Here is a 261,635-nt window from a genome sequence, read left to right as displayed (position 1 = left end):
GAGCAAGTTAATTTTGATCCTGATAATCCAAGGACAAAGGTCTGGAAGGAAAACTTTCTTTGGGTAAGACGGTAGTTGTGGGCGTTGTTTTTCTTTAGGGGACGTTAGCACTGTCCACGTCTCTGTACCCACCCCCTTCTGCCAGGCTCCTGTGGAGAGGGACCAACTCTCTCCCTTCTGAGGATTCCCATTTCACATATGTTTGTGAACCAACACACAAATGCCAGATTTGGCTGGTAAAGCCAAAGTAAATGAACATCAGCCTCCTTCATAGAAAGATGAAGAGGGGCTAATGGTGAAAATGGACGGAAACTCAGCCAACAGAACCAGAGAAGTTCTCAAACGGCAGCATGCCATCTCTTCTCTGCAGTTTAAGTGAGGCTGGCCAAATAAGATTTCAGGTCGTGTGTGTCTGTGTGTGTAAAATCCTAACTCTCCAGGCGCTGCTTGTGACTGGAAATCCCAGCACCCATGTAACTGTTCAGCACTCCTCACTCCTCACGTCAAGTGCCAGTCCAGGTCCTCCCCAGTGAACAGCTATCGTTTGCTCTGTGCCTGAGCCGGGACTCGAACCCAGAGCTTCCTGACTTTCCCCAACTCTTTCCTGCAGCACATGAGTTCTGCATTAGGCCTTAAAAACCCGAAGTTCAAAACAAACAAGACAAAACAAACCTCTGGTGGATGTAGTGGCACACCTTTGTAATCTGAGCCCTTGAAAGGAGGGTTATACACACAGTTTGGGGACACCTGGGCTACTTGAGACTTTGTCTCAAATAAAATAAAAGGAAAAAAAATTGAAGGGGTGGTTGGTGTTTGTTATCTGGAAACAGTCAATAAAAATATTAAGGATTTAGAGTGTAGTGTTGATGTGAGGGAAAGTCCACTGTGAGGTAGAGAGGAAATGCAAAGGAGATGCCCATGCAGGGTGGAAGGCTGCTGCAGAGGCTTAGCGGAGGCCCTGCAAGGGCAGGATTATATCAAAGAGGATGTGCAGAGCTTTTATCTAGACTGGCAGCTAACAGCCAGCTGGTGTTTCCTGCTTCTCTCTTGACAGAGCGACACTGTGTTTTCATCCTTGCAGGTAAGAGTCTGCAGTCCTGCATTTCCGGAAGGCACCTGTAGCAGCTTTGCAGATAATCTTGGGTAGTTGGTTTCTAAGAGGTTGACTGTCCTACTGTACCATCTCCTAAGTGTGGAGAGTGGGTCGTCATGGAGTCCAAGTGAAACTGAGCGTCCCCGTCTTCTCTGAGGGCCTTTGATGCTGAGGAAGCCAGCAGGCCTTTTCTCATGGTTGCACATTGGCTTTTTCAGGGTTTCCATATTGAAAAACATTTTAGGAAACAAGCCTAGTGGATAGCAATTGTTTTAAAGCAGAAGGAAATACTTAAATCATTTTAATTTCAATGTCTAATTACAATATAATTTGTGTATGCATGAGTTTGAGAAAGCCCTAGTCCCACAGAGTGCTCATGGAAATCAGTTCCCTCCTACCATGTGGGTTCTAACTCATGAGACTTGGCAGCAAATGCATTTTCCTGCTGAGCCACCACAAAGACCCAAAGCTTTAAATTTTAAAATTAATTAACTAATGCAGACATTCCAGGTATTCATCCTTGCTTTATAACACAGCTTGTAATTGCTTTTTTTATATCCCCTGCCTCTTTACCCTAGAAATTACCTGTCTAGAATCCTTCACTCTGGGCCAATTCAAACCAGACACTTAAACACATAAGGTTATTTTTTTAAATCCTGCTGGTAATAGGAAGGGTGAGGCAAGGAAAGATACGGGGCTGAGTATGCAGCTTATCTGGTAGAATGCTTGTCTGGTGTGTGTGAAGTCTGGGCTTCAGTCCCCAGCACCACATGAGCCACATGTGGTCACATTTGCCTATAATCCCAGCACTTGGGAGGTGGAGGCCGGAGGATGAGAACCTCTGGTTATCTTTGACTACACAGCCTGGACTACATGGGACTGGCTGTCTACAAACAAACTACAGAAAAACCACAAAAAAAACCAAGTGAATGTGGAATAGCACCGTAACATACCTTTGACCCTACACAAAACCCTGAAGGGATTTGTAACTTTGAGTGCAGTGTAAATAGAATTCAGGAGTGGTTTCCTCAGTCACAGGCAGGGTTAGTGCTGATAAAATGATTTTCTGTTTGGTAGGCTACTCGGGAAGTTTTAGTGTGCAGTGAGTTAAATTAATTCTTCAGTTATGGTGGTAGCATTTCTTCAAATTCATCAGTTTCAAGCAAAATCACAAACTATTTTGTGTTTGTTTAAAAAAAAAGGTTTTGGGTTTTTTTTTTTTTGTTTTGTTTTTTAAGACAGGGTTTCTCTGTGTAGCCCCAGCTGTTCTGGAACTTAATCTGTAGACCAGTCTGGTCTTTTTTTTTTTTTTTTTTTTAATTCTTTTCACTTTAAGATGTATTTATTTAATTATTATATATAAGTACAGTGTAGCTATCTTCAGACACACCAGAAGAGGGCATCAGATCTCATTACAGATGGTTGTGAGCCACCATGTGGTTGCTGGGAATTGAACTCAGGACCTCTGGTAGAGCAGCTATTGATTGCTCTTAACCACTGAGCCATCTCTCCAGCCATAGTCTGGTCTTTAAACTCACAAAGAACCACCTTCCCCTGCTTCCTGAGTGCTGGAATTGAAGGCCACCACGGCTTGAAAAGTTAGTTCTACATACAGATCATTCTGGGGTTGATTTGTGTTTGTTTCTCCAGTGATGTGAAATTCCAGTTAGGCATTCGCACGTTCTTCGGGGACAGTGATTGTTTATCATGTAGAACAAGTTGTAAGACTTTGCTGAGACTCCTACCTTCCCTTTGCCCTTGCTTTCTTCACCCTGTTCTCATCCTGCTGGCTGAGGTATAAACTTGACAGCTGGAACTGCACCATCTTGGAGCAGACAGACAAATGCTATGTGCACCCCAGGGGTGCGGTAGGATGTTGGTGGACCCTACACTTGAGGCTGACCCAGTGGATTGTCCCTGCCCCAACGCTGTCACACATGCCATACAGAGACTTCTATCCCACCGGGCCACTCTTAGTTTGGATTTCATTTTGTGAGAGTAAGTGAATCTAGAGTAGCATTTTTGGTTTTTTGTTTTACATTAAGTAGTTCTAATTGTTGAGATGACTATTGAAATTGATAGGCTAAGATACAATGAGCCACCACGTGTTCTAATCTATGCAAAATATACGAGGGGCTGCCATCTCAAATTTAGGTTGTAGGGTGGACCAGGAAGTCTGTATGGAAAAAAAAAAAAAAAAAGCCAGATCCTTGTTACATTGTCTCCAGGTTAGAAGATTATGCCAGGACAGTAACATGTCACAGAGTTCATCCAGGACAGTAACCTGTGTCACCGAGTTCCAACCAGTCCTCTAACAGGAACTGTGTAACTGATCAGCAAGCTCCAAGAAGAACCACAAATGTAGCATCAGTGTGGGTTCAGGACAGGGAGGCCCTCAGCACTCAGCAGTGACCTGTCGGATGGGCTGCTGAGATGGCTTGGTGTGAAGGCGCTTGGCCTCAAGGCTGACAACCCGAGACGGGTCCCCATGACCCACATGGTGGAGGAAGAGAACTGATTCTCGCAACCTTGAAGTGAATCACTGACGAGCGTGAGTGTATGTGTATATAAGTGTGTGTGTGTGTGAATGTGTGTGAGTGTATGTAAACATAATTTAAAAGAATAGATTTCAGAAAAAAAGGTGGAGTAGGGTAGTGTTTTTTTGTTTCTGTTTTTGTTTTTTTTGTTGTTTTTTTTGGAATAAAAAAACGGCAGCTGATTTGGAGGGGAAATATCACAGGAAAAGTTGTTTTGCCTGATGCATGTATATCCCAGTGTGTGTCCTAGAGCTAGGCTTGCAGAATAGTTGTTGAACACTGTGGCTGGTGCCATTTGTCTATCTCCATTTTCTTCCTGACTTCCCTTTCCAAGCTCCAGCAGGGAGGATGAGACAGTCTGATGGAGGAGCGGAGTTGACCGACGAGGGGGCTCTTTCCACAGCACCCAGTCCTGACAATGGTATGTGTCTCCAGAGTCCCTTTTCTAGACCAGAAGAGACTATCAAATGTCTGAATACATGATCAAGTACACAGGGTGACTTGCTGCGATCCTTACAGAAGGGCTTATTCTGCGCCTTTGTCCACTACACTAGTGTTGGTAGTTCTGAAAGCAACTGTCAGTGGAAGGAAGGCATTGCCGTGGAAGAGTCAGAGCCCCACCGGGCCACACCGGTTCCTATAAAACTCAGAACCGCACAACTCGTTCACATCCACAGTAACACTGAAGAGAGATTTTATTAATAATGAAAGAAGTCGGGCTGGAGAGATGGCTCAGAGGTTAAGAGCAGTGGCTGCTCTTTTAAAGGTCCCGAGTTCAATTCCCAGCAACCACATGGCGGCTCACAACCATCTGTAATAGGATCTAATGCCCTCTTCTTGTGTGCAAGAGTACATGCAGGCAGAACTCTATACACAATAAAGAAATAAATAAATCTTTTAAAAAAAGGGAAATCAAGGATTTACTGTATATGTAGTTCCTTTACTTGGGAGAATATTGATATTTATATCAGGAAATTTAATGAGGAATGGCAAGAATATTTAGTGAGTGAGGATGCTCGTCATTAGAGCTGTACTCCCACAAATTGTCCTCTGATCTTCACACACTAGGTAAATAAATAAATAAGTAAGTAAATGAATAAATAAATAATCTAATGGGAGGGCCAGCCATATGGCTCACTGGGCAAAGACATTTGCTGCCAAGACTTACCACATGAGCTCTCTCTCCCTGGGATCCGCATGGCCAAAGGTGAGATCTAACGCCTACAAGTTGTCCTCTGACCTTCACTCAAACACTGTGGCACGCACACCTCTTGCCCCACACAATTAAATAATGCAACGTAACTTTACAATGCTAAAGTCTAAAGAGTGAGGCTTTCAGTAACACTTTCAATAAATGATTTTAAAAAAGGGTGAACAAAACCAGCTGTGTTTGAGCTGGAGAAGGAAGGTCCTGAAAACAGCTAGATGGTTTGGGGTTAAGTTCCCGTCTGGTAAGGAGGAAGAGGGGAACCACTGGGTTACTCTCACTGTGTCCCATGTCACTCACAGCCCCATGAGAATGCTAGCTCATTTGCAGTTTCCCAAGAAAAACTTTTTTTTCACAGAGTCACATAGTCTCTTGAAATAAATAAGTGATGTGTGAAGCTAACCTCACGCCTTAAATCCCATACTGTCCCCTCCTACAAGTGCCTGGCAACCTCAGCAGTCCCAGAAGCCCCATTCACAGCATCTCCCTTGCTTCCCTTACCTGACAACTGGGCCTATGACCTTTTCTAGGTCTCTCTGGGATCCTGAGGCTCCTACTGCAGGAACTGAGTCTTTTCTACAGCCGGGATGTGAGTGGTCTGTGTCTCTTATACGACCTCCTCCACTCCCCGTGGCTGCAGGCTCTGCTGAAGGTGAGTGCTTAAAGCCTTTCCTTGCTCTGTAGCAAGAGCATGCCAAAAGGTGTTGGTTTGTTTATTTGCTTTTTAAAATAAAACTACATCTTCTTTATTTTGTATACTTTTGATGTGAGGTAGGAGAAAAAAAAAACTTTTATAAAACCCCAGTTCAACAAGCACATCAGACCTTACTGTCAGGGTGCAGAGGATTTCCTGTCTTACTCTGAAAGATCAGGAAAGAGGAAAACAGCAGCAGAGAGCCAGATGGATCAAGGCCAATCATGGCTGCTTGAGGAGCCATAGGAAAACCTGTGCACAGATCACAGCGTTTCCAGGGGAAACTTTAAACTGTGTACACATGAGATGCGTTTTCAGCATCATCGGGAACAGGAGTGCTGGCCTCTTCCACTGTCGCCCATCTTTGTCGGTGCTCAGGCCCACCATGACCACAGATGGATCTCAGGATGCTCAAGTGAGAAGCCGGGAAGGAGGAGTGCAGCTTTTAACAGCATCGCCACCAGCTCTCTGACCATCTTGCTTTTGCCAGGCCCGGTCATTTGCTGCAGGCTCTACACAACTGGGTGGTCAGGGTTGACTCCCAAGTGCTGTCTGACCCATGATATAAAGCCCCCAGTAGAGTTGTCTCATAGTGCCTGGGCCTTTGTGAACTGCTCCAACTTTGCTGTCTAGCTACTGTGCTCACCACAATGCAGCAGGGCGAGGTCACATGCCTATTGGAGAATGTCACCTTCTCCACCTTCTTCTCCGAGATCTCCTTCATGATCTTACACAGATTCTCGAAACTTGATTTACTGCCCTTCATTTGTTTTTCTGGTAGCTCCAGAACATCTTTGTCAAGAGTCCAGGCTCTTCCCATCAACAACTTGAGCTGCCAAACTTGTCAAGAGGCTCAAAGACCTCTTCCCCACCTTCCCAATGGAGACGGAGTTGGCCTCTCATCCTTTGCTCTCAGCAGTGACGTAGTAGACAGACTGCTGTGCCTTCTCATGTCAAACATACACTCTGTCATGGAAGCCATCTCTTCTCCAGGCTGAGATGATATGGCAGTAGCTCAGAGAAGCGTTGCCGGTGGGTGGAGCTTTCATGGACTCCAAACTTCAGGTTCTTAGAGAATACCCATAAAACTTCATGTAGTTTTCTTCCAGCTTCAAGAACTGGGTGACTGAAGATTTTGCTCTCCTGAAGCAGTTTTTGTAGATGTTAAAGGACAGGTCTTCGGAACCATACCACAGATGAAGCTGAGATACTTTGTTTATTACCTCATCATGGTCAAAGGGAGTGGCTAGCCAATGGATAAAGAGCAATGTCCCGGATCCCAACTAGCCTTCTACAGAGAAGCGCTTGGCTGCTAAGTGTCTTCCCAGTCATTGTTGAGGCTCTTACAGAATTCCTCATATTCCTCCTGAGTGGCATCATCACTGTTTCTGGTCTAAACAGGCTTGACCTTGTTCAGTTCCTCTGATCAATGTATTTGTCCTTAGTCTTTTTAATCTTTGCCCGTGACACCTCGTTGGTCCCACATCTTCAAGCTTAGGTCCTTTTTCATCATTCTTATCTTTCTCTCCTTTCTCTTTCTCGGTCTCATCATCACGGATCTCCTTCTCCAGAGAGTAGAGGGGTGGCCCAATACTGCAAATGCTTCTTCACCCACACTCGACTCTTCTCTGTTCTGGGATCACTTTTGGTGGTACAGCGAGCTCTGTAAAGTGCCTGCCTGGTGTACACAAAGCTCTGGGGTAGACCCCGTCACTGTAAAGCAGGTGTGCTAGTCATTGTTCCGTTGCTGTGAACAGACACCACGACAAAGGCAACTCTTACAAAGCGGCAAACTAGGTGCTTACTTACGGTTCTAGAGGGTTAGTCCAGGGTCTTCATGATAGGAGATGACAGGTATGTCACTGGAGCAGGAGCTGGGAGTTTTATATCCTGATCCAAAGGCAGCTGGCAGAGAGGGAGACACTGGCATTTTGAAACTTTAAAGCCCACCTAGTAACACATCTCCTCCAACAAGGTCACACTTACTGCAACAAAGTTACACCTTCTAATCCTTCCCAAACAATGCCACTCCCTAGTGACTAAATTTCCAACATAAGAACCTATGAGAGCCATTCTCATTCAAACCACTCACAGAGGTGAGATGGTGCATATCTACAATCTCAGCACTTAGGAGATAGAGGCGGGATAATCAGAAGTTCAAGGTAATTTATGGCTACAAGGTCAATTTGAAGAGAGCCTAGAATCAATGAGGCCCTGTCTCCAAAAAAGGGATGAGGGTGTGCATGCACACACACACACCCACACACATGTGTGCATACACAAGAGGGGGAACAGACAAACAGACAAGCATACACACAGAAAGACAGACAGACAGATACACATATATCCAGAGTGTCAGAGACAGATATACATGGACATACCCCTGTTCACTTTGGAAACATTTAGGAATGAAAGACTCTGCTCCTTTCTTTATTGCCTCCAACTTTTCTGGAGGCTCCTATGATCACAAATTAGCTACCACAATGGCTACCATATTCACAATGGCCCCACAATCCTTTGTCCTTAAGGCCAACAACCCTGGACAAATAATGCTTTTAGAAAAAGGCACTCCTGGCTGGGTATGGTGTATGTGCCTTTAATCCTAGCACTTGGGAGGCAGAGGCAGGTGTGTCTCTGTAAGTCAGCCTTGTCTGCATAGAGAGTGTCGGGCAAGTCAGGGATAGAGAGTGAAATTCTGTCTCAAAAAAACAAGACAAAATATTATAACCAAACATTCCTCTTTGTTAAAATCAAGAGGTAAAACATCTACAGTTTTGGTTGGAACCCATAACATCTCCTTATCCCAATAGAATCTTTTTAATTTGATTAAAATTCTGTTCACCATATAAAGTAGGATTTCTCCAACAAGCGTTCTTAAGAAAAACCCATTTGGAGTTGTTTGGGGACTGTGAGTGTTTCTTCTAAGTGAGCATGAAATATGGTCAGCCTTATGATATATGCTAAGATTGCATTCTATAGAACTGAAGTGGCAACATCTGCGTGACCAGGAACACGGCACTTGTTTATAGCTCTCAACCCAGAGTCTCATGTTTAGCCCTGGCTGGCCTGGAACTCGGGATGCACTATGCCTCGCTAGCCCTTGACTCCTATACCTCACCCCCTTCCAACACCTCCCAGGACAGGGGAGCTTTACTCTCATTATAAAGGTTCAACAGGTTCTTTTGCTTAGTGCTTCTGACAATCATCACAGCATACATCACTTCCGCATACTTGAGTACCAGCCCTACAGTTCAGCAGGAAGCTCGCCCAGCACAGAGATAGATGGGAAAGGCTAAACTGCCTTTTGGACCACCTTTCTCCATCTGTAAGAGAAATCTGATTCCCCAAATAAGATGAGGGGCAGCACTGTGAAGCCAAGCAAAGCAAGCGTTGCTTACTTAGCCTGAATTCGTCTTGTACAGAAAAGGTCCCCAGGGACCGGGAGGGATGAAGCTGGAATTTGCACAAGTGAATTTGCTCTGGAGAATCGCCTGAGGAGGGAAAACTGAACAACTTCAAAGACCAGAGCAGAGTGTGGATGAGCATGATTTAAACATCTGGCTTCTTCAGGACCCTTGGTGGGTTGTGAGCCACACAACTCATGTCTTGCACAGTTGCTTGGCGCAGAGATCCTAAGGGGTCTCTACTCCATAAACTCTCCCTTGGGAAGCCCCCATGAACACTGTGTATAGATCCCTGCTGGAGTCAGTCCCAGAAATCTTTGCTTTATTTCCCTCACTTTAAAAAAAGAGGACAATTTGTATACTTTTCGTTAATGACATTGCTCTAGGACTGTCCTGGTAGCAGCCAGAAGTGATACTTCTGAAGTCCTAGGCCCTCCAGCGGGGAGGACATGTCACTCAGCCTAGAGTCACACGATGTCACTTGTTCGGTTGTCAGCGTGGCTGCCTTAAGCTGTATCTTCCTTTGAGCGCTTTTACTTGAAAGTGTTACTGGCAGAAGTGATGTAAAGGTTGCATCATTCACCCTTTTTACCCTTCAGGTCTATGACTGCCTGCAGAAATTTAAAGAGAAGAAGCTGGTTCCTGCTACGACTCATGCACAGATCTTATCCTGTGAGGTGAGGTAGTTCTATCTAAAACAGTCACAGTTCCCCACCCCCATGACCTCTGACCTGTGCAGTTTGTTTAAATGAATAGATGTTTCTGATGTGAAAACTTGGTCAGTTTAATAAGAGTTATCTTTCTCTTTTAAAAAGAATTCATTCATTATTTTATGTATGTGAGTACACTATTGCTATCCTCAGACACACCAGAAGAGGGCATCAGATCCCATTACAGATGGTTGTGAACCACCCTGTGGTTGCTGGGAATTGAACTCAGGACCTCTGGAAGAGCAGTCAGTGCTCTTAACCACTGAGCCATCTCCCCAGCCCTTAATAAGAGTTCTTAATTGAACTTAATATAAAGACGCTTGTCTTCAAAAATTAACACATCCATACACACACACACACACACACACACACACACACACACACACACACACACATACACACTTGCCCCTTTGCATTTAGCTGACCTTAGGTCAACACGGTGACTCTGCAGTGATGATTCTCCAGTTCCTAACATGGATCCTGTTTGAATTCCAGTCTCTGCTATTCAACTTCTTCCTCTTCCTCATCTTATTCAATTTTTGACGGGCATCTGAACATAGCATGTCCTAAGCATGTCCCCTTAACTCACTCCTAGCCTTTCCTCTCTCCACTAATGACAGGTCTGGGCCCTTGTTACAAAGACTGTTAGGAGTTTTCATTTACCTTGAGCCCTGGCTCTACCTGCTGTGGTAAAGTTTAGTACCTGTGTCTGGAGACAGGAAAAGAAACCACATCTCTTAGTCAACATCTCATTAGAACATCTACTTTTCAATCAGTGTGATGCTGACTACGGGATAAAGATTAGGTGTGTGTTACATGTGTAGTTCCCTCCCGCGGCCAGCTGGACTTACACAGCAGGCTGCTGTGATCCACCTAAGTGGGTGCTAGGAACCGGATGTGGACCCTCTAAAAGAGTAGCAAGTTCTCATAACCCTGAACTGTCTCTCTGGTCTCAAGCATTGAAGATTTGGTGTTTGGAAACAGGGTCTCTCCTGCAGGCCGGGTGGTCTGTAACTCATCTGTAGCCAGGCTAGTCTCAAACTTGGTAATCTCCACCTCTCAAGGGCTAGAATTACATGGCTTGAAACTATTTTATGCTGTATATTTTTCCATCATATGTCAGGTCTTGGAACTGTTACCCAAAGCCTCCAGTTCCCCTGAGATCCAAGAGCTGAGAGAAGTCCTCCAGGCTCCACACTGCAAGGTAAGCACTTGCTAAAGTGGATAAAAGTTTTATCAGAGACAGAATTAGGAAGAATAAATAAAAGTTATAGAAAATATTAAAAAGGGACAGTTACTTATCCCTATCTCATAAAGTGGCTGTGCCTGAATTTGCTTAGAGCCGTAGGTGCTTGTGGTTACGTGTCTTCTACAGCATCAAGTCACTGTCTTTGAGACGCATGGGTGCTGTGTGCGGCAGTTGCTCACCTTCCCTCTTCTGTCCCTAGGCTTTGCTGAGTGCACATGACACAGTGGCTCAGAAAGACTTTGAACCCCTTCTTCCCCCGCTGCCAGATGATATTCCTGACAGCGAAGAAGCAATAAGGATTGTCTGTCTGGTGAAAAACCAACAACCCCTGGTGAGGAGATCATTTCATCTTTTGTTTATGGTTACACCAGGGTTCGCTGTGATGTAAGTTATAGATAATCGGTACTCGAATGGCAATTTTGTCTCAGTCACACAGAGCGTGGGACGGAGGCATGACAGCCAGTATCACTTTGCCTGCGGTTCAAACTTACTCAGCTCATAACGTTGTCACGATGCAAAGTCTTCTATAGAGTGTCTTCCTTTTATGAGAGGATAAGAGATAAACTCTTTTGGTGAAAATGAGACATCTGTATTATACATTTTATTGGCCTTTGTGTATTTTACTCAATTCTAATACACTGGCCTACATTCTTCTCTTCTCCTGATAGAAGGCAAGTAAGAATCAACTGGTGCTCTATTGTGTTCTCTCTCCAGGGAGCAACCATCAAGCGTCACGAGATAACAGGGGATATCCTGGTGGCCAGAGTCATCCACGGTGGGCTGGTGGAGAGGAGCGGTAAGCTGCGGTAGCAAGGTGTAAGCGAGACACCGGAAACATGGCGTCTACAGCTTCCCTTCCAGGAGCAGAGACGTTACTTTCTCCATTTAGGTCAGGGCCTTGAGATGCTCCTGCCTGGAAGAAGCAGGTGTTTCCAGGGATGCCCTACATGCTAGGCTCCACAGGGATGCCTTCTTGTTAGCATCCTTAAGGCTACCGTGACATTTTATAGATGGAAGAGCCCAGCCTCTTTTCCTCCCAAAATGGTGGGGCTCTTGCTCATCATGAGCAGCTTCTCTGTGCTCTCTACCTCTCTGTGCATGTCCCCCTTTGCCTCATGCCCCTGCCTCATGCCCCTGCCTCATGTCCCTGCTCCACACAGCCTATTGGTACCTGCTTGTGGCACCCTGACACCCACTGAAAATCCTGTGGAGTCCCTCACTGCAAGCCCTCTTTCCTCTTTTTGTCTTTGGCTCTTCCCTGATGGGTCCTTCTCCTCCTTGATTTTTTTTTCTCTAGATGTTCATCCTGCTGTGGTCTCAGCTCTCCAAAACCTTCCATCTTGGCTATGTTTCTCAAGGCTTTTTAAAAGCATCAGGCACACAGTAATCATACATTCCAACAAGCTTCAGTGTGAGAACACAATGCATATATATGACGTGTAAAAATACATCAAGATATTTGCTTTCCTTTTTTAAGTTAAAAATATTTTTCCCATACAGTGTATTCTGATCACAGTCTTCCCACCCCATCTCCTCCCACATCTCCCCACCTCTGCACCTGTCCAACTCCAGGGCTTTTAAAAATCTTTTACTTTAGAAAAAAAACAGGCAAATAAAGAAAATAAACTGGAATAATTACTTTTAAAAGGATAAGCATAAGAAACATACATAAACAAAATCCATAAAACATAGGATTGGCATGTAGCCATGAGCTTGGCTCCTGCTCTATGCTCCTGGTGGGTCGTTCCTCCAGCCACCCTCCCAGGGAATCTTTGGATCCTCAAATGAAACACACACACACACACACACACACACACACAGAGAGAGAGAGAGAGAGAGAGAGAGAGACAGAGAGAGAGAGACAGAGAGAGACACAGAGAGAGAAAGACACACACACAGACACACACACACACAGAGAGAGAGAGAGAGAGAGAGAGAGAGAGAGAGAGAGAGAGAGACAGAGAGAGAGAGACAGAGAGAGAGAGACAGAGAGAGACACAGAGAGAGACACACACAGAGACACATACACACAGAGAGAGACAGAGAGAGAGACACACAGAGAGAGACACAGACACATAGACACAGACACACACACACACACAGAGACACAGAGAGAGACACACACACAGAGACACACACATAGACACATACACAGAGAGAGAGAGAGACACACACACAGACACATACACACAGAGAGAGACAGAGAGAGACACACACGCAGACACACAGAGAGAGAGAGACACACACACAGACACAGACACACACCGACACACACACACATACACACACACACACACACACACTAGCTTATTTTTTAAATGCTTTGGATACCTCAAAGGCTGGGCACTTCTAAACTTTCCCCTACTTTTCCCAAGCCCAATCAGGGAAGTAGCCAGTGGTCATTTGCCTGAATTCTCCCATGGCTCACTGATGCTCTCTCCTGCAGCTCTCTTCAGTCTCCTACTGCATCATGGCAATCCTCTGTCTCCTCCCCCCTGTGTCCCGGCCTGTGTAACCTGGGATCCCACCCTGCCTCTCTTTGCCCACCCACTGGCCGCTGGCATCTTTAACGATCAATCAAATACCAGTTGGGGACAAGGACCTTCAGAGTACTAGAACCAGTCTCCAACATCTCACCATTTTTGTCTAAATTAAAAAAAAAAAAATTCTCTCTCTCAGACATAAATTTAGTGCAACCACAACAATTATGTAAATCACAGAATATAACATACAGTTAACATCTAGTCCATAATATTTGTCAATTAGATAAAATACTCTACAATCATTCCTAACTTAAAGAGTTTATGATTCCATACCTGACTTACGTTTTGATTTTAGCCTGTAACACCTTCTGAAAACCACGCTCTCAACTCTATACCATATCTTTCAATGCTAAACAACTTAAGTTTGCTTATGAGACTATAATTAGTCTTCAACCCCATCAGAAATCCAAAAATGAATTAAATATATATTGAGTGTATAGAGAGTGCCTAGCTTCTGAACTTAAACAGTGGTAGAGACAGCTGACATCCTGGACAGCCTCTAGTCCTCATAACACTGAAGCATGTCTTCAGCCTTCTGGCTCAGACATCTTTAGAGTTCTTCTGGCCAGTAATTTGGTTCCATTCTACAACATCAGAGTAGCAAAACAAACAAACAAATCATTGCTAGTGTTAACAAAGAGGTAGAAAGAACAGTACTCACAAATAGTTATGGTGGTGTACGTTGGGGTAAGCAGGTTGTTTCAAAGATGCTTGGGCTCATGAACAAGTAGTCATTGGAATAGTGGCCCTCTGTTTTCTTTCTTTGGACCCTTCTTCTGCTTGTATCCTTGGTACGTAGGGTTGCTGTATGCTGGGGACAAACTGCTGGAAGTTAATGGAGTTTCAGTAGTGGGCCTGGACCCGGAGCAAGTGATCCACATCCTGGTAACTGTTTTACTTCTGCTTTTGGTTAGTGATTTAGTGACATGCCGTGCCCCGAGGTGTGCATGCTATCGTGGATGGTGTATGGGGTGCCTGTGGCATGTGTGCCTTTGTGGATGGTGTTTAAGACCCTTCTATCAGCTTCCCATCTTCAGCCTACCATATAACCTGTCAAACTTCCTGACTAACCTCCAGAAGTTCTGGCCCAGGCTGGGAAACATCTCTTCCCAAGCATCTCCTTTAGGATGAGCAGTACACACACACACACACACACACACACACACACACACACACACACACACACGTCCTTCATCACCTGTGCTCAGTGGAAAACTGAGTCTGGGCAGAATGTTACTCTATCTCCTGCCTGTTGGAGTTTAGGGCTGGACACACTGAGATGTCTCCTTGTCTAATGTACCACGTTGTCCACACTTCTCCACTCTCCCTCTTTGCCGTTCTCCAGGCTATGTCTTGTGGTACGATCATGTTCAAGGTGATTCCGGTCTCTGCCCCGCCCGTGAGCAGCCAGAAGACGGTAAGAGAGTCAACAGCAGCATGATGTAGAACGATCCTAGCCACTATTCTGTGTTGGACAAGGATTCAGTAGTCAGTGATCTGAAATGGGGAGTGGGTAAAGGAACACAACAAAGGTTTGTGGGCCACCATGAAATTAAGAAGCTTCACCCAGAAGGGTGAACATCTAGACAAAAGTATGTCTAAGTTCAGTGATTCTGCTCTACAACACATTTGAAAATGCTGTGACCATTAGTTTCATTGTGACATTTTCAAGCATACATGTGTCTAATGTACTTTGACCATATTCAGTCCATCTCATTACCCTCTCATGATCTACTCCCTTTAATCTTTATCTTTCCAACTAGCACCATTTCTGCTTTCCTATGTGTATCTATGCATGCACACATTTGTACAAGTGTGTGTGTATGTGTGTGTGAATGGGATTCATCAGTGTTATTAATAAGAACACCGAAGCAAACATCTCAATCTTTCCATCAACCACTGACTGTTTTTAAATCCTGAGCGGGGAGGGATGGGACCCCCATGAGCCGTCTGACCTGCCCAGTCATGTAGGTAATTATAGTGGCTGTGAGCTCAAGTGTAACAGCTATATTATGCCTGTAAGTCAGTGTGCGCACCATCCGTCCTACTTCTACTAGCGCCTACATTACCCCTTTCTCTTTCTCTACAGTGTTCTCAGCTTTGGAGAGGATAGTCCAGGTGTCCCATTTATGGCTATTTATTCAATAATCATCTGTCTCAGTACTTTGACTACACAAGAGTCTTCAGTCACTGCTGGCCAATGCAAAAAGAAACTCCTATGGCCAGAGCTGACAGCATCACTAGTCTGTGGGTACTGGGAAAGCGATTTGACGGGCACATTATACCCATTTAGCAAAACATCATCAGTAGCTTCCCACGAGGGTCCATGACCTCCTCAGCCATGGGTCTTTCAATACTTCACCGTACTTACAGTGCTGAATGTGAATGCTCTTTAAGGAGTGAGCATCATTTCCAACCGGAAAGTTCTGGCCATAGCAGACTTACCACTGCAAAGCTGTCGACAGTTCTTACTCCGAAGCCTTCTGAGCACCTTCTAGTGCCAGCCAGCAGGGGAGAAGTCCAGCCTGATTTCTCTATGCCCTGTGACTGAGATGCCAACAGCAACCCTCCCCCTCCAACATTTAGTTTAGAAGAACAAGTCTCTTTTATGCTAAGGGTAAAAGGAGCAACAGGCGGAGGAGCAAGGGCAATGGTTTTAAGCTGTGATGGTTCTGGACAAGCGTTCTTCTGATAGTACCATTGTGCACTGCTGCCAGGTTTATGTTCGTGCCATGATCGATTACTGGCCCCAAGAGGATCCTGACATCCCCTGTATGGATGCTGGGTTGCCTTTCCTGAAAGGGGACATTCTACAGATTGTGGACCAGAATGATGCCCTCTGGTGGCAGGCCCGGAAAATCTCAGACCTTGCTATCTGCGCTGGGCTAATCCCTTCTAACCACCTTCTGAAGAGGTAAGGGGGGCCACTTTTGGCATCAGGGTGATAATTAGGCAACACTTGGGGACATCAAGTTTCTGAGTGTGTGATAAAGACACAAGCAGATGGAAGAACTAAACACCCCGGTTTATAAACCAGCGTATCAACTTACTGATAGATACTTAGCTTCTCAAACACTAAGGGAACCAGACGAGTTATATCGGCTAGGTAGAAAAGTGCTTGTGAGACTAAATTAAAATTTCTATGGCCTGAATATGTTGACCCCCCAGTGAAATGTAACCTCCAGAGCAATAGTATTAAAAGACAAACCTTTAGGAGTTGATGAAGTCATGAAGATCCATGGATTACAGTGTCAACAGATTATTGGCATTATAAAGAGGGAGGTATTGGCAGGAAACAGAGAAGTGAGAAGTTAAAATCCCAGAGAGATTGCAGCAGTTGGCAGTGCGTGGCTCTGGGACGTGGCAGTGGGACGGGGTGGCAGAGGAGGGATGGATCAAAGTCTGTTGGATAAGAGTTAGAGACGTTAGAAGGAACGTTTGCCTGCTTAATAAAACCATCCAGGATTACAGCCAGCGTCGAAACCATGGCAACCGCCAGGAGTGGGGATTGGCATCCCAAGTGGGGGACTCTTGAAGGGAAGGAAGGGGGTCCTGGAAGTACTGGGGGGACCCAGGACAGTCACTGCTTCAAGCTCAGTGGAATAGAGCCACCTGTGGTGGGCTGGAGCCAGATGATAAAGTCCCATCTTTGTGTCTCTTCTGAAGACCTGTGTGCCACAGCCCCTAGAGACCCCTCGCTATAGTCAGTCAGTCTTTGCTTTCTTTCTGCCCAGGAAGCAGCGGGAATTCTGGTGGTCTCAGCCATACCAGCCTCACACCTACCTCAAATCCACCCGGCGTGAATGTGAGTATGTGAGTGTGTGCTGAGACCTTGAACTCAGCACGCACAGTCAAGACGTTGCTTCCATCTCAGGCTAGCATCCTGCCCCAGAGAGGGGCTTAAAGATTCTAACTGTCCCACAATACTGTCCTCCACAACCAGCCATCAGAAATCCTTCTGTAGGCGTTCGTTTCCTTTTCCGTTAGCATTTCTACTGCTGTGACAAACACCACGACAAGGTAAGGGAAAGGCTGAGTTTGTGTATACTTCCACAGCAGGGTCCGTCATGGAGGGAAGTCAGACAGGAGCCTGGGGCAGGTGCTAAGGCAGAGAAATGCTGTGTGCTGATTGGCTCCTTGTGGCTTGTTCGGTGTGCTTTCTTATACACCTCAGGAGCACCAGCCTAGGGATGGTACTACCCACAGCAAGCTGGGCCCTCCTACATCGATTCTCAATCTTGACAGTACCCCAACACTTGCATTTCTCAATTAGACATTCCCCTTTTTAGATATGTTTAGGTTTTTGTCAAGTTGACAGAAGTTAAACACATTCTTGGGTTAAAGACTGCTGAAGTCATTTCCCCCCAAAGTCAAGTCCTCAAAGACACGCACGCCCCCCACGCAGCTTCTATGTGCCACATCTGGACAGATGCCTGTGGATTTACAGTTGTGTAATCTTTATTTGTGTTCTTTTTAATGTTAAGGTTTGATTCTTTTTGTTATTTTGTGTGTGTGTATGTGTGTGTGTGTGTATGAGTATGTGTTTGGGGGGGTGTTGGGGGGAGATTTTGCCTGCATGAATGTCTGTGCACTACATGCATGCAGTACCCCAGGAGGCCAGAAGAGGGCGAAAGAACCACTTGATACTTGTCACGCATAATGCTGTGGCTGTGGTTATTTTGTTTCTTTTCGCTGTTGAAATCTTATCATGTAGAAAGATAAGATGGGACATGGACAGGCTACCAGTGAAAAGGAATAGTCCATTTAATCAATCACTAATTTTTGAAAATCCCAGTGCTGAATTAGATTTCACATGATTAGTAAAGGGTTGTTTCCTGTAATGAATTTATTGTCACCCCTGTTTCATCCCCTCCTCCCCCTCACCTCTCCTACTCCCCCCCTTCCCCTCCTAGATCTGAGTTCCTAAGACTTGCTGCCCTAACTCAGACTTGAGAAGAACACGACTCCCACAGAGCGTGTTGAGAAGGCAGGTGGTGCATTTGCCAGAAGCGAGTAGTCCCCACATACATTTCGAAGGATGGTCACTAGATGTCCCCATGAATTCCCCGAACAGTAATTGCAATAGGGGTGCTTTGCTCTTCTGAAAGACACAGAATGTGAACTAGTGTTTCTTTCTCTCCCTGTTGCCAGCATTGTTGATGGAAGAAGGTAAGGAAGGCGCCCCATTCTCTAAATACTCCTAGGAATTTCCTCGAATCCTCAAAATTAACTTTTGCTCCACTCAGCTATGCAAAGCTATTCCTATGTATCTGTAGTGTGTAACACAAGAAGAGTGTTTATTCTGACCTAAGGGATCAAGGAGGGGGCACTGGCTGGTTTTGTGTCAACTTGACACAGCTGGAGCAATCACAGAGAAAGGAGCCTCAATTGAGGAAATGCCTCCATGAGATCCAGCTGTAAGGCATTTTCTCAACTATTGATCAGGGAGGGAGGGCCCAGCCCATTGTGGGTGGTGCCATCCCTGATCTGGTAGACCTGGGTTCTATAAGAAAGCAGGCTGAGCAAGCCAGGGGGAGCAAGCCAGTTAGTAACATCCCTCCATGGCCTCTGCATCAGCTCCTGCTTCCTGACCTGCTTGAATCTGGGCTTCCTTTGGTGATGAACAGCATGTGGAAGTGTTTATTCATTTCTAGAGTCTGACGGCACACAGGCTAAGACCTCAGTGGAGTTAAGTTCAGCAGGGCTTTGTGCCGAGTGTTTATAGAACTTTCACGACATTGTAAGAAATTATATTCTCATCTTGTGTATGAAAATATTGAGGTTCTAGAAAAAGAAATGGTTGCCAGAGATTGAAAACAGGCGGTCTAGAGACTCAGGATTCCTTCTGGAGGGCCCGTGTTGGTGGTTAAATGGGACCTTCAGGGGTTGACTTTCTATTTGTTTCTGTTCAGCCATGTGCATGTTAATGTTATGTATCTGTCTGCCGCCTGTCTGTCTCCATCTCCTGTCTCTGTCTTTCTGTCCTGCCTCACTCTCTCTCCTCAGCTGCAGTGAGGGACATAGATTTTGCCTGTAGAAGTTAGTGTGGCCATATATCAATAGTAAATTATGCCCTAGGACCTCCAAGCCATCGGTTTTGGTCCAGGTGGCCGATATCAGTTTTGCATTTCTTTCCACGGATCAGGCTTCAAATTTAATCAAAAAGCAATCGGTTAACCCCCCAAACAACTGGGCTTCTGTTGCGCTGGTGGGGCTTCCTGTCGGACAGTGGTATTCAGGCTCCGTGCTGGGCACCGCTGCATGTGCTCCCCAGCACGCAGCCCAGCGCCGCTTAAGCAGTAGCACGCTATGATTGACAGGTCCACGCGGGCATTTCCCTCTGATACAGTAGAGACTCATCTGTCCAAGTGAGCGGTCGTTTTAGGAGTGATACTGGTACCATCTGAGTTTTGTCAGCAGGGTGTCCCGTGTACTGTGGGCATGTTTTTAGAACCCCTCCCCCGTCTGTGTTCTCTCGTAGAAGAAAGCATGAAGATTGACGAGAAGTGCGTGGAAGCAGGTAACCGTTCTTCCCGACTGAGTCACCACCAGACGAAGCGCCTCAGCCCTAGATGACCAGAAGCAGAGGTGTCACTGGGTCACTAGCCCTTCCTCTGGAGGGCCTGTAAAACGAGTCCAGACCAGGTGTCTTTATTGGGACTCCACGCCTGGAAGGAGAAGCCAAGCTGGGGCTGTCTCCAGGGCTCCATCTCAGGAATGATCTCAGGACAGAGGAAGTAGCTTCTCAGGCGGTGGAACAGATGAGAAGAATGTGAAGCCAAATACTTAAGATGCAAAATATACTTTTGCTATTACATGTAATGATTCTAGTGTAGGCAGATAGTAATGGGTTCCAAACCTTGGAGAAATAAATAGGGTATTTTGTATTTCTATACTTAATGTTTTATGTGAGTTCTGAAAAGATTTTTCTCAGTGATAGTAGGCCTAGTTCATGAACCAGTAGGTTTTATGAGGAAGCTATTTGCAGAGGCATTGGTCTGAGGGGCGGATTGGTTTTTCTTTTGAGACAAGTTCTTCCTCTGTATCCCAGGCTGGCCTGGCACCCACTACATATTCTATGCTGGCTTCTAACGCTCAGCAATCGCCATGACTCAGCCTCCTGAGCGCAGGGTTCTAAGAAGGAGCGGCCATGCCCAGCTCTGCCGGGTAAAGCGGTCATGACAGTATGAGCTAGTGCAGTGTTTCGATGTGAAAGATTCATCTACGTGTTTCTCAGGCCAGTTACAGAATAATGAAGACACTTAAGAAAAGAACATGTTCCACAATCTGTTTTTTTTTTTAAATTAGTACTATTCATTTCCTTTCTACAATTTAAATTAAATTCCAATAGTGCATACGTGGACATCGTTCAAACCCACAAAAGTATATTCAGATAGAAGTTCCTCTTCCCGTTTTCCTCTCCAATTTTCCTTTGTAAAATTGATTATGATGATATAGTTTGTGTTTGTATGAGTGTGCATGTGTGCATGTGCACAGGCGCATGTGTGCTTACATGCATGCACACACATTGTGTATAGGAGTCACACATGCCATGGTGGATGTATGGAGTCAGAGGACAATTCTGAGTTAGTTTTCTCCTCCCACCATTAGCTGGGTTCCAGGGCAAGCAAATTCTTCCATCTGCTGAGGCATCTCATGGCCTCAGGTACCAGTTTCTGCAGCATCCCTGCAACATATTCCTTGAAGATGAAAACAATGGCACGCATTTTTCTCACTACCCCACCCCTGGCCTTTGTGACACAAATGTCCATCCTTTGACAGGGTGCTGGGTACAGTTGTTCCATATGTGGCCTCCTGCCTCTGTGTCTCTTGAAGATGATTCTGTCCTATGTGGTTTTTTGGCTTTTTGTTTATTTTTTAACAGCTTACCAGGTTTTCATAACAAGCAGTCACAGTGACTAGCTTCATAAATATGTATTCCAGTTCTGTGAGTGCCTTTAGTGGGGGCTCTACCTGATATCAGGATGCCTGATGGGTCACTGTGTGCTATGGCCTTTCTTCCACACAAACGAGTTTCTTCCTCTTTAATTCCATTTCAGCAGATAACAAGGGGGGCAGACAAGGTGGCTCCACCAGTAAAATTGCTTGCCGCAAGTCCCCTGACCTCCACATATATTATGCGCATGCCTACATATCCTCCCTCTCCCTCTCACAGACAGTACTAAACAAATGCTCTAAGTTTATCGGAAAAACAAAAAGTGCTTTAACTACTGAGCAGGTTGACTTATCTCAGTCACTTGAACAAGCCAGCCATTCATGAATCTGCCCTCCTTGGCTCTGGCTGGGAGACCCTGACCATTGTCACACTGGTGACCTTTGGGGCAGTCCTCTGTGCCACACCCAGTGGTCTGGAAGAGTTTCTTGTGATGTTCCACTTTAAAAAAAAAAAAAGATTTACACATGAGAACACTGCAGCTGTCCTCAGACACACCAGAAGAGGGCATCAGATCCCATCACAGATGGTTGTGAGCCACCGTGTGGGTGCTGGGAATTGAACTCAGGACCTCTGGAAGAACAGTCAGTGCTCTTAACCGATGAGCCATCTCTCCAGCCCATGTTCCACTTTTTAATTTATTCTCTTCTCTCCCATTATCTATTTATTTAATACCCTGCTTCACCCCCTTTTGGTAATCACAGCCCACCTATCAAATCTCTTAAACACCACAGAGCCAATGCTGACTTGGTCTTGCTCTAATGTAAACATTTTAAAGGCAGCGTATGGGCATGGACTGGGCTTGTAGTGCTAGAACGCAGAGTTGGTGTAGACAGTCATGTAATGATAACTTTGCTTTTCACCCCCCACCGGAAACCACAGATGAAGAAACTTTTGAATCTGGTAAGTTAAAAAACAACAACGCATATTTGGTACCAACTTTTAAATGTATTTTCCATGTTTTGGTATAATTTAAACATAGTTGAAGAGATAACAAGGTGGTTCTTTGAATGAGACAGTAAAATAGTAAGTCTACGCCGTGTTGATGACAGGTTCTTCTGCTTCACCCCCTACGCATACCCCAGGCATGCTGCAGACTTCAGATACGGATCAACACTGGGCTTATTTTTGAGCTACTATAAATTTCATCTAAGCCAGTCACTTCTCTTAGGACCAGGGCTGTCCGGGGCTGGGGTGGGCGTTTGGATGAGTAGTAGCATCCTGTAACTGGTGGGCACTTGCTCAACTAAATTCATAACAGCCTTATTCATAAAGAAAAGGGATGCTGGTGTCCTGAAGACCAACAGTTTCCATTCTGTGGGTGGTGAATGTTCTGGAGGTTTCGTATCAGATGACCTGCCTATCAGATATTTCCATGATGAACCATAACAGTAGCAAATTTATGGCTATGTAGTAGCAATGAAATAACTTTATGGTTGGAGTCGCCACAACATGAAGAACTGCATTATAGAGTCTCGGCAGTAGGAAGGCTTGGAAGATGGCTCCACGGATAAAGTATGCGCCATATAAGTGTGGAGACCTAGGTTTGAATCCCTGGAGCCCATGTGGAACCAGATGTGCACAGTGGTGTGGGTCTGGAATCAGGTGCCCCTGAGCTGAGACAGGAAAATCACTGGAGGCTGCGAAACCAGCCTGACACAGTGGGAAGAGACTTTGTTTCAGCCAGGGTGGAAGGTGAGGTTGTACTCAGACGGTCACACATGGCTGCGGCACACACACACACACACACACACACACACACACACACACACACACACACACACACACACACACGGTCATTCTGCTAGAAGACACATAGAATAAAGAATGCCTTGAGCTTTCGCAGCCACATTTCCCGCACTGTGTTCTGTGTGGATAGTGAATGAGATGTAAAGTCCGGTGTCTTTGCTGAATAAGCTTTCTCCTTTCCGCTGTGTGTTACTTGTTACGACGGTGCTTCCCCGGTGTGTGTTCTTCAGAATATCACCGACTCTGATAACAGGATAGATTCCACAGTGTGTTTGGCTTGTTTCTCCATTTCCTCAGGTGGGAGTGTAGGGGTCCTGCAATACCTTCACTGCAGTGACTCCATCCTTTACACAAGCCAGTCTGGCGTCACTCAGCACTCAGGTGTTAAAATCCCCTACCCCTCTGCTCTTCTCCCCTCTGTTCTGCTGTGGGGAATAGCCACCCCTCCTCCCACTCCTTTAAAACCCGGTGCTTCATCACGTGAAGTAGAAATTAATGTCTAGCAGTTTCTTCTATCTCCTAGAAATCTCATGCCTAAGAATGTATATTTTGATATGATTACATTTGCATTTTTTCTTGTTCAGTTTTATTCCTTTACAACATTGTAAGAGGACATCATATCACACATTGAAATACATGATACATTATTTCTCCAATTAATTCATTCCCTACATATAGAGAAATGTGAGGCTGGAGAGATGGCTGAGAGGTTAAGGGCACTGGCTGTTCTTGCAGAGGACCCAGGTTCGATTCCCAGCAACCACATGATGACCCACAATTATCTGCCATTCCAGTTCCGGGGGCCTGATGTCCTCTTCTGGCTTTCTCATTGGCTTTCTCATGCGACAGGCTGTAGAAAGTTTTAATCTCAATCTGGGGTTTCTACCCTGCCTTGATCATTCAGTTTCTGGACAAAAGACATTTTTATTACTTACAATAAGCCTTAATCAGCACAAGAGCTGAGCAGATATCTATCCTCTTTGCCATTAGAGTCTACTCTCCTATCCACAGCCCCAAGTTATTACTTACTGTGTTTCTGTTCACCTTCCACTCTCTCGTGGTTCTCTGACACCCCCAAGCCCGGGAACCATAAACCCCACTTATGTCTCTTCTGCCCAGCTGTCGGCTGTCGGTATCTTTATTCGCCAATCAGAAACAACTTGGGGCAAGATACATAAGTCTACATGTGAACTCTCCTCTCTGGGGCAAGCAGGTCTTGAGGAACCAGTATTAGCAAGAGATACAAGCAGCATCAGGCCAACCCACTACAACCAGGAGTGCACATGGCACACCTGTGTTCATGCAGACAAGCGATCATATACATAAATAAGTAAATAATCTGAAAATAGAGATGCCGGGACAAGTACGCATCATTAAAAGACTGCATGGAGACAGATGGGGTCGGGAACTACTCAACTTTCTATTTACCACCTACTTCTTTCTCCGTGTGCCCATTTTCCCTGAGATGGTTGGCCCGTTTGGGAGGACTTAAGTTTCTGTACTTGGCTCAGAGCTTGAGATTGGCTTCTTTAGCATATTTAGGTCATATTTATCTTTCTTTGTTCTGCACCACTCATTTTTTTTTTCTGGACAATGCTCTGCACTCCAGAGTGATACCCGAGACCCAGAGATACTCAGTGTCCACGAAAGGAGACGTAGTGAGCGTGTGGAATGGGCACACTACAGACCGGAGCGCCGGGGTCCCAGTGTGACTGTGGACTCTGCGGCCTTTCACCTCTGACTGACAGGCTCCATAAAACTAAGATGTGCAACACCCTGCATATGTAGGGTGTTCAGAACTGTGCATACAGTAAGCACTTTACATGTGTATGGTGTTCAGAACTGTGCATACAGTAAACACCCTGCATATGTAAGGTGTTCAGAACTGTGCATACAGTAAGCACTTTACATGTGTAAGGTGTTCAGAACTGTGCATACAGTAAGCACTTTACATGTGTAAGGTGTTCAGAACTGTGCATACAGTAAGCACTTTACATATGTAAGGTGTTCAGAACTGTGCATACAGTAAGCACTTTACATATGTAAGGTGTTCAGAACTGTGCATACAATAAGCACCAAACATATGTAAGGTGTTCAGAACTGTGCATACAGTAAACACCCAACATATGTAAGGTGTTCAGAACTGTGCATACAGTAAGCACCCTGCATATGTAAGGTGTTCAGAACAGAGCTGAGCATACAGTAAGTGTTGACTGGTGGTGTGCTTATGGAGTCGTTCCCAGGGGGTGACCAGCTGCTGGCTCTCAAGACCGGCTCTACTGGAGAAAGCACGCAGCTGACCCAAAGCTCTCAAGAATGTTTCTCATTTGACTCTCCTAAGAGCTCCATTAAGAACCAGTTAGTGTCCAGCAGACGTGTTTTCTGAGTAGATAAGCCCTGGCAGTTGTTCAGGACACTTAATTCCTGTTACTTGGACCACTTAGTGAGTGGTGGTGGAGACTCCAGTTTCAGTCTCTGTCTCTGAATGAAATACAATGTGACCTTCTTGAGTTTCTCTGTGGTCAGTGATACTTGACTAGAAAAACTGTAACAACATTAGCAGAAAAACCCGGTCACTTGAATATGTCTAGATAAAAACAAGCAAAAATACCCAAACAGCCATCACCCCCTACCTAAGTCCCCCGGTCCTCACAGGACCAGCTGGAGAAGAGAGCAAGTCCGACAGCTGGAGAATGTGCCTCTTGCCGGGCGTCCTTCCCAGGGATGTGGCGGCATTGTTGTGAGAGATGAGAGAGAAGGCTCAGCTACTGTCTTCCTATATTTTCTTTCAAGTTTCAGTTTTGTGCCGATCAGTAGTGTTCATGGATGAATGAGACCTCCAGGGACAGTCTTGACACACAACTTGCAGGACAAATCACCATCCCCCAGCAGTAGAGTCAGACAAATAAGTTTTTGAGTCCCAACGGTGTGCCTTCCGTCTGCCGTGTCAAGTTACCAGCTTTGCTGAAATGGCGGCATGACTTCCCTGCCAGGCCTTTTATGCTCCTTATGTTACGTGGTTAACTTGATCTTTGTCAAGATTAACTTTTCGTGTCTCTTTCTTTACTTGACCAAATCCGCAGAGGAACTGGCCGAAGGTAAGGGCTCATTTTTATCCTCTGCGGAGTACTATGGTCAAGGCTTCTCTCTGCCACAAGGGGGCAGCATAGCTTCCTAGAAGAGATGACGTTTGAAGCCCAGAGCAGTTGTTTTCATAGAGGACATTTTAAACGAAGGCAGTCAAGTTCTATAACTATATGTTAGTGAATATTTCCCCGTGAATGTATTTACATAACATAGAAAAATGTGATTGATGACTAGAAGATGGGGTTGATGCTGGGATTCTTTTCAGATTGATTTTTATGTTTTACTTATGCGTAACATGCTTGAACGAATGCATGCCATCTATATAGTGAGCCTATATTTATATAGGCTTGCAGAGGCCAGAAGGGGTCAACAGCTCCCTTGGAGCTGGAGTTACAGGTGGTTGTGGGCCGCCAACATGGAGGCTGGAAACCAACCCCAAGTCCTCTGCAAGAGCAGCAAGCTCCCCTAATGGCTGAACCATTTCTCCAGACCCTGGCATTTTCTTTGTATTTTCAAACGTATTATTAAAGCCAGGCACTGTAACATATATAGTCAGCACTTGGGAGGTGGCGGCAGGAGATCATGAGTTCAGAGTCACCCTCAGCTACATAGCAAGTTGGATGCCAGCCTAGATTACATGAGACCATGTCATAACAGACAAAAGAACTCTTTAAAACAAGGTTAAAGAAAGTTATATATGTGAGTTAATCCTATAAACAGATGTTTGTTATTCACTATATCAGTAACCAGAATAGACCTGCTAAAATTATAAGGGATTTTATAAATATTACTGAGTTCCAAGTAGAAACATAACAGCCTGAGACAGCCCTAGAGGCGGTGAGCCCGGCATCCTCCTCCTCTTTGTCTTGGGTGTTTCTGGCCACTACAGAGCAAGTACTGATTTTTTTTTAATGGAAATACTCAATCTTATTTCAGCTTTCACTTGAAGATAGTGGTCTTGTGACCCTGTAGTAAAACTGTGACAGACATTTATAATTTTATTTATTTAGAAAATAAAAATCAAGGAAAACCTTTGACCTCATTTCATTACCTGTTTATATGAGGACATATCTTGTCAGAAGCAAGGCTCTTACAGGAGAAAAGATTTGTTTAGCTTACAGTTCTAGGCTGTAGCCCATCACTGAAGGAAAGTTAAAGCAGCTGCTCACATCCCCAGTCAGGGGCAGAGAGAAAACACATGGATATGTGTTTGCTGTGCTCAGCCGACTTTCTCCATTCTTATACAGAAATACACAAACCAAGTAGTGTGTTTCCTCACCTCAGATAATGTAATGATCATTCCCCCAGATGTGTCCATGGGCCAGATGCTCCTCCCAGATGACTAGATTGTCTCATACTGACAATGGAATCTTCCCATCACTGCATTACTGCAGGGTCCGCAAGACCACCGTCTTCAAGGGAAAGCTGAAATCAACTTGTTTCTTATTTTTATAAATCAGCTTTAAAAGGATGTGTTGAAAATGCATAATCAGTATCTTTTACTGTGACTATATTTTTAAAGACAAGTTCTCAGTATATAGTTCAAGCTGAGCACAGGATTGTGATCCTCCTGTTCTAGCTTCCTGAGTGTGGGGTTGTGGGTGTGTCCCATGTCAGCTTCTTTCTTACAACTTTAAAGGAGCCTGAAAGAGCGTTCCCTTCTCGGTCTTTCTAGACGGATCCCATGATGCAATGCTAAAGAGACTGCATAGGTGCAGAGAGGCCTAGTAGGTTGTCAAGGGTACAGTGGGCTGACCTGCTGCCTATGGAGAACATCACTTGAAACCAGAAGATGATACTGTACATCCCTGTCTTGGTCCTCACATAATCTCCCATTCTCTTTGTTCCAGCTAAAGAGGAATTTGTCGGCAACGACCAGAAGTTCTTTATTGGTAGGTGATAATTGACAAGAATTATGGGTTTGTTGCTTTTAAGTGCTATTCATACTGTCTGGGTGCCTTGCTAAAAGCTACCTTTGATGACGAATCTCTCCAACTTGTTTCTTTTTCTGGCTTTCCCTCTGTCTGATTTTCCCATCAATAATCTGACATATTGGTTACTCATTATTGTTTAATCTAACTTAACTAGGGTATCTTTTAATTATCTGGTCAAACATACATCTGCTAATTTCCTCCCCAGACCATCCTATGGCCTATCTGTCTTACTCTAAAGAGACCAATTTCAGGCTATCAAAAACCATTTTCTATGTCCAGATTCTACAATCTGTCACCCAAGGAGAGTTCTCTAAAGGAGCACACCTCCCCAATAAAATCACCCTGGAACCACCTATTCCACAAGGCAGGAGAGCAGCACAGAGCTTAGTCTAAAAGCCAGACATAGGGAGTCCAAGCAGGGCCGGGGTTTGCCTGATAGGAGTATTTGAGGACAGTAAAAGCCGGGGCTGATGAGGGAGCTGCACAGGAGACAGTGAATCCTGTAGTGTGGCACTGTATTGGAGGTGCTGCTGAGGGTCCACGGCTTCTCAATATAGACAGATACGAATATTACTGTGTCTGTGTGTTTACAGATACACACATAGTTTCTGACTGTCTTCAGAGAGGACCTGCAGATGGCTGTGGAAATAGCATTTGAGGCTGTGGCAGGAAAAGGCTTCTAAGAATTGTGCCAGCGATAATGACTACGGGGTCCTAACTTTGCTTCCATCCTATGTAATCACCTAAGCTGTGTGGCTAGTGTATCTGTCTGAAAATCGGGAGCCATAAGACTACCCGGTGTTTCCACCCTGGCCACAGAGCTTCTGCAAGAAGGCCCCCAACTGCTCTCCCTGAAGCCCGGCTTCCTCTCTCTACAGCAAACAAAGGAATCCCTCAGTGACAAGCCAGGCCACAGTCTTACTGTTCGAAGGCCTCTTCACACATCGCTCACAGCCAGCTCAGCATTGATCCCCGCCCCCACGTGATCTGGCTCTGGTTCTTTCCTCAGCACCTTCTCTCACTGCCTTCCCATTGGTTCTTTCCTCTCTCACTGCCTTCCCATTGGTTCTTTCCTCAGCACCTTTTCTCACGGCCTTCCCATTGGTTCTTTCCTCTCTCACTGCCTTCCCATTGGTTCTTTCCTCAGCACCTTTTCTCACGGCCTTCCCATTGGTTCTTTCCTCTCTCACGGCCTTCCCATTGGTTCTTTCCTCAGCACCTTTTCTCACTGCCTTCCATTGGTTCTTTCCTCTCTTACGGCCTTCCCATTGGCTCTTTCCTCAGCACCTTTTCTCACGGCCTTCCCATTGGTTCTTTCCTCTCTCACGGCCTTCCCATTGCTAGCGACCTTGCAGCTCCTCAAGCCATTCACCGCGCTGGCATTTGTTCTATTCCACGGCTACACTCAGGCGACTTCTCTCTGTCAGCTCTTCTGATCCTCCTACTGAACTGTCCGTCCCAATAAACCGCTGCCACTCTCTGACCTCTCACCCCTTCCCGAGCCTTTACCTTTATTGTTCTTCCTGGTTGTTTTGTTTTCTCCTCCGTGAACTGCACATTCCCTGAGATGACCTGGGTCATTCTATCACTGTATCCAGCATTACCCCGGTATACAGCGGATGCTAGATGCTGCTTACACATACCTTATGGGACATCACTAGCTGCTTCTTGTTTTGTCTTGTTCTTTCGAGACGAGGTCTCACTCTATGGGTGTTCTGAAACTTACTTTGTCAACCAGGCTCAAGGACATTCTCCTGCCTCTGCCTCCTGAGTGCTAGGATTAAAGTGTGTGTTCCACCATGCCCGGCTCACCATCTGCTTCTTAAGGCAGCCATCTCTCCTGCCCTGGCTTTGACATTTTGTGCATTTCCTCCCTCTTCAGCTGGTTTCCGCCGCAGCATGCGCCTCTGTCGAAGGAAGTCGCACTTCAGTCAGCTGCATGCCAGCATGCGTTGCACCTGCAGCTGCTACAGTGTGGGGGGTGCCCCTTACGAGGAGGTAGTGAGGTACCAGCGGCAGCCGGCAGACAGACACCGCCTCATAGTGCTTGTGGGTATGTCGCACTCTGCTTAGCTCTGGGAGCTATAGATGTGATGTTTTGGGTTGATGGTACCAATGAAGTGGCACTCTTTATAGACTTCTGTCTAGAAACATTTTAAAGGCCTCCTTTGCCTTCTCTGCCTCTTCTTCTCCTTTGACCTACGGTTGAACATGGTATGTGTAAGAACCTTTGGTTTGGTATGGTATGGCATGATGTGTAAGAACCTGTGTATTAACAGTCTCTAATCTGATGAGGTTATATCTGATTTATACTTTTATCTGTTTAGAATTTGGTCTAGATGCGTGCATGGTCTACCCCAGCCTTCATTTCTAGTCTATACTAAGAAAACAGCTTAGGGAAATCCCATTATAAAGAACATAAACTGTCTAAATCTTCTGGGCGTGCCTTGGTCTATAAAGGACTTGGGTGATCTGGTTTTGTGACCGAGATCTCTGCAAAGTTGGCTCCTCACAGCAGCCATAGCTTTCATCCCACCTCCAGGAAGGCCTGACAGTACTTCCTCAACCACCTGTTAGAAATGTTACAGCATCCATGGGTGACAGAGTTGCATTACGACTGAGATTTTTAAAAAAGAAGGGCAATGTCTCAGATTATCTGATGCAAGCCCAGTGAAGTCTGAGAGCATCAACAGCAGTGGAATGTTTTGGAGGTGACAGATCCTGTGATTTCACACCTATTCTGGAAATGGTGGTGTGGGTTATTTCATGAATCACTGGGAGAATGATGTGTTCTGGGTGTGTTCCAGCTCATAAGAAGGGTTTACTACAGAATTTCCCTAAAAACACATTTGTTGTCAAGTCCCTGCAGCAGGTGGCAGCAGGGATGCTTGTGGCATGGAATCCTGTGCACCCGCATCCCATTATCTCTGCTGTGACTTTCTGTCTTCAGGACCTTCTGGCGTTGGAGTCAATGAACTGAGACGACAACTCATTGGATGTAACCCCAGCTGTTTTCAAAGTGCCGTGCCACGTATGTTAATTTGTCTTTGTTGGTAGCTTAGGTTTTGGTAAAACGTCTCTGGATATGCTGGTGTCACTTTACTCTGTCACATCTTTTTCTGTAAATGTGTAAGGACCAGTCCTTAAGTAGTTTATATCTTTTCCTTTGGAAGTGGAAGGCCGTGGACAATATGTGGGAGTCAGTTCTCTCCTTCTACCATGTTGGCTTCTGAGAATCAAACCCAGGTTGTCAGACTTGGTGGCAAGCATCTATCCCCACTTAGCCATCTCTTTTCCTTTACTTAAGTCATATATATTGTAGAGGTGGTTCTGATGCTTTGATTGGGAATCTGCATGTGAATGCTGAAGGTCCTGTTCTCCAATTTGTTCTTGATCAATCAATAAAGATCCACCAGCCAATGTCTGAATGGAAGGAGCGGGACTTTCAAGTTCCCACAGGCAGGCTAAGAGAAGCAGCAGGAAGAAAGGAATTGGCCATGCTTTATTCAGAGAGAGAGAGAGTCACCAGCTATATGAGATCCCAGGTGGGGTGGCCATTGGCTGCTTCCCCAAGTAGAAGATTAGAAATGCAACTAATATAGATATAAGTTGTTGAACAAGGAAAAGGTAACCAGGCAACTTATCTAAGGGAAGATTTAGAGTGTTGAGCAAGGAGGAAAGGGAAGGGCATGCTACCCTTGTGAGGTTTAGAAGACCCCAGCTGCTGAGCCATAAGGCAGGTTAAAAATGAGCTCTCTCTTTCTCTCTCTCTCTCTCTCTCTCTCTCTCTCTCTCTCTCTCTCTCTCTCTCTGTGTGTGTGTGTGTGTGTGTGTGTTTCATCCACGGATTCAAGGGTGGTGGCTGATAGCCCAATCCACCTGGAGCTTCAAGCGGGGTAGTGAAATTACATGCTACAATATATGGCTATTCAAAATACAAAGTGTTTTTGTAATAATGGAAGAGCAGTCAGTGCTTTTAACTGTTGAGCCATCTCTTCAGCCCCATTGTTGTGTATTTCTACTAGGGTTTAATTTTCAATAAATAATTCTAAGAATCGCACAAGAACAGCTACTTTATTATAAAATAGAGGAGATCTGGCTTAAGATCCCTAATTTTGGGCAAATGGAAGGTTTATAATGATACGTAGTCTGCAGGATAAAGAAGGTTTAGCATTTATTTAGTTTCAGGCACTGAGGTCAAACTCTTTAAAAGAGGAATGTGAAAAATCTGTTAAGAACTGAGACATATCAGTGAACGAAAGGCTTGGGGAAGGAGTCTGATAGTGGTATCGATAGAGGTTTGTTTTTAACCAGAAAAAGCCGCTCTGTAGGATGGTTTCCAATGAGTGTGTGTGTTTTGAAGAAGATGGGGACATTTGGAACTATAGAACTTCCTATGTGTCTCCTGCTTACTGGGGAAGCATAAAGCTGCGGTCAGAATTATCACAGCATCTAAAGGGTAAAAGAGTCCTGGGAATGGGCAGTAGCTGGGGTTTGGAACCAGCTGCCCTTTCAGAGCTTGTCACAGTGGATGTGCTGAGAGGCTTTGCAAGGATCATACCTGAGTAGATAGCATAGGAAAAGTCAACCTGGGCTCATCATAACATCTGTCCAAGAGGAAGTTTCAGAAAAGCCACCAGAAGTGGACCATCAGCTTCATGAGGTAAGGAAGGAATTACAAAGGACTGACTTGTATAGAAACTAGGTTTGAAATGGCCAGTTGTTGGTCATATGGCAGGGTTTACAGCATAATCTAATGCATCATTTAGAGAGAAAGAGCCAGTTTAAATATCTGTCAAATCAAAGGAAGTAAATGAAGGCTGTCTTAGTCATTAGTTTATTGCTGTGAGGAGACACCATGGCCGAGGCAACTCTCAGAAAGGCAAACATTTAATTAGGGCTGGCTTACAGTTTCACAGGTTCAGTCATGGTCGGGGGAAGCAGACTTGGTGTTGGAGGAGCCAAGAATTTTACATCTTGATCTGAAGGCAGTCAAGAAGAGATTGTCTTCCACGGACAGCCAGGAGGAAGGTCTAGATCATACTAGGCAGACTTGAGCATATATATGAGACCTCAAAGACCCTCCTCCACAGTGACACACTTCCTCTAACAAGGCCACACCTTCTCCAATAAGGCCACACCTCCTAATAGTGCCATTTCCCATGGGCCAAGATGAAACACCACAGAGGCCTTGGTATCAACAAAGTCAGAATACCTTTCTGCCCTGCTTCCTCCTCTTCTACCCTCTAGCCTTAGAGAGATAAAATTTGATGGAGGAATGGTAGAAATGAAGGAAAGGGAAGATAATCATTGGAAATGTTAAATATTCATAGGCAGGGAAGTGGAAAGGTCTTGTCTCAGGGAAGGAAGAGCAAACTTGTTGCCTGTTATCCCTTCTGCTAAGTTATGCTTCTGAAGTATGGCTTACCTATATAAGAATGAACATTGATTTCAAAGAGAAAACAACGAATGATATCCTCACTTTTAGGATTCTAGTTAAGGGTCAAATGTAAACATTTAAGTGTACAGATAGCTATCATGAAAAGCAGGAGAATTTTGCTTGTATTTTTTTAAATCAACCGCTGTTTTAACAATGAACACCCTGTGTTATGGGCCAGTTCACAGAGCAGCCTGCCTTAGGAAACAACATTCCAGCAGGGGCAATGGCGGAGTCATTCCACGCACAATATGTAATTCACTACCTCTTGGGAGCCTTAAGGTTTGCCGGCTTTATTTATTTATTTATTTATTTATTTATTTATTTATTTATTTATTTATTTTGTTCCTGATAGGAAACTGCAGTAGAAACGGTATAGTCACAGAAGTCTAAGGACATGAAAAATGGTTTGAATAAAAAAAAAATGGCCCCAAGGTATATCTTCCTCCTGAGCCCCTTGGAGATTGTTCACTGAGGGCTGTTGCAAGCTCCTTACATGTAATTTTCACTGACCTATTTCATTCTTGAACTTTGTTGAGTGTCAGATTTTTTTTTTTATTAATAAGGGGAATGTGTTGTAAAAAAGAACAAGAACAAGCATGTGGGACATAGAATCAGAAAGAGCACTGTGGGAAAACTCTGATAAAGATGGTCAGAGTCCACCATTGATCAGCAATCTCTGGGCTCAGAGTGTAATGGAAGACTTCCTAATTACCGGGCTTCTCCTTCTCTGACCTTATTTAGGGGAATTCAGAACCTCCACATACACTTCTACCTGGGGAATTCCTTTTTCTGATAACTTGTTCAGTCAGCACCTGAGATTCCTGCAATGCTTTCCCACACTAATGAGGCATTTTGGTACCCTAAGCCTTCAGCCAATGACCTTTGCCCATCCTGGATGTTTCTACCCACAATCCTCCAAAACTTTTTAAGCCTCGAGTCACCAGGTAGTTATGGTGTGTGTTATTCGCTGTAAGACCTCCCACCCCTGCTCTTTCCTCTCTTCTGTCACTAGTCTCTGCTCCCTTTGTCTTCATGAACCTTATTGGCTGACAATCCACGAGGTGGAGAGAACACCAGTGTGTTATTCTTAAGTTCTAGAACCCAAACCACTGGAAGATAGTAGGTACATAGTATGTGTTCATTGTTATTGTTAATAGACAATAAGTCACTTTTAGATATTTGGGGAAAATTGTTTTTTTCATACCTGATGCCATTGAAACATAACATTGAAGAATCTAAATTAGTGGTTCTCAACCTGTGGTCACAACCCCTTTGAGGGTTGAACAACCCTTCCACAGGGCTCATCTAAGACCATCAGAAATCACAGGTATTTGCATTGTGATTCATAATGGTAGCAAAATTACAGTTATGAAGTAGCAATGAAAATAATTTTATGGTATGGAAAATAATTTTGTCACCACAAATGAGGAACTGTATTAAAGGGTTGCAGCATTAGGAAGGTTGAAACATCTGGTCACATCAAAGAATCAAGTTGAACACATTTGGCAAGTTTTCTCCTTTCTTTATCTCTAAAACCTCTCCTCTGGTATTCATGCCTTTTCCAACACTGCAGAATGCCATGGGCTTTCTCTCTCTCAATCTGAGACAATCTGCTGTTATAAAAAACAGTTCAGGAGGAAGCATTCATCTTACAACATGAGCAAATTGCTTACTCTCCAAAAGCTGCAGCTACCTATCAATAGAATAACAATACACCTGGGGAGCAGTGTGAGAGATACAACGAGATCATCAGAAGCACGTTATCCAAGCAAAAGGCATTGTTATTGCTACGAGGGGGCAAACGTGCACTTCGAGCTTTATGTGTAGCTGAACGACAGCAGGTGTTCTCCTGTCTGATAGTGTGATTCATTCTTTCCCACACTGTGAGTGATCAATAGAGGTTTGTAATTGGTGGAATGTGACATGGGGCGCTCATTATCTTACCACAGTTCAGGGTTTCTCTTGGTTCCAACGTCTTCTCTGTCTGTCTCTTTAGGTGTTCCCTTTTTTGTTTTAGTTGGAAATTTCTATCCAAGTATGTATTTGATAACAAACCAAAATAGCAGATTCTGGAAGTTTTCCTTATCTTCCTTGGTAGATACCACTCGCTCCCCAAAGAGCTATGAAATGGATGGGCGTGAATATCACTTCGTGTCAAGGGAAACATTTGAGAGCCTCATGTATGGACACAGGTAAGACTCAGAAGCCAATTCTCACTTCTGTTATTTGGCAATAGTCTGTTTATATGCATTAGCCAAAGTTCTCATCAATAAGCCCTCATTTCTGAAGAGCTCAGGAAGCAACGTGTACTGGTTTACTAGAGACAGAGTTGCAAGCTTCAGAGAATGAAGTCCTTGGTTTTCTAATTGTTTTTGCTCATTTTGCATTGTTGAGCTCTGCCTATTCCTTCCTCTCGCAGCTCACATTTGTGTCCTTCTTTGCTTTCTATTGCTATGAGAAACACCATGACCAAAAGCAGCTCGGGGAGGAAAGGGTTTATTTGGCGTACACTTCCACATCACAGGTAACCACTTAGGAAAGTCTCGACAGGAACTCAAGGCCTGAACTTGGAGGCAGAAGCCAAAGGAGAAGCCATGGAGTACGGCTGCTTACTGGTTTTCTCCTCCTGGCTTGCTCTCAGTCTGCTTTCTTACACAACCCAGGACCACCTGCTCAGAGGTGATACTGCCCACAGTGGGCTGGGTCCTCCAATATCCATCACTGACTTAGAAAACACCCTCAGACTTGCCTTAAGGTAGTCTGATGGAGGCCATCCCTCAGCTGAGAGTCCCTTGCCAGGCAACTCTAGCTTAGACAAATTGACAAAAAACTAACCAGCACAATTCATATCACTGCTGCTGCTGTTTCACTTGTGCATGTCGTTTCCTGTGTCTTGTTTGTATAGGATGCTAGAGTGTGGTGAACACAAAGGCCACCTGTATGGAACCAGTGTGAATGCTGTCCATGCAGTCCTTGATGAAGGGAGGGTCTGTGTCATGGATTTGGAGCCTCAGGTGGGTCTACAGTATCATGCTAAGTCACACATGCATGTATATCCATGTTGTGTACATACCTAAAGCTATAATTAAGACATCTTATTCAGCTATACTTTTAAGAATAAGACCACCTCTCATATCTCAGAGCCAGGCCATTCCTCCAAATGCAGATGGGTAACGTTGTGTTTTAGTTGGAAAGTTTTACCTTTTGCACTCAGAACCAGAGCTTGGATAGCCATAAAAGAAAATGTCCCCATCTTTCCTGCTTTGAATACAGCACACAGACTTGTCAAGATAACTTCTTGTGGGGGAAGATGCTGATTTATACAAAAGCTAATGCTCTATGCTGGAATTAGTACATGTTTGAACCACATGTGAGGAGAGCAGGGATGATTAATGCTATTTGTGTAGACCCAGTCTTTTGGTCCTTACCCTTTCTTTATTCACTTAGGAATGTACTTTGTATGGTAAAGAAAATTAGGGGAGAAGCAATTTGCTCTTCCCTGGGTCAGAGCTAGTGGTCAGTGAGACGGAAGAAGTGCCCGGGGTGACATGCAGAGAGGGGACAAGGGCAAAACGGACCTTTCTCGGATTTTGTTTTTGTCACATGAGGTTGTATATAGGAGTCAGTCTATGCTCAGTAAACAGCATTTCGTCATTTAAGACTTATTTCAATATATCAATAGCTACTCAAAGCTAGAAAGAGGGCCAGAATTCTAACTTAATTTTGATTCTAGAACTGTAACTATTAAAATGTCTGGATTTTACAATTGAGAACTTGAAGGCACATGAGACTATGATCACACTGACCACAGGAAGCCAGGACTTCTGTTTTTAAAGAATGTATAATGGGTATTTGAATGTGCTGTTGTTAAAGCCGGAGCACAACTTTCATGAGTCAGATCTCTTCTACAGTGGCCTGCAGGGTCAGACTGGGCTCCTCAGGCCTGCCTGGCGACCACTTCTACAGCCGAGCCATCTTCAGCTGAGCCATCTTCCTGGCCCACTTCCTGGCTTTTAATTGTGCATTTAATTTTTCTATGTAGGATATTCAGTTGGCTCGAACCCGTGAACTGAAGCCCTATGTCATATTTATTAAGCCACCTAACATGAGCTCCATGAAACAGTCTAGGAAGAACGCTAAGATTATTACTGACTACTTCGTGGACATGAAGTTCAAGGTAAATCATGTGAGAATCCGGGCGAGCTATCAGGCTAGCTGAGCTGAAGGCCTTTTCCTGTTTCCTCCTCATTTGACCCTCTTCTCAGGAAAGAAGATGGTTTTAAAAAATGAAGACTATTGTTGTTTCTACAAGAATCCTTTGAAAGTTTTAATGAGTAATGTCTTTACAATTTATCCATTTCTAGCTAGGCATTAAAGTGGTGCCTTTAATCCCGGCACTCCGTATGCATAATCAAGTAGATCTTTGAGTTCGAGGCCAGTCTGGTTTACACAGTGAGTCTCAGGACAGCCAGGGCTACACAGAGAAACTCTGACTTGAAAAACAAACTAAACCCCCAAACAAAAAACCCTAAATTTATCTTTTTTATTAGATGTCATTTATAATTATTAAAAATAAGGCTTAATAAATGCTATTTTGTTCTGAGCTTCGCAAAAGACCCATAAGCCACAATCTGCAAAGCCAAACAAATGCATAAAAGTTGTTTTTACTTAAATACCTTGTGAAATGTTGTACTGAGTATACCTCACCTGTGAAATATTTTACAAAAATGTTTATTAATAGTGATATAAGAGGAACAGTTAGGTAAACTCATCCTAAGTGAGGTTTTCCATTTATCAACAAATACATGTATTTAAATACATTAAATACACTTTAGAAATTTGAAGCTATAACACACGACTCACTAAAATGAATTTTTATATGTATGCACCCAGATAATCATCCAGACATGACAGCCCTGTGTTTGTGTTTGTGTGTGTGTGAGAGAGAGAGACAGAGACAGAGACAGACAGATAAGATGACAAGATTTACTGTCTTGGGGCCAGTGAGATGGCTCATTGGTTAAAAGTGTCTGTCACCAAGCACAATGACATTTGATCTCTAGGACTCACATAGTTGTCCTTTGTTCTTTTGTGCGCGCGCGCACACACACACACACAAACAGATGTATGCATTTTAGAAATGAACAACTATAGTAAGTATAAAGTTGAGTACAATTGACTATACTATTTATACTGCTGTGAAATAGAATTGAAAACTAAAAATAAACGAAAGCTTCACAAATCTGCAGGTTCTTTGAGCCCAGGGGCCACAGCTAGTTTCCATCCTGTTAGACCATGCCAAAGGATTTTTCTCTCTGTTTTTAATCACCACGAAACCATGGTTTTTTGGTTTGACCTTTTGACGTCTGTGGACATGACAGTCTATTTTCTGTCTTTGGGGCTTTTACATTCCTGTTCTTGTTAGGCATGATGATCACACCTGAAACCTCGGCACTGGGACGAGGCACAAGGGTCATAACAGATGTAAAGCCATCCTGATTTATACAGCAAGACTCTGCCTCAAAAATCCACAGTAAGAAAGGGGTGGGGCACAAAAAGCAGAGAGAGGATGTGTAATTGGCATAATTGTTTTTATTATTTATTACCCTCACGACTTTGCCAGTAGAACACCTGATGTCTGATTGCCTGTGCCATTCATATTTTTCAATCTCTCCTGAAGGATGAAGACCTACAAGAGATGGAGGAGTTAGCTCAGAAAATGGAGAGTCAGTTTGGCCAGTTTTTTGATCATGTGATTGTGAATGACAACTTGCAGGAGGCATGTGCCCAGCTGTTGTCTGCCATACAGAAGGCTCAGGAAGAACTGCAGTGGGTACCAGAAGCATGGGTCTCCCCTGGCACCGAGTCTTAATGAAGTCTGTTTAAACTGGAAGCTTAATAGTGTGTCCTGAAGAAAACAGCAGTATTTGACCCATTACAACTGCGACTGTGAAGCGCCGCTATAAGTCACATTATGTGATTACGTGGCACTACTCATTTGGTTCACAGGCATTTTCCCACTGTTTCCCCGTATGAGCTAATGGTAGGGATGTGAATAATGTTGTCTCTGAAATGTAAGAATTTTATAGATTTCATATGGTGTTTGTAAGATTTAGCTTTCAAAGGTCTCTTCTAAATAAATCAAGACTAGTGACAGAAGCTGTACTTGGTAAAGTATTTTGTCTCATTTCTGTCTATCTTTCAAAAGTGCCTAGTTGACCAACTAAGCTAAGAACGGGAAACACACATATCTAATTAAAGCTATGACACTGCTATTTCCAAATCAGCAAAGGACAGGGGACTAGTCCTGGAGGCTGTACATGAACTCCAAAATGAGGACGTCGGTGTAGTCTTGGTCTCCCTAGATCCGAAGCTTCCCCCACCCACGCCTGTTCATCTTTATATTCACACTTCCCTCCATTCTACCTACTTTTAACTATAACTGTTCGATCAGAGCTGATCATTCAATTTATATTCCTGGACCAACAGGGAATCTAAGAATCTGGGCCCGCCAGTGAAAGCGATCCTCCCTATTTCAGTCACAGAGATCGCTCGCCCTCCAGGTGGTAGGTACCCTGGTAGGCGGTAACCAGGCCAGAGGAGTCTCTCCAGGCTCCACAAAGCCACCTCCTCCCGCAGGTCCCACAGGCCCCGGCGTCGCGGGGACTGGCCTCGGGATCAGGCGGTTGCACGCCTAGGGAGGCCTGCGGGAAAGCATCACGAGGGACGACTCGGGACCTCCGATGGAGGAGGACCAAGCGGTGAGCGTCGAGGGGCGCATGACCCGGAGTGTGGCGATGTGGGGGTGTCCCAACCAGCAGTGACCACCGTAGAGCCGGGAATCGGGGAACAGCTGTGCCCGAGGGGTGCGGCAGGGTCAGATAGGGGCGGTACGGCTGGGCGGTTTCCCCAACAGACGATCAGTCTCATCCAACATCCCGGCGCCCGGGGCCAGCGTTGCCATGGCGACGCCTCTGGGCCGCTCTCGGCTGACCGCAAAGCCAGAAAGGAGGCCGTTTCCGGTGGGGAGTTTGAATCCGGATCTGGACACACCGTGCTCATCCCCACCCAAACCGTGATGACCTCCCGGGAAACTGTGGGTAAACCCCCACCACTCCTGGGGACGTCGACAGCCGCTGAGGTTTTCCTTTAAGCTTAGTTTGAAGGGGTCAGACCGGGTTCGGCCTCCCGCGGGAGGGGCGGGGACGCTTCGGGTCCAGGAGCCATGGAGGCGCAGCCGGATGACGCTCTGCGCCTGCGCCTGGGCGGACGGGGCGGGGCGAGCGGCCGCTGTACCCTGGGCTTTGCTGCGGTCCTTTGAGACGTGATGGGGAAGAAGCAGGTGGTTAGCGAGCCTCAGGTACTTTTGAGTTGTTGGGAATTTAGTCTCCTTCTGCCCAGCCGTTCTGCTTTTGAGGGTCTTAGAGTTGTGGTTTCGAGATGGGTGAGATGTTTCATTTTTTTGCGGGACTTTTGAAATAGCAAGAGCGCTGGGCCCCACTTTCATAGCATCTTGAGAATAGTAGTGCTTTTGTAGGAGCACAATGCTTGCTATCCCAGCTGTCTTTTTGACTGCTGGATACCATTAGGACTTCGCAGTGTCCTAATTTTGTAGCATTTTTCATGGATCTGTTTGAACGCCTACAACCATGGATTGCTCAATGGGATAAGCAAGAGTATTTAAAATTCAAACCTTTGGAACCAGTGCATGAAATAACCGATATAATAAATTGACGTTTAGGCACTGCCCTTGGTGTTCAATTCTTTTAACGATGTGTTTGTTTTATGGGTATTTTGCCTGCATCTATGTATATATTGAACCGCTTCTGTGCCTTTTGCTCCCAGAAACCAGAAGAGGCTTGTTTTCCTGGGACTTGAATTACTGAGGGCTGTGAGCTGCTCTGTGGATACTGGGAACTAAACCCTAGTTTAGTTGGTTGCATGAGCAACAACTGCTCTTAATGGCCAAGCCATCTTCAGTGAGTAGCATTCTATTTTGAAAATGTTCAGAATGCTTCTTAACTAATGCTCCGTGAATTTGCAAACACGACTTACTCAGGTTGAACAGTGTAAATTATACCAGCCCCAAATACTTTCTGTTCTAAAATGTGTTATCTATTTCTAGTGAAGGTAACTTTTAGAGAGCATGGTACTTTATGACATAAACATTAGTTGGCTTTCTATTTAATAGAACTAAATCCACATTCCTTCTCTTAGTCTGCAAGGCCTTAATTAATCGGCTCCTGCCTTTCTGTCTTTGTAACTGTGCTCTGGCCTTACTGCTCTTTTTTACCTGGAGCACCTTTCTCGAAAACCTTAACATTTGCTCCTCACTGCCTGTACACTGGCTCCTTTGCCATGAAGGCATCAGCTCAGATAACATCAGAGAGGCCTTCCCTAAGTATTACTCTTCATTCCTTGTGTATGGTTATCTATCATATGTAAACACACACATGTGCATACACACACACACACACACACACACGCATGTAAGACATGCGCATGCATACACACACATTTATATGGCACGGTCTGGTTTTATCTGTGCATGCAACATTATCTTCTAGTCTTATCCACTAATGGAAGGCCCGTAAAGGGAGGTGGCATCTGTTCAGATCCTCGTCTGAATGCTCACTATAGGCCAGACTGGTTGAAATGGAAGAAGACAAGAATTTTACATGGGGTATAGAAACGGCAGAAGAGATCTGAACCCAGTTGTCCAGTTTACGTCGCCACCTCCCAGGTTTCACTGATGAACAATCTTCAAAAGATTTGAAGATAATTGCTGGTCCATTTTATGTGTGTAACACCCGAATGGATGGTGGGCTTTTAGAGAGTAGCTTCGTGGCACTTGAGAGGACTGAGGTTAAGATTCACCCAGCTTCTATTGACGAGATTTTTGCCTCTCCCCTACCCCTGTAGCGTCCTCCGAGAGCACTTCCACCTGTGCCAAGGTAAAAACAGTTTATGGTCATTTAATTATTGAACTTTAAAAATGTAAGGGAAAAATGGAATAGTGTGGTTGAAAAACCTATAATACTTCATTAAAACAAACAAACAAAAATCTTCCTGGAGTTTTTGGAAGTCTTCCTAAGAAGTTAGAGGCAAAAGTTAAATTTGAGTCACTAGAATAATTGTTATAAGTAATAACAGGAACCCCCCAATCCGGCATGACAGAGTAATGGGTCTGCTCTGAGTGCTAGTGTCCTGCTTACCGGAATGCTCCGAGGCCCTTGTGTTTGTGGGATATCTGTCAGAGCTTAAGCCGATTACAATCAGCGACAAAGAAGAGTTCTTAATCTGTGTCATCCCTTTAATAGGCAGTGGGGGGTTGTGTATCTGCTTTCAAAATACTTGTAGCAGTGCTATTAACATACTGTGTACAAATTAAGTCAGTTCATAAACCAATAACAGTATGTGAAAGCCAGTTTTATTTTTAAGGCTGTAATAATGTAAGTCAATTCTTAGCTAGACAATAAAATAGATATCCAATTAATAGTTTCTTTTTTCTTTTCTGTTGCTCTTTCCCCTCCTTTCTTCCCCCTTCTGATTAAATTTGGTCCGGGTCACCTGAAGTGCTATTCAAGGTGAGTTAGTTTGCTCTTAGTGTAAACAGTCCTAAGTGTATTTGGTGTTCTAAAGTGTGAGCACACTGGGTCTTACATGCCTACCTGGACTGCATAGGTCTCACGATGGGGACGGTGACACACACGGTCGTCCCAGCCCTTACGGGCTGAGGGAGGAGAGCTGCTTGATCCCAGGAGTTGAAGGCCAGTAAGGGTAACAGTCAGACGTGTCTCAATAATAATGATAGTGATAATGATAATAATAACAACAACAATAATAATACTTTTCTTTGATTCATTAGGGTACTCAACTTAGAACTGAATCTAAATGTATAGTCTAAGTGCTCACTTGTTTTCACAATCTCCTGTGACTGCCATTTGAAAGTTATGTATGATATACTGTAATCGGTTGCTCTCTGCAGCCGCCTTGACTTGCTAAGAGCCCTGTAATAGTCTGTACTCTATTTCTTCTCCTTTAGTCAGGATAGACAAGGTTATACTACACCAACAACTCCAAAAGTTTTATTCACTTAATATCTTCCAAGTGTGTTGGACCAGCAGGGTGACTTAGCGGGTGGAAGTACCTCCTGCCAAGCTGGTCCTAGACCCCATAAGGCAGAAGGAAAGAATCGACTCCTGCAAGGTGTCCTCTAATATCTACATACAAGATGTGGTATGCACATTTCCATGTACGCACACACACACACACACACACATACACATGTGTTCACATGCAGCCATGTATATACATAACATAAATAAATGTTTTTTTTCTCTGGAGAAAAAGCCCAGTAGGTTAATTACAAAGTCCATGTCCCCTGGGCACCAGTCCAGAGCCTTTGTTAACCATGTGGTGAGGCTTTGGCTGCTTCTGTCTTGTGGCTCTGCCATCTTAATATGAAGCTTCTTCCCTTGACATGAGCTGGTGCACGTGTGACACATATCACTTCTCTAATCCAAGGCCTGACCGTGCTTCACCCTGCTCAGCTTCCTTTGTCTACAGGATGGTGCCCTCCGGTGCCACAGACATACACAAGCCACACCTATTCAGCCACCTGGCCACAACCAATCTAGACGGTAGTTCCTCAGTGCCAGGGACTGGAGACCGTATGGGAGCAGGTGGGCATCTCTTGAGCCAAGTTTCTAAGTGACCCGTGTGGCCGCCTGTGGGTTTGTCAGCCCCTTACCTTTCTTCCCTTCATATGTAAACACTGGTTGGCTCCAGGGAAGAGAGGGAAACGCCTTCCTTACCAGATGTTCTGTTCTAGCTGATTGTCTCCCTTTCTTGTTGTTGCTCTTTGTTTTATAGACGATATTCCACTTAGTCATCCTAAGAAAAAGAAATCCAGAAGAAAAAGCACACTAGGTAAGATGCCCGTGTTTCTTGGAGATCACAGGTTTTCCCATGACTGTAAGCATGATCAACATTACAAATTACAGAGACACAAAGTTCCAGGGGCACCAAATCACCCAGGGATCCTTGGGGGCAAGAGCACAGGTAGCCTGAGATTCACTAGCGTGTTCAGAGAATAAAGTGTGCTTGGAGCTCACAATACTGCTGGGCTCCTTCGGTCTTTGTCCCTAGATCCATAAGCGGTTTGAAGCTCTGCTTGGTTCTAGACCTTTGACTACAACAATAGATTTAGAGATCTGGGATTCTTAACTCTCCCGTTCTATGTTAGAGCAAGACCCCCGAAGGCAGGATCACACCATCTATGTCTTCAACCTTTAATAACAAGCAGGCCGTGAAGTCCCTCCGCCATCCCGGTCATCCTGGGTGGTCTCTTAAGAACTCAGACTCCACACGTCTAGAATGCATCACCTTCAATAGTCAGTTTTTTTGTCTTCTTTATTTTCCTAGTGGGCTTGAGACTTCAGAGTAACACTTAGTAGATTTCTTAACTTCACTCTTCACTTCTCTCCCAAGCCTGAAAGGTCAGTGTAGTGGTGGATGGCATTTCATTTACGTAAAGATTTCATTCCAAAGAGCGCCGCGGTTGACCATGCAATCTAGGGGGGTGTAGCAGGTAAAGTGTAGATTGTTAGCCCTGAACGAATTATACTGTTGACGCTATGGCCTCTGCTTACTCCCCTTCGAGGAGGTTTCCCTCACTTTCTGCCATCGTGAAGCATGGGAGTGTCACCTTCTCTAAGTCCCTGACAAAACAGGACAATGTCAGTCACTAATCCAGTGAATGAAAGGTAGTTTATCTTCCTTTTGTATTTCTCATTTTCCCCAGTGCTAGGATAACCCCGGCCCCCAAACACTGTGCTGATGATCTTCCGCTAACCTCCATCTTCATCCCAGAGCTGGCCTTCAGAGGAGAAGAACATCCTCCCTTTGTTTTTCAGCATATTTTTTTTTCTTTTTCAAGGAATAGCAGTGGACAAGGTAGTCAAGGGTGATTCCAGTTTCCCAAATGATGTTGGTTAAAAGGTTCCATTAGGGGAAAGGTTGAAACTCCTAATGACCGGTCACCTCCAGTTAATAATTCATGATGACTTAATCCCGGGCTAACATACATACAGTTCAATGAAAGAATGAACTGCAGAGGCTGATACGCTTCTTAGGGCAGGAGACGGCAGCGTAGTCTGTGATGTCGGTTTTGATTTCTCTGCACCTTTTTGCGTGCTCTGAATGCTCTGAAGCAGTTTCTCCTCCTCTGCATCAAACAGGTCTTCTTTTTAGCCCTCCCCTTTCCTCAGCTTGCCTGTTCCCATGTTTATTTCACTTTCACCGTAGAGTCCATGGTAAGAGGAGAGGGGTCATGAGTCAGTATACAGGTACAACCCAGAAAAGAGGGGGTGTTGATGTACAGAAAGCATTGAAGGGATGCTCGACCCATCTTTCTAACTCAGCGGTCTCTGCCCAGGTTGACATGTTTTTCTCCTGTCCTCCGGTAGCCACTGCATCTGCGGAGGGCCTTGCTGAGCCCGCTGTTAAGAGGAGGGCTGAGGGCAGTGAGCCACCTGCTGCAGAACTCAGGGAGCACCCGGAGGCTCCTGTTCAAAGGAGACAGAAGAAAAGACCAGCTCCTGGTACGTGAGGAAATGGTCAGGCTGTGACAGAGGTTGTGATTTTGAACCTTGTTCCCAGAGGTGGAGTCTTGCTTTCTTCCTTAAGATACCTTACCATTTCAAGTCTGGTGACTCGGACCCTTTTCAGGTCTCTTTGGTCATGAATATGTTGTCTATGAGAGAAGGAGAGGAGAGGAGAGGAGAGGAGAAGAGAGGAGAGAGAAAGAGAGAGAGAGAGAGAGAGAGAGAGAGAGAGAGAGAGAGAGAGAGAGAAGTAGTGTCAGATATAAACCAGAAAGCTCAGTTCTCAGTACATGCAAGAATTGGACATTTCAGATTAGTAGAAGTAGGAAATAGGGTGAATTCTGAATATCAAGGATCTAATAAGGTGACAGTCACCATTTATTGAGTATTTGTGACTCAGGCAGTTCTCTCAATGTAAACAAAAGTTTGTGTGTGTGTGTGTTGTGTGTGTGTATGTGTGTGTTTGTGTGTGTGTATGTGTGTGTGTGTGAGTGTGTCAAGTAGGCAGTGCTTGATTTGTTTTTTAAATTTAAAAATCTACAGTTGAGCTGAGTCTAGTATATAATATACCTGCGCTTACAATGCTGAGTGAGGCAGGAGGATTGCAGAGTGTAGGGCAGCACATAATGAATTCCAGGCCTGAGCGACAAAGCAAGATCTTGTCTCAGAAAAAGACCACAGTACATTCTCTAGTGAGAATGGGAAGAGAAACACAGATACAGAACCAGGAGTATAAATCACCGTGGCCTGTCCAGATTCCTAAGAATGGAAGTAACTGAATAATTAATGCAGTCAAAGGATCTTCGTTTAAAAGTAGAAGTGGGTGACCACAGAACACGGTGATCCTGGTGAAATAATGACAATTTCTCTAAATAAGCGTAACGCAAGTATCAGTTAGAAGGACTGATGAAGTGAACTAGTGTCCCGGGAAAACATCAACAGCAAAGGTTATAAAACAGTGCTCATGGAGAGGGTCTCACTCTCACAAAATAGACTATTGTCTTCCCATGGTTCCTGTTTCAAGTTACTATAAACTGGGAGACCTCAGGCAATCAACATTTATTTTTTCATGGGTCTAAAGGATAGAAGTTAAAAATCAAGGTGTTCAGGAGGCTGGACTGCTTCCAGAGGCTCTGGCGATGGCGCCTCCCTCACGCCCTGTAGCTTGTGGCAGTGTGGCCAGTCTTCAGCATCCTTGACTGTGGACGCATAATGCCAGTCTCTGCCCATCTCACCATTTTTCCTTTTGCCTGTTTTCCCAACTCTCTTTATTGAAGACAGCAGCCATTGGCTTTAGGGCTCACCCAGCATGACCTCATCTTAACTTGTTTATGTCTGCAAATGCTCCATTTACACAGAGAGTTCTGGTGGCAGGTCCTAGGGCTCCTGACCTGCATGTGTGTTTCTGGAGCATGATTCGAGCTTGGTCATAGGTTCAGTGTGTGCACAGTGAAGACAGCGGGAAATGGAGATACTGATTGTGGTTAGATTCCTCTTCTCAACAAGGAAGAACAAAATAGGATCTTTATTTTCTTCACTTAAGAACACATTAGTTTTATGGTCATTAGAAAGGGACAATGGACTGACTTTATTAACATAAAACAAAGGGGAGGAAGGAGTAAGTATGAAGTTAGCTGAGTACTGTTATCACAGACTAGCCCTTGAGAATCGGATACAGTGTTCTTGTTTTGTTTTAGCCCAGAATGACTGCTGTGTACTGTTCTGCCTGCACTATCTTTCTAGCCTAGGCTGCATCTTAGTAAAATAGTTTGAAGGGTGGAGGCCATCTTGGGGAACTAGTATTTTCAGGTGGGAAGAACAGCGAATGGTTAGGTGTCTCTGTGGACTTGTTTGAACTTAATGGCTGCACTGGGTGCAGGAGAGTGAAGGTCATGTGACTGAGATCCCGGCACTCTCAGAAAGCCTGCTTGTCTAACTGGTTTATGGCTTTGGGCAACTTGGGTGATGAACAGTTTCCTGTACTCACTCAAACTTTTACTAACCTGTGCCTTTGCACATGCGCTCTAACTGAGCAGACACCCACTTCCCTTTTGGACCCTGGAAGGTTGGGAAGTGTAAGTCTGTGTGACTGATGTTGAGTCTCTGATGGATCCCTGTAGGATCTGCATCTCCTGTGTTGTCGTAACCTGCTGCTGGAATTCGAGGCACCGTCTGGCTGCACCCGTTTCTCCTGGGCTCACGCCACTTTTCCTTTTGCTGATTTTGCTTTTGTTTTTTTGCTGTAATAAACTAACATCTGGGCGCCTGTGTGTCCTGCCAACAGGTTGCCAAACCTGGAGATTATCATTTGGTTTCGTTTGTTTGACACAGGGTCTGAGTTATTATGTAGTCCAGGCTGGTCTCAAATTTACAGAGATCTGCCTGTCTCCACTTTCCGAGCACTAGGATTAAAAACATCACCACCATACCAGCCAAGTTTCTTAGTTAAAACATTTACACGTCTATATTTTAAATATATAATTTCAAGTTTTAATGTCAACCAGTATAGAAAAAAAAATGAAGAAATCTAACCCTAGCGGGGATGTTGGCACATGCCTTTAGCAGGCAGTTTTCCGAGTTTAAGGCTAACCTGGTCTACATAGCAAATTCTGAGGCTACATAGTGAGATGCTGTCTCAAACAACGCTGCTTGCTCTTGGCAGAAAAGAATTGGTCCAACCAAAAGTCTGAAAGTTCTCTTATCTCACAAAAGGTGTGTATTGTTTTTCTTTCTACCTTGTAGTCATGTGACACATCTTATTTTCAGAGTTGGAGACTTCCTTCACCCAGAAGCCACCGAGTCCATCCTTCCTACGGAATGAAAATGGCATTGACTTGGAGCCACACGAGGAGGCAGCTATTCCCAAACCTCGAAGGAAGGCCAAGTAATAGTCTAGTCCTCTTCAGAGCTATTTCTTGGAGCCAGTACCGGTGTTTAATCCAAGTAGTAGCTCCTCACTGGGTCTCAGAACACACCGTGTCAGTATGTGTCAGGATAAACAGTATTACAGAAGTGAGCCGCTGCTCAGAGGAAAGACTGGAGCACACACACATACACACACACACACACACACACACACACACACACACACAGACACACACACACACATACACACACACACAGACACACACACACACACATACACACACACACACAGACACACACACATACATACACACACACACACACACACACACACACACACACACACACACAAGCAAAGACTAATGTATGGAACTAACCCAAGGAGTCATCTCTAAAAAATCGTAAACAAAAAGAATATTTTTGTATAAGTTGCAAAACCTGAGATAAAGAGTAATCATTAAAGATAAGCTACTGTGATCTGTTTCTTCATGTTAACCGGTTTGAAATATTATGAAACAAACCTAACCATTGTTTTTTAATATGGGGAATTAACTATATTATATAGTAATATACATTATATATTATAAATAATAACATTATTTATAATCATAAAATACAGGAGTATGCTTAAAAATATTCTGGAAGTTAAATAACATAATGTTTGTACTTAAAGATGACTACATACAATAACTGGTTACATTTAGAATCTTATAATTTGAAGTCAGGTGAAATCTAGTCCAGTCAATGTCCATTTTCCAAATGAGAAGACTGAGGCCCACAGGAATGAGCACAGTCAGTAGCAAATCTATTTGAGTGAACAGCGCATTTCTTTCACTCCAAGTTCCGGACTCTTTCCATTACATTCATGGGTAGTTTCCTATGCGGTCTTTAAAAATCCAAGAATTAATTATTGTTTCAAAGATTTTTCCCTGATTTCAGGAAAACTCAGGCAGCTGAGCCACAGTATGCTAGCGAGCTCGGGGTAGAAGATGAAGACATAGTGACAAACGAGCAGAGCATTCTGGGACATCCCTCTAGGGTCACGGCGCCCACCGGAGTTAGCCAGCCTGTCGGCAAAGTATTTGTGGAGAAAAGCCGTAAGTGACTCGTTGCTTTGGGATACAGTTGCTCTAAATATTGGTGATTACGGTTCTGATGGATGAATGAAGGAAGTAATAAAGACATACAGAGGAAAACCGGCACACTAGTCTTTATGCTATTATTTTCCCATTTTTTAAAATTTGTCTGGATTTTATTTGTCTTTAATTGAAAATATTTTTTTTCCTATACAATATATTCTGATTTCAGCTTTTCCATCCCCAACTCATCTGCCTCCTTTGAGACCAGATCTCTCACTGGGCTAGAACTCCCGAACCATGCTCACTGGCCACCATGCCTAGCAGTTTTAGGTAGGCTCTCAGGATCCAAGTCAGGTCTTTGTGTTTTTGAGGCAAGCATTTTGCTATGTGAGCCCTCCCTCCACTTCCTCTTTTGTAGAGCAATGTGACCCAGTAATTTTATTCTTCTTTCCTTTGGTCTAAAAACTTCCCTGTCTGACTAACCAGTACAGAAAGGCACAAATGCGTCTCTCCAGGAAATTTTTTGTTTGAGAAAATTAATTCTTTCATCCTTTAAAAATGTCTGAGCGATGGATTTTGGGCAGGTAATTGAGATGGAGTCTGACCTGCTTCCTGACCCATTTCTGAACTGCTACACCTAGAGAAGAAAGTAGCCACAGTGCAAACGTGCGATGCCCCAGTCCCACTCCCGAATCTCAAGAGGACTTTATGAAGTTCTCTTCCTGTCAGTACAGGTGTGCTCACACCCCACACCTTCCCTGTGAATACAGGTGCTCACACCCCATTCACACCCCACACTTTCCCTGTGAATACAGGTGCTCACACCCCATACCTTCCCTGTGAATACAGGTGCTCACACCCCATACCTTCCCTGTGAATACAGGTGCTCATACCCCACACCTTCCCTGCCAATACAGGTGCTCACACCCCACATCTTCCCTGTGAATACAGGTGCTCACACCCCATACCTTCCCTGTGAATACAGGTGCTCACACCCCATACCTTCCCTGTGAATACAGGTGCTCATACCCCACACCTTCCCTGCCAATACAGGTGCTCACACCCCACATCTTCCCTGTGAATACAGGTGTGTTCATACCCCATACCTTCCCTGTCAATACAGGTGTGCTTACACCCCACATCTTCCCTGTGAATACAGGTGTGTTCACACCCCATACCTTCCCTGTCAATACAGGTGTGCTCACACCCCACATCTTTCCTGTGAATACAGGTACTCACACTCCACATCTTCCCTGTCAATACAGGTGTGCTCACACCCCACATCTTTTCCCAAGAATTTTAAAGAATTTTTCAAATAATAGCTTGCCTTGATAGTGTAAACATTTTAAACAGTTTTTAAAAAATATTTATTTTTAAAACTTTAAAATTTTTCTTTTATGTGTATGCGTGTTTTGCCTATGTTTCGTAACGTGACTTGTACCTACAAAGGTCGGAAGAGGGCATCTGATCTTTAGAACTAGAATTACAGTGACTAGAAGCCACTATGTGGGTGCTGGGAACTGAACCCAGGTCCTCTGCCAGGACAGCGAGTGCCCTTAACCTCTCAGCCATTTCTCTAGTCCCCAACATGCTCATCTTCATATTCCTAAAGTCTTTAGATTTCATCTATGCTACACACTTTCAAATTTAATTCTGAGTTGAAAGTTTATTGTTAATTTCATTAAATATAGTTGATCTTAAAGTTGTTATTTTAGGATCAGCCTTGGGTTGAGAAGAAAGCTTATTGGCATGACATTATTAATTTTTTTAAAGATGAAGAAATTGGGGCTGAAGAGATGGTTAAGAGCATTGACTGCTCTTCCAGAGGTTCTAAGTTCAATTCCCAGCACCCACATGGTGGTTCACAACCATTTGTGATGGGATCTGATGCCCTCTTCTTTCTGAAGAAAGAGACAGTGTAGACACATACATAAAATAAATAAATCTTTTTTTTTTAAAAGAAGATGAAGAAATTAGATGTCTAAGCAGCCAAAGGTAAAAGAAAAGGCAAAAGGGTTACAGGTCAAGGGTAATTTTTTTGATTGCAAAAAGTAGCAAATTTCAACCTTAATTTTGCCCCTTTCTCCCTTCTTCCTTTCCTTCCTTCCCTCCCTCCCTCCCTCCCTCCCTCCCTCCCTCCCTCCCTTTCTTTCAGTTTTTCACACATGAGCTTATGTGTGATGTAGATGAGTGACATTCGTATGAGGTCAGGACAACTCTGTGGAGCTGGTTCCATCCTGCTGCCTCTGTGTGGGTCTGGGGCCAAGCTCAGGTCATCAGGCGTGATCTGAGGCAGCGCCTTTACCTCAGCAGCCATGCAGGCTCTCGATTGCCAGCCCTCAGTGATTGTGGTCTGTCTGCTTTGCACTCCCAGGGAGATTTCATGCGGCGGATCGTTCCGAGTTGATAAAGACCACGGAAAACATAGATGTGTCCATGGACGTGAAGCCATCTTGGACGACCCGTGATGTGGCACTTTCTGTGCACCGAGCTTTCAGGTGGCGTGTTCATTAAGCAAATGTTAATTGGACATCATCTTTTAAAACAAAAGAAAACAGTCTTGGCTGTTCCACACTTTGTACACAATTTGACAATTTAAAATGGGATGTAGATTTATTTTTGTAGACCTTCCACTTGGGCTTATCATAATATGTTAAACTTTATAATATTTGAGGAGATTTTAACAAAACCTTAGCTTTTTATTTTAGTGGTTAGTATATAATCAAACTCTTCTGTGCAGGATGATCGGCCTGTTCTCCCACGGCTTCTTGGCTGGCTGTGCTGTGTGGAATATTGTTGTGATCTATGTTCTCGCAGGAGATCAGTTGTCTAACGTCTCCAACCTCCTGCAGCAGTACAAGCCCTTGGCGTATCCCTTCCAGAGCCTTCTTTACTTGCTTTTGGTGCTAAGTACAGTTTCAGCATTTGACAGGTAAGGCTGTTATGAATGTGGGGTCTTCTAACTTTCTTTCAGGAAGAAGTAGTAAGCAATATATGTCACTATGGCTTTTCAAGGTGGAATGATCTTTTCGTGAACCAGTCTTTGGATTAGCATGGCCTTATCTTCATTTCACTGTATCTATAGAGATCTTGTTTCCAATTGGAGTCACCTCCATAGGGACTAAAGTTAGACCTTCACCATTCATTTTGGGGAACACAGGTCAACCCATTTAAAAAAATACCAGCCGGGCTGGAGAGATGGCTCAGTGGGTCTTTACCTGCCATGCCTGCTGTGCTAAGTTTGCAACCCAAGACCCACCCTGTGGAAGGAGACAACCAACTCCTCCCGCCAAGTGTGCACCATACTCAGGGTGTGTACCCCCCTGCCCGTACAAACTTAATGAAACCATCCCCCCCAAAACCTCAAACAAACCCTGCCTATTTACAGTCTGCCTCTGTTTCTGTGATAAAACACTGAGCAAAAACAGTTTTGGGAGAAATGGGTTCGTTTTATCACATATTTTATGGCCCCTCATCAGGGGAACACACAGCAAGAACTCACCAGGGCAGGAACCCGGAGTTGTGGAAGATGCTGTTTACTACTGGTTTATGGCTTGCTCAGTACACCTGCCTAGCGATGGGCCTGTCCCAGTGATGGTGTCACCAGAGTGAGCTGGGACCTCCCAGTCTTGATTTATTCCTTGGTTATTTTGTTGTTGTTTGCTTGTTTGTATGTTTTGGTTTTTGAGACAGGGTTTCTCTGGGTAGCCTTGGCTTCCAGGACTCCCTCTGTAGACCAGGCTGACCTCAAACTGACAGACCTACCTGCTACCTGGGGACTGGGGTCAAAGGTGTGCACCACCTCTGCCCTGAGCACATCAAGAAAACACCCCCATAGACTTGCCTACAGGTCAATCCTATGGAGTCATTTTCTTGGTGGAGGTTCTGTCAGCTTCCCAGATGACTCTATAGCTAGTGACCAGCTGATAAAAACTAGTCAGTACTGTAGTCTAATCATTTGACAGGAAGAGGAGGACGCTAAATGATTTTTGCCAACTAAGATTAAATCGTTTCCTTGTGGGTCTTAATACTCAACTTCATGTTAGAGTTTTCGTAGCCTTTGTAAATAAGGTAGATACTCTTTCATGTTTTCGTTTAAAAGTTAGCTAGAGACTGGTAAGGGACAGAGGGCCTGGTGGCAGTAGGCTAGAGAAAGGGACACCAGCGAGTACCCTGTGTTACGTTACAGCTGCACAGTGACAGCTTTTTTTTCTCTTGTTCTAGGACCGACTTTGCTAAAACATCAGTAGCAATCCGGAACTTTTTGGCCCTGGAGCCAACAGCTTTAGCTTCTTTTCGTGAGTATTAGTTACCTTGATAACTATGTTATAATCGAGGAGCAATTCTGTTACTTTGAATCAAGAAAAATATTATACAGAAAGTTTATGTTATTTCATCATATAAACCATTACCTATAGATCAATGGATTTGTAGTTTAAAATGTGGTAGGAGTAATTTTTGAGAACTTTTTTTTTTTGTTTCTGTTTTTGAGACAGGATCTGTTGCATAGTCCAGGCTGGCCATGAACTTTCTGTGTGGTTGAGGATAGCCTTGAACTTCTCATTGTTTGCTCTCCCGTAAGTGCTGGGACTTGCAAGCATCCACTGCTGTGCCTGGCTGACAGGTGGTTCTCATTTGAAGATCACCTAAATGACTTTCAGGAGTTGGATTTATATGTGAGGTCCTGGGTTTAATGCCCTGCACCAAAAGTAATAAGCAAAGTTAAATTTTCTGGCCTTCATTACAACTGGCGTGGCCTTTTAGTAATGAATACCATTTTATGTATATCTTGCAATCTACAATACATTTTGTTGTGGGTTGCAAGATCCTATTAAAGCTCGTTTGAGAACCTTGAACAAGTCATTTAAATTCTTGAAAGACCTAGGCTCCTTCTTGTCAGTCCTGATGATGAAACTGTTCTAGTCAATGACACTGCACTGTATCCACACCTACATAACAAAAAGCTGCCAATCGGCCTTAAAGGAATTTCTTTTGTGTAATCATCCACCAAAGTGTGGAATTTTTTGGTCTTAAACTTCGGTATAAACAGCAGTTAAATTCATGAGTAACTTCGCTTCTTCCCCCCTCAGTGTATTTTACTGCTCTGGTACTTTCTCTGAGTCAGCAAGTGACAAGTGACAGGATCTGCCTTTATGAACCTGCTGTCAATGGAAGCCTCTGGTAAGAATCCACAGCAATGTTATGTGGTTGTTATGTTAACAGCAGCAACGGGGGAAAAGGAGGGTAATGATACCTTTCCACATTTTCAGCCATGACAAGGAAAGACCTGTTCTGTTGCTTAATGGATAATGATCTTTTTCTATTTTTACTTTTGTTTTTCTTGGCATGTAGTTTCAAGTAGCCCAAACTCCTGTAGGGGAGGCTGGCTTTGAACTCCTGATCATACCACCTGTCCCTCCTAAGTGCCGTGATTACAGGCATAAGCAACTATGGATTTTTAAATGAAGATATCTTTTTAAAAATATGATGATGGATTGGAGGATTAGGCTACCACATGCAGGGAGCCTAATATCACAGGATGGTGGTGGAGAGGGTCGCTGGAACACAGCCCCAATTGCTGAGCCAGTAGTGCTAGGAAGATAGTATTGGGAGAAACAGCATTCACAGACTAGTAGCCAGCTGATGGGTTGACCAGATGGCTGAAAGTCCAGTTTCAATGAATGACAGTCTCTTTTGGGAGAATGAATAGGTGTGGGCTAAGCGAGAAAGGAGTTTGTCAGTTGAAGAATATTGCCATGGTATTGTAAGGAAAATTGTTGAACTCTAGAGGGAAACATAACTTTTGTTACCCTGCTCTGTTTAGAGCTCACATAGGCTCTGAACTCTGCAGATGTGTGCTGAGTTTCTTCTATTGTTTGTTTTAGGGAGCTCATACTTTGTCACACTTGGTCTTTCTCTAAGAGAGGACTTACTTTTTTAAAGTATATGAAATAGTTGCATTTGGACTTGGGGGCAAAAATGAAGGCATTTCTAATGAGCATTTCTCATGTCCAGGGCAGCAGAAGCCGAGGAACCAGTTCTCATGCCGTGGATCATAGTGAATCTGGTGGTGGCTCTTCTGGTTGGAGTGTCCTGGCTTTTTTTGTCTTACAGGCCAGACATGGATCTTAGTGAAGGTATTACACTAAAAAAAGATAGATGCATTGTGCAGTTTCTCTCATGATCAGTCTTGCAATAATAGTTCAATAATAAACACATTTAAAATAAACTATTAGAAGGATGAAGAAACAGAGGACTTAGAGAGTTGGAGCTTGGTAACCTTTCCTGGTGGTTCTTAGGCTTCCGGAAGGTGTGCCTTCTGGGAATGTTGAGGGTTTGCTAAAGCTCTGGTCTCATCAAGCTAGGTCTTCACAATATGTGTGTGTGTGTGTGTGTGTGTGTGTGTGTGTGTGTGTTACATACACAGTAAATAATTTAATCAAACTATATAAAATTAATCTTGACATATATACTACAAAACAGATAATTCACCTTGATAATAAATGGTCTCAGCACATTACTTGGTGACAAGGAGCCAGGGAATTTTCCTGCATCCTAACCCACTAAAAGGAAAAAAAAAATCTGAGGCTATGGAAAATTGCCACTTAATAATATTCACATCCCTATTTTATGCCTTAGATATTTTTGCTAATTTTTTACTGAACAACCTAGTCATTTAACCATTTACTGAATGTGCCCTCCCTCAAGTGTTGGGCTAAATTTGTTCGATTTACTTCATGCAACATTAAATAACAGCTATCAACTACATTTTAAGATGCAGGGTAAGAGCACTCTGCATCCAGGCCTTCTTCATCTTCTTATCTACATGAAGATGACGGAGAGATACTCGGGTATATGCCATGTCCTCTGGTATATCACAGCTGAAGAAGGTCAAAAGTAGGAAACAGAAAAATGGAGCTGATTCCACATAAGCGTAGCCTTTGCTTTGGAGACTGAAGTTTTATTAATGTGGATAGCAAAATAGAAATGCATTGCTGTGGCCAGTCAAAAGATAGGCTTTCAAGTCCACTCACATTCCTTACATCTCTGAAGCTCGTTTTGACCAGATCTTATGGCTTATATCAGAGGACTTTTATTGTTTGTATTCTGAAGGCTTAATTTTTATATATTCCTTGGCATTTTAAAAATAAATTGTATTCTATGTGAAGTAATAGTTTAGCTATGAAAATGATTGTGTTGTTGCTGGGTGACACTATTCCTGGCTGGCTTGTGCAGATTCCATCTCACCTGCAGTGTGCACAACACATAGTAAGAATTCCAGAAACCTGCTGTCTTTTAAGGATGGTGATTTAAAAGTAAAGACGAAATGAGGAGAATACCTAGTCTTGGGGGCTTGTGAAGATGAAATGGGATAGCATAGTGGCGGTGCTGTAGCAGACACTTAGTGTTGGTTCTGAATCCGTCCCCCTGCCCTGCATCTTAAATCACCTGATCACTGTAGAATTAGTCTCTTAGCTCTTTTAATGACCCTAGGTGACTTAATTTTCTTGGTAAGAGGTGTTAATGCTATTTTTATTATGCATATTTTATTTTTAAGGGGTTTATAATAAATTTAATGCTTGGACTTTCAAAATTCTGAAACGTGTTCACTTGCTACTAGCTTAGCTTTTTAGATTAAAAACTCCCTGAATAATTCATACTTGTATATGAGTACTGTGTATAAATCAGTATTTCTGCAGACTGTGAGGATCTGAAAATATTTTAAGTAGGATATGTTTATTCTCTTCTCCAGAGTTGATGTTCTTTTCTGATGTGGACGAGCACCCTGAGAAAGGATTCAAAGCATCTCCATAGCACCGGCCCTTCCTGCGGTGACCTGCCTTCCCCACCCCTGTCTTTAAGTGTATTTTTATAACATACTTCTATTTATAATTGAGCTTTTGTTACATAATGCTGAAATGCTACTGGAGATTATGAAAACTGTTTATATCTGGTATTTATACCAAACATTAACATCTTTATTATTATCACCTTAGTGATGCAGGAGATAATGAGCTAAACAAACAAACAAAAAACCCAATGTCTTTGTTTCCTGTCCTTTCAAATTTGCTAAATTCATGATTATTATCTAAAAGAGCACCAATTTAGAAAAGCCTTAACTTCAGTGTTATAAAATATACATCAAATTTAAATGTAAATTTAGAGAACAGGGAAAAAGGGAAAATGTCCTCATTTTATATTTTTGATGTCTTCTTATTGAATACTCTGCAGTATATAATTTGTGTTAACTGACGCTAGCTAGTGTTATATATCATGTAATAATTACATTGTCATTTGAATTGAAAGATGCTTTATAGCTAATAAAGTAGAAATACATCTCTTTGAAAAGGTTTATAAACTGTAGATTTTTTTTTAAATCTGCACCTGTTATTTTCCTATCTATTTACACATCAGAGTCATGTAGGGAGCTTTGGAAGAACGTGTCACAGCTCCTGGAATTTAGGACGTAGGAGGTGACAGCAGGGGAACACAAGCTCATTGCCATCTTCAGCAAGTTTGAGTCCAGCCTGAGAGACTGGAGGGCCCATTTCGGAAACCAGAAGCAGCAACCACAAACTCAGACACAGCAAAGAGAAGCTGGACCGTGAGCCAGCCCAGACTTGTGATTTTGGGCTAACCTTTGGAGAGTCTCTGCTCTGTTTACAGTTGATGGATTTCAAACCTGGAGTTTTATTCTGGAAGACAAGGGCTCTACTATTGAGCCATCTCCCTAGTCCTTCTGTTTCTCCTAGTTTGCGCTGTACCCTGGACTGACCTTAATTAAACTCCTGATCCTCCTTCCCCAGTCTTTTGAATGCTCAGATTGAGGGGCTCTTCTTGGGAGTCACGGGGACCATGAGTGGAAGGTCACCATCCTCATTCTCACACTCTCAGTCAGATATCTATAGGCTTTTGGGAAATTCCACTCTTGGGGTGGGTTCTGCATGGACAAAGGTCATCTTAACACATTTCAAATGGTTCTTCAGCTGGTGTCTATAAACCCTGACAGCTTAAGTTAGTGAGAAGACCTGCTGTAAGAGAAGGTGACTTAAAGGCTGTTGGACACATCCCTGAAATTACTGGGCCTCCCAGATTAGCACACAACCAAATGTCGACAGTTTGATAATTGAGGTTCTTGGATTGGTCTATGCCAGTACCATACAATATCCCCTACTATCTGTGAAGCCAGAGTTGCTGAGTGGGTATTCCCCTGCATTACAGCATTATGACTACATGAAATTCTGGCACTCCTGCCAGTTTTAGGCTTCCTCTGATTAGCAGTGATTCTCACGTCGGCAGCAGCTGGAAGTGTAGAAATTCATAGTCCGCTTTGCAGCAACTGCAGGGGTGGTGAGCTGAAGTCTACCATCTCTGAAATGCGTCATCAAGGAGAAATAGGGAAAGGTGCTCCCAGTGGGGGGTTGAAGTCTACCATCTCTGAAATGCGTCATCAAGGAGAAATAGGGAAAGGTGATCGCAGTGGGGGGTTGTTGGTGGCTGAGTCATGGCCCCTCTAATTCCTGAAGTCCATGAGTATACAGACTTTTCACCTCAAAAGTGGTTTTGCGGATGTGAGTAGGGATAAGAGTGTCAAAACAGGGAGAGCACCCTCCATTGTGCTGTGGCTCAGCACAGCCAGGTGACATGTTCTACAGGACTAAACCTTTTTCTAGTTAGTCGAAGAGCTGTTGGTCAGTTGTGATACTTCTGCTTATAAAGGTGGAGGGCCTTTAGTGACTCGAAAGGCTGGGAACAGACTCTTCCCCAATAGCCAGCAGAGATAGAATTTGTGAATTCTATCAAGGACAAGCAAGGAAGCGGTATTGTCCCTGTGGTCCTTTGGTTTGGGCTCAGTTATTTCTGTACCAGACTTGAAATACAGACAAGTAAGGTAGCAGCTTTGTATTAGCTAGATGTCTGGGTTTGCTCCGAACAGCATAGAGAATGCAGCCTTACACTGCAGCTGAAGAAAGCCGTGTTGACAACGTCATAACTGACATTGGGAGAACAGTCTTTGAACTCTGTCAGGCCTGAGAGTATGACTTAGATTTCACATCTCCTGTTATACCCCGGCAAGGACACAGTCCCTGAGTAGCTGATGGGTCCTACGAATCCTTCACCAGCAACACCTCAACACACAGTGCGTGTCAACCATTCTTCTGACCATGGTGATTGGGAAAGTTCACGGCCAAGGCCTCATTGGTTAACTCATGGCAGATTGCTAAGGCTGTAGATGAGGGTATCAGACCTGTCAATTTGGAATCTTTGGGGATGAAGCTTAAGTTTATGGGAGCCTGGGGAAGGGAGGATGGAGCTCTTAATCTACTTAGACCTGGGAATGGAAGGCTCTAGGAAAGGTTTGTAGGTGAAGTCAGATGTGAGCAGGGGCTTTGTAAAATGGGTCATTTCCTTGTAGAGATGGGTACCAAAAAAGCAGAAAGGTGAATGAGTTTAGCACTTAAAAAAAACTTCATCATCACCATTGTTGTCATCATCTGTGTGCAGATGATGGGGAAAGAACTCTGTGCCACAGACTAAATAAGGAAGTCAAAGGGCAACTCTGTGAAGTTGGTTCTCTCCTCATGTATATGGGTTCTGGGTATCGAACTCAGGTCACTAGGCTTGTGCAAGGTGTTTATCTGCTGAGCCAGCTCACCAGTTCAGCTCAGCATTCAGAAAAATAAAAGGTTTTGTTTTTATTGATATGAATGTGTGTCCATGCCACACATGTGGGTGCCCTGCAGGCTAGAAGTGTCAGATTCCTAGAGCTACAGTAAGTTGTAAGCTGTCCAATGTGGGTGCTGAACTCAGGTCCTCTGAAGGAGTTGTGGGTGCTCCAAACTACGTGACAGGCTCATCACTGTAGCAGGTTTGGAGATTTATAAAAACACAGTGTTGTGAGGTATCAGACTAGGTTTAATGTTAATTTTTACCTCACTGGCTTTTTCTTTGTATGCCCTCTGTCTTTTTCTCTCAAAATCTTTTGAAGGGAAGTGTATTCTAAGAATTGTGGGTATTTGTCTATGAGTGCACCGTAGCTGTCATTAAAGCAAAGAATTCCATAATATTTAAGATCCAGTTCATTCTAGAATTTTCTAGTTGTTCCTCAGATGAAATTGAGAGGCCAAATCTACCACATCTTGGGATTAGCCTCCATCTTAAAAAAAAAAAAAAAAAAAAAAGCCTGAGAACTTGACCTGCAGCAGAACCCAAGCCACACTCAGATACCAGAAAGGACCCCACGGCTGGTCCTCAGCTATGTCCTAGGAACAGTTAATCCAAGATCAGTCTGATTGTTTCAGATGTACATTCAGACCATTTGTGGTTGTATATGGTCTTGCTTCAGAGCACCCACCTGTCGGCTTATAGTCATTTTATTAGATGTTTGCCAGACTAGACACCCCTCCCTCACCCCCTCCCTTGCTCCTCTTTTCCTATAAAAACTTGTCCTGCCGAGGGTTCAAGGCTGCTCCACCTGTCCTCCTGTCCTGCTGTGTCAGGGTTGGGTTGGAGTAGAGCCCAAGCACCAGTTTGTAATAAAGAGACCCTAATGCACTTACATTGGAAATTGTTCCTTGGTGATCTTTTGGGGCACAAATACTTCCTGGCACAACAAAATCGTATCTCATTTGGATCTTATGTATTCATATTTTAAATTTAAGCTTCTTTAATATCTATTTCTTTTTCGTGTACATGTGTGGATGTGCGTAACAAGGTCAGAAGAAACTGTGGGGGTCGATTCTCTTGACACCATGTGGGTTTAGGGCGCACTCTGCCACATTCTGAACATCATGTTCTGACCGGATCTCAGACTCAGGCAGGTGAAATTCTTGTAGGGCTCGCAGGACTTGGTCTGCCCCCGATCATGTGAGCACAGAGCTCGGAGGACTCTGCAAGAAGAGCCGACAGCAGCCCTCCCAGCATTTGGATATTGAACTTGCCAGCCTCTGCCACTATGTGGAACACGTTTCTGTTCTTTTCAAATTGAGAGTCACTAATGAACTAAAATACCTGGAGATAGGAATTTGTTCACAAGACTGTATTTCTGTCCCACCCAAAGACGATTGCTAACTGCCACCGCCAATTAAGTTCAAATGAATTTTTAGACGGTAACGATGCAGAATGTGGCCCGGAAGTGCTGTGCCTTTCCTTTATACTTCATAGATTTCACTGTCAAACAAGAATGCCATTGTTTTCCAGCAGACGCCCCCAGAGACACATACACGGAGCTATACTTAACCAAGGATTTCAAGTAATGACAAACGTTTCTCTTACTGCTCAGGCTCTGGCTAGGAAATACTAAGGGTTCTGGAAAATGCACAGAGCTAACCTCAAAAGTGTCCTGCAGAGCTGGACTCTCCTAAAGGAGCCAGTAAACGGATTGCAGGAATAGGTTTTGCTTTGTTTTCTTGATTTTTCGAGAAAGGGTTTCTCTGTGTAGACCAGGCTAGCCTCAAATTCACAGAGATCTGCCTGCCTCTGCCTCCCAAGCACTGTGTTTAGAGGCATGTGCACCACCACGGCCACTTAGTGGGAATAGTTTCACAATACAAACAAAATAATCTCTCATTAATCTGTAATGCGAGGTGTACTTCATGCTGCATTAATGAACACGTAGAGAGTCAGAATGATCTGGTAAGATGTCTTGTTGGATGTGCAGCACAGTCCCACACTGATAACACACAGGAAATCAAGGCTCTTGGCATTTTATGCCATGTAGCCAGAAAGGTAAAGGCAAGGAGCAAGTTCTTGTTTCTAAAGAATTCTGTCTAGAGTGGCTACTACTGTGAGCCCAGGATGAGGGTGCGCCAGCATCTGGAGACAGCAGGTAACTGTCTGTGGGGCGGGCACGTGGGGGATGGGAGTGGAGAATCTCGGGAAGGTCTGTAGGTGAGCAACGTGTACAATGGAATTTCTAGTTCTAGATATGAACTAGATTGACTTTTGAGCAGACTCTTGCCTAAAAGAAAGACTGCATTTCAAATATCAGAACTGTGACTAAGAGCTCTGAGGTATGAAAATGTTTTTGAAATGTCTTATATTTTTAAAAGTCTAGTGTGTGATATATCCACCTTGCCTTAGAGCCACCTTTAAAATCATTTTTAATTGTTAAATGGTCAATAAAGTCCTGGACATTTCTGGGTTTGCTTTGTGTATAATGGTAAAATTGTTCTCATACAGAGAGAGCAGAAGGGGCTGATGAAGCAAGCTATAAAGCCATAAAATAATTTTTTTTTCTACATGACAGATATCCCAGAACAGGAATGGTACAGAGAAAGGGTTCTTTGTATCAAGATACATTTTTTAAAAAGTGTCATAATTCTGTGAATGTAGCATTACTACATAAAATGAATCTGGAACATATTAGAGGCTCAGGGGGTAAGATAAATATATTAAGAAGTCTCATGCTTGTGGGACAGTCAAACAAAGATGTTCAAGTAGGTTGCTGGAAACATCCATTTTGGCACACCGTGATAATGCACAGAAACTGATGCCTGATACTCCGAATCTAGAAAGATGCGGTGTGCCGAGAAGATAGCACCCGAGACTTAGGTAGCATTTTGCATCCTGGGGAGGCGGGTGCCCACCAGCGACCTCTGAAAACGGCCTGACAAGGAACCACAGCAGATGGCCCTGCTTGCAAAAGCCCCCAAACTCAGGCGACAGAAGCCTGACTCAGGCGTTCTGCACGTGGTCCAGGAAAGGCAGCGGCGCGTGCGTGCGCAACAGGCAGCGGTTAGGTCAGTGGCAGATAGGGCCCAGAAGAGAATGCAGCAATGGAGTTGCCTCCTCCGGGAAACCGGAGGGTTTCCATCAATAACCCTCAAGAGACATCTGACAGGATTCACACCACCTCAGCCGCATTTCCCGCGCAAACATCGAAGCTCTCTTCTTTCTCCTCAAAGCGCTCTGGCTCTTCCATTTACAAGCCTTCCATCATGAGCACCCGCAGCTCGGGGGGCCAGTCCCTGATGCCGAACCCCAATCTCCAGAGGAGCTCCCTCAGCCCTTCAACGTTGCTGCAGAGCAAACCATCCAACATCTCTTCAGTCCGATATGCTGATGAACAAATCAAGCCACCCGTAGACAAGGGCAAGGACAAGGACAAAGACAAGGGCAAGGGCACTGGAACTCGGCTGCTGAACGTGAGTGGCCATGGTGAAGGGTGGTCGAAGGGTGGGAGGTGCCCTGGGGACTGACAGGGTCTTGCTGGCAATCCTGAGACCTCATTGCAAAGGTGGTGACAGTGGACACCGTAGGCAGTTACTTTAACTTCCTGCAGTCTCATTTTATCAACTAGCATATGAAAGACCGGTTAAGAAGGGGATGCTAATGTAATTGCTGTTTGAACAAAGAACAGTCTCTACCTGCTCACCGCAGTCAGTAACATCGCTGAGATGTCTTTATCTGGACTATGTGCTAAACCACGGACACTTTATTTTTATCATTCGTTTATTTTGTTATGGAGGGGCCTTGGTTTGCTTTATTTTGCCTTAATACACAAGCCCTGGCTGACCTGGAACTAGCTGTGTAGTCCAGGTTGGTCTCAAACTCTTGGTAATCCCCCTGCCTCTTTATCAAGCCTTCAGTGTTTAATGGTACTGAGGGGATGGAGACGTAGATAACAAGGGAGAGCCAAATTGTAATTCCTTTTTATGTAAAGGTTATTAGAAGATTACTAGGAGAACTTACATCCTCTGTCAGCCTTACATTACTAAGAAATAGTGCAGTTAAATTATCCAAAAACAGAGGCAGTGGTGCCATGGGCCTTTACTTGGTAGGCCCACTTAGGTGAATCTGAGTTCAAGGCCAGCCTAGACTACAGAGCAAGTTTCAGGACATGCAGGGATGCACTGAGAAACTTTGTTTTAGAAAAAATTAACAATAAAAAAAAACCTCAGAAACAAATGTTACATACGAAAAACTGAGCTTCATCTCTGTAAAATTAATTACTTGGTGTCTAAGATTCTCCCAATTCCGAAAATTAGGAATGCTTTTAAAGCATTGTTATGATAAATTGAGAGCATATTAAGACACACTAAAGGACATTTCTTTTTTTTAGTAATATTAAATTTAAAAAACCACAGAGATTTGTTTGAGAGATGTGTTTTGAAATCCAGACCATGGGCTAAGTTTATTGTTCATGATCTTAAGAAATTTGGGTTTTATTTCTCAGAATAGTGACTTTTAATACTGTTTTGTACATGGTGATTCCTTTTCAATGTAAAATTTTCCTTAGCATAAAAATAACTGATCTTTAATATCCTCTCTAGGTTGGGTTTTTATTTGTTTGTTTTAGTTTTTGTTTATCTGTATCCAAACTGTGGTCTTCTGAGGTGCTTCTTAAAATGTTGACTGGGAGATGCTGGCGAGACGGCCGAGTCAGGATCCCATCAGCTCTGTGCAGAGTTCACAGCCACACCAGCTCCAGGAGATCTGGCCTCCAAGGTCACTTTCACTTTTGTGCACACCCCCCCACCACACAAATACACATACATGTCCACACACAGACACATACACACCCATGCACAAAAATAAATCTCTAAAATGTAGATTTTTTTTTGAGCCTTCACTGTAGTCTTCCTGAGTGAGAAGGGTAGAAGGAGTGTGCTCAGATTCAAATCTAGTTTAATTGTTTAACTGTCTGAGCTACTAGAGGTGAGCCTGGGAATCACTTGAGAGGAAAGAGAAGATTGGGCGGTGACTGTAGGTGGGAGGTGCGGCCAGTTGCATGCCGGTGGAAGGACCCGTAGCCTCCTGCCTTTCCACCCTCACTCCAGCACCCAAAGTAACAGCTCTGAGATTTAATTACATCTACAAACACCTAGGCCATATAGCTAGGCATGGTCTCTGGCTAGCTCAAACCTTTTTTTTTTTTAATTTGATATTCTCTGTATTTACATTTCAAATGTTATCCCCTTTCCCAGCTCATATCTTAACGATCATGTTTAATCTAGTCTATGAGCGCCACGTGGTTGGCTACCCAGTCAGTCCTCAGTTTCATGTCTCCTCTGTCTCTGGGGTAAATATCTCCATGCCTTTTTATTCCCCAAATCTTCTGTCCCTTCTGGAACTCCACCCTCCTAGTCCCTGCCTTTTGCTAATAGGCCATAAACTTTTTATTTGAAGGTGAAGCTCCCACACAGTGCACAAGAGATTCCCTGCACAGAGGGACGGGATAAACTGGTGGGGATTTAGCTTAGTGTGTTTAGTGTTATCTAACATGTCCCCTGAATTCAACCCCCAACACTTGGGAAACAGTGGCAGCCGCACTAGACTGTAACCTGAGGACCAGGAGCTGGAGGCAAAATGATCAGAAATTTAAGACCATTTTGTGAACATAGTGAGTTGTAAAAAAATGGATGAATTGAGGAAAAGCAGATGGAGGAATCAGTGACTGGAAGGCTCAAATACTTTTTAATTTAAAATTTTATTTATTATAGTGGTTATTGTGTTTTTTCCCCCTTTTGTCAACTTGACACAAACTAGGGTCGCCTGGGAAGAAGAAACCTTAGTTGAGTGAATTCTGTCTACTGGATTGGCCTGTGCCTATAGTTCTTGGTTGGTGGTTGATGTGAAAGGGCTCATCCCACTGTGGACCATGCCATTCCCAGGCTAGTGGTCTTGGGTTGTATAAGAAATCAGGTGGAGTAAGCCATGGGGAGCAAGCCAGTGAGTAGCATTCTTCCATGGTCTCTACTTCAGTTCTTGCCCTGCAACATGAAATAGATCCTTTCCTTCCCAAGTTGCCTGTGGTCCTATTGTCTTAATTTACTTTTCTATTTCTGTCTGTAGACACCATGACCAAGTCAACCTATAAAAGAAAGCATTTGATTTGGGACTCATGGTTTCAGGAGGTTAGTCCATGACCATCATGACAGGAAGCATAGCGACAGGCAGGCAGGAAAGCATGCTTCTAGAGCAGTAGCTGAGAGCTTCCATCTGATCCACAGCAGGAGGCGGGGCAGGAGAGAGAGACAGAGAGAGAGGGGAGAGAGCACACTCACCAGAAATGGTGTGGGCTTTTGAAAATCACAGTGGGCTGGACCCTTCCCCGGGTTTGTGGTCCTGAGTCCTATAAGCAAGCAGGTTGAGCAAGCCATGGGGAGAAAGTAAGAAGCACCATCCATGGCCTCTGCATCAGCTCTTGAGTTCCTGCTCTGTTTGAGTTTCTACTGTGGCTTCCTTCAGGGATGAATGGTGATGTGAAGTGTCAGCCAAATACATCGTTTCCTCCCCAACTTGTTTCTGTTCACAATGTCTTGTCACAGCAATACTAGCGCCAGCGGCTACCATGTGCAAGGCCTTGTATTAAAAAAATAATTGAAAAGAGTAGAGTATTGAATCCCAGTTGTATTGCCGTCTGCCTCTTCGGGTATGTTAGTGTTTTTATGTATTAGATGAATATAGAGTTACAGTTATCATCATCTTCTTGATGCCTTGACCCATTAATTGTTATATAATGATCTCATTTCTTTTTGTCGTGTGTAATAGGGTCTCAGTATATCATACAGACCAGCATCCTGTCTTAGCCTCCTAAGTGCTGAGATTATAGGGCCTGCAACTGTGACCGCCTTGTTTTGTTTTAATCGTCTGAGTATTCTCCATCTTTTGACCAGAGAATTAATCTACTCACAGATAGAGCAATTATATATAAGTACCTATTATTACCATCTCGTTCATCATTCTTTAGATGTTAGCTCGTCTTCCCTGTCTTCTCTTCTGATTTGACAGTTTCCTATGAGGCCAACATCTTCACTCCTTTCTCCTTCTTTTATCTTAGTTACTGTAGTTCTGGTCTTTGTGTTTCCTATAAAGCCTATTACATAAGATACCTATAGCTATTGTCTAAGTCTATAACAATTTTGATCATACACAAAAAAGCTACTTTTTTAGTCCTTCCACTCATTTTGGTTTGGTGATACTATTTCTGTATATAACTATCTTGTGTGTTAGATGTCAAGTTATCATGACAATATGTTTGATAATTTTGCCTTTTATGTCAGGTAAGTGATTTATATGCCACTGTTTCAATATTAGGATATTATGCTTGTTCTGTAATTAAGAAATTATGTAACTAGGTAGTTTTCTGGATTTTCTTGAAACTCACATATTGTTTTCTTCTGCTTGGTCAAGCCCATTGTTGACACTCTGTGTCTTAGTTAGGGTTTTATATCTGTGAAGAGCCAACATGTCGGCAACTCATAAAGAAAAGCATAACTGGGGCTGGTTTGTAGTTTCAGAGGTTCAGTCTGTTATCATCACGGCAGGAAGCGTGGCAGCAGGCAGACAGACGTGTGCTGGAGGTGTTGATCAGATCTCCAGGCAGCAAGAGACTGTGTCATAGGGGACCTCCAAACCTGCCCCCACAGTGACACACTTCCTCCAACCAGGCACACATCCTAATAGTGTCACTCTCTATGGGTCAAGCATTCAAACACGTGAGTCTATGGGGCCATCCCTGTTTAAGCAACCACACTTACTATTACATTTTTTTATTGATCTTATCAATCAGCTATAAAATGTTTAGCTGTTTTAATCTGTGTTAAACTCCAAACCTTTGTGTCTTGCTGTTCTGATTTTTGTTGAATTGTTATGTTCTTTGGTTCCCTGGACATCCTTAAAACACTTAGAACGCCCTTTACAGAAATATATAGATCTCCATTTCTTTGGAGTTGCTTATTAGGAAATTGATCTTTGGTGATGTCATGTTTCCTTGATTTGTGTGTGCTTGTTATAGACCTATGCTGATAGCTGTTCACAGACGTGTAGACTAATTTTGGTAGACTGCATTGGTATGGGTGTGGTGGCTAGGTAGGCTGTGGTGATTCTTGCATAATCTACATCCAGTTATATCAGCAGAGACCATTTATGTCTCTTGAAGGATTTTTCCAGTTCATCAGAAGTGTTTCTGTTTGGAAGAAGGCTGTGCATAGCTGTACAAGTTACCTTATGCAGCAAAATAAAGTTTGCAGGTGTGATGAAATTTAGATGCTCAAGGCGGGCAGATTATCCTGATAATAAGAGTAGTCCTAGAAACCATCACAATGTCTTCACAGGAGAGACTTAGAAAAAGATCTGGGCATGCTCAGAAGAGGAAAAGAGGGTGATTCAGCCAAGGAGGCTAAAGAGACAAGAACAGGTTTTCTCTTACAGCCTCTTGAGTGAGGATGGACCCAATAGCACAGTGTACTGATTCAGATTTATAACACATACATGGGCTATGGGACCATTATGTCTCCGGAGAGATCAGTTTAGGGAAATAATAATAGGAATAAGCGAAATAATAATAGGAATAATACAAGTGTCTAATGGGACACAATAGGGGTAATTCTACATTTCCATGATTGCACCCTTAACAGTAGAAAACACATTAGCGCCCACAGCCAGTGTTTGTAATGTATGTGTGTAGCAACTTCTACATTTAAAACCCCCAATTTTTAAAATGACAAATAGATTTGGCGGCACAGGCCTATAATTCCAGATGCTCTGGGAGCAGGGGGAGCAGGGGGAGCAGGGGGAGCAGGGGGAGCAGGGGGAGCAGGGGGAGCAGGGGGAGCAGGGGGAGCAGGCGGAGCAGGGGGAGCAGGGGGAGCAGGGGGAGCAGGGGGAGCAGGGGGAGCAGAGGGAGCTCACACACTCAAGGCCTGTCTGGCTACAGAGTCAGTTCAAGGCCTCACTGGACAAATGGGGAACCCAGGGGTCTCAAAATCAAAAAGCGAAACTCTGGCAGGGCTGGGTGACAGAGTCCTCTCCTAGTAGCTGTTAGGCTGTCGATGAAGAAAGGAGAGAATGAACAAACAAAAGAACCAAGGGAAGGAGGAGGGTTTCTGATTGATCTTAGATACAGTTTATTTATATATCTATATCTAATCATTATATTTAAAAAGCATCTTTTAAAAATCCAGTTTTTAATGTCAACTTATTTCACTTTTGAATATATGTTTATGTGTGTATGATGTATGCACATATATGTGTGCATACACATGCAGAAGCTGGAGAAGGACCTGCCCTCCCCCTTAAGAAAGCCTCTCACTGAACTTAGAGTTAGGCTGACAGCTAGCAAGGGCCAGGAATCCTTCTGTCTCTCCACCCTTCCATCTGCTTAAAAACAAAACAAAACAATTTATTATAGTTCTCCACATATGCCACCTTAGAAATTTTCCATTTATACATGGAAATAAAATTTTTATTATGTATACAATGATCTGCCTACATAATGCCTGCATGCCAGAAGAGGGCACCAGATCCCATTACAGATGGTTGTGAGCCACCATGTGGTTGCTGGGATTTGAACTCAGGACCTCTGGAAGAGCAGTCACTGCTCTAACCACAGAGCTATCTCTCCAGCTTGAACTTCTTTTTGGCCATTCCCTATCCATCTGTAAAACTAGACTAGATACTCCACTCATGCCATACTCCGGAGTTCAATGCAAGCAGGAAGCATTGCCGTGACTGCTGTCACTTAGCACTTCCTGGGGACGTCACTCTACTCCCCAGAATCAGCCATTCATGCTCACAGATGGTAAATCCTTATACTTTCTTCTGCAGCTCTAGGGCTGATCCTGGGTTTTATTTTCGTAGGGACAAAGAACCCAAGAAGGTAAAGGGCAGCCATTGCTCTGAAACCTGACAAGGAAAAATAATGCTAAAAAATACACGTGGAGTGACCAGTTCCTTATATAATGAGGACTTGGCTCATGAGATCAGTGGGTCTCTAATATGGAAGAGTTGGGCTGGACAGGTGGAGACAAAAGCTTCCCTTTGTTCCACTGCTTTGTGTAACGATGAAACTGTAGCTATTCCTATTTTTTTAAAAAAATCTGTTTTCAACACCAGCATTGACCACATGAGGGCAAGAATACTTGAATCTGGAGTCAGGCTGGTGCCAGATGTGCAGCTGTGGCACCGTATGGGTAACCACTAACTAGTTAACTTAAGGAGAATGGGCTCCATGAGGACTAGGAAGAGGTAACCGTGTGGGCTCGTGGTGCTTTCAGGAAGAGCTGAGGATTGGGAAAGAGTGGGCGAGGAGAGTCCCAGACTGGAGGATGGAGTGTAGATGGTGTGAAGGGTGACACAGGCTTCCCAGTAAGAGTGCCCCTCGGGGCTTCTCAAAGTGGGGCTGAATTCACAAGACGAAAAGGACGGTGGGATTATCGGAAATCAATCTCTTCCCAGGCTCAGCAGAAGTTCTAGGTCGTATCAGAATCTTTATGTGATGTTTTTAGAACTGTTGCCAAGATTCTGATAGGAATCGGGCAAATACTTCCTTTGCGCTGGTTTTACGGCTGTTCAAGAGAGCTGTACTCAGCTGAGGAAGGAAAAGCCAAAGGTAACAGTGTGAGGGAGACGGCACCATTGTCCAGAGAAGCCTGTGTAACCTGTTTAGAAGGTTTCTTTTCTTTCTTTCTTTTTAAAAATCATTCCATTTGTTTACATCTCATATGATACCCCACTTCCCAGTGACCCCTCCACCAGCCCCCCCACCCCATATCTGCCCTCCCTCCTACCCTTTGCCCATATGAGAGCGCCCCCTCTACTCTCCAGCCCCACTGCTCCAGCATCCCCTTATGCTGGGGGTATCAAGCCTTCCTAAGACCAAGGGCTTCCCTCCCATGGCTGTCAGGCAAGGCCATCCTCTGCTACATATGTATCTGGTGCCACCGGTCCCCCAGGTACACTCCTTGGTTGGTGGGCTAGACTCTGGGGTGAACTGGGTGGTCAGACCAGCCTGTGCTGTTCTTCTAATGGGGTTGCTATCCCCCTCTGAAGACGGTTTCTTAAAGGATCCAATTATCTTATATCTATTGATGCACACATTCAAAATTGACTTCCCGGCCAGGAGAGGGGCTCCTGCCAGTATCCGCATCATTTGGAAGACCGGGGCAGGAGCGTACCTGTGGTTTTGGCAACTGCTTAGGCTGTATACTCAACTCTACATTAGCCTACCTACAGAGCGAGACCTTAACAAAGCAGACTTCCAAAATAAAAAATTTAAACACAATCAACACGATGTTTCATTTAATGAAATGCAGGCGCCAGCACCGCCCTACAGCCCCCACGGCCACAGGAACAGGCACACGCCCTAAAAGTCCTTGTCACTCGCACGCCACTGGTCTGAGTCCTGCCAAACGAGGCGGCACTGCCTCATCCAGGGGGCAGGGCTGTCCGGCAAAGTGCACAAGCTGCTGAGACTATAAGCGGAAAGTTGATTTATGAGGTTGTCCCTGTCCTGCACAAATGAAGAGATACTTCTACCGGCGGGAATGTCCCGCCCCCCCATCCTCACCTTCAGCTGGTGCGGTCAGCGGACGTTCTGTCCCGGATATGGTTTCAGTGTGTCCGACCTTGCCCCATCACGGAGCTGGAGAGATATTAGAAGATGGCTCTGTGCGATTCCTGTGAGTCTGTGTTTGGCTATCAAGTGGCATCCACACTTGAACAGGCCAAGCATGATCAGCAAGTCGCTCGGGTGGGAAAACAGGCTGGTTCGGCGCAAGAGCTGGAGGCCGGTGAGTGGCGGTTTAAACCCATCGAGCAGCTGCTGGGCTTCCCACCCTCCTCGGGATGATGTTGCCTGCATGACCACCCTTAGGCCATAGCCAGCCGGAGAGTCACAGCTGTACCCGGAGCTGCACGTCTGAGTTCACCTCCATACTTGGTTCCTCTGTTTCTATCAACAAGCAGCAAGTGCTCGCGTGAGATGTTGCTGGGATGTGTTTCACATTCGTGTTCTTAAAAGTATTGGGAAGCAGAGGCAGAAGGCTTTCTGTGAGTTCAGGGCTAGCCTGATCTACATAGAGGTCCAGGACAGCCAGGGCAATGTAGAAAGACCCTGTCTCAAAAAAATACAAAACAAAGAGTTGGGGATCAGATGGGGACAGTCCTTTCAGAGAACCAGGAGGCTGGGATTTAGGAGACATTTATTCTCACAAACCAAGTGGACACATGTCAGAATCAGCCAGCTGAATGGAGTGTATCCTGTCATTCAGAGAGTATCTGGAAGCTTTCACCAGCCAAGGCCAAGGTCAACATCTGTCATTTTCACGGTCAGAGCCTCAAACATTTCTCTTCACACATGAGCATGATTTCAGCTCAGGATACGTGCAGATGGGAATTTTAAAGTATTCTTTCTCTCTTTGTCCTGAGGACATTTAGTGTTACAGATTGTTTTTCTCGTCTCTTTCGATGTGGCAAGTGGTTCTGCCCCCCCCATCTCTGCGCCCCCCCCAATTGCTTTTTAAATGTTGCAGAACTTGAAAATAATAAGTGACCTAAATCCTTTTAGACCCAGAAGCTCACTGGGTGTATGAAAACAATTCTGTAGCAAATAAACCCTTATGAGTTCCAAAACAAACAAACAAGCAAATAAGTGCAGAATATATCATAGTTTGACATATTTCATGATATGGTAATTGGGAGCAGTTACTTGAAACTACAGCTAAGCTGCAGATGTGGTGTGTTTGTTACAACAATAACAAAACTATTTCAGATATATTGAGTAATTAAATCAATTGTTTATTGATAACAATTATTGATTTTTTTTTATGAAAAAAAAAATGGCAGTACTGGCTTCCTGGGTCCCATGCATACCAGCTCTTTGAAATACGCAATACATTATTATGAACTTTATTCAGCATTCTGTTCAATAGATGACCGAAACCTACTCAGCCTTTCTAACTGAAACTATATGTACTTCAGCCACCATCTGTCCACCTGCCCTCCCTGCAGCCTCTACATGCTAGTCTTTACTTGCAAGTTTGCAGACTATCTAAATGAGATCATGGCGGTCTTGTCTTCCTCTGCCTATTTGGTTAGCCTAGAATACTATTCTCTAGATTAGCCCATGTTAAGCCAAGGGCAGACTCTCTCTCTCCATGCTGAAGTGTATTTCATTATGAGCATGACTGGATTTTCTCCCATCAGCCATGCAGAGACACTGAGTTCCTTCTTTCTTAGTGGCTGAGGATGGTACCGCTGTGTTCGTGAGGACAATAAGTCTTCACCATGCTGTGTACGAAAAGCCACAGCAGATTTACAGTCAGATGGGACCATGTGGTGCCTGCTCTTAGCATTTGTATTAAGGTGGTGCTGGTAATTCTAGCCACCACAATTAAACAAGAAAACAGAAATAAAAATCCAAGTATGAATGAAAGGAGTGAAATTCCCTATGCTTTACACATAAAAAAAAAACCACCTTAATTATGATAACAGAAACCTATTAGAAACAATAACATTGTAGAATATAAAAAAAAATCAATGTAGAAAAATCACTGTAATTGTTAAATGTTTTCCATGTATGACAGGGCATCACAGTCCAGGCTGGCTCTGAGCTTGCTCTGTAGCTGAGGCTAGCCTTATCCTCTTAATTTTTTTTACACTTGCCTCCCACATGCTGTAATTAAATGTGTGTGCCACCATACCAGATTTTAAGCACTTTATTAGAAAAAACCCTGCCAACTAAGAATTTATTATATATTTTAAAGACTTAACAAGTAATTCTTGAAAGATATATAATACTAAGTCGGAAAGTTAATGCTTAAAACCGTACTGATTGCAGTTCAGCAGTAGTGGGACAGAGACAGCTGTGGGATAGCCACTCTCTCCTTTATGCGGTTCTCTTAGCCTATTACCCTCTCCCCCACACTGATACATTGGCCTTTATGATACTCTTTATGTTACAGTAGTAAAATTTAAGCTAGACTTATGAGCAATTTAGTAATTTAACCTGCACAGAGTGTCTTCATAGGTATATCTTGGGAGTAGGTATGTCATTGTAACTCTATTTTTTTCTCTTTTTGCCTAAAAAAAGTTTCTTAGAGATTTTATTTTATTTTTTCTTCTTTCTTTTTCTTCTCTCTCTCTTTTATTTTACTTTTTTGAGATTTTTTTATTTTAATATCAGTTCTTTTCTTGGTGTGTTTGTCTTTGCTTTTTTCTCCGATTATGTCTTCCTTACTTCTCTTCCAGGTCAGGGAGGCCGCTCTACCCTCAGTACCGAGTCTCTGTCTCGTTTTACTCTCATCTGACTCCTGTCTCCTTCGCTGCTCTTATTAGATTCCACTGGAATTTATGCTACATGATGGTAGACCCTGCATGGCTTGGGTCCTGGAACCCTGAGAATCTGACTGGGGTAGAGAAGAAATGAAGAGCTAACAGATACACACACAGAAAAGATGGGGTCATGTGGGCTATTTATGCTGTGACAGAGCTGCACCCACTCACTACAAAGCAAGCCAGAGCCCCAGTGTGTTTGTTACATACAGCTCAGGGGACAGGTAGGAGGCCTCTGTAGGTGAGCAGTCTCCAGCTGTAACATCTAGGACAGGGAAGCTACAGTTGTTAATTTTTGCACACACTGCCCACATTCACACTCAGACATTCCTCTCAGCCTGACCCAGGCTGTAGCTTTGGTGAATTCCCATAGGTCTGAGGCACTGGTCCTTGGCATGGCCATGTCTAAGTCAGCAATACAAAGTCACTCAGGAACTCATCTGTCCTTTATTCGTCCACTCAGGGTTTCCTCAGCAGGTCAGAGCTGCGCGGCTCCTCTGACTCTTCCCTAGTCTCCGCCCCTTGCATAATTTCCCCTTGGGTGTGTGGGCAGCATTGCAGATGTACCAGTTGGGTTTGGGCACCCTGTTTTGTCCAGCTGTGAATCTCTCTAATAGTCCTTACCCATTGCAAAAAGAAACCTCTTTGATGGAGTAAGAGGTACATTTATCCGTGAGTATAAGGATAAGTACTTAGATTATAGTTAGAGATTGTATTAGTTTGGGAAAATGTTAATCGCAGGTTCTCCTTTAGTGTCTGTGACTTCTCAAGCCAAAGGTAGTTGGCCTGGTTTACAGTGCTGACTATGAGTCCCCTCCCATTAAGCTAGTCTTAGGTTCAGTTATCTGCTATTTACCTGCAAGCTAAAGGTGTCACTTTTCTTCCATTGGGGCTGTCTTGTTGGGCTATTATGGTTCACAGCTAGGGAGGAATGGGATAGCCTTTCCCCCTGGGCAGCTTGCATAGCACCTCCACATATTATGAGAGCCAGACCTCAGGGAGAAGGCTTCCAAGAGGAGGAGAATGGCCATCAATAAAAATCTCTCCCAATTCTCTTCCGATAAGTTTTAACACAGTTGATTTGCTTTTCTTACTCCAAGTCGCCTTTTGTGCATGATCAGTTGCTCCATGCTTTTGAAAATCTTGTGGCAGTGTAGTTTATAGGAATGAGCTAAGAGATGGCAGCTGAAAGGGTGACATGTGACCAGTCATTCTTAATCCCCACCCCAACACCCTTCTTTATGCATTCAGGGAACCCTCTCTTTCTCTGTCTTCTTCCCAGAGAACCATTACTCCTGTAAGGAGGCCACAGCTGGACCTGCTCCTGTCCTTCAGGGCTCTTGACTCCACCAGTACATCAGCACCCGGAGTCAGAATTTTTGCAATGTTGGACAAATCTCTTGATTTTTTTTCCTCTTCTTTTGCTTCTCTTCCTCTCTAGTTTCCACATTCGCTTATGGATTTTCTTGTTTTTATCTCTGCCCCCACAGGTCTGTACTGGAATTTTTATCTTAAGTCTCTCCTCATAGGGAATCTGGAAGTTGTGATGCGCCTCTCTAATGTGCCCTGTGTCTCATCTGTGTTTCTCCCGTTGATATCGTTATATCTGAATAGAAGTTCTGGTTCCGGTGATGGCCATACTGGTGGCAACCGGATGGAGTGATCCTGCAAGTTTCAAGACACCCTGCTCTGTGTGCGACTCGCTAACAAGCCAAGTGCCCATAGTTCATTCACACGTGTCATTTCCTTTTTCAATTTCTTTGATAATTCCATATTTAACTGTGTCTATTTTCTTTGCTCACCTACTTTTAAATGTATCGAAGGTAGAAATGAGTCTCCATGTATTGCGCCCCTTCACAGTTATAGCCACTGCCTAGAGCACCCAGTAGAAACCTGAGAAATACTAAGTTGCAGTAGTATTTTGTCCACTTATGTTCTACTCTTTCTTCTAAATTGTTAAATGTGTTTATTTCATTATAGATGCTAAGGAAAACTCTTCAAGGGTCTCAAAGTGACGAAATGGTAGAGGCAAATCAGACACAGAATTTGATACCATTTGGAGATGTGGTATGTACGAGTTAAACTTACAAAAGTCTGGACAAATTATTTCTAATGTGATATGAAACACAATTGATATTATCTGATAATTAAAGAGTATGTGAAAAAACAATCCTTTATGATAAACATGACCAAGAATTTTTTGAGTCATAAACCATTAAGTATTCACCAAAACTATAGAAAACATTCAAACTCCCAGGAATGTTTTCTATAATAAAGATTCCCAGGTATCCCACAACAATAAGGCACTGATTTGGGGTCAGCCCCACCTAAGTCTGCTGCCGTCCTGTGAACCAATATTTTTGTTGAACTTATTAAGTGATTATACTTATTTCTAGATTGGCCTGTGGTTTGAAAATTGACCCTTCATCACTCCTCCCTCCTCCACCCCTCACCAAACCTCTGAAGTAGCAGGTCTCCATGTGGCCCCTTTTCTGCACTCTTAGAAGATGCACTGCTTGGGCTGGTGAGATGATCCCATGGGTAAAGGCACTTGACCCTTCTGAGCCTGAGGACCTGTTTGAGCCCCAGGACCTGCATGATAGAAGGAAGGAACCGACTTCTGCAAGCTGTCCTCTGACCACCACATACATGCCATTATGCCCACGTACACAAGCACGGGCACGCACGCGCGCGCGTGCGCGCGCGCACACACACACACACACACACACACACACACACACACACACACACGTTTCAGTACTTACAAGTATGTAAGTACACCATGTGTGTGTATGCCTGGTGTCCATGAGGCCAGAAGAAGCCTTCAGCTCCCTGGGAACTGTCCAGCTGATGTGGGTGTTGGGAACTGAACTTGAGTTCTCTGTGGAGTAGAAAGTGCACTTAATCACTGAGCCATCTTTCCAGCCCCCAGAAATCACTCTTCCAATAAGAACAAACAACAAAGTGTTTCTAGTGGGAAAAAACCCAACACAACTGCGTTTTTAAGATTTAAATACAGTCTCCATGAGCCCCCATGGGCACAGGGATGTGAGGACGGGACTGGGGAGAGAGGAGGGAAGGGGGGGTTTTGGTCATGGAAAGTGAATGAATAAATCATGAAAAATAATTAAGCACAGTTCAGTGTAAAGTGTAAGAAAGTGAACTTTAAAGAAACGTGCTTGACTTTTGTGTTTTTGTTCTGGTTGTTGTAGGTGGGCTGTCTGGCGATTCACATAAAGAGCTGTAGACAGTTTTCCCAGAAGTGTATCCTTTTGGTTTGCAGTTGTCAGTATCACATCTTGCTGTTTTGGGTTACTCATAACTGACTTACCACTCGAAAGCATAGCAGCTTAAACACTAAGCATTTCTATCATCTCCCCCACCCCTCCCTGCCTACCTACGAGTCTCTTAGCCTTGGCTGCACTTTGGCAGTTGGAAGGGAATAGCATGTCTGGTGTTTCAGAGTGGAGCCAGCCAGGGTGGGCGGGGCTGGGGACTGGGTGACTAGAATGCTTGTTCCTGTCACATAACTGCTCATCCTGCACCCAAGTCAGTTTAAAAATATTATACACGTTAAAAAAGGTCCTGGCCACCATGGTTTTTCAGGTTCCCTTAAACTCGACACTTTGATGAAGTGTCATTTTTAGTCACATTCATTGAATTTGTGTTGAAGTGATTATAAATGCCTTGCTCAGGTTTAAGGGCATCAGAAATAAGCAGAGCCCACTTTTCGGTGTAGAAGTAAAAAAAAAAAAAAGGAAAAAAGAAAGGAAGAAAGAAGGAAGGAAGGTAGGAAGGAAGGAAGGAAGGAAGGAAGGAAGGAAGAAAGAAAGAAAGAAATTTTGGGCACCTGTGATTTACCTTGATCTCCAAGTAAATTAAAGGAAAAATATGTTTTGTCCTTAGATATAATACTGATTTTTTTATGAGCAACAAGTTTACTTCCCTTAAACATTTAAAAGAGAATTTACTTTAAATTGGTGCCTTGGTTTTTGTTTTGTTTTTTTTTTTGTTTTTTGTTTTTGTTTATTTTTGGAGACCAAGTCTTGCTATATAGCCCAGGCTGGCCTCGCAGTCCTCTTGTGCTAACCTCCCAAGTGTTGGGATTAGAGGTTTGAACTACCAGACTCCAACATTCTTATTTTTAAACCACTCTCATGATGGTCGGTTGGTCTGTTTGCCTGCCTTCCTTCATTTCCTTTCTTTCTATTTTTGTATAATGTGAGTTTTTCAAAATTTTTCAATAGAGATGTTTTAAGATACTTAAAATTTGAAACCAATTTTTAAATTCATGGAGTACTTAAAGCAACACAGTACATTGAAAATGAAGACTATGGGCTGGAGAGATGGTTCAGCGGTTAAGAGGTCCTGAGTTCAATTCCCCATAAGCACACGGTGACTCACAACCATCTGTAATGGGATCTGATGCCCTCTTCTGGTGTGTCTGAAGACAGTGACAGTGTACTTATAATAGAAATAAATAAATCTTAAAAAGAAAATGAAGAGTATAGTGAATTAGAGTAAAACACTTTGCTATAAATTCTATCCTAAGACTCAATTATTCTCAATTATATGCTTATTTAAAAACTTCTATACATAATTATATCTGGAAAATAATGTCAGCTATGTCTTATATATGCTTAGTCACCTTAAAATTAATATATAGAAAATTTACATGAAGTTATGGTGATAGTGTGAGAAGGCAGATGTGGTCGGTCTAGAGAGTAAACCTCACTGCTGACATTGTGCTGAGCAGTGAGAGGCAAAAAATATTATTTTGAGTTTTTTTCTGTTGCTAAGTTTATTCTGATATTACTTTCTCTATCTACTTGACTGATTTTTTATATCTTGGCCTGGATTGTTTAGTAGATTTTACAGTGTGTTATTTGATCAATCACAATACAACTTGTTTCCTAAATATTTTATTTTCAGTCACTGCCCAACAGTATTTTAATCTGTTCATACGTGTCTCCATAAACCACATTGTGAAATGTACAAAAGTTCGTCACTTCAAAGTTGGTGATAATCAAAGGCACCTTGTACTTAAGTTTGATGAGGTGAAGTATTTCTCTGTACAGGTAACGTGGAAATTCTCTTCTCGGCACAATGATATATGTCTTTATAGTTTCAAATATTCCAACTGCTTAGCTCTTGTGGGAAAAATGCAGACAAGAAGCAGAAGCTGAGCTTTTCCCTCTGGGCTCCCAGGGCTTTGCTGCTCTGGCAAGGCTGCGGTGGGTGTGAAGGCTGCACAGTGCCTGTCCTCAGCACACTCCTCCCTGCCATGTGGCTGCGTGAGGCTCTGATCACAGCCCTGTTCCTCCTGTCTCCCCACCTCCACCCTTGGTGTGTCCGCTCTCATTACCTCCCCTCCGTATACACTCCTCTCATACACACGCCTCTAAGTGCTTTCAACAACCCCAAATCTCTCTCTTCTTCCCTCCCCCTTTGTCCCATGAACAGACAGACAGACAGACACACTTTTAAAAAGTTATCTTTACACTGAAGAAACTGAGGTACCATGGGACTTTGTTGGGGTCAGTGCTGGGATGTGAGGGTCTACACTCTGGCTGGAAGCCATACGCCATTAAATTGTCAATCAACTGGAACTTGGCCTGCTTCAGTCTAAGGTTAAGCGTCTTACAAAGCTTCGATATATTTCAAAGCTTTCTTTAAAATAGTGACCAATGATCCAGTGGTCAAGACTATTTGCCGTCCTTGAAAACAACTTGGGTTTGGCTCCCAACACCCATGTCAGGATGCAACTCCAGTTTTAGGGGATCTGGCATCCCCCTCTGGCCTCCTTGAGTATCTGCATGCAGTGTGTAGTATATATGTACATACACACACACACACACACTCACGTGCACACACACACACTCACACTTACACATAAATGAATAATTCTTTTTAAAAATAGTAGTAGTATTCTGTTGAGTTACAAGGTTCATTAATTAGCCCAGTCATTTCTTAAAAGCTTTATTATATTGAGTTTTACTGAAATTCCAGCACATGTCATCTGTGCTCTGTATGTCTTTGTGAAGTTTATTAAGTAAGAAAGATAACGTTTAGTCCTGCATCTCAGGAAGACGGCTGAGTGAGTCAAGGAAGCCACACCAAGCCTTATGACTTGAACTTGATTTCTGGATCTCCCAGGAGAGAACTGACTCACCTGTCCTCCCCCACATCTGCACTGTGGCACACGTACTCTCCCCATAGCACACGCCTGTCCCCCGCCACATCTGCACTGTGACACACGTGCTCTCCCCATAGCACACGCCTGTCCCCCGCCACATCTGCACTGTGACACACGTGCTCTCCCCATAGCACACGCCTGTCCTCCCCCACATCTGCACTGTGACACACGTGCTCTCCCCATAGCACACGCCTGTCCTCCCCCACATCTGCACTGTGGCACACGTGCTCTCCCCATAGCACACAGATATAAATGAATGATATAAACGCAAAATAGCAACAAACAAGGCATATTTTTAAATTTTCTAATTTAGTTTATTCGAATATGTCAATCATGTAAAGCAATTGCCTTCGCTGACATTGTCATACACGTGTAGAACATGCCTTGATCATGTTAACCTCTCCTTACCCTCAGCTTCCTGTCTTGCCCATTTTCCCCTTATAAATCACTAATAGCTCTCCCCGCTTTACTTTTATAGCCCCTTTCTTTGTCCTAAACTCCAGTTATGAAAGAGCATTGGTCTTTGTAAATCTGGTTTTGCTGTGTCTAGCACAGTGGTCTCCAGTCCTCTTTTGCTTTTGTTTTGCTTTGCTTTTTGAAGTGGCTTAGTTTCATTCTTCTGTGGCTGAACAAAACTTCCCTGTGTACATCCCTGTGGATACCCGTTCAGTCCATTCCTCAGCGTCTAGGCTGTGTGCTGCAATCGGCGTGAGCAGGGAGGCTGACTCTACTGTGCGCTGACTTGAATTCCTTTTGTTGGAAGTGATGTAACTAGCAGAGGGTAGCTCTGTTTTCAGGTTCTTTTCCTAAAGTTTTTTTTTTAAAAAAAACTTTCTTTTCCAATAATTTAATTCTTTATTCTCTTTACAGCCTGATCACACCCACCCCCCTCCTCTCCTGCCGGCCCCACCCTTACACCTTCCTCCCCTCATTGCTCCTCCTCCGAGCACCCCTTAGGTACCACTCCATCAGGTCATCTGGTCCCACCAGGACAAGGCATATATATCCTCTCCCACTGAGCTCCAACCAGACAGTCCAGGTAGGGGAAGCGGATCCAATGGCAGGGAACAGAGACAGAAACAGCCCCTGTTCCACTTGTTGGGGGACCCGCATGAAGAGCAAGCTGCACCTTAGTTACAAATGTGGAGGGGCCTGGGTCTAGCACTTAGGTGCTCCCTGGTTGGTGGCCCAGGCTCTGAGAGCCCCCATAGTCCCAGGTTGGTTGACTGTAGGTTTTCTTGTGCTGTCCTTGACCCCTCTGACTTGCCCCCTTCTCTCCCCACTCTTCCACAAGAGTCCCCAAGCTCCACCTAATGTTTGGCTGTGGGTCTCTGCATCTGTGCATCTGCTGCTGGATGCATCATTAATAGCATCAAAGGTTGGCTCTCTCCCACAGGTTGGGTCTCAAGTTGGGCCAGGCATTGGCTGGCTGTTCCCTCAGTCTCTGCTCCATCTTCATCCCTTCACATCTTGTAGGCAAGACAAATTTTGGGATGAAAGTTTTGTGGGTGGAATGATGTCCCTCCTCACTGCTCTGGAAGTCATGTCTGGCTGCAGGAGGTGTCCATTTCAGTCTCCATACCCACCTCCGGTAGGAATCTAAGCTCCGGTCACCCCCATAGACTCCCATATATTCCTATGATCACACCCTCCTCCTGTATATTCCTGTGCTCACACCCTCCTCCCGTATATTCCTATGATCACACCCTCCTCCCGTATATTCCTGTGCTCACACCCTCCTCCCGTATATTCCTATGATCACACCCTCCTCCCGTATATTCCTATGCTCACACCCTCCTCTCGTATATTCCTGTGCTCACACCCTCCTCCCGTATATTCCTGTGCTTACACCCTCCTCCTGAATATTCCTGTGCTCACACCCTCCTCCCGTATATTCCTGTGCTCACACCCTCCTCCTGTATATTCCTGTGCTCACACCCTCGTGGATGCCCCCCCTGCCCCACCACTAACAGGCTGACTTCTATTGTGCTGCCCAGGTGAGGTGCAGGGCCTGCCCTCCCTGAGTGCTTCAGCTGGTGAGGCCCAGGGACAGCTCTTTTCTCATGACCCCCGGCCAGGTCTCCTGCCTGCCAAAGGTGGTGAGGGGCAAGAGGGGGGGGGGGGAGCTATCTCTCTCTTGCTCTCTCTCTCTTGTCCACACCACCACAGAGAGATGAATGCTTGGTTTCATCCTCAGGGCTGGCTAACCTGTAATTTCAACATTGTGTGGGGTCAGCTCTCCTGCTCCCGATCCCTAGCCAGCTCTCCCATGACGCCTAGGTGAGGGCTGGGGCCAGTTCTGCACAGTCCTCAGACATCGACATGTCCCCAGTGGCAGCCCAGACCGGGGACATCCACTTGGCCTTTGGTGGTGACAGACCCCCACTGCTGCAGGGCCACAGACCCAGAAACGGCCCCCCATGTCAGCACAGGCCAGGGGCCACCATGGTCCCAGATGGCATCACCAGTGACTCACTTCAGGCTGTCACCGCCGTCGAGTCTCCAGCTCTGCCTCTCTTTGTTGTGCCCCATCCTCCTGTTTCCCTCTCTTCCAGTTACTCACTGGTTCCTCTTAGTGGAGCCTGGGGTCTCTGAGTGCCCAGGGTCATCTCAGGAGAGCAGTGCCCTGCTCGTGCATGATGGCCCCAGGCAGGGGTCACCTCAGGCATGGTCTGCCCCACCTCCCAAGTGTGGAGGGCACCAGACTGGTGTTCATCTCAGGCAAGCTCCCTACCCAGGATCCAGTCTGGTGGTCATTTCAGGATCTCTTCTACCTGCCCACCCAAATGGCCTATCTTGGGCTCACCCCAGACTGGGACCTGTAGTTCCAGCAGAGTTCTAGTCGCCAGTCTGCTTTCTGTCCTGGGAACCTATTCAGGCCCGCCTGGCACCAGCCTGGTGGTCATCTCAGACTTGCTTCTTGACAGGGAGTGATGTCCACAGGTCAGAACACTGGGTGTAGACATAATCTCTCTCCTCTCTGCCGCCTACTAACACACATGTGACACAGCGGTCACATCTGCACGGTCTCTAAATAGCAGGTTTTCAGGTTCTTAAGGAACTTCCCATGGCTCGCCGTTCCCACCAGTAATGTAAAAGCCCTGCCCTGCCTTCTGTTTTCTGGATAATCCTTCTTGATTAGGGTCAGACCGAATCTATGTGGTCGTGATTTGTATTTCTCCCATGCCCGAAACAGTTTCTTCATGCACGTATTGGCTACATGTACTTACTCATTTGAAATGCATCTATTCAGCTCGTCTGACAGCTATTGATTGGGTTGTTTAGTCTTCTGAGTCCTTTATATACTCTGGATATCAATCGCCTGTTAGATGGAGAGCTGGCAAAAAGACTCTCCCCGCTTGTCCTGCAGAAGCTTTTGAATGGAATCATTTCTACTTGTTGCTGTTCCCTGAGTTGTTAGAGCTCTGTTCAAAAAGTCATTGCCCACAGATATGTCTCAGAGGGTTTTCTCTAGCCCTTTTAAAGATTCAGGTCTTACCCCGATCTCTTCCATTCAATCTCATTTGTGTTTATACAAGTAGGGATCTCGATCATTCTACATATGGGTATTGGTTTTTTTTCTCCAAGGTGTATTTTCTGTGATTGTGGAAGATCAAGCGGGTGTAGCTGTGGGGGCTTATGTCTGGCCCTGTATTGGGTTCCATCTGTCTGTGCCTGTTTCGTTCCTGTGCCGTGCTGGTTCTGTTACTATGGCTCTGTTAGGATAATTTGAAATCAAGTATTATGATACCCCCAGCACTGTACTTTCTGCTTAGGATTCATTTTGGCAAGTAGTTTCAGTAGAGTGTTAAGCGCAACTCTTTATGTAGTTAAAAAGACAATGTATGTAATAGATGATTCAAAAGATCACCATTAACATTAGACATTAGCAGGTCCTGATTCTGTTGATATTAGAGTATGTGGAGTGATAAACTTGAAAAGTCACAAAGATAACATAAAACTAATAATCAGTGGTGCCTATGATATATTATAACTTGTGAATGTAGTAATTTGAACATTATGTCTGAAGTTCAGGCTTAAGGTTTAATACTTTTTCTCATATATTTTGCTGTTGAGGTTCCCAGACGTCAAGATGATGAACGGAATTACATTTACGTGGAGCTAATGGAAGATGGAGGAGATTCAGAAAGGCCTCCTCTTCCTTTAGGCAGCGCGGAATCACATCTTTATGAAGTAATACAGGTATGCATAAAAATATCAGCTACACAGGGACCCATACCTTTAATCCCAGTACTTGGGGGTACAGACAAGACAGGGTTCAAGCTCACCCTTGGCCACATAGTGATTTCAGGGCTCCATGAGACAGCCTCAAAAAGATAAAAAAGTAAAACAGAAACAATGCTGTCTAATCGGTATTTCTCATCATGTCTCCTGATATCTGATGGGTTTATCGCATGCATAGGAAACAAGGTTTCTAAACATATGAAAAATATTAGAATTGTCAGATGGCATCAGGCCTTAAGAAAGAGAATTCTGAGTCTCCATTCGAGACCATATAATTTGCAACCATCAAGGGTAATGTGGCAGAGTCCCAGTTACTTTCTGAACAAGATTGGTATGTGGCCCCCCCGGGGAAGCCCCTTTGCTTCTGGGGTCCATTAAGAGCCACACTGCGTGGTGGTGGTGTGAACGGAAAAGAAAGCGCAGTGAAGCACTCAGCACACAGTGCCACGTTTCCTAGCCGTGAAACCTGGAGTCGGAAACATGCTCAGGGAAAAGAATCAGCCATGGACACGGGACTAGGTGAGATAACCGCGGATGGGGACCAAGGGAGGAAGGTTTCAGACCCTGTCCTGGCCCTTGCAATGTGAAAAGTCTTCCACCTCCCCAGGGGTTTGTCATGGAGATTTACATATAACCCTCAAAAGCAGAATGGAGGTTGATTTCCAGGAAGGGAATTCAACTCAGCAGAAACATTTCTGCCTCTGTGATTCATTTCTGTCATCTGCAATGGAATTTTTCTTCTACTGAACATTGATTTTAATTTACTTAAAATTATATTGTATTTTATTTTAGCTATTGAATTCGTGTATATTTTGAAATTTACTGCCTGATTTTGTATTATAACGTGCTTTAGATAAATTGCAGATATATACATGAATAATTCTACATTTAACATATTTTTTTTCTAGAAAGGCTGCTTTACTGAAATAATGCAGATAATGCGTAAAACCACTGTAAGAGCTTTAAAAACTTCCTAAGACTTATGCATGTGTGATGTTTTAACACTATATAGAACTTTACAGTTTTTATTAGCTGTCTGAATTAGGAAAAAGATGCATTTGCTCATGAGCTCTTTACTTATTTTATATAAAATTTGGCATCATTTTCCAGACTCGATTTAACTTTCTATGTTTGTTCTTTATAATAATTTTTAAATTACAACATAACATTATCCCCTCCTTCTTCGCTCCCCCTTGTTTTTTCTCAAATTCGTGGTCTCTGTTTCGTATTGTTATGTATATGCATATATACATATTTGTAACACTTTGACCTTCAGGTAGAGAGAGAATTAGAAACCACTAGATGAGACAGTGTAACATTTCTACTGCTTTCGGTGCTTTCTTCAGCCTTGCAGGAGAGATTCTGAATTCTGCATGTTGGTGCTAAAAGTTAGCAATTTGATTATTTGAGCAGTCCAAGACATTCCTGCTTTCTCCGGACAGACAGAATCAAGGGACAGAAAAGGTCCCTGAGTATGGGGCTCTCTTTCCCTTCACACGTGGTTAGCCTGGGGTTGAGACGTGAGGTCGCTTGTCTCAAAATTTGATCTGGGGTGGAGATGAAAGACAGATGAGTGAATAACTTGAAATATATGCATATATAAAACACATACTATATAATCTTACTAATGAATCTAAGTTAAAATTTTGTACATCTGACCATTAACATTGTTTGATTTTAAGGGGAGAGGCTTTTAACTTTCTGGGAACTGAACAGAATCTTCTTTTGGGGTTCTTTGTGTAAACAAAGCTTTGGTTTGTTTTTTAGTTTGTTTCTTAACTACAAGATTAATTCTGTCATTTCTCTAACAACATCATTCTGAACAAGCAATAAAATGATTTCCCCGTGTTTAGCCTATCTGCAGGGTGGAAGTGGAATTTATGTTCTCCTATGGAAACTTTGGTTTTGGATTTTCACATCAGGTTAGTTCACTTCTTTAAAAAAAATGAATTCTGTTTTAGCTCATCAATCAAATCACTTGAGCCTTTGATGTTTTTCCAGTTGGGCAACATTTGAAAGTAAAAACTTTTAGGACTGTGGGTAAAGGCTCTTTCTACTGAGCCTGATGACCTGGTTCAATTCCAGGAATCCAGAGTGCAAGGATCTTCCAAAGTAGTCTGCTGACTCTGCTTGCATGCTATCACTCATACAGCCCCTAAAAACACAAGTGTTTAAAACATGATCACTTGAGATATAAGGGTTTTTCTTCAGAAAAAAAGTATGATACTTTATCATCTCTGGCTTGTACATTTTAAATGCTAATATTTTATTTAGAATGTCTTTATTTTAAGGCTTCCTTCGTAATTGTTTCTATAAGCTTGTATTGTTGAAACAATGTCATGGTAGGCGTTTCACTGAGTGTGGGATTTTACATCTAGAGATATTTATAAAATAGAGTCATTGATCACAGACACATGCCTGTGATCTCAGCACTCAGACTGGAGAAAGAATTATTCTAGAAAAATCATACCAATGCAAACACCGTGACCAGAGCCAGGTGTGCGCGAACCTGACTCCACTCCTGCTGCTGTATAGGGGGTGACCCTCCATTTCAGGTTTTTCTTTAGTTGTCATTGGGTGAGTTTTGATTAGTAACTGAGAAGATTAATCTTACTGAATAGGTCCACTGCTATGTTAATTGAAAAATACCTATATTTACGTGTTTTTTTTTTTTTTTTTACAAAGTTTATCGTAATTGTTAATATATTCTGAAATGGAAGATTTTCACTGTTATTTCCATTTATTTATTTACTTATTTACTGTAATGCTGGGGGTGGGTGCTGACACAGAGCCTTGGGCACAGTGGGCAGATGCTCTGTACATGGCTTTTTTTTTTTTTTTATGCCCAGTACATGGCCTTTAGACATAGAGACTGTCTGCACAGCTCAGGCTAGTCCTGAGTTATCTGTGGTCCATGAATTAATTATCCATGTTCACTTCAAACTCACCATCCCCTGCCTTAGCCTAGTGAATGCTGAGGCTACTGCGCCGGTGCACTGGCATGCCTGCTCTTTTACTCTCTGTGTGTATATGTATACACGTCAGGGTGCACGTGTGTATACATTAGCACGTGTGTGGAGGCTGGGGGCCAACTTGGAGTGCTGTTCCTCAGGAAGCACTCACTTTGATTTTTGACACAGGGTTTCTCATGGGGACCAGGGGCTCACCAATTAGAATAATCCAGAGACTGTGCTGTCTCGTTCTCCCCAGCACTGGGATCACAAGCGCATGCCACCATGCCTGGCTTTTTTGTGTCGCTGCGTGGTACTGAACTTATGCTTCCGTGGGAAGCGCTTTGTTGACTGAGCTACTTCTCCAGCCCTTGTATCCCCTTCTTGTGATGAATGATGTCTTTTGAGAATTCCCACTCTCATGTAGCAGTCATAGCTTATGAGTATCAACTTTAGAGGTAGGTTTGTGTTCACATATAAGCATAATATATAAATAAGAGTAACTGATCTTAATGAGAGAGGTCACGTTCAGATTTGTAATCCCAGCACTGGGGAGGTAGAAACCAGAAGATGCCTGGTTGCTTGCTGGCCGGCCAGTATAACCTACATGATGAGCTCCAGGCCAGTGAGAAGGCTTGGGCAATGAAACCTGAGCTTGTCCTCTGGACTAGACATGCAGCACATACACATGTGAACACACATGCACACACATCTTCAGATAAATATGAGCACATTCATGTGCACATATGGTGACAGTGATAGCTTATTTGCAGATAAAACGAGGCGAGTGTTGCTTTATGTAGGTAGACCTTATTGAGTACACAGAGCAAAGGGGTTGCATGGAAAAGAACTGGCTGCCCAATAAAAGCACAATGGAACCATGAGGCTGGCGGTGATATGCCTCCTGTCACCTACTGTGATGATGTGAAAAGATCTCCATCCAAGAGCTGGAGAAGCTACACTCATGCTCCACGCCGTTCACCCACACACACCATTGTGCAACTCTGAGCGAATCACTGAGCTTCAGTGTGATCTTTAAAACACACACACTTAGTTCACAGTTTTATCAAAAGCATCTGAGGAAGTTAAAGGTAGATAGTGCCTGGCAGATACTTAGCAGCCAACAAATTAAGTTGCTGTCCTCACTCCTCTTCTTCTATTCGTCCCTTAAGGATAGGCCTTTGGGAGCGGGAGGTGTGGCGGTCTTGGTTCTATTACAGTGAATTATAATTAGCTTACATTTTTATTCAGTTTATAATTACTTACATTTTTATTCAGTTAAAACCTCTTCAGAAAGTCGTTGAACCATCTATGTTTATGAATATCCCACCTCCTCCAGAGAGAACAGACCCTGTCACGTAAGTTTCTTTACTGTTCTAAGTTCAAGTGTCATTTTAAAGGTATGGTGGAGCATTTTAGTTATCTTAAGGAACCCAGGGAACATGGCCGAGATGGGCTAGACCCTAAGATAAAGGGAGCACCGAGTTTCTTTGCTTAATTATTGAAAGAGCCAGATTTGATGGCTCATGTCTGTAACCCCAACACTTGGGAGATAGAGGCAGGAAGATGGGGAGTTGGGGGGCAATTATATGAGACCCTGTGAAAAACAAGCAAGCAAACAAAAATATGGGAGAGATAGAGTTTCCAGGTGTCACCCTGAAGAAAAGAGCTGAGGTCTAGAGAGGAGAGGGGTACCTTCTTTGTGAATGAAGAGGTGACTTGATGAGGAAATTGGCCAGCAAGATTCTTCTTCTTGAATAACAAGGGGGGGGGGTTCTAAGATCCATATGTTTAGTGTTGCCAGTTTTTGCTCTGTAGGAATCAGCATTAGCCTACCCAACACCACTCCAACTCTTACTTCCAAATTGACTGTTAAAAAAAAAAAAAAAAAAAAAAAAGCAAAACTATGTTTAAAAATGCTCTTAGTGGGGCTGGGGAGATGCTCTGCTAGTTGCATTCAGATCTCCAGCATCCACGCACAAAGCCAGTCACGGCTGCAGGTGTCTATAACCCCAGCTTTGAGGAATAGAGATAAGCAGGAATAGAGATAATAGAGTTTGCTGGCCAAGCCAGCTGAAATGGAGAACTTCAGGCTCAGGGAAAGACCCTGTTCCAAGGGACTAAGGCAGAGAGTTATAGAATAAGACACACACAGTCTTTTGATTTTCTCATGTATGTACATGGGTACAGGCACTGAACATTTGTGTATACACACCCCACACTCCACAGTTCCCAACACAAAAATATTTTAAGTCATTAACAAATGAACTGTGAATTAAAATATAACATTCCATGTTCCCTGCCACCTTGAAGCAACTGGCTCAATCGAACAGCTCAGTGGCCTTTCCCATACGTCAGTCACCCACCACCAACACCTGCAGGCTTGGCACTTGCCTCTCCGGGTGGTGCTGTGTGCTCTGAATCACCAGTATGCCTGGTGCATCTTCTCCTGAAGCCAGCATGAAGTAGTCCATGAATCAGGGTGCAGAAGTGAAACCCTGCTTCTCATCACTGCTCCTGACAGTTCATGGGCAAAACCTTCTCTCCTGTAACCTTATCTTCTGCTGGCCTCGAGTTCTTTCCAAAAATGTAAACGCTTCCACTGAGAGATTGCACTGAACTAGAGTTAAGGCTGCTGCGTAGCTCTGGCTCTGTATGACCCAAAATCAAGAGGAAAAGGAGGGAGTCACTGCACTGGTAAATAATGGATCCCAGCTGCAGAAGAAAGCATGAAGGACCATCTCACGGTGGGCAAAAGGAAGCGTGTGCCCAAAATACACGAGACTCTTTAGGGTATACTCTGTGATTTAGGGGTTTTTGAAATACAAAATTATTTGTGGGCATAGAAGAATAGCTCAGTGGTTAACAGCACTGACTGCTCTTTAAGTGGACCAGTGTTCAGTTCCCAGTGCCCACATGGTGGCTCACAACCATCTGTAACTTCAGTTCCAGACGCTCTGACATTGTCTTTTGTCTTCCATGTTTACTTCATGCACAAGGTGCACAGGCACACATGCATGCAAAAGACAAATAGAACTGAAACTTTTTATTTATTTCTTGTTTGAGTACACTGTAGCTGTCTTCAGACACACCAGAAGAGGGAATTGGATTCCATTACAGACGGTTGTGAGTCACCATTAGGTTGCTGGGAATTGAACTCAGGACCTCTGGAAGAACAGCCAGTGCCATCTCTCCAGAGAAACTTCTTTTAAAAAGTTAAAGAAAAACATTATTTGGAGTAGGAGCATACGGTGGCATCATGTGGAAGCCCAAGGACAGCTCGTGGGTACTGGTCCCGCCCTTCCTCCATTTGATGCTGGGATGAGACTTGGGTTCAGTTTTCGCAGCAAGTACCTTTACCTGCTGAGCCATCTCACTGGTCCTGAATAAAAATTTAACAGAAAAGTACGCCTTACTCTGCACAGGGCTGTTAATAGCCCGGAAAGATGGAAGTTTTATTCGCACCACCAGGTAAAGCACCAGCTACAGAGACTGCTTAGTGCAGAGGAGAGGCAGGATGGACAGAGGAGGAATAAAAGGGTATAGGCTGTGGCACAGGATGAGTTACAGAAGCAAGGGCATGCTTGTTACCAGCATTCCCTCCCAAGCTGCTTATGAATGAATGTGTTTGTACGTATCTACGCATAGATGTAAGTAGCTTTGTTTCTTCCCTGTATCCCCCTTGTCATGCATCACAAGATTAAAGTTCTGAGGTGCTGAGGAGAGAAGTGAACATCACTCAAACTTTGCTTCCTCTTCTGGCCTGTTGGCAGAGGACAGTTGTATCAGGTGGAATTGTGATCATGGGATCATCTTTGAAGGTTCGGGATTACTGAAGGGATGAATCCAGATGCTAGGTTGACAGCGAACAGATTATTGGTGATTCTATGTGTCAACTTGACGGACCACAACGTGACGAGATTTTAGTCATCAGTCAGGGAGTTTTTGATGAGATTAATATTTAAATAGGTGTTACAAATAAAGCAGACTCTAATGTGAGCAGCCTCATCTAATCCGCTGAATACAGCAAAAGACTGACCTCTCCCCAATAAGAAAATCATTCCTGTCTAAGCACCTTCAATCTGAAATACCAATTTACACCCTTGTTGTCGAGCCTGTCTGCTTTGAACAGGAATAATGCTGTTGCCTCTGTTAGACCCTTGGTAGACCTGGGCCACCAGCCAGCAGACTCACCCTGCAGACCTCAAGCTTCTGCAAGTTCATGGGGCCAATATGACAACTATTTCCGCGTATTTGCTCCCCACTGAATCTATCTCACTGGAGACCCCTGACTCATTCAGTGGGACAGATGACTACGTTAATTTGTGAAATATTTAGAATGTTTAATCATAGCTGTTGAGGTTTTTGGAATGATAGATCAGAGATGGACAGTTTCAGAGGAAAGGAAAGCGACAGAGGTGGTTGACATCTATGACCACTGGGTGACTATGTGGTGCTTCTACTTCCTATGCCGGGGACATGGGAGGAACATATTCAGGGAATGGAGAAGTCATGCATTATATTTTGGAGGTATTTTGAACTTAAGGTGTTCATTACTGGATATAGTGAAGACTGGTCAAAAAGACACTTGCTAGCTGTTAGACGTGTAAGGGATCTCTTTACGACTGGCTTTCTTGTATGTCAAGTGGATCCAATAAATCCCCCCTTTAAAATAATTATTCTTTCTTTACATACTTCCCCTGTGCCCTCCTTTCCCGAGTCCCTCATCTACTCCTCTGGTTGCCATCAAAAAAGGATTCTATGTTCTTCACCCGTGGGTTTGCTGTTAAGATGAAATAAAACAATCTACATAGACAGACATATTAACGCAGTGTGGCACAAGATTGCCCATAGAATTAGCTCTTTGAAAGAGGGACTCTGAAGTCAGATTTGGCTATAAATGGTTACAGAAAGGGCTGGGCTTAAATCCTTTTCTTCTCTTGGCTTCGGGTCGCCCCTCTTCTGTCTCTACTGCTCACAATCTTGACAGGATGAGTAACCAGGAAAGCGCTTCTGTCAGGATTCTGATTCTTCTTCCTTAGGCTGTCTCCTTGGTGGCCCACGGTGGTGGGTGTGCTGGTGTGAGAGGAAGAATGATCCAAACAACTGTTACCACACCGATTATAGGGATGTGCTTTAACATCATGTCGGCATTTAACTCTTACTACCATTTTTTCAGAAATGTTATTACTCCACAACGAATAGAATACCCAGCATTCTTATCCCCAGAATTTAATGTTAATATCGGGGTTCCTGAAACCAACCAGGCAACTGCAGTGCAACTTGAAAAGCTCCGTGAGAAGCCCCGGGAAAGGTAAAGAGCACGAATTTCATTTCTTTACATGTGGCCAATAGTGTTCCAATCCAGCTGTAGAACGTGGGCTCTCTGGTGGCCTAGGACAATGCACTGTGACACTGCCTTTGTGTTCATACTCTCAGCAAGTTGGTATTTGTTACGGCAAGAAAAGAGGTTAAGACCCATTCATAAGACAGCTACTCCCCCACCTGTCTGCTCTGTGTTCTCCTGTGCCGTCTTTCCTTCTCCTGCTTTCCCTCAGTGTGGGCATTTCCTTCTGACTTATACTCCACCTCATTGGTGCTTTCGTGTTAACATGCTGTTGAACTAATTCAAACTTGAATTTTAGTTATTTTCTTTCTTAGTGATGGAATTTCCATTTATTTGTATAGTTCCTTCTGCTCTGCAACGAACACCCAGCCGTAGCTTCTAATACCTCGATCATGCTAATCTTACTGTTAAGTGGTCCAGACCTCTGGAAAACAACATAGGCAATGGGGCTTAATCCATAGGCACTCAGTTTTCCTGATTCTGGAGGCTATGGTGTCCAGCCAGCATCATGACACCGGCTGAAGGCATTTTATGATGCACAGTTTGATATGTATTTCTTTACACCTTTTAGATCCTTAAGTCCTTTGAGAAAACTTTGTGTATTTGGTAGAGAGTACCTGACATGTGGTAGACATTCAATGAGTCTTTCATAAAGTAGACGGAATGTCAGATTAGAGGACACGTGTTTTCTGGTCATCCAGCTCATGTTGATGAACTTAGGTGGAAAAATAATATATGCACACACTCACATGGGCACAGGCACATATGCACACATCCACATGGCCACATACTCCCATGAGCACACTCATATATGTGCACACACTCACATGTGCACATACTCACATCTACATAAGTTCTCCTAAGTTATTTCAGACCATCTCATTGTACAACAGCAACAAAGTCTGAAGGAAGTGAGTTTTGAAATGCTGTTCGAAAGCAATGTTATAAAAGCAGTGAATATTTACTGCTCCTAGATTCCATGAATTACACAGACTCAGGGCTGTTGAGTCCATTGTTCTGTCCCATATTTTCAAGGGACTTGGTGGCAGCCAAGATAGTAAAGAGTTGAGCAGAGCTAAGATAGATTTGCAGTCCTGAAGAAACAAAAGGCAGGGTTCAGTGTATCCTGAGGATGATGAACTTCATAAACACGCAGACTTCCGTCTGGGTGAGCGATGAGCTGTGACAGAATAGTCTTTGAATGCCATGCCCCATCTGCTTGTTGCCTGCCACTCACTGGTCCTCATTCTGTCATCAGAAGAGCTGGCTGCCAGAGGTAAATGAATTCCAGAGAAAAATGTAAGTACAAGCCTTAAAGTAATTCTACAAAATTTTAAATACAGTGTCTTGCACCAGATAAACAGCTATATTCAAGAGGATGTAATATTAAACACACACATGTGTGTGTGCGCGCGCACACACAAACACACACACACACACACACAGAGAGAGAGAGAGACTTTCAGGAGTGCCAGCGAGGCTCTGAGTAGCAATGGTGGCTGCAGATCAGATGTTTATACTTCCTACATTCACATCTTATGCTGAAACCATCTCCCCTTACGGGTTGACGTTTGGGGGCACGGCCTCGCATTTCGTTGACTACAACTTTAGATGACTGGAAGATGGATGAGCGAACCCTTAGAGTGAAAATGTTCTGTCATACGCGTTCACCAAACTGGACACACAGCGCAAGAATTGGTTCAGTGAGTGACGATTTCTTCGGTGACACAGATACTAAGTTCTCCAAAATGGGGCACAGGATGTTTGCCTTGGCAGCTTTTTAATTTGTTGTTTTTTTGGTTAGCATTCATACTGTACTTCTGGGCATATAATATTAAAATGTTATTCAAATTCTACCATTTTGTTTTTATTTAAGTGCAGTGATTTTATAAATCTCCTTCGTGGTTGCCCAGTGTTACATTTTTTTGTATGGAGAGGGATAGATGACTGTCTCTCTCCTTCATTTATGTGGTTTTCTAGGTTTGATTTTTCCTTCAGATGCAGCACTACTAGTTGCCTATTGCTGCTGCATATTTCTGTAGGCTGACTTGTTTTTGTCTGTTGGCTGGGCTCAGGTGTGCAGTCAGGTGACAGTGGGAATGGATGAACCACAAGAAGTCTTTGCTCATCTGTCTGACACTTGGTGCTATGAGCTGGGACTGTTTTTGGTTTTAAAGGAAGTTTTAAATACTTTTCGATAAGGTTTGTTACAAAGCCCACCCATGGTTTTAGTTGCTGCTTGTATCCTGTTACTTTCTGCAGGGGTTTGAAAAGATTTTGAAATGTTGCTGCTCCGGCAGCCACTGTCACCCCCAGACTTCCCACCTTCTCAGTGAGCTTAGGCAAGCGTGGCAATCTGCCATTATAACGCATTTTATGTCAGTTAAGGAGCAAGGCTATTTTCAAAAGGGAAAAGCATCCTTTGTTGATATTATCTGTAAGTGCAATAACAAAACGTTTGGATATACAGTGCTGCACCACACGTTTTCACCCCACCCCCAATCTTGTTGTTTGCATCGCTGGGGTTTAAACACAGACTCTCAAGCATGCTAGGCAAATGCTCTACCACTGAGCTATCACCAGCCTTCTCAACTGATTATGCTTTAACCTCTAATGTAGCCATGTTTTGAAAAGGTAGAACCTTGGGGAAATTACTGGGGTAGATCAGGTTTGAGGATGAAGCCTCCAGAATGCATTGATAACCTTATAAAGGTTACAAAACAAGGAGAAGACATGGTGTCAATCCTTCCACTGTGAGGATATGAAGTGAGGGCCACCTGAAGCCAGAAAGACCCTTGTCGGAATCTGAATGGGCGTGCACCTTAGACAACGCAGCCTTGAGAACTATGCGAAACAAGTGCCTGTTGTTTAATCCACCCAGACTAACCAAAATGAGCACTTTATTATTTTATTGGTTATTTTGTTTATTTATATTTCAAATGCTATCCCCCTTCCCAGTTTCCCCTCTACAAATTCCCTATCCCCTCCCCTGTCTCTATAAGGGTGCTTCCCTACCCACTCCTGCCTCAGCACCCTAGCATTTCCTTACCCTGGGTAATCGAGCCTCCACTGGATTGAGGGGCTCTCCTCCCATTGATGGCAGATAAGGCCATCCTCTGCTACATAGCCAGCTGGAGCCATGGGTCCCCTATGTGTACTCTTTAGTTGGTGGATTAGTCCCTGGAAGTTTTGGGGGTCTGGTTGGTTGGTTGATATTGTTGTTCTTCCTATGGGGTTGCAAACCCCTTCAGCTCCTTCAGTCCTTGCCCCAACTCCTTCATTGGGGACCCCATGCTCAGTCCAATGTTTGGCTGAGAGCATCCACATCTGTATTGGTCAGGCTCTGGCAGAGCCTCTCAGGAGACAGCTATACCAAGCTCCTGTCAGCATGCACTTCTTGGCATCAGCAATAAATAGTATCTGGGTTTGGTGTCTGCAGATGGGATGGATCCTTAGGTGGGACAGTCTCTGTATGACCTTTCCTTCAGTCTCTGCTCCACTGTGGAGTACTACTCTACTATAAAAAACAATGACTTCATGAAATTCGCAGGCAGATGGATGGAACTTGAAAATATCCTGAGTGAGGTAACATAGTCACAAAAAACAAAAAAACCCGCACATGGTATGCACTCACTAATAAGTGGATGTTAGCCAAAAGAAAGCTGGGAATACCCATGATACAACTCACCAACCACATGAAACCCAAGAAGAAAGAAGACCACACCTAAGTGTGGATGCTATAGTCCTACTCAGAAGAAGGAAGAAAATAATCTCCAGGACGTAGAGTGAGAGAGGGATCTGGGAGGAAGAGAGGAGAGGAAGGGAAAGGGGAGGGCAGTTCAGATACTGAAGGAATAACATTTTAAAACACAAAGAATAATATATAATTGAATAATTTATGAAATGTATTTATAAAGCTAAAATAATGATAATAAAGTTACTACCTGATAAAAAAATAGAGGAGATACATGCTCCACATGTTCATAGCAGCCTTATTTATAATAGTCAGAAACTGGAAAGAACCCAGTCCTTCAACAGAGGAATGGATACAGAAAGTGTGGTACATTTACACAATGGAGTACTACTCAGCTATTAGAAACAATGACTTCATGAAATTCTTAGATAAATGGATGGAACTTGAAAATACCACCCTGATATAACCCAATCACAAAAGAACACACATGATATGCACTCACTGATAAGAGGATATTAGCCCAAAAGCTCAGAATACCAAGATACAATTCACAGACCATATGAAGCTCAAGAAGAAGGAAGAGCAAAGTGTGGATGCTTCAGTCCTTCTTAGAAGGGGGAACAAAAATATTCCCAGGAGGTAACATGGAGACAAAGTGTGGATCAGAGACTGAAGCAAAGGCCATCCAGAGACTGCCCACCTGAGGATCCATCCCATATACAGTCACCAAACTCAGACAATATTGCTGATGCCAAGAAGTGCTTGCTGACAGGAGCCTGATATAGCTGTCTTCTGAGAGGCTCTGCCAGAGCCTGACAAATACGGATACAAATGCTCACAGCCAACCATTGGACTGAGAACAGGGTTCCCAATGGAGAAGTTAAAGGACTGAAGGAGCTGAAAGGAAGAACAACAATACCAACCAACCAGACCCCCCAGAGCTCCCAGGGACTAAACCACCAACCAAAGAGTACACATGGAGGACTTAGGGCTCCAGCCGAATATGTAGCAGAGGATGGCATTGTCAGGCATCAATTGGAGGAGAGGCCCTTGGTCCTGTGAAGGCTTCAAGTAGGGGAGTATCAGGGCAGAGAGGCAGGAGTGGGTGGGGGAACACCCTCAAAGAAGCAGGGGAAGGGAGGATAGGATAGGGGGTTTCCGGAGGGGAAACCAGGAAAGGGGATGATAATTTGAAATGTAAATTTTTAAAAATCTAATAAAAGAAAAAAAAAAAAAAAAGGACACCAACATCACTGATGTGAGAAACACATTTGTGTGCCTTGATGAGGTGTCCCTGATCGCTTCCCATAACCACGACCCCCATTTTTGTTTCAATCCTTTATTTTAATGGGATCCTTAGCTAATACGTTGTTGGTGTATCACTTTGAAACTTTATGTAAATGGATCATAGCGTATTATTTTTCTGTGACTTTTTCCACACATTGTTCTTTCACTGGTTTTGTGTCATCTCTAGCTGATTTCTTTGTTTAGGCTGGAAAAAATGAAAAAGGAGTATAAAAGTATGAATACATGGATAGAGAAAGCTGATTATTTAAGAAACCTTATTAATCCAAAAATGGTAAAAAAAGATTCTAAGGTAATTAACAAAATTCATTCTTTTATATGTAGCATGTAATACATGTTTAGTAAAAATATGCATCGATAAATAAAAATGCTTGATCTGATCATTGTTTATTGCCATTGTATAAAATGCTATTCATACCTCATAACCTTTTCTATATTAACAATGTATCATTCCATAAGTGTTTATTCATGATTAATAAGATTCAATTAACTGGCCAATTTAAAGCCTGCATTTCAGTGGCATTGAGTCTGTTCACCAAGTTGTGTATCCATCAGCACAATCGATTTTAGAAGGTTTTCATTATTTAATCAGAGGAGGCCGGACTCCATGAGTGAGTCCTTCCTCCGTTCTCTCATGGCCCTCCAGCCGTCCCACAACCAGTCTGTGTTATTCTCTTGTATATGTTTGCCTGTCCCAGACATTTCCTAAACGTGGAGCTACATCTAAATCCACGGCCCCTTGTAGCTTACTTTTGTCTCTCTTACCACGTTTTTCTAGTTGTGGCACATAGCAGCACTCCATTTGCTTCTAGATACACGTCTGGTATGGACGCAGTACCTTTGTCTTTGTACCCATCTGCTGGCGAACACTGGGGTTATCTACACTATTGAGCTATAGTGAAGGGCAGTGCAGTGGCGTTCATGAGAAGACTTCTATTGTTCTTCCTGAGATGAGGTCTCAGTACGTAAGCTAGTCTTAAACTTGCTGACAACCTCAAAATCCTCCTGCCTCAGCCTCCCCAGTGCTGAGATTACAGATGTGGGCCAACGTGCTTGGCTTTCTTGTATACTTTTTTTGTGTGAACATATTTTTAAAAATTTTCCTGCGTGAATCCCCAGGGACAGAAGCTGTGTCACATGGTAATTCCCACTTTAAAGTTTTGAAAAATCGCCAAATTATTTGTACAAGCAAACTTGTCATTTCACATTGCAATAAGAAAGTGCGTGGTGGTTTTGAATCTTGACCTTTTGTTTTCCATATTGTGATTGCAGGTCCCAATGTTCCTGACAACCTTGAGAATTCAAAAGTGCTGACTCATTAAATTTTTGGCTTTCTTTTCTCTAATGATGGATGGTGAAAATTTTTTTCATCCATTCACTATTTGTATATCTTCTTTGGATAAATATTTATTTAAACCTTTGAACAATTTTTAAATTGTACCTTTGTCTTGTTGAACTGCAATGATTTTTAAATGTATTTTGATAGTAATACTTCATTCAAAATTCAGATATATACATTTTGATCAAGAAACCTAATATATACATTTGATAAAAAAATAAAGGATTTCTGTCTCAGATAAAACATTTACTAAGACCACAACTCTGAAATGCTAGTCATACTGTGTTGATATTTTTATATTTTGGGCAGCAGTGTACTGTTAACTATAATTATAATTATTATTATTTATTACTTAATTATTATTTATGAATATAGAGTTATTAATTAATTACTAATATAATTAATTATTATTTACTGATATAGAGTTAATATTTTAGAAGAACCTAGTTATTAGAGAGGTTGTGGATTTGTGCTCTTATTATTAATGGTACTTTATAAGAAGGTTCGATGTCATTGTACATTACAAATTTCCGTGGAGTTTTGTAAAGATAAGCATAATTTTAAAGACATAGGCCATAAAGTATTCCAGTACAAATGGGCTTCTTCCTCTCCTCACTGCTTGAAGTTATATAGCCAACTTCATGCTTTGCTCCTCCTGGCTCTCACCCCATCATTTCAGGGATGCTGGTCCTTGGCTCTCACACCATCATTTCAGGGATGCTGGTCCTTGGCTCTCACACCATCATTTCAGGGATGCTGGTCCTTGTGCTTGGGCTGCTTCTTTCTGGAGTAGCAACTCCTGTTGAAATCATGCTCCTTGGATTAATTTTCTCACCAACTCCTTCTTGCCCTCTATCAAATAAATATGAAAGCAGAAAAAAATGTTTTAGGTCTTTAAGTATTCTACCCAACATGTCTTCTTTCTTTCTTTGTGTGTCTAGGAAAGTATTGAGGTGTCTGAATCAAACACTAGCATATTAGAAGAGCTCGAAAGAACAACATATGGTAAAAATCAAGTTAATTTTCATGTTTATTATTAAGATAACTAAAGCAAGATGGTATATTATAAAAGTTACTCTAAATGAACCTCACCTTTGTCACAGATTATACACACATTTTACTATTGTACCAGTTATATTTGTATTTTGTAATAATCTCTAAGAAAAGCTTTGGCCCCTATCAAGAAGTTATCTTTTAACTTTTGAAATTGCTACTAATGTTCTGTGTGTGGGTGTTTGCTCTGTATGTATGTGTGTGTATCATGTGTGTTCCTGACACCCTCAGAGACCGTCAGAGAGCACCACCTCCTCTAGGAAGAGGGTTACAGGTGGCTGTGTGTCACCATGTGCATACCAGGACACGAATCTGATTCTCGGCAGGAGTAGGCTGTGCTCTCCATGCTGAGTCCTTGCTGAGCCATTTCTCCTACCTCACGAGGTTTAAAAAAGTTAAATTGTTCTTCGCTTCTTTAAAGGTAGAAAAATTTAAACTTAGCTGTGATATTTATAAAGATATTTTTGTTAAGCATTTGAACTATAGAACTATCGAGGTAGGTGTGTGTGTGTGTGTGTGTGTGTGTGTGTGTGTAAGAGAAAGTTAAAGACAGAACAAGACAGGCAAAAAGAGAGAAATAAAGAAATTATAGCAGGGGAAATTCGATTAGTATCTAATTTGAGAACTTGCCCTGAGTTATCAGTAAGAGATTCAATTCATGAAAAATAGTGTTCACAGTCTCCTAAACATCTCCCTTAACTTTATTCGGAAAGCAAGTTAAATGTTATATGCCACCGTACTTTAAATACATGTTTTTATATCTTTAAAGTCTCTGCGTATGTGATCAATTTTATTATTGCAAGGTTTTTGTTGTAACATAGCCGTCTTTTCATGCTATTTCTATTTCCTCTATCAGTCGCATGCGTGTGTTCATGTGTCTGTTTCCTGAACTAACTTAGCTGCATGCATGTGTGTGTGCTCATATGTCTGTCAGCCGCATGCATGCATATGTTCATGTGTCTTCTTAGTATAGTGCACTAACTTAGTATAGTGGAGCTGTTGTGTCTTCAATCTACCCTACATGAAATATACAAGCTTCTTTTTGGTGCTGTTTTAACTGCTTGGTTTCTAAAGATTAAATGCAGGCCTTTACACATGCTAGGCAAGTACTCCACCAAGGGTCTCCAGAGCCCCAAACCACGCTTTAAGAGTAACTCATCACAGACCACCCCCTCTGTTTCTGTCTCTCTCTGTTTCTCTCTCTCTCCTTCCCCCTCCTTTTATATACTATGGTTTTTGCTTCTCCAGAGGGTTTGTTTTTGTTTTTGTTTTGTGGGCCAGCTAATGACTTGATTCTTCTTCTTGGTGTTTCTTATGCCTCCAGTATTCTAGCACATACGTATGTTCTGGGCACTTTCCTACCCTTGTTTTTATAGACAAGTAAACAGAATTAAACAGAATAAATAACCATCTAATTAAAATTCACAGTTGTTAACTGATCAGAGCTAACTTAGAGCTTAGTCAGTTTGACCCTGGAGGTTAAGTATTAACTATATTGCTACATACTTCTTATGCACCACATCCGTAAAATAATCTGTTACTATTTATTTCATAGCTGACATACTACAGCTAGGAAAAATGGATTGAGGGAAGAATGTCAGCAAGATGTGGGCTCTGAGACCTTTCTGGCCCTCTACAGATACTCCAATTCTAACAGTATATCAAACAATTCTTCTTTACAAAAAAAAAAAGAAAAGAACCCAGAAACCAACTGACAGGCTCCCAAATGCTGAGTGAGCACAAAACCTGCTCTATCTTAGCTGCTAGGAATACTCTCGGAATGCGATCATAAGTTAGTATTCTGATTTTCCTGACGTCATCCTAAGATGTGGGCTTCTATCTTGCTTGTATCAGAATACCATTAAGACTTAGTATACACATTAAGAATAAAAAAACTGTACCATGCATGGCTGTGTATGCCTGTAACATAGTCACTTGAGTGGACAGGGCAAGAGGAATCAAGAGTTGGAGACCAACATTCTGATTCTTCCTGCAGACAGGCTGAGGTACTGGCTCTTGTGCCTGTCTAGGTGCCTTGGTGATCTAATACCCAGAGTCTTTGAGAACAAAGTTAGTTTGAACTTGAATGAAGGTTTTAAGAGGTGACAGAATCTCTAACCAGTAAGATTGGTGAAGGTTTACTTTAACAACAGAGAGGAATGACTGTTCTCTCTTATGTAAAATATCAACACAAAGGAACAAGGAAAAGGGGCCTTCAAGATAGGTCTCCAAGAAAGGTGCTTGCCTTTGCCTGACAACAGGAACCCAATGTCAGGGTGGCTGTGCCTGCTTCATAAAAACACTTCAAAGGAGACCGATAAGTTCATCACATGACGACAAAGGGGTCAATGCATCAGGAAGAAATAATTGTAAATATATGCAGCTAATGTTGGAGAACTTAGCAATGTGCAAAAGAGGATGAAAGGAGAAACAGGTGACAATACAAAAATAACAGGGAAATGGACTTTTTACAATGAATAGCACAGCAAGACAAAAATGGACAGAGAATTTCATAGCACTGTAAATTGACTTAGCTATAGACAAAACGGATATATGTAGAAGATTCCAGAGAACAGCGTAGACTATCTGTTCTCCTCAGGAGTTTGTAGAATATTCTTCAAAATGGATGCCACTAAGCAAGCCAACAAATTGACATTGGTTTATGTCACACCAAACACCTTTCCAATTACAATGGAATGAAGCCAGAACTGTCAGCAGAAGAAAATGAAAATTCTTAATATGTAGGAATTTAAATCTTTACACTTAACAGCCAGTAAAACACAGAGTCAATTCGAAGAAAACTTAGAAAACACCTCTAAATACATCCACTGAAGAAAAAGCGATGCCAAAAGGGAGGTTTGTAGTAAGAGGGCATTTTTTTTTTCATGGCGACAAAGGTTTCAGTAGAAAAAAAGGATCTGGGGCTCCATGACTCAGGATGCCTGATGCTCTCGTAGAATTTGGTGTCAGCTCACCACTGCCTGTAACTCCATTTGCTGGGAACTCTCGTCTGGTCTCTGTAGGCACCAGAATATGTGTGTAAACACACACACACACACACACACACACACACACACACACACACACACACACGCATAATCAAAAGTAAAGAATGTACTTTTTGAAAAGACCTAAAATTAAACAACTTAACTTCATACCATTAAGGACTAGACCAGGAGCCAACTTCAAAGTTAGAGGTAATAAAGATCATAGAATTGACAAACTGAGCTAGACTAGAAAAAAAAAAAAAGTGTGGCTGGAGAGATGGTTTAGAGGTTTAAGTGGTTTTGTTGCTCTTGTAGAAGAGCCAGGCCCAGTTCTCAGCACCCACATGGTGGCTCACAACCATTTGTAACTCCAGTTCCAAAGACATCTGGGTCCTTTCCAGCTTCTGGCTACTACAAACAAGGCTGCTGTGGACATGGTGAAGCGTGTTTCTCTGTTATATGTTGGAGCGTCTTTTGGGTATATGCCCAGGAGTGGTTTAGATGGGTCCTCAGGTAGTACTATGTCCAATTTTTTAAGGAACCGCCAGACTGATTTCCAGAGTGGTCATACCAGCTTACAATCCCACCAACAATGGAGGAGTTTCTCCACATCCTCACCAGCATCTGCTGTCACCTGAGTTTTTGATCTTAGCCATTCTGACTGGTGTGAGGTAGAATCTCAGGATTGTTTTGGTTTGAATTTCCCTGATGACTAAGGATGTTGAACATTTCCTTAGGTGCTTCTCAGCCATTCGATATTCTTCAGTTGAGAATTCTTTGTCTAGCTCTGCCCCCCATTTTTTAATAGTTATTTGATTCTCTTGGGTCTAGCTTCTGGAATTCTTTGTATATATTGGATATTAGCCTTCTATTGGATATAGGATTGGTAAAGATCTTTTACCAATCTGTTGGTTGCCGTTTTGTCTTATTGACAATGTCCTTTGCCTTACAGAAGCTTTGCAATTTTTTGAGGTCCCATTTGTCAATTCTTGATCTTAGAGCATAAGCCATTGGTGTTCTGTTTAGGAAAATTTCACCTGTGCTTACGTTTTCGAGGCTCTTCCCCACTTTCTCATCTATTAGTTTTAGTGTATCAGGTTTTATGGGGAGGTTTTGGATCCACATGGACTTGAGCTTTGTACAAGGTGATAAGAACTGATTGATTTGCATTCTTCTACATGCTGACCTCCAGTTGAAGCAGTACCATTTGTTGAAAATGCTGTCTTTTTTCCACTGGATGGTTTTGGCTTCTTTGTCAAATATCAAGTGACCACAAGTATGGGGGTTCATTTGTGGGTCTTCAATTTAATTCCATTGCTCTACCTGCCTCTCTCTGTACCAATACCATATAGTTTTTATCATGATTGCTCTGTAATACAGCTTGAAGTCGGGGATTGTGATTACCCCAGAAGTTATTTTATTGTTAAGAATAGTTTTTGCTATCCTGGGTTTTTTGTTTTTCCAAATGAAGTTGTAAATTGCTCTTTCTAACTCTATGAAGAATTGAGTTGGAATTTTGATGGAGATTGCATTGTATCTGTAGGTTTCTTTTGGCAAGACAGCCATCTTTACTACATTAATCTATGAACACGAAAGATCTTTCCATCTTCCGAGATCTTCTTCAGTTTCTTTTTTCAGAGACTTGAAATTCTTGTCATACAGATCTTTTACTTCCTTTCACTTGCTTGGTTAGAGTCACATCAAGGTATTTTACATTGTTTGTGACTACTGTGAAGGGTGTCGTTTCCCTAATTTCTTTCTCAGCTTGTTTGTCCTTTGAGTAGAGGAAGGCTACTGATTTGTTTGAGTTAATTTTATAACCAGCCACTTTGCTGAAGTTGTTTATCAAGTTTAGGCATTCCCTGGTGGAATTTTTAGGGTAACTTAAGTATACTATCATACCATCTGCAAATAGTGATATTTTGACTCCTTCCTTTCTAATTTGTATCCTTTTGACCTCTTTTTTGTTGTCTAATTTCTCTGGCTAGGACTTTGAGTATCATATTGAATAATAGATAGGGGGAGAGTCTTGGCATTGTCTAGTTCTTGATTTTAGTGGAATTGCTTCAAGTTTCTCTCCATTTAGTTTGATGTTGACTACTGGTTTGCTGTAGATTGCTTTCACTATGTTTAGGTTTGGGCTTTGAATTCTTCATCTTTCCAAGACTTTTAACATGAAAGGGTGTTGAAGTTTGTCAAGATTCAGCATCTAATGAGATGATCACATGCTTTTTGAGTTTGTTTATATAGTGAATTACATTAATGAATTTTTGTATATTGAATTATCCCTGCATCCCTGGGATGAAGCCTATTTGATCATGATGGATGATTGTTTTGATGTGTTCTTGGAATTGGTTTGCAAGAATTTTATTGAGTATTTTTGCATTGATGTTCATAAAGGAATGAAGGAGACTGGTCTGAAGTTCTCTCTTTTTTTTTTTTTTGTTGGGTCTTTGTGTGGTTTAGGTATAAGTGTAATTGTGACTTCCTAGAACGAATTGGGTAGTGTTCCTTCTGTTTCTATTTTGTGAAATAGTTTGAAGAGTATCGGTGTTAGGTTTTCTTTGAATGTCTGATAGAATTCTCACTAAACCCATCTGGTCATGGGATTTTTTTTGGGGGGGGGGCTGGGGGAGACGTTTGATGACTGCTTCTTTTTCTTTAGGAGTTATGGGTCTTTTTAGATGGTTTATCTGATTCTGATTTAACTTTGGTACCTGGTATCTGCCTAAAAAATTGTCCATTTCAAGTACATTTTTCAGTTTTGTTGAGTATAGGTTTTTGTAATAGAATCTGATAATTTTTTTGAATTTACCCTGTTTCTGTTGTTATGTCTCTCTTTTAATTTCTGATTTTGTCAATTTGGCCCCAAGAAACAAGCTGGACTATCCATTCTAATATCGAATAAAGTTGACTTTCAACCAAAAGTTAGTCTCTTCTATGCCTGTTACCTTTGGTTTGGTCTTCTCATTGTGTCCTTGATTTCCTGGATGTTTTAGGTTAGGAGCCTTTTGCATTTTGCATTTTCTTTTACTGTTGTATGATTGATTTCTATAGTATCTTCTGCTCCTGAGATTCTCTCTTCTCTCTCTTGTATTCTGTTGGTGATGCTTGCATCAATGATTCCTGATCTCTTTCCTAGGTTTTCTATCTCTAGAGTCTAGGGCTGTCTCCCTTTGTGATTTCTTTATTGTTTTCATTTCCATTTTTAGATCCTGGATGGTTTTGTCCATTTCCTCCTCCCATTTGGTGGTGTTCTTTTGTATTTCTTGAAAGGAGTAATTCATGTCCTTTCTCAAGTCCTCTACCATCATCATGAGATATGATTTCAAATCTGAATCTTGCTTTTCAGTGTGATGGGGTATTCAGGACTTGCTGTAGTGGGAGAACTGGGTTCTGATGATGCCAACTAGTCTTGGTTTCTGTTGATATTGTTCTTGTACTTACCTCTCACCATGTGGTTATCTCTAGTGCTACCTGCCCTAGCTGTCTCTGGAGCCTGTCCTTCTTTAGATCCTGAGTGTCAGAACTCCTCGGAGTCCAGGTGTCTCTGTGATCGTGTGATTCTGTCAGAGCTCCTGAGAGTCAAGCTGCCTCTGAGATACTGGATTCTCAGTGTGACCAAGCTCCTGATGTCCTTGAGTGTATCAGAGCTCCAGTGCTCCTGGGTGTGTCCAGTCTCCTGAGAGTCTAGCTTCCTCTGTGATCCTGGGCCTATTAGTACACCTGTGTTCCTATGAGCCTGTGTTCTTGGGTGTGCTAGAGCACCTGGATGACGATTTCTACATTTGCCAATCTTATTTCTACACCCCTTCTAATTTCTCATCTGCCCCCCCTTCCCATCTTCCCAGAGGCTTGTCACCATGTTTTCACTAAGGTAGTGTTTATGTTTGAATAGTTGCTTTAAGTTATCCTTTATTTGAAGGAAGAAAATTGTAATCATAGTTCATCAGTGTATGTACATGTAAGTAATGCAATGTTATTTAAATAAAACAGAGAACTCGTAATTTTTTTTTTAAAACAGATATTCATCACAAAAAATCTGAAGCTATTTCAAATGAGGTAAGAGAATTTCCTCTTTTATGTTCTCTCATGTTTTGCCTGCATGGCCCAGATGTGCATATTCATGGCTGGTTCCCACAGATGTAGAAGAAGGCATTGGATCTCTCTGGGAACTGGAGTTGTAGATGGTTGTAGGCTACCATATGGGTGCTGGGAATCAAACCTGGGTTCTCTATAAAGGCAGCCAGTGCTCTTAACTACTCTGAGCTATCTCTCCAGCCACAGGAGAATTTCTAATAGTGATTATTCTATGAAGAGATGGAAGGTAAGTAGAAGAACAGTTACAGATAAAATTAAAAAGCATTCCTAAAACATTCAGTTATTTTTGTTATGACAATATCTATACTCTTAGATAGTTTCACAACAAATGCTCTATGGAAACAGACATGAGCACAAAGCAGTAACAATTTAGTGTGTACAGCAAGGAGAAGGAGTTAACAATGTTGAGGAAGAAAAGGAGAAAATTCGTGAATTAAGATCTGAGGAGCTTATGACCTAAACATGTTTTTACTTTCACCAGCATTGCTCATCACAATGTAAACCCAACACTATACATTTAATAATAGAAATCAGTAAAAATGGAATTATCTAAATACCATTCTTCATTCTATTACGGAATAAATCCCCATGTAGATCAGTAAAAAGTAAAAGCTTTGTTTCTGATGCTACTTAATTACTTCCATACTGGCTCTGTGGCTACCAAGTGTCAGTTGAAGAACCAGTGCTGTCTTCCCCAAGTCAAAGAAATGAGCTGGAGAGGTACCAGAGACTTTGTGTAACATTGTATAACATGGAGTGCACTTAGTGTAGTAACATTGTATAACATGGAGCACACTTAGTGTAACATTGTATAGCATGGAGTGCACTCAGTGTAACATTGTATAACATGGAGTTTGACTTTGTGTAACATTGTATAACATGGAGTGTACTTAGTATAAGAAGCTAGCCTCCATCTTCCTCTGTATTATTTTACTATTGCATTTCCTTTACTTTATGATGTAATTGTAAAGCTTCCCTTGTGTCATTCCCTTGGTGACATCAGCCCCCAGATTTCCTTAACATGGCACCAGTTAATGCAGTCCAGACACGTGCAGGCAATTGCTTCATAAACAAGCGCTTTATCACATTTCAGAGAATGGTCTATGCTCAGGCCAAGTGTCAGATTTCTCAGTGTCTTCTTGGGGATGTAATAATGACTTATAAATATCAACTGCAAAATGTAGAGGACAGAGAGAATTGATGGACTGATGTTAAAAACTCACTAGTGAATAATGATTAATTGATTAATTACATTTATCCTGTTGCTCTCTCTCTCTCTCTCTCTCTCTCTCTCTCTCTCTCTCTCTTTTTTTTCCTTTAAGGAAGGCCGGGTCATACCAGTTTTAAAGCTGTTGGACCAAAATCATTCAGAGTCGTTTTTATCTAAAACTAGTGAGTTCCCACTACCGGAAGAAGTTCTGCTGCCCCCCATTCATTCCCTGCAGATCATAGAAGAGGAAAAAAGGCCTCACTTACAAAAGCCCGAACCTGAGGGCAGGCCACATGAAGAGAAGAAAAGTATAGCTTTTTCATCGGATGAAGAACTAATGCCCAAACATCCAAGCATTTTAAAAATAAACTCATCTATCCAAGAGGTAAAGTTGAGACATTTACCCATAAATCCTGAGAGAATAAGGCGGAGGAATTTAGGTTTCTCTCCAACAGAATGAGGTATCAACCGAAAGAAAGAGGGCTAGCTTGGGCCCCTGAGAGTTGAAGTGAAAAGGTGGCTTTCAAAGGGAAGATCGAACAGAAGCTCAACTAAATGAGTCTTCCCCACAGCAAAGCTTCAGACAGGAAAACCCAGAATAATTATTTTTAAAATCTACTAAATACCAATAAATTAAAAGTTATTCAAATGCCTCTAAGTAGAAACGTGTCTAAATATATTAAGTGTTCTTACTCTGTGTGTATTGATCAATTAAGGGGGAAATCCTTTGAAAACAAAGCAAACTGCCAATAGTACAAATTAATTCCCTGCATTAGTGTGGGATTCTGCTAAAAATGTACTAACAATGACAAGTATAAATTCAAAAGACTTGTAAAGCCTGAGAAATTATTTTAGTAGAATTTTTAAAAGTTGTTGTCTTACAAACCATAGTACATATGTCCCCTTGTTTCAGACTTCCAGTGTAAATGTAAGGTACACTAGGAAAGCCTTTTTCAGCATCCTACTTCCTTTACTGCAGCCATTTGGTCCCCTTTCCCTACCTGGACTGCCCGGTTGGGCTTCAGTGAGAGAGGATGTGCCTAGACTTGCTGGGACTAAGATGCCCCAGGGTAGTTGGTACCAGAGGAGGGTGGGCTCCCCTTCTCTGAGGAGAAGGGGTGGGAGAAGTATGGAATGGGATTTGTAAGGGTGGGACTGGGAGGAGAGAAGGAGGGGAGCAGTAATCTGGATGTAAAATAAATTTTTAAAATTAAGAAAACAACAACAAAATAGAGGCAGCTGGAAGGAGTTAGAGATCTCAGCAAGGCTCTCTCCCCGAGTACTGACTTTTGACATTCGAGTATTTAGCTCCGTCTCCTCATCCTTTTATGGATTCAAAACCATAGCTAAATTCCCTTTGAAATTTCAAAAGGCATAATTATATTAAATAACTGTAGCTGGAACATATTCTTTTTTTAAAAAGATTATATATATGATTGCACTGTCGCTGACTTCAGACACACCAGAAGAGGGCATCCCGATCCCATTACAGATGGTTGTGAGCCACCATGCGGTTGCTGGGAATTGAACTCAGGACCTCTGGAAGAACAGTCAGTGCTCTTAACATCTGAGCCATCTCTCCAGCCCTGGAAACTTATTCTCAATCAATCAATGGCTTAAAGCAATATAATCTGAATAATGCTATTTACTTGCTGTAAAAGAGTAATACATGCTCATTAAAAAGTTTGGAAAATGCAAAACATAAAAGACAAACTGAACTAAGCAATGATGGCAGACACCTTTAGTCTCAGCACTTGGGATGTAGAGGCAGGCTGATCTCTGTGAGTTCAAGGCCAGCTTGGTCTTGTAGAGTGAGTTTCAGGACAGCCAGCGGTTTACAGAGGAACCCTGTCTTAAAAAAACAAACAAAACGAAAACCAACCAAACGAAAGACAAGCCAAATACAAGTAGTTATAATTCCCTTACTGCTCTAACAATTTCAGTTCTCCCAGTCTTTGTATGCATATATATTCCTTATTTTTCATATTTGAATCAAATTCATCTTGTATTTGAATTAGTTCTTTGAAATGTTTATATAATGGATTTTGATCATGTTTACCCCTCCCCCAGTTTCTCCCATATCTACACCCTTTCCCCACTCACCCAGTGCTGTGTACTCTTTTATTTTGTTAAATCCATCAAGCACAGCTTGCACTGCTACTGTACTCTTCAATGTGAGGGTTCCCGCTGGAACATGGTCAGCTTACGAGGGGCTTAAAGAAGACAGACTCTTCTCTCAGCAGCTATCAGTGTCCAGTTGCTCCTTAGCTAGGGTAGGGCTTCATAAGATGCCCTAATCTGTCTTCTAGGATGGGATCGTGGTCTGATTTGAACTGGCATAAGTCTTTTGTATGATGTCATAACCTCTTGTGAGTTCCTATGTGCTGAGAGGCAAACCTACTCCACCTTGGGACCGGCCTCCATTTTAAAAGAAAAGGAGCCTGAGAACTTGACCTGCAGCTGAACCCAAGCTGCACCCAAGTTCCAGGAAGGACCCCGTGGCTTGTCTCTGGCCTATACCCCACAGTTAATCTCTAGCAACAGCCAATCAGGATTAGTCTGATAGATGCAGATGTACTTTCAGACCATTCGTGATCGTGGTTTTGTTTCCGAGCACCCACCTGCCGGCTTACAATAGTCATTCAGTTAGATGCTTGCTAGGCTGGAAACCTCTCGGTCACTTGCCATTTCCTATAAACCCTTGTCCCACTTGGAGCTCCACCCCACCCGTCCTGCCGCTTGAATAAAAGACCCTGGTGGGTTGCTTCAGAATCGGCTTGTTGGCAGTCTTTGGGGGTTCACGATCTTGAACAGGCACCAACGTGCAACTTCTCTGTGTGTCCTAAAGCATGACAAGTCACTCCAAACACCGGCAGCTGAAAACCACCCTTGCCTCTTCTCTCAGTGTTCAGTGGAGCTGATTGTGCTTTAGTTGGACAGTTCTGCTTCCTAAGATCTTGTACGTCGTACGGACTTAAAATCATTTAGACACTTGACTGAGCTGAAGCTCATGGCGGCTCATTCCGTGACTGGACGTCATGGGACATGCTCGGACTGTGTAGTCCGCAGCTTTGATAGTAGTCTCTCGCGCTCTGCCATTCTCCCCTTACTTGCTCTGCGCTTCTGCGCCTCCTTCTGTAATGCCAGGCAGTGTCTGTGCCTCACACTCTCCATGTAAACTTCCAACGTGGCAACCCAAGCATTCTCAACACAAAAGCAGGAGCCATAGGAGTTTATAAGACTTAGGCGTAAACTTCGTCTAGATTCACATCCACTGCATCCCAGACCGATTGGACCTTGGGAAGCATCATCACTGGGGACCATGTTAGAACGTAAGTTACCAGAGATTAACTTCCCAGTAATGAGCATCCCCTTTACATGTCAAACATTCCCCCCCTTCCTTCCCAGATCCTCAGTCCCACATCGTTACTCTTAAGAGTCTCAGGCTTGAAAGAGAGGATTCTAATATGTAAACCTTCAGTATGGCTGTTCCCAGTTATCTGTCCACCACACATGGTAGGGAACCAGGAGCAGAATCTGTATGTTCTGAAAGCTGGGAGACCCTCAGCGTCTCAAAAGTATAGTGAAAAGTGATGTACAGACTGGCCAACTGATTAATATCTCTCACATGTGTCATGGTGCCCTTGAATGAATGCTTTTTATTTATAAGAAATGACTTTTTATATAGTTCAGTGTCTTTTATGGAGGAAGTTGTGAATTTAAGTTGCTCTACTCACTTTCAACTATTTCAGTGTGAGATACTATAATTCATTTAAAGTGTGGGTTTCTTGTGTATCAAATTATTTTTAATAGCCAACCATCACACCTCCATATGTTTTAAGACAGGCCTGCATTTCCTTGGACTTAGCCTTTAGTTGTTGTGGCAAAACAGCCTGAAGTGTTGGGGAGTTTGTCTGGCAGTCAGAGCCTAAGTTGGATTCTTCAAATAATGTCTCTTAGGCATCCAATGACATTTGTTTGTTTTTTAAACACTAACCCTGGTTATCTTGGCCTTGAAATAAGATTTGACTAGCACTGTGCTAGGTTTGCTTTCTGCCATGAGACCGTGTCTTCGAGACTCACTGACTAGAAATATATGTGGAACTGTTTTATTTTCCAATGCCAGCCAATTGTGGTTCAGGGTTGTTTTCTGTGGATGTTGCTTCAAGAAACGACAGTCCCTCTTCTAGCTCATTTTATGTACTTTCAGCATGAAACGTGGAATTCTTAGCCAGATTCTCCAGTCCTGCCTGCCACATGACAAAGGCTACCAGACTTTGTCACCATAATAACGTTTAGTTTCCAATTAAAATCACCTTCATGTCTTTCCTGTATCCATTTTCTTGGGGGTCTTCTAATTGTTGCTATTATTCTTACTAATATGTAGCTCCCAAACAAACCCCACATTTCACAAGTTTGTTTTATTAGCAGTTTATCTCTTGGTACCCATTTCTAAATAGTTACATAGCAACTATCCCAAAACTTAATGTATGGAAACATTTTTACTCTCAAGACTCGTTTCACAGTCTGTACTTCTCTGAGGAGTTTCTGTTTCATTTAATATCAACTGAGGAAATGCTATCCTGGAGTTGGTCATCCAACATGGTCCTTCACTTGTTGGTGCCTTTTGGAAATGGCTGAGGAGTGTTCCTGGAATGGCTGAGCCCTGAACTCTCTGCCCTCTCCACAAGTTTATTCATAATAGGAAAGGAAACACTTCTGTTAGAAGCTTAGAGTCTTTATTAGAGGTAGCATCTAGTATGTAAATATTAATCATTTTCTCATATGAGTATGTCACACGTGCGTATCCAGCCAACTGAACATTAAAACTGTTTTACAAAGTGTGCCTTATGACATGCTTATTTCCCCTAAAGAAGTGCATATAACAATATTTTTATAGTTCAATATTTTGAGTGTTAAAAGTACACAGCAAGATATACATAAGTTATATACAAACACCATCCTATTCTGCGTAGGGAACTTGGCTATTTGAGGGTTCTAGTATCCCATGAGGGTCTTGGAACCAATCTCCTATAGATACTAAGGGATTATTTGATTTTAAGTATGCTGTAGTAAATTGACTAGTGGTCTCTAAAGATAACTAGTCCTGATCTCTGGGTCCTGTAAATGGTAATCTTATAAGGCTTTGCAGATGTGATTAAGGATGCTAAGGTGGGAAATGATGGTGGGCTACCAAGGTGGGCCTAAATGCCATCATAATATCCTTGAAGAGAGAGTCAGATGGGAACTGGCACCCAAAGAGCCGGTGATGTGAAGACGAAGCAGTGGGATTTGGAGACATCCTGTATCAAGTCAAGGAACACCCGTCTCACCAGAAGCTGCTTGGTGCAAGAACAGTCTCCCCGAATTGCCGGCATCCATCTTCCTCAGCTTCCAGAGGAAGCGTGGCCCTCCTTATCTTGATTGCAACCTCGTCAAACTGATTTTGCACTTCCGACCTTCAGAAGTGCGAGGAAATAAATTGCATGGTTTCAAGTCATCAAATATGTGGCAATTTGTTATAGCAAGCACACAATGCGAGTGCAGTGTGTGTTCGTCTCGTTTTTCATTGCTGTGGCAAAGTACCTGAAAAACCAAAAGAGAAAATATGTACTTGGCTTATAGCCCTGGAGGCTCAGCGTTGCCTGATGCTTTAGGTCTGAGTCTCCTGTCATTTATGAGACTGCTTACCTCCTGGAAGCCAGGAAGGTGAGTTCAGAGATGAGATCCACCCTTGAAAAGCATGCTCCAGCAACTGTCTTTCATCAGCCCCCATTTCCCTCGGTTTCCATCACCTCAAAGTACTCCATTCAGCTAGGAATGAATTCACGGATCGGTTCACATTGTAGATCAGAGTTTTCATGACAGCACCTCTCAGTGACTGGAGCTAAAGACTGACCATGCCGTGAGCATACAAGCATTTTGGGAAACACTTCCTGTCCAACATTAACAGTGCTAAAGAAAACCATTGTCTAGCAATATGTACTAGTATTAAATTTTCTTCTCCTCTCTTTGTTTTCTTCTTATACATAGAGCTGTTAGTCTGTCTGTTGTCCTTGGTTTTAGTATGACTGTGCTCAGAGACCACATCTTGGCTGTGTGGAAGGTTACAACAGCAGTGGGCCTACTGGGTAGCAATTTCCTTCGGCGCTAACAGTTTTTTAAAAATATACTTGATGACCCCACAGATGTTGGAATTTACTGAACTTGGAGATTAGTCTATGCAGATAATTCACCAGGATAAATGCTAGTGCAGTTTTGGTATTGATGAAGTCTAAATTTATACATATCTATGATTTTGTCTTTTAAGCTTCACCATGGTGAAGCTAACAGGGAAGAAACACTTGAGCGTCCATCCAGGAGTCTTCTAGACATTGCCGCTTGAAGTTTCTGTAAGCTAGAAAATTCTGCTGTTTACTGGTTGTGTCTTGTCTTATTTTTTGGAAAAAATTTTCCTTTAAAATTTTCTTATTTTTTGAGATTATAATGGCATAATTTCCCCTTTCTCTGTGTACATTGCCCCCTTCTTCCTCTCTTTAAAATTCCTGGCCTACTTTTCATTAATTGCTGTTATATACATATATGTTATATGCATATGTATATATCTGTATAACCTCAGTCAGTACGGTGTCACTCGGATTTGTGTTTTCAGGGTTGACCATTTGGTACTGAACAACTAACCGGTGTGCTCTTCCCTGGGCATGGCTGCTTTTCCACTCAACATTCCTTTGTCACCTGCGGTAGAAAAACCAGGTCCTCTTCCCACTTACGAACTTGAAGTACTGCAGTTTTTCTTTGGGTCTGGCTGGTTGGAATGCGATGCCCTGTGCCGCCTTGGGACTTCACTGAATGTCTTTCTCTAGCACTTTCATGAAGTTTCTCTGCAGTCGTCATGGGGAGAGTATCTCAGATTCGGGTTTTGTGCCTGTGAAATTTTTTATTATTACCTGTGTGCTTCAACACTAGTCAACTGAAAGCTTCAGCGAACCTGAGATGCCATTTCTTTTATTATTATTATCATTATTATCATTATTATTGTGCAGTATGTATGGACAAGTTCCAGAGGAATCAAGAAGAGGAGAGTTGCGCCCACTCTATGTGGTGGCTAGGAATGAAACTCGTGTCCTCTCTAAGAACAAATTCATCCTTCAAGTCCTAATTTTCAAGAGAATCATACCAAAAGCTCTGTTCTCTGTGCTCATGTAACATATAATAATCAGACAGTAGCAACTAGTACTGTATGTAGAAATCTTCATGAAAAAGAATCATGACTTCCACTGAGCCCTCTGTAGGCTGATTACCTTATAAAAAAACCTCAGTGGTTACAGAGAAGTAGAAATCACAGGTCCAGCTAACTACAATTTTTTTTTTTTTTTTTTTTTTTTTTTTTTTTTTTTTTTTGGCAAACTCTATATCCCTTAACAACCATTTGTCCTTCCCACATCTCTGTCTGACTAATGTCCTTGTGACTAACACGTAAAGGGTCTTGTTAACAGACCTAAGCTACCACCAACCACCATACTAATTATGTTACCAGAATCTGAGGCCTACAGACATGACTTCATCACTTTGACTCACTGTTCCTATCGATGCTTCTATCAAAGCACTGAAAGTGACTCAGTCCCTGACTTTGTACATTCAGTTACTATGAAGAGTTCATCAGGCTGTGACGGGGGAGAAGCATGGGATGAGTTGTAGCCTGATTCCCACAAGGTCATTCATTATTGAATACAGGGTAAACTATCTCTTTTTATTCCTGTTCTCTATTCATTTAATGCCAGAAACATTTTTCAAATATGATTACATTTCTTAAATTGTGTTTTATGTACAGTGCCTGATGCAATCAAATGCAGCTGACCTTCACATTTAGGGAAGAAGTGTGAGCCTAATTTTTGGTTGGGATTTTGTTGTTGTTTTTAATCTAATAATATGGCTTTCTCACAATGTTTTTGTTTGTTTATGTATGTGAGTACCCTGTTGCTGTCTTCAGACACACCAGAAGAGGGCATTGGATCCCATTACAGATGGTTGTGAGCCACCATGTGGTTGCTGAGACTTGAACTCAGGACCTCTGAAGAGCAGTCAGTGCTTCTAACTGCTGAGCCATCTCTCCAGCCTCCCCTCAAAATGTTTTTAAAGAATAGTTTTGCTGGATACTTAGTGTTTGGCTGACTGTTTCTGGAGCTGTTTTTACTCCTTTGCCCTCTGACTGCCTCTGTTGTAGTGAGAGGTCAGTGTTAAGCTTATTTCATTCCTCATATGTTAAATGGTTTTTCTCTCAAAAATTCTCTCCTCCTTTCTGTCTTTTGATAGTTTTCCAGCCTTATTAAGGTTTGGGTGACAAAAATGTTTACATGATTATAGCATATAAGGTTTTCGTATATTTATATTAATTAAACTAAGCTAATTAACATGTATACCATTACTTTACATATAGTTTTTATCATATACTTATAGTATATAACAATGTTATAAAACACATATAGAAAATAAAAAGGTTACTATGTAAAGCATTTAACATACAAATATATAATTACCTTTTTTGTAGTAAGAGTAGCTAAAATCTACTCAACATGGATCTCATATATAGTATTACTTTATTTTTAAAGGAATCTGGGTTTTTTCTGTTTAACTTTATGTATATAAATGTTCTCTCTCTCTCCTCTCTCTCTGTGTGTATGTATGTGTGTGTGTGTTTCATACCTGGTGCCTGATGAAGTCAGAAGAGGGTGTTAGATTCCCTAGAACAGGGATTAGGACAGTTGTGAGCCATCTTGTGGATTCTGGGTGTTTTGAATCTGCTTGGCCCATAGGAAGTGGTTTTGTTAGATGTGGCCTCATTTGAGGAAGTGTGTTTTTGTAGGCTTTGGAGGTCTCCTCCTATGTTCAGAAAGAGCTACCCATAGTGAAGAAAGCTTCCTCCTAGTTGCCTGAGAATTCCAGTCTCCTCTGGCTACCTTTGAATCCAAAAACAGAACTCTTAGCTCCTTCTCCAGCACTATGTCTGCCTTCATGCTGCCATGCTTACTGCTATGAAGATAGTCTACTAAACCTCTGAGACTGTAAGCAAGCTCCAGTTAAATGTCCTTTATAAAAGTTGCCTTGGTCATGGTGTCTCTTCACAGCAACAGAAACCCGAACTAAGACAGAAGTTGGTACCAGGGACCAATCTTGCTGTGATAGGCCTGACGATGCTTTTGTTTGAAGGAATGTGGATTTGGGGACTTTGGATTTGGAAAGCCATGGGATGCTTTAAGTGGAACTTAATGAGCCATCCTAGTAGAAATATGGAAGACACTGGTGCTTTATGAACTCTGGAGATTGTTCTTATGATGTTTTGATGAAGAATGTTGCTTTTTGTCATTGTCCAAAGAGTTTGCCTGAGCTAAGGTAAAGAGATTTATATTAACAAAGGAAGTCTTGAAGACTTTGTCTTCTGGTTTATTTTCATGAAGAGCGATTTGATCAAGCACAGCAAGCTTAGAAAGGAAGAAATACAAAATGTATGGTTCCAAAAATAAAGGTGCACCAGGAAGTGGAATGAAGCTAAATCCTATTTTCAAGGATATTAAAGGGAATTAAGGGAGTGGTGACCTCAGGGTAATATCCCACCCAGCTAAATTTAAGCATTTGCAGTTGTATGAGGGAGAGTTACATCATCTTAGGCATTATTATGAACCAGTTATTGTTTTCATTTGGACATAAGAATATACGATTATGAGTCATATTAACAAGATTGTGATGGCTATTCTCAGTTTTCAGCTTGGCACATGCCTTTAATCCCAGGAGACAGAAGCAAGCAGATCTCTTGAGTTCAAGGTCAATCTACCAAGCAAGTTCCAGGACAGCCAAGCTTAGGCAGTGAAGGAGTTGGAAAACAGAAAGCTGGTGCTAATGTAATAGAACAAGAGGCCAAGTTCCAGCTCCAGAAAGCAGCAGAACTCAGCAGCTTAAAGCATGTACCTCTGGCTTAGAGTCAAAAATAGAAGGGACTACTGTGACAATTGATGCTGGTTAGATGGAGCTAAGAAATTAAGAAGAGACCAGCATCACTGAGGTGAAATCTTCTGGGATGTGTTTTCTGAGAACATAAAGAATTTGTGTTCCAGAGATAGCCAAGATTGTACCTTGTGCTGCAGCTGAACTTGGTAATGTGTAAGAATCACCCAGGTGGTACTGGTTTTGAAGGCGTGAAGGGGTCACGGAGAGCAGCTGAGGCTTGGCACTGTGAGAGGCCAGCGAAGGTCACTGGTGAAGGTGTAGCTTCATTTGTAATTCCTGGCCCAGGCATGAAGGTCTCATGCAAAGAAGTTGAGGCTTGACACCGTGAAGGGGGCCTATGAGAGGCTTTTGGTGAAGCCTAGTTGCAGTGAAAGACTCTCAGCAAATTGGAGATGCCAGTACCATGGGATGATCACCACAACAGTCCAGCACTGGAGTGGAGTCAGCCAGATCCTAGAGTGCTACAGCTGGAGAAATAACCCAACCCCTTTGGAGGAGCCCAAAAGATCATGTGTGGATCCCAGACATTGCAACAAGAAGCTGCAAAGTTGAAGTTGCTTTGGATACACCAAAATGTCAGAGCCATGGGGCACCTGCAGATGAAAGCTGCTACAAAATAGTGCAACAAACCCAAGAGAATGAAGTTTGTTGCTGCTGAATGCCAGATCTGCCAACAACTATAAAAAAAGAGTTGGAGATCTGAAGAATGCTTTGAAGCAGGACATGGAGATAAAGAATTTGGAGTTTGACCAGCTAGTTTCAGGTCTTAATTTGGTCCAGTATTTTCTCGCTAAAACATTTTGGAATGGTAATGTAAATCCTGTGCCATGATATGTTGGAAATATGTTATCTGTGCTTTGATTTTTATAGGAGATTACAGTTAAGAAATCTCATGAATCTCAGAAGAGACTTTGGACTTTAAACATTGGTAAGACTATAATAGATTATGGGGATTTTTGAAGTTGGACTAAATGTATTTTGCATTATGCTATAGTTAGGCATGACACCCCCCCCCCACTCATGTATTTGAAAAAGCCTATGGGGACCAGGGAGTGGAATGTGGGAGTAGTGCCGCTAGGAGGTGTGTCCTTGTTGGAGGAAGTGTGTCACTCTGGGTGTGGGCTTTGAAGGTCTGTGCTCAGGAGTATACCCCCCTTCTTTGCTCAGGAGGCGCTACATGGTCTAACTCACTGAGACATCTCTCTGGCCCCTCTGTATAATTTCATTATTATTTACCTCACATGTTGCACTTTAGATTTCTACTATTTAGATTTCTACTACATCTTTATATCTATTACCTTGAATACTCTTCCTGTAGCTGTATGTCCATTCCCATAACCAGTTTTGTTCTCTATAGCTGTATGTTAGAATTTTTACTTTTTAGATTCCATGTCAAGTGAGATTATATACCTTTCTTTGTGTCTGGAATAAGCACATTTAAAACAATTTATTTTGGGCAACTTTGTGTTGTGGCAAATGGGAAAAAAAATCTCATTCTTTTCACAGGCATGGAGAGAAAGAGAAAAAAGAAGTTGTTTATTTGAAACTATTTTCTAGGCAAAATATGCCATACTTGACTATCCAAAACTTTATGAAAGGTTACATATTTGTTGCAACATAATCACTCTTTAAATTTATGTGCATATGTACTCGTGCACATGTGTGTGTATGATCATGTACATAAGCTTACACATGCTTGTGCATACATGTGTGGAAGTCAAATGATAGCCTCAGATGTCACTCAGGAGCATTATCTCCCTCCTTTGAGATAAAGCTTCTCGTTGTCCTAGAACTCGACAAGTAGGCTAGGCTGGCTGGGAAGCTGGCACAAAGGATCTGTGCGTTGCTGCCTCCCCAGCAGCGCTGGGATTACAAGTGCCCACCACTGTGCCCGGAATTTCTATTGGGATTTGAGGATTGAATTGAGATTCTCGTGCTTGTGAGGCAAGCACTTTACTACTGAGCTGTCATCCAGTGCCACAAAGAACTCTTCAGTCTTCTCTATGGGCACTTTCCCCACCATGCCTGGGTGCATTGATGTCGGTAATCATGGGTGGGGGGAGTTCTTGAGTCTCTCTATATGATAAAGTCCTAAGAGGACATAATATATTATTTCCATTTTGCCATTCTTATGAGTCTTTTAAAAATAAAAATAAATACATAACATCCAAGTTTCCTTTATCTCCAGTGTCTGATTTCATTTACCATTCTTGACTCACTGGCAAATAGTATTGTGAATTTAGTGAGGTTTCCCTATTATGGAAACCTGTGAGTAGTGACAAATACTCTGGCCAGCCAATTAAGAAGTCTTGAAGAAAAGAAATATTAGAAAACGAAAGTAGAGCCATACAGATGGGGCACAGGGGAATGGACACAAAGTCTGAAGGTAATGCCCATTTAGCAACTGTCTACCATGGGAGAGCTATTGAATAGCCAGCTACACAGAAGACAGCAGGCTAATGGCACCTACCTTCTGTCGTCAGATACTGCAAGAACGGCACCACAGATGATGAAACAGCAAGTGAGGCTACAACAGAGATTTGCCAGTGCTCAGCAGCCCCAGTTCTTACTTGCCAATGTTGATTTAGCAGTTAATTCTGTCTAATGTCTGATCTGCCAGCAAAAATGAGCAATGCTGAACCTCTCAAGACAATGCTGTCTCTTGAAGGATATAGCTGCTCACCTGACATGGGTTGATCATTTGAGAACTTTTTCCCCCTTGAAAGTATTGATAATTTATTTTAACACATGCAAGTAATATTTTTTAAGAATGGATTTTCCTTTAGTTCCTATTGGACTCATCAATGTTGATATTGCTTGTAGGGTGTGGTCCAGTTTCTCATGATATAACATTTAATCAGACCCAATTGATGGTGAAGAAGGCACCACGTCTATAATCTCAGCACTCGAGAGGCTGAAGCAGGAAGATAAGAAGTTCTAGGTCATAAAGATGACCTTGAGCTATAAAAGACCTTATCTTCAAAAGACAGTGAGGGCTGGAGAGATAGCTCATCCGTTAATAACACTGACTGCTGAGTTCAATTCCCAGGAACCACATGGTGGCTCACAACCATCTGTAATGGGATCAGATGCCCTCTTCTGGTGTGTCTGAAGACGTCTGCAGTGTACTCACATACATAAAATAAATAAATCTTTTAAAAAAACATAGTGAGTGATAAGTTGTGAAATGACCTGTCCACACTGTACAGCAGCAATTCCTAGACTATTCCTTGCCAGGTATACTGTTCTTTATATACATGAGTGATTCCCATCAGCAGAATACATGAGTCTACAAAAGAAAACAAAAGCGACCACTTGGAATCATTCCCAGTGGTTCACATGGTAGGTCTGTTGTAGAATTAGGAAACAGAAATAAGAAATCTGGTTGTGTTTGTCCCATCCAATATTTGGGACATACTTTTAATGTACTGTTTATCTGAAAGTCAATTTAATTGATCTTCTTGGGTTCCATCTGGCAACCTATCATCTGGATCATTTTTATTATCCCAGGACTCTAAACTCTATAGTTTTGAAGTTCTTAGTCCCCCAAATGAAGGATGCTCTCATCAGGAGATATCTGTTAAACTAACTATAAGTTATGGCCACTGCTTAGGCAATTCTATTACGACAAAATACGCGCAGGCATGGGAAACAGAGGCCATCTTGGATGTCAGCACGATGGAACAGTGTTCTGGGCAGGTGATCACAGAGGGAACATGAGACATAGAGAAAACAGACTTTGATGCCCAGGGATCCATGCTCAATTTTTATGACAGACCAGCTACTTACCTTGTCCCAGAAGGAGTTAGGCGTGAGATGAAGCTTAGCGGAATTAGAGCAGCTAGCAAAGGTCAATGTTGCCTCTTTGACTTGAATGCAGCTGCACTTGTGAGAGCTTCAGTTACTCCGCTGATGGTCTAGATTTCACCTGGGAAGAGAGAGCCATTGGAATCCTGGAGGATCTGTTTTCAGAACACACACAGGAAATGGATTTTCAAAGCACAAGTGATAGACTTTTGTGGGTGTCTACCCTCAGGAACGCAAGAGTTCACCCCAGTCTGCAGGCATGCTTCTAGAAGAAAGCCTCTGTCCTTCAGTCCTCTTTGGGAATTCTTTCAACAAGAGAAAACAGCTTTATCCATGCATGTGTTCATCCCCCAAGGCCCCGAAAATTACCAATCTGTGTTGTTTCTAAGGACCAATCTTTCCTGAATATTAAATATAAACAAAGCTATATGAATATATGACATTTCGTTTCTGCCTTTTACTTTGCATTTTTATATGCGGATGATTCTTAGTCTAGGTTCTGTGTATGAGAGAAAACATGTGATATGTGTCTCAGTCTGTCTTACTGGATCCAGCAGAAACAATTTCCAGTTCCTATTACTTCCCTTCGAATGCCATGGGTTCATTTTAGCTTGCGAATGGATAGGGTTCCACTGTGCATATGTGCTACACTTGATGTCATAATGATGGGCATCTTGGCTGGTCCCGTTTCCTGACTACTGTAACAGGACAGCTGCAATGGTTGTGCACAGGTATGCAGGCTTTTATGGTATGCTGATAGAGTCCTGAGGCGAGAACACCCAAGAGGTAATGCTTGGTGTTACCCTTATTCCACATCCTTGCCAACATGAGCAGTCATTTGTTTTATTGATCTTTCTTGGCCAAACTGACTGCCGTAAGATAAATCAAAGTGGCTTTGATTTGCATTTTCCTGATGGTTAAGGATATGGAACAATTCTTGAAATATTACTTATATTTGTGTTTCATCTTTTGAGAACCCATGTTTCATTGTGTTGATTTCTTGATGTCCAGGGCTTGTAAAAAAAAAATTCTTGGTGCATTTTAGATATCATCCTTCTATCAGACGTGTAATTGTTAAAGATTCTTTCCAGTCCAGTAGCCCACTTTGCCCGAATGGTTCTCTTTTCCACAGGGAAGCATTTCTGTTCCAGTACGTCCTACTTCATGCTCTTTGTGTCTGTTCTGCAAGTGTCCTGTTCCAGAACATTTCCTGTTCCAGTGAGTTCAAAACCACTCCCCACTTAAAAAAAAAATCAGATTTAGCTTTTCTGGCCTTATGCTGAGCTCTGAGCCATTTAGAGTTGAATTTTTCTCACAGGATGACAAGTATGGATCTATTTATATTTTTCTACATGTGGGCATCCAGTATGACCAGCACCAGTTGATGCTGTTTTCTTTCCAGTGTGTATTTCTAGCTTCTTTATCAATGATCAGATGTCCTTGGAGATTTGGACTTAGGTCTGGGAATTCAATCCAATTCCATTCATCAATGGAATTGTTTTTATGCCAATACCATGCTGTATATGAGTTGTTAACATGAGATCTCACCAACTTTTTAGGTAGGCACTTAGTGCTGTGAATGTGTCTCCTAGAACAATGTGTCCATAGCTTTGGTGCATTCTGTTCTCATTTTCATTCAGTTCTAAAACATTTTCAATTTCCCTAACTTCTGTCTTACCCCATCTTCATTCAGTCCTGAGTTGTTCGGTTTTCATAAATGTATAAAGTTGCTTTTGTTGATATCTGACTTTAATGTATGGTGGGTGCAACGTGTTCTCTCAGTGTCCTTGTGTCTGTGGAGGCTTGCTCTGTGTCCAAACATAGGGTCACTTTTGAAGGGAGTTCCATGAGCTGCTGAGAAGGTAGGTCCATTTGATTTGTGATATTATTTAAGTCCAGCATTTCTGTTTCGTTTTTGTCTGGATGTCCTGCAGGAGTATCCACTATCATTGTCTGAAGGTCAATATGTGATTTTAGATGTAGTAATGTTTCTTTTATAAACACAGATGCTCTTGTGTTTGGTGCATGAATTTTTAGATGTGCAATATCTTCTTGGTGAATTTTTCCCTTGATGAAAATGTAGTGCCCATTCATACCCCTTTTGATAGTTTTGATTTGAAGTCTATTTTTTTTCAGACTTTAAAGTGGCTACACCTGCTTGCTTCTTTGGTCCAATTGCTTGGAATAAATTCTTCCATCCTTTTGCTCAGAGGTGATAGCGATCCTTAATGTTAACATGTGGCTCTTGGCTATAGCAGAACGATGGATCCTGTTTTTTAATCTAACCTGTTAGTCTGTGTCTTTTTATTAGGGAATTGAGACCATTAATGTTAAGAGTTATCAATGAATCATTTATATTGGTTCCTGTTATTTTGTTATTGTGGTATGGATTTCCCCTCTCTCCTGATTTGATAGCATGAAAGTATTTATTCTTGTGTTTTCATGGGTGTGGCTAGACCTCTGCAGATTGAAGGTTTCCTTCCAGTGCCTTTGAGGAGCTGGATTTAAAGATACTGATTAAACTGTTTTGTCGTGGTTGTTTTTCTTTTTTTCCATCTATTGTGATCGTTTTGGTGAGATGGAGTCTGAGCTGCCATCTGTGATCTCTTAGAGTTTATAGAACATATCCATAAACCCTTTTGGCTTTTAGAGTCTCCACTGACAAGTCAAGTGCTAGTCTAGTAGCTCTGCCTTTAAATGTTACTTGGTCTTTTTCCTTTGCAGTTTTCAATATTCTTTCTTTGTTCGGTGCACTCAGTGTTTATTATATGTCATGAAGAGCTTCCTTTCTGGTCCAGTCTATTTACAGGCTACATGCTTCCTGTACTTTGATAAGCACTTCCTCCTTTAGGTTAGGAAATTTTTCTTCTGGTCTTGTTGAAAATATTTTCAGTGCCTTTGACCTTTATTCTTATTATTCATAAATTTGGTCTTTTCATAGTCTCCCACATTTCCTAGGTGTTTTATGCATGTATTTTTGTTTTGTTTTTAAATTTTCTTTGACTAAGGTATCCACCTTGTCTTCACTGCCTGAGGCTCTCTCTTCATGTCTGTACAGCTGGTGAGAGTTACCACTAAGGTTATATTTGACTTCCCCACCTTTTCATCCAGTTTGTATCCCAGTTTGGGTTTTAGTGATTCTGTTTCTGTTTTCATTTCTGGAACGCTTCATCATTCCATTGCACTTTTTGTGTTTTCACAGACTTCATCAGGGGATTTATTCATATACTTTAAAAGTCCTTGAACGTATTCCTAATAGTTATCTTAAAGTCTGTGACTTGTGCATCAACAATATTGTGCTTCTCAGGGTCTACTATAGTGAGGTTGCTGGGTTTTGGTAAAGGCGTTTTGTCTTGCCTGATAATGGTTGTACTTCTGTGCTGGTATCTAGGCATCTGGGATTGGGATCTTTGTGATTCTGGATTTTTTATAATATCTGATCTTGCCTTTGTTGGATGTTCCATTCTTTGGTTTATGTTGCCCTCTCTAGACTTTAGGGAAGTGTAGAGGATATAGGTTGCCTGGTGGGGAGTGCTTCTGTGGGTCAGTGGTGACAGGGAAGAGTAAAGCTGGCTAGAGGAAAGGGCTGAGGGAGGCTGAGGGGAAGATTTAAGGGGCTCTTGTTCATAAATAGAGGTAGGAGCCACAGGAAGTTGGAGGCGTGGTGGGACCCTTCGAGTAAGTTGTAGTAAGGCAAACAGTGATCTGGAGAGAGAGCGATGAGAGGGCTAGGGGACCCTGGGTCTGAAACAAGAGTTGGAGTCGTCAGTGAATGAAGCTGAGGTAGGAGGGAGGGCACATGTAAACAGGTTTAACTGGGCTCAGAGTAAAAATGGAGGACAGAAATGGAGGACCCAGGGGATCAAGGTAGCAGAGTGGGAAGACAAGCCCTTTGAAAGTGTTCTGCTGCAGGGCGGGGGATGGGACACGGGCATTACACTGGAGGACAGGAGGAGAACCCCTTCTACTACCTGGTTCCTAATCTGTGTCGTTACTGCTGAGGTGTGTTCCTTGGAAACAGCAGATAGTTGAATCCAACTATTTTTTTGTTTTTTAACCACAGTCAGAGACTTTATTGGTGACTTCAAGTTGTTTACATTTACGGTCATCATTGAAAAGTGTTTCCTAATGTCTGTCATTTTGTTGTTGGTTGTTTAGTCTCACCTTGTTTCAGTTACTTGTTCTTTGTTTTCTCCCCGATGTCCAAGGTCACCATGTTGGACATGGCTCCTCCCTAGCTCTACTTTCTTCCATTTCTCTGATGAGTTTGTTCTCTCTGTGCTATTCTTCTTTCCCCTGTATGCAGGGCTCCTTTAAATATCTTCTGCAGGGTCACCTTCGAGGTCAGGTCCTGCCTTTGTGCTTGTCTTGAAATGTGCATAACTTCCCCATGGTTTGAAGATTAGCTTTGCTAGCTCTAGTGCTCCAGGTCCGCAGGTGAGTTCCAGCTCTTAGGGTTGCTGATGTGACATGACACTGCTGTCACAGCACTGGTGACCGCAGGACTGAAAATGGCAAACTACTACAGATGGCTCTGTCAGGTTCAAAATTATTCACAGTAAGTGTGGAACCATTAAATGAGATGAAAGAAGGAGATGGGGTAGGAGAGGAAAAAGAGAAGGAAGATGAAAGGGGAAAGATCGGGAAGAATAACATGGAGGGGACAGCAAAGGCCTCAACGTGTTAAAAAGAAAAATGTTTCTCCAATAAATTTGAAAACTATAAGACAGGATAATATCAGGTGTTAAAGAATCAGTAAGATAACATGAAAAACAAATGTAGAGTGAGGGAGAAGATACTAGGCAAGAAAAAAAACTAAAAAAAAAAAAACTGCAAGTAAAATACTGCTAAAAATGAAGTAAGAGGGTTAATATCTCAAATGTAAATACAGAATATCTAATTTTTAAAAATGAAGTAAAAGAAGAAAAGAGAGGGTTCAAAAAGTCAGAAGGGCCAAGAAAGGCGGTGCAACCTTTAATGCTAGCATCTGGCGAAAAGGCAGACAGATCTCTCCTGAGTTCTGACTCAGGACAGCCTGGGCTACATAGTGACAACCAAGCCAGCCAAATCTATACAATTAGACAGGTTTCAAAATCACAAACAAATGACAAGAAAAGGTCAAAGAAAAAAGGGATGTGTTATTTGAATAGTTTTCTGTGTTCTCAAAACCTGGAGATTGCCAATTATACACATGCCGGTGGGCTGGGTCTCAGCTGAACTTCTGGACTCTGGTCATGTCTTTTCTATAGTTGATGCTATCGTTGAATACGTACAGGACAAGTACCTGATGTTCACCAGAACTGTCTTCACTTTGATAGATTTCCTTTGTGTACCAGGGGCCTCTTCTCACACATTTAGCTTTGCTGGCTGTGGGCTAGGCAGGCTCTCTGATCCTCCCAAGACTCCCCAGATAATAGTTGCTGGCATGACTAATGTTTTAAGCGGCAAGTGTCTCCTCCCAAGCACACCATGAATAAGGGGAGTGACTACAGCAAGGTGATTAGGAAAAACAGAGGCTGTCTCCTTATGTTCAAGTCTCTAAGTATCAATAACCATGCCTTACGGTGCAGCTGTGGGTATCAAGGACATGCTGGAACTTCAGATCTTGGGCTCTTCAGCAGTGACAAACAGGTAAGTTGTTCAAAGCTATTCCACCACCTGTCTTGGGTTCCAAGCTGTCAAAACCAGGGGTGTCCTCATCCTTGGGTGATAGATAATGCTTCATCTGTTTAAGTCTCCTTTGAAGTGATTGGTCATTTTGAAAAAATTTATTCTTTTTAAAAAAATTCTTTGTTCAGCATTTCAACATCTGTCATGGTCGCAGCTACTGGCATATTATGTGCTTTCTTTCTGTGTGTTTTCCTACACTGCAATTTGTACATCTGCTGCAATGGATGTCTGTCTGTTTCCCCCTATGCTTTTGCTGTTGCTCTGTGTTATATCTTCTTAGTGTGGTCTTCAGATGGACTGGTACTTCCTGTCCCATGTAGAAGAGAAAAATCAGTCAGTACTAGGGAAAACAGTGGGCTTCGGTAAAAAAGCAACTGGATACTCACACCCTCCCAATGGTGTGCTGGGTAATCACACCCTCCCAGAGGTGTGCATGTGGATGAATGCTAATAGGATAAACCAGGACTCTAAAGACTGTTAAAGTTGACGTTTTTTTTATAACTAAGAAATAAAAAGAGAATGACGTGCAGGAGAGATGCCTCAGGAGGTAAGAATACTTGATGCCCTTCTAGAAGACCCAGGTTTAATTCCCAGCCCTACACTAGCTCAGAACCTTTTGGAACTCAAAGTTCCAGGGAATCTAATGCCTTCTTCTGGCCTCTGTGGGAAATGCCTGAACGCAGTGCACATGTAGGCAAAACATACATACACTTTAAAATGTTTGTTTTCTTTTTTTAATTTTAAAGGGAATGAGGTGGGGTAAAAGGCAAAGCCAAGTGTGAATGAGTGGAAAAGCCTATGCAATGAAGGCATAAGAAGTGTCGAGAGAGAACTCAGTGAACTAGGAAAATAAGACTAGAATAGCATAATCCTGGTGAATATTTCCTTTCTGAGAAGACTAAAGGGTCTCTAGCCACCAGGTATTACTGGGAAGGCGGCAGTGTCTCTGCTGTGCTTTCTGGCTCTTTTTAGACTTCTGGGCATATTCAGAAAAGTTTCTCTAAACCGAATGTCTACTAAGTTCAAAACCTGGGCTTCCACAGAGGTGGTTTTTATTTTTTCTTGTAGGTTATATTTTGCATTGTTTTGTAATTTATTTTTTATCTATTTACTCATTTTTTTTTGAGTGGGCCATATTTCATACATAGTTTGTAACTTTTTGTTAAAAATTGGATCATTTAAAGATAATATGTTAACTGTAGGAACAAATTCTCCTTCTTCAAGGGTTGCTGTTGTTGACTACTGAAGGATATGTTTATTAACTCACTGAAGTAATTTTGCAAAGACTGTTCCTATTTTGAGTTAGTTTTGTAGTCAAGAAGTTCTGAAATACCAAACTTGTCTTTAAAAAACACTTCCTCCCTGTCTAAGCAATTCTTTATTTACTGTAAGTTTTGGGTGATATTCTAGAACTTTAAAATAGTTGCTATATCAGAGTTTGACTGTTTCATTTTAATGAAGGGATTAATTTTTTAAGAATCTGATATACCTTTTATTTTCTATTTAGTTTGTCTCTATTTATTCTTTGAATTCGTATTTTTTGTTTCCTGAGGCTTGGAAAAATAAAATTAAGTACTAATAAATGTAATATTTATTTTCTTTTAATGCTAGGCATTTGCTTCTTAGCAGCCTGTTTACACAATGTTTCAGCCCCGCATGTATATTACAACTCCTAGTTGCACTGTTTAAATTATGTCAATATCATATAAAACCAAATGCTAACAATTTCATTTTTATCACCAATAATGCTGCTTTTAAAATTATATTAATATTTAATTGTTTTTCTATCCACATTCTCTGTTCATTTTTATTTTAGAATAAGCGTAAAATGGAAAAATCTCCACATTTTTCAGGTAAGCTATTATTTATAAATTAATATAGTCTTCAAATATTGGGCCATTAAAGTTTGGAACACTATCTCTCACAAAATAATGATTGACATAATTTCCTTCAAGATATAAATTGTACTACTTTCTCCTTATAATAAAAAAAAGTCTCCCAGTAACAGTAGGAGAACAAAATATGAATGAGTTTAAAAGTGGGAGTCTCAAGATGGTTTTCATTCAACATATATTCTAATGTAACTAGGAAATAACTTATTACATTTGTCTGTTTCCAAAGTGTATGTCTACTGGATAGATCTTCCCATGAACACATTTTCTTACTCTGAAAAGATTCTTTTCTCAGTGGTATCAAAATAACAATATTTAACAAATAATCCAGTAAGATAAATAATGTCACGTTGAAGGAAACAGGAAATTCCCAATGAATCAAGGTAGCTAACACATGTTCCTGGCATCTTCTAACAACCTGGGCAGTCAGAGTTGTACAGTGACTACATATTCCTTCAGAAGAGCAAACAGTAACTAATCAAAATGAAGATAAAGCAACAATATAACTGTCGTGTTTGCTACAGGCAGAAGATGAAAAAGTAATTGTATTTCTTTATACATTTGTAGGCTGCAAAGAATAGCCTTTCAAGGGCTTATGGAGAACAGAATCAAATCAAAAATGTGATTAACAAATTGTCGAAGTTAGGGTTTCTATTGCTGTGCTGACACCCCATGAACCATAGGAAACATGGGAAGGATTAATTCATGTTACAGTTTGTACCTCACCATCCCAGGAAGTCAGGGCAGGAACCGGAGCAGATGCCGGAGGAGGGCTGGCAGCTGGGATGCTCCAAGTGGCTTGCTCACTCTGTACCTAGGACCACCAGCCCAATTACAGTACAATTAAAGTGCTGTTAATTCTAGAAAACAACTGAAAAATCATTCAGAATTAATAAGACATCTTATTCTAGAAGCAGGTGACTTGTTTCACAAGCTTATAGCTGAAAGGAAATCTGCCACAGAATAAATTACATCTTAAGTCTCACCCAAGTCTGATTTAGACAATACCTTGGACTTTAGATTTTTGGGTTGCTGGCCAAAGGAAGTTAAGACTTTAGGGCCAATGGATAGAATAAATATATTCACAGGAAGCATGTGTTGGAAACATTGTTAACAAGACAGACATGCTGGGAGATGGGTCCCAGCGAGAGGGGATTCTGTCATGAGAAAAGGGTGAGTGACTTAATGCTGTCACTCCTGGAGTGTGTTGTTCAGGACGTTGGCCCCCTTTGCCTCTCTCCATATCCACCTTGCCCTGAAGAGACTTCACCAGGCCCTGGCCCTTCCATCTTGGATCTCAGCTTCTAAAACTAAGAAATGCATTTCTGTTTCCTGTAACTTTCCAGCCTGGGGTATTCTGTTCTAGTGGCACAGAGCTGAGGGATACGGCAAACCCTCTATGTCGGACTCTCCTAACCATAGAAGAACTTTTGAGGTAAACCGGAGAAAGCAAACCTCACATTCTATTATTTTCAACTGTGTTAGAACAGGAAGTCATTCTTTTGTATACAGTGAGGTTATAAACGAGCTTCTACCTCAGCTTTGCCACTGTGCCTGTGATCCTAATTGATCATTTTGTAAGGTCTTCAAATTCCCATGTATCTGGGGAGCAAGCCCAGGGCTAATCCAGTACTCAATCACTGAGCGACATTCTCATCCCTCTAATTCTCCCATTTTTAAAATGAACCAGTGGGATAGAGGTGGAGACATAAGCCTGTAATCATAGTTTGGTGGCAAAATTAAGAGAAGTATGAGTCCAAGCTTAGCTAGACAGTGAGTTTCAGGCTAGCCAGTGAGATTCTGCCTCAGACAATCAAAGCACGGAGCTGTGTGCTACAACCACTGTTCTGTGAACACCGCACACACCTGTCTTACCCGATAAACCCCGGGAAGCTAACACTTCCGTGTTACAGGTTAGGTCACTGAGGCTAGGGATGTGACCAGTTGGTAGAAGGCTTGCTGCGCATGCAGGAAACCCTGAGTTCAGGCGTCTGCACAGCATAAAACAGGTGTGCTGGCACGCACTCATACTCAGCACAGGTGAGGCCGAGATCGCGGGTTCAAGGACAGCTTTGCTATAGTGCAAGTTCAAGGCCTACCTGGGCTACATGAAAACTCATCTCCAAACAACAGCAATACCCCGCTTAAGTAGGATTTCTAATTTATGTACTAATAGTGGTTTTAATAGCTGGGTGTGAAGCAGGAAGATCAGTTTCAGACCATCATCAGCTATGAAACCAACTGGAGGCCAGCCTTGGCCTACTTAAGAGTTTGTCTCAAAAATTTTTTTAAATAAAAAAAAAAAGTGGCTATCCCAGGCATAATGGTTTACACAGCTTTACTCCCAGTAGTCAAGAGGCAGAGGGATGAAGATCTCTTTAATTTCCAGGCCACTCCGGTCTACATAGTGAGTTCCGAGCCAGCATGGTCAACACAGCAAGTTCCAGGACAGCCAAGGCCCCATAAATAGAAAACCCTGTCTCAAAAACAACCAAAAAAGTGGTTTTGCTATAGCTTGCCTTATATTTCAATTTTTGTGCATACTATTCTTCTATAATTAGTAGAGTAAATTATATACAAATATACATGGCATATTTACATTACATAAAATATAGTGTATTAAAGAGTTCATTTAGTAAAGTTCACAGGGAAGCCCTGTCGATTTCCTTCCATTACTACCACCAGCAGGTAAATTAGAAGCATGGAGCTAGCCCAGTTTCTTTCTTTCTTTTCTTTTCTTTTTTTTTTTTTTTTTTTTTTTTTTTTTTTTTTTTTTGAGACGGTCTTTCAACATAGCCCTGGCTATCCTGGTACTCAGTATGTAGACAAGCCGACCTTGAACGCACTAAGTTCTACCTTCCTCTGCCTCTTGAGTGCTGGGATTAAAGGCATGCTCCACTATGCCAGGCTAGTCCAGTTACAGCTGAGCACCTTTCACTGGGTCCTTCTGAGTCCTGGTATTGGTGCACGAACCGTCGGGCAGCAGAGTAATTCACTGAAATTCAAGCTCATTGTACTCCCACAGTTTTCTATGCTTCTGCAGAAGATGATTCTCTAGCATCACACACTGAATTATTAAGAAAATATTACCAATCATGATAAGTACCTAGAATACACATTATCTGCCTAGAATCGGGTATGGATTACGAAATAACAATGGAGAATGACCCAAGTGTCTGTCAGAGACAGGGACCCAGCTCCAAAGGTATGTGAAAACCTACCTCCCAAGCAAGCCATGGAGCACAGCCTTGAGTCACACAGCCAGTACGTAGCAGCCCCTTCCCAACAGAAGGTAGGCCCATAACGATGACATTCTCAATTAAGTTTTAATTAATATTTTCGAGCTGCCATCAGGAGCCAGAGTCAAAAGTGGAAACACTTAACATAAGCATCTGCTATAACCTACTATAATCTTTTGTGTACATGGGATGGATGTACAGATCACGGTGGTGACAGAAACTCCTGTTTCCACACACATTCCAACAGCAGCAGTGAAGATGCCAGAGGTAACCGGTGGAGACCCAAGGGTCTGGACGTGTCCGGGGATCAGGTGAAGAGGGCACTAGTGAGGCACAGCCATTACTTTCATGCTTCTTAAGCCATCAGGCACAGTGCCAGATGCTTTAGACATTACATCACAAAACCCTCCTCCAGACAAGGTCTTAACCACCTGCTATGTCAGGAAAGCAAGGCCAGAGGGGAAAGCACACTCACCCAACTGAACGGTCAGCTGGACAAACTTGTGGAGGCCAAGGCCTGTACTTTCAGCCACTCCTGGCCAGGGGATGTATTTATAAAGCCAACCTCTCTTCTCCAATGTTACAAGTGCCAAGCACTTCATATGACTTTTTTGTTTCACTCTTTTTCAGATGTGTTGGCAATACCTGACAGACCCTTAGAAGAAGTAAACACAAATAAGAAAGGGCGGCCTGTAAGTAGACAGATAGATCCATTCTTAACCGTTGTCGTTTCTGTTATTTAGTCATTATCTATTGCCATTCCACAATATGCGTGCACGCATTTGTTGCCAATTTTAGCGTTACATTTATAATTTCATAGAGCAATATAAATGCCTCACTAACTTTAGCAAGCCCTACAGTTCAATTCATTGTTATTTTTATAAGTAAGCCACATAGCTTGGAAAACAAAGACTAGGAAGCACAGGTACAGGTCAATTTCTTGTGATATGAACATCATTTTAAAAGGCCATTTTCAGAGCTTGAGAACCGGCTTAGCAGTTAAGAACATTGCCTGCTCTCGCAGGGGATCAGAGTTAGGTTCCCACATGGTGCTTACTGTCTCTGTAACTCCAGTTCCAGGGGATTTGACAACATCTGATCTCTCTGAACACAAGGTAGGAATGTGGGACATATGCATACATGTAGGCATAAATAAAATACATCTAAAACATTTTTAAAAGGCAATTTTCTATAATAGTACCTTTTGTCCTCCTGAATGATTGTCATCTTCAACGTCTTACTGCCTCTGGCTACTAACCGAGGCCTGATCCTGGAAACATATGGCCTTCACACAATCTTATCTAGACCAGAATGTTTTCAGCCTCTGAGACTCACTTCTGAATGAGACCCACTCTCTCTTGTTCTGCCTGAACTCTGCCTTGCTGGTCAACTCAGCTGTTCTGGCTCAAACTCCTCTTCAAGTTGAGTAATTCGATCTAGCTTCTCTTTCAGATTCTGAATTTTTGCTCTGCTCGGCCTAACTCTGACAGTCCGTTCTAATCTCTGGATCCTCATTCTGTCTTCTCTTCACCTGTGTCTGCCTTGTTCTCCCTCTGCAACCTGTCTCTGTACAACTGTCCTGGTAAAACATCCCCCTGCCTCTGCTGCTCTCTTAAGTAGCTTCCCTTCTCTCTTCTCATGAGAGTTGGGAATATCTTATTTTATCAGATCTTTCTGATTTGTCTCTTTGCCACTCAATTAGCCATCACTTTCAAACATGGCTGCTTCCTTCTACAAACTAACCTTACCTTCATTGTTTGGGATTAAAGGTGTGTACTAAGGGTTGAGCCATACCAAACTAGAAACATTTTTTTAAAGTAAATAACACAGTCTTGGAGTTCGCTGTGTGATCAAATACCCTGCATTAATTTTCTTATCCTAATTACCCATTTACAGTTAACGTTCACTAATTGGATTTCTGTTGGTTATACACATGTCAAGCTGACAGCAACAAGTGATTCAGAAATAGAACAGGAATTGTGTGGCTTGAAATAAAGATTAAGTAAGAAAAAACCATCTAGATGAAAGGCAATGAGAAAGAAACTTTTTGTCTACCTCAGATTTTACATTCAGACGGGGAGAACCATACTCACAGGGGAATGCACCCAAGCCCTAAGCCCTCAGGAGACATTAATACTTTTTCCTATAGGATTTAATGACTAATAATGAATCCAAGGCACAGGCATTTCTCACCAATTCCCTTTCATAGAGAGTAGGTTGGATGTGAGAATTTGTTGGATCCCTTGCAACAGAATGTGGCAATCACTGTAAAATCTGCAGTCCTCAGTTCTCCAGGGCATTACTGACTCTAATATTCAGACCATTTGTTCCGATAAGCCATTAATGTCCAGGGAATTTTTAATGTTTTGGTGTTCATATCTACATACCAACTCATGCATCTAAAATAACACAAAAATTGCACCTGACTCTATAATCTGCGTGGAAGGGCGTGGTTTCTATATGGCACCATGTTGTTCCAGGAGCCTAGGATTCCAATTCGAAGACATGGATTCAGGCAGCAGCCTTCTCACTATTAGCTGTGATTGAGTTGATACAGTTCATAAAGCACATATGGGAATACCCACTGTGTAGCTGGCCCCAGAAATGAGATTATATTATAATGAGATTATACTAAGCTGTTAATGAGCTATTTTATTTTAATGATCACAAAGGAGGAATGTTTTTAGTTGCAGGTGAGGACACTGAAGCTGACTTTAGACAAACTGCACAGGGAGATTGGGATTTGGTCCTAGAGTGTATGTGGTTAACCACCACCTGCCTGCCCACCTTGAGAAGTTACAGATTCAGTTAATGATGGATGTACATTCTGGAGAATGTGATTCTATTGTTAAAAAGAACCACAGAGTATAATTATAAAAACTATGGCATCATTAGGATATGCAGTCTTGAGATGACTACCATGTATGTGGTTAGTTACTGACCAAAAAGGCATGTTTAATAACTGTAGAAGTCAATGTCATAGCACAGAATGAACACAGACCCCTTCCTCAACCACAATAAAGTAGACTGGCTGGATAGTCTTATGGGTGTTAAAGAAACGTGTGTCAACAGATTATAGAAATGAACTCATTCAGAGTGATGAACAGGGCAAAAGGCTTTCCAGAAATGTCAACCCCCCAGCCATTCTATAAAACTCTGAACAAAATTGTAATAAAAGGAAACCTTCTACAAAAGCTCGCACACTATATTATGCCAAATGGTGAAAGACCATTTACGCTCAAAGATCAGAAACAAGGACACAAACGTCACACAGAATGGAGAGGAGTAGACAACTGAAAAGACAACTTTTCAGATGACACAGTCTATAGAGTTTTTTTTTTTTTCAGTTGTGAAGAAAATCAGCAGTATTTCTATATGTTAGCAACAAACATCCTGAGAAACAGTAATGTGACAACAGTATAAAATAGTTATAAATGTAACAAAACATGTTCAAAATATAGTAAAAATGACTAGTGACAGTGAAGGACACCAAACACCTAAATAAACCAAGCCCACTGGCCTCCTGGCTGAAAATGTCAACAGTCAAGTTGTCAGCTCTCCCCAAGCCACTCCAAAGAGTTCATGTAGATTCTGTCTAAACTGTAAATTTGTAAAGAAAACATCACTCCAAAAATATACGTATGTAGAAAGACACAGACCCCAGAAGATTTTTAAATAAAAGTTACAAGAAATGACGTAGGAGTAACTACTTTGAATAGAGAATTGAGAGAGTGTGATTTTGGAGGAGCAACAGGCACATTGAGCAGCGGGAGGTATATAATAAACATACGACTGGGGCTGGAGAGATGCTGTAGAGGTTAAGAGCACTGGCTGATCTTACAGAGGTCCTGGGTTCAATTCCCAGCACCCACAGAGTTGTCTACTCCAGAAGAAGTTATCAGATGCCTCCTTCTGATCTCTGTAAGCACTAATCATACACACGGGGCACATAAAAACCCGAGAGCAAACTCTCAAAAAGCAATATATATATATATATATATATATATATATATATATATATATATATATATATGTTTAGAAAAAGACATGCCAACAACAGTCCCACAGGCACATTTAGTCTAGTGACAATACCTTCCCAACAACTGTGTTTGTTGCAACTGGGTACTCACAGCAGAAATTAAAACGAATCACAGACAAGTCGCATCTAAAATTTAAAACACAATGAAATCATTCCTAAAACAGGTTGATAGTTTCTTTGAAGTCTTTGGTACCTGTCGTAGAGAAATTAAGTTTTATATATTATGAAGAAGAGCCTGGAAAGCCTTGTTCTTGACAGCCTTATTTATCACTGGAAGTTGGGAACAAAGATGTCACCAATCCATAAACAAATCATAGGACAGTAGTCAGGAAAAGGGACAGATTGTTGACACAATAAGGTAACCTTTTTGATTTTTTTTTGAGAATTATGCTAAGAAAAATAGACTACTACCAAACATCATAAAGTCTATAATTCCATTTTTATAACATTCTTCAGTCTTTGTTACAGAAAAGAAAACTTACCTTCAATGTCTTTCTTAAGGATGATAATTACACACACACACACACACACACACACACACACACACACACAACTAAAATAAACCAAGAGGAATGCAAATGATGGCTTGATGTACGCACTTGCTCATGGTGCCCATGGCAAAGGCCACACTGCAGGGTTAGAAGCCTGAAAGAATCTATCACCAGGGCAACAGATGTATAAATTGAAGACATTTCAGAGTTCTAGAACAAATTCCTAAACAGCTAACCTTCATAAGCAAGTTACAAAATCCTCAGAATTCTATGGGAAAATAAGCTTTGGAATAACTTGAAGTTGAAAAAGGAGTTTTTAATGAACCAAGGTGGACGGTGTGTTAAAGAAATGTTGTATTTTGAGACCAACGCCTGGAGTACAAATCTGAAGTGGGAAGGACTGACCGAACCCCTTTCCACGCCCAGCTCACCCAGGTGGCCACTTTTCAATAACACCTTCATGGTTTTTGAGCGCTTCATAAATTAAAACGTTGACAATACGGCTCAACTAGCTTCCATTTAAACACTGGCATTACTGGTCCTAAAGCCTTCTCCAATAGTCAGGATGCACGAAAGGTTGGTAGGAATGGGGGTTTAAGTTTGCTCAAGAGAGAGAGTATTTGGTAATGACAAGAGAAACTGGTTCGGTGTAGTGTAGGTTAGTATGGTATAAACAAAGCCACCTTAGAATAAAGAATACTCATTAGCGTATATTAAGTATGCACAGAGGTGGGTTTCACTCTATTCCTATTTACATCTGTAAGGTGCTCTGACCATCCCCACTCTGTCACCCTGTGTCCTCCTCCGCCTGACCCCTTTCTCTGCCCCACTAGCCCCCCTTCTGCGTTCCTGTCTGCCGAGAGAGTTTTTGGTGGCCCAGGAATTTCACTGCAGTTCTTGACGGAACCAGTGAGAGGCTATCACAGGAGTGTAGGCACCTTACCAGTCACTATACTGTTGAAGAAAATGCCTCATTCCCAGAGACAATTAACTGCCTGCCTCCTCTGGAGTGGAGCCTCCTAGGCGTCTCCTTGTCTCCATAACAGACATTGATCGGTCCAATATTTTTTTTAAGTAAGAGAGTTTTATATTCAGCATCTTCAAAATGAAGACATAGTGTATTTTACTTTCAAAGCAAAGGCATATTTAGGCATATGTTTCCATCCACAGTCTTATACTGTCAGTGACTCCTGCTGATTGTGTAATGCTCATATAATGCACATAAAGTGATATGAGGGGCTAGAATAAACAAGCATCACATGCAGTATTTCAGTATGAAAAGAAGAACTCTGCAATTTTAAAAGTGAAGTTCCAGGAGCTTCTTATCTCTGAATATCCACACACACTCAAAAACAAGTAACAACAACAAAGCAGGCAGAAAGTCACCGAGAAAATTATGGTCACGTGTCATTCTTATTAACCCTTCGGCTTTTCATCTTCGAGCTTAACCGTTCTTTAAATGCCGTAGGCTTACGTTTTGATCACAAATGCCATCTAAGTACGAGCAGATATGCACACATCTCCTCCTCCTCATCCCCCCTTCTAAGTAGAAAGAGTTGCTAATGTCTCTCCATGGCTTGCAGAGCCACGGTTGTCCCCTGTAGCCTTAAACAGATTGTAACTTGATCTTCTGAAACCTCTCTCAGTCCACAGAGCTAAGGAAAACTTGGGAAAGGCGTCCTACTGACCCTGTCTGCAGTCTCCGAAAGGTAAGGACCGTGACAGGCTGGACTGTGAGTGGGAAGGCTGTGGGGAACTGCAGGTACAAGTCTTATCAATAGGACAACAGGTCCATGGCCCCCGTCCTTCTCTTGCCGTATTATGTCTCCCGCTAAGGTACTACTAGAGATGGAAGCCCAGTGATCCTCTTTTCTCCATGGGGAAACAATTCTCTTCGGAAACTAAAACCACTCCATTAACTGTGGACCTCAGTTTTATAGCTGGTGAACTCCTCCTGATATATCATTTACATTTAAGAATCTTGAAACCCTCTGATAGCTTGAAAGATACAACTGCCCGTGGTACCCATGGCAAAGGCCACACTGCAGTCATTGACAGGTTGTCAGGGACAAGGTTCTCTTACGGAGTCCTCCATCTTAGCTCTAGCCAGGGATGTCAATAGGTTGCATGTTGTGCAGGTTTTGTGCAACTAACCACCAGGAGCTTGGCAGAAATACCTAGGCTCAGATCCACAGTCCTCTGTTTTCATGGTCATAAAAGTTTGATTAACTGATGCTGTAAGCCATCACCTGTTTAAAGAAACTTCAACAGACTTGAAACATTTTAGGCATTTGTTGGATGGTAAGCACCCTTTTATCCCCTGCACGAGCACAGAGCACAAGGTAAGAGGTAGGAACAGTGTATCAGAGAATGTGAGAATAGTTAATGCCAGGCTAACATTTAAACCAGGTACAAGTCTTATCAATAGGACAACAGCTCCATGGCCCCCGTGTAACATGCTCACATAGTCAGCTACCCATCAGCATCCTCCCCATTTTAGTTTTTCTTCATTTGGTGACTAACCATAACATTCCACCAATGCTTACATTTCATTTTTGGTTATTAATGAGAGTGACCAGTTTTCACATGTTTGCTGTCCATTAAAGGCTTGGCTCCCAACCAAAAAAAAAAAAAGAATGTCTAAAAGCCTTCTCCTTTCATACCAGTAGTTAGCGGTAGTTGTTTTCCTACCCAGTGAAGAAAGAATGCCTTTGCATGAGAGCCAGCATGGAGACATGGAGGCATGACTGAACTTTAGAACATTTCTCATTTCTAATGAAGTATATCGTTTGAAAGCCAGCACCATAAAATTCACTGATGTCTTCAAAGCCAAATGTGCCTATTGCATGATCAACTTGCTCACTGCTTAAGTGATGTCCCACTGTTAGGACTTAGGAGAGTGTGCCTTGTTTACAGTAGCTGCTTAAAGCTTGGGGAAAAATTAAGCTAGTGAATGACAAAATAGTAGGTTCATAACAATTCAGTAAGAACGACTCGGAGGGAGCCAGAGAAACGGCTCGGTGGGTCAGACCACTTGTGCCATTGTGAGCACCAGTCTAACCTATTTAACAAGTCAGGCACTCTGTAAACAATCACCACCCCAGCTCGAGTTAGCACACACATTTTCACAACAGTTAAAGGCAAACTGCCTTAGCGCTAAGTGAAAGGTGCAGGCCGAATGACCGGAAAAGAAAACAGTATCTGAGTGCCTTTGCTGTCTGAGAAAACTCACCACAACCACACAAACACTCTCGGATTGAAAGAACAAAGGCTGAGGTGAAAAGTGATTCTCCAAATGGGAGCAGCTACAGCATACGGACTAAACTTAAGCCACGTGAAGAAGGTCACTAGAAATGTGACAATCTCGAAAGCAAACTAAGTATGAGACAGAATTGTTATTTAACTTTAAACAGCTTTTATACCTTTAGGGACTACTGAGGGTAAAATGATCTTGGAAAACACTTTTGTGTCCACGTTGTCTGAAACTAAAACTTCCTCTTTTACAAGGTGGCCTTTGAACAAAGAGAGTACACCATACCAGTTTGCAAAGTAGAAACTACAGAGTCCAAACCCAGGCATCAGGTGAGTCCCGTACCAAAGTTACAATCAACTACTGGGTTTCTATGTGTGTGTGTGTGTGTGTGTGTGTGTGTGTGTGTGTGTGAATGAGTGTGTGTGTGAGTGTATGTGAGTGTGTGTGTGTGAGTGTGTATGAGTGTGTATGTGAGTGTGTATGTGAGTGTGTGAGTGTGTGTGAGTGTGTATGAGTGTGTGTGAGTGTGTGTGAGTGAGTGTGAGTGAGTGTGTGTGAGTGTGTGTGAGTGTGTGTATGAGTTGTGTGAGTGTGTGTGTGTGACTGTGTGTGTGACTGTGTGTGTGTAAGTACATGTGTGAGTGTGTGTGAGTGTGTGTGTGTGTCTACATGTCAACAACGAACGCCTCCGCTCAGTCTTTAATATGTCACAGCAGAATCCCACTTCTTGAGTATACAGTTTTATGACTCAGATATGGTTAAGGAAATAATTTACAAATTTTTGGCTTACAGTGAAATGTCAGTACAATAGCCACACTAAACTAAGACTTATGTATTCAATCACTAAAGCAATCTTTAAAGTGAATTGTGTCTATGTTGCAGTAAATTTTAAAAATTGATTGCTCGTTTCATCGGCCCTCCCCCCCCTCGGTCTCACTCCGCCAATGCTGCTTTGGTGTGGAGGCGAACGCAAGGACTTTGTCACTAGGTCCACACAGGCCTTTCCACACGGTTCCCGTCCCAGGTGGTTCACTCCACCCACCCTGCTGCTTCTGTCCTGGGTGGATACCACCACCCGGCATGTTTATTTCTACTACTGCCCAGCACAAACATTATTCCAAAGCCCAGTTCGTTTTCACTGTAGGTTTGTATATTAGGTTCTCAACCCACAAACTCTCTACATGATAAGATTACATACAACGGACAAAGATACAAGCTGCCCTTTTATACGAGCTAAAAAGACCTATTGAATCCCTTAAAAATATTCTTATCTACTTATCTCCAATTAAGGCCACCTGGATCTAGGTCTGCTTTCTCCAGCTCCATCTTGCTTCTCCTGGAATCTCCTCCTCTTCCTTTTCCCCACCTATGTCTCCACGTCTCCACTGTCCAATCATGTATCACCTTAACGTCAACCCACATGTCTATATTTTAAAAAATATTTAGTTTAATTTTTATTTATATGTGGTTGCCTGCAGAGGGCAGAAGAGGGCTTAGATCAACCCAGGTACGTGTGTGTGTGTGTGTGTGTGTGTGTGTGTGTGTGTGTGTGTGTGTATACATATATACATATATATGGCATAAATTTCCAAGACCAGAATTAGAAATATCTGGCTACCTTTAAATATAGTTATTTCTAAGCTCATTTGACCTAATAAATTTTAATGCAAAAATAAAATCTTGGAATGTGTGTTTCTAAAAAATAAAAACAAACAAGCAAAACCCCCAGGAGATTCTTAGTATTTCACCTGAGTATCTATTATCATTTGAAAAGTAATCATAATAAATTATAACCATTAACCTGCAATTTGAAGTGAGCTGAAATATTAGGCTGATTATTTCAGATTTTGCATTTTTTCCAATTTGACAATGTAGAAGTTGCACAAAGATACGAAACAAGCAAGAGGCATCAAGAACGAGATTTTAGAAGATGCAGCCTTTAACAGCAGAGCTATCACTGCCGCTCAGTGGTGGAAAGTCCTTGCTCTTCTCCCAGAGGACCCAAGTTTGGTTCTGGGTGCCCACGTCTACTGCTTCCCAACTACCTGGGTTGATCTAAGCCCTCTCTGCCCTCTGCAGGCCACCACACACAAATAAAAAAATAAAACTAAATATTTTTTTTAAAACATGGACATAATTTACTTTAAAGACTGCTTCAGTGATTGAATACATAGGTCTCAGTTTAGTATGGCTATTGTACTGACATTTCACTGTAAGCCAAAAATTTGTAAATTATTCTCTTAACCATATCTGAGTCATAAAACTGTACACTCAAGAAGTGGGATTCTGCTGTGACATATTAAAGACTGAGCAGACGCCTTTGTTGTTGATACTTAGACTTGAAGGCAGATGATTCATGTCCCTAAGATGACCATTTACTACTCACATGCATTTGTTTAAAAAATGCTGAAATTACGACTAAATGGTAAATGAGACCTTGGTATTTACCACTCTGTGTGTGCGCAGACACAACTAAGTTTAGCCATTCAAGAAAAAAAGTACCTCTAAGTAGCTTTTAAGTACTTAAAGGTGTCACTGTAGACAGGGTGACTCAGGTAACAGGATCACTGGAACCTGGACATTCCAAGCCTGCCTGGGTGACATTCTGTAGATAAATGAATAAGCAAAAGAGAAGTAATGGCTGAGCAATGGCAGAACCTCACCAGAAAAACCCCAAGTAAAAAAGCATAAACACACACACACACACACACACACACACACAAAACCATAGATATAAATAGTGTTAGAATTAAGAATTTAAACTCGTTTTTATTCAAACTTCAAGTATTTTAAAATAAAGTCGTTCCCCCCCCCCCCCTTTATACACAGGGTGAAAGGGTGAATCAATTGACAACTTCCTCTATGAAAACTGACTGGAAAAGTCACCATAATTTTAAATAAATGCTAAGGAATTTCTTTTTTTATATTGCAGTTTCAGAAACTCAGCAAGAGTGGTCTTGATCCTTTTCTAAGAAACTTAAACAGCAAAATGTCATTCAGAAAGAAGAAAGACCAGGATGACGGATACAAATACCCAAGCATGCTAAGTACAGAGACTTTAGAGCACGAAGACCAAGATCCTCCTTACCCAAAACTTCTAGGATCTGCAGGATCTGATCCACCAAGGACTGAAAATCCTAGTCCCTTTACAGTCCAGATGGAAAACAAGAAGAACGGCTTGCCTCCTGACCCTATGGTTTCAGACAGGAAGAGTAAGCTGTCACTTGATAGTACTTTCAGCTCAGAAAACAATTCACATGCAAAGAGTATCTTTGAAAGTGATAATCCCGTTATCAGCCTAACAAAGCTTTCAGATTCTGATAATAAACTGTTAACTGATTCTAGTTTTAATACAGCAAAGCCTTCAAATAGAAGGCTGTCCAGGGACTCAAGTTTCAATAAAACAAAGCCTTCAGATACTAAGTTATGCAGTGACGGTAGTTCCAATACAACAAAGCTTTCAGATAGGAGGCTGTCTAGTGACTCTAGTTCCGGTACAACAAAGCCTTCAGATACTAAACTGTTTAGTGATCCTAGTAACAGTAAATTGTCCCGAGATCCTAGTAGCAATGGAACAGAGCTTTCAGGCTCTAATAGATTGTCCCATAATCCTAGTATCAATGGAAATAAATCTTCATATACTTCAGATCCTAATAAGTTATCTCGTGATCCAAGCATCATTTCAGCAAAGTCTTCAGATCCTAATAAGTTATCTCGTGATCCAAGCATCATTTCAGCAAAATCTTCAGATCCTAATAAGTTATCTCGTGATCCAAGCATCATTTCAGCAAAGTCTTCAGATCCTAATAAGTTATCTCGTGATCCAAGCATCATTTCAGCAAAGTCTTCAGATCCTAATAAGTTATCTCGTGATCCAAGCATCATTTCAGCAAAGTCTTCAGATCCTAATAAGTTATCTCATGATCCAAGCATCATTTCAGCAAAGTCTTCAGATCCTAATAAGTTATCTCATGATCCAAGCATCATTTCAGCAAAGTCTTCAGATCCTAATAAGTTATCTCGTGATCCAAGCATCATTTCAGCAAAGTCTTCAGATTCTAATAAGTTATTCAATGATATTAGCAACATTTCAACAAGGGCTTCAGATCCTAGTAAATTATCCAGTGATCCAAGCATCATTTTATTGAGCTCTTCAGATCCTAATAAGTTATCTCATGATCCAAGCATCATTTCAGCAAAGTCTTCAGATCCTAATAAGTTATCTCGTGATCCAAGCATCATTTCAGCAAAGTCTTCAGATCCTAATAAGTTATCTCGTGATCCAAGCATCATTTCAGCAAAGTCTTCAGATTCTAATAAGTTATTCAATGATATTAGCAACATTTCAACAAGGGCTTCAGATCCTAGTAAATTATCCAGTGATCCAAGCATCATTTTATTGAGCTCTTCAGATCCTAATAAGTTATCTCATGATCCAAGCATCATTTCAGCAAAGTCTTCAGATCCTAATAAGTTATCTCATGATCCAAGCATCATTTCAGCAAAGTCTTCAGATCCTAATAAGTTATCTTGTGATACTAGCATCATTTCAGCAAAGTCTTCAGATCCTAACAAGTTATCTTGTGATACTATTTCAGCAAAGTCTTCAGATCCTAATAAGTTATCTTGTGATCCAAGCATCATTTCAGCAAAGTCTTCAGATCCTAATAAGTTATCCCATGATCCTAGTACCAATTCAACAAGGCTTTCAGATCCTAGTAAGTTGAGCCGTGATCCAAGCATCATTTCAACACAGTCTGCAGATCCTAACAAGTTATCTCAGGATCCCAGTATCATTTCAACAAGGTCTTTAGATAGTAACAGCAGATTGCCAAGTGGTCATTCTGCTGTCAATTCAGATGCTACAACCAACACAGCCAAACCTCCAGATAATAAGAATATGCTGGATCCTGATACCTCTACAGTAGAGCCTTCAGATCTACAGAGTAAGTTAGAAAAGTGGCTCCCAAATGTATCTTCATCAAATGTCCAAGGAGCATCATCGGTGACTGAAAATGCAAACATAAATCACCCCTCAAGCTCAATCAATTTTACCTCTGATATTGAGATTTTAAAACAATCAATAGTTCTCAAATCAATTTTAAGTAAAAATTTGCAAGACCTTTCAGACGAGTTATTTTCTAAACCAGAAGTCTACACAAATGATGAAGGCTGTTCTCCATCTCCAGATGTGCACACCACGTCATCTGACAGAAACAGCTGGCTTTCGTCCAAAGACCTGCTGCATTCTCCGGCTCTTTTAAGTCCCGTAGCTAAAAAGAGTCCTCAAGATTTACTTCCAGAAGGTGAACGAGGAAAATCTTTGGATATAGAAGATTATGTCTCCGAAAAACTCTTAGAGGCTGCTGAAAGAAATTTCCCAACGAAAAGAAAGAGTAGTTTCAAGAGAAAACATTTAGTAAGTGAAGACTCTGGCTCCGAGCATGTTTTAAATGGCAGAGTATATGAGTACGTCATCAAGCAAATATTCACGGCACCCATGTTCTCCCAACTGGGGATAGGAACAAGGACCTCAAGCGAGGCCCAGACGGACTCACAGGAGCAGTTGCTGACCCCTTGGGAGAGTGTCACTTCTCAGGTTCGCAACTATGAAGAAAAAGGCAGTGACGCTCATTTGTCACACTCCAAATCTGCCATAAGCCAAATAATACAGTCCTTTCCTGTAAACACTCTTTTAGACTCTGGGATCATCAAAGTTATAGAATTAGATAAAGAACGCCAGAACTCTTTGTTAGACTCACAGACAACCTCTTCCACAGAGCAGTATTCTGATAGCAAAAGTCAAATAAAACTTCTTTCAAGGCAGAATACATCTAATATCAACTTCCTGAACTCTTCCGTGAGTGGGGCTGAATACACAGAAGACTGCCAAAGTATATCCACACAAGAGTCAAAATACCCAACACCAGATGGAAAGTCAGACTCATCAACTGAACACCAGAGTCTTGATACAGAGGAGATGGAGCTAAGTTCCAATTTGGAAAGTTCAAGTAGCTCACTGGATAAAGCTAAAGACACAGACACAACAGTATTAAAATCCTTCCTAAAAAATATCTTCAGTATTTTCTTCAAATACAATCAGTCTGAAAGAAGACAACAACCAGAAAAGGAGTCAGAAAGTCTAATTAAACATTCTTCAAGTGGTACAGAACACTTAGAAAAAATTCAAGAGAATTTTAATAAAGCAGATAAGAAAGTAGCTAGGAAGCCCATTTTGAATCCAAAGCTGCGTGTGCTTCTAGAGAAACTCTCGGAGACAGAAGTAAAAAATTTGAAGTCTCAGTTAAGTAAGCACGTCCAGCATTATCTTGTTGAAAGACTTACAGAGTCAGGTCACATCACCGAGGAGGACTTACCAACCATCAGTCACAAGCTCTGTCTGATGAACGAGAAAGCAGAGGCGAAAGAGCAAGGTCCCTTTCAGGAGACATACTCAGAAACTGTAGGAAAGATCATGACCTTTGTAAATAACTTTAACCATCATTTCATAGATAAACATCTAGAAACAAAGCTTAGGACTTTTCTAAGTGAAATTCTCCAAAATTACTTCCTGAAGAATCTTTCAGTGAGCAATTTATTGAATGAGACGGAGGCTATTCACGCCAGCATGTCCCCTGTGAGAAGTAAGAGTGAGCTAGGGCAAGACGTTGCAGATGGGAATTTTGGTCCAAACCTTAAAATAAACATGAAACACCCTGTAAGCAAATCCCTACAAAACTATCTTCAGTATTTATCAGAAAATGAGTTATTAAGTCTAAAAACTGATTTGGGCAAGTACCTCCAGGTTCTCTTTATAGAAAAACTTTATAGGTCAGGGCTGATGACAGAAAAGCAGCTGAAGGGGCTCAGCCAGGAAATTATCTCCCTGCATTCACCTTCCATACCTCTAAAACACATAAAAACAAACTTACCTTTTAGAAATGAAAGTTACTTTATGAGGGAGGATTCAGAAGAGCAAAAGGAATATTCAAAAAATGGCCAAAATACAGTTTTACAAACATTGATTAAAGATAAATGTGGAGAAGCAGAACTGTCCAGGAAGAAAGAAAAGGAAAGTTCTTTCTCACAAAATGTAAAAGAAATCCCACCAACAATTTTGGAACAGAAAATTATTTACAGCAGGGAAGAAGAAAGACTAAATTTAATAGAAATACAATCTTCTCTCAACAAAAATAACCAGGCAAATTCACTAACTAGGTCACCAGCAAGACCTTCCGACCAGTCACTTAGGAAACAGAAGAAAGACCATGGTTTCATGCAATTTACTCAAGTCGGAAGTTCTGTCTACAAAACAGAGATTCAAGATCCATACAGTTGGGATGACAGATCAAAAACAATTCAGTCAAAATCGTGCATTGAAAAGATATTGAAAATGAAGCAACCTGACAAAAGGGAGAAGAATAGCATGTGCAAACTGACTGCTCAGGACAAAAGTGATACAGAATTTTCACCTTACCTAAAGCTCCCTAACTGCAAAGTGTCAAAGGAAAACGAGTCCATAAGCAAGCTCTCTTTGCCCACATGGCAGACTAATGCTTTCATTAATGTCAAACCAGAGATTGGGGGACGATCAAAATTAGACTACTATTATCAGAGACAGAAAGGAAATAACAACAACAATAAAAAACACTTGGTTACATTTGCACAATTTAAAGACGAGATGGAAGCTCTTTACAGAAACCCGCATGGGGCTTGCAATGAAAAACGTGCCAAGATCTCTGAATCACAGTCATTCAGATATAAAGAAAACGAGAAAAACTCAAGGCCATTCTTCTTCCCAGACGTACTGAAGAGAGAAAACACGAAGTCCAAAAGGAAAGAAAGAGACCTCGCCACCAAACCAAAGAAGTCATTTCACAAGATAGTTAGGTTACTACCAGTCACACTGCCCACGGCAAGACCTCATCTCCGGAAGTCTGTGTCAAGGAATTTACTTCACTGGACTGCAAGGAGAACTATACATGTAATGATGCTTTTCCTACGTATTCTCTTCTGTAGTTACCAACAGTTTGTAAATAATGCGCCTTAGAATATTTATGCCTTCTGAACGCAGGCGTGTGCTTGCGTGCGTGCTTGCCTGCATGTGTAACTTTAGTAGCCCCGTGGTATACAGAGGAATTTAAAAATTCTTCTGAAATCTAAATATCTCAACTGATTCAAAATACAATTATAAAACCAGAGTGTTTCTTATGAGGTGGGAAAAGGGCACCTTGACTTAGGAAAGGATGCCCTTTTTAGGAAAGGAGGCCGTTTTCTCTAGGAGAGCCCTCTATGCGGGCAGATCTGAAACGCAGGCACACAGCTCTGTGTTTGGGAGCCTGGCTGGTAAGCAGCCTGACTGAAACTAGCCTAGGGTTCTGTGCAGTATGACCCGCACAGCCGTGAGTAGCAGCCAGATTCCATGAAAAGATGAGATGGAACTGCACACAGGTCTTTTTCAGATAGCTGGTTTGTTTTCGATCAGTAAATAAATATGAAGCTTTTACTGATTCTGCTAGGAATTAAAAAAAAAATATATATATAGCTTATACCCACCCTATTGGATTATAAATTGAACATTTTAAGTTTAATATCTACTTTTGGTCTTTTATCCTTTTTTGTATATCACATTCTGAGATATTAAAAATTAAATTCTAGGTTGTTTTTAACTAGTACCTAGAAACTTTCAGTGTTTTGATCTCTTGCCTTCCTTCCTTAACTCCTTCCGGATCCACCTTCCTTCCCTGCCTACCCAAGCTCTTTCCCCTCTGCCATCAACTCCAATTTGTGCTGCCCTTCACCTGCTAGATGTGTGCAGTGTGGTCAACCTACTAGGACCTATATTCTTAAGAAAAAAAACTCTGCCTTTCCTAGCAGCTATCAATTGCCAGTATCCCCTTGGGTAGGGTGGGGTTTCATCCACCTACTCCTGAGATTCTTGACTGGTTTGTCCTCATACAAGCTATCACAAGCACTGTGCTTTCATGTCTCAGGGACATGGTTTCCTCATATTCATCCACTGCCTCCGGTTCCTACAGCCTCGAGAAGAGGGACTGGGATACAGAAGTTCCATTCAGAGCTGAGCGTTCCTGTCTGTCATTCTACACCATGTCCATTACACACACACACACACACACACACACACACACTTCTAAGGCAGCAGATAGGTTTACATATGAATTTTTTTTTTAAAAAAAAGGTCTTCCATGTTAGATACCCTCCTATATTCCTCCTCTACCCCATCTCCAACCCCTCCCCACTTTAATTAAGCCTTCCTGTTCCACGGTTAGGATGCTAAGCTTTATGTGTACCTCCTAAAGCAAGAACTGGAAGAAACAGAAGGTATGTCTTTTTATCCTGTGGATCATGGCTCTTCTCCTTAATTTATATAATAGCTATGATTCATGATTTGGAAAACTATTCAGATCTAATATATTGATCTTAAATCAGAAACTTGATGTGTATAAGTCTCAGTAACTTGATGTGTATAAGTCTGCCTTTGAAAGGGAAACAGTCTAATTTCAGAGTAGTTACTTTACGGTTGTTTTGCACAGCAAACTTGTAACTTTACTGTAGCAGAGCAAACAGCTGTATACCACATGTGATGTAAGTATTCTAATGGTTCTGTAGTGGTAGAATAAGAATTTATATCCTTAATTTTATATTTGTCTATCTAAAAATAGTAATGTAGTGTTGAGCTACTGCACGAGCACGTGTGTGTGTGTGTGTGTGTGTGTGTGTGTGTGTGTGTGTGTGTGTATGTGTGGCTGTTGCTCCTCCCTGCTATCCACATTTTTTTATCTGTTTTGTTTTGTCTTGCTTTGAGACAGGGTCTCTCATTGGTCTGGAACTTGACAGTTAAGGATTCCTGGCTGACTGGTTAGCAGGCTCCAGGAATCTTATGTCCCCTGTCCCAGGCCTGGGATTCCAAACACTTATTAGCATGCCCAGGTTTTTTGTTTCTTGTTTGTTTGTTTGTTTTCGTCTTAACATGGATTCTGGAGACTCAGTTCAGGTCCTAGTGCTTGCATTTACCAGCTGAACTTCTCCCTAGCATGCACATCATCTCTGCCTGTGACAGCAGGGAAAGGAGGTTTCATCGTCTCCCTAATGAGGACTGCGTGCTTTAAACTTTTATCTACAGTGAATGACAGAGAATTGCATGGCACTGCGGTGTTTGCCAGATGATCACAGAGATGGCCTTTTATTTTCTGAAATCTACGAATTTCTAAAATTTCAGGCAGAAGGGCTGTGCTGCTAGGGCCTGACCACAGAGACAGCCCCTTACGTTTGTCTGGCTTTCAACTTGATGTTCCCACTTTAGAAAAGGAGCATTCCTAGATTTTAAAATCTAGGACTAGAAGGCACTTCTGTTAAACCAGCGGTGTGGCTCTCATGTGCTTCTTCTGATGTCCGAGCCATTGGCTGTGCAGCTAAAGTCATTACTAATTATTAACACAGCAGAAATGCTCTTTCAGAACGAGACTGGGCTCATTTCCCCGACACTAGAGGAGAGAGAATCAGGAGGCATGACCAGATGATCTCAAGTTTTAGGCCAGTCCACACTACACAGAGAGCTCCAAGCCAGTGGGTTCTAGGACTAGAGCGTAAGGTCCTGTCCACTTCCACTCCCCCAAAAAAGACAGAAGAGGTTGAGTCTCAAAGGGTTTTTATTTTTTGTCCAAATCTTTACTAGTCCCACCCAACCTTTCTGACCTACAATTCAACTAGTCTACTCCTACCTTCTCTTTCCTCAAATCAGTTATTCCTGAGGGTGACCCCACCCCTTGAAGAGGACGAACCTCTGCAGATATAGCTCACACCACTATATAGCTAACAGCACAATACCCTTTTAGTGGGTACATGCGGATCTTCATATTTCTATTTTAAAAATAAAGCCATAAAGTGTGTAAAGAGGAGAACTGTTACTTTTCCCTCTTGTTATTTTGGTGTTCTTAAACTGATGGTAATCCTTCTTCCTCTACTCTGAGTGATGTGACCATATTTTGAAAATAATAATATTAAAATTATAAAACCAAAATAATATATAATAAAACTATTATATACTATTTATTTATATATAATATATACTATATAATTTTATCTATTTTGATAGAAACAGACTTTTTCTGTGTAGCCCTGGCTATCCCAGAACTCACTCTATAGACCAGGGTGGCCTGGAGCTCAGAGATCCACCTGCCTCTGCCTCCCAAGTGCTGGGGTTATAGGCATGTGATACCACAGCCCAGGCTGCAAATTATTTTTAATGTAAACATAATAATCAAGCTGTGTATTGTGATATATACTTAGAATTCTCACAATCAGGAGACTGAAACAAGGGATTGAGAAAGAGGCCAGCTCGGCTCATATACTGAGATTGAGTCCCATAGAAACAAATGTTATAATCATATTCTTGAAGGTTATGCATATTTATAAATACCTATGCTAACAAAGAATGGTTATTAAATTAACTTGTTTAGACTGACCAATCAAAGTTTAGATGCTATAGAAGTAAAATATCAAAACTGATCATTTATATTTGAGGTCATGGGAAAGAGATTTTGGACTAGAGAAACTACAGACTAGGCTGGCCATCTTTGCCTGAGTCAGGCCCCAGAGGACAGCTCTTTAAGTATATCTGAGTTTCAGTTTCGTATCCTTCACCCTTTTGAAACAGCAAGTCCTCTAAAAAGGTGAGGGCTTTTGTTGTTTGTTTGCTTTTTAAAAAAAAAAAAAAAACACAAGACTTGCAAGCACTGGGTACAGAGCACACATTGGGACTGCCTTTGAGACATCAGGCATTCATTTCTTAACTATTGCTATTACAAACAGTCCTTATAATGTAACGATGTGTTTTTAAGAAGCCTAATTTACCAATCTGATGTTTTGTTTCAATATTTAGGATTGTTTGGATAGATTCGAGGATTTACATGCACCCTCAGTTAAAAGTCCTAAAAAATCAAAGTCGAGAGCAAGACTTTTAGGCAAGAGTCCAGATGATCCCCACAGTCAGACAAAACACTGTGCGCGACCACACACTGCTCCAGAGTCTAACAAGCGACGAGAAAGTGCCGCCTGGAAATTTGCAAGTCATCGGATGGTTTCAGCGGGCTTAGTTCACTTCCATGCCACCCCAGAGTATGAGATCCGTAAAATGCGGTCCAAAAGAAAACTAAATGAGGATATTGAAAAGCGTCCACTCATTAGTGAGATTATCCAGATGCTAGACACCGCAGAATGATACGAGAGGCCACCAGTCAGAATAAAATGTTTCCATTAACAAAATGGTTTGGAGATCTATCCTTGTGTGTGATAGAAGTCAGCAACTAAATTTCATCTTGCTAGACCATTTTGTTATAATTAAAGTGAAAAATAAACATTGTCTGTAAATGTGTTTTTATTTATAAACCTCCCAGGACAAACTTTTTAAAAGTACATTCAGTTGCTGTTCGTTAGCAAAGCTTTGCACCCCAGCGCTCTTCTTTTGGGCTGAGTAGACTTTAAGTTCCTCAGCATTTGTGGTGCCAGGTTGGCCAATTCTCCATTTGCATCTGTGCTTAGCAAGAAAACTTACTTAGCACTAGGTACATTTCTAGATCCAACAGTGTACAGTTCTCTGAGCAGACAGAACTTTTGTTCATGTTAATGTCACGCACTGCTCTTCCAGGTGGAAGGAATGCAGGGACTTTTGGGTCCAGGCTAAGAAGCCAAAAGGAACAGTGAGAAAGGCCCAAAGCTAATAAAGCCAGAACTGCTCCCAGTGCTCCAAAGACTTCAGAAAAGAGGCAGCTGCCACCAGGACCAGAGGTGAGGTCACTGTGAGACCCAGCTCCCCAGCTCCCCAGCACCACTAAAACAAAACAAACTAAAGAGATCCTAGTTGCTGCTACCCTAGATGCCAGAGGAACCAGACACGCGTGAGAAACGTAGCTGCAGTGGAGCAGAGGGCGGCTAAGAAAAGCAGTGAGAGGGGGCGGGTCAATGGTGAGGAGGAAAACCACCCATCTGGACTCAGCAAAGACACTTCCTAGAAGGAAATCTCAAATTCCTATACCCCACTAACATTTATAACAAATTTTTGTCACTTGCAAACAGTATTTCTAAAACACTTCACCAAGGATACCTCTGAAGTTTTCCCTAACTGCTACTATTATCCCTAATAACATTCCCCAAGCGATACCCTCCTGCCCGACTTTTCATAGCCACTGTACTCAAACTCAACAGTCTTGTCCTAGATACAGCCTGGTGGCTTTGGGGCGAGAATGCCACTGTCAGCACTTGCTCACTCGGTCCTTGAGGCCTGTCAGCCGCCATCATGTCCTAACACACCTGCAGGACCTTTCAGACTGGGAGATGCTAAGGCACCGAGTGGGATGAAGAGCAGCTTCCGCTATGGCAGCTGCTCTCCGTGCTCCAGCGCTTGTCCTCCCCTCCTCTAGGGCCCATTTCTCTTACCTTCACTTCCCATCCGGCAGGCACTGGCGGCTGTGTTGATAGAAAAGCCCTAACATTCATACTTGAGGCAGAATTGCTTCAAACTGCCTGTTTAGTCTTAATCATGTGACAGTAACTTCCAATGTATTATAGTCACATAGATTAACGTCCAATCTATATAGTTATACCGATTAAGAAATCCACCTAACATAGACCCCAGTTGATTACAAGTTCAGTTACAAACCATTTTTGAGACACTGTGCTAGTTCAGATGAAAAGTGAGCCCTATGGGCTCATGTATCTGAGCCCCTAGTTGTTGCTCCGGATCTCATTTGGTGGTGCTCTTTGCCTTGCTGCAGAGGGTGCTCTGAGAGCTCGTAGGTTGTCCCAGTTCCAGTTCACCATCTCTGCTTCCTGTGAGGCAGCTGAGACAGCAGCTCTCTGCCCCTGTTGCCTTGTCTTCTCTGTCATTACAGACAACTAGCCCTCTGCAATTCTTGATCTCGGTATTTCATCACAGCAACAAAAATGTAAGTAAAACACACCACAGCTCCTCACTACAGGAACAAGCATGTAAAAGGCCAGAATGCCACCTGTTTATAATACTCGATTGCCTGCAGCTTACTGTGTTATATAAATTATGTTTAAAAAAAGAGATTCTCTCAGCTAACCAAATGAGAATCTGTGTTCTAGCTTTGTTAAAGCGCACAAAATAAATAAAAGACATGCTCAATTTAATACATTTTTATTGAGCTCCCACAGGGTGCATGAATTAATGATCAATAATTTACACAGGTAGAAAAGTGTTTATGTTAGCTCCCTCCCTTTAAAAATGCAAATTGCACCTTCTCTTTATAGTTCAAGTGAATTATTTAATGTGAGCAAGGCTCAGTGTGATGTTGCCATATGTTAAAGGGATAGCACAAACATTTTCCCTTCTCCAAAAAAAGGGCTTTGTACCAGAATAAACCAGCCTGTTCATCTAACAATAGCTGATCCAAAAGGCTTGTGAATCTGGAAGAAAAGATGTTCTGGAAGCACTGTCCTCTGAGGAAGGGTTCATTCCCCAGAGAACAGAAAAATGTAGAAGAAAATTAAAACCAGCTCAAAAGTTACACTGAGATCCAGAAAGTACCAGTCACTGTTTAGAAAGTGGAAAAGAAGAGAAAAGAAAGAAGAAAAGGAAAGAAAAGGAAAGGAAGGGCAAGCTGACACTGGCTGAGCTGGGCGGGCAGTAACTGACGCTGGTCTGCGGGTGCTCTGATCTGGGCAGAGGTAAATCCGTGCCCACAGACAGAGCAGGTTGACTGATCAGTTCTCCAGTGCACCAACTGTATTTTCAAGTATAGATTTGTCATTTGTACCTAACAAGACAGAAGACAAGCAGCAAGGAGAGGCTGTCAAGTATAGAGGACATGAAATGATTTGGCAACCCTAGAATTCCCAGTCTGGGTCTTTGTCATCAGGAAACTGGAATTCCAGCTCGCTCCATGGTGACAGCGGTGGCAGTGGCGCTGCTGGCCTGTTGTAAGCAGGTGGCAACAGTGAGAGTATGGAGTCCTGGCCTTCTTCTTTCATCTGTTAAAGGAACTTCAAATAGTGATGTGGGCACAAAGACTCAACACAGATTTTATAAGCAATAAATCATGTTCAAACAAATTAAAAACTTTAAAATTATTTTTAGGTCTTTTTACTATAAATGCTTCTGATTCTGACAGTCAGAGAAAAACAAGACTTAAAAGCAAAATAAACTAATTTTTAAGCAGAATTATTCTGCCCCATCATTATTTCTAGGTAAGACACACACTATTTTTAAGTTAATGAAAATAGAGTGTGTGTAACAGGATATGCTGCCTTTACTCCTCTGTGTTTGGGGATAAAAGTCTTAGATATTCTAGGGCCATCAGGTGGCTCAGCCGGCAAAGGTGCCTAGGGTGTTCCAGGCCTATCCCTGAAAACCTGAGCCCCATCCTGGGGTCCACACAAAGTGAGAGAGTGACTTCCACAAGTGTCCTTATGACACATGCATGAACATGCACCATGTACACACACACACACACACACACACACACACACACACACACACACACACACACACACGAGTCTAAAATTAACTACTAAAATGTGTTCTTTAATTCTATTTTATAGGAAGTTATTAGTAAAATTCCTTGTAACCCAAGTGGCCTACGAAGTCAACTAAAAAAGGCTTTAAAACATAGTATTTTAAAATATTTAAAACAATGGATAATAGACCAGCTCACCTGCTTGAAGAATACATGAGACAACAAACTGCTTGCTGATGGCCTGAAATTTTTGAAAAAGTTATTAGAAAATAAAACATAGTATCAAAATGTGTGTGTGTTTATGTACACAAAACTGTTTTATACTTCTTAGGCGTTTCCAAGTGCCTTAACAGACACACTAAGAACTGACTCGTACAAGGCAGCTCAGCTGGGTCCGGCATGGCCAGGCCAAGAAAGGAGCCCAACTGCGCTTCAGACTTGCTCATCACTTTGACTTGTTCTTAGCATTGACATTCTCCAGATTAAGTTTTGATCAAAATATGTAAATTTGATAGAAAGGGTACTATCATAGATCTACTATAAGATGTAAAGCACGTATATTACCTTTTCTCAGGATCCTGCTGCAAACACAGCTGCACCAAGCTAAAAAAGGCAGGAGAGAATGTTTTTGTGGATGGCGTGTGGAGCCGGTCACTGTTGACTGTGTGAGTTCCGGTGGAGACGAGCACGCTCTCTCCAATCCCAGAGTCCACTCCTGACTGGGAATTTCTCATTCTAGAGTCCGACTGAGGAAAGATACTGACATCCAGTGGGCTATACGGAGGGCCTTTCAGCTTCTGTAAGAGCATCTGGGGAAAGGAGAACACACGCAGATGAAATGGACACAAAAGTGCTCATCAGACTCCGGAGTTCACAGCACACATGCGCAACGGAAGCCGCCCACTTAACGTTCAGCATTACCTGTGTCCTGTGCATGTCCTGGAAAGGGACCTGCCCGCTGGCCAGTTCACATGCTGTGATTCCAACACTGTAAATATCTGACTTCACATTATATCCATGTAAATCCTGCAAACACAATGGGAAGCCTTAGTACAAACAGCAGACTGGTGTATAGGTCTCCTCTTGATAAGGATGGCGAGCAATGGAAAAGAACCCCCAAAGCACAAAATCAAGACACTTTCACAATTTAAAATTCCTAACACAAGTGTGAGAAGAGAAAAGGTCTTGTGGCAGCTTTCACCAAAACACCAAGGACACAACTGTCCTTTGGTGAAACTCAAAGACATTTGAGACGCACAGACACAACAGCAAGAGCCACAGCTGACCTGTCTCAGTAGTTCTGGACTCAGCCACGGCTGCACTGACGTGCTGAACTGTGGGAAATCAAACACAGCCCTATGCCTTTGTCCGTGCTTAACCAAACTATGCAGATGAGACAGGCCAGAGAGGGTCACCAGGCCATCACCAGAAATGAGGATATGGCTGGCTTTAAAACTCCTAGAACAAAAAGAAACAATCCTAAGTACTAGGAATCTGGCCAATGAATGAATAAAAGTCTGATGAGAACACACCCTTATATTTCCCTTGGAGAGTAAATACCCTTTATAAAACAGCACTGTACCGTATGAACTTAAAATACATGGCATTTTCAAGGAGTCAAGGAACTCCTTAGGTACTTGATATAGTACCAGAATGGGGGAGGCTATCACAAAGAAATGAAATGACTAATTTTGCTATTTGAGGATGCACTGAAGCTTAGTTATTGCTTGTGGTTAAATGAAATACAATGGAAGTCTCTACCGTTTACAAAGACACGTCACACTGAAGTCCCTTTAACTGTCCTATAGATGATGTAACAGCCTTGCTTCTGCGTCTAAAACACTACATTTGGACACTATCAGACTGGGACAGCCAATAATCTGGTGAGGTGACGAGAACCATTTGCATACGTTCAACTTAGAATCTCCAGTCAGAGCGCTGCTGACAAGCAACCCAGCAGCCGGTGCTACGGAGACAGAACACGCCGGTCCTACTCAAAATCCATCTACAATCAGGGCTGAAGACCATGCCGAGAAAAGGACTGTCATAACCCACACAAAACAGAAACATGCCATAGGCTGGAAAGTCGCTAAAGATGCTCTTCAAAGTCCCAGCTGATAACCTGGGCGTGTAGGTGAGTCCTCCCCACTAAGTCACGCTCTCCACACTCCCACCTCAGCAGCATGCACACTGTGGTATGAACATTTCTGGTGAACAGACACGAATGGTAGGCCACGCTGTTATCTACTGGTTACATATCTACTGGTTATCTTCTTCAATTCTTATGCATTGATCTCTTATCTCTCTTTAGGAATGTTTCCCAGGATGCCTTTCGGACTCTCTCACTTGTGTGGACTATAAATAAGCAAATACCTATGGATACAGCCATTTTGGTGCAGATAGTTCAGCCCGCGCACTGCTCCAAAGAGAATATTTCTTATTAAAGCCTCACTCATCCCATCAGGAAAGTAGGTCTTTAGGAGCTGACTTGCTGAACCTGAAAGAAAGCCTAGATGTATTCAGATGAACTCTTAAAGTGATCATACTTTCAACTATGCTTTAAATACTCTTTTCAATCATAAGGAGGCAAACACGTGTCTTACTTTTTGAGTATAGCCATTTCCCATGCAAATACAGTTTCCCCTCAAGAACCATCATCACCACCATCACCATGACCACAATCAATCACCATCATCACCACCATCACAATAACCTCCACACCATCACTGTCACAGAACAGACCTGAGGCTTGAACCTAGAACCTTACCCATGCTATTTCTGTGCCATATCCCCAGCGCTCTACCCATTTTTAAATGTTAAGGTAGAATCTCAGTTAGGTTACTGAGGTTGGCCTTGAACTTATTCTAAGCTCAGGCAGACCTTGACTTGTGATCCTCCAGTCTCAGCTTCCTAAGTAGCTTGCAGTTTTGTGCCACCTGTGCCACCAGACCTGGCTAGAAATCTTAATCCTAATCCTTAGTTCCTATCCCCCTCTTGCTCCCTCTCCTTGCTCTTCTTTTGAGGAGGGGCTGGAAATATAACTCAGAGATAGAGCATTTGCCTACCCTGCTCAAGGCCCTGATTTCAACCACAGTAATACCACACACACACACACACACGCACACACACACACACACACACACACACACACACTTCTTTTAGTGACTTTTTAAAACAGTAGTTTTCAGTATTGAATAAAAATATTTTTAAATCTAAAAGTAATTCACAGGAGCTGCTCAAGAACCCGTTGCTATTGTCAGCACATTCACTGAACACTGCTGTGCTAAGCACCTGGGCGAATTAACACAGAAAGTGTAAGTGACCCCCTCCCGTAGGAAGCACAGGCAAGGAAGCCGAGCGCACACCTGGTGTCCACAGTTCACTGACACCAGCTCACAGGACAGTGAAGCAGAGGCAAAGACAGTGTGCTTATGCAGGGAACTGGTTCTGCCTGCCAAGCAACAGCTACTCTCTGAGAGAGGGAGGGCAGTGTGGGCCAGGGCATGGCTGAAGGATCACTAGTCCCACTCTATTCTTAAAAAAAAAAAAAAAGAAGAAGAAGCAGAAAAGAAATATAGTATGAAATCTAGGATTGGCCAGTAAATCTATAAATAAAAATAGAGAATGATAGATTTTTACAGTGAGACCATCCATTTTAAACAAGTTGTTGTTTTACTTAAAACCATTTTCTTACCATAGGCCATAAATGGAGAAATAACCCAAAGCCAGCTGCCAACAGTGAAAACTGTCCAATAAGTTGTAATATTGGGATGTTGGAAAAAGTGAGATAGAATCACCGCTCTCTAGAATAAATGTACAAGAGAAAAGACGTTTGCAGGTCACCTTCTTCTTTCTCAGTAGCAGTGATTGTGCCTAATACTCAAGGGGACATGTTAGCTTTTGTTTCTAAATTTCACAGTTGCTCAGAAGATACAAGACACTGACTTGTGTTTTATAAGGCAATTTAAAATTGTCAGAAAACTTGTCTAGAAGCACAAGTGAAGAAGAAATGCAACTTAGTTTACCTCCAAAGGGAATACATTTAAACACTGTATAAATTTTTGTTTAAAAACACATAAAAATGAGGTCAGGGGAAATCATTAACACATCATGGAGAGAGCCACTGTAAATGTTCTGGCAGATGAAGTGTCTCCCACTCTTTTCCCCCTACGCTATCTATTTATGAATCAACCTCTCTGTCTCTGTTTCCCTCTCTTCCTCCCTCCCAGTTTTTAAACTGCTTTTACATTTATTTCCTTATTTACATACACATGACACAGTACACATGTGGAGGCCAAAGGAATTGAGACAACAGTAAAATAAATTCTCCCCTTATACAAAATTTATTAGAAGCAACAAAGTAATTGTATATGTCTGAAATATAATCCCATTAAAATTTATCAATCCTGAGGTTAATGTTAAATGACAGAAAGCAGCCCCTTTCCTTTGCTGTTTGTCATTAGGCTGTGGGCGTTGTCAGCCTCCAATGTAACACTGAAAGAAGCCACTCACTTGAAGAATTCCTAGTATTTGCCACGTTTGAATCTATTTGATCTGATCTTGCTTCCATGTGTTCTTCCTAAACTGATAACTGTATGGCTTAGTTAGATTTGCTTTCTTTAACAGACAATTTCTTACAGATGACACAATCCTCTCCAATGACATCACAGCCAGCACGTCCTCCCTTTGTGTCATTACCTGTAAAGCTTTCAGACGGTCTTCAGTGCAGGTCTCCAGGTTTGTAATTTTTATGGTTACCAGTGTTCCTGTAGGAGTATGCCGTGCGAGATGAACAGAGGTCAAGTTGTCAAACCCTCTTCCTGCAGTCACACATAAAACCCACGGTAACAATCAATGAAAAGGCCCAGTGTCCTCCGCACCACAGTGAATCCCAGAACTCAAACACCCCACTCTCCAACACTTCAACCCAGGCCATTCCAGGCCACTCAAGAGGGGCATTACCACCCAGTTAGGGCTGGTCCATACTGCTGCCCAGGAAGGTGGGGCCTTCCACATCTAGATGTGACCCGCCTATCAGCAGTTTTCAATGGTACCAAGCTCAGGCCTCCATCCATGTCTCAGATTGCCTACTGGTATGTGATAAGATGTGACCCTTACCTCACAGTGCGCCCCTCCTGAACTTCCCATTATTAAAAGATACATGTTATTTTTCACATGTGGGTATTTTGCCCACATGCACATATATGCACACCTCATGCATGTATCCTTGGTGCCATAGTTTCCCCTGGATCTGGAGTTACAGACAGTTGTGAGCTATCATGTGGGTGCTGGGAATTCAACCCAGATCCTTTATAGGAGCAGTAAGCACTCATAACTGCAGAGCCATCTCTCCAGCCCTTACTTTTTAGTGATATCTTTATTAATTTTTTTTGGAATTTTCTTAAGCGTATCTTGGTCATATCTAGCCCCCAAACTCCTCCTATGCTCACCCTCAAAAAGACATTATATGTTGTTTTCTTCATGCCACCCTTATTTTCCTGTCCACTCAACTTTGAGTTCTCTCTGTGACCTTATAGCCATCCATCTGAAGAAAATGCATCTAGAGGAAAGAGTTCTACTTAACTTATTGGACACAATTTGCACAAAGGGTCACATGCCATGCATTCCAGGTCTCGGGCTTTCCTTCTAGTGGCCTGGAACTGCTCAGACACTGTGTCAAAGGTCACATAACAGCAATGAGAAGGGAAGGCAGTCTCTGAGCTTTTGTAAAGACACCTCCACCCCAACACAGACACACACAAAGTACAGGTCAGTACACTGTGATATGTGACACACCGGATGAAGGGTGTCTGTCAGACTGTTTGTGTTCAGGCTCTATGGACTCTACCCACTTCCTGTGTTCACTTTTATTTATTGGTACACTTTCTTTCATCATTAAGGTCTTATTTGGGTACTGAAATGTTTTTATCAGGAGTGTATATTTATTTATCAATATATAAAAAAATAAAGGATAAGCCATTGACTGAAAACACTAAAAATGTCTATATCTGATAAGATTTTCATTCAGAACATATAGAAAACTCTTGGAATTTATAAGACAGAAAGCAATCCAATAAAAATAACAACAGACATATGAAAAGATGCTTAAGCTAGAGAAAGGTACATTTAAGCAACACCACACCACTGCATATTTACAGTAACTGCTAAAATTATGACTTGCTGAACAATTCATTATAGGCAAGCAATGGAACCATATTCAGCAATCTCAAGCCTCTACTTACAGACCCTAGCAACTACTCATCTGCCTGTTTATCACAGAGTGAATCAAAAGGAAGAAAAATGGGGCCCTTTGTGCTTAGCTTCTTTCACTTAGCACAATGCTTCTGAGATTCACCCATGCTCATGTATCTGATTTCCCCTGGTGTTGAAAAAAATGCATTATTCAGCTCCATCACAGGTATTTTATGCATTCATAGGTGGTGGGCACTTGAGTTACTTTCACTTAGTTTCTGGTGACTATAAATAGTTTCCCAAACTAGTCATACACAGGTCCTTCTTTTTGGCAAGTACCTGCACATGAGATTGGTAGGTCACGTGGCAAGTACACGAATTTATGAGTTGTTTACTCAGCAGAGCCCAGTGTCTGCAGAATACCCAGGTATCCGGCAACGCGCCGCAAGGCTTTGACTTGGTTATCCAGCTTCCTTTGGTTTCTTGTAAGCCTTTTCTTCTGGCTAACAATCCTGTGAGCTAGCAACATTGTTCAGGTTTTCCTACGACAGCCAAGACTGTTTTCTGCGGTTTGTATTTAAACAACAAGCAGCCCTAACTCTGCAAGGCCTTTGTGCCATTATTCTCCACTCCCAGAACTACTGGTCTGCTGCTCAATCTTCTTTCTGCCACTGAGTGATGAACTAAAGTCAGTTAACTGGTTTCCACCCACTACCTCAGGTAAATGATCTTTATACTAACAGGCGTACGTACACTATCAATCAGTTCAAAGCTTGGGACAGACATCTTTCAGAGGCTGTACTGCAGCTCTCCTCTACTGCCCTCTAGTGTCTCTCACAAAGCACTGCTCTGTGTTCACCGCCCAGAGGACGGCTCTCGACTCAACCCAACCGTGTCACTGGTTTCTAGTGATTAATAAATGCTCCTGAGTGTTCAGAGCAAATGTTTCACAAACATTAAACTATAAACAGGAATTTACTTTGTTTTATACTTAAATTAGAATGATTTGTACAATAAAATTTTGGATGAAAATATAAATTAACAAGTAATTTGGGTTAAGCATCATGACTGAAAGAATTTGTATGACTTGATTTAAATTCCTACCCTTCAAAAATTAAACCCATAAAACTAGAAACTTCCTACAAAATGATATACAACTATGGACTTAGGTTATATCTCCCCTCTTCCTAAATGTACTTCAGTAGAAAATACTAGACAAAACCTTAAAATATGAGTGATTATTTCTAGACAGACATAAAATGCTTTAGATTCATCTACTAGACCCAGCTAAACTCCAGCTTTGTGCGGTAGGTGACAAGGAAGACAGGCGGGCCTATGAAGGCATCTGTGTGCCAGCTTCACTTCCAGCACCGGACAGGCGAGGGTGTGAGTCCAGCATCATTACCTATTTCCACTTGCAGTTCATAGTGAGAGGCGTTAGTGGAGCAGATCACTTCACTGGCTCTCGCCGATGGAGGGGACCAGGAAATGGCCGGCTCATCAACCTGCATAGTTACACGATAAAAATAAAACAGAATAAATAACATTAGTTCCCCAGTTTGATCTCCCTGGCAGAATAGAAAATATTGACAGTCACCAGGAAGGCACTGGAAGGTGACTGAAAAGAATATTTTAAGATGTAGAAGGAACTTAGCACTTGCTAACCGATGTCAGGTCTCAGCCCGAAGAGAGAAAGGCAGGAAAAACAGATGGAGAAGAGCAAGACACACGCTTCCTCTCATTTTCAGTAAAACTTCTAGAATGTTCTAATAGATGGTAATTGATAAGCATTCAAGAAAGGAACTGCAAGGACCTGTGAGGGATATTCTAGGCTTGTGTTCTTGCTTTGAGTCTGAGGTATATGTTCTGTGTTAACCATCAAGAACAACTCCACACCGCAGTCTATTAAAGTAACTGAAGATACCTTTCTTATGGTAAAATGAAGAAAGAGAAGGTCAAAAAGAAAAATAAGCCTAAGGAGATGGGAGCTCAGTGTTATAGGTCTCCCAACGGAAGGTGCCTGTAGCAATATGAGGTTTCATGGGGGTGCTCTGGGGTCAGAGTCAAGTTTGTATCTAAATATAGCATCAGTGAAATATCACACACAAAGCAGACAGAGAAGGCCAATCCCCTGGCATGAGTTCCATGAGGATGTCCTAAAGGACAGCAGGACCCCAAAGGACACAAAGAAGCCTTTACAGGAACTAGCAGGTGGCAAGAATCTTGCTGCTACCTCCAAGGAGGCGAGAAGGAGGGACCAACAGTACTACGTGTGAGGGACTGCGTTAACTCCTTTCACATCCAGCTCTTTAATCAGGAGGAATGGGTGGAGTTTAGAGCCAGTAGATGGAGTGATCCAGACAGTGAGTGGTACGTATGCTTCCTAAACCTGAGCGCAGATCGATCGATCGCTTTATTTATGGTTAAGCACAAATAACGGGACGGAGAGAGATTCTACCATACAAGTGAAAATAACCCCAATTTGGAAGGGGGTTGTTACGCCATAAATTAACTTGGTTTCTTCAGGGCAGGAACCATTGAGATAAACAGATGTAAAGAAAACATATAATAAAAAGAAGAGTATATAACAATGTCTTAAATTTTTAAAGTGATATCAATCTGTAAGACTGTTAGGAATGCTAGAGACATAAAGCACCAAGGTTTATTTTCATAACCTATAAAAGGGCAGGGAGCAGAGATGGCTCACTGGTTAGGAGCATTTACTGCTCTTCTAGAGAACACAGGGTCAATTCCCATCACCCATGGCAGCTGACCATAACTGGAGTTACTGTAACTCCCTTCTAGCCTCTGCAGACACTTCATGAATGTGGCCCATAGACACACATGCAGACTAAATACACATAAAATAAAAAGGAAACGACAACTTCAGCACGATGGGCTGAGATCAGCTAACCAGCCCACCTCTAATCCCCCACCATTTGCATGAGGGAAATAGTCTTCATAAAACAGGATATAAATGTCACAAGCAAATATTCCAAGGCTAAGGGTCTAACGGTCTTTTGTTTGCTGGTTTGTTTTTATTTGTTGTTTTTGAGATAACCTCTACTCTTTGTCCTCTAGTTTTGCTTTTCCTTCCATTTTTTCTTTTCTTTTTCTTTCTTTCTTTCTTCCTTTTTCTTTAAAGAAAAGTTTTTTTTTTCTTTTTTTTAAGGAATGGTCAATGGCAGGAAGGAACATCACCGGATGGATTTATTAAAATATTCATGCTACAGGCCTGAGATAAACTATAAGCAAAAATAACTGGAGTTACCTTGTGCTGTAACAAAACTTTCAAAGCAGGTTTAACTGTATAGCAAAATTTGTAGTATACATTAAGGATTAAGAGGAGTGGAGACTTCAGAGACACATCACCAAGTACTGTGTACTTGGTATAGTGTAGTATTTATTCTACACTGCTCGGTATGCCTGACAAAGATGAATAAAACAAGGGCGCCCCTTACGTGGGGGTCACATTATGCTTGAAGAGATGCAGACCTCACTCACTGTAAGACAGTACAGTAACAAGTGTCCCATGAGGATGCCCTGGAGAGGTGACAGCACAATGAAATAAAAGAATCTGGGGAAGAGTTTACACATACAAAATGGAATCAATTCTTTACAGATGAGAAATTTCAGGGGAGGGCAGAAACAAGGGTGTTTCAAGCAGAGAACAAAAAAAGGTTCCCAGTAAGAAAGGAAACTCAAACACTGGTCATATACCATACGGCTGAGAGTCTACCATGCTGAGAGATTTGGAGCTCACGCACTGGCTTTAAAGTGGGTGTGTGGGAACAGCACGGAAGGCTGTGAGCACCGTGGCAGAGGCTGCAGTGTGCACAGGCCAGGTGGAGATGGGACTGAGTGTGCCTGCTCCTGAAGGGAAGCGATGTCAGCTGGAGAACACCAGCGTTTCTAGATGTAGGAGTCAGAGTCATGCTTTCATCAGCCAACGCGAGATGTGCAGGGGAAGGAAAGACTTGGAAGCAGATGAAAGCTTCACTCAAATCAGTAGAGATACCCTGGAAAAATCAATCTAATCAGATGTATTCTGTAGATAATCCCAGAGTCCAGGGAAAAGTCTGGTAATCACCATGTTCCTCTTAGAACACCCGAGAAAGCGCCAACATGACACACTGTGAGACCTCAGCGACTGACACCACAGGAGAGGTCGGCTCCAGACTCACAGAGACCAGCAGGAAAAAGAGGAATCAGTAAAAAGTATCACAGAAAGCAAAGGAGGAGACCTGTGTTCAACCATTTCCTTACCAAGTACTGGTGGATACTGGTTTCAGACTGTTTTTCGGGTCTGAGTGATTCGACTCGTGTTCGTGAAGCACAGAAACAATCCTGGAAGTCAGAAGTACTTGAGATAAGTGAAGTGTGGAACACACACAGGGCTGGCTTGTGTATACAAAAGACCATGGGTCAGGTCTATTCCTAAATATTTGGCTAAAAATGACCATCTTTTGACCATTAAGCTAAACTTATTTTGGTGTATCAATATTTTCTATCATTTCCTCAGATGGTTTTGAATATAGGAAGCATGATTTTTCTACATTAAACCATTTATTTGATTGTGAAGTCATTGAATATATTTGTAACCAATTTTGTTTCTTAAGGTAACAAACATGTTCAACTCAAAGCAAATTAAGAGACTGGCTTCTATTACCAAAACTTACATCTTCCTGAATATCAGTTTATGGTTCTACTATAAGGTATTGCCCATAATGAAATGTAATATCTACATTATCTATCCTCATCAGCAATTAGTGTAATGATACTGATCTATTTAGGAAGAAAAAGTTAAAAGCACGTAAGAGACTTTTACAGTAAATGATTCTCAAGTATCTCATCACCATCTCCCTGTGTGAGCACCAAACACAGCATCAGGTGATTCTCAAAGTCCACCCATGTCTGTTAACACTACTGCCGGCACTGGGGCGTAATCACATCCTTCCTTTCTTTCACAATGTACCAAAATTTCTCAACAACTAGTGTTTTCCAGCTCCGCTGATCTACTAATTGTGTGAAAGTGAATTCAGCACTGGGAACCGGCTCAGAGGCAGGGTCTAATGAAGGGCACTCCACGCCTTTTCTCACTTTTGACATAAAACTGTAAGTCTTCAAATTCCTTTAGGGCAGACTCGGCTCTAGCTCACATCCAGGCTTTACTTTTAGTTTTCCTTTCCACACTGTGATGGCTGCTTTAGGGCACTAGAGCCACTAGGGCAGAAGACTGAGTTCTATCATCTTCTGGCCTTTACAGAAAGCATTTGCTGACTTTGCTTTAAAGAATGAGGCATTTTAATAGATTTTCCAGATCACACATTTAAAGTAAATCTGTTATATATCTCCCATATAAAGCAACTACAGTTTCCTAACTTCATAGTGCTATCTCCCAGCCTGGGTGCCAGTCATGAGTCTGAACACTGACTCTAATTTTCGGCAACCATGAGCAAACTTAAATCAGAATGCTGTCTGTCCTGCCAAGGTCCCACATTTAAAGAGCAAGATCACTGACTAAATGTTAACCCTCCTTTCCAAACACTACATTGGATATAACAGAATCCCCAAGTCCCTTAATCTAAAGTAGATGCCATGTATCTAACATACAAACAAATGCATTCCATCTGTAGCTCACATAATGTACTGATTCAAAATTTGTTTTGTCTGATTAAGTCAGAGGTTTATTTTAAATGCTATCTTACCTGCCTTGGGACACACAGAATTTATAAAAAGGATTTTTGAAGTTTTAAAAAAATGCATAGCTAACTAGGTATGACTGGCATCTAAGAAAAATATATGAGAATGGGTTTGGGACAAAGAATGGGAATAGTGGGTATATTTGGAAACAGTGTAGGAGAAACATATTTTAAAAAAGACAAAACTCATTGAGAGTTTACATTGCTCTCAAGACTACGTGTCATTCAGGTCAAAGCATCTCAGAGCTTAAATCCAAATGTCTTTTGTTCCAGATCTAACTACTCTGTTGGTATAAAATTATAACAAAACTTACCAAAAGAGACATTGAATCGCTTTAGTTCACAGAAAGTGACAAAATCCCATCTATTCCAAAGAAGATTTTTCCTTCAAGTTGCAGATGTTATCCCACTATAAAAACAAAAGCAAAATTACTTAGATTTACTAAACTTCTTGAAGAACCAGATGTCATAATCTATCAGCTATTTAACAGCTGCTTGTTGGCACACAGACTCGTGCCCTCTCTGAGCATCTTTAAGAAGCATTGTTCTGGCATGGCTCCTGAAAGGCAGAAAGCTAAGGAGTTTCTATTTCCAAAGTCTCAAGATACCACATCTCTCCTATCTTTTTCTGCCCTGAACAACTATGAAGTCAATCCTGGACCCTCTTTATATAAGTAGTACCACTGCAAATAACTTCTAAGACTCCCTAAAGATTCCACGTACAAGTAAACTTTGAGAATCTTCAAGGATTTCTGACTCACCACCTACTAACTCATTTGAGGTTCAGGCTTCACGAATCTGAAACAGGGTTTATAATGGACTAAAACAAACAAACTCTTGTTGCCACATGTTTAAGAAAGACTTTGTTTCTTAAAACAAGTTTCATATAAAAATTATGGTCTCAACTGTTGCCAGACACAAGTTATGCATTTTACTATGTAAATAACTCATTCATTTTCATTGATAGATTCAGAATTTTAGCATGGTAACTTCTTTAGCGCCACAGAGCTGCAAACCAAGCACCCAAATCTTCTGGGTCTTTTCCAATACAGAGGGCAGTATTTGCTATTGGTGCTTGTTCTCTTAACATCATCTGAAACTGGTTTCATTACTTCATCTCAGACAAAGCCCATATTTGATCAAGGCATCTACTAACAGCTAAACAAAATGAGGAAAGGAAGAGTTTATAGACCACAGATGTTATAAAGTACTTTCCGATTTTAGTGCTGAGGGAAGAAGTGGATTTTCTCAGGACAACATCTATAGGCCAAAGGTAGAGGAAGGAAAAGGACTGGAAAACTTACTCTTGTCACCTGTCAAGAATTAATGCCAACTTAAGGCCTGGGGCTGTGGGGCTGAGGGGAGGCCTTGAAGCCAGTGCTGCCTATCCTCCAGGATGACTGAGATCGAATGACTAGATAAGGACACTATTTGCACTCTAGGATATAAAAGACAAGTGTGTCAGGGTGGTGGTGACACACACCTTTAATCAGAGAACTCGGGAGGTGAGTTCAAGGCTAGCCTGGTCTACAGAGCTAATTGCAAGACAGCAAGGGATAGACAGGAAACGGTCTCAACAAACAACAACAAAGACAAGTGAAACACTTTAAGGCAGAATGTTGAGCCTCATAGGAAAAGCAAGCTGGGGACTTCTGAGTGACAGTGAAAATATTCACAGCTTGTGACCCAGTAAAAGCTCACTTTTATTAATCTATTCTAAGGTGATACCCAAATAAGGAAAGAAACCACACAGAGAAAGTTTGTGTTAACATACTTAATGAGTAGCCACTATGGGCTAGGTGTGCTGGTGAACCCCTAAAGAACCCCCACTAGTAATTAACACCAGGCCCTGACCTCCTGGAGCTGACTTTACCTGAGGTAGAAAGGTCTGGCCAGTAACTTAATTTTTTGTGGTTACCATGATTCTGCATCTGCTTTTCACTTAGTATCAGCAAGTTGTTATTGAGTTTGTTTTAGACAACAAAACAATTTGAAAGAAAAAAAAAATCAGGTCACAGTCTCCTAGAACAGTTACTACCAGTGGGGGGGGGGGGGGGTTTAATCCCAGAAGTTTTACCTTCCAGAGACCACACATTATTAACAGATAATTTTTCAAGACATTTTGAGGTCAAGGCAGCAGTAGCACCTGGCAAAGGAGTTGAATGAAAGATTTGCTGTTAGCTTTTGCTATTATGCTAAGATTATACAAATTCTTAAAAATAAGTAAAAAATAAAAAAAGCTTGCTGAGGCTTGGTGGAACATGCCTTTCATTCCAGCATTCAGGAGGCAGAGAAAGAAGCAGACTGATCTTTTGGAGTTCTAGGGATACCAACATAGTGAGACCCCATCTTTAAAATATGTGTACGTATTCATAAGTGCAGCTATAGTTAAGACTGTATTCCTAAACCTACTGATGAGGTCTCAGCCTCAGTGCAGTCCTTGCAACTGTACCTAAAAAGCTAGCCACACCATAAATCATCTTTATAAATAAGCTTTACAAATAATCAAATTTTGTGCATAATATAGAAGTCATACCCAAAGCCTTTCATTTAAAAAGGTTAACACTTTAAATGAACACCAAAGGGACTATGTATTTATAGGACTTGGGTTTTGAGTTAATCTGGGTATTCAATGGGAATTCAAAATTCAGTTATAGGAAATGCTAACAAAAACAAAACACACAAACAAAAAAACTACCAATACTTGGCTAGGCTTCAAAATTATGGTAATTTTCAAGGTAATCTTGAAATCTCATAAAACTTCAACAAAGATCATAGTGATGCACACATTCAATACAATTTTCCAAACTTAATATCATGACTCATGGTTTCAGCAAATATTTACGGAGTGCCAAGCACTGTGCCATGTAGGTGCTGTCACGAATCGTGATCAAGTTTGGAGGAAAGGTATTTGACAAAACAAACTCACGAGGAGAAAATACGACATCAAATGTAAACACTAAAGACACAAAACGACGCCTGGACATTTAAATTGGGAAATGGTCCCTTCGAAGTCTCAGAGCAGACAGGGCTGGTGCCAGAGTGTCTTCAGCTTGGGAAGTCGCCAGGCCTGTGTGCGCCACCAAAGGTGAGAGCCGGGGGTAGCGGGGTGGCGGTGGCTGGGCTCCGGCACCTGGCACCGCCGCTGGGCACCCGGGAGCCCCGGCTCTGGTGCGCTGGCTCGCACAGCGGGAGCGGGCTTCCCGCAGATTCCGGCCGCTGTCCGGCGGGCCGGGTCAACTCCAATGAGGAGCGGCGACCAGGACTGGCCTTGCAGCCTTTCACCTTGCACCTACCGAGCTGGGATCCCTGTCGCTCCCCCGGGGACCCCGCACCACCCCTTGCCCGCCTGTCTCTTCTTATTACCTAGACCGCGACCAAAGCCAGCGACTCTCCAGGCGGCGGGCGCTGTAGGGAGGCGACACGCGAGAGCCCCGGGACCTGCCTCGCGGAGGGGCGAGGCGAGAACTCCAGGCCTGCTACCAGGGCGAGCCTCAAGGCGTAGAAGTGCAGCACCACCGCAAGAAGGCCCGCCGGCCTGGACTTCTGCCCTAGCCCGGGGCAACCGGCTGGGACGGGATTCGCCCCACCCCAGCGGGGTCGGGGCCCGCCGCTCCGCCCCACCGCGCCTCCAGCTTCTAGCTTGGCAGTGAGGAGGCGGGGCCCTCGAGCTGTAGGCGGGATGGAAAGAAAACTACAATTCCCATAGGGCTGCGCGCTAGGGCCGCAAAGACTGTTGGGAGAGTGGGTCTTCTTTTAGCGTCCCTGGCTGGGTGGGGGCTGCCATTGAACCGGCGTCACTGCTGCTCCAAGGTCGCTCGGTGATGATGTGAGGGCGCCTGCCAGTTCCTGCCACGCCCGGGGGATTAGCTGCGGCGGTGGCAGCTTCAGCTGCTGCTCTCAGCTTGCTGCAGCGTTAGGGGCTTTTCCTGAGCGAGTGCGGGCGGAGGAGCGAGGACGCCGGGCCATTCCCGTGAGTAAGCTCCCGCGTGCGATTCGAGCTTGCCCTTGTCAACTTCTCCCAAAGGCAGAGAAGCCTTCCTGTCCCGCGTCTCTCTGGTCCCCCGGGGTCACTCTCGGGAGGATCCCGCCCCGAGATGGAAACAGGATGTTTCCCAAGTGTGGGTGCAAAGTGATGGAAGCTGGACGCTAGCCTCCAGGATTCACCTTATCTGCACCTCTGAAGATTGGCAGCATCTCATCCTTTGCCAGACAGCATCCATCTGTCGCTCTGGCGTTTTAGGATGAGTGGCTTTAAGTGTCTGGACATTAAACCTTAAGCTCTCAGTGGCCATCTGTGATGCCAATGGGAGGAGGGGACACTAGAAAGAGCTCCTTCTTTATTGGGTTTTTCTTTGTAATTGATGTGGAACAAGACGCCACACGTCTTTTAAAAGGTGGAAAAAAGACTTTAGGTTGAAGCGAAAAGAATGAATATTGGCAGGTGTGCTTTCCAGTGCCAGCACTTTTGAGTCCCAAACACTTAAAAAAAAAATCACAATTATGGTAGTGAAGTCAATTACCTGCTTGTGCATCTTTTTCTGCATCAGGAAAGATGGTAACTCTTCGTTGGAAATTTACCTAGCTTATATGGACCATGGAACAAAATGAGCTGGATTCAGTTCTTGCTCTGCCTTAGTAAAAATGTTTGTGACCTTTCAAATCTTTGCTGTCCTATTAAAATTCTGAGCTGCAGTGAGCTCCAAGTAGCATATTATTGGTGGTGACATGACACTTGAAAACAAATTGGGAAGGACATTTGGTAGTGGGGAAGGGCAAAATTAAAGGCATGTTATCATCTCAGCACCTATTCAGCTTTCTATTTTTAAAATTTAAGTAGTGTCTGACAGTCCTCAGACCTTTAACCGGCACATACATACCTCCGTGAAGGACTGTTTTTAGTCGTACCCGGCTTTTACTTATGTGATGATGTACGTGGTTCACTTACATTGCTTTACCAGTTGCTTATAATGTGAGGCTCAGAAGACTTTATGTAACAAGCTGAGATTTACATATAGACCTGCTTTGCTTCAGAGTTTTGGATCAAGTTAAAAAGAATTGTCATATTGTTTCCTAGTACTAGCTCCATCATTCCCTGGCTATGAACACATCCATAACCCCTACTTTAGCACTCTGAACAAATTGTACACTCTGTCTGCTGTTCTCATCCCTCATAGAACTGCTCATTAAGACACTAAGAACTCATTCCAAATCTACCTGGATGCATTTATGTCTAAAAAAAGATAGGATTGGACTTGTATCACAAAGGTCCTTTCCAGTTGACAGGTTTTATGGGTCTATGGCTATTATTCTTCACTGTGAATGCTTAACATTCACAGACACAAAGCAGTGTTATTCCTCCCTATGAATGTTTAACACCCATAGTCATAAAGACCATGGAAATTTGCCATTTAAGATTTTTTATTTCACTGCCCAGACTATATTAGCGCCAAGATGAGGGGGTTGGTAGCACTGTAGTTCAGCTCATATCATGTGTCTGGTTCTTTGTTTGTTTGTTTTGGATTTGTTGTTTTTTCTTGTTTTACTTTTTTGAGACAGTTTCACTGTGTAGCTCTGGCTGACCTGGAACTCACAGAAATCTGCCTGCCTCTGCCCTATAAGTGCTGAGATTAAAGTTGTGTGGTACCATGCCTGTCTAGGTTTTAAAATCACGTTTGTTGCTTGTTTGTTTGTTGCTGTGCGTGTGTGTCTGGGAGCATGCCTGCATGTATGTATGTGGAAATTACTTGTAGTATTCGGTTTTCTCGCTCTACTATGTCCTAGGGATCAAGCTCAGGGTGTCAGTCTTGGTGGCATGCACCTTTGTCTCTCAGTCACCTTGCTGGCCCTGGACCAGCTTTTGAACCTCATTAAGTTATCCTTCTTAGTTGGAAAGAAACCTGAGTCACAGTGACATCCTGTCACGTCTGCTCAGACCTGCAGTTCTTGTAATAGCAATAATAGGAGACATAGAAATAATACCTAATACTGTGCCGCATACCCAGCTGGACGCTTTGCCTACTTACCATGGCCATAATGGCACCATCTGAGTTTGTTTTTAACAGATGGGCAACTAAAGCAGGAGAATATTAAATGTATTCAAAATGATTTAATTACTGGAAGATAGAAGCGGCTGTCAAGCCAGCCAGGATCCAACCTTCACTTCAACACCTGAGCACTTAGCTGTGTAATAAAACTGCGTGGTTTTACTGTAGATCAGTTGTGCATTATTACAACTCTTTAGTTAGATGGAAACGCAACATTAAGTGACTTCCCCACCTCTGTGGAAGCAGTAAAGCTGGGATTTGCACTTGTGTGACTTTTACTTTAAGGTCCATGTTCTTCCCTCTGCTTCTCATCAAGTGTTTGTCAAATACTTTCTGTAGGTTGCTGTCATGGATGATGAGAGTAATCTTCACTGTTAAGGAGTGTGTCCTGGAGAAGAGAAGCCAGGGTCACGTTAGTGTATTGAGCACCATGACAGCAGTGTTCAAAGGCTAGGGACAGAAAAAGGGCTTAAGGGGAAGGCTTGGGCTAGCCTTGGAAGAAGTTCCTGGTTGGAAGTTAGCTTGGACAGGGCAAAAGGGCAAGAGCTGTGAACGCCTCGGTTATGTCCTCTCTAAATTCTTACCTGGTCCCCAACCTAACCCTCAGCGACATTTGTGTAGGGCTTCTGAGGTAGTAAGTTAAGATGAGACCCTTAAGGGTTCCAGTGCAACCTGACAAGGATGCTTACAAGAAAAGAAAATGGACACACACTATATCTGCATAGGAAGGTTCAAGTAAAACTTACCAACAAGGCCAAGAAGACAGGCCTCAGGAGAAACCAAACCTTCCAGTACGTTCATTTTTGACTTCCAATTCCCTGAACTAAGAGAGAATGTTATTTAATCTGCCCAGTCTGGTGTCCTCTGTCCTTGTAGCTCCAGCAAATAATAAACAGGTGTCACAGGTGAAGGGCATGGCGTACAAAAAGCCTTTGAGATGTGCCTGGGTGCTGCGGGTCTCGCCGTGAGCTTTGGCCATGAGGCTGGAGACCAGTCTGAGATCAGGAGTACTTCGTATGAGACCCAAGGAGGGTTAGACTGAAGGGATGAAATGGAGAGGGTTTTGTCGCACTGGAAAACATTTGTGTTTTAGAAAGGCTGTGGCAAATGGGAGAAATGCTGAAGCGGGAACAGGCAGCTGCTTATTTAAGGAACTTAAATTCTCGATAGAAGGCACAGCTCGATGTGGGGATGTGGCTCACTGGGTAAAGGCACCTGCCTGAGTTTAATCCCTGGAGAGAACTGACTCCCCTGGATTGTATGTTCTTTGGCATTACATGTGCACCATGGCATGGACAAGCACATACACATAGCAAATAAATAAATACAGCAAAAACACTGTTTTAAAAAGTCATAGCCAACCTTAGGCCCGATGACTTAGGAAGAATTTGCGGGTGCCTACTTTGACTTAAGCTTCGGCTTTATGTTTGTTCCCTCTGCCTGCATAGCTTGGAAAGCTTGAACAACCTTCCCAGCATCGGTGGTTTGCTGCCCTGCGAGGTGGTTTTTAAAAATGTATCTTTTATCTTGAAGACACTTATGGTATTCACACTCTTGTAATCCCTCCCTCTGGCTGCCTGTGAAATAGGTACTGTTAACCTCCATTCTGAATTCATAAGTATACAGAAATATAGGTTAAGTAGTTTTCCTAAGGGCACATAAGAAGAGCCAAGTTAAAGTTCAAAATCAACCATTCTGTCTTCATTACCTGTATTCTTGACCTTACACTCCTCTACTGCCATATACAAAATAGTAAGATTTTCTACCAAGTGTGATCGAAAGCAGGGAGGAGTTGAAGAGTGTGCCTGCTGTAAGAAATGGACAGTTACAAACAGAATGGCAGGAGGTAGTGAGGATTTGGAGAGGCTCCTGGGAAGAGCCTGGAGTTTGGTTAGAGTTTGGATTTGTAGAAGTGAAAGAGGGCATGAGAATGTTGGAGAAATTTCAGGACCTATTCTAGGATTGAGGATTTCCTGGTGTTTTTGGAGATCTAGTAAATACTGTCATTTGTTTGGGCTGAATATGTTGTCTGGTTGGTGAAGGAAGTAGGAGGAGTCAGCTTGTGGGGAGGTGATTATTTATTTATATGAGTCTCAGGATTTTGCTCACATGCACGTCTGTGTGCTGTGAGCATGCCTGGCATCCTTGGAAGTGTGAAGACAGTGTTGGATCCCTTAGGGTTAAAGTGAGACAGTTGTGAGCTGTCACGTGGATACTGAGAATCGAACCTGGGTCCTCTGCAAAAACAAAGTTCTTGGGAGTCCATCTCTCCATTTTAAACCTGAATAAATGAAGCATTTGCTGGACGTCACTATCTTTTCTAAGAAGAAGAAAAACTCATTGAGTCTCAGTTCCCAGTTATGTGATTCTGTTACACTGTCACACAGGTCCCTGCTGTTGCCAGTCACTGTCCTAGGCCTCTTACAATAATCCGTGTGAAATGTGCTAAAAGTTCCCCAATGATCTTTCTGTCTCTGGTCTTTCTTACCTGAAATGTCTCCTATATTCTGTCTCTAGATGATTTCTCTGGAATGTCACTTTGCTATGGCATCAAGTTTAGACTTCTTAAATTGAACTAGTTAGGTTTAAATTTCCAAACACATTGTTCACTGATAATTCCTCCTCCCACATTAATAGCTAAATGCTTTGAGACCTCTTCCCCAACCCGCCCCCTTCCTTTTTTGTGGGGTTCTGGTTTTGTTGTTTATTTGATTACTTTGTTTTATAGATACCCTGTTCTTGACCAAATCTTTCACACTTAAGAAACTCACTAAAATTCTAAATCTAGTATGAAGGTAGACATTGTAGCATTTATTGGAAGTTGTTAGGTATATCGCCTATTGACTAGTTTTTTGAAATTATTTTATCATTAACTTCCTAATACGTGACATGCCTACTTCATTCCTAGCCTGACTGCTGACATGCAGAGCCTGAGGACATCTGGAATCGTAGGTTATTCATGCTGGGAAACAAGCACCCAGATCAGCCAGTGCTAAAGTGGAACCAGTTCATTTTGTAAAGGGCACTGAGGTCTCTGGAGCTTATCTGGGTTTATCTGCTAGTGTTTGCCAGATGTTCAGTTCTCTTTCTTTACAAAAAGAAATTTAAGAGTTGATAAATTAGCGGGGGTAGTAGTGGTGTACGCCTTTGATCCCAGCACTTGGGAAGCAGAGGCATGTGGATCTCTGTGAGTTAACTCTGTAACAACCAGGGTTACACAGCGAAACCCTGTCTCAAAAAACAAACCAAACAACAACAACAAAAGTTGATGTATTGTGGAAGTCAGTGGGGAAAGAACTTGCCCAACAATTTAATTACCCCTTCAGCTCAGGCCTGGAGATGTAGCTAGTATTAGGGTACTTGCAGGAAATACCAGATTAGTCCCCTTCACTGAAACAAACCCCTCTAATTTAAATATATAAATAACAAGCCTCAGATAGTTAGTGGATTGTTTGAGCTCCTACCATTGAATTCCCATTCTGATCATCAAACAAAGGACCAGACAAAGGGCGATAGAGCCTCCCTTTCTTTCTTAGAGGACTTCGAAGTAAATATAATATACTATGAATGTAACTGACCGGACACTAAGGCAGCGGGAAAGCTGAGGCCCGAGTAGTCATCAGTTGGAGAGAACAGGAAGGAAGAGTGTTCATACAGTGAGCCAGTGACTGAGGCTAAGAGGAGTGTGGGAAGGAGGTGCTAGGAAGCTAAAGGCCTGCTTCTGTGAACCAGTGCAGCATGGAAGAGAGTCAGGGAGGTGAAAAGGGCAGGAGCCTATTTTGGAGGTTTTGTTACTAAGTTTTAAGTTGGTATACAAAGTAATGGGCTCCCTTATGACTTCATGCATCCATACCTGTGTGTATACATGTGCATATGTGATCACACCCTGTTCCCTTTGCCCTCCTCCTTGCTAGTTCTTCCCCTACATTGTTCTACTGCTTTCACGTCACACTGACTCCACTACCTCCGCAAGATCTCTTCCTCTCAGCATCTGTCTACCCCCTGCACTCAACCAGTAACACATTTGAGTCTAGATTCTGCATATGAGGGAAAATACACAATACTTATCTTTATGAGTCGGGCTTATTTTACTTAATATGTCCTAATACTTTATATTAAGTAAATCATATAATATGTTAACATTATATATTAAGTAAATGGTAATTTACTTAATAATATCTCCATTCTCTTTCAAATGTTGTAATTTCATTTTTGGTGGCTCTGATACAAAGAAATGTGTATGTGTTCCATCTCTTGTTTATCCATCTACATGTTGATGGATATTTAATTTGGTTCTGTTTCTTAGCTACTGTGAATAGTGTAGCAATAAACATAGATGTACAAGTACCTCTGTGATGTGTTGTTAATCCTTTGAGTTTACTCAAGAGATACATAAACTCTAACAGCACAAGGAAATACCCCAAGAATTATCATTGGGATTACATGAATTTCAAAATCTCCTGTGTACCAAGGGAAACCATCAGCAAAGAGAAGAGACAGACTTCAGAATGGAAGAAAATCTTGGTCCCACAGATCTGACAGGAAATTAATATCTAGAATATCTAAAGAACTCCAAAGTTAAAACTCCAAAACCCCTCTAGGACCAATAAATGTATTAATGAGCCAAATAGGCAGTTCTCAAAAGAAGAAACAAAGGTGGTTAACAGTATCTTAAAAGTTATCCAGCATCCTTAGCCATCAAGGAAGTGCAAACTAAAACTGCTGTGAGTCCATCTCACCCCAGTCAGAGTGATTGTCATTAAGAAGAAAAACACTGTCTTTTTGAAGTAGTTTTACAAAGATAACTGTTGCTGACTCCTAGAGAAAGGAAGGGTGCAGAGATCATGCCTGCTGTCCTGCCCAAACCCTGAAGGCTAACAGGTGACAGTGAGGACTTCAAATAGGAAGGTATGGGGGCGGGTGTGGGTGGATTTGAGGTACCCAGTGGTAGTAGACTTTCCAGGGTTGCTAGTGGATCAAATTTTGGTGTGCTGAGGAAGGGAAGAGTCTGTGGATTCTCATTCGGATGGAGGAAATGAGAATAGAACTCAGGAAGGGGCTGAGGAGTCAGACTGAGTGCTATTAATGCTGAAGAGGGTGTTTTTAATACACTTACCTGGTTTTAATAAGACCATTTTGACTGAGCATGAGAACCACATGTTGGAGGCTAGCCTGAGCTACCTATGAAGTTCCAGGCAGAAGTGAGACCCTGACTACAAAAATCGTAGAGATTTTGAGCTTGTTAGTGAGCGATAGAAGGTGCTAAAGTTAGTAGGCAGAGGTATCCAGTGGACCACAGTTCAGAGAAGGCAGGAGTGAGGTTATTTTGTAATAGTATGTGTACATACATAGCAGAAAAACTGAAAAGTATCATTTTTAAAAATTTGTTGTTAAAGTTATTTTTGCCATATAGCCCAGGCTGGCATCAAAGCTGGGGTCCTCCTGCATTAGCCTCCCATGTGGGATTTTAGGGGTCCATGACCACTCCTGCTCCAGTTCCTCCTTTCAGAGGTGGTGAGTTTTTACCCCTGTTAAGCTGATGTGGAAGCTGTGGATTCTGGGCATGCACTGCTGTGAAGAGTGAGAGATGCTGAGAACTTGGCTGGGGTGGGGTGAAGAGTCGGAGTGGGTGAGAAGCTAACTGACGTGGAAGTCTCCAGAGGACAGTCAGGCAGGCCAGGAGGCTTTGCCTGGGATGTGCAGCCCATGCTTGCTGACCACATTCACAGTAATCCCATACCACAGCGCGGTTTTGTGAGAATTTAACTGTTTTCTGTTTAAAATGTAGTCAGTTTCAAAACGTCATCTATTCGAAGATCGGTGGCTTTTTACAGTGAATGGTGTTTAGGGTCCCAGCACCGAAGCCCTGCTCTCATGTCATGTAGAGGGCCGAGAGCTGGTTATTCAGGCCAGTGCTATAAACCACAACAAAGGGAAGCTTGTTAGCTAAGAAAAAGGACTCTGTCTGGGAGGGGAGAGGAGGAGCCTAGAAACCAGCAGCCATGTGTCTGAGATGGAACCGCAGCTCCCAAAGCATGGGTTTTACAACTGGAAAACAAAACCCAAACCAGGAGACTGTAGCTTTTTATCCTGCTGAGTTTGATTTTGTTCTCTCTTTTAGTCACAAAATGAAGACTACAAGTGAGGCTTATATTAGCAGCTGTGGATTTTTTACACTGTCTGATTTCTCATGTAGGGCTTGCTTGAAATGCTTCATCAGTCAGCTGCACATGCTTAGTGGGAAGCATAGTAAGTCTAAGCAATGAGCCAAAACCTGTCCTTTCCCCCATTTACTACAAGAAAAGTAGGTACTTAGGTAGTTATTACTATAAAGTGATAGGTCATTTAACACCAAACCCTTTTATGTGAAGTTGGAGCTATTAGTCTCACTGTGTAGCCCAGGTTAATCTCCAGCTTAGAGCCTTCTGCTGTCTGCAGATCAGATCACAGGCTCACACCACTGTGCCCATCTCATAATTTCCCTAAAGCCGGTGCAGCACTTCTTTAGAATTGTTACTGGACTGAAATTGTATCCATAATCAGCTTTATTTGCTAAGCTGGTTCTAGTAGCTTACTTAGTTGTTTTGTTTTTGAGACAGGGACTTTCTATGTAGTCCTGGCTATCTTAGAACTCCTGTGTAGACCAGCCTGATCTCAAATACACAGAGAGATGCCTGCCTCTGCCTCCAGAGTCCCAGTCGCTCTGTGCCACCACAGAGGGCCAGTGACCCAGAGGCTTGCATTGCTATCTCTGTGTTATTTGCTGTTAGGTTTGGGTTATGTAAAATAAGACATGTCAGAGCTCTGAGGGCAGCGAGGAAGACAACAGATGAGCTCATTGTCTTCTGGGATAATTTAGTCTACAGAAGAGAGCTCTATAAACACTAGCAAAATCACAATGAGAAAATGTACGATTTCCATGTTTATTACCCACTCCTGGTCTCTCTACTGATTAACAAGAAAACTCTCACAAAGGAAGACAGGAGGACCTCCACTCTGCTTGGGAGCAGTAAAGAAAAAGAGTGTTCATAAACAGCCCAGGAAAAAGGACGCCAGGTGAGAAGAGCACTTGGCAGCAGAGCCAAAGGAAGAGAAGGCTGCCAGCTAAATCCCTTGTGCTCAAAGGATAAGAACCGGGCACTCGAGAAGTGCCAGGTGTAAGAAAACAGGTCCTGGGGTTCGGTCTCAAACAGATACTTTGTGGTTTCTCTGATAACCTGCTTATCTGGTTTCTCACCCCAACATGAGGCTAGAAAGGGGAGAGGCGTGCTGGCACCAGCCTCTGTGATGCTTGATAGCCTCACAGGAATGAAGAGTGAGTTTAGACATCTAAAATAAGTAAATAAATAAGCAGTTTGTAGAGTGTGGAGAGGAGGAAGCCTTTGGAGACTGACCCGGAGGCCTTCGCTTTACACCATTAGGCACATGTACACATTGTAAGCAGTAGTTGCTGCTTACAGAGGTGACCTGAGTCAGCACAGGCCATTTCCCTCTCCCTTAGCCAGTTTGTGCCTTTCCTTACTATTATGTCTTAACTATAAATAGAACTTGTCTTATCATCTGTGCTTTTATTGTTGTTGTTTATTATTAGTGTGAGTATGTATGAGTCGGGGGAGGGCCTATATGTGGAGGTCAGAGGACAACTTTCAGGGCTTTGTTCCCTCCTTCTGCCATGTGGGTCCCAGGTATCAAACTTAAGTTGTCAGGCTAGGCAGCAAGCACCTTTACCCACTGAGACATCTTGTAGCTCCAGATAACGTGCCTGTATGTGTGTGTGTGTGTGTGTGTGTGTGTGTGTGTGTGTGTACACAAACTGAGGATTTGTCCACAATCAGTGTGTGTGTGTTTTTAAAGTGAGATTGTTTTAAAGTTGTCTCTGAAGCCCTTTCAAATGACAAATGACATACACTTCTTGTTCCTCCCAGTCCCTTGTCAGACCTCAGAGGTTAGAGGTATCAACTGTAGAAGAGGCTTGGGTTTCATCCCTGCCTCTTACTAGGTCCAGTATGATAATCAACAACTAAGCCTCAGTGGCCTTGTCAATAAACTGGTGACAATAATGTCCACATCCTGGAACTGCTGTGAAGATTATGGGTAGAAAGCTTTGAAGTCAGTGCCAAGGTGTAGAGTCTATGTATTCAGCCTACGCTAGACGCTGTATTAGGAAAGCCAATTTGGAACAGAAATGTGAAAATAGTTTTTCATTGAAACTCAGGAAACTCTTTACAATTATAAATTGTTTCCATTAGAGATCTTCTTCTGAGTCTAGTTTCATTTGGCATACGAATGTTTGGGGTTATGCCTTCAGGGTCAAAGAGCTAGTGTTGCTCAGAAGTCTCTTCCTCTCTCTAGCTGTGCATATTAAAGTCACCTCAGTGTGCTTAGTTTCCAAGTCTGGAGGAAATGTCACAGCAAACAAGATGATGAGCAAACTTGGGAAGTGAATTTCAGATCTGTCCCCACACTTAGCACATTTTCCCTTATTGGAACATCTGCCTGAGAACTCAAATTGCCACAAGTATAGAGATTGAGAAGTTTAATGTCTGTGACTCATGTCAGCAGGATGTCTCGAGCACTGGTTCTTACATTCTTAATGCTGCAACCCTTTACTACAGTTCCCCATCTTGTGGTGACCCCCCCCAAAAAAAAAACCATGAGATTATTTTTGTTGCTACTTCATAACTAATTTTGCTATTGTTAGGAATCATCTATCTGGCATACAGGATATCTGATATGCATCCCCTAAAAAGAGTAGTTCACTAGCCCCTATAAAGGGGGTCACAAACCACAGACCCTCCAAGACTAAATAGATGGCCAAAACCCTTTCTAAGATCTCTGCAAAGTCTTGGTATTCCGACTGCTGACTCCTGTTCCCTCTGCTCAGGAAAAAGAAAGACCTGTTGCTCTCCTGGTCTCCTGCAGAGCAGTTTAGCCTCCTTTGACCTTCACTGAGTGACCTTTCCTCATATTCCCTGGTTGGGCTGGGCTGAAACACAGTTTTGGCCCAGGCACTTACTAAGATTCCCCACTGCTTCCTCCTGAGAGAAGCTTGACTACCTTAGCAGTGGACAGTGTGGACTTAGTAACATCTAATGATAGATGTTGCTTTTAGTAACAACTTCTTCAGTTAAATGCTCTTAGGACTATTTATAAATATTGCGTATTAAACTTGTAAGAAACCTATCTTGAAAAACCTTGATTAAAATGTAATTTTTATACTATATGCTATTATGTAGCTCTTTTCCCAGTGGCGCAGAGAAGATAATGCCTATTTAACAGGATAGAATTGTTTTTCTTAGAAAAAGAATGCACCACTGCTTGCTGAATGAGATATTTAAAGTCTATATTTAACCTGGTTTTCCAGCCCACTTCCTAGAATAAGCTATCATAAGCTATCACATGACTATCCCTAAATGACTTTTGACTGCCAAATAGTACTGGATGGTTATGTTGCTAACCATTCATGAAGTGAGACTGAGGGGATAGAAGGAAGAAAGGTGTGAATCTAAAGATATATAAATAGCAGGCAAGTCTGTTTTAGTATCTTCCTCTAACCCCTCCCCCTCCTGTCACCTGCCTCCTGAGTGCTGGAATCACAGGCATGTGCTGCCACATCCGGTTCTCAAGCATTTTAATATAACTCCTTTGTCCTGGGTACTGTAACTTTGTGACATCAAGCGTCAAATGAAATTCCTGTTGAGAAGTGTAGTTTTAAAAGCCTGGCTTCCTCAGTTTGCTTACATGTGGTATGTAAGTATGTATATCTGTGTGCAAACATGCAATGGCTTTCGTTCAAGAATAGAAGGCAGCCAAGAACTTAGGTCAGAGCTAGCTGATCTTATAAGTGAAGATTTTATGGGAATTTTTTTTTTTTGTTTGCTTTGTTTTTTAAGGGATTAACAATAGAGAGCATCAATCTCCTGCAACAAATGGTATAAAGCCACTAAAATTTTTAGTACTGGACCCTATTGGAAATGTTTGTTGAGTCTTATTACAGGTTCTCTAGTTTTAAAGTGAACAACCTGCTAATTTGTCTAGAAATTATCAGTGGAAATAATTGTTGACTATATAATCAAATATTCTAAATACTGGATATTTGTGACTACATTGGTTAGGTGGCTAATGTTAACACTGGGGAAAACGTAAATATTTCTCTAACAGCTAAACATTGTATCTTGTGAATGATGGTTAAAAATCATGAGTAATTTTCATTTGATTCTTTGTATGCTGTGTTAGGGTACTCTAGAATCATAGAATTTATGGGTCTCTATATAATAAGGGAATTTGTTATGATGATTTACAGTCTCTAGTCCAGCTGTGAATGGAAGTCCAAAGATCTAGTAGTTGTTCAGTCCCACAAGGCAAACAGATGAAAAGAGAATTTTCCTTCTTCCAATGTCCTAATGTAATTCTCCAACAGAAGGTGTGGCCCAGATTAAAAGTGTGTACCACCACACCTGGATCTGGGACTTGCTTTGTCCCAGATGACCTTGACCTCAGAGATCTCCTTACCATTCTGTCCTGGGATTCATGGCCACTATGCCTCAAGATCTGGATCACGGGCAGAGCCTTTCAATTCTGGAATCATTCCAGATATAGCCAAGTTCACAACCAGAAGTAGCCATTACATATGCTACCTTAAATTTTAGATGCATTTATTGTATTTATAATGAGAAACAAAAATAAGTGCTTGAATATGTATGTGTTATGCTTTCTGTTTGTGTTGGAAAGGCAAAACAACTGAATAGAAATGCACAGTGCGGTTGATGGCTGGTCTTGGCAGATGAAATAGAGGACAACACTTTATTATGCATCGTGTTTCAACTCTTAGCATGTTCGACTCTGAACATGGCGAACACTGTATTAGAGCAGTTCCCAGGCAGCCAACCCCTGAGGATGTCCGCCATTCGGCTTCTCACTTGCTTTTCCTCCTATGTTAGTTGAACCTACCCTGCTGGGGAGCAGGTGGGTTATATCAGGAAATGGGGTGGCTTTTTGAGAAATGTGTCAGAAAGTGTGACACATAGTTTGCGTTGCAGGACTTGCTTGTGCTGCTGTGATCAGAGCATCCAGTGCATTCATTTGCTGTGTCCAGGAATGAGCTTAGCCCTTAAGCGTGGAGGGGCTGTAGCGATAATTATATGGTTGACTACCAAAAGAGCAGTGGGTTTAAACATTTCATAGGCTTTTAATACTTATTTTTTAACCCTATACTGTCAAAGTTTCGTTTTCCTCATTTCATTTCATTTTCATGTTTCCTAAAGGTTAACACTTCAAAATATTTATACACGCTAAGTATGCAAATTAAATATGGAGAATATTTTGCTTTTATAAGTGGAATTGATTGTTTCTTTATTCATTTAGCAGTTGATTCTGGTGTGTTTCCCTACAGTATGAGACATACTGCACTTTGAAGAGTAGGCCCTTGCCTTCCTGTCATGAACCATGCTACAGGAAACAATCTCCAATCATGTCTCTTTATAGTTGACATCACATTTCTTTGGAGTAGATAATAAACCTAGGAGCTGAAGTTCTTGGTGTGAGGATGCCCAGTCACTCCTGATAGTCTTTGAATGGCTCCACCAGTCTGAATTCTGCAGTGAGCTTTTTATTGGAAAGAATTTTGTATAAGCTCTTTCAGAGCACTAGTTACAGAGCCATGTGGTTCTTAGAGCTCCCACATTGTGGCTAGTGGCTGCTCTGGCGACTGCATAGCAGCTGCTGTGAAAGGGGTGTGTGTCTGAGGAGGGCTGTTATCGGGGTAGATGGATACACGCTGCTCTGAGTTATGCATCTTCTCTGTCCAGATGACCAGGTGCCAGGAATAGTTTGTTTCTAATTTATGTTTCTCCCTCTTGAGTTCTTAAGTTTACACTATATTTATTTAAAACATAATTGGGCCAGGAGATGGCTGAGCTGATAAAAGAACTTGATCCTCAAGCCTCGCGATCTGACTTTGATCCCCAGAACTCACAGTGAAAGGAAAAACTAACTGGAGCTGTCCTTTGACTTCTGCATGGTCACTGCATCTGTCACCTCACATGCACACACACACACACACACACCCCAATAATTTAACAGATTAAATAGATAGTAGTTACTATGTACTAAATACTGTTCCTATTTCCATATTGAGGTAGTTGAAACACAGTGAGATTAAATTAACCAAATATAATTATTTTTTAGTGTCAATTCCTTACAAATTAAGGAATATGGAGAACTAGTGAAAAGTTAGTGACGGTGAGCCGTGCAGCCTGGACTGTCTCCTGGTCCCTCACTGCAGTGACGGTGAGCTTGTCTCATGGTCCCACACGGATAAAAAGGGACTGTATTTAATGACTCTTTATTATTTGACTCTTTCAACTTTTGAATACCAGTATGTGCATGCATTAACATGGTACTAAGATTTTGTAGTACAAAAAATAAAATTCAAAGGTAGTGGTAAACTCTATTAAATGTAATATTTAGTATTCAGCATACCTGGAATTTGTATTTTCAAGATTGATAAAGTATAATATTTAAATATCCAGTAAAGACCACACTTTGCCCTTTTGAAAAAAAAAAAAGTTCCTAATAGCCTTTTGCTTTGGGTCTCCCCACCCCCCAATGGACATGAAAGTGACCATAGAGAGCCTCTTTTCTGAGAGTGAACAGATCATGTGCCTTGCCTACAAAGCCTGCTTCGTTGTTGCTTTTTAGACCTTTCAGCTGTATTTAGGACGGAATCATGGAGTCATTGGAAGGTCTTGAATCACAGATACTTATCAGCAGTCTCCTTTTCTTCCCATTCCATTTGTTGAACAAAGCAGAGAAACAGTATCCACTGCTACCTTAGTAGTTTGAGCTGAACAGCTTCCAAAGTACAAATAATGCACATGCCTTGGTTTAGGAGGTACCAGGCCAGACTTCTCCAGGTTTCTTCAGTGTGTGGCAAGCAGCCAGCCCCTTACATGTTGCAGTGGGCAGGACAGGAAGCCTTGTCCTCGCCTTGTAGATTACCTTTCTTTCAAATCTTCTGAAGCACAGACTCTCCTTTTGACTTGTGACTGGGGTTTTGAATGAAGTTGCCTTGTAGAGTGCTGGATGGTCGTGTATGAAGACCTGGGGACAACCCCAGCAGTGAGTGAATGGGCACGGTGGCACGAATCTGTCGTTCCATCACTCAAGAGGTGGAGGCAGGAGGATCAGAAATCCAGGATCATCCTCAGCTATAAAGCAAATTTAAAGCCAGCCTAAGCTACACAAGATCATGTTCCCTTTTGCCTCACGCAGCGGCAGTAGCGGATGTGTGGGTTCAGAGTAGGAGTAGTACAGAATTAAAGTCAGTTCACATGTCACTGTGTGGCAGAGATGGTCATGGAGGGCAGTGCTGTGAAGACCGAGGCATCTGGGCCTCTGTCGCTGATGGCCAGCAGCCACGGTGAGGAAACCCGGATGATCTGAAGTGATATGGGCAGAGGACCACTGCTAACAGCAACTGCCCCCTCAGAGGTCAAGCTTCAGATAGAAGAGCTTGAAGTGTACACAGTGGAAGACTGCGGGCATCTGTGGAAACTTATCAAGACCACAGATGGCGCCCTGGGATCAAGCCTTTCTTATCTTCAGGTGAAACTCTGGTGTGGACTCCTTCCTTGCCAGAGGTCACCTCCCTTCTGGTGGTGGAGATTGTGGCAGGGAGGAGTTACCTACCTTAGCAGATGTTGATGTTAGCAGACAAACAAGCCCAAAATATATCCTGTAGGAGGAGATGTTGGCCCCCAAAGCCTGAGTCTTATTCATGGTTTGGGATGCTTACTTCATGGATTCAGCAGCCTTTGAGGTCCAGTCTGTCTATAGGCAGAAGCTGCTTCCATATGTTTCATATTATGAGAACACGGCTGGTCACTAAATGGAAAGTAGGAAGCAGAGGAACATGGACAGATGTCTGTTAGAGCAGCCGTGCAGGACGTAGCTCATTCCTTGCTGCCTCGCTGCTGGGAGCAGTATGTGTTCTCCATCTTCAAGATTTCTGCTGCTCACTGGGCCCTTCGATTTGGGGCACAACACTCCCCATAGTCAGGACAGTCCTGGTGTGTCCAGTACTTCCTGTGGAGTTTTGGTACACTAGCCCAAAGTATGGCCAAATATGTTACAACCAGTTAGTCTCGGTCTTAAGTTAGTTATTTCATATAGAAGTAAGTTCTTAGTCATGATATGTTCTCCCAGCAGTGATCACAACAGTGACATGTTTGGTGGTTCATTTTGAGCCCCATTCTTTGAACAATTTAGTGGGTTGTTTTACTTGATTTCCCCCTAAATCTGCATGATTTACAGAGGCCTGTTTCTCCTTAAATGTGCCATGCTTGACTTGGTAGCTTGTAAAGAAAAGCAGTTGGTTCTAGAAAGATTAAATAGAGAACCACCAGAGGAAGATGGTGACAGAGGGAGAACAGAACTATGCAGCCATAGGAGGTGGTAAGGACCTACTGTTCACGATTGCCAGAGTTCAGTTTCTGAAAGCTGGGATTCTAGATTTCTGTTGTTCCATTGGTGGTGGAAATAGTAATAGCACACCACACTACAGCTGGCGTGTGACTGCCCCAGTGACCTCTGAAGCTGCTGCTCTCCTAACGCCCTTTCTCCTCATCATAAAGCCAGTGAACCAGATCCTGTTATTAAACCCATTTAACAGATGAAGAAACACGGTAAAGTAGTTTGTGTAGAATTCCAGGGCTGTGAGATGACTCAGCTGGAAAGACACTTGCCCACAAGCCTGTCATCTGAGTTTTACCCCTTGGGGACGCATGAGGGAAGAGAGGACAGGTCATACAATCCATACTTACTGGCCCTGGGATTTGCATTCTGAGACACTGGGCACCTGAATCACAGCCATAAAGATCCGCGTTCTTGGAACCTGTGAATGCTGCCTGAGGCAGAGGGGCTCTGCAGGCAGGGTCTTGAAAGGAAATTTATCTTGGGTTATTCTATTGGGCCCAAAACATTGATTATAGGTTACTTACAAGGATAAAAACAAACAGTAGAGTGTCAATAGAAGCAGAGGAGGGGCTCAAGGATGCCATGCTGCTGGCTCTCAGGAAAACCCAGAGCCAAGAGAAGGGGCTGCAGCAGCTAGAAAGCAAGGAGCTAAGCTTTTTACTGGAGCATTGCCCTGGTGACACCTTGGTACCAAGCAGTGGAGTTGGTTCCTGCCTCTGACCTCTAGAACTGGAAGGTCACATGTTGATGGTGCCAAGCATTAAGTTACAGCTTTAGGAAGAGCTTGTGCCATTGGCTGGCATGGTACGGACTTGTGAGACTTGCCATTACAAACAAGTTCCTTCGAGTCCGTGGGGAATGAACGCTAGTGATAATCCCCAGTGGCCAGCCGCAGGTCATTCCTTCGATCCTCTTGGTCCTTGTTCTTTCAGCTGATCTTCAGCTGTCCCTGTTGTGTATTCAGACGTGCAGGAACTTCAGATACAGACACCTTTCCTCAGGTTTAGGGAATAGAGAAAAGCTAAAGAGGGTGAGCATTTGAATGCCTGCTATGTCTCAGGTGCCAAGCTAGGGATTTTTTATTTTATATTTAGTCTTTATATCTGACCCCTTTAATTTGTAAATATCTTGGCAAAAAAAAAAGTAAAATAAAATTCAGAAATACTAAGTAATGAGTACAAGGTCAAAATTGTGGTAAATGAGGGTAAAGTCCCGGCTCTAACATGAAGATAGAGTACTGCAGTCACTGTGACCCCTCTGAACTGCCCTTGCTAAGATCAAGTCAAATAGGGGCGGGGCGTTTCTGCGGAGTTCCCAGGAAAAACACTGTATTGCTAAATCACCCCTGACCTGGTGTACCATGTGCAGGCTGGGCAGGTTCCAGGATCACCCTGGAGGTCTACATTCTTTCTGCATGACTTTAACCATGGACTTAGTCCTGTGTTCAGTCTAATTTTCTCTACTCTTGTATGCAAGGGTTGGGAACAAATCACTCACAAAACTCCAGAGCTAATTTAAACAGTAATCTCTGCAACTCCGGTCTGTGACTCATGATCAAACCTGTGTGTAAACTTTCATATTCTTAGGTAATATGTGTGAATATAAAAAAGCAAAGTGGCTCATCGGCTGCTCATCAGAGGACTTGTGTTCAATCCCCAGCGTCTGTCAGTAATGTAAGTTTCTAGGGGTGCTGGGCTTTCTAATGGGCCTTACCCTCAGTTTGCCTAGCAGGCTCGTCAGTGACTGAGTTACCTTCTGCACCCCTAGATTCTAACTATTTCAAGTGTGGGTATTTTTAACTTTAAAAAAGGATTGGTTAAGAAGTATATCTGTCATGAACACAGCATAGAAAAGTCACAGATGTTGACAGAGCATCATTAGCATTTCATCTGTGTTCCTAATGTGATATACCCAGAGAAGGCTTCTTTCTTCCTCCTCTCCAGTTAGAAGGTAAATCTTTATTGGTTTTGTCCAACTATATTTCTGTTCCCTTTGTGGTGGTTGGTTTGGAAATCACAATTCTGAGTAACAACATACTATGGGGAAACCACATGTATATAGTAGAGTGCTCTTAGAACTTGATCTTCGATAACGTGAATCATGCTACCTAACCAATATTGTGAGCTTTGCTTAATGTTGCACTGACTAATCCACATTACTAAATAAAATGTTTTAAGAAGTAATAGAATGAGACTGAAAAGAGATGGCTCAGCAGTCAAGAGCACCACGTTCAGTTCCCAGCACTTACATGGTGGCTCATAGCCACCTCTTCCACAGGCAAACACATTCATTAATGTGTGTGTGTGTGTGTGTCTGTGTCTGTGTGTCTGTGTGGCTGTGTGTGTCTGTGTGTATATCAAAAGGAAAGGTAATATAGAAGTGGTCAGTAATGGAAACCCTGTGCCAATGACCATAGAAGTTTTTATTTTAAAGTGTGCCAATTTGTGGAAATCTGAAAGTGTGGGTGTTTGGAAATTCTGGACTGTATTCACTAAACTCCTCTCTTACTTTTTAATTTGTTTACCAACCTGGTTTGAGGTCTATCTTTAGAACTACATTGTCCTCCAAAAGGTCACTGTTAATTTTTAAGCCTGTCAAACTTCCCCTTTGACATCTCTGATTTCGTTGCTCACTTTGTCTCTGAGACTTGCATCCCTGTGTCTCTAAGTATGTCTCTGTTCTTCACAAAACTCTGTTTTGATGTTTCTTTATAACATATAGTATGGGGTGGCCTCACATCCACCTGCCCTGGCCTTCCAGGTGCTGGGATTAAAGGAGTGTGCCAACATGCCTGGCTCTGTTTTGAAACCAGGTCTCATTAAGTTTTGTAGACTCTCCTGAAACTTTTTCTGTAGCCCAAGCTGGCCTCCAGCTCACTGTCCTTTGCCTCCGCCTCCTGAGTGTTGGGATCACATGCTCCTGGCCCGGATTCTGACTCTTTTCGTGCACATTACTAAAACATGTATTACATATGTGCATTACTAAAACTACCATTATGGACATCCCACTATGTCTGGGCATGCTTTGTGAATATCTACATTGTATAAGTTCTGTTGGTGGAATTGTTAAGTTGTGGTTCCTGTGCATCTGAAGCTTGGTAGACATTGCGAAAGCCTTTCTAAAATCTCAGAGCAACTTACACTGTTATTGGTAGAGCTTTGAATCAACCTTTTTCTGGGTGCTATCCAGTAATGAGTAAACTTAGCATTTGATGGTCCAGCAGATGAAAATATTTTATTTACAGTTTGACTTATCTTGAGTGATATTGAGTTTCTTTTTTAATCACTGGTTCTCCACCAGGGGTAATTTTGCCCCCAGGGACATCTGGCAGAGTCTGGAGACACTTTGCCTGTTCTTTCTGGGAGAAGGTCTAGAAAGGAGGTTCTTCTAGCACCTTAATCCGGACAGGGCCACTGTTGCTAAGGTTCATTCAGTGGGATCCACACAAATGACCCAAATGCTAGTAGTGGCCAGAGTTGAACAGCTTACTCCATTTTGTTCTTTTATTGGTTATTATCTATAATTCTTCAGTTATTACATTCTTTGCTTTTGGATTGTAGTATACATGGTTCCACCGTCACAGTTTGCCCTCAAGTAGCGCTTCCCTATTCCACATATGGTTAAAGACCTGACAAGCGTGTCCTCCAGGCCAAGCTGCACTGCACTTCTATCTGATTGGCCACTGTAACAAGTAGAGAGTTGATTTTCTATAAAATATGTAGCCATATTGAAATGTAACATGTACCAACGCCATGCTTTAGCTGTGTAATTGGATTATATTTTGCATCAAATTCATGCGTGTTTGAAGCCATCACTGGGCCTAAATGTGTTGTTCCCCAAACTCTTCTTCTGTGTCTAAGCCCGTCCCTAACCCAGCCACCATTTATCTGCTTTTTGGCACTGTAGATATGTTGGTGGTGGTGCTCTTTTTCTTAGAATTCTTATAAAAATGTAATCATAAACCATGAGCTGATTCTTTTCTTTCCTTCTTTCTTTTTTCTTTTCCTTTCTTTCTTTCTTTCTTTCTTTCTTTCTTTCTTTCTTTCTTTCTTTCTTTTCTTTCCTTCCTTTTTTTTTTTTTTTCTTTTTTGGCCCAATCTAATTGCATTGAGATTTACTGATGCTGTTGTGTATATCTTAGAGAAACATTTTTAATGACAGGCATGCTGGTAACTAGAGTCCTGCTATTAAAGATGATGCTGAATTCTAACCAGCCGCTCTGTTCTTGTTTTAGGCCATGACTGTCCGGGGCTGGTAACCACATGAGAGCACTCACTGCTGCAGATGTCACCTGACTCGTTGCAGGAAATCCGCCCTAAAGAAAATATCCATATGACCACGTTCATTTCTTTACTAAATGGCTTAATGGATTTCCTTTACTCCGATTCATACACAAGCTGCCCCTTTCAACCAAAGCAAGAAAGGATTCTGCATGAGTCAGTCCCAGAATGCCATTTTCACATCACGAACAGGTGAAGAAGACCTCATGAGTAGCAGCCATAGAGACTCGGAGAGTGTCACTGGTGAGTCCACTGTGATAGTGTTGAAGTGTTATTTTCTACAGGTCAAAGTTCAGATTCCTCAGTCTGGCCTGTGTGACCTGCCGTGATGAAACCCCAGATGAGACAGACTGACTTAAATCAGTCCAGTCGCATTAGCAGAATCTGCCTTCTGTGCGGTTCTTTGTCTGTGCCTGACTCCCATATATCCCCTGAAGCCCTGTGAGCAGGAACCGTAAGCTCAGCTTACCTATGTTTATGTACCTAAGTGCATCTGACCACAGTACCTGGCACTCAAGGCCCTTGGGATTTGGAAGGGTATATAGAAAAGTTGTAGACCTTGATGTTTTATCTGCAAGAATAAATAATTTTTAAAAAAATAAAAATAAAAGTGCCATCATGAAGACTAGAGTTTGGATCCCAGCACCTGTGTCACAAACTGGGGGTGGGGGTGGGGTATCCTTTACATGCCTGTAGTGCCAGATTGGGGGGGGTAGGGCGGCAGCAACAGACAATCTCCGAGGCTTGCTCAGCTAAAAAGCACAAGCCCTAAATTCAGGGAGAACCCCTGTCTCAAAGGAGCAGGAGGTTAGTGATAGCAAAGGGGTGGCCTAGTGTCCCCTTCTGGTCTCCAGATGTACACATCTGCATATGCATATGTTCATATACTCAGATAGACACAGACAAAAATAGGTAAGTGAGTAAATTCTCCTTACAAACTCAGAATACTCAGAAGTACTTTTCCTGAAGATTTTGTTTTAAAATTCAGTAAATAGAAATTGGGAGGTGGTTCAGTGAGCAAGTAGCCAATCACACCTTACAACTCAAGTTCAAGCCCCAGATCCCACATAACAAACAAGGCTGGAGGCAGCAGCACACGTCTGTAACCCCGCACTCCTCTGGGGAGCAGGAGGCACGTCTCCCAAGGCACATCAGCTAACTAACCTGACTTGTTAACACAGCAGAACAAACAACCCTGTCCCAACAAGGACAGAAGGCAAGAACCAGCACCTGAAGTTGTCCTCTGATCTCCACATGCGTGTTGTGGCACTCGTGAGCCTGCACGTAGACCATATACACACCATTGTCATTAGCATATTAATAATCAGTAGCTCCAGTGCCTGACTTGTATAGCCTTTTCTAGACTATCATTTATTAGGTTTATATTTGCTAACGATATAGTAATATATTGAATGCATTTATATATTTTTCCAGAACCAGTTGTTATAAAACACGGTGTTATTAAACACTGCCAGTGCATAGTCCTGCTCTCCTAAAGCTTTAAGTCCAGAACCTTCTGAACTCATATGAAACCAAGGCTGTCTTTTTAAGTCCAGCTCTATTGTCATATGTTTACTAAGGTATAGAAAATGGTGCCCATGTTAAGCATAGCTCTTGACACATGTATAACAGGTCTGTTCCTGTATAGCATCCCTTCAGGTTCTCTCGCTTCCAGCTGTACGAAGCCTCTGCTTGCTCAGTACTTGTGCGGATGAAATTTGCATGCACTAGAATTTCAGATGAGTTGACTTTGTCCTTTTGTGGCAGGGCGCTTTTTGAGATTTTTTTTTTTATTGACTGATGTTGATTATAGATGCAGGTGCTCACCAAGGTGCTAAGCTTTCATTTTCCAAAAGAACAGAAGGTTTTCAGCCTTCTTGGAAAAGACTGACACCCAGCTAGCTCACTCCAGTTACTTTACTCAAACATTATATAAGGTTAAATGGGACTGGGAAAGGTTCCAGCTACCAAAGTTACCTTGCCCTCATTGCCCCTGAGAGCAGACAACCCACACAAAGCTCAGTTGACCAAGCCAGCTCAGTCAGTGGGGTTCTCCAGCAGTGGAGTGAGGATTACAAAAGGAAGAGATGGTTAGACAAGACTGTGGCATGACCCTTCGGCCAGTTTTGAGGCCGAAAGGCAGGTTTAATTCTTCCAGTCTGCTTTTATACCATTTTAATTACATGCAGGTAATGATAAGGTCAGTTCCAGTTAAGGAACAAGCAGGGCCATAAACAAAGTCCCATAATCGCTGTTTCTAAGGGCTTGTAAAGAGGACAGGATTGTCTGAGCCTGCTTTCCTGTCCTAGGCAAAGTCATACTCTCACCGGAAGCCTACTTCTTTGTTCTAGCTTAAAACCAGATTCCTGTCTAAGCTTAACTTCCTTGTCCTGGCCCAATGTCAAATTCTTGCCAAGGGACCCCAGAAACTTTCCACACTCAGTCAAAGATGGCTAGCCATAATCAAAGTAAGACTCCAGGTTTACCAGAAGTACCTCAAGCTCTGTGCAGATGGAAGTTCTCATGTAGCAACAAGTACAGATTCTCTTAAGAGACATTTCTTCAAGGTTTAAAGAGTCTCCAAACAATTTCTCAGCCTCTACTGATTGACCCAAACATATCTACTGATTGACCCAAACATATCTACTGATTGACCCAAACATATCTACTGATTGACCCAAACATGACAAAGGCTTTACCATACACATCACTACATTTATTCTTCTCCTTTTCCTCCTTCTCCTCCTTCCTTCTTCTCTTCTTCCTGTTGCGGTGAAAATAAAAAAAGAATCTGTTGGGAGTCGCTCTAGTATGGAGCCAGGCACCTGGTCCCACACTGTCCCCTACAGCCCAGTAAAATTATGACTCAAAAATCAATAACTTTCCTCCCTACAGCCCCTCCTAGTTTCTCTCCTATCCCCTCAAATTAATAGCCTCTTTTCCTATATTATTGTTACATATATACATATGTGTATATATATGTACCCACAAATACTTAATTGCAACCTTAAAAAATGTATTCATATACTTTTATGCAAAAATGCTGAAAATTTGTACATTTATCTTTGTTTTTTAAAATAAAGTAAAAAAGAAAAAGAAAAGAAATTTAGTCATAGTGAACCACATAATTTTTCCTCATGTTGTTAATACATAAAGTGTAAAATATTGTCATACTGGATCTTAGGACAGTTTTCCTAGCTTGCTTCTTCAAGAAATTGTGAACAGAATTTAGCAAGGATGTGTATGTCAACTAAGAATATGATATGCAAATGGGAAACTTTCGGCTAAAACACAAATTTGGGTTCTTTTGGCATTTATAAACTGTCTAGAATTATTGAAAAGTTGGAGATAATCTAATGAGAAAATAAAATAAAAGTCAGAAATAAAAAAATCAATAACTTATCAAACAGATTTGTATATTAAATTCTCAATCTATAATACACCCAAACAAATTCACTGCCAATTAATAAAGATATAAACTGTCCACCTAAACAAGATAAAACCAATCTAGTTCACCTTGATCTGAACCATCTTCCTCTACCGCCTCCATCTTGAATCCCCCACTTTCTCCTTCTCTTCCGCCTTACCAAAACTTTTGTCCCTACCTCACTCTCTACTGTCTAATCACGTATCATGCCGACATCAACCTACATCTTTCCTCCCTCCTTCCTTCCTTCTTACTTTGTTTTTTCCATATAGTGCTTCTCTGTGTACCCCTTGAACTCAGAGACCCGCCTGTTTCAGCTTCCTGTGTGCTGGGACTAAAAGCATGAGCCACCATGCCCACAAGATTTTTTATTTGTGCTTTTAAAATTATTTTTTCTTTGTTGCAGCAGAAAAGCAGTCATAGAGTAGCCATGAAAGAATGAGTGATTGTGTTCTAATCAACCTGTCTTTAAGACCAGCAAGGCTGCAGGTTCTGCCCTGCTGACTGCTGCCCCACACTATGAGTGCTTGGTAAGATCAGTCCGTTGTTTTGAAGCATTTCTGTTATCTGTGCTGGAGCTTCTTTGGGGGCTTTACTTTCCTCAGTGACTAACGACATGGAGTGTGTTTTCATGTGCAATTATTGACCATTTATAGATTCATACTATCTGTGCAAATATCATAGGACTAAATTTTTAAATGTTGAATTATGTGATCTTGATATATTCTATATAAGTGATTTTCATTAGTTTAATTTTGTGTTGAGAAATCATCTGGTGATAAAGATCTTATTTTAGGACTGTTTCATCTTTTTTTACATGGGTTCATACTTTAGTATTTTTTTATTCTAGAATTAGTTTAATTGCCTCAGATATTCAGTGAAATAGAGCTGTTCGTGTGTGTGTGTGTGTGTGTGTGTGTGTGTGTGTGTGTGTGTGTGTGTGTGTGGCACTGGCGAGCTGGTCTCATCTCTGACCTGGTGTTCTGAAATCTCTCCACCCCTCTCCCTAAGTTCCCGTAGTGGGTCTCTGCAACATCAGCCCCACGCATCCCAATTCTGTGTCTGGGCGGGATACTCCACCACTGTTCCTTTCTCTGGAACTCAACTGAGTCGCAGTGTGAAGGAAAACACCACACGACCTTAATTCAGAATCAACAGATAACTCAGTCACTGGGCTCAACAACTATCGTCCTAATTAGTAAGCCAAACTAAATTTGATCTTCCGGCAGATCTGCCATCTAACGGGGGGGTGGGGGGACACTCTAGTTCATTACATCTTGTACCCCAAACTCTCTTCTCCATAAACCCCCCACAAGTCTCTTTTCTTACCCCCTCTGACCTGGAAGTCCTGCCTACTCCCCGACCAGTGATTGGTCCCCTGAAATCTTTATTTAGCAGGGGAAGGATTAGGTGTGTGTGTCTGTCCTTGTGTCTGTCTGTGTCTGTTATTCTGGAGAGCCACAGGATCACAGTGTAGAGGATGACTTGAGTGTGTTCATGGTGGGCTGGTTTTGAAGTCATTTCAAGAAAACCAAAAGAATCCTGAACCTAAGTGGAGGCAACGTGCCTGGCAGGGAGCGAACATGAGGAGAAGTCAGTAATGACGGTTTGCTTGGGATCTCCATTGCCATGGTGCCCGGGAGCCTGTCTGCAGTGTCTCCCAGAGTTCTAGGACGGCAGACCATAGCATGTGGAGCGAGCAGAATGTACACCACTTGGAGTTTGTGATGCTGAACTGTGACTATGTCCCCAGGGCTTGAGGCTTCCTTAGAGTCAGGCTTAAGTGGACACATGTTCTCTGTGGTTATGAAACCGCTGCTTGTCTTCTGGTTGAGTGGAGATGTGTGGTAATACCGGCCTTTTTAAATTGTCCTTTGCAAGTTCAGGCTAATAGAAATGTGATTTTCAAGGTCTGTTTCTTAAACTGAGGTTCTTTGCCGTTAGAGCCTGTTTCTTTATACTACACACTGAGCACTTCTGGGTCTCCGGCATGTAGGAGGGTGGATATGTCATCCTCTACTTCCTCTGTTTCAAGCCCTAGTATTTTAGTTGTGCTAAAAGAGATAACTCTTCTTCGTAAACACTACATTTGGGAGGTGTTAAATGCTCGGTAATACTGTAAACATGAAGCCAGGAGCAGACACATAAGAAAGCCCCAACTATGTTCAGAGCCAGTGTTTGAGAGCTAATGACAGCAGTGGTGTTAAGTGGATGTCCTACTATGTGGCAGTACAACCCTGGATGTAATAGATGATGCTCTTCATTTTACAGATGTGTGGGATGGAGCTCAGGAGAGATGGGCCATGTGTCTAAGATCTCATTCATCGCTAATGCTTGGGGGGAGTCAGATTTAGAAACTAAATTTGATGCCAAAGCCCATGTGCTTTCTAATATTAAGACTGAAAAACAGGACAGTGGGCAGCACCTGGAGAAGTTAGGCTCTGGATAGAAGTATGTATGGTATGTCAGAAACAATGTGTGAGAATTTGTGCATGAGCCTTCCAACCTCAGTTCCTGTAATCAAAATAATACTGCACAGGCGTTTCCAGAGGCCTGTCTCTAAGTTCACAGTTAACACTGACCACCACAGGGTCTAAAGACTCAGTAGTAAAGCAATAACAAAGATTGCTAAACCACGGCTCAGGGGCAAAGCTTCACAGAGATGAGAGGTGGAGACAGGGAAGTCTCCAAGCCCTGGGCTGTCCAGCCTGGCACACCTGCACAGTGGCAGGAAACAAACCCAAGCCAAACAGGGCAGAAGGTGAGGACCAACCCCCACGATGTTCTCTGACCTCCACATGCGCAGCGTGACTTACACACAAGAGAAAGCTAGGTTGAGGTGGTGTCTCCACCTGAGCCAGGCATTGTTTCGATTCCGTGTTTTTCATGGATCACCATTTTGTTCTCACAGCTGCCATGGAGGTCAAGTACCTCCAGGTGCCTTCTCGGTTTACAGATGGAAGAGCCTCCTTGGGGGCACGTGGAATGTGCAGAGCCAGGACTTATTGGTGTGGGGGGGGTCTCTCCCATTATCACACATGTAAAGGCTCCAATTTCATATTTCTTATGTGCTTAGTGCTTTGCATATGGCCATCTGCAGAGTTAAAATATAAACTATGCACTCTACTTTCAGTGCTAAGTAAACATTAATGTTTCTCCTGTATCTGGATATTGTGAAAATACACTAAAATGTAGTGTTTCCAGATTTTGAAGAGTCCTCCCACAGTCCAAATTTTATTACTAAGGAAAATACAGTTTCTATTCTTTATAATTGACTGTTGTCCTTCTGTTTTCTTGTTTCTTACCGTAATCCCAAATATATAAACTGAAATAATTTGATTTTATGTAGTACTAAAAAAAGAAACATTCTGGTTCATCTTAAAATTAGAAAACTTGCTTGTATTCACTAAACAATATATTTTAGGCAGCATATAATTTAAACTGTGAATATGATTTTTACTTTACAAGTTCTCTTTTAAAAGCAATCTAGAAAGCAAACTGAGACACTAGAATATATTAATAAAAATCAGGGGAGAAATGATCTTGTCCAGCATTTCTCTGGTTGCCTCCTTTATGAAACCTAGTTTTGCTGAAGCTTGATCAGTGGAACACAGGATCCACTTACAGGAACTCTTCTCCTTAGATGTCTGCTCCAACGAGGACCTCCCTGAAGTCGAGCTGGTAAACCTGCTAGAAGAACAGCTGCCACAGTATAAGCTGAGAGTCGATTCTCTGTTTCTCTATGAAAACCAAGACTGGGCACAGTCCTCACAGCAGCAGGATGCGTCTGAGACCCTCTCTCCAGTCCTTGCCGAAGAGACGTTCCGCTACATGAGTGAGTTTGTTTGGTTGGTTTTAGCCTGTCCAGAGTTTGTGCCTGGAACTGAAGATCGGGGTATTTAGCATTGCCTTTTAAAATAGGTAGCATTCAGTAGCTGGTGTTCAGTTACCTGCTGTGACTCAGCCAGAGCTGACAGGAGAGACTACAGACAGCTGTACCGTCTGAGAGGACTGTTGCCATGCTTATGACTGAGCGAGAATTATTGTAAACAGTTTACATTTGCATGTCCTTTGTTTTTTACTTGGCATTTTCCTCAGGGTAAGGAGAGAAAAGAACTGTTTCTGCCAACATTGATTATCCTAATATCTTGAGTGTTAGTTTTTTTGGTTCCTATATTTTCTTATTAAACACAATCCCAGAAATTATGCCATTCCTTAAAGAGCACAGTTCTTAGATATCTCAGTACCTTGTATTTTATTTTTTAAAGACAAACTGTTATAGCCTGGAATGCCTTGAACATACTGTGTACTTGGTCTAAGCTTCTGATCAGACTGCCTCCACCACCTACATGCTAGAGGTTACAGGCATGCTTCTGAATGTTTCTTGCCAAGGAGAAACACATGGGAACTACATAGCAATCTTCATTTTTACTCAGTGACCCACAGAGAATGAGAGACTGGGCCAAAGTCGTCTTAGATATAGAGCCCTATTTCCATTTTATTTTATTTTGGTTTTCTTTTCAGGTTTTTAAAAAAAATTGTTTCACTACTTGTTCAGTGTAAAAATGTAGTGTACGTAGCAGCTCTCAGGACATGTAAGAAAAGTCTCTGGGCTCAGCATTGATTGGTATGCTTGTGAAGTTCCTATAGTTTTACTTAGGAGATTCATCATATCTTATGCATTTCCCAGTGAGCACTGTCGCTTTTTTTATTACATTTTATTTATTTATAGTAGAGAGGGGCACTATCATCTCTGTGTGGAAGAGGTCAGAGACAACTTATGGGAATTGGCTCCCTCCTTCCACCAGGTGGGTTCCAAGGACCAAACTCAGGTCATCAGACATGGCAACAAGTGCCTTAGCTAGCTCAGCCATCTTTTAATGGCACTGATTGACAGTGATTGCTTCTTCTTCTTTTTAATGGTTATTTTTAGTAATTATTAACCTGCTCTGGATGATAGTTTCTTAGAACCCAAGCTGTTTCTAGAATTAACTCTCTCTCTTTTTCTGTCTGTCTGTCTGTCTATCTGTCCCTCTGTGTGTGTGTGTGTGTGTGTGTGTGTGTGTGTATGAGAGAGAGAGAGAGAGAGACAGACAGACAGACAGACAGAGAGTGAGTTGGTATAAATATTGTTTAAACTTGAAATATCCAGAAGGCCAAATAAGAATGTATTTCTATCATTAATATTTAAAATAGCTGAAATAAGTTAAATCAAGACATTCAAAGTTGTCCTTTTTATTTAAAATTTTAAATTTTGTTTTAGCTTTTCATACAAGTAATGATTTCTACCCCTTGTTGTAACCCTCTTCAACTCCTGTACCCCCTCAAGGCCATTACCTCTTATTTATAATCTCTGTTACATTTATTGCACAGAAACACATATGTGCGTACACACCACACTGGGCCCGTTTAGCGCTACTCTTACTGTTGATGTTGTCTGGGACTTTTCACAAGAAGACTGTTTTGTATTACCATTTCTCTTTGTTTCCTAAGTTTTGAATTTGTGAGGACTTTGTAATTGAATTCTGTGATAGCAGCATAACCCCTCAGAGACGAATTGATTAGAGTATAAAATAGGTAACTTAATCACTCCTCCCACCTCCCACCTTCAAAGGTGAGTGGACCAGATTTACCTCCCTAGGGGCAGAAGTAGTCTGGCCCAGGCTGCCTGGTGCCCGCTGGTACTTTCTCAGTTTATTGCATGTGTGCTTTTGTCGGGATGATGGTGTATCTGGGTTTATGTGCACGAACACCTGTTCTGTTTCTCTTTTCTGTATTTTCCTTCTCCTCAATGACTTCTGTAAACGCTCTGTGGGTTTGTGGATACTTTGGGCTTTTATGAGTGATTTGGATCTTCTGATTTTTTTTTTAAGCTTCTAAAGATGTTTTTAACTGTCTTAGTTCTAGGCACAGACAGAGTGGAGCAAATGACCAAAACCTACAATGACATTGACATGGTCACGCATCTCCTGGCAGAGGTAGGCAGCCATCTTCTCTCTGTGAAGCCTAAAGCTTGAGGGTTGTCTGGAATGCGTTGGGTCTGCACAGATAAAACATGACGCCTGTTCTCTAGACTGTTTTGCGTTGACTGTAATAAATGATATGCCAGCTGGCACCCTGAGCAGAAAGGCTGCTGAAGCTCATGATTTTCATGTGAGTGGGTGGGCATATCTAGTGCTGTCTGACCTCCCCGTCTTAGGAAGAGTGGTTGTTTAAAAACCCTTTATTTTTACCTATGGGGGACGGTGCTCTTGAGGGCAGTGCCTGGAGCACAGAAGGCGCTGGATCCCTGGAAGCTGGAGTTTTAAGTGGTCGTGGACTGCCTATGTGAGTGTTAAGAATTAGGGATTAGGATTCTCAGAAAGGGCAGTACAAACCCATAATTACCGAGCCACATTTCCAGCCTCAGAAAGTCAGTTTTAAGTTGTCCTGCTGGTCATTGAGAAACCTATATATCCCACCTGCAGTTTGGAGCATCTCCTTTCTTTACTTCCAGTTTTAGGTTTTTTTTTGGTTTTTAATGTGTGTGGGTTTTTCATCTGGTTGTGTGCAGTACCTGCAGAGGTCGGAAGAGAGTGTCAGCTCATCTAGAACTGGAATTACAGATGGTTTGGAGCCATCACGTGTGCTGGGAACCAAACCTGGGTCCTCTGCAAGAACAGCTAGTGCTCTTAACTGCTGAGCGCTTCTCCAGCCCCGTGTGGAAGTTTTAACATAAATAGCATCTCTTTTCCACCTGGCATACAGCAGTATTGTCTCCTATATCTCACTTTGAGTTGATCTTATGGAAGAATCCTCCCTGACGTACATGTCTGTCCTCAGAATGCTTTCAATGTATGCCACTTAGCTTAGGTTAAACTGCGATAAGTTTCCCTGAAGGATGGGGATAATGGATTGATTTCCATGTATTAGCTAGAGAAACGTAATGTAAAAAGAACTCATATTCATATAGAAGGCAATTAAAGTTTATTAACAGTTCTCCATTCTGCTAAAAGGCCCTCGTGTCAGCAGACGGGGATGCCCACATGCCCGGCTCGTTAGCCCCAGCTTCTTGGATTCTCTTTTCCATGCTTGAAGTACAGTCCTTTGATCTCCTGCTTCCCAGTCTGTAACTCTGTCATCCTGGCACTAGCTGTGAACCATGCGTACAGACTACACTAAATGGAACTGTCCCAGTACACTTACCCGATTCACATCCTGAATACCTAATCTGTGTCATTGCGGTGTTGATACACTCAACAACTCTTAGTTCAGCTTTTACTGGACAGGTGCTCTCCACCTCAATATATTCCTTGTATGTTTGTGTGGGGGGTGCACTGGAGAGTGACCCAGGGCCCCAAGCATTAAAAGCATGCTCTTCCAATCGAGCCACACCCACAGCCCCACACTCATCTCTAAAGCCTATGTTGACTTTCTAGCTTCTTAAGGTTTCTAAGTACCATGTTGGATTGGTAGGCCATAATGAATGGGATTTCAAGAAACCTCATGTGATACCAAGAGGTGACCTCTTACAAAACTATACAGTCCCTCATTTGACTAGGATTTACCAAACACTACCTGTGTGTCTGGCCCCTGCTCATTCATTTATTCGGGTTGTTAAATAAATCTCTATGCTTTATAGGAGATTGTTCTTATCTTTAGCAAAATTCACTGCAGAATTTTTAATTTGTTCTTTTTTATATACTCATAAAATGTGTATTTATTACTTTACAGAGGGACCGAGATCTAGAGCTAGCTGCTCGAATTGGGCAGGCTCTCCTAAAGCGGAACCATGTCTTATCTGAGCAGAATGAAGCTCTGGAGGAGCAGTTGGGACAAGCCTTTGATCAAGTAAGCCTTTGACCTTGTATTTGGAATGGGAATAATAATGATTAGGCCTTGTTTACTGGAGAATGCATTTCCAAGAGTATTTTTGAAATTCACAATAGCAATGATACCAGTGCCTATTGATTGTGTGTGTTTCCTTAAACTGCAAAATGAAACTTTTCTGGTACAAACACACTGCTGGATCATTAGGAGTTAGTTTGCTGCCATGTCTGTTTAGCCCTGACCCTAAAACAGTGCTGTCACATCTGAGTTCCATCTTGTGGAACATTTTTGATCTAATCAGAAAGAGGTTGGTTACTCCCGGGACCTTGTGCCACTATTGCAGCAGTGGGCGTGTCTTGCTAGGCTGATTGTTGTTGTAGGTGGCAGGGTGGCAGCCGTGTAAAGGATGATTACTCTTTTGTCCAAGTAGTGTGTAGCACATGCCAGCACTGTGAAACTAAACAGTAGGCATGCAGCTTCCATGTGAGTACCAACTTGATTTCTTCATGTTGATGACTCAAGTGAATGGTGTTTATTGTCAACAAAGGATCTTACCGTCAAGTTCTGGAGGGTGATCAAGAGTAGTGGCTACAGCTTATATTCGAGGGTCTGTGGGACCTCATTTACCAACAACTCCAAAAGAGGTAGTGGGCTTTTTATTTGAAAGCTTATGGTGTCAAGATACCATGCATCTTACCCAGAAACCAAAGCAAAACTGTGTGTGTGTGTGTGTGTGTGTGTGTGTGTGTGTGTGTGTGTGTGTAAATGCAATAATTTGTTATCATGCTGAGTAATTAAATTAAGTTTTCTTAAAAAACTTTTTTTAACTATGTACCTTTAGCTGGCTTGGAACTGTGTGGATCAGGCTGGCCTTGAACTCACAGAGATTCACCTGCCTCTGCTTCCCCTGTGCTGGTATTAAATACATGTACAACCATGCCCAGCAGTAACTTGTGCTTTATCTGATTTTGTTTATATTCTATGAGTATGTTTGGTCATTTCTGTTGAAAATATTTATTTCCTAGAAATGTCATCATCTATACTGGGAAGATTTGCATAGTCAAAGACAGCTTAAAAATATGTCATCACCAAGCTCAGTGGCACAAGCTTGAATCATAACTACTCTGGAGGCCGAGACAGGAGCACTGCAAATTCAAGGCCAGCCTACACAAGTTACCAAGAAAATTAAAAATATAAAATAAAAGAACTTTTAAAAATAGAAGAAAAAATCTGGGCCAGTAGGTATAACTAGGTGGTTGTGTTTAGCATGTGTAAGACTCCATTCTCCCCAGTTAGGTGACCAAACAGTACAAGGCAGGGGGTAAGTTTTAAAGTGAGGTCTTTTATAAGGCTTCAAAGATTTCTATACCACTGCCTTATGGAGTATGAAGACAGTAATATATGGTTTTCTTCATATGCACTCTAGAAAAAAGGTGAATCTGTTGAGTTACTGGAGAGATAACTCAGCAGTTAAGAGCACTGACTGCTCTTCCAGGGGTCCTGAGTTCAAATCCCAGCAACCACACGGTGGCTCACAACCATCTGTAATGGGATCTGATGCCCTCTTCTGGTGTGTCTGAAGACAGCTACAGTGTACTTATATATAATAAATAAACAAATAAACAAATAAATCTAAAAAAAAGAAAGAAACAAGATGCATGTAGTTTTGTCTCTCTTTACACACTTGTCTAGCAGCTGACAGGAGACTTTCATGGTGAAAACCAGCTGCCCCTTGAATTAGGAGCCATGCTGCATGGAAACGATGGACCATTCTAATCACACTCTGTGTGCAGGTTAATCAGCTGCAGCACGAGCTGTCCAAGAAAGACGAGCTGCTCCGAATCGTCTCCATCGCCTCGGAGGAGAGTGAGACCGACTCCAGCTGTTCCACACCGCTGCGGTTCAATGAGTCCTTCAGCCTGTCCCAAGGTCTGCTGCAGCTGGACATGCTGCATGAGAAGCTCAGGGAACTGGAAGAAGAGAACATGGCTCTGCGATCCAAGGTGCACCTCGCTTCCCTTTACTTCAGCACTGTGAGGTCAGGTCTGGGTAACACTGAGGTGAGATACGGTAGCATTACTTTCATGCCCTTCGTTTTCTCCCAGGGCTTGCCGAGAGTAAGTAGGAGAAGCTGACAGATAAATAGCGGCAGCAGAGTGTGTACATCTTGTGTAGTTAACAAATCCAACTTCAAGAATTATGTCAGAAAATCACAGATTTCATTGGGCTTGTAAAGTGATGTGAATCAAGCAGATGGCATCTTAGCTAAGGTAGAGGACCATCAGACATGAGCAGGCATGTGGGAAGGTCCTGTGCAGAGAGAAGGGAGAGGGCTTTGTCTGTCATATCCTTTTATTTTGCGACAGATTAAACCTGATGGGATACCTTTGGTTTCTTTAATAAGCAATGAACTTTATTCTTCAAATGGCAAAGCTTTTTGTAACATTTACTTCAAATTCACTAGGAAGTGTTGTCACATGGGTTGTTTTTCTCCCACTGAAGGCTTGTCATATCAAGACAGAAACATTTACCTATGAAGAGAAGGAACAGCAGCTCGTCAATGACTGTGTTAAAGAACTCCGTACGTGGTAACACTCTGCTCTGGGGCCGTCTTGTGGGCTAGCTCCAGCTCAGACCTTTGCCTTCAGTAGAACCAGCGCTAAATAGTTGCTCTTGGTCTGTTCTGTGTCACTAGAACAAAGTACCTGCTGCTGGGTTACTTACAAACCAAAGCAGCCATTGCTGTGACCGGAGGCTCCAAGCATCATAGTGAGGTCCCCTAATTGTTTACACATGATGGAGAAACAGAAGGGGCATTGGCATTGTGCCAAGGAGCCAGACATGTGAGACAGTCTTGTTTACAACAGTTTTGTCCCCTTGGAGAGACTTGTTGATCCTTTCTGCAGACAATACCCAAAGTCCAGAGTCTCCCTGCTAAGCTGTACTATGAAACCTCCTTCCTGTCACCTCAGCTCCACCACACTGGGCACCAAGCTTCACCAGAGACCAAGTTTCCAACCAGACTTTGAGGATCAAAGTTTCAGTTACTGAAAATCAGAATATCACATTGAGTCCACAACCCTAATTAAGACACATCCGTGTTTTAAGATATTTATCTGCTGTCTACCATTATCACTGAGTAATACCTGAATTTCTATAAATTATCTATAGCATCTTAGAGAGAAAGAGAACAACAAACGCTCTCATTTTGTTTACAAGAACAGACAGGATACATTATACTGAAATCAGAACGCTCCTAAGTGGTAGAGCCAGAGATTAAAATGGCACACAGCCTACCTATGAGCATTCACTAAGTGCTGGCTATGAGGTTACGGGATGTATTTCATTTTTAAGGAATGTGAACTGAACATCATAGAAAGAGATTGTTAGATCGCTCTGCAAATATATAGGCTTTTATGCTGACAATAATGTCACATCAGTTCATTTTAGTGTATGTCTCGAAATGGGATGCCAGCATGTTAGCGACCCAGAGGGAACTCCCTTCCCTTCCACCTCACTACCCACCTTCTCCATCCCTTCCATTCTTAGCTGCCACCCTCTGATGGGGGAGGATGTCTGTCAATTTAAAAAGTGAAAAGTCGTTTCTCTGCTTATGTCTGGATGTGAAATTTGCTATATGAAATAAAGATTCCCCGAGTCCAGTTCTAAGGTTTTGCTTTAGATCTACACATGCGCTGACTGTTGTTAGTCTGGGGCCCCACTCGGCTTGGTGGCTGTCCCTGAATGCCTGTCCTACAGAAGCATTTCAGTAGCTTCCTCATGTTCTGCCCTACATTGGGGTGGGTCCCTTCTAGGTCTCCTCTGTCAGACTGCTAAAATTGATTTTCACTGCTCGTGCGATTTTATTTTGCCCCTGAAGTGTTCTTCATGGTTCACTGCAAAGGTACATGATGAGGCTGGCTCTCCCTTCAGCCATTCATGAAGATTGTCACAAAAATCTTTTACATGAAGAAAAAGCTTAAACCAGCTCCTCAGCGTTTGCCTTTGTAATTAATCTCCTCGTTAGCAACATTCTCTCCAATTCAGCAACAGTTTGTTGCAACAAAACCTTTATTTTGCTCGTAGCCCTCCAGTGCTTGCTATAAATCAGCATTTGCTTCCTATTCTCCCTTTATGCTGGTTCTAAGTGCCCCCTTCTCGCCCCAGGTGAGACCAATGCACAGATGTCCAGAATGACTGAAGAGCTGTCGGGCAAGAGTGATGAGCTGCTTCGGTACCAAGAGGAGATCTCGTCCCTGCTGTCTCAGATCGTAGACCTTCAGCACAAACTGAAAGAAGTGGGTTCATTTAAAAATATTCACAGTAACCTGTATCTATGCGCAGAGAAAGATTTTAGCACTGCACGCTGGGCAGAGTAAGCGGGCCCTTCCCCTTTAAATAGCTTCCCAGGCTATATTCATTTTTGCAAATACATCAGATTTTTCTGAGAAGGTTGGGGTGTCAGTGCTGAATTTATGGTCCATACCCTCCGAACAGATGTACCTTTAGTTATCACTCTCAGTCGGCTGGTTCTGGGTTCCCTGCTGTAGGCTGAGACTGTACCCCACATAGACCCTCTTCGTGTGTGTTTGAAGGGAAGAGGGCCTCATGTGTCCCTCTTGTGTGTTGTCAGCATGTGATCGAGAAGGAAGAACTGCGTCTTCACCTGCAGGCTTCCAAAGATGCCCAGCGGCAGCTGACGATGGAGGTGAGGAGCTCTTCCTTCTGTCGACCTGCGGGAGGGGCTGGGGTCTCCATCTGTAAAGAAAAAGGATGCCAGATTGGAGTTCAGCAGCAACACCAAACAGCTGAGATGCTTGCCATCTAGAAAAGCATCTGAGAAGTTTTGTTTCCAGAGCTGATCGACAGCCTTCCTCCTGAGTAGGAGAAAACCTTGACTTTCTTTAGAAATGTAGGACTTGAAAGGTTTTCAAAGTAAGCGTGTGTCCCAAGCATATTGCTTCCTGTTCCTCCACCTTCACTGTCCCCTTTGCCCCTGTACATCGGTTCACCTCTACTTTCCTGTCACATACACAGGCATCTGGTGTAGCCATATAAGAGCAACAAGCACAAACGAGAGAAAACATTTGTCCTTGAGGCTGTTTTAATTCACTCACATGATGGCCTCTAGTTTTTACCCATTTTTCTGCAAATGACATACTTTTGTTCTAACTTACGGCTGCAATGGATTTTACCCTGTACACTCGCATGTGTTAACTGTGCCTCCGTTTTAGACACTTGGGTTTGTTCCGTCATGTATCTGTTGTACATAGTGTTGCAGTACTGGGAACAAGTATCTGATACGCTGGCGTGGAGCATGTTGGGATAGACAGCAGGGTCATGTGGTGGGTCTGCTTTTGGTTTTTCAGGAACCTCCATGGGGATTTCCATACCCACCTCTTACCCGCCCTGTTCTGACTGGGGAAGGTGGCATCTCGGTACTGTTTCAGTTTGCATCTCTTTGGTGGCTCGTGAGACTGAACATTTTTCATGTGTTATTGGCCATTTGGGTTTCATGTTTTGAGGACTGTTTGTTTCCTCAGCTCCTTTGTTAGTCGGCTCACTTGGTTTCTTGTCTCGGTTTTACTTGTGTATTGTAGACATTAGCCCTCTGTTGGTTCACACCTGGCAGGTTTTCTCCCCTTCCATGGCTGTCTGCTCCCTTTGCTGGGCACCAGCTTTTTCAAAGTCACCTTCATAATGTTTGTGGAAGTCGATGGTGTGGTGAAACATGTTACCAGTGTATACACACACACAGCCCCCTCCCCAGTGCATGGTGCTTCTGGTGTTTCCAGATACAGCGATGGATGTGAACCACATGTCCTGTAAGTTTCAGGTCTTCCTCATTCAAGATGACTTCGCAGTACATGGAAAAGAAAGGAGACCATTGCCTCTTTAAAATAGACTCTGACTTTTATGTTTTGTTCAGAATGTTTTAAAAGTTTTCAAACAGGCTTGGGGGGCTGTTTTGGTTGATGGCACACCTCACATTAAATGAGTCACTTTCTAGACTCTTGATCTTGCCTTTTAAAGACCTCAGAGTGAAGTCCATGAGAAAATGTACCATTGTGCTAAAGCTGACTGGTCAGTGCTTTTACATTTCTCCCATGGGTGTTGGGCATGAGCCGTCAGATACTGAATTGACAGTTTCGGTGGTCCATGCCACACTTCAGGTTTGAGGAGCTGCATCCTTACAGCACCTGCCCAAGACATCTCAGATCCTGGCAGCTCAACATGAAGATGCTCTCACTGAGTTTGCTTCAGAGTCTGTGGTTGAAATGATACTGATGCAGTTTGCTGGGCCCTGGGTAGAACTGGTGCCCTTTGAAGTGCCTTCTCCCAGGAATTCACGGTAGCCAGGGTGGACTAGAGAAGTGATGAAGTGTCTTGCTTTTTTCTTCACCAGCTTCACGAGTTACAGGACAGAAACATGGAGTGCCTGGGAATGTTACATGAGTCCCAAGAAGAAATAAAAGAGCTTCGTAGCAAATCCGGCCCATCTGCCCATCTCTGCTTCTCCCAGTCTTACGGAGTTTTCACAGGGGTAAGGAAGGAATAATGAACGACACCATGTTCCTAAAGGAAGAAGAGAGGAAGTTTAGGTTCTGTTTTCAGAGAGTGATTTGTAAGACAGCTGGAAAAGATAGACATGCTTTGCTCTTGTCTCTGGGACACTACAGAGTCACAGGTTAATTTGCGTCTTCACACCTCCCTTAGCACTCCTGTTTCCACAGTTGACATTCTGAATTTGCTGCAGTGTTTGAGATGAACGCTGAGGAAATTGGGTTTTGATCTGTGTACCACAGATCACTCAAATGAGGTCATCTTACATAAAGATGGAAAGGAATGGCTTCCATGCTTCCACCGACTACCACTTATGGAAGCCATACTGTCCATCTTTACGTCTGTTTGCTTTGTGTGTGTTTGATATACATGTGCCATTGCTTAGTTGTGGAAGTCAGAGAACAACTTGTGGGAGTTGGTTCTTTCCTTCCACGATGACGTGGGACCCAGGGATTGAACTCAAGTTGTCAGGCTTGGAAGCAAGCGCCTTTGCCCAAAGAGCCACCTCCTTAGACCCCCTCCTCCTTCAAAAATGTTTTAGAGATTTTTTTTTCCCCCACCCATGCCTACAGTGACGCACTTCCTACAACAAGGCCACACCTCCTAATAGTGTCACTCCTTGGGCCAACTGTACTCAAGCCATCACATTCCATAAACTGGAAGGAGCTATTCCATAGGGTTGTCCTGACCGCCACACGTACTTGCACACACAGAGAATTGAAAAGACAGGATACTTTGTATGTGCCTACTTCAGTGTGAAATGTTGTCATCTCACAGAGTACATTCATCCTGTTGTCAGTGTTCACTGACTGAAGTCTTAGTTAAAGTGGTATCTGCCAATATTTTTACCCTTGAGGGTTAATGTTAATGAGCTAAGTCAATTAGCACTACTAATTCACTATCAGTGAATGAAAGCCAGCAGGTACTACCTTAGCCAAGTGTAAACGTCTTCATCAAACTTTCAGCTCCACCCAGGGTTCTTTGTTAATTTCTGTGATGACTACTTTTCTAGTTGCTGTGATACAGTTCTCTGACAAAAAGCAACTTGAGGGAGAAAGAGTTTGTTTTATCTCATAATTCAAGGTCTGCAAGTCTGTTGTGGGAAGTCAAGGCAGGAACTTAAAACACTTGGGGGAGAGTTTGTTTTATCTCAAAATTCTAGGTCTGCAAGACTGTTGTGGGAAGTCAAGGCAGGAACTTAAAACATCTGCTCGTATCATATCCACCGTCAGGAGCAGAGAGAAATTAAGGGTGCACACACTCTTGCTTTCTTGCTTGCTTGTGCTCAGCTTGGTTTTTCCGTTTTTACACAGTTCAGACCCCCTGCCTTGGGAATGGTGCTGCCCACAATGGGCTGGGGCATTCTGTTAGCTTAATTGAAACAGTACCTCTACAGACGTGCCCACAGGCCAACCCAGCACAGTTGCTCACTGAGTCTCAGGTGCGTCTAGACTGGGCTAAGTTGACAATTAAAGCAATCATCACAGTTTCCAAGTGGCAGTTTTCTAATTCCATCTTTTTTTTTTCAGTACTTGCTAATGGCCTTTTGCTAGAGCTTTTCTGACACATTTAGTCAGAAATGACACTGTTTAGTCAGTGTGAAGCTTAGGTTCTTATTTACTCAGTGGATTATAAGCCATTTTATTATTTATTTTGATTCTCGGGTTGTCCCAGATACAGCCAATAGGATCTCCTTCATGCAAATTCTGTACTTTTTGCCCCAGCCCAGGAGTCAGCCATTTCTCCAAGGAGATTGGTGACTTTGAGAAATGACATTCTGAGTCCAAGACCTGGTGCCAGATGTGACAATTGCCACTAAAGTATCGTGGCTTCTGGACTTACTCAGATGGTCAGTCAGGACATGCATGTGTTTCATATACACCCTGTGTACCCGTCTATTCCTCCTTTTGCATATCTACAGATGGTAAAAGTCAGTCAGCCCCACTGAGCCAACAACAAAGCAAGAAGAGGCCTCAGTCTGTGGCCTGTGTGTCTGCACACAGGAATCACTTTACTAATCTTGAACTCCTTTTCTTAGGAATCCTTGGCAGCTGAGATTGAAGGAACCATGCGTAAAAAGCTGAGTTTGAATGAGGAATCCGTCTTTAAACAAAAGTAAGTTCAGGTCACGGGGCTGTTCCTGTGCAGTTAGAGTAGAAATGTAAAAGAAGCCCATGTGGTGGGGGTTTGTGTGGCCGTGTAGGGTCCTGGCCTTGACTCCTCAGCACTGAGGGACAGAGTGACCAGTCAGGAGTGAAGCTGCGTGCTGTGCAGGTTGTCTTCCCAGGAGGGAGCTCTAGACGTTCTTTTCTCAGTTTCTCGGACGGGTTTATGTCTGCTTCTGTGTCTGTGTGTTCAGTCTCTTCGGTGACACTGACAGGAGTGGATGTTTGCTTTCTGACAGGGCCCAGCAGAAACGGGTGTTTGATACTGTCAAGGTTGCCAATGACACTCGGGGCCGCTCTGGCACATTCCCAGCGCTGCTACCCATCCCAGGCTCCAACCGCTCAAGTGTCATCATGACAGCAAAGCCCTTTGAGTCTGGTGTCCAGCAAACAGAGGACAAAACACTCCTGAGCCAAAGGAGCAGCAAAGAGGCTCCAGGGTAAGGCCAGGAGGGGGAGGGGGCTGACGGGGTTGTGCATTCCCTACCATGTTGGCGAAGCAAAAATAAGTACTCAGAGCCCAGCATCCTCCACACTGCCTAGACCCCAGCATCCTTCACACTGTCCAGACCCCAGCATCCTTCACACTGTCCAGAAGGCTCTGCAGCCAGCAGTTCTCACTGCATCCTGATGCCTACATCATGTCACAGTGGTGTTAGGAGAGTGTGTGCATTCACTTGCAATGTTCCCTCTACATCAATTCTAAAATACCTCCCAATTTTAGTGCTGAAAAGTACGGGGGGAGTGCATCAAAGATCTGTGAGAAGGCAGACTTTGGTAATTTATAATCCTTGCTTTCTGCATATTCAGGGATGTTTGTGGCTCCAAAATGAAATGTTTTCACATCTTACTCAGTGTCAGTTGCTCCTTCCTTCCTTACTTCTTTTCTTCCTTCCTTCCTTCCTTCCTTCCTTCCTTCCTTCCTTCCTTCCTTCCATTATTGTTGTTTGTTTGTTCTCAGGGTGTTTTCCTGTACATCCCAGGCTTCTATCAAAATCATGGTTCTCCTGCCTCAGTCTCCCGAGTGCTGGAATTACTAGCATGTGCCACCACACCCTACTCATATTTTTTGTAATTTAGAGCATGTAATAGTGTATGGCTAGCATTTCTCTTCATTCACAGTTAATAAAGCAATGGTACCTCTTGCTCTCTGTAATAGATTCTGTGAACTGTGCAATACTTACTTTGGGAGTACCTGACCTGCCTGAACATAAAAGTAGACACACCTGCAGTTTCATAATTAAATGTGATGGAGAAATTAGCAAGCACAACATAACATATTTTACTTTCTAGGGGTAATTAGAAATGATGTGTGTCTTAGTCAAGGTTTCTATTCCTGCACAAAACATCATGGCCAAGAAGCAAGTTGGGGAGGAAAGGGTTTATTCAGCTTACACTTCCACATTGCTGTTCAATACCAAAAGAAGACAGGACTGGAACTCAAGCAGGTCAGGAACCTGGAGGCAGCAGGGGCCATGGAGGGATGTTACTTACTGGCTTGCTTCCCCCGGCTTACTCAGCCTGCTTTCTTATAGAACCCAAGGTCTACCAGCCCAGGGATGGCACCTCTCACAATGGGCTGGGCCCTCCCCCCTTGATCACTACTTGAGAAAATGCCTTACAGCTGGATCTCATGGAGGCATTTCCTCCACTGAGGCTCCTTTCTCTGTGATAACTCCAGCTTGTGTCAAGTTGACACAAAACCAGCTGGTACACTGTGTTACAGTCATTGCTGTGATGACAGTACTGTTGATGATTTTTGTTTGTTGTTTCTGTGTTTCAATAGCTAAGAAAACACTTAATTCTTAGGGTCATTCTTTTTAATGCCCAGCAGTGTAGAAAGGAAAGGTCTAGATTGTTACCATCGAACATGATTTTCCACAGGAACTCTCAGCCCCAGAACCCCCCAGGAGCCCCTGAAGATAGTGATCTGGCTACGGCATTGCATCGCCTCAGCCTGAGAAGACAGAACTACCTAAGTGAGAAGCAGTTCTTTGCTGAAGAGTGGGAACGGAAGATCCAGATTCTGGCTGAGCAGGAGGAAGAAGTCAACAGCTGTGATGTCCCCACTGAGAACCGTGCCTCCGTCTGCAGTGACCAGTCGGAGACCACGGACCTCGGCAGTGCCGGCTGCCTACGAGGCTTCATGCCAGAAAAGTTACAGATTGTCAAGCCCCTGGAAGGTAATGAGGCAGTAACAGCTTTTAGAAGCCGTGTGAATGTAAGACGTGTCCCCTAGAATTGAGACCTGTGTTATGCACAGGCTGGGTGGCTGTGCTGTGGTACCATGTAGCAGACACTTAGTGAGTGATGAGACCTGAGTCAGCATTCTTTCCCGGTGTCTTGGTTTTGGTGGAAGAGGGAAGTGGGAAGACTCTTATCCTGACTTTTGCTACGGATCCCATTGGTAGCGGTTGTGTGGTTGGACCAACAGACGAATGAAGAGGAGCAGCTGGAGGAGTGTCCCTGCTGTAAAGACACAGTGACACCTGTGCTCCTTTCTCCTTCAGTTCAGGTTTACCTAAAGCACAACTTCAGTTCAAAACAAACACCTGATTTATGGGATATTAACGGCTCCCAAGTGATTCTCTAATTTTGTGTTTAAAAGTTCCTTTTAAACAAAAGTTTAAATAGGTATCCTGTAGACTATTACTTTGATCCAAGTGTGGTTGGAGTTGCTGATGTCAGGATGAAGTTACCACAGCAACACAATTAGATGTTACATCCTGTACAGGGCATGGGATGCTCTTTCCTCAGAGTCACACGGGCTGGAACCAAAGGGACATGTTCTCCACTTTGTCACCTGCGTTTCCCTGTTCCTCCTGGCAGCCCGGGGAAAGTAGACTCATGATCGAACAGAGAAGTACACAAGGAAATTCAGGTTATTTTCCAACCTAAGTGCCCAGGTTGTGCTTCCAAGTTCATGACTATGCTGGGTGAATATTGTTTTTTGCCACCTGGGAAGGTGCAGCCTGTCCCTGAAGTGGGCGACCTCCTTCCTGCCTGAGCAGCCTGCGTCCTGTTTTGAATAGAAAAGTTATTACTTAGACATCTGTGTCACATCAGTTTTCTGCAGAGAACTTGGATTTACGAATCTTAAGGAGATGTCAAAACCAATAAGTATCTCTGTGTTTACTGTTGTCTCACGTAACTCTAGCTTCCCCGGGTTGAGGGTTTGTGGGAATGTAAAGCATGGCTGTCCTGCTCTCCTGTTCAGGATCACAGACTCTACATCACTGGCAGCAGCTCGCTCAACCAAACCTGGGAACCATTCTCGACCCACGACCAGGTGTCATTACTAAAGGCTTCACACAGATGCCTAAGGATGTCGTCTATCACATCTCGGATTTAGAGGAGGATGAGGAAGAGGGGATCACTTTTCAGGTTCAGCAGCCTCTTCAACTGGAGCAGAAGCCTGCACCGCCCACGCCAGTAACGGGGATCTTCCTGCCACCCGTGACCTCATCAGGACCGGCTACAGGTGAGACGAGGTGCCGTTGAGAATGGCGGCGTAACCAGTTCAGTGCGTTGTCTTGCTGTGGTTATCTGGCTGCCCCTGCACAGTCTCACTAGAGTTTACTCATTAGTGAAGATAAAATAATGGACCCACAGCACTGCTGACGTTTCCAACTCCTCCCCTCTCCCCTACCAGCCTGCAGAATTAGACTGATCGAGAGGTCAGGTCAGTCAGTGGTTTGCAAGCTTTTTGGTCTCGGTCCTAGATACTCAAAAGTCCCCGAGAATCTCAGGTTTGTCTATATAGCTTATGTCTAACTAATTAAGTTAGAATTAAAACTAAGAACTTATAAAAAATTAACCCATTTAAAAATAAAAGTTCTGTTATGCAGGTTTCTGAAAAACAACTGTGTTGGATATAGTAAGAAAATAGTTTTGTTTTACAATTTTGCAAGTGTCTAATTTCTGATTAGGTGAAGATTCTCATTATGAACTTATGCATTCAGTCTGATACAGTATTTTGTATGAAAAAATGTAGAGAAAATACACTCTCAGATGAATATGTAGCTAGAAAAGGGCAGAGTATTTTAGTCACCTCTTCAAGAGCTGTGGATGTTGTTTGAGATCACACGAAAACTAGGTGGTAAGTGGTGGATTCTTCAATAGTCACAGCAGTGTGGAAACCCTGGCAGTGGGTTTTCGTGTGTGTTCATGGAAACGTGCTTGTTCTTCTTTTTGAACGTTTGTTCTGCGTGGTTTGGTGACCTGCCTCCGTTGTTAAGACAGTTACACAGCTGTTCAGATGTTGACACTGCCCGTTACATGGTACATTGGCGTCACTACTAATTCCATCAGCATGAAAGGCTGTGAATATTAGGACCAGGTTTCCAAGCTCTCAGTAGTGGACTTAAGTTTTCTAAGACTTGAAAGTTTTTTTTTTTGAAAAACTTTTTTTTCTTGAAGTTAATGTTTGTCATTGGCAGAAAATACTGACACAGCTTTTTTTCCCTGCCAGATTCCCCTGTTAAGTGTACTTTTGAGTAAGTAGTGTTCTGTAGACAACCGCTGTTTGTGTCACTGCCACGCAGATGGCAGGGGCTCCTGCAGGCACTTCCCACTCCACGTGCTGCATAACAAGAAGATGTATGCCTTCATGGTAGCTTTACTCTTTTATCAAGGACCTTTAATAAATTTGGCTTTGAAAAAATGCTGTGACTGTGTGAGACTGAGGAGTACAAGTGTAACCTGGTGTCAGCGCCCTGGCTGGTATAAAGACACGGGATTTTTGCCCACCACTGCTTTTGTGCTCACACACAGATCTCAACCCCATCACATAGTAATGACAGTAACAACAACAAAATAGTGAAAGAGGCCTCGTCCTCGCATTACCGTGGAGTGTTCTGGAGTCAGCACACAACTAAGAACCAGGGGAATCGTTTGGCCTCAGTGCCTAGATAACCAGATCTTAACTTTCTAATGTGTTTTTCAGTGACTTCTCTCATTTCTAAGCTATTTTCATTCCTTTTATTTGCAATTTTAAAGAAAGTACTGAGAGTTCAGTTGTATACTAATCAGTTAATAGTAGTGTTTTCTTTATATTTCATTTTCATATCTAGGAACTTTATAGTACAAAAAGCAGTTGATAAATGCTATATTGCTAACAAAGTAATGATGAGCCTTATGTTATTAACCCGGTCTTTCAATTCTGTGCTTGGCTTTCTAAACATCCCTTACTTCAGTTGCAACTTCGAACCCAGGAAGGTGCCTGTCACTCACGAACTCGACCTTCACCTTCACCACCTGCAGGATCTTACACCCCTCTGACATCACCCATGTCACCCCTAGGTAAGAGGGCCTGCAAGTCAGGGCTCACACGGGTGATCTTGGTTAACCACCTTCAGTTTGCATTCCCAGGGTGTTCATTGTATTCTGTGGCTATTTGTCTTTAGAATATTTTGACATCGTATTTTCTCATTTGTTCATAACTCTTTAAAGTAAGTATGATATGCTGGATAAAATGAAGAAATTGAGACTGTTTCAGGAGCAGACAGCTAACAAAAAACAACCCGCCTGAGGCTGTTTGTACTCTAACTGAGCCAGGCTGTAAGGTTTGAGCTACCACACCCTTTACCCGACCTCCATCCCAGATGCTGCACAAGTTCAGGTGGTTCCAGATCCTTCCGGTTCAGTATTTCATGACAAAGACTCACAGGGTTATGAAGATCCAGACAGATACTTTACTTACTGTCCTGGGTTTCCAACCGTTCAGCTTGTCTTGTTCCTCTATTCGGTACTTTCCCTTCAGTTTCTGACAGTGAACTTGGACAGTGAACTTGGAATTCTGCCCCAGAAAAACACCCAAGCCTCAGTTTCCAAAGTTGTCGTCAGGGCTTTGCTGTGTGTTGTTACCACCCTTACGGCAGAGCTCCAGCCTCCACACCCACACACCAGGGCCTCATAGCCCAAGCCCCGTCCTAACCACTGCGCTGCTCTTTAGCGTGGTCGGCCCTCACCCGGGGACTATGTGGCTCCACAGCTCTATGCAAAGGCGTTTCTGAGTTATGACATCAGCTGTCAAGGCCAAAGCATTCTTGACACAGACTTCACTTCCTGAGCCATATAGAGGCTTGTTCTGGCCTACCAGTTCAGAATCTGAGGTGGTATTCACTGTGGTCTTTGTAGGGGAAGTAGAATCAAAAATAAGAAAGATGATGCAGAGGCAAGCTGGTGGTAAGAGTGTGACGGGTAGAAGAGTAAAATCCGGCATGTGAGTCACACCGGGAAGGCTATTGCTAAGGCCACCCTCGCGTTTGAGTCTGAAATCTCCAGCTGCCAACAAGGGGAGAAGTAGGCTGGTGACTCAAGCACACGTGAGATGGAAGCAGTCAGGGCCACCAGGCAAGATCCCAGCAGAGGCCCTCGTGAAGGCATTTGCAGGTCTTCTACATTTGTTAGACACCAATGGAAGCCTTAGACGTTTGCCTCTTACAGAGACTTTTATAGGAACACACCTGGGGAGGGGCAAGAAGTTCAGCCATGAAGTGGGAGAAAGACCAGAGGTTCTCAGCTGAGCTTTGACCAAGGAGTCAGACTTTCATACTGTTCACCTTGTATAAGGTAGTGCTCTGAAAGGTTGTTGTTAATTTGTTAATTTTATATTTGTCTTTAGCTCATAGTCTTTAAAAATCTTGATACTATGACGTGATTATTTTGTACCAGTGAAAATGCATTAAATCAGAGTAATCCTTGTTTGCAGAGGAAAGCTGGCTAAACGCCCTTCCATTCCACCATGATCTTAAATGTATGGTTTATGTGGCTTGTTATGGTCTTAACTAAGTGTAGACTAAGAAACAAGATTTAATAATGTCAGAGCTTTTCATTATCTAAACGTCTTAATACACATTTTAAAGGGAGACTGACAGGGCATTCCATGAATGTCCATGTGTGGCCGTTGTTTAGAGTTAGCTCTGCTTGAGAAAATGACAGTTTGACAGTTAGACCTCTGGTATTTTTTTAGTGAAATAAAGTTGGAAAAGCTGTCCTTAAGAACTCAACTGGTTGGTCATCCTTGAAAGCTGGCTGGTGTTTCTGACTCCTAATCACTTTCCCACCTTTCTTCCAGCTCCGGTTTCCCATCGCTGTCCTGTGGAAGTAGTGCAAGCAGCTCATCTGACACGGCTGTGAACTCTCCTGCTACATCCTATAGACTAAGCATTGGTGAATCCATCACAAACCGGCGCGACTCCACCATAACGTTCAGTAGCACGAGGAGCTTAGCCAAACTACTGCAGGAGAGAGGCATCTCCGCTAAAGTGTACCACAGCCCAGCTTCAGAAAACCCTCTCCTACAGCCTCGCCCCAAGGCCCCGGCCACCCCGTCCACACCACCGAATTCCCCATCACAGTCACCATGCTCCTCCCCCTTGCCCTTTGAACCCCGAGTCCACGTCTCCGAGAACTTCTTGGCTTCCCGACCAGCTGAAACATTCCTGCAAGAAATGTATGGCTTGAGACCTTCAAGGGCCCCTCCTGATGTTGGCCAGCTGAAGATGAACTTGGTAGACAGACTGAAGAGGCTGGGAATAGCCAGGGTGGTCAAGACCCAAGATCCTCAGGAGAACGGGAAAAGCCGAGAGGCAGAAATAGGTCTTCAAAAACCAGACTCTACTGTCTATCTGAATTCAGGTGGCAGTTTATTGGGTGGACTAAGGAGGAATCAGAGTCTTCCAGTCATGATGGGTAGCTTTGGAGCCCCAGTTTGCACAACCTCACCCAAAATGGGTATCCTGAAGGAAGACTGAGGCTCAACATTAACTGACCTCGTGTATAAATTAGCACATGAAGGATAGAGATGCACTGAGAGTGGGGACCGGCCTAACTCGAGGGAGAAGGAATGTTGCAGAAGGATTGTGGATGTAGCGAGGGGATGTGATGAAGGGATAGAGGTTTGAAAGAGGTCTTCGAGGATGGAGTCTAGTAAGGTGGGGACAAGTGACGAGCAGTTTGGAGACAACAGTGGAAGGGTTAGTTTCCTCTTTCAGCTACGAATGCCTTGAAAAGAAAAGGCGAATAGAAAAACAAGCCACATTCTATCAAAGCCTGACAATAATACTAAACTGCCGCCACCTTTGCCTAAAGAACACAAGCTGGAGCCCTGCCTAGGAAGGAAACCTAGACAGCTGGCGCATGCGCAGAGTTGTCTGTTACTGAGCCCGAGGGAGATGCCTTCCCTGCTGGTCCCCGGTCCATTGCACGCATCCAGTGGTGAACTCTCAGCATTAGCAAAATAAGGAGTTTCATCTTGTCCTTTACGTCAAAAAATGAAGACTTTATTGGGGACTCTGAGACACTGAGAATGCAAACAGCACCCAGATAGAATCCTTTGTATCTGTGATTACTAAAACTTCAGTTTTTTAAGCTTGTATTTTTGTACAACACAACAAAAGTAATTAAAATAACAATGTGAGTGGGCTTGGGGGGATTTCAGAGGAAAATAAGGGTAAGTTGGAATCAGAAATGTTTTTTAGGATATTTCTTCTGGACAGTCTGGTGGCCCAGGAATGCAGACATAGTTGCGTGTTTCTCAGTTTTCCTTGGAGGCCAGTGTTTAAACCAGAAGTGCAATCAGTCAGTAGGCAGTATATTATGTTGTATATTTATATATTTAAATTTTTAAAGAAAAGTTAGTTATAACTAACTTTATCCAAAGTGTGCTATGCATATTTTTAATGAAAGATGACATGTATTTGCACAAAAAAATCTCAGGCACATTAAATTATAAAACTGAAGTAAAACCCAGGTGCTTGCTCTGAGAGTATGGTTTTGTTGGATTTTGTTGTTTTCCTTGTGTTCTGCAGGAGTAGAGAAGGTCTTGTTCATGGGAGAGCTAAGATGTCTGCCTCTGATTTCTTTTTTAACAAACTGAAAAGCAGGTGAGGCCCAAAGCTGGGGTTTAGGCATTCAGCCTGAGGTGCAGGCCTCCTGCTGGGGAGGAGCAGAGCCTATGACCTGTGACCTATGACCTTACACCCTGCGTGGCTTTGTCTCCGAGGGGAGAAGGTAAGGGTGGAGATGCTACTTTTGTTCATCAGGGCAGAGAGTCTTTTACTTGCTCCTCTTGGTGCTTACTTACCTTGGGAATAATTTGCTAGAGGGAGTTTTGTCTCTCTGTTGAACTATCTCCCCAAGAAGAGATGCATTCAAAGAATCAGAAAAGCCAACATCCACACAATGGTAGGAACATGGGTTTCTATATTTCTAGAATCTGTAATCCAACTTTTCTAAATTTCTCAGAAGCAAAGGATGGAGCGACACCCCCCACCCCCTTTGCCTAGTCTAGCTGCACACACACACACACACACACACACACACACACACACACACGAACATGTTTATGACAGGCTCCAGGTTAGCGAGTGACCCAGCCTGAAGCAGTCATTAATAAGAATTCTGCCGTTCAAATTTCCTAACTATTCCACTTCATGTTGTAAAGACAGCATTTCTAACCTAGAAATAACTGAGAGCCTCCCTCAGTAGAGCCTTAAAGCTTTGCCTTTGTTCCTGAAGAAAGGGATCTTCCTGTTGCTGGACACTTGCAGCTTCTAAGGAAGGAATGGCACAGTCGGGAAGTGTGGGGCTGAGGGGATAGTCAGGTGTCAGCCAGGTTCACACGTGTGTAAACCATTGGAGTGAGCTAGATTTCCGTGCTGTTCTGTATTGACAATAATTCTGTACCTTTGTCAGCACCTGAGTGACCACTGGAAGCAGAGTTGTCTCGGCAGCCAGATGAACACGGCTGATTGAAGAAAACCAGACTTGGGTTTTAGAAAATTAAATTGATCTTGATGTTCTGTCAGAGCAAATTGTACCTGTGCTTGCTTGTCCCTGAAAGTGAATCCTGTCTTAAAACTGGGTTTTGATGAATTTCAGTTTTTACTTAAAGTTATTTGGGTACAGCCTGAGAACCTGTTACATGGAACTATCTGCAAAATATAACAACTGGAACCTTCCAGTGAGTTCTTCCTCTACAGGACTCTTTCAGTACTGTTCACGGGAACCTTCCAGTGAGTTCTTCCTCTGCAGGACTCTTTCAGTACTGTTCACGGGAACCTTCCAGTGAGTTCTTCCTCTGCAGGACTCTTTCAGTACTGTTCACGGGAACCTTCCAGTGAGTTCTTCCTCTACAGGACTCTTTCAGTACTGTTCACGGGAACCTTCCAGTGAGTTCTTCCTCTTCAGGACTCTATGTTTCAATACTGTTCAGTTTTTCTTTTTCATTCAGTGTCAGCTGGTACATATTTTCATGCTTGCCTGGGAAAACCGAACTGTTTTCTTCTTCAGGATTTCCTGTGGTGATTTCTCAGGTACATCCGAGTAGCCTGTTACCTATTCAGAGAGTCTCCTTGAGCTCAGAATTAAAATTGCTCTGGATTTTTTAAGATCCCAAATCCTATGTAAATAGCAATTGTTAATTAAGTGGGTTTTTTTTTTTTTTTTTTTTTTTAGTCTTGTGCTTGCCCTTGGTCTGACAAAGGATCAGACTGTCAGGGGAGGGTGTTAGAGGAGGCTCACAAGAGCCTGTGGTCTGTTGAAAGCACATACACAGTATTCCAAGCCTAGTGCATACTTAGGAGTGGGTGTTTCTCACATCAGCTTGACCTTGGGAGCTAGGGCTGTCTGGGGCCTTCTCTGCTGTCAGGTGTGTAAGGCCTGTGCTCAGCATGCACTACAGGCCTACACACTAGTCCACTGCCAAGTGTGGCCCCAGCCATGGATCCTGGGGGCTCCAGGAAAATACGATTGTGTCCTATCTGGAGCTTGACTTTGTCAAATAGCTCTCTTTGCACCTTCCTTTGCTTTATCAATTGTAAATCAGATACTAGACTGTAAATCAGATAATAAATACAAGAGGCTTCTTAAATTGTCCTATGTCTCCCTGTGATTTTTCAGCCCTACACAATCCCACATACATTCTCTATGTTCATTTTTATGAGAAAATGTTCCATATTTTATTGAACTAATACCAAAAAAAAAAAAAAAAAAAAATCATTGGCGGCCAAGTAGTAAGCAGATCTAATATTTTGTAGATTATTCTGTTTACTTTTAAGATTTTTATTATTATGGGGATGAAGTTGAGTCATTTTCTGACTTCAACCATGGAGCTTCTGGGTAAGGAATTGAGGTGGTCATGCTTGGCATGTGTCTTTCCCCTTGCCATCCCTCATAGTATTTGTTGGGATTCTGTAAACCCCACCCCTCAATTACCTGGCAGTAGCCAGGTATGCTCCACCCCAATGACCTGACACTATAAAGGGGCTTCTTGCCCCCTCCTCTCTTTCTTGCCTCCTGGCTCTCTTGCCTCTCTAGGACTCTTGCAGCCTTGCTCTCCCACCCCTACCCCTCCTCTTCCCCTTCCCTTCCCCCCTCCCTCCACGTGCTCATGGCCGGCCTCCATTCCTCTATTTCTCTCTCTCTCTCTCTCTCTCTCTCTCTCTCTCTCTCTCTCTCTCTCTCTCTCTCTGCCTCTACCACCCTCTTAACTCTCCCATGACCTGAATAAACTATTCTGTACTATACCGTCATGTGGCTGGTCCCTCAGGGGGAAGGGATTCCCAACATGGGGCCCCCAGAGGCATCTTCCTTACCCCCAGGTCTCACCACACCCCCATGGGCCATACTCCCCCCCACTCTCTTCATCCTTCATCTAACATTGGTGCCGAAACCCGGGACGTCATCTTTTCACAACATTGGAGCCCCGTGACTTTTCCTTTCAGTGACTTTCCCTTTCATTGGTGCCCTGTCATCTTTTACTTTCAGTATTGCTAGAACTAGACTACACTGCAGATATATATCACGGCAGCTCCATAGCAAAATCACACCAGCCAACAATAAAATCACTGCTAAGCAGATAGTAAATATATGAAATCTTTACAATAATTCATACTTTTCTGATGGCTATCTAGAAATTATTTCTAAGTATTGGAGTCAATAGAAAAGATCTTTCAATATCCTTGTTTCTCCCTTACAAGTTTTGGTTTTGTATTGTTCTCTTTGTGGTAATGAATGACCCCCACAGAGAGGAGACCCTCAGTCAAGTCTCGGGATAACACGACCCCCCCCCCCCAAGAACTCACAAGAGACCGTCCTTGCTGCAATTACACGAGTTTTTTTTTGTTTGTTTGTTTTTTTTGTTTGTTTGTTTTTTGTTTTTTTATTAACCAGTGCACTGGGGTCGAGACTCATATCCCACACGCAGGAGTAGAGTCTGACCCTGAGTGACTGGGAGATGGGGGTTTTAAAGGAAACAAACCACAACCCAGCGGGGGGGGGGGGGAGTACGTCATTGGAGAATACCAAAAATACCAGTGAAGAATCATAAGGGAAATACCTGGTTTCTCAAGATTGCCTATAAGGTGAAAATTACCAGTGAAGAATCGCGAGGGGAACATCTGGTTTCTCAAGATTGTTTATGATGTGTTATTTAACTTTTATGTTTTTATGGTCAGTCAGTTTCTGAAACAGAGTTACCTTGACCTTAAGGCCATAAATTCTTTATGTTCAGCCAGTTCCTGAAACAGTCACTGAACCTGCTGTCCTACATTTTTGGCTCCAATCTACCTGCTAGGGGTCTTCTACTTCACCTGTTAGGGGGTCAGGATTTATCCTGGTCTTTCAGTAAAGTCAACCCTAGGTTAAGAGGTGGAGCAAGCAAGCAGTTGACCAGAAGTGAACATGGGATTATGAAGAAAACAGTAAGAGGGAGTCAAGAGGGTGGAAAGGGAGCCCGCACAAGAAGTAGAGGGAAGGACAGTTTGAAGGAGGGTTTTTTTTGGAGGTGACCTAAGAAGTGAGGGGTCCTGCTAGGACATGGGCTGAAGAGGAAGGTCATCTGGTGCTTTCTCTGCCCCTCAGAGCTAGCAGGCTGTCACCCTAGCATCTGGCTCCTGAGTCTTTGTTGGTAAAATATAACGATTATGATTTTGAGATCTCAATCAAAGTATGAAACTCTAATTTTATTTTATGTATTTATTTTTGGCGTTTGAAACAGGGTTTCTTCCCTAGCTGACTTGAAACTTGCTTTGCAGACCATGCTGGGCTGAAACTCTACTTTTTGACATAGATGTTGTTAACATTTTCAGTATTGTGTAACTAGTAAGTATTAGTCAACATTCATGCATCTAGAAACTCAACAAGATTGGAGGCTTTGAGTGTCACCTTGGCATCTGCCTTTACTGTGTTAAGTTTGACACATTCAAGCATCATTTTGTTTTCTCATTGTTTTATATGAAGGGCCAAATACCACATTTTCAAATTAGAAAAGTATCTAAATACAGGCTGGCAAGTGGTGTCACCAGCAATAGCTAATTTTTTCCCAGCATGCAAAGTGTGCCAAAGAATGGGGTGTGAGTGAAAAATAATAAACTCAAAAGAAATATTATTTCACAAAATTTAATTTTCTTGTTATTTCACTGAAATCACTAAATTGTTAAAGAACAAAAATTTCACATCACATTCGGACATTACTTATAATAGACCAGAAATTGTAGCAAGTGTGATTAGAAATGAAAGCATCAGAAGAAGAAAAATGAGAAAGATAAAACAAGGGACACTTTCCTTTTGCAGAGTTTCACACAGGTCTCCCTCCTCTGCATTGCCTTGGCCTCCACAGAGCCTCCTGTGCTCTAAAGTGGGATATCTCACTGACCTGCCTGCTGGCAACACAAAACACAAACCCCCAAAGAATCTAAACGGTGTCATCTTTCCTCTTAAGAAGTACCAGTTGTGATGCTTGTGAGACAGCAGGGGGATTGTCTTCTGAAAGCCTGCCTATGCTGGCTGGGTCAGGTGTGAGGTGGAGAGGGAGGGGTGAAACCCCAACTGTGGTCCCTCTAGGTGTGATCACAGAAGAGCGAGCTTTCACACTTCTGTGGCTATTTGGTTGGGATGTTTCGGGAACAGCTGAATGAGTCCAAGAGGGTTAGCACAGCATCCGGAGGTCAGACTAAGCAACTGTGTGCCTCCCTGGGTCAGTTCTCACAGTCAACCCCTGGCTGCCCAGGGCTCATTACATTTGCCACCTCATGAGGGCAGCAGCAACATCACACAAACCGTGTGCAAAGTCAAACAGCTGACTAGAACGGCAAGCTGTGTTCCCTCCATGCATTGAGGAAAGATACAGTGAATGCTACTTCTGTTTGAAAGCCTTCATGCCACGCCCCTCTGCTGTTTTGGAGCTGACATAAAAGTGTAACTGTATTGAGGCTGGGCCGGGGTGGGGACTAGGGGGTGGCAGAAGAGGGTATCGACAACCCAGTATGGTATCAGTACTGGACTTGTAGCTCAGCGGGTGGCAGAGCCTGCCTCTATCTGACCACCGTGAGAAAACAACTGAAGGAATGCTAACGGATTGGGGCTTGAGGCAAGTGTCTGGAGTCCCTTCACCATCTATTGTCCTCCATTTTCAGTCACTGCTCACTCAAACCTCAATGGCACAACAGAAGCCAGTTAGCAGGCCTGTGGTGAGTCCCATCATTGCCTGACCACACTGCCTCTAAGCTGACTTCTTTCTCATCACTGTCCCCTTCATCCCCAACCAACCACTAAATCTCTTTCTAGATCTTCTTTGAATTTATGGGACTTTTAATAAATTCTCCAGTAGACATCAATGCACAGTCCCTTCCCAAATCTGTTCATCCGCCAACATATTCCTACCAGTGGCCGGCACAAACAGCAATTCAGTCACTGGAGCTGGAGACCCAGGAGTTCAATGCCTCCCCTTCTCTTCCTTCCATGTCACAGCTTCTGGTCACCCCCACTGCTGGCCCACATCGAAGACTTATCGTGAAAAGAAAAGGCTAATAATTTTCCACCAACTTCAAGGTGCCACCCTCCTCTCCTTGAAAGAACGCTTCAATCTTATCTAACCACAGTCCCTGGAATGTCTCCAGGACACCAAGCAGCCCTTCCCAGGAAGAAATGTCCCAACCTTATCTAAACAACCACCCCTATTCTGGCACAGCTTAGACCCTGGAGTGAGAGTCAGGAAATCCCAGGACAGCTTAGCCTCCCCACACCCGGGGGGTGTGGACAGAGAACTCCAACTAGGCTCAAGTCTGCACCAATCACCTTAAAAATCAAATGACCCACCAATGCTTGCATGACTAATCACTACTGCTGTAGCCCACCCTTTACAAAATGTATAAAAACTGTGCTAATGGCAAGTTCAGGGTTGCCTCTACTCTGAATGTAGGCCACCCCAGGGCTCTGGACTTATAAACTTTTTTCTTTCACGTTGATCCCCAATCTCTAGTTTCATTCATGGGAGTCTCAAGTAAATATGACCCACTTTGAGTCTTACAGTCGGGCCTCTGAGACATTGCTACATGGTTTCTGTCTCCTGCTACAGCCCTTCCACCTGTGTCTGTGCCTTGGTCACCATGGTTTACCTTACATGTAAATCAAGTCAGATTCCTTCTCTGGTTGAAGTTCTTGTTTGTAGACTTATGATAAGGTGATACATGATTGGACAGGAGAGAGATAGGCAGGGAAAGGTGGAGGAGCAGAAATGGAGGCAAGAGGAGGAGATTCCTGGGGAGATGGAGGCAGACGTTTATGTCTCTCTCGGTGCATCTCTTCATAAAGTTCTTATGAATGTTTTATAAGGGATGGAGTTGTACAAGATCATTTGACTTATAAAGGTTGACAAGTTACGTTATGTCAGTTGGATCAGAGTAGTTTTGTGTGTTCTTTGATGTGAACACTTGATTGAGTTCAGAAGGTGTAGTGGCGGAACACATAAAGCCCACCACAGAGTTGGGATGTGTGTGTCTAAGGGTGGTGACAACAGGCCAAGGGGAAGTGAGTGAAATACAGCCATAATCTCCTTTGGTTACTAAGCTGAAGTCATGTCTTCACAGGTAGGAATCTCTCTAATTGATACAAAGTTGCAGTTAAAATCTTTACAGTGCTATAGAATTGATTTGATACAGATTTAAGGTTTACACACTGTGTTTAGTTGATTAAACAATACTAGTTAAGGGCTGGATAACAAACTCATGGTTCTGAGTCAATAAAAGAGTGTTTTTGAGATATTTCAATTAAAATGGTCAGAAGTATTCGAGGCTTAACAGTTTAGAAATACTCTTTGTAGTTAAATGGTTTTTTAAAATGTCAGGAATCCATAAATTATGATATTTAATGTTATTTATCTTTTGTTGAGACATATCTGCTGCTTACCGTTTCTCTTTAGTGGATTTAATGAAGAAATTGAGCATCTCTACCTCCAGGTGAGGTATACTTTGTGGCTGGGCAGCCGCTGGGCAGAAACTGCTGATTTCATCAATAGACTAGTACTGTCCAGAAAGGGGCACATTATGCAGAATAGTCGGCTGATAATCTTTGCTGAGCCAAAATTATCAGCTCTTCAAGATTTCTGCATTTCAAAGTCTGTCAGTGACCCTGGGCCAGAAGACCAAAGACTTGTTCTCACACATTGCTAACAGGGGACTGCTGGTGGTGATTTGTCTCTACAAACTCTCTCAGCTCTGGGAACCATGTTAGGCTTCCTATCTTTTTAGATATTTGGCCATTCTCAGATTTCTGACGGAGCTGAAGACTAATTTAGTTTTGTAGCTTACCCAAAATAATTAACTTTGAGAAAAGATAGTCATTTAGAATATTTTCAAGTGGTAATAGTTGTACACAGCTTACATTTAAAGGTAAATTGTTTTTGTTTTTTAAAGTAAACAAAAAGGATGATATGTAGATTTATGTTAAGTCGATACATGATTAGACAGTGGCGAAGTAGGCAGGAAGAAGGTAGGAAAAGGGAAGAGAGGGATTCCGGGGAAGCAATCAGGATGGAGCTCGAAAAGGGTGATCTAGATCCAGGTGGACTTAATTGGTGATAGGTAGATATGAATATTTTAAGGGTTTCTATAGGTCTATTGTCTCATATAGAAGGACAGTTTGTATCTTTGTCCATTGGATATAATCTTATTGTATTGAGGGTTTGTGGATTGAGAATTTAATATATAAACATACATGAAAGGCTATAGGGCTTTGGAGTCACGTTTGTGCTGGGCAGTGGAGAGATGGAACACGCCGGGGACAGAAGTTACAGGGCAGGCGGAGTGAACCGCCTGGGAAGGGAAACCTCCTGGAGAGTGTAGCTTGCAGGAGAGTGGCAGAGTCTGCTCCCTCAGCTCCGCGGGAGTGGGACCGCGGCGGGGGGCGGGGGGGACGGATAAAGGGATAAGTCCATCTTTAATATTTACAGCAACACTTGTTGATGTCCAAGAGCAGGACAACTAAGTCTCTTAACGTTTATCGAGCCGTGTTTGTCCATTAGCCTTTCTGCTCCGTTGAGCACAGGACTGGACTGCCCCTGTGCACAGCCACACTGGCATTCAGAGAGGATGCGCGCAGCTTGTGAACTTCAGCTTTTGTAAACTATGAGGTGTGGACCAGGAAGTCAGTCTAATGGATTACAAGGTCTTGATTTATAAAAGAAAACACACACACACACACACACACACACACACACAATAGTAAACAGTAGGTATTGTTTGAGAACCTTCAGTATAAAATGAGTTGCAGGGTTTTATTTTTGTTGTTGTTGTTGTTGTTTTTGTTTTGTTTTGTTTTTTGCCTTATCTGGCAAGATCAACTTTGCTTGGGGGAGAAAAAAACTGAAACCACGGGTAGCTGAAAAATGGCTGGTTTCTGTGGACTGCTACAGGTCTCAAAGGCTGAGCTTCAAAGAAGGAAATGCCCACTGCAGAGTCCTAGCTTTCTGAGAAAACAGAGGGAGTTAAAATCAACTACAAAATCCTGGGACTGTGGCCAAGTGTAAGTAAGGCCTAGGGGTCCCATGTAAGTGTGTTGTTCTGGAAAGCAAGCTTCTGCAATCCCACGTCTGATACTGAACTAAAACCATCGTATTTGAATTCCCTGCAGTTGAGCACAAACACCGACTTGAGTGAAGATTTGTCCGTTTACCCGCTGCTTCCTCAACCTTCTGTGGTTCAGAACAGAGAGCTTTGAGCCAATGAGATGCCACCATTCTGTTTCCATAGTGACAAAAGAAACTAACCCTCCAGGTGCTGTCTCCTTAAAACAAACCTCACAAGTCAGGCTCAGGTCAAAGAGCTCTGGCTACAGGGTAAATTTCTAGGGTGACTTTCAGTGTAATACCTGGGGACAACTGAACTGTCTCCCAAGGAATGCTCCGGCCGTGCCCATGTAACCCTTCTGAAAGCCGCTGGGTAGGTTTGCAAGTCTTCAGGGCAGGTCTGGAGATTTCTGTCTTGGCATCTCAACCACTTGGAAATAAACACAGCAACCATGAGTTCTGAAACATTTCGACTCGGTGAGAAATGAACCCCGATTTTGCGCTGATTGGGGTCTGGTTTCCCTAAAATATTACAGTGTCTTTAAGACTTCAACTTGGGAAGGAACCACAAGGCCAGAGAATCTTTGAAAGAATTAGGTAAGATCTTGGAAAGAGTTTCCGGCTGGTTGTTTAAAACCCAGACCCTTTCTAATGCTCCGCTCGCTCATAGCCAACTCCCAGGGAGAAAATACAGGGGGAAAAAGAAGGGAACACACACACACACATGCACACGCACATATAATATATCCCCACGCGTGTACACACACGCACCAACCAGTTAAACAGTCATTACCAAAAGGCTCTCAAAGTGCTCCTTACCAGCTTGCTTGCCTCAGTTTCTCCCCCGACACCCTCAGACCCACCTCACGATTTGCTAATAGCCCAAGTCTGTTCTAATGGCTCATTAGTTTTACATACTGATTTTAAATGCTTTGAATATGGTTCCCATGGATGCAAAGAAGATCTTTTCTTTTTAAGAGCAAAGTAATAAACATTAAGGCTTTTTTTTTTTTTTTTAGAATGGGGGAAAAGGAAACACATTTATTAATACAAAACTAGTTAAAATATAAATAAATTCATTCCTATAAATTTAGAGTTGTGAGCCAAGAGAAATGGCTCAGGGATTAGGGGGTGTTTGCTGCACTTCCAGAGAACCTCAATTTTTGTTCCAATAAATCATATCTAATGGCTCCCAACTGCCTGTAGCTCCAGCCCCAGAGTATCTAATGCTGTCTTCTGCCTTTCGTGGGTTCCTGAACACGTATGGTGTACACTCACACAGACAAAAACACATACACAAAAATAAAAACCTTTTTTTAAATTTTAGAATTGCAACGATAGGAAAACCTAACCCAGACTTACTTGAAAGGTTGTTTAAATTTTGCTTTAAGATAATATGTTGGCGGAGTGGCGTGGAGTGGAGTGGGGTATATTGAGTAAGATTAATCACAGTGACAATTGTGGAAACTAGGGGATAGGCAGGCTTATTTTACTCTCTAAATTTGGAATATTTTAAAATTTCTTGATTGTAAAAAAAACTTTACATTTAAAAATTATGAAGTATTTTACATAATAGGAACTCATGGCATTATCTTAGAAATATATCCAGGATATAGCTTGCCTCTGTCTAGAGAAAGTTATGAAAGTCTGTTTCTTTAGAATGCAGAAAATTCTGGAAGGCATATATTTGAGCATTTTCATTGGTCATCTCTGGATGCTGTAGTTTTGATGTGTTTTACTTCCCTAATCGCTTCTGTTGTGATTGTCTCTGGAAAGAGGTGATTTCAAGTCAATACACATACATACAGATAAACCTATGTTTCTTTAGAGAGAGGGCGAGAGAGGGGGGGGAGAGTATTTTCTATGTGTAAAATGTCTGCAATCCATGGTGTTCCTTTCCATGTGCAGGGCTAAGAACATGGTTCTGACCAAATGCCCACAGCACTGCGACCCAGCAGGAACCAGTACGAGCCATACTTTTTAAGAGGCTCATGTAAAATTTACATTTAAATTTTTTTAAACTAAATTTATAGGCTTGGAAAAGCAGGTTTCTTGTAGTTCCAGGTCGAATGTGTTAAGTCATGCCCACCTGATTTCAAAGACCCCCCCAAAATTTTCCTAACAGATGTCATGAGGGGAACAGGAAACATAATTCTAACATTCTGACCCAATTTTTAGTTTTTAATACTTTAATACCAAAGTCTCTCTCTCTCTCTCATATATATATATATGCATACGTACTCAGGCTCTGGGTGTGGGAACAGGGACAGGTCTGGTCCTGAGATTTATCCCACTGTAGACTTCATGTACTGTTAATTCCCAACCCATCAGTGTCGTCAGAAATTACATCTTTCCACATCTGGGGTCACCCAAGAGTTAAGTTCCATGAAGCAATCATGATGGGGTTTGCTCTGAGTTCCCGTCTGCAATTCAGGCAGATAACCCAAATTAAGAACCAGGGCCATTTGTGCTCTAGTTGGAGAAGGACAACAAATTCCCCAGCCGGTTCTGTGCAGGATTTGCTGTGGGGAATCTCTCTTCATGCAGAGCTAGCTAATGTGAACCTGAGGAGGAATGGGGCCAGAAGAACTGGGGGGGGGGGGCTCCCAACTCTGCAATGTGTTGCCTCTGTGACATCTCTGCATGTCACCTGTAAACCTAGGTAGCAATAGTTAGGCAACGATTGTATACTTGGATTACAGTAATAACTCAGTTGTGCCCGATGTTTATTTGCTTTCATGTCAAGTAGCAAAGGTAAGGCATCCCTCTATAGTGAGAGCACAGCCTCTGCCCTTTGTTCTTTGAGCTGCCCCTTGACCCTCCCCTGTCTCTGTTTGCTTTGATTTCTGAGTGGTTTAACTCTCTGTGGTTGTTTTGGTCTCAGCAAGAGCCTCTGGCCTAGCAAGACTGCCTCTGGCCTGACCATGTACCCCAATCCTCTCATCTACTGCACCTGCTGGGACCCTTGGAATCTGGGACCACGGAAGCTCATCAAGACTCCTCATCCGCTTCCAAAACCCCCCTCGGGGAAGTCTAAGTAAGGATGAGCTGGGTTGGGCTAGGCACAGGAGGTGAGCGTTTTCTTTGTGGTCCTCTTTGCCCTGCAAGATTCTCCAGTAGAGAGCTTGCCATGAATTGCCCACAGAGCAGGGAACCCTGCCTTCCTGCCCTCCCACCCTCCTGCCTTCCTGCCCTCCCACCCTCCTGCCTTCCTGCCTTCCCGCCTTTCCCTCCAGCCTGGGTGCTGCCCTGATCTTGCAAGCCTGTTTGACTCAAGGGCGTTTCAATAAAGTCTCAACTTTGCAAATTTGTAGTACTGTGTGTGTGTGTGTGTGTGTGTGTGTGTGTGTGTGTGTGTGTGCATGTTTGTGCCTGTGTGTGTGAATACATGCACATGTGGTGTATGTGCTTGTGTGTATCTTTGGGTGTACAATATGCACATGGAGTGTGTGTCACCTGCTCCTCCCCTGGAACACTGGCCTTGGGGCTCATGCTGACAATCAGGCGAGAGTAGACAAGTAGCTTGGACCTGAGGTCTTCACGGCTTCAAATCTTTACAATCCCAATTACCACATTGCATATTCTAATTTGGAGCCACCTTGGACAGGCCCTTATCAGGGAGGATTGATTTAGCTTTTTTAATTTCCAGTTATTCATTTATTTATTGTCTCCAGGCCAATTTTCCCTTCACCAATTTCAAGAGAACGCAACTACCTCATGTCCCAACCAGCAAAATCTACTGTTTCTCCAAGGTAAGTACTTTTAATTCCATAAAGCAATAAATAAAATAATCTAACACTACATAAAATATCAATTCTTTCAGAGTTCCAGAGTATAGCCCTGCTCACATTCATTTTGGACTTCTCCTTCATTGAGGCTCTGTGCCAACAGATTTCCCTAGCTGCCCAGGGGCCACATACACACACACAACCTCATGGCGGCTGACTTGAGCTAATTTGCTACCAAGGATATCAGAAAACTGCCACAATCTGTGGGACTTTGGGCCAGGCTAGGTACCGGAAACCCCACACAGATATGGGAGTGGCTTCTGCCACCTCCAGTGCTGGGTCTAGCTTGACTTTGTTTCCACTGCTGCCATGACGCGCCAGACCAGGCTGATCCAAGCCAGCAGGAGGCTCTGGTGCAGGGTGTAAGAAAATCTCTTCCCAAACAGTGGTGTTAACAGCTCTTATGACAGAAGCTCTCAGATGGTGGAATGATTTTTGCACGCCTTTACTCTTGAGTAACATATATATATATATATATATATATATATATATATAGTTTTTGAAATGGTTTGAGGTCTTACAACAGGTGCTTCCTATTGGCTTGGCTTGAGGGCTTGGGAAAACCTTGTCTACATATTTGGGGGTGTGGTCCTGCTTCTGCTTGGAGCTTATGTGACCTATGGTCAGTCTTTACCTGCAGGGGAGGGACTTGGGGCATGGCTGATGCCCCAAGGGGCAATATAGCAGAGTGAAGATGCCTGATTCTCGGGAGACTAGGAAGCTTCCTACCAGCTCACTTAAGGTTCCCAGGGCTTCACTTATCTCGACCGAGAACAGGGTACTCTACCACCCGCCAATTGCCTTCACCTGTCTTCTGCATGGGGCTGATGCACTAATGAAAGAAGTGTCAGTCCGAGAGATGTGAACACTGTGCAGACGAACACCGGGGACATGGGAAGCTTCTGGATGCTTACAAATGCGTGGAATCAATTTGCCCTGAGAACTCCAGAGTGTGCCCACATCCAATCGGACTGTACCCTCCATGGGGGCCTATACCAAAGCGTTCCCCATCTACTCAGGGTGCTCCTCCAGAAGGTCAGAGCTGGCAACACCAGGGTGCAGCCCCCTGAGCTCTGCCTTTTTGTTGCTCTGTGGCTTTCTGAGCACATTTTTCTCTTGCAGAGACAAAGCCCAGTTAGGAAAGCCAGAGGAGAGCAGCAAAGCGCCTTCTGTGAGTAAAAATGGGGAAAAGGACAGGATGAGTATTTATCTGGCACCTACTGTGTGCAAGCATGAGGTTTTTACAGACTCACTCTGCCAAATCTTAACAGAGATCCCAGGAGTAATCCTTAAATTATTAATGGTGCACATTTGAGGTAGCTGGTGTGTGGCCAAACTGTAACTAACTCCAGCTACTCCTTGGTTTTTTTGTAGGTCCCTGGGAGAAACCAGATGGTAGTGGGTTAGGATACAACTCATGTCCCAATATAGGAAGCCCTCTGCATACTGAAGCCAGAGGCTTTGAGGCAATGGCTGTCAGGGCACCTGTGGGCAGCAAGGGCAAGGACACCAGCCTCAGACCATGAGTCTTCATAGTTCTGACATACGCATGAGGTCAAGTAATATTTACATCTTAGGAAATGAACTTTCTGGTAGGATATTCTGGCTACTCTTTGTTTTATGGTTTTATCCATCCCTCCCCTTCCTAAAACAAGGATCATGCAGTCCCTTAAAGAGCCAGTGGTTGGGAACAAAATAAGCAGAGAAAAACTACTATCACCCTGTTAGATGGAAAGGTTGTGAGCATTGGAGGCAAATGAGTGAACTCAGACAGCTGGGACAGTGGCATGAAGTGGCAGGAGGGGTGCCTTAGCATCCCTCCTTAAGGTACCAGGCATACAATGAGTCTAGTATAAAATGAAGTTTATTTTGGGGAGTGAGAAGGGGGTGAGAAGAGAGTAGAGGCAGAGAAAGAAAGGGAACGAAGAAGGACAGAGAGAGGAAAAAGTATGGAAGAGTCTGGCCTGGAACAGGGGGTTGGAGGACAGGGAGAGGAGAGAGAAAGAACCTGGGGGGGGGGAGCGAAGTGGGGAGGGAGATAGTCCTTTTATAGCGAGCAAGGCTCCTAACTGGCTGTTGCTAGGTAACTGTTGGGAGGAGCCTAGAAGACCGGCTAACACTGAGAGTCCAAGCACAGGATGCTGTGCACTGGATTCTGGGCAGAACAAGGCATAAGGGAAGGTGATGCCGAGAAGCCAGTTAGGAGACGGCCTCGTGGGTGGCGTGGTACTGCTAAGTGTTCTGCGCATCTCTAGATGCTATGACTGCAGCCCATTTAGCCACTGACTCTGCCAAGGCTCTGTCTTGTCACCCGATGGAGACAGGAGGATTAACTCACAGCACGTTTGCGTCCTTGAGTTATTTTGTTGTTTTTCTTCCTTAACAAAAGCCATTTGAAGAAGTTATTTTCTCTATTCGTCTGATGTGGAAACTGAGTCACAGAGCTGTTAAAAAGCTCCAGGGCCAAATATATAAACCTTGGTCTGTCCAATTCCAAAAGTTGAGTGGTTCCCACAATGCCAGCTACTGCCCCCAATGGAGGAAGGGAGGAGGAGAAGAGCAGAGACCAGGGATCAGTTGGCACTGCTGGGCTTTAGGGGGCCCCTGGGGGCCAGGTGAGCGTTGGGATTGAGAGGTTTGAGGGCAGTGCCTGGAGGAGGGCTTCAGCACAGCGTCTCTGTGGATAAGACAAGAGGAAGCCATCTTAGCATTTCCATTGCTGTGAACAAACACCATGACCAAGGTAACTCTTATAAAGGACAACACTGAGTTAGGGCTGGCTTACAGGTTCGGAGGTTCAGTCCATTATCATCAAGGTGGGAGCATGGCAGCATCCAGGCAGGCATGGTGCAGGAGGAGCTGAGAGTTCTCTATCTTCATCTGAAGGCAGCTAGGAGAAGACTGGCTCTCATGTGGCTAGAAGGAGGGTCTCATTGTCCACCTCCATAGTAACACGTTTCCTCCAACAAGGCCACACCTCCTAATAGTGACACTCCTTGGACCAAACATTAAAACTACCATAGAAGCTCACAGTAGGTTATGTGGAAGCACACAGTAGGTGGAGGAATCTCAGCTCTTCTAGGTTCACAGTTTCCATTTGTCTTCCACCTTATGACCCAGGAAGTGATTGAAGTGTCACCTGGCTATAAACTCGTCCGAAATAAGGAGCAGATTTCAGTTACCCTGGGAGATGAGATGTTCAATAGGAAAAAGCACTTGGAATCGGACGTCTTGAGAAAAGTCAAAATTTCCAGGTAAAGTCTTTGGATCAGCACCGGCTACTCATAGCTGGCTCTGCTAAGGCAGTCAGCCCTTCCTGGTACCACTTCAGAACCTGACATCTACACCCAGGCTGCAGGTCCCTGCCCAGAAACAGCTACAAAGATAGGGGTCCAGCCAGCAGGACTAAAGAGGCAAGTGCTCCTGCCAGGGTCTGGATTCCAAAAATGGGAATGGAGAGCAAAGCCAGGGATTCTGAAGACTGGAGTGTAGGTCTGTTTTCATGAGTAATCCAAAATGCCCATGACTCTGGAGACACTGTTAGGAAGGTTCTGGCCTGTTCTATCCTGTTAAGCAGCAGCCATCTTTCTCAGAAGCCCCGCCTCTTTTTCTATCCTCTGACGTCATACTCGTCTCCACCCACACACCTCAGTTCTCCTTCCTAAAGCCATCACTTTTGTCTTCTAGTCAGGCCTCTCACTTCGTACAGTGTCACTGGAGAGCTCAACTGTAAGAACTACTGTTCTGAAGCCACAGTGGGCCATACCGTTAACCTGTACTCGGTGGGTGCAGGGGGTTGATCTCCATGAGTTAAAGACCAGCCTAGTTTGTACAGCAAGGTTCAGGAAGCCAGGGCTATGTAGAGAGACCCTGTATCGAAAATGAAAAGCAAGCAAGAAAAGAAGACATTGTTCCAAAGGATCTGGGAAGATGTTCACCGGATCAAGTTAGTCCTTATCTCTAGCATCCCAGTAAAAACCTGGGCATGGTGGCAAATGCCCATAACCCCAGCACTGAGATGGGGCTCGTTGGCCCGCTGAACCAGTTGAAACATGAGTTCTAGGTTCTGTGAGAAAACCTGTCTCATGAAATGAGTGGAGAGTTACAGAGGAGGACACTTAAAATTGATCTCTGGCTTCCTGCTTCCATGAGAGAAAACACACACACACACACACTCACACACACACACACACACACACACACACACACACACACACACACACACACACACCTGTCTCAAAAAATGAAAAAAAAAATGGAAGCACTATGTTGCTATATAACCCAAGCTGGCCACCACTGCCCTGTTCCTGCGTGCTGGGAGGAGACATGTGCCTCACACACACGCTCATTTATGTCTGTCCCCCTTTAGCCCATCCTTGGACAGTCCTTGGCTAAGGTTGCCTGTCTGCAAGTCTCCCCACATTTCCTCATTGATCCTCTACTGATCAGTTGATTTCCTGATCAACTATTGATAACCAAACTCAGATTCGTGTCCAACAACACTTTCTTACTTCTCTTCTGCTCAGTGGGACACCACATTACCCTCATCACTTCCAGCTAGCTTACCTTTAAAGCCTAGATTCGAGATCCAAGACCACCACATCTCCCTGTCTTAGTGGCAGAACAGGAACAAAAAAAGACTGGTCAGACAGCTGGAGGTCGTGGCCGGCGTGAATGACAAGCTCTCTTGGTGACAGTGTTCGTCCCACAGGACTGATATCATTTCTGACCTGGAGGAGCAGATCTCTGAACTGACTGCGATAATCGAACAGATGCACAGAGACCACCAGTCTGCCCAGAAACTGGTGAGTGATCCCTGCATCAGCCACACCCTCACGGCTAATGCATTCAGATTATCGACGTGCCCGGTGACATGCCAGGCGGGTCGCCGTACTGAGGCGTGGTATCCAGGTGCAGGACTCTGCAAGTACTGTGCAGTGAGCAGTAACCCCCTGCTTCCATCCTTGTCCACCACTATAAAAACCCAGAGACACTGCTTTCCTGGGGTTCTCCAGGCGCCTCTGGGTGTGTGCTGACATCGTCTCTTCTACCCTGCAAACACAGATGAGGCCCCCACTGGCCTCGATCATGAGACATGCAGGTGTCAGAGGTTGCCAGGCTCTTGCTGCTGACCTTAGCATGGAGGATGCCTCCTGTGTCGTGCAAGACCTTCTAGGAAGCCCCAGGGTCCACTCTGTTGCTATGAAGGTCTCAGAGCCCATTCTTGAGAATCAGCTGCACTCCATTAAGTTTGATGCACTTTATTTTTAAAAAAGATTCATTTATTATATATATATATATACACACACACACACACACACAGCATTCTGCCTGCATTATGCCCGCAGACCAAAAGGGGGCACCAGATCTCACTATTGATGATTGTGAGCCATCTATAATAGTTCTGCTGGGAACTGAGCTCAAGATCTCTGGAAGAGCTCTTAACCTCGGAGCCATCTCTCCAGCCCCTCTTGATGCATTTTCAACAGGTGACATTTTTAGCATCTTGGTCATCAGTCTTAGCTTTGGTCCTCCCTTCCTCTGCTCAGGCAGATGACCAGGGCTAGAGGAACAGACCTGTGCTCCCTGGTGTTGCTGATGTGAACCTGTGAGGCTCTGCCTCTCCACAGCAGCCTCTCATGCAGATTAATACCAAGCTGCCTGAATCTTACAGTCATGAGCTGGCACACGGCCAGGCTGATACCTTTACCACCTCTGATTTGTTACTGTCTTTCCGAAAAACCATTGTCATCTCCTACAAAAGAAAAACTGAAACTTGAGAACACACTTCATTTGTGGAAGGTGGTGGGGCTTCGAACAAGCTTATATTTTGATTCACCAGCACAAGCCCCGTGCAAGGCAACTTTAGAGACTGTCTTTATGCAAGTGGAAGCGGGTGTTGAGAATATTCCCATTTCTGAACAGCTCACTTGTGGCAAGACCTTTGAAAGGTCTCTGTGCGGAATTCAGGAGGACGCTGAGATGGGAGGAAAGAAGATTTTAGGAAAAGTTATTAACACTACGGACAGACAACAGCCTGGCAGAGACTCAGGGAAGTTGACACCCTGTTGCCTCAGCGTGCTGGGACTCTGAAGATGAACCCAGGTCCTCGGTGTGGATGGGGAGGCCTTCAGCCAAGATGGATGATTCCCCGGCAGAGGGCAAGGAGGAGAGGGAGACTGTGTGGCCACAGTAGCCCTTTGACATGCCCACAGTGAATATTGATTCTTTTTGACTCTCCCAGCCAAGTCTCTTACTATATCAGTGATTCCCAAGGGGGAAAGAACCCAGCAGTCACAGTATTAGGATAAAGTGACAGAAGGAACCAAACCCAGTGACAAGGTAGCATCATTGTGGTGGCCGTGAACCACCATCATGATGGACAGATTAGGTAGAGGACAGTCAGCAGCCTCTCTGCATGTGTGCCCTGGGCACCGAGGACCATGCCCAGGAGAGACTGAGGGGGCATCCCCTCAGAACGGTGCGGCTTCGCAGATATAGATAAGAAGGCTGTGGCTCTGTATGCCGGGTTGTTAATGTTGGCTTCCTTTCCAGCTCTCCAATGAGATGGATCTGCGCTGTGCTGACGTGAAACAGAAGTTTGAAACCGAGAGCAGGTATGCTTTCCAGTGAAGGCTTGTGTTCGAAGAGCCCAGGCTGCTGTGTCCTCCAGGTTTCCGGGTCCCCAGGCACTCCGGGTAGTGCCAAGTGCAGCCAGTGACACTGTGGGAGACGTGCCTCCGGAGAGCAGGGTGGCCTCCCTTGAGATCACTGAGATGGAGCGGTTTGTGTTTTGTGTTCCCGCTCCTCATCGTTCATCCACTTCAGCTGTACTGTGGTATTTCTTTTGATCGGTTGCTGAGAAAAGCTATGTTGTTCACCGTGAAGCTTCTGTCATGCTTGATGTATTATGAGGGCATTCTTCTTCCCAGCCCTCCTCTTCCTCCTCCCCACCCCTCCTTTCTCTGGCTCTTAGCTCAGGACTTGGGCAACAAAGGAAGGACAGATGGGAGAAGGGACAGGCCATGGCAGGTCAGGGGAGGGGAAGAAGGAAGTGTGTTATCTGTGTGGGGAATTTTTTTTTTAAGCCCCGGAGGCTTCCAGTCCAAACAGCCTAGGATATCCTGGTGAGAGACAATCACCTCTTGCAGCGCCATCCACAGCCACCTGTTTATTATTACTTTCTGTTTTTTTTAGGAACAGTTTTAGCTTCTTGGCAAAATTAGGGGGAGAGTCTGATCTCCCAGGCAGGCTTATTGTACACCATACCCAACAGCCCTGTTACAGAACCAACCTGCGTTCTGTCTGAAGATGAGAGTTCAAAAACGCTATTCTGCTCTGAAAGAGAAGGGGCTTCTCCATGTTGTAACAACGTGGGTGGATGGGAAGAATGGAAGTGAAATAAAGCAGGGGAAGACCAAGTCTCTGAGTTCACACTCACTGCTGAAACCTCATAGAAGACAGAACCTAGCTGGACGGTTACAGAAGCTAGCCAGACGGTTACAGAAGCTAGCCAGATGGTTACAGAAGCTAGCCAGATGGTTACAGAAGCTAGCCAGACGGTTACAGAAGCTAGCCAGACGGTTACAGAAGCTAGCCAGACGGTTACAGAAGCTAGCCAGACGGTTACAGAAGCTAGCCAGATGGTTGCAGAAGCTAGCGGATGGGAGCTGATTGTCAAAGTTCATAGATTTTGGGCTAATGCTTCCACCAGGCCTGATGACCTGGAACCCATGTGGTCCTTGAGAACAGAGTCTCTCAAGTTATCAAGCATGGATGGTCACAGTATACACACACACACACACACACACACACACATACACACACACACCATCACACTAAATAAATAAATGTAATAACAATGTTTTCAAGTGTATAAAAAAATCTCAGATAGGAGAAATATTTTTAAGAACTCTGCAGGCCTTAGGATAGTGATAATATTGTGATCTTCATTTCTAATTGTGTAAGAGTACGTTTTAAGGCTAGAGAGATGGCTCCGTGGTTCTGAGTGTATAGTGCTTTTACAGAGGACCTGAGTTTGGTTCCCAGTGTTGGTGTCGTGGCTCCAGGGGACCCAACACCGTCTGACCTCTGCACTACACTCACGCACACTCACCCCCACACAGACTCATACATATCAACACAATCAGCAACCAAAAGCAAAACAACTTTTTAAAAAGAAAAAAAAGTGAAGTTCAAATATTCTTACCACAAAAATTTAATCGAGTTGACATCTGTGTCAACTACGTTGACTTAATTATTCTGCATTATGTTCATAAACTAGAACAGCATTTTTAACCCCATAAACATTTATAATGTGAATAAGTATTTGCAGCAAAACAAATCTAGTACACTCAGCACCTCTATGTAAACCAGAGCATTTTATGCATTGATGTTTTATTTACTTGTTTCTCTTGGTTATTGTTTTTTGTCTTGTTTTTCCAGACAAAGTCTCTCTCTCTCTCTCTCTCTCTCTCTCTCTCTCTCTCTCTCTCTCTCTCTCTCTCTCTCTCTCTCTGTAGACCAGGCTGGCCTGGAACTCACAGAGATCCTCTTGCCTCTGCCTCCCAAATGTTGGAATTAAGGTGTGTGCCACCATGACCAGTTTGTTTCATTGTTTCTATAATAATTTAAAGTTTACAGCAAAATTACCAGGAAGGTCCAGAAGCCCATATATCCTGTGCCCCGCCCTATAGCCTCCCTCATTTCAGCATCCCTGAAAAATGTTACGTGTTACAATTGGTGGCCTGCATTGGTGCATCATCATCTTTGGAAGTCACTCCTGGTGTGGAACATTCTGTGTGTGTGAAAATCAAGTGTGTGTGGACATGCACTCACTGTGGGAGTGTTTACATGGTGGTTTCACTAGACCTTCCAGAAGGAAATGCCTAGAAACAAGTGTCTCCACAGGCTTTCCAAGTTCGATGGAATAACATCACGTGGTCTTTGCAGACAGGCATTTTTTCCTGTAGTAACGTGTGTTTCAGTTTCTTCCTTCTAGTCTAAGGCCGGGGGCTCTCACATTAGCATTCAGACACTATCAGCATATGAATCATGGGATGGGGACTAGATCTGGGGTTCTAACCTTATTCCGGGTGCTTCTACAGTGAGCTACAAACAAGAACTGAGAAGGGGAGGCTGAGGTGCTCTATTCAAAGCAGCAACTGTAGAAAATGCCTCACTCTGAATAGAAACCAAGAGAATAAATACTACAGGAACTGAGAGCCCCACCTTGGTGAGGATAGAGGGGGAGGGCAGGTCAGTGCAACAGCTCAATTCCAGACTCTGTGTGTGTGTGTGTGTGTGTGTGTGTGTGCATGAGAGGGAGTGTGCATGTGTGCATAAGTATATGTGTGCATTTGTGTGAGAAAGTATGTATGTGTATGTGAGAGTGTGAGTATATATGTGTGTGAGTATGTGTGTGAGAGAGTGCATGTGAGTATATGTGTATGTGAGCATGTGTGTGTGTATGAGAGAGAGTGCATGTGAGTATGTGTGTGTGTGAGCATGTGTGTCAGGATGTGTGTATGTATGTGTGTAAGTGTGTATAGGTGAGCATTGTGTGTGTGTGTGTGTGAGCATGTGAGCGTCTATATGTGTGTACTCAAATGCATGCACACAGGACCCCCTTCCCCATGTGCTTGGTGTCATTGTGTTCCTGTGAACCACAGAAGGCAGCTTTTGGAAGTCAATTTTTTCCTTCCCTATAGATCCAGGGATCGGAGCTTCCTTGGCTTTACCTGCTGAGCCAGCGTGGTGACTCTGAACCTCTTTTCATGGATTGTCCCACAGGGAACTCAAACAGGTTCACAAAGAGGAGCTTGAGAAGTTAGAGAGCAGCTACAGGGACGCCTTGAAGATGGAAAAGGCCGCTGCCCAAGAGAAACTAGGTACTGTCAGACCCGGCTGTGGGGGGCGCGAGGGGAGCCTGGGGAAGGTGGGCGGGCAGCCTGGGCCCCCGATGTCCCTATGGCCATGGGTGGGCTCAGTCAGGTGTCTAACATTTCCTTTCCAAGGCAGGAGACTGACTGAGAATGAAACTGGAGAGAGTCCGTGTCCTTGAAAATCTGCTTTCATTAGTGAAGCGAGAACGTGGCATTTTTTAAAGTGCATTTTAAAGTTCTGAAACTGGCATGTCACCATGATGCCTTCAGGTTTTCTGCATTTAAGACGACAGTGCTTTATTGTATCCTACCTGGCACGCTGGTGGGAGGCTCTGTAGTGCGCAGGGCTGTGCTGACCGAATCTTGCTGTTCACACTGCCCTTGGGAAAGGCAGAGTTTGATCCTTAAGATTTTGAGTGTATAGACTCATGTCCACTGAGAGACCTTCTAGAACCTTCTCCCTCGGTTTGAAGTTAGGCTCTTATTTACACTTTGCTTGCTTTCCAGTTTCCTAAAGAGAATGTGTGGTTTTCATAACCACCATTAAGGAGGAAACGTTACAAAAAGGAGAAGCAGACGCATTCTGGGAGGTTTTGTTTTTCCTTCCCACAGATACCTGAGGTGGGAGGGGGGTGTTACTAAAACAGCTGAACAGAGCATGTGAGTTTCGAAATCTCTGACGACCGAGGAGTGTATTTACCAGGCTCCTATTCCAGAGGCTCTGTGTCCATTGGCTCAGGTGGGATCCAAGGCCAGCTAAGCTTTTTGATAAGCATCTAGAATGACTTGGGAATCCCGTGATGATTTCATCGCCTCAGGGAGAGCTTGGGTGTGGTTCCCGTGAGTTTTGGAAAGTGTGCCCTTAGAAGGAATAATGACAACCTTGTTTTCTTTTCATCCAGATGAGATGAGCAAAGAATATAAGTATCTGAAGCATATGTTCCACATGTATCAGGTGAGACACACGTGTCAGGTGAAACACACGTGTCAGGTGAGACACATGTATCAGGTGAAACACATGTATCAGGTGAGACACATGTATCAGGTGAGACACATGTAACAGGTGAGACTCATGTATCAGGTGAGACACATGTATCAGGTGAGACAAATGTATCAGGTGAGACTCATGTATCAGGTGAGAGAGACACATGTATCAGGTGAGACACACGTATCAGGTGAGACACATGTATCAGGTGAGACTCATGTATCAGGTGAGACACATGTATCAGGTGAGACACATGTAACAGGTGAGACACATGTAACAGGTGAGACTCATGTATCAGGTGAGACACGTGTATCAGGTGAGATACATGTATCAGGTGAGACTCATGTATCAGGTGAGACTCATGTATCAGGTGAGACACATGTAACTGGTGAGACTCATGTATCAGGTGAGACACATGTATCAGGTGAGATACATGTATCAGGTGAGACTCATGTATCAGGTGAGACTCATGTATCAGGTGAGACACATGTAACTGGTGAGACTCATGTATCAGGTGAGACACATGTATCAGGTGAGATACATGTATCAGGTGAGACTCATGTATCAGGTGAGACACATGTATCAGGTGAGACACATGTATCAGGTGAGACTCATGTATCAGGTGAGACACACGTGTCAGGTGAGACACACGTGTCAGGTGAGACACATGTAACAGGTGACACACGTGTCAGGTGAGACACACGTGTCAGGTGAGACAGGTTCCAGGCTGTAGGTATGTGCTGAGGAGAGCAGCGAGGCTCATCCCTGGCTGAGGACATGAGGGTGACTATAGTGCAGCCATCCTACTATGAAGAAAAGAGTGTAACAACTGTTCAGTTTCCTAAAAATGAAGACGGGGAGGGTGAATGGGCTGGAGAGAGGGCCCAGTGGTTAAGAGAACTGACTGCTCTCCCAGAGGACGCAGGTTCAGTTCCCAGAACCCACACAATGGCTCAAAATCATGTGTAACTACAGTGCCAGGGGATCTAACGCCCTCTTCTGGCCTCCTCAGGCACCAGGCTCACTCACAGTGCACAGGCATACGTGCTAATAAAACACAAGTTTTATTACGTGGAACTAACCACTTAACTCAGAAATGGAAGAATTGTCATTCATCAGAGACAGCCTGTGCAAATTCCTGTACTTTGTTGAAACATTCACTGATTGAATCTATGGACATTTTTGTATAATCTTTTCTCTGGGCACTTCAGGTCTTTCCTTCCTTTGTCTTGACTGTCTCTGTGTCTTTGGGGCATCACTGACCCTCTCCCACTGAACACATGCCATTAGTCACTTGCCGAGAGAGAACATAGCACTTCAAACATCTGGTCCTAGTAGTGGGGTACTGGTCAAAGCAAAAGATCACACTTTAGGCCTTTTACAGATTTGATTAAACTGCCATCTAAAAAGTTTTATATCATTCCACATTCTACAAGTTGAGACCTGAAGCCATTTCCTTTAATCCCGGTACTGGTTGGGTTTGTTGTCAACTTGACACAAAATGGAGTCATCTGGGGGGGGAGCCTCATTTGAGAACTTACCTCCAATGCCTGTGGACAAGGTGGTGGGACAATTTCTTGATTAATAATCGACGTGGAAGGGCCCAGTCCACTGAAGATTGAACCAGTTTCCACCTGAGTTCTTGCCAAGTTCCCTCAGTGATGGGCTGTAATGTGGCGTATAATAGAAAGAAACCCTTTCCTGCCCAGGAGCTGCTTTTAATCGGACTGCTTTATCGGAGCAGTGGAAAGTAACTAGGATTCCCCCTAACTTGGTGAAGTCCCAGAGCAGGCCACCTTGTTACAGGGAGATGCAGAATCAGACGTGATTCCCAGATCCAGAGAGCCTGTCTGTCTTCCACAGAAGTAGACACCCAGCAGGGCAAATGCTTCCATGGGGCTTTCGACCCTTCAGCTTATCCCACCTCTTCTCAGAGCCAGAACTGGTTTTCTTATGCATAACCCATGGAAGGTCTCACAGTGAGGGGCTGTGACGCTGAGAGGACCTTAGCCCAGGCAGCACAGCGCCCCTGCGTTATAGCCCCTCTCACCCCTCCGTGCCCCACAGGACAGCATTTACGATGAAATGGAAGACAAGTGGTCAAGGCGGAAAGCAGAATGGGAGAAGGATGAGAAGATGGAGCGGGAGAAAATCCTGCTACAACAAAGTGAGTCACGCACGAGCTGCTGGCTTTTCCAGTATCGACAACACAAACAAAACCTGCTATACGTCTTGACCTTGGCTTGAAGGAAGGGGCCTTGGACTTACCAAGGCTGAAAGACCAGATGCTGAACTTAGGAATGAAAGGTGCCTCCGGTTACTAGGAAACAGAGGACAGTAGGGCAAGGCTCGCTTTTTTTTTTTTTTTTTTTAAATACATTTCAGATACATGAATTAAGGGATCTAAAACTTACATGTTTGCCCATCATGGGCTGGAACAAATATGAGTATTAGTATTTATAATCAAATATAGCACCTAAAATTCCAGGAGGAATTCTTGAATTTGAATTTAAATTATTCAGGGTTCTGCTAAGATTTATTTATTATATATAAGTACACTGTAGCTATCTTCAGACACATCAGAAGAGGGCATCAGATCTCATTACAGATAGTTGTGAGCCACCATGTGGTTGTTGGGATTTGAACTCAGGACCTCTGGAAGAGCAGTCAGTGCTCTAACCACTGAGCCATCTCTCCAGCCTGTGCTGCCAGGTCTTAACCAACATTGAGAACAGTCAAACCCACCTCTGCCCAAGGGTTAGGTGTGAAATTTTATCCTGAACAATCTGGCTAATCAGGAGCTTTAAAGAGAAAGGCCCAACAAAGTATATCCATCTGCAGAGGAGACAAAAACTAAACCGCATACCAAAGAAAGAACAGAGGTGCTGCGGACTGGTCATGAGTGGCTACTGTCCCGGCACACGGGAGGCCCACCCACTGTGAGCATCTTCCCCAGATGAGGTCAGAGTGCCCAGCCCAGGCAAAAAGGCTCTCAGGTTCAGTCCAGTCTGGAACCAATCTTGTTTTCAGTTATTCTACATTTCTCTTTGGCCTGCTTTCCGACTCTTACGCACAAACCCGCCTTTCCTTTCTCACCCCCACAGAACATAGGATAACAAAGAAGTTTGAGTTAGAGTCGGAAGAAGAGAAAAAGAAAATGAATGAGTCCTTCAGCGCTGCTTTTGAGAACTTCACTCGAGAGAAGGAGGTAACGGGGACCAGCTGGGAACATGGTCCGGGCAGAGGGGCTGAGCCGGTGGGCTACGTGCTCGGGAGGCTTGGTTTGTTCCAGTGACATACTCTCCTCTTTGTCCAACTTTCCTGGAAATATTTGCAAAAAGAATGACTGTTCTAGTTTGTGGTTGATCGCTGTGATAAACCATGACCGAGGGCAAATGGCAGGAAGAGGATTGATTTCATCTCACAGGGGAAGTTCTTCCTCAACTTCCAATGCAGGAAACCGAGGCAGGGACTTGAAACAGAAACCCCAGAGGAACACTGCTTCTGGCTCGCTCATTCTTGTTCAGCCGCCTTTCTTATACTGGCCAGGACCACCTGCCTAGGGATGGTACCACCCACAGTAGGCTGGGCCGTCCCACATCAATTGGCTGTCATGAAAATGCCCCCAGAGGCATGCCCACAGGCAGTGTGATGGACAGAGTCCCCAAACTGAACCCCCTGAAGAAACCCTGGACTGTGTCAAGTTGACAGCTGAGGCCAAGTTGGAGAATAAAACATGTTGGGGTCCTTTATAGCAAGGGAGTCTTACTGCAGGGTTTTTGGAATGAAAGTTGTAATTAGCAGGAAAGAACAGTACATTAAACATGCAAAAACCTATGCCCCACCCCTGTCCTTTCTATAAATGAAGGAAAAGGCACTGGTGTCAACTAGTCAATTTGGTCATGTACCACTCCTACTAAATAAAGCTAAGGTAAGACAAGGTCCATGCACCTTCTAGCCAATAAGAGCGCCATAGACAAAATTGTCCCAAACAGATGGACACCGGCTAAGCAGAATGTGTTAGCATTCCAGCCCCCACCAGTCCGCATGGCCAGTCTCTGAGCTCTTGGACGCAGTAAAGGTTTGCTGGTAGCCGAGTGGTCACGATAGAGGGGCAGTATTCTAATGCTGTCACCATCAGGCAGCCACACGCCTCCCTAGCAGAAGAGAGGGCCATTCTGGGATGAGGCTTTAGGCATCACCCCTAAATATACAAGCTATAAACTCACTTAGACCCTTCTGTCCTTTTCTTGCAAGTGGTCCTGTTCCTTTTTTCTCAACAAACCTCACTTTCTGACTTGTCTGGGTGCTTTGTGGAAACCCCTGCTTCTGTCCAGATCTATTTTTTGACTCATTGTGTCTGCTGAGACTGTAAGCAGTATTCTCTCCAGGATCCCTCTCTGGACTCAGACTGAATCACCTGCATCTTTGTCCCACCCTTCACCTCCCCCACCCCACTGCCCTGCATTCCACCCCGACCCCTGCTTCTTCCCCCTTCTCCATCCTTCCGATCCTTCCACCGTCTCTACCCAACAGAAAGCTCTGGTGGCCAGCGGTAGATCACAGGAGGGTGGTGGGATTCCAGTACCTCAGAGGTGGACTAGTGAGTGCTCAGATATCACCCCACCTCCAGCCTCAGACCCCACCCACCCTCAGAGGGGGCATCCTCTGAGCAGTGAGACCAGGACTGAGCAGGGCCCACATCTGCTCAGAACCAGTTGTGGGGAGGGAGGACAAGAAACCCCACTACCACCTCTGGCCCACCAAGGTCAAACTAGCCAAAAAGCAGCATTGCTCGATTTTCAGGTTTTAAAACTTAATGTGGACACAGAGTGTCTAATGTGTAGTGTATTGTTTTTCCCTAAAAATAACTGATAAAATTTGTTTGTTTTCCACATTCATAAATTTCTTTTGTAAAAGTGGTTTGAGGCAGAAATCCCTCTGTAGCCCCTGCGTTCCTCATCTTCTTGCCTTGGACTCCTGGTACACTCCCTCACTTCTCTCGGAGGGTATTACTAAGGCTCCAGGACACACACAGGAAGTTTGTGGTTTCCACAGTAGAAATATGTGAATTCTGACGGCCCCAAATCCTCCACACTTTGGCCACCCAGTCTTTAATTATGGTCATTACAGTGTGAATATGAGGTGACAGGTGGCTTTCTGTTTTAAGTCTCTCTGATGTCTAAACACGGCCAGCTTTTCTAAAGTGTTGGGGAGGGAGGCATGGGTAGATTACTGTCTTCTTTGATGTGCCTGTTCAACTCTCCTATTATTTAAAGATATGGATAATACAAATATTTGTATTATATATGTTGCAAATAATAACTTCCAGCCTGGGACCTCTCTTTCTCATTTATGAATTGTATCTTTCAATGTTCAGAAATTTCTAATTTTGATGAAAGACAGATTATAAATCTTTTCTTTTTAGAATTAAAAACTCTTCCTGCCTTTCCCATAACACTACGGCCTATCATAAAGCTATGAAACTTTATGATTTTAGGATTTCTGAGTTTATGGTCCATATTAAATATTTGTGTGTGTGTGTGTGTGTGTGTGTGTGTGTGTGTGTGTGTGTGTAGAGTGAAACGTAGGTCATAGGAAATTTTCCTATATGGATAGACAATTATTCTATCATCCTCTCTGAAAAAAGAAATCCACCCCCTCCCAGATGAGTTGTCCTGATGTCCTCTGAGAGAAGGGCAAGATTCCCTTCCCCACTCTGCCTAACTGTTTCTCTACTGATTCTCTATGCTCAAGGCGACACCACACCAGCTTGGTGCCACGTAGGCCACTTAGTAATGCAGACAGTCTGACTTTGCTACTGGTCTTTTGTTTTGTTTTTCCTCCTGTGATTTCATTTTGTTTTATTTGTTAGCTTTGGTATTGTTTTCCAAAATGATCTTAACGTTTTTCATTGCTTTGCATTTCTGTGTAAATTTAGAGCTTATCATACCCCTCCATTGATAACGCTGGAGTTCAGTAAGTGTTATATTCCTGAATCCTCTGGTGGCTTCTTAATTCTCTAAAAGAATATCCAGAACCATGGTGCTAACCTTCCCAAATACAACTGTTTTTAGGAGCTCATAAGACAACATAATGAAGATACCCTGCAAATGCAGGAGCTGAGAAAAGCCAAAGAGGTGAGCATTCCCATTCAGCTTTATGAAACCAGTGTCTTCCAAGCTGTACACTCTGGGGGAAATGAAATTAATTTTATCCAAACCAGTAAGATCTAAGTGTTGAACTCTGTAAGTCAAAATTAATCTTGAACTCTATGTAAAACAAATGCAGCCTTTCTCAGAGCCATCTGTGAACAAGGAGAAGAGCAAAGGCTGCTTGGTCATCTGTGTTGAATAACATCTGTATCTAGAGAAGCTTAAAACACAGGGCTTTGAATTACAGAACATCATTGTCTTAATTAGTATTTTACTGCTGTGAACAGACACCGTGACCAAGGCAACTCTTATAAAGGACATTTAATTGGGGCTGGCTTACAGTTTCAGAGGTTCAGTTTATTTTCATCATAGAGGGAAACATGGCTGCATCCAGGCCCACCTGGTACTGGACGTCTGAGAGTTCTACATCTTGATTCACCAGGAGACTGTGTATCACAATGGACATATGACTTCGAAGCCCGCCCTGACAGTGGCACACTTTCTTCAACAAGGCCACACCTCCTAATAGTGACATTCCCTGTGGCCAAGCATTCAAACACATGGATCTATGGGGCTATATCTTTTCAAACCACAACAATCGTGTTCTTCCCTAAGCCCTTAATCTTCCTAAAGACTCCACATAGCTTTGTCTCTAATCCTCTCTTTGTGCATACCTTATGCATGATGGTTTCTACTGAGATACACAAGGCCATGTATGAAGGCAAGCGAAAAAAAAAGTTAAACAAAAGAAATCTGTGTTTCCCTTTCACTGAGAAATTTAATTCGTATCCAGAAGAGACATGTCTAAGAAAAAGACTAGTCACTGTCCAAACACTATGAAGAAGCCATATCTTAAACTGCTGGCATACAAACTGTAGCATCCTACAAGGTAGGAAACATGGCCTCTGAGCCAGAGAGCCCCAACGCATTCTGAAAACAGCTCTGCTGAGCTTCCTACTAACTCTATCATACAGATAGAGTCTGTTTCCATCTGGTTTCCTTTGTCTGCAAGTCTGCTGAGGTTTCAGTAGGTGCAAGTCATTGCGGAGCTTAGCTCATTGGGTACTGAATATTTTTATATTTCTTCACAGACTTTTCTGGCATGCAGTTAAGTGTTTGGAAGCAGTGTTGATCATTTTGAATCTTGATAGTTGGAAATAAAGAAATATCGGTATAGAGTCACTCCTTCTGAAAGTCCTCCAGACCCCTCTGACTCAGGTTTGCTCCAGCCTAGCTGGTGCGACTGAATCAGCCTCAGCCCTGAATTGTTTGAGGGTTTGTTCTTCCTGCTCACTTCTCTCTCTCAACCCCTCTCCTTTATTTCTGCCTTCACCAATCCTCTCCAACACCCAGCCCCTGACTTCTTGTTGGTACTTTAAAGGGATAGAGTGCCCTCCCTGCCTTGGAGGTCTTTGCATTTGACAGTCTCTGCCTAAACATCTCTTTCCCTGAGATTTCCATGGCAAATGTTTTTCCCTTCTTCGGGTCTTCATTCAAATGGTAGCCTCTTGGGAGCCACTCTATTTAAAGGCTCAGCTCCCTGCTCTGCCATTTTTCTTTCTGTTTTGATTTTCTACATTAATTTAATCATCCAAGTAGATAAATAGTGAAGAAAGGACTTTTTGTATATTTTCTTCCCCCATTCATTCTTATTTTCAAAAACAGCACCTGGTGCAGTCTAGGCTTTAAATAAACACCAGTTGATCTTTGAACGACTGTAAGAACGTAAGTAAGCTTGGCCTGGATCAGTGCTGTGTTCTCGGTGATGGCGCATTGTCCAGTTCCCAAATCATGGAAGATGCGGATCATGGGACTTTCTCTAGGGGTCTGAGGAGATGAAGGGACTAAGTGAGCCGAAACCTGGGGAAAGAGACCAATCTGGTTGATATCTTAAGCCTTGTCAGTGCCTAACAAAATGTACATAGTAACTGCTGGTACTGTGAAGATGACAAATTGGAAGAGAAATGTGTAGTGAGTCTTCTCGGTCCATTGGTTTTGTTGTCTTGCTTCAGATAGGGTCTTACTGTGTATCCCTGGCTGACTCGGAACCTGTTTGTAGACCAGGTTGGCCTCCAACTCACAGAGAGCACTTGCCTCTGCCTCCCAAGTGCTCGGATTACAGGCATGCACCACCATGCAGGCAAAAAGAGATCTCTTTTTGATAAAGTATAAATGTGATGTCATTTCTTCAGAGGAAAGAAGCAGAGCTCTGTTGGGGGTGGGTTCACACCTGCATCAGGGCAGCAAGGGTTACCGTGTGGTGCATGGATTTGGGTAGGTATTTCTGAATTTCAGAATATGGAAGAGGCAGAGAGAGAGAGAGAAAGAGAGAGAGAGAGAGAGAGAGAGAGAGAGAGAGAGAGAGAGAGGGGAGAGAGAGAGAGAGAGAGAGTTCCAACCCAACACAATGAAAGAAAGCCGCAAGGCAGGGAAACCTGAGGACAAAGTCAGGAGCATTGTCTTCTGTGGTCCCTTGAGACAGTTCTCGCCCCAGGCCAGAGATAACTTACACAGCCCCACAGGAAGTAGCAGGGGCTAGTTCAGTAGTCTGACCACCACAATAAGACATCTGTTAGACTGAGAGAGGCCACCGGAGGAGGAGAATGTCACTTGAAGTGAGGACTGTCAACAAGGTGAAGGGGGGTCTGATGAGCTAGAATGTGAGAGGCAGAGACTGTCATTAGGACATGTCCCCTCCATAGCTCAGCCCAGCACCTATTTCCATCCACTGTTGGAGACTGTCTTGTTAAAATTACCAGTAACTCTAGATCACTAAATCCAAGGCCTGTGTAGCCTTGCTCATCCAGGATGAGCTGAATTTCAGGTGCTGCTGGTCATCCCTTCCCTGGGAAGCCCGTGCTTCCATCACTTGAGTGGCTGACCCCCATCTTCCTGCTCTGTGTCCTTCTTGTCCCTGAGCTGCTGAGCCCTGGAATGCTTTACCTTACTTTCCTTCTCATTAGGTGCCCCCATGGTCTCCATCAATTTAACCATCCACTCTGTGTTGCTAATGGGTTGGTGCCTCAGCCGGACCTCATCTCTGAGCTCCGGACTCCAGTATCCTCCTTGAAGCTCACTGCAGCTCAGCCACCCTCGCCTACTCTGTTACTTCTCACTTGAGCTACAAAAGCACCATCTCCTCCCCTTGTTCCATTCCTCCAGCCCACGCTCCATGGAGCAAGGAGATGAAGATGACAGAATCCAGTAGAAACCCTTGCATGGCCCCTGCGGTTCTCAGCTTACGATGACCTCCAGGATGATTTGTTTGCCTTTGCCCTGGCTTATTGCTTGCTCTCTGCATTCTAGCCACACCAGTACCCCTAATCGACACCAAGCACTTTACTTTCTTGGCTCTTTTGCACCACGTTCCTTTGTAATTTGTTTAATCGGTGGACTACCTGTTAGAGCAGATTTAGGTTTGCAGAAAAATGAGCTACAATGGGTCATTTGTGGACTTAGATTTTTTTTTAAACCCTACTTTAATGATGGTTCCTACATGCTTTAACCTCCCTTCTAGCCCACCACAAGAGGTAGTAGAAAAGAAAAGTTTATAAGGTAAGGGAGAATGTGGGCCTGTTTAGAAATACTTCTTTCAAAAGATGCCAATCTTCATAGTCAGAATAGCAGCAGTTCAGTTCCTAGGAATCAACCGTAGTAGCTTGATCCACTCACAAACACCATTCACAAACCAGCAATGGTAGTTCTACCAAGAAGAAATTGTGAGGCTCTGCCAATCAGCTTGAGTCCACGGAAGTAGCAAGAAACCTCTTGAACACCACCAGAAGTTCTTTGTTGTGTTTCTGTTTATGAAGTCACAGCAAACGATGATCAGCGAAGGCAAGGAGAACCAATGCCACAGCGTCGTGCACAATAGCCAGTGTGAGCAAAGCCCAGTGAAGACCAGCAAAGAGAGGCAAGGCGAACTGAACTGCACAGCATCATCCACTGTCTGTTAGGTTCTGCCCTTTCCAAACATCACGTGTTCTCTCTGATGTCCACTCTAGCAAAACATCACATGCCCCTTTCCCAGTCAGCTTCCAGAGAAACACCATGCGCCTCAACAAAACTTTCTCTCATAAGACAGTTTCCAGAAAAACCGAGTCTCCAAAGAAACCAGAAACTTCCAGCTGAGTCACCCTGGAGAGATGGCTCAGTGGTCAAGAGCACTGACTGTTCTTCCAGAGGTTCTGAGTTCAAATCCCAGCAACCACATGGTGACTCACAAAGATCTGATGTCCTCTTCTGATATGTCTGAAGATAGTTACAGTGTACTTATATATAATAAATCTCTTTAAACAAAAAGAAAAAGTTCCCATATAATCTCCCACCCCACTTCTCACGTTCCCTCTTCCAGCACCGTGTATTAGATGACATGTTAGTTACTGAGGTGCCTCATTTACATCAGGATCACTCTTATGGTGTACATGCTATGGGTTTTGGTTTATATATCATGTCAGGTATCCATCATTACCAAGTCAAACAAAATAGTTTCCTGCTCTAAAATGCTCATTCCCAACATCCTCCCTTCCGCCCCCTCCTAACCTCTGAACCCACAAACCTATCTACAGCCTCTAGTGTTTCATTTTGTCAGAATATCAGAATTGCAGTCAGTAGGAGGAGGTATTGTAATAACAAATATGCAGAATGGAGTTGGAGAGTTGCTCCAGCAGCTAAGAGCATTTGCTGTTCTTCCAGAGGAACAGAGCTCAGGACGTAGCATCTAAATCAGGCAACTCACAACTGCCTATTGTCTCCAGCTCCAGAAGATCTGATGCTTTCTTCTGGCTTCTACAGACACCTGCACTCACAAGTGAACCCGCACATGTGAACACGCACACGTACACACACGCACGCACACAAAATAAAAATTGAATGTTAAAACTTTTAAGGAGGATGAAAAGTTGGGAAGAGGTGGAGGGTGGATCTAGTTAAGGGGAAGTGGGAGGTAGGTATGATCAAATGCATTGTATTCATGTAAGAACTCCTCAAAAAGCCATAAAAATACTATATCTTAAAAATAAATCTTAAAACAAAAGACCATGCAATGGATGAGTGGCCACTGACCACAGTGATTGGTGACGGGCACTTTGGCAGCAGTGGCAGTGAAACCTAAAGGGCAGGGCACAGGAGGGAGAGAAAGAGATGGGGAGAAATGGCAGCGTCATGACTGGTTAGCAGTATGTGGTACCAGAGAACGCACCTGAAGTTGGCATAGTGCATTGTGTTCCAAATGCCCCAAGTAGGGAGTATTGCAGAGTTCTTTCTCGTCTTGAGGATATTCCGTCAGCATGATGTCCTGAGGCGGTTTTCTCTGGTGCAGATCTTGGAGGCTGAGTTGCAGACACAAGCCGTTGTTCTGGAGACCCTGAACACAAACCTGTACCAGTGCCAGCTAGAGCTCCAGAGAGAGGCAAGTCCTGCTTAGATGAGACCAGGGCTGGAGAGGAAGCCGGGGAACTGTTTGGCCCAGGAGTTATGTCCCAAGGGTTGTGGGGAAGACAGCTATTCAAATTTATCTTCTAGAAAGCTATAGCGGGAAATCTAGAGAAACTGTTTCAGATGAAGCTTGCCGAGGCTGAAGAAAAGTATAAGTGCACCATACAGATCCTGACAGAGGAAAACCACTGCCTCAGGTACGGAGGCTTTGCTCAGGGGGCCTTGGCTGGGCTGCTTCTGAGAGCGGGAAGGTGTTCAAGTGACAAACCAGGAACTCCTTACAGATGTCACTGGCCTGATCTTTGGGAGGAGGTAAATCATGGGGCCTGAACACACATTATGGAGGTAGACTTTTCATCCGAGGCGACCTATGTATCTAGCCTTTTCTCCTGTGCATCTGCTTTTGTGTAAAACACAGGAAACTTGTCAGTGGTTTCTGAGCTGCTTTGTCCCACGACTGAGGGTTGTTTCTCGGAGTTCAATGGGTTTTAGTGCTCTGATTCTGGCTCCTGTTGATACTAGTTCCCAGTCAGAACCACCATTTCCCCGAAAGACCTTATTAAACCACCCACCTAGAAGATAAGTTACCCAGCGCATCAAATTCCATTGGGAATATGATCTCCCAAACACCACATTTCACCAGATTTAAACCAATTACTGTGATGAGAGAGGCTACTTCCTTAGGCAGGAAGAAAGCCAAATTCTCCACCGACAAACAACCCCCATCCCCTCTACCCCTCCAGGCTTGGGGATACAGTGAGCCGTCCTTCTTTTCACAGGCAAAAGATTTTAACCACAACCACAAATGAAGAAACTTGGGAAGAAAGATCTGAGAAGTCATCCTTGGCTAGTCCCAGAGCGTACGAGTCGGACGTCCCTGAACACAGCAGCAATAAAAAGCAAGCATCATAGGTAACAGCCTGGCCGGGACTGAGCACCACTGCCCTGGGCAGCTGCGGACTCCGGCGAGACTCGTCTGGAGAGATGCACGGGAAAGGCTGAGCTCTTGAGTTGTCCAGGTGCCACTCTAGCCTTTTTTTTGTACAATTTGCTTTCTTCAGAATGGTTAAAAAAAGTTTGAATTCTTGTCTCAGTTCTACCTGGCTCTTCCCTGGGCGCTGGAGTCCTCTGCACTGGACTTCTGTGGGCTTCATTCTTTTCTGCTTTTTTCATACTTTTATTGGAGACCAGTTTGAAGGGTCTTCTTTTTGGGTGGTGCCTGCATTTTGGGGCATGACTTTTGTCCCCTGAGGGTAAACAGCAGGCAAGACAATTCACTGATGAAATTCCAAAATCTGTATTCCCTCCCATACCATACTCCATAGCCCAACGACTTGGGAAGAGTCACTGAATATCTACCCCGACTCTGACCATCCTGAAAATTCAAATGCCCACAGGGCAGTCAGTGTATCCATGGAACTGGGGTGGGCACAGGGGAATGAGTCACAGCAGCAGCATGCCAGAGAGAGTTGGTAAACTCAGAGCCACACCCGTATCTGATCCCGACATTTTTAGACTCACTGGATGGCCTGCCATTTGGGTGCATGGAGTCATTATGATGTTACTATATATATTCTGGTTTTTATGTGGAATGCTCCTTTTAAGGAACATTAGCAGTGTTGAAAGCCAGTACAAGAAGCTGAAGGTCCACATGTGAACATTCCAATTGTGAAACAAAAAACAGAAACAAAGCAAAAATCCTAGAAACAGTAAGGTAAATCTAGTTAATTTTCTTAAACCAGCTTTTGATTCTCACGGACAGTTTATTGAAGAGGGAACAGGAGAGTATAAAAGTTTATAGGTACAAACTCAGTAAAATATATACTGAAGAACAATGCTAGAACAGACAACCCAGTTTCTTTTAAAAAGTTATATAAAAACATAGAAAAATCTACACATTAATATGGAATTTGAAAAACAAACAAGGGTTGGAGAGATGGCTCAGTGGTTAAGAGCACTGACTGCTCTTGCAGAGGTCCTGAGTTCAATTCCCAGCAACTACATGGTGGCTCACAACCACCTGCAATGAGATCTGATGTCCTCTTCTGGTGTATCTGAAGACAACTACAGTGTACTTATATGTAATAAATAAATAAAATCTTTTTTAAAAAAGAAAAACAAACAAAATTTAAGATAGAGATCTTGCTAGATCCTGATTCAAACAGACCATAAAAGTGCAAGAAGATCGGGAGACTTTGAACAGACACACTGACTGGTATTTAGTGTATGAAAATACTTAGGCTGTCTAAAATGTGCCTATCCTTAGAGACCCCATTTGGGTCTCTAAGCTGTTCAGATGTAAGAATATTCCACTTCAATGGGACCCAGGCTGGTGCACAGGAGCGAGCGAGGCAGGCAGGTCAGGACGCAGTCACACAGTTGTGAGCTCCTGGCGGAGGCACAGCAGGAGGGTGTGAGCACAAGACTGCACCACACTTCATTGCTCTCTACTGTTTGTATACTTGTGAGAATTTTTTTAAAAAGAGCTTTGTTTTAATGTTATTATCCTACAAAATATAAATTAAAACCTTTTTATAAAGACTTCTAGGAAAAAATAGAATTTTCTGATGGACCGTTAGCTAGAAATTAATTAAAAAACTGTAAGCCTAAAAATTAATTTGTACTCCTTTTTTTTAAAGAAAAATAAATAAACAAACAGGGTCAAATGTAGCCCAGGCTGGCCTCAAACTTGTTATGTAGCTGAGGCTGACCCTACACTCCAGATCCTCCTGCCTCTACATCCCACGTGCTTAGTGTGATCCACTACAACTGGCCTCATTTTTTCTTAAAATTTGTCTACAGCAGTTATCCGGTCACGGTTGCATGTATGTGAGAGACTGTGCTTTGGAGATCAGAGGATAACTTATGGGAGTCAATTCTCTTCTTTAATCATTCTGGCCCCAGGGATCAAACCTTGTTACCAGTCTTTGCAGCAAACCCCCTAACCCCGTGAGCCATCTCACCAGCTCCCATTTTCACTAAGAAAAAAAAAAAAAAAAAAAACCCACAAGAACATTACACACATTTATTGAAGATATAAGAGCAATGTTAACATTGCCCCCCAAAAAAGTTTAACTTTTGTTCCTGTGTATGCATGTAAGGAGTGCTTGCGTGCATGCTCACACATGCATAAGTACGTGTGTGAGGGCACACATGCTTTAGCAGGCACCCCAATGTAGTCTTCCTCAATCACTGTCCACCGTAATCATGGAGACAGGGTCTCTCAGTTGAACCTAGAGCCCACTGATGTCAGTGGTCCGGTGCACAGCCTGCTCTGGGGATCTCGGCCCCACCCCTCAAGTGCAGGAAGTGTAGGAGGGACGACACGCCCCTCTGCATTTACATGAG

The 261,635-nt window shown here is 43.0% G+C and overlaps 6 protein-coding genes and 1 pseudogene across 7 annotated transcripts; 6 read left to right on the top strand and 1 right to left on the bottom strand.

Annotated features, from left to right (window-relative positions):
- Window positions 1-3,978: 3,978 nt before the first annotated feature.
- On the top strand, window positions 3,979-39,473 carry MPP4 (MAGUK p55 scaffold protein 4; the record flags this gene model as incomplete). Its single annotated transcript, XM_080932720.1, is given in 20 exon segments — window positions 3,979-4,051; window positions 5,368-5,489; window positions 9,535-9,612; window positions 10,769-10,849; window positions 11,094-11,225; window positions 11,609-11,690; window positions 14,237-14,322; window positions 14,783-14,854; window positions 16,155-16,351; window positions 17,172-17,241; window positions 19,921-19,957; window positions 22,274-22,294; window positions 26,224-26,238; window positions 28,078-28,119; window positions 30,044-30,214; window positions 31,112-31,192; window positions 35,700-35,793; window positions 36,507-36,615; window positions 37,644-37,778; window positions 39,282-39,473. Coding segments are annotated over 20 exon segments (1,890 nt in total).
- A 4,698-nt stretch (window positions 39,474-44,171) lies between these two features.
- Window positions 44,172-58,792, top strand: TMEM237 (transmembrane protein 237; the record flags this gene model as incomplete). The annotated part of the gene is made up of 11 exons (XM_080932893.1): window positions 44,172-44,286; window positions 44,477-44,533; window positions 46,072-46,206; window positions 48,976-49,093; window positions 50,014-50,171; window positions 52,528-52,651; window positions 52,894-53,085; window positions 54,378-54,451; window positions 55,244-55,334; window positions 56,169-56,290; window positions 57,907-58,792. The coding sequence occupies 11 exons, from the start codon at window positions 44,172-44,174 to the stop codon at window positions 57,966-57,968; spliced, it is 1,248 nt and encodes a 415-aa protein (XP_080789019.1). The 3' UTR covers window positions 57,969-58,792.
- Window positions 58,793-63,931: 5,139 nt separating this feature from the next.
- On the top strand, window positions 63,932-154,274 carry C2CD6 (C2 calcium dependent domain containing 6; the record flags this gene model as incomplete). The annotated part of the gene is made up of 20 exons (XM_080932892.1): window positions 63,932-64,300; window positions 77,193-77,279; window positions 78,425-78,476; window positions 80,145-80,290; window positions 85,486-85,611; window positions 86,562-86,606; window positions 87,507-87,575; window positions 89,883-89,962; window positions 93,784-93,918; window positions 99,137-99,242; window positions 101,231-101,294; window positions 108,354-108,391; window positions 109,753-110,025; window positions 130,936-130,972; window positions 134,881-134,942; window positions 140,427-140,489; window positions 142,288-142,362; window positions 144,966-146,488; window positions 146,738-150,017; window positions 153,936-154,274. 20 exons carry the CDS (start codon window positions 63,932-63,934, stop codon window positions 154,272-154,274), a joined length of 6,969 nt encoding a protein of 2,322 aa, XP_080789018.1.
- LOC308432983 (anaphase-promoting complex subunit 16-like) lies at window positions 72,374-72,729 on the top strand (annotated as a pseudogene). Its single transcript has one exon. The product of its transcript is annotated as an anaphase-promoting complex subunit 16-like (transcript).
- A 1,933-nt stretch (window positions 154,275-156,207) lies between the features above and the next one.
- Window positions 156,208-173,062, bottom strand: STRADB (STE20 related adaptor beta). The gene is made up of 12 exons (XM_080933220.1): window positions 172,791-173,062; window positions 169,739-169,833; window positions 167,989-168,069; window positions 165,128-165,227; window positions 162,229-162,350; window positions 161,225-161,333; window positions 159,904-160,027; window positions 158,817-158,988; window positions 158,452-158,556; window positions 158,095-158,339; window positions 157,729-157,771; window positions 156,208-157,045 (listed from the first exon to the last, which is right to left on the bottom strand). The coding sequence occupies exons 2-12, from the start codon at window positions 169,748-169,750 to the stop codon at window positions 156,902-156,904; spliced, it is 1,257 nt and encodes a 418-aa protein (XP_080789346.1). The 5' UTR covers window positions 169,751-169,833; window positions 172,791-173,062; the 3' UTR covers window positions 156,208-156,901.
- Window positions 173,063-173,083: 21 nt separating this feature from the next.
- On the top strand, window positions 173,084-225,049 carry TRAK2 (trafficking kinesin protein 2). The gene is made up of 16 exons (XM_080933219.1): window positions 173,084-173,397; window positions 194,181-194,469; window positions 201,297-201,488; window positions 203,555-203,631; window positions 205,367-205,483; window positions 207,256-207,465; window positions 207,965-208,043; window positions 209,630-209,760; window positions 210,096-210,170; window positions 211,869-212,006; window positions 214,065-214,141; window positions 214,431-214,631; window positions 216,076-216,374; window positions 217,409-217,672; window positions 219,387-219,492; window positions 221,270-225,049. Exons 2-16 carry the CDS (start codon window positions 194,379-194,381, stop codon window positions 221,946-221,948), a joined length of 2,736 nt encoding a protein of 911 aa, XP_080789345.1. The 5' UTR covers window positions 173,084-173,397; window positions 194,181-194,378; the 3' UTR covers window positions 221,949-225,049.
- Window positions 225,050-234,963: 9,914 nt separating this feature from the next.
- On the top strand, window positions 234,964-259,199 carry FLACC1 (flagellum associated containing coiled-coil domains 1; the record flags this gene model as incomplete). The annotated part of the gene is made up of 14 exons (XM_080932891.1): window positions 234,964-235,076; window positions 235,714-235,791; window positions 236,950-236,998; window positions 238,948-239,081; window positions 240,539-240,632; window positions 242,383-242,444; window positions 245,620-245,717; window positions 246,614-246,666; window positions 248,764-248,863; window positions 249,801-249,904; window positions 252,774-252,836; window positions 258,172-258,261; window positions 258,375-258,484; window positions 259,067-259,199. 14 exons carry the CDS (start codon window positions 234,964-234,966, stop codon window positions 259,197-259,199), a joined length of 1,281 nt encoding a protein of 426 aa, XP_080789017.1.
- Between the last annotated feature and the right edge of the window lie 2,436 nt (window positions 259,200-261,635).

Source organism: Micromys minutus (genome assembly GCF_963924665.1).
Source record: "Micromys minutus genome assembly, chromosome: 19".
In the NCBI taxonomy this organism is placed as follows: Eukaryota; Metazoa; Chordata; class Mammalia; order Rodentia; family Muridae; genus Micromys; species Micromys minutus.
This window is presented reverse-complemented; position numbering and strand designations above follow the sequence as displayed.

Excerpts from the sequence above, each read along its gene's own strand:
- TRAK2 (XM_080933219.1), top strand. The coding sequence starts at position 194,379 with ATGAGTCAGTCCCAGAATGCCATTTTCACATCACGAACAGGTGAAGAA. Across the intron at positions 216,375-217,408 it reads GATTGTCAAGCCCCTGGAAG|GATCACAGACTCTACATCAC; the intron begins GTAATGAGGCAG and ends TCTCCTGTTCAG. Across the intron at positions 217,673-219,386 it reads CTCATCAGGACCGGCTACAG|TTGCAACTTCGAACCCAGGA; the intron begins GTGAGACGAGGT and ends CCCTTACTTCAG.
- STRADB (XM_080933220.1), bottom strand. Across the intron at positions 161,334-162,228 it reads ACCGTCTGAAAGCTTTACAG|AGAGCGGTGATTCTATCTCA; the intron begins GTAATGACACAA and ends CATTTATTCTAG. Across the intron at positions 160,028-161,224 it reads TTCTCCATTTATGGCCTATG|GTTCAGCAAGTCAGCTCCTA; the intron begins GTAAGAAAATGG and ends GCTTTCTTTCAG.